Consider the following 275,998-nt stretch of genomic DNA (forward strand, 5'->3'; position numbering starts at 1 on the left):
GTAGTTTGTAATTTCAGTCTATTTGTCAAATAAATCCACATTTTTCTACAAGAGAGAGCAATGCAAGGCCCTTTTCATGTATTATGAAACCTATTCACCTATTGGCAGATGTGTCACTTATTCAAGGCAGTTAGAGCAGACCTTTAATGACACATACAAATGGACTCTATACACCCTGCTATGCAAGCTGGCAGACACTATTTGATATCAGCCAAATAAGAGAAAAGAAATGAAAAAACAAGACGTGTGTGTCCATGTGTGTGTGTGAGAGAGAGAGAGAGAGATAGGGGGAGAGAGAGAGAGAGAGAGAGAGAGGAAGAGAGAAAGAACGAAAGACAGAAAGAGCGATAGAGAGGTCTATGTTGTCAGACACAGGAAAGGGCTTCCAAGGGTCATGTAAAATAGATATCTCGTGCATTGACTCACAAGTTGCTGCATATTAAGTGAAATAACCTAACTTAATATGAATTCAAAAATACAAGACAATGTAGAAATAAAAAATAAAACAAGCAACATTGATTCTAACAGCGAACACATTGATTCCTTTTGTTTAGTTGACCTATTATCTAATATTTTACCTAATACCTACATTTATCAGCCTACATATATCAATTCAATTTAAATTCCAGATAAATAACTATTTATTGATTGCAATAATATTGGTAATCATACATGCCCTGTGAGAAAATGTGATGCGTATTTGGAACTTCCAGTTCACAGTAATGCACTCAAGAATCCCTGAGTTTAATTACTATTTTTCCAGAAAGAATTTCAATTGTACCATTTTACAGGGGAGATAGATAGAGACGCCGAGAGGCGCTGAGAGCGTATGGCTGTGCTTCCTCTGTCCCCTGTCGAGGGGCCACAGGGGAGGAATGCCCATAGCGAGAACTGAGCCACCCTGTCAAATGTTATTTCCATGATGCCTAAGAATGATTGGGTTCATAGATCCAGTTGCCCCTCTCTGACAGCAGAGAGGACACATCACCGTGGTTACCACACCTGGGACATGATGTATGGGCAGGATGGGAAACGTAGTCAGTTCAAGGTCATACCAGAGGTCGTCGACTCATCTCTATACCTGTCACACATCACGTATAATCCATATAATTATGCCAAGTCTCACTAATGGACAAAACACAGAGTAGGTATGATAATATATATTTGTACATTTTTTATTACCCCGTTTTCTCCCCAATTTCGTGATATCCAATTGGTAGTTACAGTCTTGTCTCATCGCTGCAACTCCCGTACGGACTCGGGAGAGGCGAAGGTCGAGAGCCATGCGTCCTCCGAAACACAACCCATCCAAGCCTCACTGCTTCTTGATACAATGCCCACTTAACCCGAAAGCCAGCCGCACCAATGTGTCGGAGGAAACACCGTACACCTGGTGACCGTGTCAGTGTGCACTGCGCCCGGCCCGCCACGGGAGTCGCTAGTGCGCGATGGGACAAGGACATCCCTGCCGGCCAAACCCTCCCCTCCCCAAATTGTACGTCGCCCCATGGGTCTACCTGGTCGCGGCCGGCTGCGACAGAGCCTGGACTCGAACCCAGAGGTTTGATAATAATTAAATTAAATTTGTTTTGTAAACATCTTTCTTTTTTATGTGCTGGCAGATGTATTTATGTGTGTGGGAAAAGGCTAATGTGATAATGACATGTTTGTTAATAAAGGAAATATGTTATTCTCCATCTCAGGAGATTACGTGTTGTTTAAATGCCTACGAAGATGAATAATACCCCCTCAGCAAACAAGATTCATTTTGACCAAACTCATCTTTCTGTTTTCTTATTATTTACATAACTCATGGATATTCAGGTCATCACAACATTATGTAGGCCATTACTGCTCTTTCTGGTGTTAGCCTAAACAGTAGCTGTGCATGGGTAAAGCCAGGGGGGAAATATACATTTTACGTTGTTTGCTCTATAGCTTGTTAATTCGTATGTCTTGCGACCGTGATATACAGGCCTAAATGTCGAGACAATGAGAAGATACAGTAGCAGAATAAATTCAGCCACATCTTTGCTTCATCACAAAACCTGGAGAGCAACATCTGTCTAGTGAAATCCACAAAGCATTTTACATGTAACAAACAGTTACATGACCTACAGCATAGTCAAGCAAGTTAATGTTCCCGACATTTTCAGACTACTTAAAAACGATTGATTTAGAACAACAGAGAGTTGCCACAAGAAAACAGGAGCTGTCTCCACTATTCCAGCCCCACTTCAACTTCAACATTTCAACATCATCAAATCACCTACGCTTAGTCTAATACACTGACAAAACTAAAAGATACCAAAAACAATTTAGTCCAATCAACAAGACGATCCGGCTGTGTGTTTTTTATTTTATTACCTTTATTTAACTAGGCAAGAGTTTGTGTGTGTGTGTGTGTGTGTGTGTCCCTACTCAAATTTGTCTGTCCAGACAAATTTGTCAACATCCTTTGCCAGTTCCATAATGGGATGATGGCTCGGTGGCCGCAGGAGTCAATGCCCTTTTGAGTAAGCATCGGAGGCAGGGCTGTGTGCTGGCACCTGTACCATTTAAAATCTTCCTCCTATGTGTCACCCAGCTTCCCCACAAGGATCTTGGGGACAGCAGTGGGGTTGCGGTGGACATCAAGCTGGATGGAAACCTATTCAACATCAGGAGGCTCCAAGAAACCACCAAGGATTTGGCGGAGCGGGTTCTTGAGCTGCAGTATTCCGATGTCTATGCTCTTGTGGCCCACACTCCAGAAGACCTTCAGTCCGTCCTTGTAGTGGCTGTGAGGGTCTATAGTGGGATGGGACTGTCTGTCAACACCCCCAAGACAGAGGTAGTCTGCCAATGGAGATCCAGCCCTCCACCCATCATGCCTGTCTTCCCCATTGAACACAAATCACTGGCAATAGTCCCATCATTCAAATACCTTGGCAGCAGAAATACTTGCTAAGGCTAACTGTAAGAGTATGGAGGCCATGGTCACCCAACACCAACTGTAAGATTATGGAGGCCATGGTCACACAACACCAACTGTAAGAGTATGGAGGCCATGGTCACCCAACACCAAGTGTAAGAGTATGGAGGCCATGGTCACCCAGCACCAACTGTAAGAGTATGGAGGCCATGGTCACCCAACACCAACTGCGCTGGCTTGGGCATGTCATTAGAATGTCTCAGGAGCACTTGCAGCGGAAGATCCTGTATGGCCAGCTACACCTTGGTCGGCGGTCTGCAGGGGGGCAGATGAAAATGTTGCTGAAGAAGTGCAACATCAAACCCACAGACCTGGAGGATGCTGCTGCCAACCTTTCCACCTGGCGGCAGCTCTGCCAGAGCAGTGTGCAGAGGTGGGAGGAGAGGAGCACAAAGAAACAGCAAAAATAGCTCAGGAGACAATAAACCACGCCTGCCCCCGCCAACACAGACTGCATATGCCCCACCTGCAATAAAGTTTGTGAATCTCGGATTGGACTCTACAGTCACCAAAGAATTCACAGTTAACTCAGAAGTGGAAGTCATCATCGGAGACGATGGATTACCATAACGTAACGTGTGTGCTTGCGTGTACTTGCAAGTAGAAAAAAACAACATGTTGACTCACCCTACTTGTAGAGAAATGCCAATGACATCCTCCTCTCTTCCATGTTGCCGAAACGGTCTACGACTCTGTTATACAGTGCACGCTTTTAGTTTTTGTTGTCCTACACTACCTGGCTAAAATGCTTGGTCATTAGTCTAACTTACTTTCATGTGCAACGATGAGCCAGGCCAGCCAGTTAACATTAGCCTAATACATCTAGCTACGTATTGAACTTCCATCCTTTCAGACCAGGGGCACAATGTTTGAATTTATGGTTGGATCAGAATCGTTGTTATAATCATTGGCCAGTAGAGAGAATTAAGTAAAACCACAAGTCCAAATCCCTGTCTCCATTCATGGTTCATTTAGGAAAGGGACAATATTAGTTAGCTAGCTAGCCACTGGAAGACAACAACTCAACGAGACGCAACAGTTTTTTCTGTCACAGTTTTTTCTGTAAATTACGTTCTACTTTTGATGTGATGTGATTGGTGTGAAGCCAAATCCAAACCGGCTTCCGTTGACAATTCTTTTGGTGTGCCAGGACCATTCACAGTTGAGCTCACTCAGTTTAGCTCAACGCTGATTGGCTACTATTTTAAAAAATTCACCAAGGGAGGCCAAATGCTCGCTGGCTTCCCTTGCATTCAATGTTATGGGCGGCAACAATGTCATACTCTTTTTGACCAGACAGCATTAGATAGATGGGCTTGGGCTTCACATACTGAGAAAGAGGGGCGCTGTTTTTCTCGCTCATATGCTTTCTCCGGTAAGATTCATTCAACCTCTTGCGAATTGAAGTAAAATGATGAAACACAAAGAGACGAAAGATAAGTTATTTTATGTTTTTTATTTTTATTATCGGTCAATTTTGGGGGGGGAGCCTGGCTTCCCTTGGCATCCATGAGTATATGCTACTGAGCCTAAATATAGACAATCCAAACTCCAATACATCACACACCACAAGCACATGTCCAGTACAGACAGGACAACAAAGAGTGTTAGCTCTCTATTTTCAAGTCTGACTCAATGTCTGCAGTGACAGATACTCAGTATCTTTGATGTCAGTGTAAGCGGTGAAACTTGTTAGTGGGAAGGCTTTGGACTGGGGTAGGGATGAGGTTATCACAACGTTCTCATCACGTTTCCTCAGCGTTCTTGCAGTGTCCCTCTCTAACAGAGAGTTGGGCTTTACAATCACCCTGCCATTGGCAATGACAATCTTCATGATTGATCACTCCCCTCCTCACCGTGGAGAGAGAAACAGACTGCTGGATAAGAAAGGAGAGAATAACAGGGGCGTTGAGAATCCCTCAAGGTCAGTGTGATGTCCAGGCTTTTGTTTTCACCACTCAGATCAGTGGTCCCGGCGAATCACGAGGGGGACAGGAAGAATAAACTCTTAGAAACAAAGGTGCTATCTAGAACCTAAAAGAGTTCTCCGGCTGTCCCCATAGGAAAACCCATTTGAAGAACCCTTTCTGGTTCCAGGTAAAATCCTGTTGGTTCCAAGTAGAACCATTTTGGGTTCCATGAAGAACCCTTTCCCAAGAGGGTTCTACATGGAACCCAAAAGGGTTCTACCAGGAAACAAAAATGGTTTTACCTGGAACCAAAAAGGGTTCTATGGGGACAGCCAAAGAACCCTTTTGGAAAGCTTTTTTCTAAGAGTGTAGCTAAGGTGGCAGGAACAGATGTTCTAACACAATGAACATGGATCTCTTCTTCGGTCAGAGTCAAGAGTGTGGCTTCCTCTAACCAGAAATCAGCTGGGAGCCACACTGCATTCCAATGACTATACATAACAGAGATGTAAAGTACATGTGAACACATAAAACCAAGTTATGAAGGGAGTTACTTTCATGTCCACATTTATAAATGTGGTTACATTTATAATGTAAGAGAATTGTCATGCAAACCCACGGCATCATATTATCAACAAGCACTCAAAGGCTATGGCATACAAGCAGAGTTTCCTTTTCACTCTCTCCCCATGCTTCCTCCTCTCCTTTGTGTTCATATGGCTGTGAGGCTCCCCTCGCTCTCTCTCTGCCAGCTCGGCTATAATGGGCTTGATTCCACAGACAGAGTCATTATGTTTGTCACACTGAATAACAAACATCAATTCTCCCAACTTCCTGTCATTGTCAGTGTATGAAAGCTTCGTTATTAATACCCGTCACGGGTCATTCACTGCCAAGGACAAACATTTAACATTCAGGTGATTCTTCCTTTGAGCAGGAGTGACGAAGCAGAGGATTGTAATTGGCCTTTTCTCAATTAGATTTGCTCACCTCCTGTGTGTGCACTCCTCCTTCCTCTCTGGCCTCCTTTGGAAAAAGGTCAAAGGTAATTGGGAAGAGGCGGCAAGGAGTGGACGAACATGCGCTTGTATGAAATGAGAATCTCGTCCAATCGCGCGCTATCAGGCAAATTAAGTGTACAGGGTGGAATCCCAATGTAAATGTATGAAGTGGTAAAAACAAATGGAGCTAGTATAGATAAAAGGATAAGTAACATATTGCTTTTAAATGTTTGCATCTTTTCCTCTTTCCAGAAAACAATAGGTGATTCTAAGGGGCTATGCCAAATTTCAAAAGTCTTCTGCGAAGTACTCAGGTAGGATATACTTGTCCTTCCTCGCCAAAAGGAGGTTATTGAGGAGGTGAGGACCGACAACTCTTCATTTTTGCAAGATTCAGGAAGTTGAGATTGCCTCTCTAGGCAGAACAACTGATCTCAATGGACCGTATCTTATTTTAGCAGCAATGGCAGCCTGTTGACAATTTGCAGATTATCGCTTCTGTAGCAACAATGGCGAAAATTCACAAGTCACTGCTGTCCTCTACTGGTCGATTTATTTACATTTTTCACACACCAAAACCAACCCAAGATACTGTATCTGTGTGTGTGTGTGTGTGTGTGTGTGTGTGTGTGTGTGTGTGTGTGTGTGTGTGTGTGTGTGTGTGTGTGTGTGTGTGTGTGTGTGTTGAGTGTGTATGTGTGTGTGTGTGTGTGTGTGTGTAGGTTTATGCAATCTGGAGTGCATACACGCGTGTCCACCAGAAGTGCTTAGTTCTTGCACAGTGATGGATATAGAGGTGCTGTGTGACCTCAGGGTGAGGGAAAGGGGAAGGGTCACATCAACACAAAGAGTATTTTAGTGCTCCAGTACAAGCACAGCACGAAACATAGAGAGAGACAAATGACTCACAGTGAATTGCACCCCTACTGTAAGTTTAATGAAATAATAAGTTACATTATATTTTGAAATGTAGGGAGGCAAATTCAAAATACATTGAAATATATTTGCAATATGTTCATGAAATACTGTATATACAGTACCGGTCAAAAGTTTGGACACACCTACTCATTCCAGGGCTTTTCTTTATTTTTACTATTTTCTACATTGTATAATAACAGTGAACTATTAAACTATTAAATAACACATATGGAATCATGTAGTAAACAAAAAATATTATTTAAAGTAGCCACCCTTTGCCTAGATTACATCTTTGCACATTCTTGGCATTATCTCAACCAGCTTCATGAGAAATGCTTTTCCAACAGTCTTGAAGGAGTTCCCACATATGCTGAGAAATCTTTGGCTGCTTTACATTAACTCTGCGGTCCAACTCTTCCCAAACTCTCTCAATAGGGTTGAGCTTGGGTGGTTGTGGAGGCCAGGTCATCTGATACAGCACTCCATCACTTTTATTGGTCAAGTAGCCCTTACACAGCCTGGAGGTGTGTTTTGGGTCATTGTTCTGTTGAAAAACAAATGATCGTCCCATTAAGCACAAACCAGATGGGATGGCGTATTGCTGCAGGATGCTGTGGTAGCCATGCTGGTTAAGTGTGCCTTGAATTCTTAATACATCACAGACAGTGTCACCAGCAAAGCACCCCCACACCTCCTCCTCCATGCTTCACGGTGGGAACCACACATGCAAAAAAAAAAAAGATCTGTTCACCTACATTGCATCTCACAAAGACACTACGGATAGAACCCAAAATCTCAAATTTGGACTCATTAGACCAAAGGACAGATTTACACCGGTCTAATGTCCATTGTTCGTGTTTCTTGGCCCAAGTAAGTCTCTTCTTCTTATTGGTGTCCTTTAGTAGTGGTTTCTTTGCAGCAATTCGACCATGAAGGCCTGATTCACACAGTCTCTTCTGAACAGTTGATGTTGAGACGTGTCTGTTACTTGAAATCTGTGAAGCATTATTTGGGCTGCAATTTCTGAGGCTGGTAACTCTACTGTAAATGGTAAGTTCATTAGAAGGTAACTCTGGGTCTTGCTTTCCTGTGGTGGTCCTCATGAGAGCCAGTTTCATCATAGCGCTTGATGGTTTTTGCAACTGCATTTGAAGAAACGTTCAAAGTTTTTAACATTTTACAGATTGACTGACCTTCATATCTTAAAGTAATGATGGACTGTCATTTCTCTTTGCTTATTTGAGCTCATCTTGCCGTACTATGGACTTGTTCTTTCTTCTGTATACCACCCCTACCTTGTCACAACACAACTGATTGGCTCAAACACATTAAGAAGGAAAGAAATTCCACAAATTAACTTTAACAAGGCACACCTGTTAATTGAAATGCATTCCAGGTGACTACCTCAAGAAGCTGGTTGAGAGAATGCCAAGCGTGTGGAAAGCTGTCATCAAGGCAAAGGGTGGCTCTTTGAAGAATCTCAAATATAAAATATATTTTGATATGTTTAACACTTTTTTGGTTACCACATAATTCCGTATGTGTTATTTCATAGATTTGATGTCTTCACTATTATTATACAATGTAGAAAGTAGTAAAAAATAAAGAAAACCCCATGAATGAGTGTTCACTAAGCTTTCTCTGCCCTTAACCTTGTTCTGAACGCCTCCAAAACAAAGGTCATGTGGTTTGGTAAGAAGAATGCCCCTCTCCCTACCGGTGTAATTACTACCTCTGAGGGTTTAGAGCTTGAGCTAGTCACGCCATACAAGTGCTTGGGAGTATGGCTGGACGGAATGCTGTCCTTTGACTCATCACATATCAACGCTGCAGGCTAAGGTTAAATCTAGACTTGGATTCCTCTATCGTAATCGCTCCTCTTTCACCATAGCTGCCAAACAAACCCTGATTCAGATGTCCATCCTACCCATGCTAAATTATGGAGACTTAATTTATAGATCGTCAGGTAAGGGTGCTCTCAAGCGGCTAGATGTTCTTTGCCATTCGGCCATCAGATTCGCCACCAATGCTCCTTATAGAACACATCACTGCACTCTATACTCCTCTGTAAACTGGTCATCTCTGTTTCCCCGTCGCAAGACCCACCGGTTGATGGTTATTTATAAAACCCTCGTAAGCCTCACTCCCCCCTATCTGAGATACCTACTGCAGCCCTCATCCTCCACATACAACACCCGTTCTGACAGACACATTCTGTTGAAGGTCCCCAAAGCACACATATCCCTGGGTTGCTCCTCTTTTCAGGTCGCTGCAGCTAGCGCCTGGAACAAGCTGCAACAAACACTCAAACTGGACTGTTTTATCTCCATCTCGTCATTCAAAGACTCAATCATGGACACTCTTACTGACAGTTGTGGCTGCTTCGCGTGATGTATTGTTGTCTCTACCTTCTTGCCTTTTGTGCTGTTGTCTGTGCCCAATAATGTTTGTACCATGTTTTGTGCTGCTACCATGTTGTGCTGCTACCATGTTGTGTTGCTACCATGCTGTGTTTTCATGTGTTGCTGCCATGCTATGTTGTTGTCTTAGGTCTCTCTTCATGTAGTGTTATGGTGTCTCTCTTGTCATGATGTGTGTTTTTTCCTATATTTTTATTTTATTTTTTATTTTGAATCCCAGCCCCTGTCCCCGCAGGAAGCCTTTTGCCTTCTGGTAGGCCATCATTGCAAATAAGAATTTGTTCTTAACTGACTTACCTAGTTAATAAAGGCTAAAAAAAAAGTCAAATCAAATTTCATGGCATCCTAATCTTTAAATATTTATGTTCCCAAGAAATTTGAGCTCCTGGTTGTGTCCATAAACCAAAATACACATTTATTTGTTGCCTGGCTTTACCACCCCCCTACTGCCATGGCGGATGCTATCTGACTCAATTGATATCAAAACGTACACGACTAAATGTGAAAAACCCTGTTAACTCTTCATTGATTGATTTAATTCTTACTAATAACCCCCATAAATATTTGTCTAGTGGAGTATTTGCATATGATCTCGGTGATCATTGTCCTATAGTATGTATTAGAGATAGGAAACAACAAAATACTAATCTTTGTTTAATTAAGAAGAGACATTTTAAGTTTTCTGCTCAATGGTTTTTACATGACATGTTCTACTCTGATTTAGCCACTGTCTCCAGTATTCCTGACCCTGAGTTGGCTCTTGAAAATGTATCCTCCATATGTATTTCTCGGGCGGATAAACATGCCTCATTTAAACAATTCAAAGTCAAAGATAGATCAAAACCCTGGTTTTCTTCTGAATTATCTGAGCTCATTCAGAGGAGAAATCAGGCATGGAGCTAAGCAAAGAAAAGTGAGTCTGTAGTGGACCGGCAATCTTTCCGACAATTGAGAAACAGATGTACAATCTTGTTTAATAAAGCTAAATCAAGCTGTTTAATAAAGCTAAATCAAGCTACTTTTAAAGCTCTATCTCCCACTCTGCTGGTGATTCTTCAAAATTTTGAAAAATAGTAAATGTACCGAAGCATAGATTACTCTTTTTCCCTGCCTAAGCAAGTTCTGTCTGACTCTGACATCATAACTGAGAAGAATGGGATAAGTGATGCTTTTAATCATAATTTTTTATGAACTTTTAATTTGAGGTAAACTTTGGTTTAATTGACCCTGGTCAGTCAATTGACTGCTCTTCCCTCTGCCAGCCTCTAGCTGACTTGAAGGTTCAACTTGTAATGAATCTTTGTTTTCATTTCAACAATTTACTATCTGTGATTTGCTATATTCCTTGCTTAAGATTGATGTAAAAAAAATCCACTGCAGATGATATGCTTGATCCATTTTTGCTGCAGCTATTAACCCCCCGAATGCTGAATCATTAACCCATATTTTTAATCTGACGATAATATCTAGTACTATCCTCAAGGTTTGTACTCCCCCTTCACAAAGGTGGTGACCCTTGTGACCTAACTAATTAATTGGCTTATTTCTAAAGTTTCTTGCCTAGCTAAAATATTAGAATCCTTGATTAATTCTTAGCTAAGATCTTTCTTATCTTTGAAAAGTATTCTAAATGTACATCAGTCAGTTTTAGAACAGGTCATAGCACTACTCATAGCTGCATCCCTGGCTATACATGATGTGGTTAACTGTATGGATAAAAGGCAACATTGTGCTGCCCTCTTCATTGACCTGTCAAAGGCTTTTGATACTGTTGATTATTCACTGCTTATTCAGAGTTTTTTGACTGACAGAACAGCTACTGAGGGTATTAGATCAGCTTTCCAGGATATTACGAAAGGTGTCCCTCAGGGGTTGATTCTTGGTCCTGTACTTTTTACTGTTAACATTAACAATATTGACTTGTCTGTAAAAATCATAATCTGGACTTGTACTGAGGGCAGGTAAAACTAAGTATATGTTGTTCTCTAGAGCACCAAAAAACAAGTCTGATGATTTAAGCATATGTACTTTGGATGGTGTCCATATTGATTGTGTCTGTGATTACAAATATCTGGGTGTCTGGATAGACGAAAAGCTGTCTTTTTAAAAGCATATTGATAAGTTAGTTAAGAAGCTGAGAATAAAAACGGGCTTCTATAGAAATAGAAATAGTTGAAAGCAGATTATTCAGTTGACGTTCCTATCGGTCCTAGACTATTGGGGCGGCAGGTAGCCTAGTGGTTAGAGTGTTTGACTAGTAACAAAAGGTTGCAAGATCAAATCCCTGAGCTGACAAGGTAAAAATCTGTTGTTCTGTCACTGAACAAGTTAGCCCACTGTTCCTATGCTGTCATTGAAAATAAGAATGTGTTCTTAACTGATTTGTCTGGATAAATAAAAATGGCGACACCATCTATATGAATGCAGCTGCCACTTCATTAAAGCCATTAGATGCAGTTTATCATAGCACTCTGTGCTTTATTATGGGCAACAATTTTAGTACTCATCACTGCATTCTCTACCAGAAAGTTGGTTGGCCCTCTGATGTCACTTAGGTTGATACATTGCTGTGTTTAAAATAAAGCCCTTTTACAAAATCCCACTCATCATTACTAAACTTTGGACATACAGTAGGAGTTACCACACAACGTCTCAGGGATGGCTAATTCTGGAAATTCCTTTGGTCTCTACTGAGTTAGGAAAATCAGCTTGTAGTTTTCTTGCACCTTATTTGTGGAACAATCTTCAAAATGTTTTTAGATTTGAGGACCTTATTACTGATGAACGTGTTTGTTTTTTATGACCATGTTTTTCTTTTTGCTTGCATTTTGTATTGATATTTTGATGCGTGTATTTTCTGTAATTGATTTAATTCAGGGCTCATCTGTAAAAGAGACCTTGATCTCAGTATGACTCCCTGATAAAATGAAGGTTAAATAAAAAACCTAATATTTCAATAATTTTTGTGTTTGGAATGCCATAGTTGCTTTGGGAGATAATGCTGTCATAATGAGAATGTTGTAAGCATTTGTAGGCCAATTTTGAATCTGCAGTATTAGTACATTGTCCATAATGCTCATTGACTGGATATTGCAAATTACCATGGCAACTATGCATCACAACAGTAAACCATTGCAATTATGCATCGCAACAGTAATTATATTTATATTGTGTAGGGCAGCAATCGGCGTTCGACCAGCCACGTGCGACATGCGCGGACAGTTACAAGCGGCAGGCAGAAGAGCAATATCCACAGTTGTAGTACAGATGAAGCCTGAGCGGGAATGTGAAGCTACATGAAGCTGGCTAGCTTTATAAACGCCTGCGGAAATCTAGTTTCTTTTGTAGTATACCCCTATAGCCAGTTTCTTTTGAAACCTATTTTACTGTGCCAGGTCTCAGAGAGACCGTGTGGTCACACAAGGTGTCACCTGTGGATTCAAAATGAGAAGCCTAATATTTGGGGTAGATGTTCCTAAAACTGATCTATATATAGACATATTATAAAGTATGAAATGGCTTGGTCTTTCACGTCATGAATTTACAATCATATCATCATATCTGTGTATGATTTATTATACTTTCATTATATACTAGATGATATGGTTTGAAAATATATATTTTTTCTCAGACATAAATAAACAATTCCAGGTGAAAGTCAAAGGCCTAGCTTTCTGGGGGGACACATTTTGCAGTTTCCCAAGGCTCTGACACTCTTATCCAGAGCGATTAGGGTGAAGTGCCTTGCTCTAGGGCACATTGACAGATTTTTCACCTCAACCCCGCCCTGTGCAATTGGGTCCTGGACTTCCTGACGGGCCGCCCCCAGGTGGTGAAGATAGGAAAAAACATCTCTGAAGAAATGTGGCTTGTCACCTAAAACCCTCACAAACATTTACAGATGCACAATTGAGAGCATCCTGTCGGACTGCATCACCGCCTGGTACGGCAACTGTACCGCCCACAACCGTAAGGCTCTCCAGAGGGTGGTGCGGTCCGCACAACACATCACCGGAGGCAAACTACCTGCCCCCCAAGACACCTACAGCACCCGATGTCACAAGAAGGCCAAAAAGATCAAGGACAACAACCAGCCGAGCCACTGCCTGTTCATCCCGCTACCATCCAGAAGGTGAGGTCAGTACAGGTGCATCAAAGTTGGGACCGAGAGACTGAAAAACAGCTTCTATCTCAAGGCCATCAGACTGTTAAACAGCTATCACTAACACAGAGAGGCTGCTGCCTACATACAGGCTTAAAATCATTGGCCACTTTAATAAATGGAACACTAGTCACTATAATAATGCCACTTTAATAATGTCTACATATCTTGCATTACTCATCTCATATGTATATATTGTATTTTATACCATCTATTCCATCTTGCCTATGCCACTCTGTCATTGCTCATTCATATATTTATATGTATATATTCTTATTCCATTCCTTTACTTAGATTTGTAGATATTGCTGCACTGTCGGAACTAGAAGCACAAGCATTTCGCTACACTCGCAATAACATCTGCTAACCATGTGTATGTGACCAATACAATTTGATTTGATTTGAATACAGCCATAGCAAAACAGTGCAAAATGTCTGTTAGCTCAAGATTAAACTACCTTTTCTCCTGGAATAGAAATCTCCATGTGGAGTATTCATTCCAGCATCACACACTGGTCAAACCATGGTGATGATGGGAGGTGGTGGATTTACAGTGAGGGGAAAAAAGTATTTGATCCCATGCTGATTTTGTACGTTTGCCCACTGACAAAGAAATGATCAGTCTATAATTTTAATGGTAGGTTTATTTGAACAGTGAGAGACAGAATAACAACAACAAAAAATCCAGAAAAACGCATGTCAAAAATATTATACATTTATTTGCATTTTAATGAGGGAAATAAGTATTTGACCCCCTCTCAATCAGAAAGATTTCTGGCTCCCAGGTGTCTTTTATACAGGTAACGAACTGAGCACACTCTTAAAGGGAATGCTCCTAATCTCAGTTTGTTAACTGTAAAAAGACACCTGTCCACAGAAGCAATCAATCAATCAGATTCCAAACTCTCCACCATGGCCAAGACCAAAGAGCTCTCCAAGGATGTCAGGGACAAGATTGTAGACCTACACACAAGGCTGGAATGGGCTACAAGACCATCGCCAAGCAGCTTGGTGAGAAGGTGACAACAGTTGGTGCAATTATTCGCAAATGGAAGAAACACAAAAGAATTGTCAATCTCCCTCGGCCTGGGGCTCCACGCAAGATCTCACCTCGTGGAGTTGCGATGATCATGAGAACTGTCGACTGATTATGATTTTTCAACGCCGATACCGATTATTGGAGGACCAAGAAAAGCCGATTTTTTTACTTTTTTTTATTTGTAATAATGACAATTACAACAATACTGAATGAACACTTATTTTAACTTAATATAATATATTGATAAAATCAATTTAGCCTCAAATAAATAATGAAACATGTTCAATTTGGTTTAAATAATGCAAAAACAAAGTGTTGGAGAAGAAAGTAAAAGTGCAATATGTGCCATGTAAAAAAAGCTAACGTTTAAGTTCCTTGCTCAGAACATGAGAACATATGAAAGCTGGTGGTTCCTTTTAACATGAGTCTTCAATATTCCCAGGTAAGAAGTTTTAAGTTGCAGTTATTATAGGAATTATAGGACTATTTCTCACTATACGATTTGTATTTCATATACCTTTGACTATTGGATGTTCTTATAGGCACTTTAGTATTGCCAGTGTAACAGTATAGCTTCGGTCCCTCTCCTTGCTCCTACCTGGGCTCAAACCAGGAACACATCGACAACAGCCACCCTCGAAGCAGCGTTACCCATGCAGAGCAAGGCGAACAACTACTCCAAGTCACAGAGCGAGTGACGTTTGAAACGCTATTAGCGTGCACCCCGCTAACTAGCTAGCCGTTTCACATCGGTTACACCAGCCTAATCTCGGGAGTTGATAGGCTTGAAGTCATTAACAGCGCAATGCTTGAAGCATTGCGAAGAGCTGCTGGCAAAAGCACGAAAGTGCTGTTTGAATGAATGCTGATGAGCCTGCTGGTGCCTACCATTGCTCAGTCAGACTGCTCTATCAAATCATAGACTTAATTATAACATAATAACACACAGAAATACGAGCCTTTGTTCATTAAAATGGTTGAATCCGGAAACTATAATTTCGAAAACAAAACGTTTATTATTTCATTGAAATACGGAACCGTTCCGTATTTTATCTAACGGATGGCATCCCTAAGTCTAAATATTGCTGTTACATTGTACAACCTTCAATGTTATGTCATAATTATGTACAATTCTGGCAAGTTAATTACGGCCTTTGTTAGGAATAAATGGACTTCACACAGTTCGCAATGAACTGCCATTCTGATTAATCGGTCGACCTCTAATGAGAATGGTGAGGAATCAGCCCAGAACTACACGGGAGGATCTTGTCAATGATCTCAAGGCAGCTGGGACCATAGTCACCAAGAAAACAATTGGTAACACACTACGCCGTGAAGGACTGAAATCCTGCAGCGCCCGCAAGGTCCCCCTGCTCAAGCAAGCACATATACATATACATATACAAGCACATTAAGGTTCTGGAGTGGCCTAGCCAGTCTCCAGACCTTAATCCCATAGAAAATCTGTGGAGAGAGCTGAAGGTTTGAGTTGCCAAACGTCAGCCTCGAAACCTTAATGGCTTGGAGAAGATCTGCAAAGAGGAGTGGGACAAAATCCCTCCTGAGATGTGTGCAAACCTGGTGGCCAACTACATTTACATTTACATTTAAGTCATTTAGCAGACGCTCTTATCCAGAGCGACTTACAAATTGGTGCATTCACCTTATGATATCCAGTGGAACAACCACTTTACAATAGTGCATCTAAATCTTTTAAGGGGGGGGTTAGAAGGATTACTTTATCCTATCCCAGGTATTCCTTAAAGAGGTGGGGTTTCAGGTGTCTCCGGAAGGTGGTGATTGACTCCGCTGTCCTGGCGTCGTGAGAGAGCTTGTTCCACCATTGGGGTGCCAGAGCAGCGAACAGTTTTGACTGGGCTGAGCGGGAACTGTGCTTCCTCAGAGGTAGGGAGGCGAGCAGGCCAGAGGTGGATGAACGCAGTGCCCTTGTTTGTGTGTAGGGCCTGATCAGAGCCTGAAGTTACGGAGGTGCCGTTCCCCTCACAGCTCCGTAGGCAAGCACCATGGTCTTGTAGCGGATGCGAGCTTCAACTGGAAGCCAGTGGAGAGAGCGGAGGAGCGGGGTGACGTGAGAGAACTTGGGAAGGTTGAACACCAGACGGGCTGCGGCGTTCTGGATGAGTTGTAGGGGTTTAATGGCACAGGCAGGGAGCCCAGCCAACAGCGAGTTGCAGTAATCCAGACGGGAGATGACAAGTGCCTGGATTAGGACCTGCGTCGCTTCCTGTGTGAGGCAGGGTCGTACTCTGCGAATGTTGTAGAGCATGAACCTACAGGATCGGGTCACCGCCTTGATGTTATCGGAGAACGACAGGGTGTTGTCCAGGATCACGCCAAGGTTCTTAGCACTCTTGGAGGAGGACACAAGGGAGTTGTCAACCGTGATGGCGAGATCATGGAACGGGCAGTCCTTCCCCGGGAGGAAGAGCAGCTCCGTCTTGCCGAGGTTCAGCTTGAGGTGGTGATCCGTCATCCACACTGATATGTCTGCCAGACATGCAGAGATGCGATTCGCCGCCTGGTTATCAGAAGGGGGAAAGGAGAAGATTAATTGTGTGTCGTCTGCATAGCAATGATAGGAGAGACCATGTGAGGATATGACAGAGCCAAGTGACTTGGTGTATAGCGAGAATAGGAGAGGGCCTAGAACAGAGCCCTGGGGGACACCAGTGGGGAGAGCGCGTGGTGCGGAGACAGATTCTCGCCACGCCACCTGGTAGGAGCGACCTGTCAGGTAGGACGCAATCCAAGCGTGGGCCGCGCCGGAGATGCCCAACTCGGAGAGGGTGGAGAGGAGGATCTGATGGTTCACAGTATCAAAGGCAGCAGATAGGTCTAGAAGGATGAGAGCAGAGGAGAGAGAGTTAGCTTTAGCAGTGCGGAGAGCCTCCGTGACACAGAGAAGAGCGGTCTCAGTTGAATGCCCAGTCTTGAAACCTGACTGATTAGGATCAAGAAGGTCATTCTGAGAGAGATAGCAGGAGAGCTGGCTAAGGACGGCACGTTCAAGAGTTTTGGAGAGAAAAGAAAGAAGGGATACTGGTCTGCGGCCGGCCGTCACAAGACGCGAGATTTCATCTGGAGAGAGAGGGGAGAAAGAGGTCAAAGCACAGGGTAGGGCAGTGTGAGCAGGACCAGCGGTGTCGTTTGACTTAGCAAACGAGGATCGGATATCGTCAGCCTTCTTTTCAAAATGGTTGACGAAGTCATCTGCAGAGAGGGAGGAGGGGGGGGAGGGGGAGGAGGATTCAGGAGGGAGGAGAAGGTAGCAAAGAGCTTCCTAGGGTTAGAGGCAGATGCTTGGGATTTAGAGTGGTAGAAAGTGGCTTTAGCAGCAGAGACAGAAGAGGAGAATGTAGAGAGGAGGGAGTGAAAGGATGCCAGGTCCGCAGGGAGGCGAGTTTTCCTCCATTTCCGCTCGGCTGCCCGGAGCCCTGTTCTGTGAGCTCGCAGTGAGTCGTCGAGCCACGGAGCAGGAGGGGAGGACAGAGCCGGCCTGGAGGATAGGGGACAGAGAAAATCAAAGGATGCAGAAAGGGAGGAGAGGAGGGTTGAGGAGGCAGAATCAGGAGATAGGTTGGAGAAGGTTTGAGCAGAGGGAAGAGATGATAGGATGGAAGAGGAGAGAGTAGCGGGAGAGAGAGAGCGAAGGTTGGGACGGCGCAAATACCATCCGAGTAGGGGCAGAGTGAGAAGTGTTGGATGAGAGCGAGAGGGAAAAGGATACAAGGTAGTGGTCGGAGACTTGGAGGGGAGTTGCAATGAGATTAGTGGAAGAACAGCATCTAGTAAAGATGAGGTCAAGCGTATTGCCTGCCTTGTGAGTAGGGGGGGAAGGTGAGAGGGTGAGGTCAAAAGAGGAGAGGAGTGGAAAGAAGGAGGCAGAGAGGAATGAGTCAAAGGTAGACGTGGGGAGGTTAAAGTCACCCAGAACTGTGAGAGGTGAGCCATCCTCAGGAAAGGAACTTATCAAGGCGTCAAGCTCATTGATGAACTCTCCAAGGGAACCTGGAGGGCAATAAATGATAAGGATGTTAAGCTTGAAAGGGCTGGTAACTGTGACAGCATGGAATTCAAATGAGGAGATAGACAGATGGGTCAGGGGAGAAAGTGAGAATGTCCACTTGGGAGAGATGAGGATTCCAGTGCCACCACCCCGCTGGCTCGATGCTCTAGGGGTATGCGAGAACACGTGGGCAGACGAGGAGAGAGCAGTAGGAGTAGCAGTGTTATCTGTGGTAATCCATGTTTCTGTCAGCGCCAGGAAGTCTAGGGACTGGAGGGTAGCATAGGCTGAGATGAACTCAGCCTTGTTGGCCGCAGACCGGCAGTTCCAGAGGCTGCCGGAGACCTGGAACTCCACGTGGGTCGTGCGCGCTGGGACCACCAGGTTAGAGTGGCAGCGGCCACGTGGTGTGAAGCGTTTGTATGGCCTGTGCAGAGGGGAGAGAACAGGGATAGACAGACACATAGTTGACAAGCTACAGAAGAGGCTACGCTAATGCAAAGGAGATTGGAATGACAAGTGGACTACACATCTGGAATGTTCAGAAAGTTAAGCTTACGTTGCAAAAATGTTATTGACTAAAATGACGAAAATGATACAGTACTGCTGGCTGGCGGAGTAGGCTAGCTAGCAGTGGCTGCGTTGTTGACTTTGTTAGAACGTGTAGCTGGCTAGGTAACCTCGATAGTTTCAGTACTGCACCTTGTCATGATACAAAAGCAACTTTGTAGCTAGCCAACATAACACTAATCAAGACGTTCCTTTGTAATGTATTTAGTTTCTACAGTGCTGCTCGTCGGTAATAGTTGGCTACTTTTGGAAAAATGGCGTCGCGGGGGACGGAAATAGCTGGCTAGCTAACCTCGATAATTACTAAACTACACAATTATCAAGCTATGACAAAGACAACTATGTAGCTAGCTAGCTAACACTGCACTAGTCAAATCGTTCCGTTGTAATGTATTAGTATCTACAGCGCTGCTAGTCGGTAACGGTTGGCTAGCTAGCAGTGGGTTTGATGACTAGGTGTGTTGACTAAGTCTGGAGTCTGGACAAGGCGTCGCGTCGCGGCTGGCTAGCTAACCTCGATAATTACTCTAAACTACACAATTATCTTAGATACAAAGACAGCAAAGACAACTATGTAGCTAGCTAACTAACACTAACACTAAACTAATCAAGTCGTTCCGTTGTAATGTAATAGTTTCTACAGTGCTGCTAGTCGGTAGAAGTTAGCTAGTTGGCTAGCTAGCAGTGTTGACTAGCTAGCTAGCAGTGTTGACTACGTTAGGACAAAAATAGCTAACCTCGATAATACTCTAATTACTCTAAACTACACAATTATCTTTGATACAAAGATGGCTATGTAGCTAGCTAAGAAAAATTGCTCAGATCAAACAAATCAAACCGTTGTAATGTAATGAAGTGTAATATTACCTGTGGAGCGAAGCAAAGTGCGACTGCTCGCTCCAAACCGGAAGTCTCTAAAAACACCACCTCCACCGTCAAACAAGAAACATCTGACCTCTGTGATTGCCAACAAGGGTTTTGCCACCAAGTACTAAGTCATGTTTTGCAGAGGGGTCAAATACTTATTTCCCTCATTAAAATGCAAATATGTTTTTCTGGATTTTTTTCTTGTTATTCTGTCTCTCACTGTTCAAATAAACCTACCATTAAAATTATAGACTGATCATTTCTTTGTCAGTGGGCAAACGTACAAAATCAGCAGGGGATCAAATACTTTTTTCCCTCACTGTATGATGCTTGTTGAAGGGATCCCCTCCCTCTTCACAGGGGATGCTGGCTGCTGGGAGGATCTCCTCCCTCTGCGCAGTGATACTGCCAGTAAGGAGGATCCCCTCCCTCTTCGCAGGGTTGATGCATATTGGGAGGATTCCCTGCCTCTGCAGTGATGCTGTCTGTATGGAGGTTCCCCTCCCTCGGCACAGGAATACTGGCTGCTGGGAGGATCCTCTCCCTCTGACCAGGGACAACGCCTGTTGGGAGGATCCCATCCTTAACAGGGACTATGTACAGTGATGCTTGTTGGCTGCCTCCATCTGTGGAGTGATGCTGTCAGTTGGGATGATCTCCTCCCTCTGTGCAGTGACAATGCCAGCTGCTGGAAGGATCCCTTTCCTCTGAACAGGGACGATGATTGTTGGGAGGATCCACTCCCTCTACACAGTGATGCTGCCTGTTGGGGGATCCCTTCCCTCTTCCCAGGGACGGTGGCTGTTGGGAGGATCCCAAACGTCTGTGTAGTGATGCTGCCTGCTGGGACGATTCCCTCCCTCTGTGCAGTGATAGACTTGCCATACAGGTTTTAGAGTAGACCTATGAGACCTATGCCAGGATAAGGCAAATAGTTTACGTGCAGGACCATACGTTTATCTGAGACATGCTTGATAAAGCGAATCTGTCACTCTGTTATCAAAGCAGATCGAATTTATAGCCTTATATACATGAAAGGTCACAATCATATTTGGTAAATCTTTGCATCACAAGTTAGGGTACAGTCAGTGATGCATATCAGTGTTTTATATACAGTATATGCAGTAAACAGGGTTTAGGGATACCTTATTAAAGTGAGAAGATTAAGCCTATAGGCTATGCATTTTAGTTCTGAAGCTCATCACATTCTACATAAAATTGAATTGAGATTACATGTACTGCATCACGGAAACTATGTAGCCCACAATCCTATGAGGATAACATGTCCAATGCCATAATCATGGCACAGGAACAGGTAGGCCTAGACCACATTAGCCTACAGGAGGATAATACATCTTAAAACATGTATTAATGCTTCAATGTTGCTTTCCCCCCATCCTATAGTAGCCTATCCTTGCTTTTTCTTGCATGATTTTGAGCAGGAATTGTGCCTACTTTATAAAAGTCCTAATTATATGCTGTCATTGGACATGAAAAAAAATTACTTTATTATTTTTTCTCTCTTAAAAGTATACACCAGTTGTATTCAGCGCATGTGACAAATCCAATTTGATTTAGATTTGAATGGTGTCACGTGATCGATGACTTTCCCCTTTCCTTTTACAGTCTATTTCTTTTTTATTATTATAATTTTTTAAATAATGTAGAATAGTCTGTATACATACAAGAAGTACACAAATAGACAATGATAACAAATTACAGATTATACAAAGACCTTAAAAGAAACACACATATTGATTGTTTTTACAGCTTTCTTATTAGAAGAATGTTGAATGGTCTTAATGTACTGCTCGAATTCCTTATAGAAAACACAGAAGTGTTTTTTTTATTAGTGAATTTACATTTATGAATATTACATTTTGCCATTAGCACAATTAGATTGAGGTAAAATTGTGTTTCTTAATCTTTATTATAGTAAAGGAAACCGAGCAGCACATTCTCCCAAAACAAACAAAAGTCATCAAGAATATTAACAATTATAAAACTGTGAATGTCTTTCCATAATTGTTTTACATGTAGACAATGCCAAAATAAATGTGAAACTGTTTCTGGATGCTCAACACAAAAAGTACAATCAATGTTAATGTCTTTTTTGAGTTTCTTCAGGTAATGATTCGCAGGGTAATACTTATGGATCATTCTGAAAGAGACCTCTTTGACCTTGTTAACAAGCAAATATTTGTGTGGTAATAACCCAACTTTTTCCCAACAGATATTAGTGACCAATGTATTCCAGTAACTTGTGACATAAGGAATGGATACAATATCCCTTTGAAATTACGCAGGTATAGATCTGTTGTTCTGAGTGAGCAAGGAGAAACATATTTTCCCTATTGGAGAGTCAACAGGATCAAGCGAGGGTAGGTCAAGAAGGTGAGGTCTGGTTACACCTCTAAACAACATGAGAGTTCCAGATGGAATAGCATCAAAGACTATGGCGAACTCTGTAGGTGTAGCCAGGATATTGTAAGGAGATAAAAAAAAATGACTCATAATTGAGTAACAATCCTTCTGCATTAAAAAGTTGACTCACAAGCAGGATATGATTACTGAACCAGTTCTTAAAAAATAAAGAAAAAAATAGACTTTATTCCCTATTCTTATTAAGAATTTGATGACACTCCTCCTTGAGACAATGCATATCCATATACGCTAGATGTCTCCCTCCTCCATGCATCGGAACCTCACAACAAGTAGCCTAGCTAGACGTGCACTACTACCGCACTGAAGAGTTCATGTGTTCGCGAAGTGCTCGTCGTGAGGCAGTCGCCATTTTGAAACCCAAATCGTTCACAGTACACCCGCCCTGAAACCTGGAACTATGCCGCGGGGCCGGCCTCGCAAACTGAGGGATAAAACCAACGACGGAACAGGTAATCAGTCCCAAAATGTCACGAATAAAAAAAGGCAGCAACCATGCTGTTTACACAAGTTCGTAATGAATGGACAAGCTGCTGCGTAGCTGAGATAAACTCACTTGAATATAGTGTATATAGTCCCCGGATATAGTATTCCGGGTGTCCATTGCTTTGTACTGTAAAGTAGTGATTGAGGCGGAATGATATTAATAACATTTCGGTGGCTCTACTTATCCAGATTTAGTCTAATTTACACTTCAGTGAGGCAATAGTTCCCGTAGAGTCCTGTCAAATATAGACAATTTGGCTAAGTAACGTTAGTTCGATGTGTTTTTCTGACTCGTGTGTTAGCATGTTGGTGCTAGGCAGTTGGCTAACCTTTGTTTTTATTTTTTGTGTGCGAGAAGACCGCTAACTAGATGTCACTCGCTAGCCAAACCATCAAGAAAGTGGAGTGTTTCACCATCCAGTCTCCGTTCGCTGCAGCTCGATAGCAACATTAGCGAGTTATAACTACTACTGCTAACTAGCTAACTAGTTAACTAACATTAGTTTAGCTAGTTAGCAGCCAAGTCGAGTGATCAGAAGAGAATGGGTTTTATGCATGTGGCTAAGTTAAAGTTTGTTGCCATCCGATAGCTAACTAACGCGTTGCCAGCGAGATACGGCTGTAATACAAAAAAAAAAAAACGAAGACTATCCCTATGCCAGAATTAAGTCAATTGGTAGTTAGCTAGCTAGTGTCTTAAGAATAGTAACGTTAGTTAGACGAGCTAGCTATAGTATCAGATAATTCTTCCATGTTTAGTTTTATGACAGCCTACTAACTCGTCTAAGGAACTAGCTAGCGTACAGTATGTTCTACCAGCTAGGCCATCGGGTGTGTAATCATTACTCCTAGAAAACTAGCGTTTCTATTGGTCAGATTCAGGTAGGTCCATCCCTATTTGCTGAACCGGTCCAATAGAAACGCTAGTTCTCGTTCAAACGTTTGGCGTGATGATTACACCCCAGGAATATTCAGTGGGTTTGTTTAGTGTAGTGGTCACCAACCTTTTCAGAGTTAAAATGCAAGGCGAGATCTACCACTCAGATTTGTTTTGAACATGACTTAAAAAAGCAAGCCTATGCAACATTAACCTAATAAAAACAGTACTGTAGCAATGAGGTTTGTGCTCTAGCCTATAGGCCCAATACATTATCACTGCATTGCTTGAATTGCCCTGCCAATGCCTTCTTTGGACCATTAAAAAATATATATATGAGGTAAGCTATAGGATCACACTGGTAATAGTCAGTTGTATTACTTGTGAGGTACAGTTGAGTGAGCATACACTTAAGTAATTTGCTTTTTATTTTACTGGGCTGATGGTGCCTGCATCTGGTCAGTCTCAGTGGAGAGAGAGGGCAGAAGACTGAGGGTCTGCCTCTCAACTTCCCGCCACTCTCCCTTTCCACCTCTGACACTGACCAAAAAGTGACAGTCTTCCAGTTGATTGTGAAACTCGAGTCGCACTGCATTATTTCTGCGTCATGCACAAATTCATGTTACTCCTATGAACAGAGAAAGTGAAATATTCCTTGATATAGAAAAATAATTAAAGACCCAAGCTGCTAATAATAATGCAAGCCTATCGATACAATTTCCTACTCATTACAACTCAGTGCTGGTTGTAGCGCGAGTGGAAGTAGGAAGAACCCACGTTTTATGGCTTTTAAAAGTGTTGAACAAAAGTTGTTGACAGTGCGGAGTAAAAACAAGGACTCACTCGTAAAAACGGCAGCTCTTTGATGTATTCGTTGACAGTCTCTAGTAATGGCTTTAAAAGTTTTTGAAATCTCACAGTATTGACTTTTCTGTAGCTTACTTTTACACCTGCTATGTTACTGCGACACGGGAATCTTAGCCATCCGATTGGTCAGCATTGGGCCTATAGTGCACTTGATTTGCTCTCCGGGCACGCCAGGAAGGCAGAGTTCGTACCTTCAGACACATGGTTCAAAATCAATGTCGACAAAACAAAATATGTTAGACAAGGTGGGATATTTCTTTGGTCAATTGCGGTGGAAACCCTTTTATGCGCAAACATGTCACAGTAAACTTGGAGTCACGTGATGCTGTAGCCTACTACCACCACGACATATGACCATTACACGCAACATGCGCAATGGCTGTGGATATAATTACAGCTACCTATTTCAAAAACAACTTGTGTACCTCTAATTTTCTATCAATGAGCTGGGCACATGTAGTAGTTACAGAAAATATACAGGCCTATACATATATACAATATGACCAAGTGAAGTGCAATTATGAGATCGCAACAGTTGTCATAAAAAGTAGGCCCAATCCAGAAAGAACTAGTCCCCCTGATATTCAAATTCGGCCCCTGACATTTCATGTGGCCCCTGGTGTTCACTAATTTCATAGACGTAAAGAACAAATCATTTTGAGCATTGTGCACACTATTGAAACTGAACTCCCTATTTGCTCCTGGCCCTAATCCTTCAATGTTTGCAGATCTGTAAGGTCAGCCTGACCTGATCAGGTGTATCATTATGGTGGTAGCATCACCACTGCACTGCGTAGCCTACCTATCCAGACCCTTCAGATTTGCAAACATTGAAAGATTAGGCTAGTACCAAGGGGAAGGGGTTGGTAGTGATTTGGGACAGGCTCGTATCTGTTACCCCATGTAGGCCTGCCCATTACCTGATTTGGCTACCAGATAAAGGCTAGCATAATAGGCCAAAACATATTAGTGGATGCACTGTCTCTGGGTCTTAACCTTCTTTTTAGTTTAAATATGAAAATTACAATAAAATGTGATTTATTAGGGCTATTCCATTGCTTGGCTGCTTGTTATTTGGATTAGTTTAGTTCTACATATCTCCTTTCCACACATCAATCATACTAACCCAGGGTTTTCCCCAAATAATGTAAGAGGCGCTGTGACACCTTGTGGACTGGCTGCCACACTATTTAAATATATATTTTTAAACTGTGTTATCATATAAGGCCATTATTTTCTCTAGATTACATGAAATGGCAGTTGCAGATGTTCAAATGCGCGCCCCCCCCCGGGCCACCCGTTGCCAGACTTAGCAGCACAACCCTGTTAAAAAAATCCTGGGGAAAACCCTGCAAACCCTAAACCTAATATTTTACTGTCTTGAACCTAATATTTTACTGTCTTGAATCTGCTGGGAAATAGGCTGGTGGACCAAAGCATTAGGGAAATTGCAGATACCGTTTAAGTAACCTAATTATGAGCACCATGGTAATATGATGGTAATATAATGTCTTTGTCTCCCTCTCTCTTTTTGTCAACAGAGGGTATATCTGGAGCCAAGCAGGACTACAGCCATGGGGATTCCAAGGACAACAAGTGCACTGTCTGCTCTCAGAGCTTCACTACTGAGAGCCAGCTACAGAGGCACCAGCGCGACCATGAGGCTAACGACAAGGCAAGCACAGCGCAAAGGGCCAGACGAGGACAGACCTAGCCTGGGTGCCAGTCTCTTTCTGCTCTTTTGCCAACGCCTTATGGAATTGTCATGCCAATGTTTAGCTTGACAATGACAATGGAGTAAGCAAAGGCATAAACCCATCTGGGACCGGGCTAGTACAGACCTACCTTAATGATCTCATTTGATATGGATAGAAATGTACTTCATTCACATAACTCATTATGTATATGTATGAATGGTGTGCCGGATGTGAAAACACTAGATATATGTTACATCCATTGTTGATGAAGGTGAAGAACCCCAAAAAAGTACCAGCATATAGGCCTAGTCCTTTTATTGATGTTCCTGCCCGACACACGGATGAGTTGTCCTCAGACGACAGTTGTAGCTTGTCCACAGAGATACAGTGCGAGTAGATTTAAGTTTGTGTTTACTATTCATTATTCAGCAGTCAGAGTGGGAGAGCCTCTTTGCAGGCCAGTGAGCAAACAGACAGAGGGAACATCCTCTTAAGACAAATAGCCCAGTGTATGAGGGAAATGTAGTGCCACTAGAGAGCAAATGCAACTGACAAGAGTTATTGAAGAAATAAGTATATTAGAAAATATACCCTGGAAATAAGACCTTCAGCCAAGCAGACCAACTGACATTTGCCTGAAAATTATAACAAGAGAGAAAATATACTGTCCGGACTATTTGTTATTGTAGGACTCAGTTACTCAGTCACATTTTTAAAAACTTTTAAGTCATTTAGCAGACGGTCCTATCCAGAGTGACATACGGGATCAATAAGGGTTAAGTGCCTTGCAAAGGCACATTGCCAGATTTTTCACTTGCTCTGCTTGGTGATTCGAATCAGCGACCTTTCGGTTACTGGCCCAACACTCTTAACCACTAGGCTACCTGCAGCCCACACAGTCACTCACTTGCGTACACTCGCTCACTTACTCACTCACTGTCTTTTCTCTCTTTTTCCCCTTCCAGCCTCACCGGTGCGACCAGTGTGCCCAGACGTTTAACGTGGAGTTCAACCTCACGCTCCACAAGTCCACACACGCCACCTCCAACCCCACCTGCCCGGTGTGCCACAAGAAGTTCTCCCGCGTGGCCAGTCTCAAGTCCCATATCATGCTGCATGAGAAGGAGGAGGTCAGTCAATCAGTGAAATGGGGCGGCAGGTAGCCTAGTGGTTAGAGCGTTGGGCCAGTAACCGAAAGGTTGCTGGATCGAATCCCTTAGCTGACAAGGTAAATAATGCCCCCTGAACAAGACAGTTAACCCACTGTTCCCTGGTAGGCCGTCATTGTAAAGAAGAATTTGTTCTTAACTGACTTGCCTAGTTAAATAAAGGTTAATTAAAGAAATGTGATTGAACTCATTCAAACATGTAATTTAAAAAATGTGATTGTCTTCTATCTGCTGGGAAATATGGTTTATCGAAGGTTAAAATGTAATTTGTAGCTGGTGGCTACTACTTTTAATTAACTTATTAATTCAATTAATCAATAAATATCTGTGTACTTTTTCACATCAGGTCACAACCATCCTCATAATGATAATACATATAATTTATATAGGTGACAGCTTTCTAAAGCACATGCATGATCGACTCATGCATGTCTTCTGAATTGGGGTTCTTCTCCGTCCTCCTCCTCTTGTCTGTGACCTCATCTTCTCGTCTCTTTCTCCGCCTCTGTTCTTTCCCCCTCTCCTCCTCTAGAATCTGATCTGTACAGAGTGTGGCGACGAGTTCATTCTCCACAGTCAGCTCATGCTGCATCTGGAGGAGCACCGTAAAGAGCTGTCTGGGGCCAAGGTGTACACCTGCAAGACCTGCAGCAAGGAGTTCAAGATGGCGGGCCAGCTCAAGGAGCACACCAAGACCCACATCAAGATGAGGTTAGAGAGCGAGGGGACAGTAGCACAGAGGGTCTCAGGTTTATTGATACTGTTGTCCAAAGTGCTTGCTTAGCAACACATTACTAAGTGTACTGAGTGCTCTTATCTCCCTGCGTCTTTCTGTTTCCTATTTTTCGTTTGGAGGACCAGCAGTTAAATTGTGTTTCAAAAGAACAACCTGACCCAAAGACTGTTTCCACATTGCGTTGATTTCTGTTTCTCGGAACTTGTTTTTTTCCATCAGGCCACTCAGCTCGAATTCCAGAAACTACAAGAAGAATATTGATCGCAGTGGATTTACCAACAGCTGTCAGCACTGTGGCAAGACGTTTAAAAAGCCCAGCCAGCTCGTTCGACACACACGAATACACACAGGTAAGCAAAAGACAGCTGGGTCATGTTCATTATGGCACGCGTCAGAAAACATTGAAAAACATTTTGCAACTGAAAATGAGTCCCACCCTGTTTGTATGTTTTCTTCCATTTCTTGCCTAATGAACACGACCGAAGACTCAGATTTGGAGTTGTTTACTTCAGAAAGCGAATTAATTGGAGAGCATGAGATGAAATAATGGCCTCTTCAGCCCTAGAGGCCCAGTCAGTGTGCTGTATCACTGTTGGACACCAGGGGTCTCTACCATGATTGGGAATAATCATTGTCTCTCATCAACAAGGACTCCTTTTTCACTGTTGCACCTACTAAGGATTCTGTCACAGGAGGCTGCTGAAGGGAGGACGGCTCATAATAATGGCCGGAACGGAGTGAATGGAATGGCATCAAACACCTGTAAACCCTGTGTTTGATGTATTTTATAGCATTCCACTCCAGTTGTTATTACGAGCCCGTTCTCCCCAATTAAAGTGCCACCAACCTAGTTAATACACAGGAAGCAAAGGCCACATTTGCCCTGAGAAATACAACAGGGCCATACAGTTGACCCATACATGTTTCTACATTTTCCCCTTGTAAAATGTGTTGAAATAGATATGGCATAAAAAAAATTCTCCCAAAACATCCACTAAAATATAATAGTCATAAGCTACGTGCACAGGGGCATTGTTATTCTGAAACAGGAAAGGGCCTTCCCCAAACTGTTGCCACGAAGTTGGAAGTACAGAATCATCTAGACTGTCATTGTATGCTGTAACGTTGAGATTCCCCTTCACTGGAACTAATGGGCTTAGCCTGAACCATGAAAAACAACCCCAGACCATTATTCCTCCTCCACCAAACTTTACAGTTGGCACTATGCATTGGGGCAGGCAGCGTTCTCCTGGCATCCGCCAAACCCAGATTTGTCTGTCGGATTGCCAGATGGTGAAACGTGATTCATCACTCCAGAGAATGTGTTTCCACTGGTCCAGAGTCCAATGGCGGCGAGTTTTACACCACTCCAGCCGACACTTGGCGTTGCGCATGGTGACCTCAGGCTTGTGTGCGGCTGCTCCGCCATGGAAACCCATTTCATGAAGCTCCCCGACGGACAGTTCTTGTGCTGACGTTGCTTCCAGAGGCAGTTTGGAACCCGGTAGTGAGTGTCGGAACCGAGGTCGGATGATGAGTCTCCACTTCACAATAACAACACTTACAGTTGACCGGGGAAGCCCTAGCAGAAGAAAAATTTGACAAACTGACTTGTTGGAAAGGTGGCATCCTATGACAGTGATACGTTGAAAGTCACTGAGCTCTTCAGTAAGGACATGCTTATACAAATGTCTTTGGAGATTTCATGGCTGTGTACTCGATTTTATACATCTGTCATCAACTGGTGTGGCTGAAATAGCTAAATCCGCTCATTTGAAGGGGTGTCCACATACTTTTGTATATATTCAGTAGTGTTGCTTGCCAGTGGTGTGGAAAGTGACCCTGTTTAAACCCACAGCGTCATACACAGCTACTGACAGCTGTGTTGACACGCACACACACACACACACACACACACACACACACACGTATGATGCTAAGAAGGCGCCGACAGAGATGGTCGCCTCGCTTCAAGTCTTTAGGAAACTATGCAGTATTTAGCTTTTTTAATGTATTATTTCTTACATTGTTAGCCCAGAAAATCTTAAGTGTTATTACATACAGCCGGGAAGAACTATTGTGTATATAAGAGCGACATCAACTTACCAACATTACAACCAGCAATACGACTTTCCCGAAGCGGATCCTTAGTTCGGCCCACCACCCAGGACAATGGATCTAATCCCAGAAGCCGTCCCAAAACAAAGTCGCCGCTGAAGAGGCAGACGGAGGGGCCTCCTGGACAGGCTCGGTAGGCGTGCACACCGCCCTTTCGAGTATACTACTCGCCAATGTCCATTCTCTTGACAACAAGGCAGACGAAATTTAAGCAAGGGTTGCCTTCTAGACAGACATCAGAGATTGTAACATTCTCTGTTTCACGGAAACATGGCTCTCTCGGGATACGTTGTCGGAGTCGGATCAGCCACCGGACTTCTTCATGCGTCGGGCAGACAGCGATAAACACCTCTCTGGGAAGAAGATGGGCGAGGGTGTATGCTTCATGATTAACGACTCATGGTGTAATCGTAACAACATATAGGAACTCAAGTCCTTCTGCTCACTCGACCTAGAATTCCTTACAATCAAATGCCGGCCATATTATCTCCCAAGAGAATTCTCGTCAGTTATCGTCACAGCTGTGTATATACCCCCTCAAGCAGACACCACGACAGCCCTCAAGGAACTTCACTGGACTCTATGTAAACTGGAAACGGTATATCCTGAGGCTGCATTTATTGTAGCTGGGGATTTTAACAAAGCAAATTTGAGAACAAGGCTACCTAAATTATATTCAGCATATTGACTATAACCATTCTGTGACTATAATCATTCAACGCTGGTCTGACCAATTGGAATCCACGCTTCAAGATTGTTTATGAGTTTATAAGGAAGTGCATTGGAGATGTTGTACCCCCTGTGACTATTAAAACCTACCCTAAACAGAAACTGTGGATGGATGGCGGCATTCGCGCAAAACTGAAATCACAAACCACCGCATTTAACCATGGAAAGAGGACTGGGAATATGGCCGAATATATAAACAGTGTAGTTATTCCCTCCGCAAGGCAATCAAACAAGCGAAATGTCAGTATAGGGACAAAGTGGAGTAGCAGTTCAACGGCACTTCCAGACAAACACCTTCTTTGCCCGCTTTGAGGATAATACAGCGCCACCGTCGCGGCCCACTAACAAGGACCGCGCCCCCGCCTCTCCTTTTCTGTGGCCGACGTAAGACATTTTAAACGTGTTAACCCTCACAGAGCTGCTGGCCCAGACGGCATCCCTAGCCGTGTCCTCAGAGCATGCGCAGACCAGCTGGCTGGTGCGTTTATGGACATATTCAATCGCTCCCTATCTCAGTCTGCTGTCCCCGCATGCTTCAAGATGGCCACCATTGTTCCTGTACCCAAGAAGGCAAAGGTAACTGAACTAAATTGACTTCTGCCCCATAGCACTGACTTCTGTCATAAAGAAGTGCTTAGAGAGGCTAGTCAAGGATCATATCACCTCCACCTTACCTGCCACCTTAGACCCACTTCAATTAGCATACTGCCCCAACAGGTCCACATATTGATGCAATTGCCTGCACACTGCCCTATCCCATCTGGGCAAGAGGAATACCTACGTAAGAATGCTGTACATTGACTACAGCTCAGCATTCAACACCATAGCACCCTCCAAGCTCATCATTAAGCTGGAGGCCCTGAGTCTTAACCCCGCTTTGTGCAATTGGGTCCTGGACTTTCTGACGGGCCGCCCCCAGGTGGTGAAGGTAGGAAACAACATCTCCACTTCGCTGACCCTCAACACTCCCCACCCCACAAGGGTGCGTGCTCAGCCCCCTCCTGTACTCCCTGTTCACCCATGACTGTGTGGACATGCATGCCTCCAACTCAATCATCAAGTTTGCAGATGACACGACAGTAGTGGGCTTGATTACCAACAACGATGAGACAGCCTGCAGGGAGGAGGTGAGGGCACTCGGAGTGTGGTGTCAGGAAAACAACCTCTCACTCAACGTCAACAAAACAAAGATGATTGTGGACTTCTGAGATGATTGTGGACTTCAGGAAACAGCAGAGGGAGCACCCCCTATCCACATCAACGGGACAGCACTGGAGAAGGTAGAAAGTTTTAAGTTCCTCGGCGTACACATCACAGACATACTGAAATGGTGCACACAGACAGTGTGGTGAAGAAGGCGCAACAGCGCCTCTTCAACCTCAGGAGGCTGAAGAAATGTGGCTTGTCACCTAAAACCCTCACAAACATTTACAGATGCACAATTGAGAGCATCCTGTCGGACTGCATCACAGCCTGGTACGGCAGCTGCACCGCCCACAACCGTAAGGCTCTCCAGAGGGTGGTGCGGTCCGCAACAGCGCCTCTTAAACCTCAGGAGGCTGAAGAAATTTGGCTTGTCACCTAAAACCCTTACAAAGTTTTACAGATGCACAATCATGAAATGAAATCAAATGTATTTATATAGCCCTTCTTACATCAGCTGATATATCAAAGTGCTGTACAGAAACCCAGCCTAAAACCCCAAACAGCAAGCAATGCAGGTGTAGAAGCACAATGGCTAGGAAAAACTCCCTAGAAAGGCCAAAACCTAGGAAGAAACCTAGAGGACCCAGGCTATGAGGGGTGGCCAGTCCTCTTCTGGCTGTGCCGGGTGGAGATTATAACAGAACATGGCCAAGATGTTCAAATGTTCATAAATGACCAGCATGGTCAAATAATAATAATCACAGTAGTTGTCGAGGGTGCAACAAGTCAGCACCTCAGGAGTAAATGTCAGTTGGCTTTTCATAGCCAATCATTGAGAGTATCTCTACCGCTCCTGCTGTCTCTAGAGAGTTGAAAACGGCAGGTCTGGGACAGGTAGCACGTCCGGTGAACAGGTCAGGGTTCCATAGCCGCAGGCAGAACAGTTGAAACTGGAGCAGCAGCACGGCCAGGTGGACTGGGAACAGCAAGGACTCATCATGCCAGGTAGTCCAGAGGCATGGTCCTAGGGCTCAGGTCCTCTGAGAGAGAAAGAGAGAATTAGAGAGAGCATACTTAAGTTCACACAGGACACCGGATAAGACAGGAGAAATACTCCAGGTATAACAGACTGACCCTAGCCCCCCCGACACATAAACTACTGCAGCATAAATACTGGAGGCTGAGACAGGAGGGGACAGGAGACACTGTGGCCCCATCTGATGATACCCCCAAACAGGCAGGATATAACCCCACCCATTTTGCCAAAGCACAGCCCCCACACCACTAGAGGGATATCTTCAACCACCGACTTACCATCCTGAGACAAGGCTATAGCCCACTGAGTATAGCCCACTAAGATCTCCGCCACGGCACAACCCAAGTGGGGGGCGCCAACCCAGACACGAAGACCTCGTCAGTGACTCAACCCACTCAAGTGACACACCCTTCCTAGGGACGGCATGGAAGCGCACCAGTAAGCCAGTGACTCAGCCCCTGTAATAGGGTTAGAGGCAGAGAATCCCAGTGGAGAGAGGGGAACCGGCCAGGCAGAGACAGCAAGGGGCGGTTCGTTGCTCCAAAGCCTTTCCGTTCACCTTCACACTCCTGGGCCAGACTACACTCAATCATATGACCTACTGAAGAGATGAGTCTTCAGTAAAGACTTAAAAGGTTGAGACCGAGTCTGCGTCTCTCACATGGGTAGGCAGACCATTCCATAAAAATGGAGCTCTATAGGAGGAAAATGGAGCTCTACAATCGATCATCCTGTCAGGCTGTATCACTGCCTGGTATGGCAACTGCACCGCCCTCAACCGCAAGGCTCTCCAGAGGGTGGTACGGTCTGCACAGCGCATCACCGGGGGTAAACTACCTGCCCTCCAAGACCCCCGATGTCACAGGAAGGCCAAAAAGATCATCAAGGACCACAACCACCCGAGCCACTGCCTGTTCACCCCAGAACAGGTGCATCAAAGCTGAGACTGAGATGAATAACAGCTTCTATCTTAAGGCCATCAGACTGCTAAACAGCAATCACTAACTCAGAGAGGCTGCTGCCGCAGACTCATATCGCTGGCCACTTTAATAAATGGTTCACTAGTCACTTTAAACAATACCACTTTAATAATGTTAACACATCTTACATTACTCATCTCATATGTATCTACTGTACCTTATACCGTCTATTGTACCATGCCTATGCCGCTCATCCATATATTTATATGTACATATCCTTATTCCTCCCTTTAGATTTGTGTGTATTAGGTAGTTGTTGGGGAATTGTTATATTTGATTTGAAATAAACGTAACATTTTCAAAAGTTGCCATTCCTCCTAATACACCTACTGAAATACTTTCGGACATATCACCTGAGATAAGTGCCCATGAAGCGCAGACTCCCAGCCCAGACCCCTCTGAGTTCATTCAGAGTTTCAGCTATCCTTCCTCACAGAGCCCCTCCGTGCCACCTCATCTCAATGTTAATTTGTGGGCTGGATGGATGACTAATGCTGTGCTAGAGATGGTTGGTCTGTGCTCTGAATCTCAAACAGCACATTAAGGGGATGTGCTGAAGGGGAGCTATGGTGCTTCAAACACAGCCTGCAGGCTCCAGTTAGCTAACTGAAACTAAAGCCGGTATCCTCAGCTAAGTATCCACCTCTGCTCTGATTCTACATCCTCATTGTCTAAAGCAAGGCAGGTTAGTCCCTGTGGGCTTCTCAGCTTAGCTAAACTCAGATCTCCCTGAGCAGTCGGGCTTCAAGACGGGTTACTCAACCAAGACTGCTCTTCTCTGTGTCACGGAGACTCTCCGCACTGCCAAAGCTGACTCTCTCCTCTGTTTTCATCCTCCTAGATCTATCTGCTGCCTTTGACACCATGAACTATCAGATCCTCCTCTCCACCCTCTCAGGGCTGGGCGTCTCATGCTCTGCACACTCTTGGTTTACATCGTACCTTGCAGGCCGCTCTTACCAGGTGACGTGGAGAGGATCTGTGGCTGCACCACATACTCTCATTACTGGTGTCCCCCAGGGCTCGGTTCTAGGCCCTCTCCTCTTCTCTCTGTACTCCAAGTCACTCGGCTCTGTCATATCCTCACATTGTCTCCCCTATCATTGCTTTGCGAATGACACTCAACTACTTTTCTCCTTCACCACTTCTGATACCCAGTTAGCGACACAAATCTCTGCGTGCCTGGCAGATATCTCAACTTGGATGACGGAACTGCTCTTCACACAGGAAGCGACGAAGGTCCTAATCCAGGCACTTTCCTCTCCCGTCTGGACTACTTCAACTTGCTGTTGGCTGGCCTCCACTTGTGCCATCAAATCCCTGCAACCTATCCAGAACGCTACAGCCCGCCTAGTTTTCAACCTTCCAAAGTTCTCTCATGTCACCCCGCTCCTCTGCACACTCCACTGGCTTCCAGTCGAAGCTCGCATCCACTACAAGACCATGGTGCTTACCTAAGGAACAGCAAAAGGAACTGCCCCCCCCCACACACACACACACACACACCTTCAGGCTATGCTCATGCCCTACACCCCAACCCGAGCACTCCGTTCTGCCACCTCAGGTGTCTTGGCCCTCCCACGCCTATGGGAGGGCAGCTCCCACTCAATCCAGTCCAAGCTGTTCTCTGTCCTGGCACCCCAATGGTGGAACCAGCTTCCCCCTGAAGCTAGGACAGCAGAGTCCCTGCCCATCTTCCCGAAAACATCTGAAACCCTACCTCGTCAAACAGTATCTTAAATAATCCTCATCTCGGGACTTAAATGTAAATGTAAGCAATGGTTTTCCTACGGGATATAGACCCTTCTCTGTGTTTGCTAACATTGTCACATGAGGGCGACGCGTGCAAGTTGGTGGCAGAACAAGGGGGAGTTCTAAAAAAACGGCAGCAAAGAAATATTCTATTTACATGTTGCTTATGAGTGCATTTCACACTACTTTTGGATTATAATTGGATTTTAAGGCTCGTATGAATGTCCTGCTTAACATAATGTTTGTCATCGCAAATAAACTGCATTACAAAACTGAGCAAAAAAAGAAACGTCCTCTCACTGTCAACTGCGTTTATTTTCAGCAAGCTTAACATGTGTAAATATTTGTATGAACATAACAAGATTCAACAACTGAGACATAAACTGAACAAGTTCCACAGACATGTGACTTAATAGAAATGGAATAATGTGTCCCTGAACAAAGGGGGGTCAAAATTAAAAGTAACAGTGAGTATCTGGTGTTGCCACCAGCTGCATTAAGTACTGCAGTGCATCTCCTCCTCATGGACTGCACCAGATTTGCCAGTTCTTGCTGTGAGATGTTACCCCACTCTTCTACCAAGGCACCTGCAAGTTCCCGGACATTTCTGGGGGGAATGGCCCTAGCCCTCACCCTCCGATCCAACAGGCCCCAGACGTGCTCAATGGGATTGAGATCCGGGCTCTTCGCTGGCCATGGCAGAACACTGACATTCCTGTCTTGCAGGAAATCCCGCACAGAACGAGCAGTATGGCTGGTGGCATTGTCATGCTGGAGGGTCATGTCAGGATGAGCCTGCAGGAAGTGTACCACATGAGGGAGGAGGATGTCTTCCATGTAACGCACGGTGTTGATATTGCCTGCAATGACAACAAGCTCAGTCCGATGATGCTGTGACGCAAAGCCCCAGACCATGACGGACCCTCCACCTCCAAATCGATCCAGAGTAAAACAAAATGTTATGTCATACCCGTGGTACACGGTCTATCAGAATTCAGGGCTCAAACCACTGAGTTTATAATGAGTTTTATACCATGGGATTGTTGAGTACTCGTTTCTGATTGGCTTGAATGGCATTCTAGAGCGTGCATTATTTCCCTATAATGCACTGTATAATTTCACAGTATAGTTCAATGGCAATGAAGTTCTATTTTTTTTAGCTGCTTTTGAAAGCCAAAGTTGAATTGAAAATATCAATGGCATTGTTGAATTCGATTTTCATAATAGCAAGCTAGGATATTGGTTTAGTTAGCTAAGTCTAATTGTTTGGTTACCAGACTCGCATTAAGCATCTCCAATCCAAAATGTAATCTAGAATCGGCTTCCTATTTCGCAACAAAGCAACCTTCACTCATGCTGCCAAACATACCCTCGTAAAACGGACTATCCTACTGATCCTTGACTTCGGCGATGTCATTTACAAAATAGCCTCCAACACTCTATTCAGCAAATTGGATGAAGTCTATCACAGTGCCATCAGTTTTGTCACCAAAGCCCCATATACTACCCACCACTGCGACCTGTATGCTCTCGTTGGCTGACCCTCGCTTCATATTCGTCGCCAAACCCACTGGCTCCAGGTCATCTATAAGTCTTTGCTAGGTAAAGCCCCGCCTTATCTCAGCTCACTGGTCACCATAGCAGCAACTACCCGTATCACGCGCTCCAGCAGGTATATTTCACTGGTAACCCCCAAAGCCAATTCCACTTTCGGCTGCCTTTCCTTCCAGTTCTCTGCTGCCAATGACTGGAATGACCAACAAAAATCACTGAAGCTGGAGACTCATATCTCCCTTACTAACTTTAAGCACCAGCTGTCAGAGCAGCTCACAGATCACTGTACCTGTACATAGCCCATATGTAAATAGCCCATCCAACTACCTCATCCCCATACTGTTATTTATTTTGCTCTTTTGCACCCCAGTATCTTTACTTGCACACTCATCTATCACTCCAGTGTTTAATTGCTATATTGTAATTATTTAGCCACTATGGCCTATTCATTGCCTTACCTCCCTTATCCTACCTCATTTGCACACACTGTATATAGACTTTTTCTATTGTATTTTTGACTGTATGTTTGTTTATTCCATGTATAACACTGTGTTGTTGTTTGTGTCGCACTGCTTTGCTTTATCTTGACCAGGTCGCAGTTGTAAATGAGAACTTGTTCTCAACTGGCCTACCTGGTTAAATAAAGGTGAAATAAAAAAATAAACCAAGGCAACAACTCTAGCTATCTAGCTAGCTAGTAAACATGCTAGCTACTTCAGTGGATGTTGTCACATCTCTAATGGCAAATATGTTAAATTTATAGCCATGGTATAAAATAGATAATCACCTCGGGACTCATAATGCAACTCGGCGGAAGGTTTGTTCCACTCCGATAACGTGTTCCAGGTCATGCTTTATTTTCCAGAGAACGCATAGCCCCTCATTGATTATCCCTTTCGTGTTCTTTCACCGCCTCCCTCTCTCTCTCTCCCTCTCACATTTTGTCATGGGGTGCAAAGAATTTTTTTTCAGTTTTAAAGCTCATTTTCTTGCAATTCTATAAATTTTTCAATGTCTAATGTGTGTTCATGTGTTATTTTAATGACTCAAGCGTTACCACAAAATCTGTGGGCGTAAACACGCTAGCTGACATGGGCTAGTTGATCTTGAAATGTCTTATAAATAGCTCTCTGAAGTATGCAATGACTGACATGACAACAGGAAAACTGATGATGCAATACCCAATTTGGAAATTGCACCTCGTGCATTCTACTATTACAACTTTCAAAAGTAAGTTGAAAGCCTGACTGAGTTCCTTCAAAATTCTGCCGACCCACAATTTGGGAACCACTGATCTATACCACCCAGGTCTATTGAGTTGTGTTCTCTCTCCCTCCTATTCTCTCTCCTCTCCCACCCAGGCGAACGGCCGTACAAGTGCAGCCACTGTAGCAAGGCCTTCAACCAGAAAGTGGTGCTGCAGACCCATATGGTGAGGCACACAGGAGAGAAGCCCCACCTCTGCATCTTTTGCCCCGCTTCCTTCTCGCAGAAGGGCAACCTGCACTCGCACGTCCAGAGAGTGCACTCTGAGGTAAACAACCAACTAACTACATCACCTGGCACATCTCTGTTGCCCTTGTCTTTAATCAGTAGGCTGGGTGGAATTATTATTGACAAATAACTTTCACCTGCCTGATCCTCCAAGTTGTCCACAAGTGTCTACAAGGTAATGTGTGTGTGTGTGTGTGTGTGTGTGTGTGTGTGTGTGTATATAGTACCATTCAAAACTTTGGACACAACTACTCATTTTAGGGTTTTAAATTGTAGAATAATAGTGAAGACATCAAAACTGTGAAATAACACATATGGAATCATGTAGTAACCAAATGTAAGATTCTTCAAAATAGCCACCCCTTTCCTCGATGACAGCTTTGCACACTCTTGGCATTCTATAAACTAGCAACATGAGGAATGTTTTTCCAACAGTCTTAAAGGAGTTCCCACATATGCTGAGCACTTGTTGGCTCCTTTTCCGTCACTCTGTGGTCCAACTCATCCCAAACAATCTCAATTGAGTTGAGGTCGGGTGATTGTAGAGGCCAGGTCATCTGATGCAGCACTCCATCACTCGCATTGGTCAGATAGCCCTTACACAGTCTTGAGGGGTGTTTTGGGTCATTGTCCTGTTGAAAAACAAATGACCGTCCCACTAAGCCCAAACCAGATGGGATGGCGTATCGCTGCGGAATGCTGTGGTAGCCATGCTGGTCAAGTGTGCCTTGAATTCTAAATAAATCACTGACAGTGTCACCAGCAAAGCACCATCACACCTCCATGCTTCATGGTGGGAACCACCCATGCAGAGATCATCCGTTAACATACTCTGCGTCTCACAAAGACATGGCAGTTCGAATCACAAATCTCAATTTTAGTCTCATCAGACTAAAGGACAGCTTTCCTCCGGTCTAATGTCCATTGCTCGTGTTTCTTGGCCCAAGAAAGTCTCTTCTTCTTATTGGTGTCCTTTAGTAGTGGTTTCTTCGCAGCAATTCGACCCATGAAGGACTGATTCACACAGTCTCCTCTGAACAGTTGATGTTGAGATGTGTCTGTTACTTGAACTCTGAAGCATTTATTTGGGCTGCAATCTGAAGTGCAGTTAACTCTACTGAACTTATCCTTTGCAGCAGAGGTAACTCTGGGTCTTCCTTTCCTGTGGCAGTCCTCATGAGAGCCAGTTTCATCATAGCGCTTGATGGTTTTTGCGACCTCACTTTCAAAATTCTTTACATTTTCCGGATTGACTGACCTTCATGTCTTAAAGGAATGATGGACTGTTGTTTCTCTTTGCTTATTTGAGCTGTTCTTGCCATAATATGGACTTGGTCTTTTATCAAATAGGGCTATCTTCTGTATACCACACCTACCTTGGCTCAAACGCATTAAGAAGGAAAGAAATTCCAGAAATGAACTTTTAACAGACACTCCTGTTAATTGAAATGCATTCCAGGTGACTACCTCATGAAGCTGGTTGAGAGAATGCCAAGAATGTGTAAAGCTGTCATCAAGGCAAAGGTGGCTTCTTTGAAGAATCTGAACTATATTTTGATTTGTTTAACACTTTTTTTTTGGTTAATACATGATTCCATTTGTGTTATTTCATAGTTTTGATGTCTTCGCTATTATTCTTTAATGTAGAAAATAGTATAAATAAAGAAAAACCCTGGAATGAGTAGGTGTGTCCAAACTTTTGACTGGTACTGTATATTTTAGCGATTTACGTTTACTTTTGATACTTAAGTGCATTTAAAACCAAATACTTTTATACTTCTACTCAAGTAGTATTTTACTGGGTGACTTTCACTTTTACTTGAGTCATTTTCTATTAAGGTATCTTTACCTTTACTCAAGTATGACAATTGGGTACTTTTTCCACCACTGATCTTTATCAAGGGTGTGTATATTTCGGACCCCACTGTATATTTTCCTTCTCGGGTAGAGTCTAAAATGCTGACCACACCACTCGTGTCGCGTGCGCAAGCATTGCAAAATAAATGTACACATACATGTTATTCAATCATTGCACCCACACTGCTCACGTGTGCCAACGAGTGTCTGCTTTGCCAAGCGCTAAAATAGAAGTCAGTTCTATTTGTGATGATGAACGTGGTGCAAATCCTGCCTCTCACATCTTCTCATTGATTTATAGAAACAGATACCCACGTGCCATCTCCTCATTGGTTATACCCACGTGGGTGATTGAAAGATGAACTTAGGTCGGTCGGTCATTGTGGTAATACTATGAAAGTTAGATGCCAATCACCATATAAAGTCCAAAGAAGAAAAGGCCTGGAAGGAGGAGAGATGACTAGAAGCAATTTGGTTGACTGTTTTATGTGTGGATTAATTGTCGGAATATGTGTGGATTAATTGTCGGAATAGAGGACCTTGTGTATTTCAGCTAAAATAACAACTCAACATTTATATCCCAGGACAAATGAGCTAGCAACAGTAAGCTAGCTAAATAGGACAAATTAGCTAGCAACTTCAAGCTAGCTAAATAGGACAAATTAGCTAGCAAGTGCAAGCTAACTAGCTAAATTGACATAAATGTTTAATGCTTTTTGACCTGTCCCTAAATTAATATAATTGGTTCAGAGTTTGTTTTGATATTTCAACCTGGGATCGTGATCGCGTTTGGTGTGGGGGGGACAAAATATATTTGCGCGCGTCCGGGGGGATGATGTTAGGGTCTCTGGACAGGCCCTCCCTGTCTCGCTCTCTCTCACTCACTCCCACACACGGTCACCCTCCTCCCGGCTCAATTGCTTCAATAGAGCGAGACTCTGTTGCACGTAAAAAAAGTGTCAGTCTCTTAGACAGAGAATGAGCTTAAATTACAGTTAATTGTCCGCGTCACATATGTGCCTCTGTAATTCGAAAATGTATTTTATGAGTCATCTAGCTGAACGCAAGACCTGGCTGTTTCTCTATTATAGGCCAGCCAGGTCATTTTAGGCTCCCTAAATACCCTGTGATGTCCATAGAAGAGCATGACTCCTCCATCGGTTGCGGGCCCATAATAAATGGAGACTAATGGAGAGGGAGAGAGAGCGAGGATAGCTCCCAGCTCCTGTAGCCTCGATGGAGAGGCAGCTCTGTGGGGTCATGAATAGGTAATGGCACGTAAAGAGATGGCTCCGTCATGGATGCAGGGCACGCAGATCGATGGATGGATCCAGACTAATGCTGCACTAGTTCATGATCTGCTGTCGCATTTTACCACTCAGAAAAGAAGGCTTCCATTCTATTACACTGTCTGCAACGGAGCTTGTTCGTTTAAAAAAAAGCCTCTGCATGCATTCTGATCACAGACAAAATCATACATTGTCAATGGTAGGAAATGGATTTGATGTGAAGGTGGGTCTTGTGTCTTCTGACCTTTGACCCCCCCCCCCGTCTTTAATCAGTTAGATATACGGAAATAATATAGAACATTCTTATGAAACAGAAGCTTCTATTACTGATGTAGCAACATTGCACACATCGAATGTGATATTTTCACATATTTGACGGTCCATGGGGAAAATAATGAGCCTAAATGAAAAGCAGTCTCTGGGTTATTCAGTATGATGATGGCAGTCGAGGAGTTGGTGTTTTATAGGCAGCCGTTTTTAAGTGACTGGCTGTACGCTCTTCTGGACCTGAGTGCTACTTTCATCGGATTTGTGTCCAGTAGTCACCATTACTTACATCGGTGCAAATGAGGACATGCAAATGTGAGGCTTCGTCCTTGTTGAGTGGCCAACTCAATCAGATAGCCTTTCCATTTTCCCCACCCCTCACGACAAACACATGTGATCGTTTTATCAACCGAACATTTTTAAACGAACGGGGGAAGAGATTGTAAAGAGCGTCTGTAGCGTGTTTTTGTCCATCAGCGCTAACTGGCAATGATGCGGTGAGTTGATTTGAATCTGCCCCGAAGCCCCAAACCGTAGCTATTCAACGTTTTTTTGAATAATGCATGTGATTCTCACGAGTGTCCTTCAACCTACTCTGGCAGTCAGGACCTCGGCTTTATGAACGGACTTCATGAATATATTCAAGTCGGATGTGAGTGGGAATGCATTTCATAAGCGGAAGCATCTGGAATATGGACAGGGAAGTGGGACTGTTTTTAGATTACCCCAAAGTTTTAGCATGAAATTATTCTCTATCCTCCTAATCGCTGCCTTATATTAGATTGCTCTTTAAAATAATCAGAAGATGGATATTTGTAATATCTGTCTTGGCTGAAGATAAAATATGTATACACTGATTGTACAAAACATTAGGAACACCTGCTCTTTCCATGGCATAGACTGACCAGGGGAATCCAGGACTATGATCCCTTATTGGCACTTGTTAAATCCACTTCAGTCATTGTAGATGAGGGGGAGGAGACAGGCAAAATAAGGATTTTTAAGTCTTGAGACATGGATTGTGTATGTTAGCCATTCAGAGGGTGAATGGGCAGGACAAAAGATTTCGGTGCCCTTTTGAATTGGGTATGGTATTAGGTGCCAGGCGCACCGGTTTGAGTGTCAAACCCAGCAGCGTTCCAGTTCTTTTCACACTCAACAGTTTCCTGTGTGTATCAAGAACCCACCCAAAGGAAACCCAGCCAACTTGAAACTGTGGGAAGCATTGGAGTCAACATAGGCCAGCATCCCTGTGAAACGCTTTCGACACCTTGTAGAGTCCACGCCCCGACGAATTATGGCTGTTCTGAGGGCAAAATGGGTGCAACTCAATATTAGGAAGGTGTTTTGTACACTCAGTGTATATCTTAGTTGGTATTAAATTATAATGACATGGCATTAGGTGTTTATTTTTACCTGATGTAAAATCATTTATTTTTAATATAAAAATCGACGAAGAATGTAGCCTTCTGCTAATTCCCAATGGCATCATATCCAACGAAAGCATTTAGGCCTTTAACAGCTAATTTAATAGAAAGTAATAACCACAGTTGTGTGTGTATACTGACTTTGTTTCCTGTATATGTGTCTCTTCAGCTTACGGGAGTACCACTGTTCCCGTGTATGGACTGTAGCTGTGTGTTCAAAAAGCTGGGCAGTCTCAACGCCCACATCAGCAAGATGCACATCTTGCTCATAGAGGAATCGGCCAACACACAGGTGAGCGAGTACATGCAGATGATGTGAACTTCTAGAAGTTTCTCCTGATTCGGTTTCTGACCTCTGCATTCAGTTTGTTGCCTCACACTGCAGCTAGCTTGATGCTGAGGGATCAGACACACACACACACTGGAACCTCCCTGTAGCTCTACCACTACATGCAGATTTCTATGGGATTATTTCAGAGTGGGGCTCAATATAAAAAAGCCTCTAATTTTCATTTGTCATCGTGTTTTTGTAAGTAAATGGAACCTTGAAAATCAGGTGTTCAGGTTCACTATTAATTAGGTGAACTAGGCTTCCATAAAAAATTTGATGAATCATCAATGATGAACTGCAAAAAACGAAAGATAGAAAATGCTCTACGCTGCTCAGATCAGCTAACCTCTGCCATTCTCAGTATTCCCTTTTCTCCTCTCGTTCCCTCCACTTTCACACCCTCCCTCGCTGTCCCGAAGGAGGTGGAGGAGTCGGGTCAGGGCGTGGCGGGGTCAGAGGGCAGCGAAGTGGTGACTGACGTGATCCAGCAGCTCCTAGAGCTGTCAGAGCAGGTGACAGGGGAGGGGACCCAGTCACAGCCCCAAGAACAGACCATCACCATGGAGACGGCCATCAACCAGGACATCCTACAGGTGGGAACTATAACACACTCAGGAATGCACGCATACATGTCGATACACACGCATGTGCATAAGTGTACACGAACGCACGCACTCATGGATACATGTGTATACACACACACACACACACCTGCCCTACTATACTTGTGAGGACTTTTTGGGGACCAATTCAAAGTCCTATTTTCCCTAAACCTTACCCTAACCTTAACCCTTAACCCTAATTGTAACCCTAACCTTAACCTGAAAGCCTAAAATAGCCTTTTTACAAGGGAGGACCGGCAAACTTCTGGTACCAATTTCTAGAAAACAATAGTCTATACTGATTTAAACTGGTGTTGAGAACAACGTGGCAGAGGTGGGCGGCAGCGGAGTGAGGAGACGGGGAAAGAGCCATTGGGCCTAGAAAAAGCTCAGAGAGAGGAACACTCACCTTAGTTATGATCAACTGAATGATGGAAATATTAGATTAAAGGAGGCTAATGCAATTGAAGGCATGTATCAAATTCTTGCTTGGACTGAAACTCCCAAAGCCATATCCAACCGTTTATACTAATTTAAAGCAATAGTTGTGTGTGTGGTCACCTAGATGATCATTTCAGCACTGTTTTGATTGGGACAGCGCCATCGCACTGCTTTGAGGCAAAAGTGGGGGAGTTTCTTTCTCACTGGATCTCCGTTTTGGATATTTTGTAACAATTAAGCTGGGGAAATGTTAGCTAAATTGAGGTGAGTGCTAATGATCGTCCTTATATTAGTTTGCTCATTATATTAGCTGATCAGAACGTTTTGCTAGCATTTATACAAGTGGATTTTACTCTTCACTCGCGTAGTAGCCTGTCTTACTCCCTTCCAAAAGCATGTGACTTGTCTCATAGTCAGTCAATGTGATTTTGTTTTCACTGAATCTGTCTGTATATTTGGTTAATTGATCTCTGGCTGGACAAGTGGAAGTGGTAGCTCGTTTATTCGTTCCCTGATCAGAAACATTTAGCATGCAATAATGTAGCCTAAATCGACTAATATACTTATCTTTTGTCTTACGTAGTAGCCTTATATAGAGCCAAGGCTATTTTCATATCTTCCCGAATCCCACTGAAACCCAAAATCCTGACTCCTGTCTCGCATGAAAAATCCTATCTTTATTCTGTAATCCAGGGGTTGGATTATCCAAGCACATTTTTGTGAAGTAAATACGCTAGGCTTAAGGCTTCTATGCGACAACCTGTTTAGATAATGTGATATTTTATATTTTACATCTGCTGCTGAGTATGTTGTGTATTTCGTGGAATTGCATTAGTGCAACATTGGGGGAAAACGTTGTAATTTCCCTTTTTTGGGGAAATGTTAGGAGTGGGCCCAGGACAGTCCCGGGATCCTGGTTACCGGTGTTTATCCCTAGCGTCATGTAGCCTAGCTCTAATAATGTGATCGAGGCATACGGTACAGTATTGTCCTATACTGTGGATGGAAAAATGTACTAATACATAGTATTAGTCACAGTTTTTTTGTTAAACCCTGTCACCCCTGAACCCACACCCACACAGCAAGCCCTGGAGAACAGTGGGTTGAGCGTGGTTCAGTCCCAGACCAATGGAGCGGCCAGACAGACTCAGAGCCATGCTGCCGAGGGGGCTCTACCTGACAGTAAGAAGTTCCCAGTCCAGGACAAAACCGCCAAGAAGGAGAAGAAAAGTATCTTCAAAAAACCTGTACAGATGCCAGGTAGGGCATACCCCAAATAATGTCCATGTGTGCTTATGTATGTCACTGTCTATCCGTTCCGTTTCAACTCCCATCAGTTTACTAGCTCGTGAAATGTCCGTTGACAATAAACAGGTATATTGCATACTGTGCATTCGGAAAGTATTCAGACCACCTTCCCTTTTACCACATTTTGGAACGTTACAGCCTTATTCTAAAATGGGTTAAATAAATGTTTTTCCTTATCAATCTACACACAATACCCATAATGACAAAGCGAAAAAAGGTTTTTAAAAGTCTTTGCAAATGTATTCAAAATAAAATAACAGGAATACCTTATTTACACGTATTCAGACCCTTTGCTAGTAGACTCCAAATTGAGCTCGGGTGTATCCTGTTTCCATTGATCAACCTTGAGATGTTTCTACAACTTGATTGGAGTCCACCTGTGGTAAATTAAATTGATGGGATATGATTTGGGAAGGCACACACCTTTCTATATGAGGTCCCACAGTTGACAGTGCATGTCAGAGCAAAAACCAAGTCATGAGGGCGAAGGAATTATACATAAAGACAAAATTGTGTCGAGGCACAGATCTTGAGAAGGTCTACCAAAAAATGTCTGCAGCATTGAAGGTCCCCAAGAACATAGTGGCCTCCATCATCCTTAAATGGAAGAAGTTTAGAACAACCGAGACTCTTCCTAGAGCTGGCCGCCTGGCCAAACTGAGCGATCAGGGAGTGAATGATCTTGTTCAGGGAGGTGACCAAGAACCGTATGGTCACTCTGACAGAGTTCCTCTGTGGAGATGGGATTACCTTCCAGAAGGACAACTATCTCTGCAGCACTCCACCAATCAGGCCTTTATGGTAGAGTGGCCAGACGGAAGCCATTCCTCATTAAAAGGCAAATGACAGTCCACTTAGTTTGCCAAAAGGCACCTAAAGGACTCTCAGACCATGATAAACAAGATTCACTGGTCTGATGAAACCAAGATTGAACTCTTTGGCCTCAATACCAAGCGTCACGTCTGAAGGAAACCTGAAACCATCCCTGCGGATTGAAGGAAAGATGAAAGGTTCTAGTTAGGTCCGAGGGAAAGATGAACGGCGCAAAGTACAGAGATCCTTGATGAAAACCTGCTCCAGAGCGCTCAGGACCTCAGACTGGGGTGAAGGTTCACCTTCCAACTGGACAACGACCCTAAGCACACAGCCAAGACAACGCAGGAGTGGCTTCGGGACAAGTCTCTGAATGTCCTTGAGTGGCCCAGCCGGACTTGAACCCGATCGAACATCTCTGGAGACACCTGAAAATAGCTGTGCAGCGACACTCCACATCCAACCTGACAGAGCTTGAGAGGATCTGCAGAGAAGAATGGGAGAAACTCCCCAAATACAGGTGTGCCAAGTTTGTAGCGTCAAACCCAAGAAGACTCAAGACTGTAATCGCTGCCAAAGGTGCTTCAACAAAGTACTGAGTAATGGGTCTGTTAAAAATGTTATACATTTACAAAAATTTCACAAAATATCAGATTTTGCTTAGTCATTAAAGGGTACCAACAATTTAAATAATTTATGAATAAGGCTGTAACATAAAACTGTGGAAAAAGTCAAGGGGTCTGAATTCTTTCCAAATGCACTATATATCGGGAGTTTCAATTGATCCCCTGAACTGAAGAAATGTAAGTGTATTTGCTCTCAGCTCTGTGCTTGCTCATCTCATGTGGGGCCAGTGTCGTATCCATTAGGGCACCCTATAACAAAACGTTTTGAAACCTAACATGAAAATTCATGTTTGTTATTGGCCAGGTCCAAGGTAGTCTCCCTGTTTCAGTCTGTTTTTCTTCCATTTGGTGCTTAATGAACACAACCCATGTCACCTCTTTCCCCCTTCCCCATAGGCTCCATCAGGGAGGAGAACGGCGTGCGGTGGCACAGCTGCCCTTACTGCAGCAAGGAGTTCAAGAAGCCCAGCGACCTGGTGCGCCACGTCCGCATCCACACACACGAGAAGCCCTTCAAGTGCAAGCAGTGCTTCCGCGCCTTTGCCGTCAAGAGCACCCTCACTGCACACATGAAGACGCACACAGGTGTCAAGGCCTTCGAGTGCCAGTGCTGCATGAAGTGCTTCTCCACGTCGGGCAGCAGGAAGGTCCACATGCGCCTACATACAGGTGAGGGATTATTATGGTGTTGTTATTATGGTGTGATATTAGCACCAACAGAGATTTGAATTCAACCATTTTGATTGTATTCGTAGATACACGTTTAGTTCCTGTTGGCAGCTATATCGCTCCATGATGATCATGCATGGGACTGTGTTGTCAGGTTTGCAGGAAGGTTGCTTTTGTACACAATTCTGAATTTGTGATCAAGACTTATTATGATTAACGTTGGTGTCATAATCTGGTTTTGACGAACTTGATTAAATTCTAGAAAAAAGTCCTATTTTCTTTTATTAGTTTGTCCTATTTGTCCTCTTGTTTTTGTTGTGTTTAATTACAGTGCCTTCAGAAAATATTCACACCCCTTGACACAGCCTGAATTTAAAATTGATTATATTGAGATTTTGTTTCACTGGCCTACAAACAATATATCCCATAATATCAAAGTGGAATTATGTTTTTAGAAATGTTTACACATTCATTAAAAGCTGAACTGTCTTCATTCAATAACTATTCAACCCCTTTGTTATGGAAAGCCTAAATAAGATTAGGAGTAAAAATGTCACATAATAAGTTGCATGGACTCACTCTGTGTGAAATAATAGTGTTTAACATGATTTTCGAATGACTACCTCATCTCTGTACCCCACACATACAATTATCAGGTCTCTTAGTTAGGGCTGGGGCGGTGATTGTCAAGCAAATAACTGTCGGTCTCACGGTAATTGATCGTTAATTAACATAAAAATAGTTAGCATCTCCTGAGTTCAACACAGCCTACAAGCCACTGATGCAGACCTTTTGAACATCTACATTTTAAAATTCGAATAAATCCATGTAATAATGCCTACACCCTCACAATAAATCCATTATGTATTTTAAACAGGTCTAAAGAAACGTGATATGAAGAGAATGTAGTCTATTTCAAAAGAACAGAACAGCATACTTTGAGTTGTCCTTATGTTAGATCCTGATCTGGCTATGCCATATGGCTGTGGGCTACACTAGTTCATTTAGCAGACAAGATTTGCATTGAATTCCGTGGCATTAATTTATATTATTTTTATAGTATGAAGAATGCAATTTAGCAAAGCTGAATAAAATAGCTATCCTGTGTTTGGCAGTTAACAAAGATACTGTAGGTACTCCTATATGCTTAATTTATAGTTATTAATGTAACTTTAGTTGTTCTACAAACGTCGGGCTATATGTGTTCCTTACATTGTAAGGCTGCATGATGTGACTAATGATGTTTTGAAAAAAGAAAGTAGCTTGAAAGGAATGAGCTCTACTTTGTTTAATTGCGCAGGCTGTACACACTTCATCAGTCTCTCATTCACAATTTGAGAAGCACAATGCTTAAAAAAACGCACCAAAAAAAAAATCCATGTATTTTGCGGCCCTTCTCCCTGAGTGCTGCCTTCTCCGAAGCACCTCTCACTCACACGGCTCTCCATCACATGATCGGGTCTTTCTCACAGGCTACAAGTGATGACAGACACATCGGGGACACAACTGCGCACGTCCTTATCCAATTCCGAGGTGCATATTAAAGAGATTGGAAGAACTGTCCACATTTACAGTACCAGTCAAAAGTTTGGACACATTCAAGGGTTTTTCTTTATTTTTACTATTTTCGACATAGTTTTGATGTCTTCACTATTATTAAACAATGATATTACACATATGGAATCATGTAGTAACCAAAAAAGTGTTAAACAAATCAAAATATATTTTATATTTGAGATTCTTCAAAGTAGTCGCCCTTTGCTTTGATGACAGCTTTGCACACTCTTGGCATTCTCTCAACCAGCTCTTGGAATGCCAAGAGTCTTGAAGGAGTTCCCACATATGCTGAGCATTTGTTGGCTGATTTTCCTTCACTCTCCAACTCCTCCCAAACCATCTCAATTAGGTTGAGGTCGGGTGATTGTGGAGGCCAGGTCATCTGATGCAGCATTCCATCACTCTCCTTCTTGGTCAAATAGCCCTTACACAGCCTGGAGGTGTGTTGGGTCATTGTCCTGTTGAAAAACAAATGATAGTCCCACTAAGCGCAAACCAGATGGGATGGCATATAGCTGCAGAATGCTGTGGTAGCCTTGCTGCTTAAGTGTGCCTTAAATTCTTAATAAATCACAGACAGTGTCACCAGCAAAGCATCCCCACACCACCTCCTCCATGCTTCACGGTGGGAACCACATATGCAGAGATCATCTGTTCACCTACTCTGCGTCTCACATCGTCACATGGGTTGGAACCAAAAATCTTGAATTTAGACTCAAGACCAAAGGACAGATTTCCACTTGTCTAATGTCCATTGATTGTGTTTCTTGGCCCAAGCAAGTCTCTTCCTCTTATTGGTGACCTTTAGTAGTGGTTTCTTTGCAGCAATTCGACCATGAAGGCCTGATTCACGCGGTCTTCTCTGAACAGTTGATATTGAGATGTGTCTATTACTTGAACTCTGTGAAGCATTTATTTGGGCTGCAATTTCTGAGGCTGGTTACTCTAATGAACGTATCCTCTGCAGCAGAGGTAACTCTGGGTCCTTCTTTCCTGTGGCGGTCCTCATGAGAGCCAGTTTCTTCATAGCGCTTGATGGTTTTTGCGACTGCACTTGAAGAAACTTTCAAAGTTCTTGACATTTTCCAGATTGACTGACCTTCATGTCTGAAAGTAATTATGGACTGTCATTTCTCTTTGCTTATTTGAGCTGTTCTTGCCATAATATAGGCTATCTTCTGTATACCACCCCTACCTTGTCACAACACAACTGATCAAACACATTATGAACAAAATAAATTCCACAAATTACATTTTTACAAGGCATGAAGCTGGTTGAGAGAATGCCAAGAATGTGAAAATCTGTCAAATTGCATTTTTTAATGGTGAAAAGGATCTTCCCCAAACATGAAACTCGCGCTGCTTATGTATGAGGGTTGGGTTCTACACCCCTTGTAAAGCGGATTAACGTGCTTAATTTTAAGAAGTTATTTGGCCACTTTAGTTGTGATACAAACCTTAATCAAAACATAAAGGCCTATGGGCTAGGCTACTTAAGGTGTGGTATTTATGATTAGAAAAAAATGCATTGTTTCTTGCCTTACACTGGGGCATCATTCACAAGTGATAATATATTAATTCATATTAATATATTGTCACCCATCTATTCTTGATTTAATCTTGTAGTCACATATACTAAATAATATGTGTGCAATTTGATTTTAGAATAGACCATTATCATGCCAGTGTCTCTAAACGGGGGCAGGGGGAAAAAAATATATTAAATGGAGGAATGGAGGATGATTTTCCTGTGGTTCATTTTCATGCAAGCCAGGTAGGTTATATTCTCCTGTTCTCAGGATAAGCAATGTGCTTAATATTTTGCTTAATATTAGGAAAGTTGTGAAATAAATATAGTAGGTCTAGCCTATAGAAAGCTGATGGGATCCTCCTCTATTTAGTAGAGGCCTACTATCACTCTGTTTTCTCCTGTCATAGAAATGTTGTGCAACATGAGCTCATGGGCTCTCATAAAGTGTTTGATTAGATTTTCGATTACATTTGCATTGATGTAAGAGTGATTAGAGGGACAATAGAGTGCTGAGTACCAGGAAGTTAGCAAGTTTGGTAGGCTACTAATGACCAGCAGCAGCATCAGAGTTTGGAGAAGCCTAATTACCGTGACTAAACGGTCATGTGGAATTTGACTGCCTTCATGACTTGTGACCATCGGTGTGGCGGTAATACGGTCACCGCAACAGCCCTACTCTTAGTCGAGCAGTGAATATCAAAAACAGATTCAACCACAAAGACCAGGGAAGTTTTTCAATGCCTTGCAAAGAAGGGCACGTATTGGTCAATGGGTAAAAACAAAAAACATTGATTATATAACCCTTTGAGCATGGTGAAGTTATTAATTACATGTTGGATGGTGTATCAATACACCCAGTCACTGCAAAGATACAGGGATCAAATCAAACTTTATTTGTCACATGCTCCGAATACAACAAGTGTAGACCTTACCGTGAAATGCTTACTTACAAGCCCTTAACCAATAATGCAGTTCAAGAAGAGTTAAGAAAATATTTACCAAATAAACTAAAGTAAAAAAGAATTAAAAGTAACTCAGTAAAATAACAATAACGAGGCTATATACAGGGGGTACCGGTACCGAGTCAGTGTGCGGGGGTACAAGTTAGTCAAGGTAATTTGTACATGTTGGTAGGGGTGAAGTGAGCAGAAGTGTACAAAACAAATGGATGGAGGGGGGGGGGGGTCAATGTAAATAGCCCGGGTGGCCATTTAATTAATTGTTCAGCAGTCTTATGGCTTAGGGGTAGAAGCTGTTAAGGAGCCTTTTGGTCCTAGACTTACTTGGCGTTCCGTTTGCCGTGTGGTAGCAGAGAGAACAGTCTATGACTTGGGTGACTGGAGTCTTTGACAATTTTTTGGGCCTCCCTCTGACACCTCCTAGTTTATAGGTCCTGGATGGCAGGAAGCTTGGCCCCAGTGATGTACTGGGCCGTACGTACTACCCTCTGTAGCGCCTTGCATCAGATGCCGAGCAGTTGCCATACCTGGAGGTGATGCAACCGGTCAGGATGCTCTCGATGGTGCAGCTGTATAACTTTTTGAGGATCTGGGGACCCATGCCAAATCTTTTCAGTCTCCTGAGGGGGAATAGGTTTTGTCATGCCCTCTTCACGACTGTCTTGGTGTGTTTGGACCGTGATAGTTTGTTGGTAATGACATTTAATCCTTGTAAAAATTCCCTGTCTTAGGTCAGTTAGGATCACCACTTTATTTTAAGAATGTGAAATGTCAGAATAATAGTAGAGAGAATGATTTATTTCAGCTTTTATTTCTTTCATCACATTCCCAGTGGGTCAGAAGTTTACATACACTCAATTAGTATTTGGTAGCATTGCATTTAAATTGTTTAACTTGGGTCAAACATTTTGGGTAGCCTTCCACAAGCTTCCCACAATAAGTTGGGTGAATGTTGGCCCATTCCTCCTGAAAGAGCTGATTTAACGGAGTCAGGTTTGTAGGCCTCCTTGCTTGCACACACTTTTTCAGTTCTGTTGACAAATTTTCTATAGGATTGAGGTCAGGGCTTTGTGATGGCCACTCCAATACCTTGACTTTGTTGTCCTTAAGCCATTTTGCCACAACTTTGTAAGTATGCTTGGGGTCATTGTCCATTTGGAAGACCCATTTGCAACCAAGCTTTAACTTCCTGACTGATGTCTTGAGATGTTGCTTCAATATATCCACATAATTTTCCTGCCTCATGATGCCATCTATTTTGTGAAGTGCACCAGTCCCTCCTGCAGCAAAGCACCCCCACAACATGATGCTTCCACCCCCGTGCTTCATGGTTGGGATGGTGTTCTTCGGCTTGCAAGCCTCCCCCTTTTTCCTCCAAACATAACGATGGTCATTATGGCCAAACAGTTCTATTTGTGTTTCATCAGACCAGAGGACATTTCTCCAAGAAGTACAATCTTTGTCCCAATGTGCAGTTGCAAACCGTAGTCTGGCTTTTTTATGGCGGGTTTTGGAGCAGTGGCTTCTTCCTTGCTGAGTGGCCTTTCAGGTTATGTCAATATAGGACTGGTTTTACTGTGGATATAGATACTTTTGTACCTGTTTCCTCCAGCATCTTCACAAGGTCCTTTGCTGTTATTCTGGGATTGATTTGCACTTTTCACACCAAGGTACGTTCATCTCTAGGAGACAGAACGCGTCTCCTTCCTGAGCGGTATGACGGCTGCGTGGTCCCATGGTGTTTATACTTGCGTTCTATTGTTTGTACAGATGAACGTGGTACCTTCAGGCGTTTGGAAATTGCTCCCAAGGATGAACCAGACTTGTGGAGGTCTACAATTTTTTTTCTGAGGTCTTGGCTGATTTCTTTTGATTTTCCCATGATGTCAAGCAAAGAGGCACTGAGTTTGAAGGTAGGCCTTGAAATACATCCACAGGTACACCTCCAATTGACTTAAATGATGTCAATTAGCCTATCAGAAGCTTCTAAAGCCATGACATCATTTTCTGGAATTCTAAGCTGTTTAAAAGGCACAGTCAACTTAGTGTATGCACATTTCTGACCCACTGGAATTGTGATACAGTGAAATAAACAATTGTAAACAATTGTTGGAAAAATGACTTGTGTCATGCACAAAGTAGATGTCCTAACCAACTTGCCAAAACTATAGTTTAACGAGAAATTTGTGGAGTGGTTGAAGAAACGACCTTAGTGTATGTAAACATCCGACTTCAACTGTATAAATAGTAAAACCAGAGAAACGGGTCATTTTGCAGTGGTCTCTTCATTTTTTCCAGAGCTGTATTATGACAACATTTTGCTCGTTTTGTACTTGGGTGAGTTTTTTTTCAGTTGTTCGGGCAGCTGGAGTCAAGCGAGTCTACGGCCCTTCGTCTGTGATTGGTCAACAGTAGGGATTCATCAATAAAGTCTTTGTTGTCATTCGAAGAGAGAAGACTCGTTTTCGTGCAAATTTTTTTGGGGGAAAATACTGCACCAAACATTCTAGTTAGATGTAAAATTGAGCGATTAAGATCTCTTCGGCAAAAACGTAAAAATTAATGACAGATTTCTTGAGTTATCTTCGATTAATTCTGAGGAATCGTATACTGGCTATGGTGTCTCAAAATGGACAAACAGTACTATAGCCGCTTAAAAAACGAAAAGAAAAAGTGAAGGTCTTTAAAAGGAGTATGCGAGCACGCTAGTTTGGTTCGGCTAGCCGAACTGAAGCATGCTGACAACTTTAGGCGTTGGCGTTCCACAGGATTCTTTTGATTTTATGTCAACTCTCAGGAGGCATTGGTACGTTAAATCAATTTTGGCCTACTCAATACGATACTGTTTAAGTTTGTATTTTCTCTAGTTTGTCTCTTGATTTAACTGACATGAATACATTTCCATTTCAAAACTGCTGCAGTTTGTTCTCATTATTGTTATTTCATTCTACGTGCTAATTGAGGTGAATGTTCTTGTTGTCAGGTGTGCGTCCGTTCCCGTGCCCTCACTGTGACAAGATCTTCCGTACGTCGGGCCACAGAAAAACACACATCGCCTCCCACTTCAAGAGCCTGCAGCAGAAGAAGCACAAGTTCCCACGCAAAATCCACAAAACCAAGGTGTCCAAGAGCAACCTACCTCTGCCTGATATCCCCCTGCAAGAGCCCATACTCATCACGGACCTCGGTAACGCGTGCTCGCTCGCTCCCTCACATGCTCCCTCACGTGCACGCATGCACACATGCACTTTGTTCATATTGTCCCCTCCTCCCCAGGTCTCATCCAGTCCCAGAACCCTCGCCTGGCCTTTCAGACGTACCTGGAGATGGTGGACAATGATCGGCCGTACAAGTGTCCCTGCTGTAACAAGGCCTATAAGAAATCCAGCCACCTCAAGCAGCACGTTAGGTACAGCTATCCTCTATACGCACTCACGTACACATTCGTACTGTGTGTCTCTCACACACACACACAAGCATTTCGCTACGCTCGCAATAACATCTGCTAACCATGTGCATGTGACCAATAACATTTGACACACACAGCATATGCTTTACTATCCTTCTGGGGCCTAAAATGGATTTGTCCTCGTCGGAAATGTCCCCACGAGGGAGAATTTTCCTTGTTTTACTATCCTAGTGGGGACTTTTGGGGATTTCCGGTACCCACGAGGATAGTAATACAAGCACACACACACACACACACACACACACACACACACACACATTTAGTTTGTAGTCGCATTTATTCTTTTACAAATATCATCCTCTCTGAAGCAGCCGGCATTGCCGACATATACCAGTGAATGTATTTCTGATACAGTGCATGGATATATAGTAGTGAGAGGAAGTTTATATATTTTGCCTCAGTTTAGATCCTCTTGTACCTTGTCACTGGGATAAGCCTGCTGTAGCATGTCAGACAGCTGCTGAGCTGCCGTTATCAGTGGCATTAGAGTCCACCCCTGTGGCTTAGGGGCATTAGCTCCTCTTTTGATGCGAGAGGGATGAGCCGGGCTGAGCAGAGCCCGGGGATGGACAAGGAGGCAGGGGGAGGAGGGCTCAGCACATGGCAGAGGGTTTGAACCACTGGCAGACGCATGGGTTCAAGTAGTATTTGTTTTCTTTCAAATACTTTGATGGTTTTATTGAGCCTGCCTAGAGTGCCAGGCAAACTTGATCAAGCGCAGCTAAAGTACACTATATACACTACCGTTCATAAGTTTGGGGTCACTTTCCATGAAAACATACATGAAATGAGTTGCAAAATGAATAGGAAATATAGTCAAGACGTTGACAAGGTTGTAAATAATGATTTTTAATTGAAATAATAATTGTGTCCTTCAAATTTTGCTTTCGTCAAAGAATCCTCCATTTGGAGAAATTACAACCTTGTAGAGCTTTGGCATTCTAGTTGTCAATTTGTTGAGGTAATCTGGAGAGATTTCACCCCATGCTTCCTGAAGCACAACCCACAAATTGGGTTGGCTTGATGGGCACTTCTACCATCAAGCTGCTCCCACAACAGCTCAATATAGGGTTGAGATCCGGTGACTGTGCTGGCCACTCCATTATAGACAGAATACCAGCTGACTGCTTCTTCCATAAATAGTTCTTGCCTAGTTTGGAGCTGTGCTTTGGTTCATTGCCCTGTTGTAGGAGGAAATTGACTCCAATTAAGCGCCGTCCACAGGGTATGGCATGGCATTGCAAAATGAGGTGATAGCCTTCCTTCTTAAAGATCCCTTTTACCCTGTACAAATCTCCCACTTTACCTCAACCAAAGCACCCTCAGACCATCACATTGCCTCCATCATGCTTGACAGATGGCGTCAAGCACTCCTCCAGAATCTTTTCATTTTTTTCTGCGTCTCACTAATGTTGTTCTTTGTGATCCGAACACCTCAAACTTAGATTAGTCTGTCCATAACACTTTTTTCCAGTCTTCCAGTGTCTGTGTTCTTAATCTTTTCTTTTTATTGGCCAGTCTGAGAGATGGCTTTTTCTTTGCAACCCTGCCTAGAACGCCAGCATCCCGGAGTTGCATCATCGCTGTTGATGTTGTTTTGCAGGTACTGTTTAATGAAGCTGCCAGTTGAGGACTTGGGGTATCGGTTTCTCAAACTAGACATTCTAATGTACTTGTCCTCTTGCTCAGTTGTGCACCGGAGTCTCCCTCTCCTCTTTCTATTCTGGTTCGAGCCAGTTTGCTCTTCTGTAAAGGGAGTAGTACACAGCATTGTACGAGTTTCTTGGCAATTTCTCGCATGGAATAGCCTTCATTTCTCAGAACAAGAATAGACTGACGAGTTTCAGAAGAAAGTTCTTTGTTTCTGGCCACAAATGCTGATGCTCCAGATACTCAACTAGTCTAAAGAAGGCCAGTTTTATTGCTTCTTTAAATCGGCACAACAGTTTTCAGCTGTGCTAACATAATTGCAAAAGGGTTTTCTAATGATCACTTAGCCTTTTTAAAATGATGAACTTGGATTAGCAAACACAACGTTCCGTTGGAACATGATGGTTGCTGATAATGGGCCTCTGTACGCGTGTGTAGATATTCCTTAAAAAAAATCTGCCGTTTCCAGCTACAATAGTCATTTACAACATTAACAATGTCTACACTGTTTTTCTGATCAATTTGATGTTATTTTAATGGACAAAAATGTGCTTTTCTTTCAAAAACAAGGACATTTCTAAGTGACCCCAAACTTTTGAACGGTAGTGTATACAAAAGTACTTGGACTCCCCTTCAAATTTGTGGATTTGGCGATTTCAGCCACGCCCATTGCCCATGACTTTCAACGTGGCACCGTCATAGGATGCCACCTTTACAACAAGTCAGTTCGACAAATTTCTACCCTGCTAGAGCTGTCCCAGTCAACTGTGAGTGCGGTTATTGTGAAGTGGAAATGTCTAGGAGCCGCGAAGTGGTAGGCCACATAAGCTCACAGAACGCGAGCGCGGAATGCTGAAGCGCGTAGCGCATAAAAAAATTGTCTGTTCTCGGTTGCAACACTCACTACATAGTTTCAAACTGCCTCTAGAAGCAACGTCAGCACAATCGTTGTTAGTCGGGAGCTTCATGAAATGGGTTTCCATGGCCGAGCAGTGGTACACAAGCCTAAGATTACTATGCGCAATGCCGAGCATCGGCTGGAGTGGTGTAAAGCTTGCCGCCATTGGACTCTGGAGCAGTGGAAACGCGTTCTCTGGAGTGATGAATCACACTTCACAATCTGGCAGTCTGACGGATGAATCTGGGTTGGCGGATGCCAGGAGAACGCTACCTGCCCCAATGCATAGTGCCAACTGTAAAGTTTGGTGGAGGAGGAATAATGGTCTGGGCTCTTTAGTTCCGTTGAAGGGAAATCTTAACGCTACAACATACAATTACATTCTAGACGATTCTGTACTTCCAATTTTGTGGCAACAGTTTGGGGAAGGCCCTTTCCTGTTTTTGCATGACAATACCCCTGTGCACACAGCGAGGTCCACACAGATGGTTTGTCGAGATCGGTGTGGAATAACTTGACTGGCCTGCACAGAGCCCTAACCTCAACCCCATCGAACACCTTTAGGATGAATTGGAACGCGGACTGCGAGCCAGGCAAAATCGGCCAACATCAGGGCCCAACCTCACTAATGTTCTTGTGGCTGAATGGAAGCAAGTCCCCGCAGCAATGTTCCAACATCTAGTGGAAAGCCTTCCCAGAAGAGTGGAGGCTGTTATAGCAGCAATTATTTTGCAATTAGATGTTAAACTAGCAGGTGTCCACATACTTTTGGTAATGTAGTGTATTTAAAGTATAGGAAACAAATACTATTTGAACCCAGGTCTGGCTAATGTCTACTGTCTATGCCCTGTGGGCCTGGTTTATGATAGGACAGGCCAGTTAGAGAGGAAAACATGTACAGAGGGAAAAGATCTGAGGGGATTTAGGGACAGAGAGGGGGAGAGAAATATTCAGATGTAGTGTGGTGCGGCAGGTAGCCTAGTGGATAAGAGCGTTGGGCCAGTAACCATAACAGTAATTGCTCCTGTATGTCGCTCTGGATAAGAGCGTCTGCTAAATGACTAAAATGTGTGACAGGCCATTTTATTTTGTCTGGTTTAATCTCCAGGTTGTTGTCAGGAATAACGTGTAATGTCACAGTGATGGATAGGTCTTGTTTTTGTTTTCAGTAGCCTAAGTCATTATAGGTCCATTAACTAGCAAATGTATCTGGAAAATGTCACCCCGCCATTTACCACAGGAAAAAATCCCTCTACAATGAGTATTGCATTCAGTTTCTGTTTTTTTTTTCTGAGGATAAGAAAAATGGGAGATTGAAGTTTGGGGCTCCAAGGAGTAATTGCCGAGCGATATTCATTGATTCTCTCAAGATGTCGTTTTGACCTTTGGGCTGACACATCGAATCTTTCCCTTTACTAAAATGTTTCTTCGTTTTACCACTGTGGGGAAAAGAAAAGTAACAGCCTATTTAATAAAGGTCACAGTCTCGATAAACAAGGAAACAAAAGTTAACCTTAATAACCACGTTGCCTTCGCTGCTCCGCTCAGCCTTCGCTGCTCCGCTCAGCCTATCTGAGATTGATGTCCTGTATTCCCTTGCGTCTGTTTACTTCAGACCAGGACCGAGCCCAAGTCAAAACTCTGTCACGTTATACTCATAAACGTGTTCCTCAGTCAGAGGGAATTTACTGCATCCACCATGAATAACGTATAACGCTTACTGTTTTTTTAGGATTTGCAAATTCGAGTCCCTTGACATGTATTGAACTATTTATTCTTCCTAATTTGAGCCATTGACTCAGACCATAACACACCCAGTCGTAACATCACCTGTCATAACATTACATTCATAACATTCTACTATACTCAGGGTTGATGTGCAAAGTGTTTGTGATATGACCTGAGGAAGATCCTTGTGGATCGAAACGTTGTCATTAAAGGTGGTCTTTGGGAGCATATTCAGTGTGCGGGCCTTTCTGTTCTTGTGATGATACAGTGCATTCGGAAAGTATTCAGACCCCTTGACTTTCTCCACATTTTGTTACCTTACAGCCTTCTTCTAAACTGGATTTAATCGTTTTTTCCCCTCATCAATCTACACACAATACCCCATAATGACTAAGCAAAAACAGGTTGTCAGAAATTTTTGCAAATGTATAAAAAATAGAATATCTCACTTACATAAGTATTCAGACCCTTTACTCAGTACTTTGTTGAATCCCCTTTGGCAGCGGTTACAGTCTCGAGTCTTATTGGGTATGACGCTACAATCTTGGCACACCGGTATTTGGGGAGTTTCTCCTATTCTTCTCTGCAGATCCTCTCAAGCTCTGTCAGGTTGGATGGAGAGCATCACTGCACAGCTATTTTCAGGTGTCTCCAGAGATGTTTGATTGGGTTCAAGTCCGGGCACTGGCTGGGCCACTCATGTACATTCAGAGACTTGTCCTGAAGCCACTCCTGCGTTGTCTTGGTTGTGTGCTTAGGGTCGTTGTCCAGTTGGAAGATGAACCTTCACCCCAGTCTGAGGTCCTGAGCGCTTTGAAGCAGGTTTTCATCTCTGTACGTTGCTCTGTTTATCTTTCCCTCGGTACTGACTAGTTTCCCAGTCCCTGCCGTTGAAAAACATCCTCACAGCATGATGTTGCCACCACCATGCTTCACTGTAGGTATGGTGCCAGGTTTCCTCCAGACGTGACGCTTGGCATTCATTCCAAAGAGTACAATCTTGGTTTCATCAGACCAGAGAATCTTGTTTCTCGTGGTCTGAGAGCCCTTAAGGTGCCTTCTACTGAGGAGTGGCTTCCGTTGGGCCACTCTACTATAAAAGCCTGATTGGTGGAGTGCTGCAAAGATGTTTGTCCTTCTGGAAGGTTCCCCCATCTCCACAGATGAACTCTGGAGTTCTGTCAGAGTGACCATCAAGTTCTTGGTCACCTCCATGACCAAGGCCCTTCTCAGTTTGGCCGGGCAGCCAGCTCTAGGAAGATCTTAGTGGTTCCAAACTTCTTCCATTTAAGGATGATGGAGGCCACTGTGTTCTTGGGGACCTTCAGTGCTGCAGACATTTTTTGGTAACCTTCCCCAGATCTGTGTCACGACACAATCCTGTCTCGGAGCTCTACAGACAATTCCTTCAACCTCATTGCTTGGCATTTGCTCTGACATACACTGTCAACTGTGGGACCTTTATATAGACAGATGTGTTCCTTTCCAAATCATGTTCAATCAATTTAATTTACTGCAGGTGGACTCCAATCAAGTTGTAGAAACATCTCAAGGTTGATCAATGGAAACAGGATGCACCCGAGCTCAATTTGGAGTCACATAGGAAAGGGTCTGAGTACTTATGTAAATACGTTTTTTCAGTTTTTTATTTGTAATAACTCTGCAAAAATATCTTTAACCTGTCATTAGGGGTATTGTGTGTAGATTGAGGATATATATATCTTTTTTAAATCAATTTTAGAATAAGGCTGTAATGTAATAAAATGTGGAACAATTCTTGGTCTGAATACTTTTTGAATACACCATCTGTCTCATGATATTAACATTGTTAGGTCATCTTCCATCAGGTCTCACACGGGAGAGAGGCCGTACAAGTGTGTCCAGTGCAGTAAGGGCTTTGCCTCCTCGGGGGTGCTGAAGGCCCACATCCGGACCCACTCGGGCCTCAAGGCCTACAAGTGCCTGATTTGTGACACCACATTCACCACTAGCGGCAGCCTGCGCCGCCATATGACCACCCACAGCGACATGCGGCCCTACATGTGCCCTTACTGCCAGAAGACCTTCAAGTCCTCACCCAACTGCAGGAAGCACATGAAGACCCACAGGTTAGTAATGCTCGTGTGTTGTCGGGCACAGACTTGTTTCAGGTAATGTGATCTGACCAGGAGGAAAAAGGAAAATCTACAGGCCCTAATTCAGGGCATGTGATCAAGAATGTTGGCTAGCTAAGTGGCTAGCAAGAGCGTCGCTCTCTCAATTCGGTTATTGTCACATTGCTGAAATTTGTGTGAAATTGAATCTTTCTCAACTCTAAATCTCTAGATATCAAATCTTTCCATAAAAAATGGCTGATTTCTGTTTGTTTTGTAGGTAAAAGTAGTAAGCAACCTGAATCCACCTCCCCATTCCCCCTCCCAGGTATGAGTTGGCCCAGCAGCTCCACCAACAGCAGAACCCGGAGCCCTCGACACTGGACGACCCCATGGACGGCACCACCGTGACCCACGACCTGCAGGTGGAGCTGGAGGACGGCACCCTACAGCAGGAGGCTCCTCCCACGGTGGGCTCGGAGCAGCAGGGCATGCTGGGACTGGGCCAGGCGCAGGTGGTGGACGGCGGCCAACAGGTGTCGCTGGAGACCCAGCTGAGTGACCAGCCCCTGGGACAGGAAGAGGGTAAGAGTGTCAGTGTTTTAGAAGGCATCGGTTTGGACAAGGCACAGACTCACTGGTCTTGAACACGTAAAGCGTAGTTATTAGGGACGCATGGTGATTGCCAGATCAGTGATTCTGTGCAGTCTGACGGCAATCTGATCTCGAACATAGTCTTTTAATGTCGATGACAATCATGCCATAACTTTCAAGACCTGCTGCCACGTCTATGGGGTCAATTTCACACCATGTGTATTGAATTCGAAATAAAGTTAATCGTGAACATGAAAAATAAAGTTGAGAATATAAACATATTTTTGAGGACGGGTGAAGTAATGTATGTTGAAATCAAAAACCAAACAATTGAAAGCAAATGTATAGAATTGTAAACTAAAATAAGACATCAAAATGCAAAAACTTGTAAGCAAGTAATTTTAAAGCGAGAGAGCAAAACTCTATGACAAATGATTAAAAAAATATATTTGAAAACAAATGCGAAATGGTTAAACTTTCCCAGCAACCAATCCTATTGAATACATTTGGCCTACGCTCGTACCTGCATGTACTACCTTTTGGTTACGCTACTCATATCTCTGCTTTTGATGTCTGTTTCTTTGCTTTCACTGCCAGTCTTTTCGATTGCGAGTTTTGGCATTATTTTCCCATGACGAGCAGGGTTTAGAGGGAGGCGTAGACAATGAGTCTCCATTGGTCCACTAGTTTTGGAATGACAGTTCGTCTTAACCCAATCAATAATTTGATGTGTCACTGGCTCTGACCCATTGAACTACTTAGATAAACATATGAATTACCTGTTGCACAACGTTCGGCACAGGTGTTAGTAACTGGTTCGCCATGTTCAGAACATGCAGGGGGGAAGATTTGGCGTGTAGTGGTGTCATCAGACAGTCTACCTAAGTAGGCAATAGAAAGAAGCCTGTCTCATGTTCAGTGATTAGATTAAGACAAACTGTCACTCCAAAACTAGCGGACCAATGGAGACTCCCCCCCCCCCCCCACCCCCCGTCTCCATCTCGGATAGGGTAGGATAGTATTCTTGGTCTCTGCGGTGCCACATAGGGCTCTTGTCAAAGGTAGTGCACTATATAGGGAATAGGGAGCCACTTGGAATGCTGTCTGAGTATCACAGTGTGACAGTGATTGGGACTGGGGATCTTTAGACGGATCAAAGGTCAGTAAACTGGAATCAGGTTGTTACTCCAGAGGACAGGTTGCCTGCCTGTCTTCAAGAAAGGTCACTGTTGTCAGTGGCAGTCTTTTTACCATTCTAAAAACTAGAGGGCAAACGAAAATGTAGACTTGATTAGTGACCTTTCTCTCTCAACTTTCAAAAAATATGTTCATATGACTTTCATTTTGCCAGGATAGACCATGGATGTTAGAAACCTCTGTTTCGAGGGTAATCCTGATTGCCATCTATAAGGTTTGAATTGAAACACCATGCACGGTAGAACTGGCCGAATAAAACCATCTAAGATCAATAGTCTATAATTCCTCTCAGTACAAAGTACAACAAAAAAACTGGACTTGCTCTACGTGAAGCATCTCTATTTCTCCAGTGCTTTGTGCTTGACATTTAGCCTGGGGTCCAAAGACCGACAGCAAATTAAAGATGAACCCCAATTTGACTACTGAACCTTGACTTGCTCTCTTGTTGCTGTCTGTGTGCTGTGTTGCTTCAATGGCCTAGAGCAGTCGAAAGCGTGATTTTTCTGTGCTTTATATATATTTCCATGTTGACATCACCATGCGGTAAATTAGTTAATAGACCAATAAGAAAGAGTTCCAAACCTCTCTGCCGATAAGTGCCCATTTTTTTGTTTTCCTCTCCCCACTCAAATCACTCCCATACAGTCCTAGCAAAATGTTTTTTGATTTTTTTCTTGCTTGAGAAATGTTTCTTTGCTAAGAAGCTACAGTATTTTTTGTTTTTGTTTTTGACCATTTTCATTGAAAAAAATCACAGTAATTATTTGATATTAAGATAAAGGTCCAATGCAGATGTTTTTAAGTGAATCGTAATACTTTGGTCTTTTATTTATACAGTCTACCCAGACTAACCTGCTTTGTTCCTCTGTCCTCTTATCTTTCCCCCTCTGACTCCAGACACCTTTGTGACTACCCAGCATGCTCTGCCTCAGAATATTAGCCAGTTTGAGACACAAACACTCCCGCAGCCTGGCTTTGACCAGCAAGCACTTACTCAAGGTAACTCATGCACGTACACACAAAAACACCCCCTGCATGGTAGTGGCACACAAACCTTTCTCTCGGTACATTTAACAATGTCTGTGAGTTAACCTGGGGTAAATTATGCACTGGCACACACACACACGTTGGCAGCCCGCGGCTGTCTCAATCCAGTGAAATGGACAAACGCCATGGTTGCCTCTGACCTCTGGCTGAGAAGAGCCCATTTACAGCGAGGACTGTCAGAAAGCATCTGCTTGGCACATCAGATGTAACATTTTCACAATGGGTAGCCTAACCTTTTGTCTCCGTAACGATTGCATTCAGCCTCTATTGCCCACAGCAATATGCTCTCCCCCTCCTACAGAGGTGCATCAAACACTAGAACACGTTCTCTTTCGAAAGGTTTCCTGCCACATCCAAGGCCTCCTATACTCTCTGTATAGTTTGATAAAGTAAAACGTTTGATGTCATAAATAAACCCGAGACCGACAGCAGGGAGGATATTGATGTGTGTGTGTCTGTGTCTGCATGCGTGTCTGTGTTTCTCATTAGCATGTGTGTGGCACTCCACCAGATGGACTTCTACGCATTTCCTCTCCTCTCTTGTTCTTTTCAAGAAGGAAATTAAGGAATTATTAGAAAAATCCGGGAACTTCTCTCTGCCGTCTGCCAGCATTTTAATGAACCGTGGCCGTTCATTAACTTCTCTAGGGTATGTGGGACGGTAGCGTCCCACCTCGCCAACAGCCAGTGAAATAGCAGAGCGCCAAATTCAAAACAATAAAAATCTCATAATTCAAATTTCTCACACACAAGTATTATACACCATTTTAAAGATAATCTTCTCATTAATCCAACCACACTGTCCGATTTCAAAAAGGCTTTATTGCGAAAGCATAGCATTAGATTATGTTAGGACAGCACCTAGACAAGAAAAACCACACAGCCATTTTCCAAGCAAGGAGAGGCGTCACAAAAACCAGAAATACAGCTAAAATGAATCACTAACCTTTGATGATCTTCATCAGATGGCACTCATAGGACTTCATGTTACACAATACATGTATGTTTTCCTCGATAAAGTTCATATTTATATCCAAAAACCCCATTTTACATTGGCGTGTAATGTTCAGAAATGTTTTGCCTCCCAAAACTTCCGGTGAATGAGCACATCAATTTACAGAAATACTCATCATAAGCGTTGATAAAATATACAACTGTTATTCAAAGAATTATAGATACACTTCTCCTTAATGCAACCGCTGTGTCAGATTTCAAAAAAGCTTTACAGCGAAAGCACACTGCAATAATCTGAGTACAGCGCTCAGTCACAAAACCAAACCCGCCATTTTGTGGAGTCAACAAAACTCAGAAATAGCATATAAATATTCACTTACCTTTGATGATCTTCATCGGAATGCACTCCCAGGAATCCCAGTTCTACAATAAATGTTCATTGATTTCGATAAAGTCCATCCTTTATGTCCAAATACCTCCATTTTGTTCGCTCGTTCAGTCGAGTAATCCAAATCCACTGTGCTCGCGCAGTAAATTCAGACTAAAAGTAAAAAAAGTTATATTACAGTTCGTAGAAACATGTCAAACGATGTATAGAATCAATCTTTAGGATGTTTTTATCATAAATCTTACATAATATTCCATAATATTTTTTTCTTCAAAAAAGAAAAGGAACACAGCTAACTCTCACGGGAGCGCGCCACTGAGCTCATGTCATTTTCTCAGTCATCTGATTCCAAGACCTCTTATTCTCTTCCCATTCACAGTAGAAGCATGCAACAACATTCTAAGGACTGTTGACATCTAGTGGTAGCCTTAGGAAGTGCAAAATAACCCCACAGACACTGTATATTAGATAGGGAATCACTTGAAAAACTACAAACCTCAGATTTCCACACTTCCTGGTTGGATTTTTTCTCAGGTTTTTGCCTGCCATATGAGTTCTGTTATACTCACAGACATCATTCAAACAGTTTTAGAAACTTCAGAGTGTTTTCTATCCAAATCTACTAATAATATGCATATCTTAGCTTCTGGTACTGAGTAGCAGGCAATATACTCTGTGCACCTTCTTCATCCGGATGTCAAAATACTGCCATCTACCTAAGAGAGGTTAATATCAGTGATTGGAGCTTTAATGAATGACTGTGTGGTTCAGAGAGTCCCCTGATTTGCACGACTGGTGGCACAGGAAGTTTCCTGCACAGTCTTTGTCCACACGCGCGCACAGACTGGCGGCATGGGCTCTGGAAGCATCAGTCTGTTAATGGCGCGTTGTAGGAGGATGAGCCATTGCGATCCTTAATTTGCTTTTGAGGAACTTTTCCAATCACACTTTTAGCCATGTCATGTTTGCAGTAAGTCATTAATTAATCTCCTCCTCCTAATTTGGCAAAGGCTCTAGCTTCTAGCCAGATATCCAGATGTACAGGGTTAACTCATTTCGTGCTGTGGTGCATCTCCTGTTGGGAAGTGTGAGGTTTATCCTTAATAGGCTTTTCAAATCCACTTCTATCTTTGTAATCAATTCATCTATTCTAAGGTTCAAGCTGTGTACCAGTGGAGGCTTGTGGGGTTAGAAATCATAGGACAGGTTCCTGGAATTAAAATGATTGGAACGGTATCAAACACATTCATTCCCTTACAGCCATGACAATGAGCCCGTCCTTTGATTTCAAGCCTACACATGTGTATACAGTGCATTTGGAAAGTATTCAGACCCCTTCACTTTTTCCACATTTTGTTACGTTACTGCCTTATTCTAAAATTGATTAAATATTTGTTTCCCCTCATCAATCTACACACAATACCCCATAATGACAAAGCAAAAACAGGTTTTTAGACATTTTTGCAAATGTATTAACAATAAAAACTGAAATATCACTGTGACATAAGTATTCAGATCCTCTCTAGCTCTGTCAGGTTGGATCGGAAGCGGCATCGTTGCACAGCTATTTTCAGGTTTCTTCAGAGATCGGGTTCAAGTCTGGGCTCTTGCTGGGTCACTCAAGAACATTCAGAGACTTGTCCCGAAGCCACTCCTGCGTTGTGGGGACGGAATTCCAATTTGAGCAGCAGCAGCTGAAAAATGAGCTCCTACAAATATTGAAATTTACATGGTTTTTAGAGTGAAGTACATCGAAAAAAATCTAAAGAAAACTGCAAGACTGAATAGGAGAAAAAACAAGCAACAAACAAAGAAGATAGGCTTTTGAAAAAAGTTACTATTTTTCATAAAATTGTAGTTATCTTAGCTAGCTGAATTGTTTACCAGTTGCTAAGCAGTTGCTAGGGACTCTTTTGTAAGAAGCTAGCTAGCTAACGAAGAATAACAAAGAATATCTAGTTAACAGAAGAAAAGAAAGAGAAAATCAGGACAGAAGAAAAAGGATATCAAAGTGAAACAGTTCTCTAAAGACACAAGAGACAATAATACAAGAAACAACACTTCTGTAGCTTGTCAACTATGTGTCTGTCTATCCCTGTTCTCTCCCCTCTGCACAGGCCATACAAACGCTTCACACCGCGTGGCCACTGCCACTCTAACCTGGTGGTCCCAGCGCGCACGACCCACGTGGAGTTCCAGGTCTCCGGCAGCCCCTGGAACTGCCGGTCTGCGGCCAACAAGGCTGAGTTCATCTCAGCCTATGCTACCCTCCAGTCCCTAGACTTCCTGGCGCTGACGGAAACATGGATTACCACAGATAACACTGCTACTCCTACTGCTCTCTCCTCGTTTGCCCACGTATTCTCGCATACCCCTAGAGCATCGAGCCAGCGGGGTGGTCGCACTGGAATCCTCATCTCTCCCAAGTGGACATTCTCTCTTTCTCCCCTGACCCATCTGTCTATCTCCTCATTTGAATTCCATGCTGTCACAGTTACCAGCCCTTTCAAGCTTAACATCCTTATCATTTATCGCCCTCCAGGTTCCCTTGGAGAGTTCATCAATGAGCTTGACGCCTTGATAAGTTCCTTTCCTGAGGATGGCTCACCTCTCACAGTTCTGGGTGACTTTAACCTCCCCACGTCTACCTTTGACTCATTCCTCTCTGCCTCCTTCTTTCCACTCCTCTCCTCTTTTGGCCTCACCCTCTCACCTTCCCCCCCTACTCACAAGGCAGGCAATACGCTTGACCTCATCTTTACTAGATGCTGTTCTTCCACTAATCTCATTGCAACTCCCCTCCAAATCTCCGACCACTACCTTGTATCCTTTTCCCTCTCGCTCTCATCCAACACTTCTCACTCTGCCCCTACTCGGATGGTATTGCGCCGTCCCAACCTTCGCTCTCTCTCTCCCGCTACTCTCTCCTCTTCCATCCTATCATCTCTTCCCTCTGCTCAAACCTTCTCCAACCTATCTCCTGATTCTGCCTCCTCAACCCTCCTCTCCTCCCTTTCTGCATCCTTTGATTTTCTCTGTCCCCTATCCTCCAGGCCGGCTCGGTCCTCCCCTCCTGCTCCGTGGCTCGACGACTCACTGCGAGCTCACAGAACAGGGCTCCGGGCAGCCGAGTGGAAATGGAGGAAAACTCGCCTCCCTGCGGACCTGGCATCCTTTCACTCCCTCCTCTCTACATTCTCCTCTTCTGTCTCTGCTGCTAAAGCCACTTTCTACCACTCTAAATTCCAAGCATCTGCCTCTAACCCTAGGAAGCTCTTTGCTACCTTCTCCTCCCTCCTGAATCCTCCTCCCCCCCTCCTCCCTCTCTGCGGATGACTTCGTCAACCATTTTGAAAAGAAGGTTGACGATATCCGATCCTCGTTTGCTAAGTCAAACGACACCGCTGGTCCTGCTCACACTGCCCTACCCTGTGCTTTGACCTCTTTCTCCCCTCTCTCTCCAGATGAAATCTCGCGTCTTGTGACGGCCGGCCGCCCAACAACCTGCCCACTTGACCCTATCCCCTCCTCTCTTCTTCAGACCATTTCCGGAGACCTTCTCCCCTACCTCACCTCGCTCATCAACTCATCCTTGACCGCTGGCTACGTCCCTTCCGTCTTCAAGAGAGCGAGAGTTGCACCCCTTCTGAAAAAACCTACACTCGATCCCTCCCATGTCAACAACTACAGACCAGTATCCCTTCTTTCTTTTCTCTCCAAAACTCTTGAACGTGCCGTCCTTGGCCAGCTCTCCTGCTATCTCTCTCAGAATGACCTTCTTGATCCTAATCAGTCAGGTTTCAAGACTGGGCATTCAACTGAGACTGCTCTTCTCTGTGTCACAGAGGCTCTCCGCACTGCTAAAGCTAACTCTCTCTCCTCTGCTCTCATCCTTCTAGACCTATCTGCTGCCTTTGATACTGTGAACCATCAGATCCTCCTCTCCACCCTCTCCGAGTTGGGCATCTCCGGCGCGGCCCACGCTTGGATTGCGTCCTACCTGACAGGTCGCTCCTACCAGGTGGCGTGGCGAGAATCTGTCTCCGCACCACGCGCTCTCACCACTGGTGTCCCCCAGGGCTCTGTTCTAGGCCCTCTCCTATTCTCGCTATACACCAAGTCACTTGGCTCTGTCATATCCTCACATGGTCTCTCCTATCATTGCTATGCAGACGACACACAATTAATCTTCTCCTTTCCCCCTTCTGATAACCAGGCGGCGAATCGCATCTCTGCATGTCTGGCAGCCATATCAGTGTGGATGACGGATCACCACCTCAAGCTGAACCTCGGCAAGACGGAGCTGCTCTTCCTCCCGGGGAGGACTGCCCGTTCCATGATCTCGCCATCACGGTTGACAACTCCCTTGTGTCCTCCTCCCAGAGTGCTAAGAACCTTGGCGTGATCCTGGACAACACCCTGTCGTTCTCCACTAACATCAAGGCGGTGACCCGATCCTGTAGATTCATGCTCTACAACATTCGCAGAGTACGACCCTGCCTCACACAGGAAGCGACGCAGGTCCTAATCCAGGCACTTGTCATCTCCCGTCTGGATTACTGCAACTCGCTGTTGGCTGGGCTCCCTGCCTGTGCCATTAAACCCCTACAACTCATCCAGAACGCCGCAGCCCGTCTGGTGTTCAACCTTCCCAAGTTCTCTCACGTCACCCCGCTCCTCCGCTCTCTCCACTGGCTTCCAGTTGAAGCTCGCATCCGCTACAAGACCATGGTGCTTGCCTACGGAGCTGTGAGGGGAACGGCACCTCCATACCTTCAGGCTCTGATCAGGCCCTACACCCAAACAAGGGCACTGCGTTCATCCACCTCTGGCCTGCTGGCCCCCCTACCTCTGAGGAAGCACGGTTCCCGCTCAGCCCAGTCCAAACTGTTCGCTGCTCTGGCACCCCAATGGTGGAACAAGCTCCCTCACGACGCCAGGACAGCGGAGTCAATCACCACCTTCCGGAGACACCTGAAACCCCACCTCTTTAAGGAATACCTGGGATAGGATAAAGTAATCCTTCTAACCCCCCCCCTTAAAATATTTAGATGCACTATTGTAAAGTGGTTGTTCCACTGGATATCATAAGGTGAATGCACCAATTTGTAAGTCGCTCTGGATAAGAGCGTCTGCTAAATGACTTAAATGTAATGTAAATGTTAATGTTGTCTTGGCTGTGTGCTTAGGGTCGTTGTCCTGTTGGAAGGTGAACCTTCACCCCAGTCTGAGGTCCTGAGCTCTCTGGAGCAGGTTTCTATCAAGGATCTCTCTGTACTTTGCTGAGTTCATCTTTCCCTAGATCCTGACTAGTCTCCCAGTCCCTGCCGCTGAAAAACATCATCACAGCATGATGCTGCCACCACCATGCTTCACCGTAGGGATGGTGCCAGGTTTCCTTCAGAGGTGATGCTTGGCATTCAGGCCAAAGCGTTCAATCTTGGTTTCATCAGACCAGAGAATCTTGTTTCTCATGGTCTGAGAGTCCTTTAGGAGCCTTTTTGCAAACTCCAAGCGGGCTGTCATGTAACTTTTACTGAGGAGTGGCTTTCGTGTGGCCACTCTATCACAAAGGCCTGATTGGTGGAGTGCTGCAAAGATGGTTGTCCTTCTGGAAGGTTCTCCCATCTCCACAGAGGAACTCTGGAGCTCTGTCAGATTGACCATTGGGTTCTTGGTCACCTCCCTGACCAAGGCTCTTCTGTTCCCTGGGCGCCGAAGACGTGGATGTCGATTAAGACAGCCCCCCCACACCTCTCTGAGGGGTTGGGTTAAATGCGGAAGACACATTTCAGTTGAAGGCATTCAGTTGTACAACTGACTAGGTATCCCCCTTTCTCCTCCGATTGCTCAGTTTTGCCGGGCGGTCAGCTCATATTTTTTTATTTAACCTTTATTTAACTAGGCAAGTCAGTTAAGAACAAATTCTTATTTACAATGACGGCCTACCCCGGCCAAAACCTCCCCTAACCCGGACGACACTGGGCCAATTGTGCGGCACCCTATGGGACTCCTGATCACGGTCGGTTGTGATACAGACCCGAGATCGAACCCGGGTCTGTAGTGACGCCTTTAGCACTGCGATGCAGTGCCTTAGACCACTGCGTCACTCGGTTCCCAAAGAAGAGTCTTGGTGGTTCCAAACTTCTTCCATTTAAGAATGATGGAGGCCACTGTGTTCTTGGGAACCTTCAATGCTGCAGAATATTTTGGGTATCGTTCCCCAGATCTATGTCTCGACACTGATGTCTGCGCTCTACGGACAATTCCTTCGACCTCATGGCTTGGTTTTTGCTCTGAAATGCACTGTCAACTGTGGGACCTTATATTGATAGGTCCAGTCAATTGAATTTACCACAGAAGGACTCCAATCAAGTTGTAGAAACATCTCAAGGACAATCAATGCAAACAGGATGCACCGGAGCTCAATTTTGAGTCTCGTAGCAAAGGGTCTGAATACTTAAGTAAATTAGCAAAAATTTCTAAAAACCAGATTTCGCTTTGTCATTATGGGGTAGAGTGTGTAGATTGATGAGGATTTTTATATTTAAAAAAATATATATATTTAATAGGGGCGGCAGGTAGCCTAGTGGTTAGAGCGTTGGGCCAGTAACCGAAAGGTTGCTAGATCGAATCCCCAAGCTGACAAGGTAAAAATATGTCGTTCTGCCCCATGAACAAGGCAGTTACCCTCTGTTTCCCAGTAGGCCATCACTGTAAATAAGAATTTGTTCTTAACCTTTATTTAACTAGGCATGTCAGTTAAGTGAAAAATAAATAATAATAATAATACATTAGAATAATGTCCTCCTGCAGGTTTCACCATCACCGCAGAGGGCTATGCCCAGGCCCAGTTCTCCACAGTGCAGCAGCTACAGGACTCCAGCACCCTGGAGTCTCAGGCCCTGTCCTCCAGCTACCACCCCCAGAACCTGCTCCATGTGCCCAGCCAAGAGGTGGTGAATCCAGCACCGTCAGCCTCTACCTCCACACCTTCCACATGGGGCTTCCATCTCACCATCATAGCGTGGCATTGGCTCTATGTCGAGTAGGGTTGCAAGATTTCCCCAAAGTTCTCAGTAAACCCTCCCATAGGGATTTCTGAAAAACCCAGGGACTTTGGGAAATGTCAAATGTCAAATGAAATGTTATTTATCACATGTGTCGAATACAGCTGCTGTAGACTTTACAGTGGAATGGTTGCTTACAAACCTTTCCCAACGATGCAGAGTTTTAGAAAAGTATAATGAATCAAATATTAACTAACACAAAATAAATAAAATACACAAGAAGGGAGCTATATACAGGGAGTACCAGATCAATGTGCAGAGGTGCGAGGTACTTGAGGTAGATATGTACATGAAGGCAGGGTAAAGTGACTAGGCATCCAGATAGATAATAATAATAATAAGGTACTTGAGGTAGATATGTAGATGAAGGCAGGGTAAAGTGACTAGGCATCCAGATAGATCATATAATAAGGTATTTGAGGTAGATATGTAGATGAAGGCAGGGTAAAGTGACTAGGCATCCAGATAGATAATAATAAGGTATTTGAAGTAGATATGTAGATGAAGGCAGGGTAAAGTGACTAGGCATACAGATAGATAATAATAAGGTACTTGAGGTAGATATGTACATGAAGGCAGGGTAAAGTGACTAGGCATCCAGATAGATAATAATAAGGTATTTGAGGTAGATATGTACATGAAGGCAGGGTAAAGTGACTAGGCATCCAGATAGATAATAATAATAATAAGGTACTTGAGGTAGATATGTAGATGAAGGCAGGGTAAAGTGACTAGACATCAGGATAGATAATAATAATAAGGTATTTGAGGTAGATATGTACATGAAAGCAGGGTAAAGTGACTAGGCATCCAGATAGATAATAATAAGGTATTTGAAGTAGATATGTACATGAAGGCAGGGTAAAGTGACTAGGCATTAGGATAGATAATAATAAGGTATTTGAGGTAGATATGTACATGAAGGCAGGGTAAAGTGACTAGGCATCCAGATAGATAATAATAATAAGGTACTTGAGGTAGATATGTAGATGAAGGCAGGGTAAAGTGACTAGGCATCCAGATAGATAATAATAAGGTATTTGAGGTAGATATGTACATGAAGGCAGGGTAAAGTGACTAGGCATCCAGATAGATAATAATAATAATAAGGTACTTGAGGTAGATATGTAGATGAAGGCAGGGTAAAGTGACTAGGCATCCAGATAGATAATAATAAGGTATTTGAGGTAGATATGTACATGAAAGCAGGGTAAAGTGACTAGACATCAGGATAGATAATAATAATAAGGTATTTGAGGTAGATATGTAGATGAAGGCAGGGTAAAGTGACTAGGCATCCAGATAGATAATAATAATAAGGTACTTGAGGTAGATATGTAGATGAAGGCAGGGTAAAGTGACTAGGCATCCAGATAGATAATAATAATAAGGTACTTGAGGTAGATATGTAGATGAAGGCAGGGTAAAGTGACTAGGCATCCAGATAGATAATAATAAGGTATTTGAGGTAGATATGTACATGAAGGCAGGGTAAAGTGACTAGGCATCCAGATAGATAATAATAAGGTATTTGAGGTAGATATGTAGATGAAGGCAGGGTGAAGTGACTAGGCATCCAGATAGATAATAATAATAAGGTACTTGAGGTAGATATGTAGATGAAGGCAGGGTAAAGTGACTAGGCATCCAGATAGATAATAATAATAAGGTACTTGAGGTAGATATGTAGATGAAGGCAGGGTAAAGTGACTAGGCATCCAGATAGATAATAATAAGGTATTTGAGGTAGATATCTACATGAAGGCAGGGTGAAGTGACTAGGCATCCAGATAGATAATAATAAGGTATTTGAGGTAGATATGTACATGAAGGCAGGGTAAAGTGACTAGGCATCCAGATAGATAATAATAATAAGGTACTTGAGGTAGATATGTAGATGAAGGCAGGGTAAAGTGACTAGGCATCCAGATAGATAATAATAAGGTATTTGAGGTAGATATGTACATGAAGGCAGGCTAAAGTGACTAGGCATCCAGATAGATAATAATAAGGTATTTGAGGTAGATATGTACATGAAGGCAGGGTAAAGTGACTAGGCATCCAGATAGATAATAATAATAATAAGGTACTTGAGGTAGATATGTAGATGAAGGCAGGGTAAAGTGACTAGGCATCCAGATAGATAATAATAAGGTATTTGAGGTAGATATGTAGATGAAGGCAGGGTAAAGTGACTAGGCATCCAGATAGATAATAATAAGGTATTTGAGGTAGATATGTACATGAAAGCAGGGTAAAGTGACTAGACATCAGGATAGATAATAATAATAAGGTATTTGAAATAGATATGTACATGAAGGCAGGGTAAAGTGACTAGGCATCCGGATAGATAATAATAATAAGGTACTTGAGGTAGATATGTACATGAAGGCAGGGTAATGTGACTAGACATCAGGATAGATAATAATAAGGTATTTGAGGTAGATATGTAGATGAAGGCAGGGTAAAGTGACTAGTCATCAGGATAGATAATAATAAGGTATTTGAGGTAGATATGTAGATGAAGGCAGGGTAAAGTGACTAGGTATCCAGATAGATAATAATAATAAGGTACTTGAGGTAGATATGTACATGAAGGCAGGGTAAAGTGACTAGGCATCCAGATAGATAATAATAATAAGGTACTTGAGGTAGATATGTACATGAAGGCAGGGTAAAGTGACTAGGCATCCAGATAGATAATAATAAGGTATTTGAGGTAGATATGTACATGAAGGCAGGGTGAAGTGACTAGGCATCCAGATAGATAATAATAAGGTATTTGAGGTAGATATGTACATGAAGGCAGGGTAAAGTGACTAGGCATCCAGATAGATAATAATAATAAGGTACTTGAGGTAGATATGTAGATGAAGGCAGGGTAAAGTGACTAGGCATCCAGATAGATAATAATAAGGTATTTGAGGTAGATATGTACATGAAGGCAGGCTAAAGTGACTAGGCATCCAGATAGATAATAATAAGGTATTTGAGGTAGATATGTACATGAAGGCAGGGTAAAGTGACTAGGCATCCAGATAGATAATAATAATAATAAGGTACTTGAGGTAGATATGTAGATGAAGGCAGGGTAAAGTGACTAGGCATCAGGATAGATAATAATAAGGTATTTGAGGTAGATATGTACATGAAAGCAGGGTAAAGTGACTAGACATCAGGATAGATAATAATAATAAGGTATTTGAGGTAGATATGTAGATGAAGGCAGGGTAAAGTGACTAGGCATCCAGATAGATAATAATAAGGTATTTGAGGTAGATATGTACATGAAAGCAGGGTAAAGTGACTAGACATCAGGATAGATAATAATAATAAGGTATTTGAAATAGATATGTACATGAAGGCAGGGTAAAGTGACTAGGCATCCGGATAGATAATAATAATAAGGTACTTGAGGTAGATATGTACATGAAGGCAGGGTAATGTGACTAGACATCAGGATAGATAATAATAAGGTATTTGAGGTAGATATGTAGATGAAGGCAGGGTAAAGTGACTAGTCATCAGGATAGATAATAATAAGGTATTTGAGGTAGATATGTAGATGAAGGCAGGGTAAAGTGACTAGGTATCCAGATAGATAATAATAATAAGGTACTTGAGGTAGATATGTACATGAAGGCAGGGTAAAGTGACTAGGCATCCAGATAGATAATAATAATAAGGTACTTGAGGTAGATATGTACATGAAGGCAGGGTAAAGTGACTAGGCATCCAGATAGATAATAATAAGGTATTTGAGGTAGATATGTACATGAAGGCAGGGTAAAGTGACTAGGCATCCAGATAGATAATAATAAGGTATTTGAGGTAGATATGTACATGAAGGCAGGGTGAAGTGACTAGGCATCCAGATAGATAATAATAAGGTATTTGAGGTAGATATGTACATGAAGGCAGGGTAAAGTGACTAGGCATCCAGATAGATAATAATAATAAGGTACTTGAGGTAGATATGTAGATGAAGGCAGGGTAAAGTGACTAGGCATCCAGATAGATAATAATAAGGTATTTGAGGTAGATATGTACATGAAGGCAGGGTAAAGTGACTAGGCATCCAGATAGATAATAATAAGGTATTTGAAGTAGATATGTAATTGAAGGCAGGGTAAAGTGACTAGGCATCCAGATAGATAATAATAAGGTATTTGAGGTAGATATGTACATGAAGGCAGGGTAAAGTGACTAGGCATCCAGATAGATAATAATAAGGTATTTGAGGTAGATATGTACATGAAGGCAGGGTAAAGTGACTAGGCATCCAGATAGATAATAATAATAAGGTACTTGAGGTAGATATGTAGATGAAGGCAGGGTAAAGTGACTAGGCATCCAGATAGATAATAATAAGGTATTTGAGGTAGATATGTACATGAAGGCAGGGTAAAGTGACTAGGCATCCAGATAGATAATAATAAGGTATTTGAGGTAGATATGTACATGAAGGCAGGGTAAAGTGACTAGGCATCCAGATAGATAATAATAATAAGGTACTTGAGGTAGATATGTAGATGAAGGCAGGGTAAAGTGACTAGGCATCCAGATAGATAATAATAAGGTATTTGAGGTAGATATGTAGATGAAGGCCGGGTAAAGTGACTAGGCATCCAGATAGATAATAATAAGGTATTTGAGGTAGATATGTACATGAAGGCAGGGTAAAGTGACTAGGCATCCAGATAGGTATTTGAGGTAGATATGTACATGAAGGCAGGGTAAAGTGACTAGGCATCAGGATAGATAATAATAAGGTACTTGAGGTAGATATGTAGATGAAGGCAGGCTAAAGTGACTAGGCATCCAGATAGATAATAATAAGGTATTTGAGGTAGATATGTACATGAAGGCAGGGTAAAGTGACTAGGCATCCAGATAGATAATAATAATAATAAGGTACTTGAGGTAGATATGTAGATGAAGGCAGGGTAAAGTGACTAGGCATCAGGATAGATAATAATAAGGTACTTGAGGTAGATGAAGGCAGGGTAAAGTGACTAGGCATCCAGATAGATAATAATAAGGTATTTGAGGTAGATATGTAGATGAAGGCAGGGTAAAGTGACTAGGCATCCAGATAGATAATAATAAGGTATTTGAGGTAGATATGTACATGAAGGCAGGGTAAAGTGACTAGGTATCCAGATAGATAATAATAATAAGGTACTTGAGGTAGATATGTACATGAAGGCAGGGTAAAGTGACTAGGCATCAGGATAGATAATAATAAGGTATTTGAGGTAGATATGTACATGAAGGCAGGGTAAAGTGACTAGGCATCCAGATAGATAATATTAAGGTATTTGAGGTAGATATGTACATGAAGGCAGGGTAAAGTGACTAGGCATCCGGATAGATAATAATAAGATTAAAATAAAGAGCAGAGTAGCAGCAGCAAATGTTGTGTCTTAAAGTCTGTGTTATGTGTGTGTGGGGTTTGAGTGAGGGATTTCTGTGGGAGTGACAGTGTTGTGTGTGATTGTATGTATATGGTGTGTATACAAAGTCTAGTGAGTGTGCGTAGGGTTAGTGCAGATAGTTTGGGTACCATTTAATGAACTATTTAGCTATCTGGCTATTTAGCAGACATATGGCTTGGGGATAGAAGCTGTCTCAGAGCCTGTTTTGCCACCCTAATTTAGCAGGTGTTCTATCAAGCCGAGAAACGGCTGAATTAAATGGATCCCTAAGTAGTCCGTTCAAATGGACTGTAGAGCATATTGTCAAGAAGTTATTTTGTATTCAGTGATTAATCACAATGTAGTTAATTAATGGTTGCATATATTTCTGTTTAGACGAGTGGCCTGCTCCAGGAGACTAGCCAAGGAGACCTCCATCTGTCTGACCAGACGCAAGACTACCAAGACCCAGAAGACAGCGAGGACAACAGCAAGAGGGCTTACAGGTGTGTGTGTGTGTGTGTGTGTGTGTGTGTGTGTGTGTGTGTGTGTGTGTGTGTGTGTTTGTACACGTGTGTGTCTGCATGCGTATGTGTGCGGTGTGGCTCAGTTGGTAGCGCATGGTGATAGCAACAGTTGTGGGTTCGATTCCCACGGGGTCCAGTACAAAAAGAAAATAAAAGGTATGAAAAACGAATGAGCTCACTGAGGTGAGTCGTTTTGGATAAGAGCCTCTGCTAAATGACTCAAATGTAAATGTGTGTGAGCAAGCGAGACCGGGCCCTATAACTTTCGGGAAGTAATAGATACATTTACTTTCTGTCATTGTTTGAGCTTCCCGGCTCGTCTGCAGATAACACTGTTATGCACCTTTATCAACAGTTGTGCTCTAGGGCTGTAAACAGCATTAGCAGTCGACACAGAGGAATGCAAAGCTACGATAACACTATCAGAATTGCACCTCCGTTGTTGTCCTTGTCCCCTGATACCGTGACCATTTTGAGAGCGACACATAAATCATATTTAGGGTCTTTTTAGAATCAAGCTGTTTTTTTATCTACCACCGCACAACACTCCCGCTCATACAGTCAAGTCTTTGTCTCCTTCTTTCTAAAGCCGTTTGTTAAGTTCCTCGAGGCCCCACTACCGCTAGCTGTCAATTTGTTTATTTAGAATTTGCGCAACTAAATATCTGTGTCCCAAATGGCACCCTATTCCCTATCTAGTGCACTACTTTTGACCAGGGCCCATATGTTGCCATTTGGGAAGCAGACAATGAGTTAACTCTGCTAGCTTTCTGTCTGTAAAGGTGACGGTGTCAGCTTGTTGCTACAAGCTTTTTTGTTTTGTGACGAACTTGTGCGTCAGATGTCTGTGGAGGTGACGGTGGCAGCTTGTGTTGCTACAGGCTCTTGGTTTTCCTACTAACTTGTGCGTCAGATGTCTGTGGAGGTGACGGTGGCAGCTTGTGTTGCTACAGGCTCTTGGTTTTCCTACTAACTTGTGCGTCAGATGTCTGTGGAGGTGACGGTGGCAGCTTGTGTTGCTACAGGCTCTTGGTTTTCCTACTAACTTGTGCGTCAGATGTCTGTGGAGGTGACGGTGGCAGCTTGTGTTGCTACAGGCTCTTGGTTTTCCTACTAACTTGTGCGTCAGATGTCTGTGGAGGTGACGGTGGCAGCTTGTGTTGCTACAGGCTCTTGGTTTTCCTACTAACTTGTGCGTCAGATGTCTGTGGAGGTGACGGTGGCAGCTTGTGTTGCTACAAGCTCTTGGTTTTCCTACTAACTTGTGCATCACATGTAGGCGGAGAACACTAGCCACTGACGTTGTTGCGTTGTGGAAGCAGAGAGTGGGACAGCAAGTGGACTGAGTAATGCATCATGCTTTTATTCAGCTTTGCCTCTGTTGTTCCCCATGGCACTCAGAACAGTTGCAAAAAAAAAGAAAGAAGACTTATGAAATCCCTAACACGTCAGCGCACGATGCATTATTAGTGCTGGTCTAGGCTGAAACGACTAGCGGTATAGACAAAACAAGAGAAAGGACAACCTAGATAGATATGGGAAGGGAATGTGTATTTGAGATTGTGAACTACTGAACTTTCTCCTTCGGGTACGACACGGATGTAATCAAGACTAAGGTTATAGCAGTGAGAAAAGAGTATAGTATCTGGAATGGTGTGACTTCAGTTTGGGTGTAATGCTCTGTATGGAGTCCTGTATATGTATCAAAATTAGACTCCACATTCTGTTTAGATAAGTATACACATACACCTCATATCTATGGGGAGATGATCTCTCTGTCTCGTTCTAAAATTAACTCACACCTTCCAAACAGGAAGCACAAACAGATGCCATAGGGCTGAGTTAGTGACCTTTCCAAAGAAAAGTTTGGTTTTCAATTATTCCACTCTTCACAAAAAGTCTGATGTGCTTTTATAAACCTCAACTTGCTTTGTGAATCAGTGGTGGAACTTTTAAATGATTCCTGTTGTCTCTATTGTTAACTGATGATTTGTGACTTTTGATAGGAGCTTTATTGATACACATGTCATTGACAGAAACAGACAGTCTATTATATCATGGTCGTGTTCATTAGGGCACGCAATGGGGAAATGTATTGCAACAGACCAAATTAGTATTTCCTTTTGGTGGTCAGTTAGTCCCTCCCTGTTTTAGCCTGTTTTCTTCAGTTTGATTCCTAATGAACACGACCTGTGTGTTTTGATTCCCCCCCAGGTGCACCATGTGTAATAAACCTTTTAAGAAGTCCAGCCATCTGAAGCAACACGTGCGCTCCCACACCGGGGAGAAACCCTACTGCTGCAACATTTGTGGCCGATGCTTTGTCTCAGCAGGGGTCCTCAAGTCCCACCTCAACACACACACAGGTAAGAACAGTGTACCTCAACACTGCGTGCATAGTTAAAATAGCACGCTATTTATCTCACCGACCCAGACTCACGCCTCTCGTAGGACAAGCGAAGTGCTTCATTTGACGAATTCTGTTTTTTCACGTACGACTGTCAAACATCGATTTCATAATTGTTTTTTTTTCTTTCAATTTTCGCCTAAAATGACATACCCAAATCTAACTGCCTGTAGCTCAGGACCTGAAGCAAGGATATGCAAAATATTGATATAATTTGAAAGGAAAAACTTTGACGTTTGTGGAAATGTGAAATTAATGTAGAAGAATATAACACATTACATCTGGTAAAAGATAATACAAAGAAAAAAACATGTTCTTTTGTATTTCTTTTTGTTCCATCTTTGAAATGCAAGAGAAAGGCCATTATCTGACTTAGGACTCTAGGCGGAATTTAGAGTTTAGCCACTAGATGGCAGCAGTGTATGTGCAAAATTGTAGATTGATCCAATGAACCATTGCATTTCTGTTCAAAATTTTGTATCAAATAGGCCTAATTGGTCAAGTACATAACTGTGCACTCTCCTCAAACAATAGCATGGTATGTTTTTACTGTAATAGCTACTATAAATTGGAGAGTGCAGTTTGATTAACAAGAATTTAAGCTTTCTGCCCATATAAGATATGTATGTCTATGTCCTGGAAAATGTTCTTGTTACTTACAACATCATTCTAATCACATTAGCGCAAGTTAGCTCAACCGTCCCGATGGTTGGACACCGATCCTTATTACCGCTCGCTTAACCCGGAAGCTAGCCGCACCAATGTGTCGGAGGAAACACCGTTCAACTGACGACCGAGGTCAGCCTGCAGGTGCCCGGCCCGCCACAAGGAGTCGCTAATTCGCAATGGACCAGGTAAAGCTCCCCCGGCCAAACCCTCCCCTAAAGCGGACGCTGAGATGCAGTGCCTTAGACCGCTGCGCCACTCGGGAGGTGGGGCATCTGTACTTTACTTTACTATTTCAATTTTTAACAACTTTTACTTTTACTCCAATACATTCCTAAAGAAAATAATGTACTTTTTACTCCATACATTTTCCCTGTCACCCAAAAGTACTTGTTACATTTTGAATGCTTAGCAAGACAGGAAAATGGTCCAGTTCACACACTTATCAAGATATCATCCCTGCTATCCCTACTGCCTTTAATCTGGCAGACTCACTAAACACAAATGCTTTGTTTGTAAATTAGCCCCTTAATAAATGTTTTGTTCGTCTTGTTTGCTTAATATAAGGAATTTGAAATGATTTACTTTTGATACTTAAGTATATTTAAATCCAAATACTTTTATACTTTTACTCAAGTAGTATTTTACTATGAAGGTATCTTTACTTTTACTCAAGTATGACAATTGGGTACTTTTTCTACCTCTGTGGAAACCAAAACCTTTATTGGTCAACACACTGATGAAAGATATAGTTATTTATATTTTCATCTCCTTTGCTCCCGCTCCTAGGAGTGAAGGCCTATAAGTGTAACATGTGTGACACTTCCTTCACCACCAACGGCAGTCTGAACCGCCACATGGTCGTCCACCTGAAGCCCTACAAGTGTCACATGTGTGAGGACAGCTTCCGCAACAGCGTGCTGTATAGGAAGCACTTGAAGAAGGACCACGCCGAAGTGGACAGAGGTACAGACATAGGCTGCGTCCCAATAATATCTCCTTTCTCCTAAAGTGTGCATTCGCTCACTACTTCCCACAAATCTAAAAGCATTGGATTGGTGGAGGTATGGGCTAGTCGGTGTTTCTATGATATTTCTTATACCAGTCATTTCCTTCCAAATCAGTGAAGGGAAGTGAACAAGTGCACATTTAGGGAGGAAGGAGAGGTATTTGGGACATTGCCATAGAGATATACACTAGACAAGCATTTCACGACACCCGCAATAACATCTGCTAAATATGTGTATGTGACCATTACATTTGTATTTAAAGTGGCTAGTGTCATAGATCTGTTTAGCTCTAGATTTGCTGATAATGGCAGCCATATTGGTCAGTGTTCTATTTAATTATATGTGTACAGAGATGCAGTATATACAGAAGTATGTGGACACCCCTTCAAATTAGTGGATTCGTTGCTGACAGGTGTGTAAAATCGAGAACAAATTCATGCAATCTCCATAGACAAACATTAGCAGTAGAATGGCCTTACTGAAGAGTTCAGTGACTTTCAACGTGGCACTGTCATAGGATGCCACCTTTCCAACAAGCGAGTTTGTAACATTTCTGCCCTGCTAGAGCTGCCCCGGTGAACTGGAAGTGCTGTTAGTGTGAAGTGGAAACATCTAGGAGCAACAACGGCTCAGCCGCAAAGTGGTAGGCCACTCAAGCTCACAGAACAGAACCGCTGAGTGCTGAAGTCTATAGCGCTTAAAAATACTATGTCCTCGGTTGCAACACTCACTACCGCGTTCCAAACTGCCTCTGGAAGCAACCTCAGCACAAGAACTGTTTGTCGGGAGCTTCATGAAATGGGTTTCCATGGCTGAGCAGCCGCACACAAGCCTAAGATTATCATGTGCAATGCCAAGCGTCGGCTGGAGTGGTGTAAAGCTCGCCGGCATTTGGCTCTTCTGGAGCAGTGGAAATGCATTCTCTGAAGTGATGAATCATGTTTCACCATCTGGCAGTCCTACTGACAAATCTGGGTTTGGCAGATGCCAGGAGAACGCTACCTGCCCCAATGCATAGTGCCAACTGCAAAGTTTGGTGGAGGAGGAATAATGGTCTGGGGCTATTTTTCGTGGTTCTGGCCTAGCCCCTTAGTTCCAGTGAAAGGAAATCTTAACGCTACAGCATACAATTCCAACTTTGTGGAAACAGTTTGGGGAAGGCCCTTTCCTGTTTCAGCATGACAATGCCCCTATGCACAAAGCGAGGTCCATACAGAAATGGTTTGTCGAGATCCGTGTGGAAGAACTTGACTGGCCTGCACAGAGCCCTGACCTGAACTCCATCGAACACCTTTGCGATGAATTGGAACGCGGACTGCGAGCCAGGCCTAATTACCCAACATCAATGCCTGACCTCACTAATGCTCTTGTGGCTGACTGAAAGCAAGTCCCCGCAGCAATGTTCCAACATCTAGTGGAAAGCCTTCCCAGAAGAGTGGAGGCTGTTATATCAGCAAAGGGGGACCAACTCCATATTAATGCCCATGATTTTGGAATGAGATGTTCGACAAGCAGGTGTCCACATACTTTTGGTCATGTAGGGTATACTCTGTAGAGATGTGCTCTTTTTAAAGATGCAGTCTTGCGCATTTTGTCAGAAAAGGGACGATAAAATGAGTATCAGCTTTTGTGAGGTTTTATGTGGATTTTGACACCAAGGCAACATACACCATTTTCATTTTGGCCCTCCAGACCTCTGCAAAGAAAGAATTTGGGAAAGAAAATGAGTTTGACACCCCTGGAAAAAGGCAATCAGCCATGATTACATAACAGTTAAAGTAGACCTTGGTCACATACGCTTTCCAAATATTTGAAATACTTGATTTAGCTGGTCTGCTTCCATATAGAGTGAGCACTTTTAGTAATATTCTATTTGATTCTATTCTGCTTGACAAGCGGCAATTCTTTAGAAATGCAGCTGAAATGGGACCAGGTCTGAGTTCGAGTCGTGGCCTTGATGTTGAGTGACACTTAAAGAGCATGTGTATCCTTTCCTCCTATAATGTCTCTCCCCTCGCAGGGCTGGAGGATGAGGACGGAGAGGAGGAAGAGGAGGGTGAGCAGACCGTGATGAAGAGGAACCGGGCCAACATCATAACCTTCACGGAGGAGCAGGCGGAGGAGCTGGCCAAGAATGACCCTGGTGACGAGGCGTCGGTGTCGGAGAAGGTGCTGGCCCAGTCGGCGGCGGAGCGCGACCGCATCAGCGAGATCAAGGACAAGGCGGTGGAGCTGGAGACGGAGCCCAAGTTCGCCAACTGCTGTAACTTCTGCCCCAAGAGCTTCAAGAAGCCCAGCGACCTCGTCAGGTGAGCTGAGAGTCGGAGAACTGTCTCCCTCTGTCCCGTACTCTTGTATGCTCTTTCTCACTCTCTCTTCATCTACTTTCTGTCTCTCTTTCGTTGTCCTATTCGGGGCTTGAAACTAACTTTTTGTTCCACCAGCCACTCTGTGGATTTAAAAATTGACCAGCCACTCAGATTTTTTACTAGCCAAAATGTTTTTGCTCCATAATTACACCAAAACTTCCCCTCCAAAATCAGATGAGCATGCTTCTAAAACAAGAAATGTATTACTAATAAGAAGTTATGTGGTATATTGCCCAATGCTATTTAATTTTTTTGTGACCTGAGTCTTTTAATGAAAATACACAGATGAGACAAAAAAAATTCAGCTGCCCCTTTAAAGGAAAGAGTCACCCATTTTGAGCGATGTTCAATCGATTCCCTTGGTCATTTCATTGTTTTCATGTGTATCTGAGCTATTGCTGTTCAAGCAGGCATAAATTCGGCTGGTATGAAGCATCTCACTACACTGGAAGTTAATAGGAATATGACTTTAAGATCACAAAAACATCTACAGTATCATACACGTCAGGTTTCAATACTGGCCGATGTCACAATGCGAGAGGTTGTCTTCAAATGAGCCACTGATCATATTTTTTGCAATATTCCTACCTGGAGAAATGTGTAATTTAAGAGAGAGTCTAGCACATTTCTCCGATTTGTCTGCCTCTTCACTCCAGGGTGCGTCGCCTGGTGGCGTTGCAAATGTCAAACTCTGCAGGTTGAACACGGTGAGATTGTAGACTCCTAAGTTGATAGTGCCGTTTGTTTAGGCGATTTTACAGCTGACTAGCTACTTCACATGCTGATGTTAACTTTGGTTTTATTGTGTGTAGCTACGTTTACTAGCTAGCCAGCCCTTAGAGAGCATTGCGTTGTGGGTTTTGTAGTTGACTTGAGCTGCAACAGATTTCCACGTTTCCACAACAATTTTCACATGTTGGTACCAACCTTATTATAACGATAAAATAAAACATTTGTTCACAAAATGTAAATTTTATGCCTGTGCGCAGCACTTCTTCAGCACAGGCAGTGTTGTTGCACGTGATGGGATATTATAGGATTTGTAGTTCTTTGTGTGATTATCTACCAGCTATGAAACAAAACGACAGAAACACTTTGAAAACAGCTACTGCAGCATTTATTTTGCTATATGTGATCATACTTGGCTTTTAACCTCTCTAGGGTATGTGGGACGAAATCGTCCCACCTACTCAACAGCCAGTGGAATCCCGTGGCGCGTTATTCAAATACCTTAGAAATGCTATTACTTCGATTTCTCAAACATATGACTATTTTACACCATTTTAAAGACAAGACTCTTGTTAATCTAACCACACTGTCCGATTTCAAAAAGGCTTTACAACGAAAGCAAAACATTAGATTATGTCAGCAGAGTACCCAGCCAGAAATAATCAGACACCCATTTTTCAAGCTAGCATATAATGTCACATATACCCAAACCACAGCTAAATGCAGCACTAACCTTTGATGATCTTCATCAGATGACAATCCTAGGACATTATGTTATACAATACATGCATGTTTTGTTCAATCAAGTTCATATTTATATCAAAAACCAGCTTTTTACATTAGCATGTGATGTTCAGAACTAGCATACCCACCGCAAACTTCCGGTGAATTTACTAAATTACTCACGATAAACGTTCACAAAAACATAACAATTATTTTAAGAATTATAGATACAGAACTCCTTTATGCAATCGCTATGTCCGATTTTAAAATAGCTTTTCGGCGAAAGCACATTTTGCAATATTCTGAGTAGATAGCCCAGCCATCACGGGCTAGCTATTTAGACACCCACCAAGTTTGGCCCTCACCAAACTCCGATTTACTATTAGAAAAATTTGATTACCTTTGCTGTTCTTCGTCAGAATGCACTCCCAGGACTTCTACTTCAATAACAAATGTTGGTTTGGTTAAAAATAATCCATAGTTATGTTCAAATATCCTCTGTTTTGTTCGCGTCCGACGCGTTTCGTGACAAAACATTTCTAACTATTCCATTACCGTACTTCGAAGCATGTGAAACGCTGTTTAAAATCAATTTTTATGCGATTTTTCTCGTAAAAAAGCGATAATATTCCGACCGGGAAACCCTGTTTTAGTTCAAAGACGAAAAAATAAAAACATGGTGTCGCCTCGTGCATGCGCCTCAGTCTCATTGTTCTCTGATCGACCATTATCCAAATGCGCTAGTGTTTTTCAGCCAGGGCCTGCAAAGACATCATTCACCGGTTTGCCGCCTTCTGAGAGCCTATGGGAGCCGTAGGAAGTGTCACGTTACAGCAGAGATCCTCAGTTTTCAATAAAGAGAGTGTAGAAGCCCAAGAAATGGTCAGACAGGCCACTTCCTGTAAGGAATCTTCTCAGGTTTTTGCCTGCCATATGAGTTCTGTTATACTCACAGACACCATTCAAACAGTTTTAGAAACTTTAGGGTGTTTTCTATCCAAAGCCAATAATTATATGCATATTCTAGTTTCTGGGCAGTAGTAATAACCCGATTAAATCGGGTACGTTTTTTATCCGGCCGTGCAAATACTGCCCCCTACCCTAGAGAGGTTAACTCTATTTTTATTGGCGAATGCGAGTGAAATGCTTGCACTGTGGAGCCCTGACCACCCGCCAACGTGGCTGCTGAAATAGACATGGCAGGTGTTCATTTTAGGTCCTGGTCCTATTCCCCCTCATGCTCTGATTCTGAGCGACTCAGACTCTCTCTGTGTCTCTGAATATCTTGCTCTTGGGGTTGGAGTTTCCCCCACCTCTCTGAGCTCTTTGACAGGGGCTCTTCTCTGTAGTCATGTTCAGGTGCAGTCCAGCCCGTGTGCCCACCTCTTCTTCCAACTCCACCTCCCTCTCTTTCTTTTTTCTCTCCTTCTCATTATTCTGTCATGATTGTCTTTCCCAGCGGTTGAAGAGTTACCTTGTCGTTCCAGCCGCCCCCTCTTCCTGGACCTCTCAAAGAGCAATGCCCAGCTCATTGTCTCCCCACCCACGCCCATCCTATATCCCAGAAGAGCCCTCCACCACAGAGAGCCCAATTACAGGGCCTTGAACAGGCTCCAAACTGCAGCCCTGACCCAACCTCTCTCCCAGAAGAAGAGCCCTCCTGCCAGTCACTACAACAGTTTCCACTGCAGACCTCTGCTCTGAGAGGGGCTCGACAATAGACCTTGTCTGAAGTTATTAACACCGCCCACAGCACTCACAGGCTGGCTGACGGGGTTAGTGTTTAGTTGGGTGCTTATCATCTGCCAATACACACACACACACACACACATGTTTGCTGGGGTGTTAATTTGTGAGATCACCGCCAAACAAACTGTTAAACAGCCGATTTGATTTTTATCTCCCCTGTATATATGATTGTCCTCGTCAGGCGCTGGAGAAATGAGTTGTTTCCCCTCTTCATTTTCCTCTTGTTTGACACTAGTGTTCCACCAGTGTGTGACAGGCAACATTTTTCTTAAAATGTCAATCTGCAGTAACAATAACACAGCGGCCCCCGTCACTCAGCTGTTTGGGTAAACAGCTGAGTGACGGGGCTGGAGAAATGTAACCACTTTCAAATTCCTAGAGATAGGTATGGATGTAAGGACTGACCATCCGTGATTGCAAATGTATATTTTGAATCGTGTTTCGAGGCTATACGGTGTTTGTTTACAGCTGCATTGTTTTTCGAACTGCGGAGTTAAACAGGGTTGTATTTTGGGTTCTGATGGGGTACGACGGTTTGAACTAAGCTCACGAGGCATGTTATATTCTTCAAAAAATCAATGGGTATATATCATGGATGTAGCGATCGCAGATCGTCCCTTTGAGGAATGATGCCTCCGTTATACATGATCGGAGCTGAGTGAGGAGAGGTATGATATAGTTTGACAGCTGGAATTGTCCCATCTTTTTTTTTTCATCTTGGAAGAAGAAATAAAGACTGCTATGAAATGGACAGAGGTGCTACATCAACAGCTCATTTCTTTAGTACAGTGTTTCGGGCAGTAACTTTCAGTTAGTCAAATTTCGGTCCGTCATTCATTGCAAGCCGAGCATAAAACGTTCTGCTACCAAGAGAATAGGTTTCACTAAAATGAACTCTGGTTTTATTGGGCCATAAACGTTTAGTTGCAATTAATGGCGAGGAATATTAGATTGGGGTATTAAGATATTAAGTAATGATCATTATTGTATCGTCAAACATCCACAAGGCCATATTGAAGTATTTATGGGATAGGCTTAGCTTTTTCATTTCAGAAGTTCTTCAAAAGTAGCCTCATTGGATTATGGAGTCACTAAGCATGCCAAAAACAAGGAGAAATGACACCAACACCCTAGGAATGGCTGCAACAAAGATATTTTCACTTCATTTTCATGGTGCTCTTTTATCAAAAACAATAAAGCTGACATGTTTTTGGCAAAGACAAGTTACCCTGACACGCTACCCATTCTCAAAGAAAACTTTCTGCTTTGTCAGCAAAGATGTAATAATATCAACATAAACGTACCCCCGCTCAGGGAGCCCTAACAAGGTTACCTAGTACACATTACAAACAAAGACCAAAGTTATGAGAGGGAGTAAACTAACAATTTTGCCGAGTCAGTGGCCTTGTGCCTGAAAACCTTGCAGATTCAAGTTCAGAAAGCGAAGACGTCCACATGTTGTTATTTAATTTCATGGGAGCCTTGGTAAGCACAAAGCATGCAAAATGAAAATAGGAAAACATCAGAATGGCCACAGGTGATAAATGCATTGTGTGTTGCACTGTATTTTTTATGAAAACAATGTGAGCCTTCTTTTAATTTAACTTATTTGTAATAAATTCTTCAACTCTGCAAACTTAACCTAAAGCGTTCCCTTGACACTCCATTCTAACAGGAATGTTCATGAGTCATTTGCTCACTCGCTCTTTCTCTCCCTCCTCTCTCTCTCTCTCTCTCTCTCTCTCTCTCTCTCTCTCTCTCTCTCTCTCTCTCTCTCTCTCTCTCTCTCTAGACATATCCGGATCCACACAGGAGAGCGTCCTTACAAGTGTGACAAGTGTGGGAAGAACTTCACAGTGAAGTCCACCCTGGACTGCCACATAAAGACCCACACAGGTCAGTGTGTAGTGCACAGTGTGTACTTCCACTCCATCTGATCAATAGGAGGGAACATGAGTTAAAATGCCGCTGATCTGTCCCTGTTAATTCAGTTTAAATGATGTTAGGGTTGTTACTACATTAGTCACAATATGTTCTCAATATGGTCCAACTCTGTGGGTGTAGAGTGCACTTTGATTCCACTGTTTAAGAGTTTTATATTACGTAAATCAATCAGTAAATGTGTTGAAAGAGGGTCTGTACTCAAAAACAAAAGTTTATACACTTCTTGGATGCGTAGTCCTAATTTATTATGAACAATATTTAAATCCGCCTCATTTGCATGTCTTATCATCTAACGGCGCCGTGGGGAGTAATTGTGCCCGATGATTTATGGGACGGAGTTGTAGGTTTGATCGCCCGGCGCGAGATGGCAGCAGAAAAGTTTTGTCAGTCGAGGGATATTAGGAGATAATATCTCCTCACACCTTGTTCTCTTTTGGTAATTACTGTGGTTGACACTCTGACCCTGGATCAGACACACTCATTCTCCCTGATTTTAATGAGAAGGCCCAGACATTAGCTAAGTAGGCCTCATACTCCCAAGTTATTGTTGATGAGCTGTGGGTTAGTGTCCTCTTTAGCGACGTCTGAATGAACTTTTGGAACGGCAGTAATCAGAAAAGTGACTCCTTTTTATTGGTGCTCCAGGGGAGAAATCGAGGAAAAGGCGTCTGTCAAGCCAGTCAGAACGGAGGTGCAATACATTCGTCAATGGAACAATGACATTCAAACACTCAGTTTGAAGCTTTTCGAGAATATTTTTTCTTTGTATTGATTCACGTCAATCTGGAGTCACAATAAAACCTTGGCGGCCCTCACCCGATCCCAGACCATTATTGCAAAACCTACCACTATGTCAAATAATGAGAATCAGTGGTACACTGTAGGGCTACATACTATAGGGAAAACAAGAAGAAACCTACCGTTAACAATGCTATCATTCTGTTGTTCTCTCCCTTGTAGGTCAGAAGCTGTTCAGCTGTCACATGTGCAACACGTCTTTTTCCACCAAAGGGAGTCTGAAAGTCCACATGCGTCTCCACACGGGCTCCAAGCCCTTCAAATGCCCCTTCTGCGAGCTCCGCTTCCGCACCTCAGGCCACCGCAAGACCCACATCCAGTGTCACTACCGGCCCAGCTCAGAGGGTCGGAAGGCCAAGCGAGCGGCATCATCCAGAAGTAACCAGAACCAGCAGCAGCACCCAGCTAACCCAGAGACCCTGCACCCTGTGGGCCTGCTCCAGGCTACTACCACAGACCATAACATTTACCTCCCAGCCAACCAGGTCCTCACAGGCCAGTTTGACCAGAACCTGGTGCAGCAAGGCCTGGTGGGCCAGGCTATCCTGCCTACCTCCATGTCAGGTAAGGACTCACTCACTCACATCAGGGTTGGGGCTCAATTCCAATTCTGAGACTGAAATTGTTTGCGGTGAAGAGGGGCACGAGGGGTGTTGTACGAAACCAAGTCATCAGCGATTGGATCATCTCTAACCAATCAGAGTACACATTTCCAAACTGCTTTACCCACTTGTGTTCTGTCTCTGGCCCAACCCATCGGTTTCTGGACCAATAAGTCGGCACCAAATGTCTGGGTAGTCTGGGTAGTCAGGCAACGTCTTTCACGCCTGGTTCAAAAGCAAGACCGATGTTCTGCAAATATTGAAAAACACTTTTCCTGTAGTTTTCCTCGTGTGAGCCTCATGTCAACGACAAGTTTCCATCTTATGTAGACTTACGGAAAATAAGTATTTGTTCAATCCAATTCATTAAGACATTCTAGGCTACGACTACAGTATGATGTATCTGTTCATTAGTTCTACAGACTGGGATGGAATAAGGAGTCTGAAACAACATTTGTGGAGTCGGAAAAGCATCAACACTTAAGAGTTTAAATGTTTTGACTGAACTCTGGCTCACTTCACCTCTAATCTGTCGTTTGTTCAAACTGGCGGTGAGGAGGAAGCCATCCAAAAAAAGCAGCCGGGAAATGAATTTCCCTCAGTGCTGTTCGAGAATCGACGTAGTAGCGCTTCGAGATGGCTTCCACGCACCGTGCTCATTGCTGGCACACAGCTACGCTTGAAGCCCCCTAGTTCCATTATTTTTTATTTTTTTGAGGATCCCCCATTGGATGATAAGTCACTCCGAGCCACTATCCTCTTATCTGTCCGAGCAGACAGAAGGCACATCGAGCAAACACAGAAAAATCGGAATTATTACAATTCGTTTTTTTATGATGTGAATCTGCATTAAATTAAATTATTGAAGTTATTTTTCAAAGTCCCACACCTTATATTTTGTTTTATGGTGGGTTTAGAGGCTAGACACTTGAACTGGGCACATAATGCATTTATAAGTGACATTTTTCCAGAATAGATGGGTGTTTGTGATTCATTTAAGTGATAGAAAATGGTTGTAAATATCACAGAATGGGAGTCTGCTTTTTATAACAGCCCGTTTTGTGTTGTGTATAAACTTGATGACATTTTGTGCCTTACTGATGTTGTGAAACTTCAAATAAAAATCAAATTATCCAAGCTTGGGACAATATATGTCTTCTGATCTAATCGTGTGGTTTGTGATTGTATTTTAGCGGGTGGTGACCTGACAGTGTCTCTGTCGGAGGGTCTGGCTACTCTGGAGGGCATCCACCTCCAGCTTACCTCTGCCAACCTAGTGTGTCCCAACGTCCAGATCTCTGGCATCGACACCAGCAACATCAACAACATCACACTGCAGGTAATGAGGGGGGTGTGTGTCCGCCAGTGTCACCTACTTCTCGCCCTCTCTCTTTCCTCTCCTTTGCTCCACCTCTCCTCCCTTGGTTCCCTCGTTTTCATCATCTGTCCTACTCTCCTCTGCTCCCCTATCACTCTCCCTCTCTTTTTTCACCTCTCTCTTCCTCCCTCTCCCTCTACCCCTCCCCCCACCGCTCTCTTGTGTTGACTCATTGGGATTCTCCCATCCCCTCCAGATTGACCCAGCCATCCTCCAGCAGGGGGGTCTCCTCTCCCACGCCCTGACAGACGGAGGCCTGACCAGCCACCCTGGTTCCCACCTCATGGCCACGGGAGACCACTTGGCTCCCGGCTCCAATGTGGTCCTGCACCCGCTCACCAGCCTGTCCCTGCAGCCCTCCGCCATCGGCCCCGGCCACGTCACCATGGGCAGCCTTGGCGAGCACGACAACACAGGTGCATGGTGGTCCCGTCTTCTCCCCGGAACTTTGCATTTCTGTTCCTATACTAACATGATCACTCAGGAGAATTGAAGGGATAGTTCACTCGGAAAGTTCACTTGTTTTATGTTTATTAGTCAACTGTTACTACGATCCCAAAACATTGTGCATGTCAGCAGTCACGTTTTGAAGATGGAGCATTTTCTGTACAAAAGCAAAAACTGTGATGCCTTTTCGATTAAAAACATTTTTTTTCCTCCTCAACTTACCTGTTCCTTCAACGGATGCATACATTTTGTTTGACAAAATGGGTGCATGGTGCTCCCGTCTTCTCCCCATACCTCTCATATGCGTTCCTATACTAGCATTGCCCACGTTTACATGCGCACAGTATTCCTGATAGTAGTTCATAGCCCGCTTGAGGTGTTATCCGGGATAAGCTGTTTACATACACATTTCATATCCCGCTCATGAGTATCCCTGTATCCACAGAATATTCCTCATTAAAGGTCATATGGGTTAAATGGAATACTAACTGAAATCTGGACACTGACTTTGGCCTATAACCTTTCACATGTAACGTAATATAATTTGAACTCCTGCAGAATGATGAATTTCTGGCAGTGAAATTATACAAATGTTCATTTTGTCTCGGGAACCGGAGTGGAGAAATATGATTTCTTTCTTTCGGCATCTCTTGAGAAAATGTGACTGCGCGTGTAATGTGTTGTCTTTGACACTGTCATGCAAGAAGACAGTATTTCAACCACATAAAATATGCAACCGAGACGAACAGAAGTCTTTCCCGAAACGTGTTTCGTCATTTTCTCAGCTTTTAATTTCCTCAAAACCGGTCAAACTGATGACATTTGGACATTTTACACAGGACTGTTTTTGGAGTTATTGTGTTTTTCTCCCCGGTCCCTAAACGAACCAGACAACTTTACTGTTGTTTACTTGATTACTAATGCATTCATTCTACCGATGTAAGACTTTCTGGTCAGACCTATTTTATTTAGTCTTCTGGGGCAACATGTTATGACAGAAGAGAAGCTGCGTGTTTCAAGCTTTAGTTGACAAATGGACTACCAAATGTTGGAAATTATAATATGGCCTAGCAAATGTCTGATTATTATTATTTTTTTATTATAGTAAATTAATTATAGTAAGCAAAATTATTATGGTGGATAGAGCTGCGCAGGTAGCCCACTTTTTGAAGTGATTTTGTTTGACAATCAGATGAAAACATCATCACACAACACCCATGATAAGCAAAACTCAGCCTGCGCAGACCGCAAAAACAACAGTAAACGGATAAGATTTTTACATGCCGCATTATCCCGTCTTCGATCAGCATATCCCAGGCTTATCCGGGTTTCTCATAACCGGGATACAAGCCTTTTCGGGTTATTGTAAACGGGATTTGATGTTTTATATGCATCAACTCAAAAACAGAATTCTTGAGTATTGTGAATAATAACATTATCACTCAGAATAATTCATGAAGTTCTGGATTTTCCTCGAACACACCGAATCCTTTTGCTTCCTTGCAGCCAAACTCAAAATGGGTAGATGTTTCACTGAAGTGTTTTTTTAAAACTAATTTATGCAGCTGACCGTGTCTCTTCCCTTTTACTCATATCCTTTCCTCTCTTTTGGGCCCCACAGCTTTCTGTTGTTTATATGAGTGTCTGTGATGTGTGGCCCCCCGTGAGAGGAAACTGTCACGATGAGTTTGTTCCACAGCCATGCTTTCACATCAGCTGGACCTACTTTGACGGTATAGGGTGTCAGCTTAAGCCATGGGAGGGATGGGGGGGTGGCAGGGATAGGGGGAGAGGAGAAAATAGATAGAGGAGGGGGGGAGGGAGTAAAAGAGGGATAAGAGAGGAGGGATGAAAAGGGGAGAGGATAGGAGAGAAAAAAGAGAGGAAGGAATGGAGGAAGGATAGAAGTGAGTAGAGTCAATTAGTTAACGATGACTTCTGTAACTCCCTGTTTTCTCTCTCTCCCCCATTTAGGCTCTCATCAGGACCTGAGCCATGTGATGAGTGCTCCAGGCCTGGTGTCCAGTGGGGCTCATGGTGCTCAGGAGATCACCCTGACCATCAACAACTCCAGCCTCACCCAGGCTCTAGCTCAGGCCCAGGCCCAGGCCAACGCTGCTGCTGGGGGCAACACTGCTGCAGGCAACCACCCCCAGGAGATCACACTCACCATATCAGGTAGACACACACAAATGATCTGTCCCTGTTCTCCATACTTTTCCCTAAGTGTACGCTTGCACGCTCTCCGACATGGATATATCAATGAAGGAAACTCTCCTGCTAATGCTTTCATCAATCCAATATGCTTTAAAATATGCACTATGCAGACATTTCTCTGCCATTTCCTGGTTGCTTTTAAATTCTAATAGTTGACCTAATTTCAGTTTATGTGACAAAACAAGCAAGTATAGTGTAGCAAATCATAGTATCATCTAAACCGCTGTGAAAAAATATTTTCAGCTGTTTGAAGCTTGTGTGCAAAATCAAAAGTAAAAGACTCAAAAACGAACCTTAAGAAAGGGAAGCATAGAAAAGGCACACATAGAACACATCTACCGCTTCTTAGGACGTGCTTTCAATGAGATTGACAGATCTACCACACACATTTTTATGTGAATTTGGTCGGGTCGCCCAAAAAGTTACATATTGTAGCTTAAAATCTGATACAAGTGCACACTTTGGGAAAACTCACACACAGCTACAGACAAACACTCACCACAGGCACTCACTCGCTCATGCCCACACACACGTGGCAGCTAAACAAGCTGGCTCACAGGAGCACAATCATCGATTTGTCTCTTCACCTTAATTCAACAAACCAAGTATATAAAAAGGTCAGAAAATCAAGAACTGTGTTTTCTACAGTTGCCCTTGAGAGTAACACATACATGAGACTATAATTGGTATACTGTCCAGATGCGTCAACAGCGCTTCAAGAATCGTGAGATACTCAAAATATGTATGAATAATTCACAAATAATTATCCTCTCCTATTCTCATATGTCGTTGAGGCACTCGCATTCCACAAAAATGTCAATTGACATACTGGACACACACACACACACACACACACACACACACACTCACAGGCACAAGTTTGATTCATCCTCTTACATGGAGCCTTCAATACCCCAAACTTAATCCAGAATACCTACATCCAGCTTAGAATCAGTTCCCCTCCACTCTGCCCGGAATTCAATTTCAGTCGTAAAATTTCATTTAAAGTGCATCATCACAGAGGGGCAATTTCACAGTAGCCGAGTGATGCTGAGACTAAAAAAAGTTTCATGCCAAACAAAAACCAATGCTTTCAAAGTTGCAAAGACGACTTTTAACAATTTCCACAGAAAATATTACAAAAACACATTTACTTGACGAACATTGCAGATGCAAAGTTTGGTAACAGAACGCTGGTTTGTGCTTCTTGTGCCGTCGTTCTGTTACCAAGCTTTGCATCAATGTAAACAACAACAAAAAAACGAGAGATGAAGACTGCAGACATAGAACGAGCAAGAAGGGGCTGGGAGGAAGATAATTGAATCACGTCACTGTGGGCTGGAGATCAAATGTATTTTCTCTCTTTCTGAAGGTCAAGACCTCCTCCAGCAGCATGGCGCCCCTGGTGGCGGAGAGATGATTGGCGGGATCAGGCTGGCATCCCACCAAACCACAGGTGCCACCCTCACCATGGGCAATGACCACCTCCTACCTCAGAGCAACGCGGGCCTGACTGGTAAGGATTGGCAGCAGCACTGCTGTGTGTGTATGGAGCATGGTGTTTGCAACGCCAGGGTTGTGGGTTCGATTCCCACGGGGGACCAGTACGGGAAAAAAATGTATCAAATGTATGCATTCACTACTGTAAGTTGCTCTGGATAAGAGCGTCTGCTAAATGACAAAAAAATGTAATGTAAATGTAAAAAAATGTAAATGTATGTTTGCGTCTACTCACCCATTGTGCAGCCCGCTGGGAGCACACAGTGAAGGGCCTGTGATGTAAAGTGTGTTGAGTGATTTGTTCAGCGGGGAGCGATGGAGAGCTGGGTCAATTAGCAGGCTGATTGCAGTACCTCTCAACGCTCATCACTTGTGGAGTTAAATCAACTTCTCTGAGCCATCGTCATCACTCTCCTCTCAACTCAAGTGGACAATATTCTGTGACAAACAATGAATAGGCATTGAGAGGAGTTGGTCATTTTGCAAATGTATTCTTATTTAACAACAGTGAGTCATCTAATCGAGAGACATTATGAAAGAATGAGACGATAGTAAAGCTTTGGGTTAGATGAATGGAGAATTGTGTATTCGTATGCCAAGGCAGAGGCTACTCTTCCTGGGGTCCAAACGCATTAAGGCACTTGCATCACACATAAAACAAAAGATAAAACAGTACATCATATGACATTATTACACCACTAGATATCTACAAATCAAAACGTATAATGCCACCATACAACAATATTACAATGTACGTGTGTGTAGAGTTTGTGTCTGTTCCTGTGTGTTTGTATCTCTTCACAGTCCCCGCTGTTCCATAAGGTGTATTTTTATCTGTTTTTTAAAATCTGATTATTCTGCTGTCATCAGTTACCTGATGTGGGATAGAGTTCCATGTAGTCATGGCTCTATGTAGTACTGTGCACCTCCCATAGTCTGTTCTGGACGTGAGGATTGTGAAGAGACCTCTGGTGGCATGTCTTGTGGGGTATGCATGGGTGTCTGAGCTGTGTGCTAGTAGTTTAAACAGGCAGCTCGGTGTATTCCGCATGTCAACATTTCTTATGAAAATGAGCAGTGATGAAGTCAATCTCTCCTCTACTTTGAGCCGTGAGAGATTGACATGCATGTCATTAATGTTAGCTCTCCGTGTGCATTTAAGGGCCCGCCGTGCTGCTCTGTTCTGAGCCAATTGGAGCAGCAGGTAGCCTAGTGGTTAGAGTGTTGGGCCAGTAACCAAAAGGTTTTTAGATCGAATCCCCAAGCTGATGACAATCTGTCGTTCTGCCCCTGAACAAGGCAGTTAACCCACTGTTCCTAGGCCATTGTAAATAACAATTTGTTCTTAACTGACTTGCCTAGTTAAATAAAGGACAAAAAAAAAAATGTAATTTTCCGAGGTCCCTCTTTGTGGCACCTGACAACACGACTGAACAGTAGTCAAGGTGCGACAAAACCAGGGCCTGTAGGACCTGCATTCTTGATAGTGTTGTTAAGAAGGCAGAGCAACACTTTATTGTGGACAGACTTCTCCCCATCTTAGCTACTGTTGTATCAACATGTTTTGACCATGACAGTTTACAATCCAGAGTTACTCCAAGCAGTTTAGTCACCTCAACTTGCTCAATTTAGGCCTAGGGGTTCTTGGTCATTCACATTTTTATGCTGTGGAACATTGTTGGCGAGATTCCTTGTAGTGGTGAGTGTGGGCACGCTGCTACGCCTAATTTCCCTTCACACTGTCACGTCACAAGTTTAAATGATGCCTGCAGAGAACAAGTGAGTTATCTGGTGACCTCTTATAAAATGTGCTTTTTTTTCACGTATTTGCTGTTCATGTGGCGTTTTCAGGCATCTGCCCAATCCACTCCGTCAATTTCCACTGGCTTGCTCTCCTTGCGATTATCACATGCCACAGTGCATCATTCTACTGCATTGCCAGTTCATTTTCAATGGCATGACACCAAAATGGCTTATTAAAATCTTGCAAGTATTTCTGTCAAGCTAAATTCTCACCTACTTCCTGTCTCTCCTGTCAGTCACCAGCCTGCCGTCTAGCACCTCCCTATCGCAGACGGCTAGCTCCCAGAGCCTGGTGATGTCGTCATCGAGCATGGCCAGCGACGGCAGCGTGACTCTCACACTGGAGGACACACAGGGTATGCTGGACGCTCAACCTCAATTCACGCTCAACTTCAACGCACAGGTAACCACTCTGAAACACACAATCATGCACGCACACAACAGCACATACACAGGTAACCACTCTGAAAAATACACACGTGGGCGTGCATACACTCACCCACACAAAGATATATATCTTACTATACTTTTTGGGGACCAATAATTGATTCCCCATTCAAAATCATATTTCCCTAAACCTAACCACTAACCTTAATTCTAACCCTAAATCTAAACCTAACCACTAACCTTAATTCTAACCCTAAATCTAAACCTAACCACTAACCTTAATTCTAACCCTAAATCTAAACCTAACCACTAACCTTAATTCTAACCCTAAATCTGAACCTAACCTTAATTCTAACCCTAAATCTAAACCTAACCCCTAAGCCTAAAATATACTTTTTAGAATTGAGAACCACATCTTTACTATTCTTGTGAGGGCTTCTGGTACTCATAAGTATAGTAAAACGTGTACACACACACACACACACACACACACACACACACACACACACACACACACACACACACACACACACACACACACACACACACACACACACACACACACACACACAGTAACAGTGATTATCTTCTCTCCATAGAGTCAGCAGTACCAAACTATGCTCAGTGACCAGGATCTCTCAGGACAACAGGCCGGCTCCACCCAGCAGGTCATACTGGTCAGTCACCACCCCCAGGCCACCGAGGGACAGCCCAACAATATTTACAGGGTCAGTCAGTCACTGTGTGTGTATCTGTACGTGTGTTGTGTTGTTAACAGATATCTAAGAAGGACCGGGCGATGGGTAGGATAACGTGCGTATAACGTGTGTGTTGTGTTGAAACCAGCTGTCAGAGGAGGGCCAGGCGGTGGAGAAGGAGGACCAGGGGGAGAACCAGAAGCAGAACCAGTGTTTCTACTGCAATCAGGTGTGTCAGAGCGCCAACACGCTGCGACGCCACTGCAGGCAGGCCCACGGCAAGGAGCGCTGCCACGTCTGCAGAGTGTGTGGCAAGGCCTTCAAAAGAGCTACTCACTTAAAGGTAAGCACGGACAGACACACAGTTGCCCCCCCACACACACACACACACACTGGAGACTGGACTATAGCATGGAACACACTGTCAAGTTTGCAGAGTGTGTGGCAGGGCAGACACACACACACACACACACACACACACACACACACACACACACACACACACACACACACACACGCACACACAACAGCATGTTTATATGTTGTATGTATTCCTTCCCTTCCCTGATAGTAGTTGCCCTGTCTTGCCCTCAGAGCAGAGTTCAACACTGGATAATCGTTTCCTGTGGGACCAGCTCTGAGTACTCTTGGGTGTATTCTGGGTGTATTCTGGGCGGTGGGACGGGGTTAGGAGTGGGTTACAAGAGTCAAACGGCCGAGGGTTTCTCAGCGTTCAGGGGAGTTTAAACACAATCGCCTAGCACAATGACTAAAACCTTTCTTCTGCTGCTTCAGTTTCTGAAAGAGAAAGCATGTAGGGACTCTCAGGAGAATGATAAATCAACTGTCACTCTTCCCTCTCTCTGTGTCCCAAATGCCTACTGCCTCCTGACAGGGTAATAATAGCCCCGGGAGGAGCGAGTGGTAAAAGTTAACAGCTGAAGTCCAATTTCAGATTGTTTTTGGTCATTTTCTCCAGTGCAGACTTTTTCGCATCTGACAATGCTATTCATGGGGATACGGCTGCCCTAGGAAGAGAGGCTCTCCATTTAATATCTCCACCCCAGCACGTAAACAGTGGGAAGCTCTCAGCAATGAGGAGAGGCAGGAGCTTGACCTAATTTCTAGAGTTATAAGCAGAAGCAAGCCCCCTACAAGTTGCTCTCATCCAGCCTGAGAGCCATGCTGTTCTGCAACTCCTCAACGTCCTCCTCTGTCCTTGGCTGTGTAGTGTGTGTGTGTGTGTGTGTACTGTGTGTGTGCGAGCGTATGACCGTCTTTACCTGATATGACACGTGTGATCCCCTGATGGTGTGTCTGCGTCCATGTGTATGAACAAGAGAGAGAGCATATTGGATGTGTGTTTTGATTGTGCGTCATTCAGAGAGCGTTCGTGTGTGTTAAGATACTTCTATATCTTCTCTGGCTCATTGACGCCCCCCTCATTCCTTGCTCATCCTGATCCCAAAAGCTTTCCTCATCTCATTTACGGAATTAAACGCTCCTTTGGAAAGGGGGAGCACGGCTGGAACCGTATCAAAGCCTGTTCCGTACTAATCGGCAGCCCCATGTAACCCCAGAGGGGACATTTGGCCCATAGACTTCCCTGAAACTGGCTGATTTTCCATTTAGAGGAGTGGATACTTTGTTAGTACATTAAGCTTATCAAGCATCTGATGCAATTACGCAAACAGATTTTAGTTCTGGGTGTCTGAGATTAGAGAATGTTTAATTCATGTTTCGTTTTATTTCTCCACTTTACAAACTGTTGCCCGGGTTCATTAACGTTATGATGTCATTTAGCGATGGAGAGAGACAAACGGCAACCGTTTCAGCAATAGTTAAGAGGGAAATACCAGTACTTTTATCAATAATGTTTAGGAGATGAGTAGCTTTTATTTAAAGGTCAATACTAGGGCTGCTCAAAGTGGGGCCCGCAGGCCAAACTTCACCCTGGACGACATTTGGCCCGCCAGACCGAAAGTTTGGGCGCATGTTCACACACGCGCACATTCACACACACACGCGCGCACACACAACCCTCACACATGTTTGTCTGTGTAGTTGGTTTGCTTGCTCAGACTTTTCTATGACTTTGGGGACATGCAGAGGAAGTTCTTTTACAAACTTTCAGTTACTGATTTTTCTTGATCTTAAAAGCAATCAGGGGCCTGCTATACTATCCTTTTCATTCGTCACACTACCCTATGACGAGACTGGCCGCCTTGTTTCTTTGTTCAGGAGTTTTCTTCAGTCTTCTTCATTAGACGTTGGAGTCTCTTGAGGATTCGTTATTAGACTGGAGTTTCTTGATGGGTTGTCATTGGACTTTGAGCTTTATTGATGGTTTGTCAGTAGACTTTGGGGTTTCTGGGTGGTTCTGCATTAGAATTTTTGAATTTTTGGGAGGGATGGTTCATCATTAGACTTTGGGGTTTCCAATGTTCCCAGATGTTTTTTTTCTTCCAGTTTTAAGTGTACGCTGGCGCAGTTGGCGGGCCAGTTCTCGTGTAAATTGCAGATTTCTTTTAAACATATTTGCTATGTTTCACATTTTCTTCTGAAATATTTTTCGTTCTGTGTCCCCGGACCTTTGACCTCTTTCTCCTACAGGAGCACGAGCGTGTCCACCAGCGAGGACCCTCACTGGGCTCCCAAAGGCCCAAGTTCTTCAAATGCTCCTCCTGTGACAAAGCCTTCGCCAAGCCCAGCCAACTAGAGAGACACAACCGCACGCACACAGGTAATTCCACAAACGCGCGCACAACGTTCACTCGAATAAATCTCAGACTACTATTCTGTTTAGGACTATTGTACATCCCAGCCTTGAAGGAGCAAAATTAAAAATGTACCATATCCGAGTCCTCGACTAGAGTGACCTTCCATCAGGCATTTGGGACACTTCAAAGACCTTAGGAAAAACGATTTCATGTATATGCCTCAATGGCAAAATGACCAAATGATCTTCTTCGGAGCAAATCATGGACTCTCCTAAGATAAATTGAACACAACTCCGACACGACAGAGTAGGATGTGCATTTGCTTCTTTTGAATTGGGACTTTTTTGTTCTGGAGAGGTAAGTATTAAGCTAAAGTGCGACTTGAACGTTTTGACTCGTTGGTACCTACTGCCTACTCTTATGGCTACCCACTCAATGGCTGTGTCAGTGGCAGGCCGTGGTGAGATTACTGTAATGTTGTGTGTTGAACTGTGGCAGCTGAACAGGTAGGGGGGGGGGGGGGTCCTGTCTTACCTCTTATCGTCCCCAGCAGAAGAGACTGTAAGGGAGCTTGTACACACGATATGTAATGACATAGCCTAGCTTGTTAGCGTTACGTCAGCAAGCGAAGAGCATCACAATCACAACCGTCGCTCTTAGCGCTTCTTTAAGCTAACGGGGGGGCCTCTTCGTACTGGAAATTGGTTTTACTCTCCATCTCCACATCAGAAGAGAGGCAGAGCCATTGTCTTCAACAAATTGTGTGGCTGTTTTCTCACAGTGCAGTTTTCATGGTTTAGATTGAGGAAGAGGTACTTAAATAATGTCCATGGACTTAGTTACAGACATAACAGGTCTCTTCAATTTCAGTTAAATAAGTCAATGTATTTTTCACTGTAATGGTACCAATTATGGCAGGTCATTATGTTCCAAGATCATGCTGAAGGCCTTACTTACACTATCCTTTCTAAATGGGAATCTGGAGGGGAGGCGGCACCTGGCAACGCTATTATTCTGAATTGGCACAGTAGGCTACAAGTTATTTTGGTAAATCGGATTTACACTTTGCCGGCAGTTCACATCTTTCAGCAGATAATGTAAGCTGACAAGACCTTTTCATTTTTTATACATTTTTTATTAAATTGGATGTAAATTGCTACCGCTTGCAGTAATATACTGCAACGCATCAATTACTGTACGTGCTTTCACTTTTTAGAAGTACTTTTGTTCCATATTTCAAACTTATTTTAGTGCGAGACACCTTTTTATTGCCTTCTTCACAAGATTGAATCAGAATGTGTGTTTTGTATTCATCTGGCGAATTGCACCGCCATTTGTACTCCTTTGTAGTCCTTAAAGTCTTGAGAAGGTGTCTCTCTGTTTTTTGTTGGTTTTTTTTACAGGTGAGCGTCCCTTTAAGTGTTCCCAGTGTGACAAGGCCTTCAACCAAAAGAGTGCCCTGCAGGTACACACGGTCAAGCACACAGGGGAGAAGCCCTACAAGTGTGAGATATGCAGCATCAGCTTCACACAGAAGAGCAACATGAAGCTGCACATGAAGAGGTCGCACGGCTACGGTGAGCCACGAACACACAGACACTCAAAACATGCGCAGTACCCCCCCCCCCCCCCCCCCCCCACCGCAAGACTATCACACTCAAGACACGGCAAAAATGTCTAAGGCCCGAGCACATCTCAAGTGTTTGTGCGTGTGTGTGGTTGAGATGAGATGAAAGGTGACCTTGTGCGAAATTCACAGCCAGACAAAACCTTGCTTGAGAGTCCCTACATGCTTTCTCTCTGAGGAGGCCAGTCCATTATTGATGGACACCACAGCCCAGATGACACCCTTTTCTCTAAATTCTGGGAATAACATTGACGTATACGCGAACACAGTGACTGAGTTCATCAGGAAGTGTATAGGGGATGTTGTTCCCACGCCTAAAATGACATACCCAAATCTAACTGCCTGTAGCTCAGGACCGGAAGCAAGGGTCAAATCAAATGTTATTTGTCACATCCGCCGAATACGACATTTCACCTTACCGTGAAATGCGTACTTACAAGCCCTTAACCAACAATACAGTTCAAGAAATACAGTTAAGAAAATATTCACTAAATAAACTAAAGTAAAAAAAATTATAAAAAGAAACGCAATAAAATAACAATAACAAGGCTATATGCAGGGGGTACCAGTACCGAGTCAGTGTGTGGGGGTACAGGTTAGTCAAGGTAATTTGTAGGTAGGGGTAAAGTGACTATGCATAGATAATAAACATTGAGTAGCAGCAGTGTGAAAACAAAGGGTGGGGGGGGTGTCAATGTAAATAGTCCGGGTGGCTATTTGATACATTTTTCATCAGTCTTATAGCTTGGGGGTAGAAGCTGTTAAGGAGCCTTTTGGACCTAGACTTGGCGCTCCAGTACCGCTTGCCGTGCAGTAACAGAAAGAATAGTCTATGACTTGGGTGACTGGAGTCTTTGACAATTCTATGGGCCTTCCTCTGACACCGCCTAGTTTATAGGTCCTGGATGGCAGGAAGCTTGGCCCCAGTGATGGACTGGGCCGTACGCACTATGCTCTGTAACCCTTTACGGTCGGAGGCCGAGCAGTTGCTACACCAGGCGGTGATGCAACCAGTCAGGATGCTCTCGATGGTGCAGCTGTAGAACCTTTTGAAGCCAAGAAACATGAGCAATGGACATTAGACCAGTGGAAATCTGTCCTTTGGTCTGATGAGTTTTTGGTTCCAACCGCCGTGTCTTTGTGAGATGAAGGGTAGGTGAACGGATGATCTCTGCATGTGTGGTTCCCACCGTGAAGCATGGAGGAGGTGGTGTGGGGGTGCTTTGCTGGTGACACTGTCTGTGATTTATTTAGAATTCAAGGCACACTTAACCCGCGTGGCTACCACAGCATTCTGCAGCGATATCCCATCTAGTTTGCGCTTAGTGGGACGATCATTTGTTTTTCAACAGGACCATGACCCAACACACCTCCAGGCTGTGTAAGGGCTATTTCACCAAAAACGAGAGGAATGGAGTGCTGCATCAGATGACCTGGCCTCCGCAATCACCCGACCTCAACCCAATTGAGATTGTTTGGGATGAGTTGGACCGCAGAGTGAAGGAAAAGCAGCCAAGTAGTGGTCGATATATGTGGGAACTCCTTCAAGACTGTTGGAAAAGCATTCCTCATGAAGCTCATTGAGAGAAAGCCAAGAGTGTGCAAAGCTGTCATCAAGGCAAAGGGTGGCTACTTTGAAGAATCAAAAAATATATTTATATTTTCTTTTAAACACTTTTTTGGGCTACTACATGATTTCATATGTGTTTATTTCATAGTTTTGATGTCTTCATATTATTATATAATGTAGAAAATAGTAAAAAATAAATAAAAACTCTTCAATGGTTAGGTGTGTCCAAACTCTTGACTGGTACTATATATTTTATTCAGCTTTGTTCAATTGTATTCTTCATATTATAAAATAATGCCACAGAATTATAAACAAATCTTGTCTGCAAAATGACTAGCCCACAGCCATTTGGCATAGCCACATCAGAACCTAGCAACTCAGAGTATGCTATTCTGTTCTTCTGAAATAGACTACATATCATGCTTCTTTAGACCTGTCTAAAATTTTAAAAATGGATTTATTGTGAAGGTGTAGGCTATATTATATGGATTTATTAGACTTTTTAAAATTGATTTATTAGACTTTTTAAAATGGCTTGCAGGCTATGTGTAGAAGCCAGGAGATGGTTATTGTTAATTAACAGTCAATTACCGTTAGACGGACAGTTAGTGCTTGTGACAATCACCGGCAGACGAAATATCGTAACCGCCACAGCCCTAGGCGCAACAACGCCTCTTCAACCTCATGAGGCTGAAGAAATTCGGCTTGACCCCTAAGACCCTCACAAACTTGTACAGATGCACAATTGAGAGCATCCTGTCGGGCTGTATCACCGCCTGGTACGGCAACTGCACCGCCCGCAACTGCAGGGTTCTCCAGAGGGTGGTACGGTCTGCCCAACGCATCACCGTTAAATAGCCATTACTAGCCGGCTACCATCCGGTTACTCAACCCTGCACCTTAGAGGCTGCTGCCCTATATACATAGACATGGTATCGCTGCCCACTTTAACAATGGAACACTAGTCACTTTAATAATGTTTACCTACTGTTTTACTCATCTCATATGTACAGTTGAAGTCGGAAGTTTACATACACCTTAGCCAAATACATTTAAACTCAGTTTGTCACTATTCCTGACATTTAACCCTAGTAAAAAAATCCCTGTCTAGGATCACCACTTTATTTTAAGAATGTGAAATGTCAGGATGATAGTAGAGAGATTGATTTATTTCAGCTTTAATTTCTTTCATCACATTCTCAGTGGGTCAGAAATTTACATACACTCAATTAGTATTTGGTAGCATTGACTTTAAATTGTTTAACTTGGGTCAAACGTTTCGGGTAGCCTTCCACAAGCTTCCCACAATAAATTGGGGGAATTTTGGCCCATTCCTCCTGACAGAGCTGGTGTAACTGAGTCAGGTTTATAGGCCTCCTTGCTTGCACACGCTTTTTCAGTTCTGCCCACAAATTTTCTATGGGATTGAGGTCAGGGCTTTGTGATGGCCACTCCAATACCTTGACTTTGTTGTCCTTAAGCCATTTTGACACAACTTGGAAGTATGATTTGGGTCGTTGTCCATTTGGAAGACCGATTTGCGACCAAGCTTCCTGTCTGATGTCTTGAGATGTTGCTTCAATATATCTTCATCATTTTCCATCCTCATGATGCCATCTGTTTTGTGAAGTGCACCAGTCCCTCCTGCAGCAAAGCACACCCACAACGTGATGCTGCCACCCCCGTGCTTCACGGTTGGGATGGTGTTCTTCGGTTTGCAAGCCTTCCGCCTTTTTCCTCCAAACATAACGATGGTCATTATGGCCAAACAGTTCTATTTTTGCTTCATCAGAACAGAGGACATTTCCAAAGAGTACGATCTTTGTCCCCATGTGCAGTTGCAAACCGTAGTCTGCCTTTTTTATGGCGGGTTTGGAGCAGTGTCTTCTTCCTTGCTGAGCGGCATTTCAGGTTATGTCGATATAGGACTTTTGTACCTGTTTCCTCCAGCATCTTCACAAGATACTTTGCTGTTGTTCTGGGATTGATTTGCATTTTTCGCCTTCAAAGTACGTAGAGATGTAGAGATGACTAGGAGACGGAACACGTCTCCTTCCTGAGCGGTATGACGGCTGCATGGTCCCATGGTGTTTATTCTTGCGTACTATTGTTTGTACAGATGAATGTGGTACCTTCAAGCGTTTGGAAATTGCTCCCAAGGATGAACCAGACTTGTGGAGGTCTACATGTATTTTTCTGAGATCTTGGCTGATTTCTTTTGATTTTCCCATGATGTCAAGCAAAGAGGCACTGAGTTTGAAGGTAGGCCTTGAAATACATCCACAGGTACACCTCCAATTGACTCAAATGATGTCGATTAGCCTATCAGAAGCTCCTAAAGCCATGACATAATTTTCTGACATTTTCCAAGCTGTTTAAAGGCACAGTCAACTTAGTGTGTGTAAACTTCTGACCCACTGGAATTGTGATACAGTGAATTATAAGTGAAATAATCTGTCTGTAAACAATTGTTCGAAAAATTACTTGTGCCATGCACAAAGTAGATGTCATAACTGACTTGCCAAAACTATAGTTTGCTAACAAGCCATTTGTGGAGTGGTTGAAAAACGAGTTTTAATGACTCCAACCTAAGTGTATGTAAACTTCCCACTTCAACTGTATATACTGTATTCTATTCTACTGTATTTTAGTCAATGACACTTCGACATTGCTCGTCATATTATTTATGTATTTCTTAATTCCATTCTTTTACTTTTAGATGTGTGTGTATTGTTGTGAATTGGTAGATACTACTGCACTGTTGGAGCTAGGAGCACAAGCATTTCACTACACCCACAATAACATCTGCTAAATATGTGTATGTGACCAATAAAATTTGATTTGTGGACTACTTTTGACCAGGGCGCATAGGGATAAAGCGCACAAATCAGGCTGATACTCCATCTCTCAATTCTGCTGCATTTCCCTGCCTGAAAGGCCTTTTGACAGAGAAGGCTGCCAGACTTGTGATGACAGAACCTGTCCTTTTCATTCTCATTTGGAAGCTCATACGGAAGCTTCGGGCCTTAATATTTCAACAGCCACCGAGCTGATTGACTGGAGCTGTAAGTCAGCGCTCTGATTCTCACTTGAAACGGGGAGTCACTAACTGTTTCTGACAAAATGCTTATGACGGTGGCAAGTGTTTGAACAGGATTTAGCATTTTCAATGGATTATTGTGTTGGATGTTGGCTTTAGGACTGTCTGTAATATGCAACTCTGGCACTAACTTTTTGTGCTATATAGCGCTTCTAATACCATGGTAAATATGTGAATAGGGATTATTGTGCATTTTGTGACATTCTAATTGATTAATCCTCATTATAAACTGGGTGGTTCGAGCCCTGAATGCTAATTGGCTGACAGCCTTGGTATACCAATCCGTGTACCACGGGTATGACAAAACACTTGTTTTTACTGCTCTAATGACGTTGGTAACCAGTTTATAATAGCAATAAGGCACCTTGGGGGTTTGTGGTATATGGTCAATATACCACGGCTAAGGCCTGTATCCAGGTACTGTGCGAGCATCTGTCCTTGCGCCCTTATAGGGGAAGGCTAGCAACAACAAAGAATTCAAAGCGATTTCTAACACACAGTCACCTGGAGGATTCACAATCGCTCTTTTATTGAGAGCGTCTGTCAGAGACAGTCCCATTTAAGTGAGTTCATTCAATAGATAGATGGGTTTAATTATGGAACCTTGCTGTGACGCACTCTCCCGTTAGTGCCTGTTTGGTTCTGTAAGACCTCCGTTTAAACATTTGATGGTTCGTACAAAGGAAATGTCCTCTGCTGAAGTGACTCTCGTGTCTATTGATGTATCCCAGACACGAAGGCTCTGTCTCGACTGCTTACAACATCTGTCCTCACCACCTCTTCATCTGCAGTGATTGGAAAAACAATATGGCTGAAGGCAACTCGTCCTCCTCAGGCTGACTCATCGTCACCTTGCCAATTCTTCCAGATCAATGCATCGAAGGAGAGGAGGCGAGGAGAGGATATATTTTTTTTTTTTACAAATTTCACCTGCCACTCACCCCTTCCTCTAACTTACCTCACAGGTGATAAATGCATTGTGTGTTGCACTGTATTTTTTTCATTCTTAAACTCCGAAACTTAACCTAAAGAGTTCCCTTGACACTCTCTCTCCGTTCTAACAGGAACGTTCATGAGTAACTTTGTCCCTCTCACTCTGTCCTTTCTCTCTCTTTCATTCTCTTCTCTCCCCCTTTCTCCCTCTCTCTGTGTCTTTATCTCTCTCTCTCTGTCTTTCTTTTTCTTGGACACAGGTCCCGATCGGACCCAGGAGGTGACGTTGGAGCAGGGGACAGAGACGGAAGTGGATGTCCCTCCCGAGCTGAATGACATGGAAGAGGTTGTCCAGGAGTCTTCTGGAGACTGGCACTGTGGTATTCCCAACGTTTTCCCTTAGCTCCCAACTCAGAATTGAATTGACCATCCCAGTTTATCCCAGCATAGACTCTTTACTAGGCGTCTGTGCACTGATGATACAAAGCACTGATTTTACCACTAAGTAGGTGTGGAAAAACCTACCCCTCAGATCAACCCCCTCCTTTCCTCACCTCTTTTTAATTGAGTTGGACATTTCTGCACTTTTTTCTAAAGCATATACAAGGTGATGTTGCCACGCACATGCTGAAAACTGAAAGCGTGTGCGGCCATACCTACACGCATTAGGTCTTAGCAGCAGCTATTTCTGCCTGTTGTTTCTCTTGTCCTCAGATATGCATTAAAGGGACAATCTGTGATTGCTACATCCATTTTTTTTTTTTTTTAATTCATGATATATACCCATTTGATTATTGAAGAGTGTAACTTAAAAAATGCCCCATGAGCTTAGTTCAGCTTGTTCCTCTTTTTTTTGTAAAAAGAAAAAGCAATTGTAAACAAACATTTTATCGCCTCAAACATGGTTAAATCTACCCTTTTGATATCATGGATATCATAGCTCTGTCTTATGAATTTGGTTACATTTCTCCAGCCCCATCCCTCAGCTATTTACCAAATCAGTGGCGGGTTGCCCGCTTTTATTATTGTTTGAACTGCAGATTGTCCCTTTAAAGGCAGAGAACTGGTCCCTCCATTGACTAAATTGCTGAATCAACCTGTGCTCTGATTCTCATTAGTATGAGTCCCTTACGAGACGTTTTAGTCAATAAGCTGTTTAGTAACCAGACGCTGACCTCCCAGTACAGTTCACCAGTCGGGGCTGTAGCTAGCTGAGGTAGGCTACCGGCGGTTGGTTCCTCGACTGTACTCTGTTTGCCAATAAGAGGGGCGAACGCTATAGATCTGCATGGCTGTACTGTCAGTCCTGCGGTACTGGTTCACATCACCCTGTAGAGTAGAATAACCACTCACCTGCCCCATCCAGAAACAGCACCCCCAGGCACCCCTGTAGATCCGCGGTCCATAAGTCAGCAGTAGTCAGTCACAAACCGCTCCGTATGACCTATTACGGACTGGACTAGGTATAAGCGATAGTGTAAGAACTCCACCTTGCCCTCTGAAAGGCTGGACGAAAGGTTTGCCTTATTGCTTATTCCTCTCCAATCATTTCAGATCTACACAAGTGTATAACGGGCTGGGGCAGGGTCTAGGCGTTGTTTCTAGACGGGGAAGTCCATCTCTCCCGTGCTCCCGGGGCTGCTCCACACACTGCGAACAAGGCCCACTCGTAACTGTGCTTTAACAGGCATTTAACACATTGGAGTGATCTATGTGCAGTTTACCAGAAAAGTACTTTTCTTTTTAAAGTCACATATTTTTGCATATTTATGCTATACACTTTTCTAAAAGGCAAGCTAAACGTTTTGTTTTTGATTAATTAGTTGTAAAAAAATATACATATATTTTTGCCATAAAGTTGAAGGTAGCCTTGAATGGTGAGACTATAAAGTGCTAAGAGTCATATGGTTCAAACCTGGGTCCAAATACGCTACTATTTGAAATCATTGACTTTAGTCTCCCTAGAGTTCCAGATGACTACTCTATAGGTTTCATTGTGCCAGGCAAGCTCGATCAAGCCCAGATCAAGTATAATGATTTCGAAGAGTATTTGAACCTAGGTCTGGTGAGGATTTGATCCCTCTCTTCTGAAACGTTATGCCTGTAAATTTGACAATGATGACGATGGCCTGTGATACCACTGTTATTGGCTGCTGTATAAGGGCTTCAGGGGTTGACGCTACGTTCACAAGGTGTTGCATGAAATTGTAATTTAGTTGTAAGCTTATGCACAGCCATTTTGTAATCTGATATTTAATTTTGCAATGTAAATAGTGTATGATTGCATATATTTTTGGATTCCTTATCAAATTGGTTGTGAACAAGAGTTCATTTTTTTGTCAATTGCTGAACCAGTTTACAGACTATAAGCTGTTAAGTGTTTTTTTTGTTTTTTTGGCAGGAATGTATTTTGTAATGTTGAAAAGTATTTAATTAATAAAACCAGTCATTTTTTACAGATTTAATGTGTGACAATTGTTTTAGAAATCATGTGTGAAGTTGATTGCATTTTGTCTGTTTTTGATTTTCTGTGATACGTGAAGATCTCGGTATGTCTCTGCATCAAAACCTTGTATCTAGAAAAGGCAAGTGTTTAGTGATTGAAAAATCATTGCCACAGTCAAAACCCATTTTTGTCCCTCTATCTTTCATTAGTCCCAGAGTTAAACTTTCACAGCATATGGAAAAAGCCTGACCACTTTCAACTTCTATAAAAACAAATGTCTCTTCCCCCACATTGAGGCATTATTAAACTCCTCTCCTTGATTATGCAATTATTGAGCAAACACAATTACTCTTGGTACCAGGAATGAGATGCAGCTCTGGCATGAGTGCTTCAAACGACACAATGACCTGACCTAAAGAAAGATGGATTCCGTAACAGAGTTGAATATTTCATCACTTCTTGTACCCTACACCTGCAAGATAGTGCATGTGTGTACACTACTTTTTAAACTTCTATCAAACAACACAACCAGAGACCCATAACGATTTAATGATTTTTAATTCCTTTATTTATTTTTTTCAAGTTAAGTGGCTGGCCGTACATCTTTTTATTACCGATACAACAATGAGAGTCTCAAGAGTTTCATTTACATTCATTCACAGGACCCATACAAAAACGAGCGCGCACATTTAGACATGGGGGAGGGGTGACGGGGGGGGGCAGGCAGAGTATGCTACAGATTACACACGTTTGTTTTTAAACAAATGGAGGAAAGACTGGTGTGAGGATATTGGACAGTACAGTGGCAGTAATAAGCAGTTTATGCAACTCATCGCTCGTACCTTGGTCAACAAACTCCACGCCCTCTATATCCATCTTCATCTTTTTTTAATAACATTTATGCTTTTACACAGTTAAATAAGGAGCACCTTTATGACAGTGTTGGTATTTTAATATCCACAGAGTAAACACGGCACATTGTTTTTGGCAGTCAGAAATGGTATTGCTTAGCTAGCTGTTTTGTGTTCATATTTTGTGCAGTGCTTCGATAGATATATAAAGCAAGAGATACTTGAGACAGAAAAGACTACACTAATGGGGAAAGGGTCTGAATCTGTCCTGGAAATGCCATGCTTGTAGCAGGTCCAGCGTTAGCTTGGTTTCAGAGCAGTCTGTCTGCTTTTCAACGGTCCAAACAGTGCACTTTAGACAGATCTCCGTTATATCTGGATGGGGAAACTCCCAATACCATACATATTAGTGTCTTAATCAATCTACATGGACTGAAAATCAAATGAAAATAACATTAGAAATGATATCATCCATTGATTTCTAAATTCAGTGGATACTACAGACAGACTTTTAGTAGGTTAACAACTTTCAGTAGCTCGATGTCATTTTACCACCGAAGATCCCAGCCAGCCATAGACCCTAACGTAAAAACATGGAAGGACAGCAACACTTAAGACAGGACACTTACACTGAGGATACAGGAGGGTAGACATACAAACACATGACCAACTGACCATCACAACAACCCATGCAAGCTGAGTAAGACAATGCTTAGCTATGAATGCATGTCAGGTTGTACAGAAATGGAAGAGTGTGTGGGGTTTGGGGGGAAATGACAAAGACAAGCATGACAAGACAGATAATCACTTGTTTCTGAACCAGAACCAGACCTGGTCACACCTTCACAAGCGGTCAGGGCCAGGTCAGTTGGACCTAAGCTACTTCAGCCAGGTCTGGTCCAGTTAACCAGCCTTGTTAGACGACTCTATACAGACAGACAGACAGACAGACAGAGAAATAGAAATGAAGACACAGGTACTGTAGAGCTACGACGGGGGTCCTTTAGGCTGTAAAAGGGGGTCCGGATGACTTCAGCAACAGTTCACATCCAAGATGGTTGCACAGGAGAGGTGGGGGGGAGGAGCAGAGGCGGGGTGGGAGGGAGGAGCAGGGGAGGGGAGGAGCAGGGGCGGGGAGGGGAGGAGCAGGGGCGGGGCGGGGGGGAGGGGAGGAGCAGATGCGGGGTGGGGGGGAGGAGCGGGGGGAGGGGAGGAGCAGGGGCAGGGTGGGAGGGAGGAGCAGGGGTGGGGGGGAGGGGAGGAGCAGGGGCGGGGGGGGGCATGGGTGGGGCGGGGGGCACAGATTGTGTCGCTATATCTACCAGCCGGTGGCGGAGGCATTTGAGTTATAAAATGAAAGTGTTAGAAAAGCAGGGAGAGGTGTGTGTGTGTGAGTCGACAAAGATCCGTTCTTTTATCTTCTTTGTTTTCCCCCACTTGTGTCCCTTTTCTTGACGTCTGCCTTTGTGCTCTTGAAAGGGGACCTCATTTTTTGGGTAGAGACCCAGTCCGGCTTGCGCCCTGCAAGAGACGAAACATAATCAGGAAATGGACAGTTTTTGTCATTCGCTAACCATGCTCACTAAAGGGACCTGCTAATTAGGACACAAATGTCCAGCTGTATATTGATGTACAGTCTATGTGGCCTTGGGCATCGTGTACTATTGTTTTGTTAGAATAGGTGGGTGAGTTCTAGGCCTAGAGTATGATCGTAATTGTTTATTTTGTGAATTCTCGGCTATGCCCTAAAAAGAAACATCTCCCAGTTCTAATTTGCATGTTGTTGCCAAAACTGATCAATGATGTGTTGTACTGTGTTCACCAAGCTCAATCCCTAAGAATAGATTGTGCATTTTCTCGTGGGGATATAAAAGTAGGAGAAAGAGGGAAGGATTGGAACGGAACAAAGAGTAAACAAATGAGACAATTCTTTAGGGAGAACTAATGGAATGAATATAATCCATAACATACAAAGCCTTTAAATCTCCTGAAACATAAGGAGATCAGAGGAAAACGGGCCAAGCTCTGAGCCATTCTTACAGCAATTTGAGTTTAAAATCATTATCGATTCGAAAAACAAACTAATTAGAATGCGGTAACAGAACGGGAGAATGGAAAACAAATGAAAAGAAAACGTGAAATAAAAGTCCGTCCCCAGATAACGATTAAACAAAACGGTAATGAGAAGCGCTAGAGATGGTGGCTTTAGCTTAACGCCAATTAGGCAGAGAGATTGCGGGGAAACAAGCTATCAGCAAGAGAAGAATGCTGTACTATTTACCCACACGTTTGTAAATTTGATCGTCTTCATCTTTTAGTTTCATAATGCCACATAGTCCAGCTAGCAAAGACACCTATGTAGGGAGCATGTGTTTATATACAGACTCTCTAAACATGTTTAAAAGTAGGCCCCTGTATGGTATGAGGGAGATGACTGTGCTTGGTTGCCTTGCTAATCACTGTGAGTGCACTGACTGTACCTACGGGAACATAAGCTCCCAGTGCCTATTCTGCCTAATTAAATAACTGTATCTGAAGCTTGGGCCAGACTGGATAATTAAAGCTGCCAGAGACCTCCAGAGCATGTCCTAGAGATTAGCATTCACCATGCCATGGATGACGCAAGGAGAGACAAACAACAGCCTCTCAGAATGCAGGAGCTCTCCGAGTCACTACTCAGAGGAGAAAGTGAGTCTACGGGCAGAGTGAGAGGTGAGGAAAGATAAGCGGAGAGCGTAAGAGAAGGAGAGAGACAGACAGGGTTGGAGACCAAAAGAGAGAGGTAGAGAAAGATACAGTAGAGACTGTAGTAAAAAAATATCTATAAATGGTATACTCTCTGTTCAAACACCCCAGTCATCTGTTTGCGATGAACACACCGGGGTATTATGCTGCTCCTCTAAAAGTCATTAAGTATTCACTCAAGTGTATATAAGCGTGTCTGCCTTACCTTTATGCGTGGCCTACTGTGTCGGAGAAAGACCTCCTTGAATAAGTCTGTCTGTGTAGTAATACATCCCGGTATCATATATAGTGTGCTTGGTACACACATGCAGGAACCAGATGGTCAATCTAATTAAAAGCGCAATGTCCTAGCTGTAGAAAGAATGAAAGGCACTGCTTCCATAACAGCTTGGCTTACCTGACGGTGCGTTTGCAGCCGCGTAAGCCATCGGCAAAGTGAGCAAAGCTACCACACGCCACAATTGTAATTGCTAAGCATGTCCCATTGCAGTTAGCACAGGGCTTAGAACAGCCATTAAGAGTAAGCAAAACTACTATCCCTAAAGCTGGTTTCGAAGCCCTTTATTTCACAGCCAGGTGTAGGCCCACAGGTGCAAGATCACTGCCTGCAAGTAAGCTGCCAATTATGTTAGGTGCTGCATGTCCATATCAAGCCAAAAATAGCGTTACCTTTGACATCAAACTGCACTCTTTAATGCATGAAGCCTGTAGCATCAGCCAGACACTGTAATTATCACTGTCTAGAGGCTGTCTCGGGGTGCAGTTAGTTATTCTGCTGGTGGTATGATAGGCAATGGAAGGTGTCACCTTAGCCTGTCAACGTTGAATAAATTCCTAGCAAGTAAGAGTACATGTATATTGCCGCCCATGACTCATTAGCTACTCACTGAATGGTGGGTATCGTCACTGAGGTGAAAGAAGAAGAGAGAGACAGAAGGGAGGAATAAAAGAGAAAGAAAGATCCCATCTGTTTAATCAAGTGCACATTCGGGAATAGGTTTCAATAACATACAAAGGGAATTATATCATTGGATATTCCCTTTTTATGTTAATGTCAAAGACAGATCAGAGTGTTTTTGTCCCGTTAAAAATGGGTTTTGTTTCCGTTTACCATTTTGAAGATCTTGGACAGGGTTCCGCTGTCTCCTGCACCGGCCTTCTTCGCCTTAGCGGATCCTGTTGACTTCTGGAAGAGAGCAGGGGTGAGGTAAGACACCGGGAGACGTTGTTGTCGTCGTCACCTAGCATGGTGGCCCAGTCAGTGTGTGCTTTTGCCAGCTCATCTCTGTGTTTGTTCATCTAAATGATTTACTAATGGCTAAAAAAGCAGCATCATGCGTACATATCTGACGCGGGTATTGCATGGTTTAGTACAAAACAATGTTGCATGATAATATCATGTTGCATGAAAACAATAGAAGCGATAGCGTCGTCCCCAGGCTCAACTGAAAGCGGGGTTATAGTAGAGATGGCTATCTAGTCAGTGACTCTTATCACAGAGTGACATTTTACATACAGTATTGAACCAGCCTAGATCAAAAAGTGGCGCATTCGTGGTGGCAATCTGAGTCAAAGTGGAAGCGCTTCACTTAAGCACTTTCTAAATCAAACATTTGAAATTCAATCTCAGCAACAGCTGAGCTGTGGCTGCTCCGACTCTCACAGGGGGGATTTAGACTGGGGAACCGTTCACGCAAAACTCCAATAAACATGCATGAGGATGAATGAAATGTTGGGGAGGAACACTTCAAAGTGTTATTTAAAGACCTCAGAGAAGTGCTTTAAAGGTCTCATCCCTTATCGCTATGTTATTATACCCCCCACACAATGTTAGCTGTTATGTGTGACTCATAACATCCACAACACACACACACACACACACCACACCCTCATACACACCAGTGGAGGCTTCTGAGGGGAGGACGGCTCATAATAACGGCTGTAAGGGAGTCAACGGAATGGCATCGAGCACATGGTTTCAATGTACAATTCCAGTGAATCCATTCCAGGCATTACTTTGAGCCGTCATCCCCTCAGCAGCCACCACTGACACATACACACAGAGAGACATACAGAGACACAAACGCATGTGCACACACACACACACACACACGTGCATGCACGCTCGCACAAGGGCCAACAGGGGCCAAGAGAAGAGGACGAGACTTCAAATTCAGCAGGGCGAATAAGAAAAAGCAGGATTAAGTTGCTGGTTATCATACCGAAAGGGAAAAAAACGACTTCAACAAATAAAGAACTGGATATTCAATTGAGCCGGAGGCGGAGAGCTTGCCAAACAAAACCTCTCAAAACATGATTTAATAAAATAGAAAAACTGATGCGGGCGTTATGCATGTATGCTTGGATTACAACAAGCTCTCAAGTCTCAAAATGGCTACAGAATATACTGTTTTAAAGAACGGCCGGGTGTTTTTCTCTTCGTTTTCTTTAGCTGTAGCGTTTAGCCACGTACCTGGCCTAGTTTCGCAGCCATTGCCGTCCACTGGACAAGGACACGTAAGAGACAGAGACAGGGAATAGACAGGGGTGAGACACAGGGGTGAGGGGAGGAAAGGCAGTGCAGCAAAGAAGAGATGAGTCCACATCCAGGGTAGAGCATAGCAGAGTAAGGCAGACGCTCGCGTCACCAGAGAGAGCACAGACTCAGTGACATACGTTCAGTGACATCACATGTTAACAAAGCCAAATACACAATCCCATCCAAAGACTAAAACAACCTTCAACTCCTTAATTGGACAATATTGACAAAGAGTAAGGTAAATGGGGCTCACCCTAGACTTAGGAGGGGCAGGGGACACCTGAGGGGAGAGAGTGACACAGACCTTTAGAAATACAATAGATGAGGGTATTTCTCATTACATTTTAGTCCTTTAGCAGACACTCTTATCCAGAGCGACTTACAGGATCCATGAGGGTTAAGTGCCTTGCTCAAGGGCACATCACCAGATTTTTCACCTAGTTGGCTCAGGGATTCGAACCAGTGACCTTTCGGTTACTGGCCTAAAGTTATTTCTACTGCTAGGCTACCTGCTCTTAACCGCTAGGCTACCTGCTCTTAACTGATAGACTACCTGCCACCCTCATATCAACAAGTCAAACATCAACAGTAGTAGGCAAACTATGCAAATGGGGTGACTCACGATCGTTCTGAAGAGGCGCACAACAGCGTTCTCCCCACCCTTAGGGGCTGCCTTGGCAGGTCTGACAGGAGAGGACAGGCCACGGAAAGAACCCTGGAGGAAATGGAGGGAGGGATGGAAGAAGGAACAGAGGGAGGGATGGAAGAAGGAACGGAGGGAGGGAGGGATGGAAGAAGGAACGGAGGGAGGAAGGGATGGAAGAAGGAACAGAGGGAGGGATGGAAGAAGGAAAGGAGGGAGGGATGGAAGAAGGAACGGAGGGAGGGAGGGATGGAAGAAGGAACAGAGGGAGGGATGGAAGAAGGAAAGGAGGGAGGGATGGAAGAAGGAACGGAGGGAGGGATGGAAGAAGGAAAGGAGGGAGGGATGGAAGAAGGAACGGAGGGAGGGATGGAAGAAGGAACGGAGGGAGGGAGGGATGGAAGAAGGAACGGAGGGAGAGATGGAAGAAGGAACGGAGGGAGGGATGGATGGAAGAAGGAACGGAGGGAGGGATGGAAGAACATTATAAAGGCACAGCGGGAATACATATAGCCCAACACAACCTAACAATAAAGTGTGCTCCCTGAACCAGACCAGGCTCTACTCTGGCTCCACTCTCCAGCTCCTGAAAGGTGTTACCATTGGAAACAGCTGGTGGCATATTGCCAAACACCAGGGATGCTGGAGCACATTTTCTGGGGCTGTAGAACGGCTTCTTCTTCAACTGGATGGACTACCTGGGGAGCTCTTACATCACAGAGGACCTGCGATAAGCTCTCTGAGTCATTCACAGCAGACTCACGTAGGCGTACACAGATAACGCCCATCCAAAACTCATTCAAACTGAAAATAAGTGATTAAAAACTAACTGGATGAAGGAATTATAAATAAATGAATAAAGTCAGTAAGAAAAAGTTTTGGGTCTTTTGCAAAAGTGTGGTAAATATTAACACTAAATGCTGTTGAAGGGGAAGTTAAGTAGAGATCAATACAATTAAGTTGTACTTCAGACAGATACATCTTCAGAGGATTGGATAGGGATGAATGCAAAATTAGCTCTATGTCTCATTCTCTTGAACTTGAATAAATAGCACCCCCCCCCCTTTTTCTCACAATAGGCTTCAACGTGTACTATCCAGACGCACACAACTGGGACCTTAATTAAAATGGTGTGATTCTGAAAAGATTCATTGTCATTTTCTCAATAATAACCCTGATTATTCCCGGTGGGCTATTTAGGGATATGTTTGTGAATAACATCCTTTGATATAGCGAAACCCATTTCTTCCTAATGAGTGCCTCTGTGGTATTTTGTGGAGTGAGAGCAAGGGGACCTTTACGCCCCCATTAATGTCAGTAAGTGAAGAGACTGGAGAGGCTGAGGCTCTCACTGAATCCCTGTGATTATCCCTATGAGAGAACTTTACCAAAACGAGAGGGCAAACTTTCACCCCTGTACATCATTCACAATATAATACTCTCATTAGGGCTTCCAATTGAATCTCATTCACTGTCTTTTCTGCCCATATATGGATGGATGGTTGAATGGATGGATGGATGGATGCAGCCCATGCAGACAATGACCTCTGGAAGGAAACACAGTGTTATAGAAAATGTGTTTGTTCTTTTGAGCATTATCCTCTCCAATAAATAGGTATCTAACCCGGAGGACCAGAGGTCCTTTAGAATCTATCAAACTAAGAGGCGCATTCTATTGGAAAGTGGATGATAATATCCAACACATTTATGAATGCAGATGACGCTCAGTAGACTAGCCAGGTAGCATGGTTGTTGGTTGGTCAGTTCGTTCCCTACGAGCAAAAGATGTCGAAAACAAGTGGAAAAAAGTTATTTTCAACCAGAAAGTGCTCGCTGGGTTTGTGCTGGAGCTGGTACAGGTGAATTAATTTCACCGCTTGTGGTTGTTGTGAAGAACTGATCTGTCTCACAGCTGCAACTGGATGACTCAACGGTTCTTCTTTCTGCGTCCCAGCAGCTCTGTCACCAAGATGGAGACAACGGGGGTGCGCACCAAATGGCACCCTATTCCCTATATAGTGCACTACTTTTGACCAGGGCCCATCAAAAGTAGTGTAATAAATAGGGAATAGGGTGTCATTTGGGATGCAGGCCTAGGGGTTCATTACTGATTGCCATTGCAGAACCCTGTCCATAGTTTATTAGGAATGACATCAAAGTTAGGTACTGCACACATCAGAAGTTCCAGTTATGTTCCCACTAAATACAGTTCCAGAGATTGAGCAGCCTGAGAGAAAGAGTTAGGAAGAGAAAGTCAGAAAGTGGAGGGAGAGAAGTAGAGCGAGAGAGACATTGAAAGACAGGGGTAAGACAGGCAAGGCGTTAGTAAAAGAGGAATAGATGTGAAGAGAGAGAGGTTGCTCAGTGGTGATTTCAGTGTTGCCTCGGGTTTGTCTGTACCTTCAAACCCATGCTTTGTCTTCAGATAATGTAACTAGACCAACAATTATACAGTTTTGTATGTTGCATCATGTTGGCAGCTTGAGAAAACCTTCTACATTTTTGTAAAGTATTGTTCTGTGGGATTTTTATGACTCTAGGAGTCACAGGAGGTTGGTGGCACTTTAATTGGGGAGGACGGGCTCGTGGTAATGACTGGAGTGGAATCCGTGGAATGGTATCAAATACATCAAACACATGGTTTCCAGGTGTTTGATGCCATTCCATTTGCTCTGTTCCGGCCATTATGATGAGCCGTCCTCCCCTCAGCAGCCTCCTGTGCCAGGAGTAAAAGGTTATTCAAAATGCATCAGTGATTCAGGCAATAGTTCTGAAAATAATTTTTGTTGTTGATAAAACTTTTTTTTACACCTACTTTACCTTATATTACATTGAGTAATCCTAAATTCTGAATTTAGAATCCGTTTTGATTTATTTGTAAAGAAGGATCACAATATTCGGTTATGAACTTCACATGTCCTTTACGGAAACATGTTGCATTGAACGTTGTGAGTATAGTATAGTATTTTCCAACACGAGAAGAGTGTTCAAAGGACAACGCAATTCTGACGCAAGGAGGGTTCTTTCAGGATAGATCAGAGCGGGGGATTAATGCGAATGGAGGGAGGGAGGGAATGTTCTCCTCTCTCTGTTTGATGTTTGAAGAGTATGAGAGGTAAGTGTGTGTTCCTGGCATGAAGCGCATTGTTATTCGGCCACAATTCAGACTTCACAAAGTAGCTGTGCTCATTACACAGCGGAAAAGAAAAACAATAAAATTGCATCACACTGCCATCCAACTTTCAGAAAGCGGCAAACATCCTGTTTCATCCTCAACGTACACGATTGTATTTACATAACAATGGATGTCCATTTATCATTTCTAAACTCAGCGAGCTGCTCTCATGGCAGCCCAGCTGTCGTAGAGAGATTTCGGTGACACTTCACTATCCAATTAACACGTCAGTGTTGTTTCACCTCTGACATAGAGGCTGTACATAGAGGTCAGTACAGTCGTAATGCAAAATGTCACCTCGATCATGACAACAGTCACAAGTTAGAACTGCAGTCACGAATGGATTTGACACCAGATTACACCGTCATGTTAATGTCATAGCGAACCAAAAGTTTCCTGCAGTGAAGAACAAGGTCACCTAGACCCAGGTAGAGAGAGTATTCAGGACACATAGGACACCTCCTCCCTGAGGATTTAATTACTGTCAAACCTCTCTCCTCGGAGGTGCTGGAGGTCAAACCTGGACGCCGACTCCTTCAGAAATGGATCACGGTCAATCATTTATTCTGGAATAAATGAATTGTAATAATGTATTATTTACTAAGGAGCAGGAGGATATGTGGGCCACATAGTTATCACTACATCCTATCCTATTGAGACAGTGTGTAAGTTATTGTGGACACACACAAATCACAAACTGCCCACTGTCAAATAAACAGATCTTACCCATGCACCATACATTAAAATGATGTACAGTTGAAGTCGGAAGTTTACATACACTTAGGTTGGAGTCATTAAAACTCCTTTTTCAACCTCTCCACACATTTCTTGTTAACAACTATAGTTTTGGAAAGTCGGTTAGGACATATACTTTGTGCATGACACAAGTCATTTTTACAACAATTGTTTACAGGCAGATTCTTTCACTGTATCACAATTCCAGTGGGTCAGAAGTTTACATACACTAAGTTGACTGTGCCTTTAAACAGCTTGGAAAATTCCAGAAAATAATGTCATGGCTTTAGAAGCTTCTGATAGGCTAATTGATATCATTTGAGTCAATTGGAGGTGTACCTGTGGATGTATTTTAAGGCCTACCTCCAAACTCAGTGCCTCTTTGCTTGACATCATGGGAAAATCAAAAGAAATTAGTCAGACCTCCACAAGTCTGGTTCATCCTTGGGAGCAATTTCCAAATGCCTGAAGGTACCATGTTCATCTGTACAAACAATAGTACGCAAGTATAAACACCATGGGACCACGCAGCCGTCGTACCGCTCAGGAAGGAGATGTGTTCTGTCTCCTAGAGATGAATGTACTTTGATGCGAAAAGTGCAAATCAATCCCAGAACAACAGCAAAGTATCTCGTGAAGATGCTGGAGGAAACAGGTACAAAAGTCCTATATCGACATAACCTGAAAGGCCGCTCAGCAAGGAAGAAGCCACTGCTCCATAAAAAAAAGCCAGACTACGGTTTGCAACTGCACGTGGGGACAAAGATAGTACTTTTTGGAGAAATGCCTTCTTGTCTGATGAAACGAAAAATAGAACTGTTTGGCCATAATGACCATTCTTATGTTTGGTGGGAAAAGGGGGAGGCTTGCAACCTGAACAACACCATCCCGATCGTGAAGCACGGGGGTGGCAGCATCATGTTGTGGGTGTGCTTTGCTGCAGGAGGGACTGGTGCACTTCACAAAATAGATGGCATCATGAGGATGGAAAATTATGTGTATACAGTATATTGAAGCAACATCTCAAGACATCAGTCAGGAAGTTAAAGCTTGGTCGCAAATGGGTCTTCCAAATGGACAATGACCCCAAATATACTTATAAAGTTGTGTCAAAATGGCTTAAGGACAACAAAGGTATTGGAGTGGCCATCACAAAGCCCTGACCTCAATCCTATAGACAATTTGTGGGCAGAGCTGAAAAAACGTGTGTGAGCAAGGAGGCCTACAAACCTGACTCAGTTACACCAGTTCTGTCAGGTGGAATGGGCCAAAATTCACCCAAATTATTGTGGGAAGCTTGTGGAAGGCTACCCGAAACGTTTGACCCAAGTTACAATTTGAAGTCAATGCTACCAAATACTAATTGAGTGTATGTAAATTTCTGACCCACTGGGAATGTGATGAAAGAAATAAAAGCTGAAATAAATCACTCTCTACACTATTATTCTGACATTTGACATCCTTAAAATAAAGTGGTGATGCTAACACCTAAGACAGGGAATTTTTACGAGGATTAAATGTCAGGAATTGTGAAAAACTGAGTTTAAATGTATTTGGCTAAGGTGTATGTAACCTCCGACTTCAACTGTATATATAGTGCATGCTCCTCAATCCAGCACAGCTTTACATTTGACTTTGTTTTGATTGATCACAAAGAACAATGTCCATCAGTGTCATAACTGACAACTTGGCGATTGATCAATAAGACTGACCGGCTGCAGATCCACTAGCCACTGACTGACTCCTTTGAAGTGAAATCTACTGTAACAGTTCGTAGTCTCAGGAGGACAGACTTTTTGAAGTACTTCTACTGCCAGATGACCTCTTCAGTTGTCTCTTTGCTGCAACTTCTCCAACTATTTAAGAGAAGCTAGCAGGAATTAGACAACTACCTCAGGGGGTTGACAGTTTACAACAAAGTGTCATATTAGAAAGCAGTGGAGCTCTAGGTCATTCCCTAACACTGACAACAATAACAAGACAAAGTTGGGGACTACAATCTAGTAAACCATAATTGAACTGTTTTTTTACCATCCAATTCCAGGGTACTGGACCGGACATCTAGTGAGACCTAGCTCTTGACATTTCACAGGGCTTGTCTTACAGTGCCAGGTGAAAGTAGGGTAATAGTAGGAATGCTCTGCACTCCTCAGCCCTTTGCTAACCTGAATACAAAATGAAAACAAGAACACTGTTGTTTTATCCTGATTTACTGTATCTTGATAAGCTTTCCAAGATGTTAAATTAAAAAGCAATTCAAAAAAATACTTTCAATTAAAAAAGCATAAAATACAAATGTGACTGAAATATAATTTTCAGTTGAAAAAAAGCCATAAGGCAGACAGTACTAAGATGCATTACCAAAAGAAAGAATTCAGCATATTAACCTGGTCCCAGATCTGTTAATGCTGTCTTGCCAAATCCTATGGTCATTGTCATGCCAAACATGATTAACTTCTCACTGTGCCCATCAATGACAGCATGATCAGATATGGAGATTGAGGTGAGGCCAGACTGTTTGGCATGACAACAATTATAGGAGTTGGCTAAGAAAGCACAAACAGATCTGGTACCAGGTATCAGTCAATGTCGGTGTACCTTCTAGTTCTTTCATCCAAGGAACAAGACATTAGCCCACATTTTACATGGCCTTAAGCTACTTAATAAAAGCTGAGCTAAGAGTAAGCCTCATATTTCCATTAAGTCTACACCACACTTCTCCCAGCTTCGTCTAGACAAGTATGCTCTTACTGCAGAGCGTGGGCTTATCCACTTAAGTGAAAAGACAAAACAAATGGGAATAGTTTGACGATGTACATTCCATTCCCTCTTCAACTAGGCCAGCTTCTCCATTGGCTACTCCTAGCATTGACCACCTCACCCCAGCATGAGAGGTTACTTCTCAAGCTAGACTGGATCGAAACTGAATTGTCAGAAGGACATTCACCGTAAGTGTTGCATCAGAGGAGGGTTATTAAAAGTGTCATGACTGTCCTTTGAGGATCAGAATGGGCAGATCAGACTGGTGGGGGGTGACAGAAACCAGGCCTCTCTCTCTCTCCCACAGAGATGAGAGGGGGAGCTGCTGGATGGTCACCTTCACACCCTGCTGCAAATCTCTGGAGGTGGGAACTTTCTCTCTCTACCCTTTAGTATTGGGATTGGAATGTCTTTTGTCTAGAGAGACATTTACAAGCCAAAAACTCTAACATTCAAACATCCCTCTCCATATGTGTAACAAGCTGTCATATCTCGTCAGTCTACTAGGGACTTTTGTCTCATGTAAGTGTGTATTCTGTGTTATTATTTAGTTAGTTAGTAAATAAATTATTAAACCAATTTGTGTAGTACTGAATAATCAGCAACGGTTGGGGTTCTTGCGGATCCAAGAAGTTCACGACTGTTCAGAATGAGAACTGATGAGGTAATGATTAATAAGTGACTGTTATGGATATATAACTTATATATATCTTCTAGAGTTTAATTCGGGAGACGGTAACTCGTTAAACAACTTCTTCCGTGGTGCCCCAAATTCCTAATGAGGTAGTTGTTACATGATTATTTTAAATCTGGTAACAATTAAACATAGTTAGGGGATTGAATAAATAACAGTCATCAGATTAATGAAATTCACATCACAACAAAAGTGGCATTACATAATAAAAACAACAACAATACAAAAGCATAACAAAACACTACTCAGGGTGGGTGTTGTTAAGAGAGTTTAATCAAGCCATTTATCCAAAAGCTCAGAACAGGATCAGGTTAGGAACAGATGTTGGTCATTACAATTCACAGGAAATACAAACAAAATTACAAGCATCAGTTGGATATCTCAAAGCATTACAAAAGGGATCAACGAATAGGATCCATGGATCCACCCTGGGATCAAACAGACTCCCACACACACAAACACAGTTCCTGACAGGGTAAAGGAAGACCTGGGTTCAAATACTATTTGAACTCCTTAAAATACTTAAAAGCCCACCTGAAGCATTTGAAATGATTTGAAATAGTATTTGATCCAGGTCTGGGTAAAAGACACCAGTGAACCTGAGCGGTGCTCCATCTAGCTGGCGGGAGGAGTTCAGCTCTTGGAAGCTTTTGGCCAAGACTCTGGGGTTGAGTTAGCTCAGGTATCAGTCTGCTTCTGCTATCATGCCACTCCTTGTCAAAAAATGTTTGTGTGACATGTTTGGCACAAACAGACTGGTACTCAGGCCAGGGATGAGTGCAAAAAATGTTGGGTTCTGAATCATAAACTGTTGTTGTACTGTACTTTTAACATTCTTCAGGGTATCAGGTCCTAGTTCTGACAAAGTTACCCAATAGACCACATATTTAAATTGATTTATTTTGCTGTCATGGAGTTCAGTTTCATGGTGACTGCACATAGACTAATTTGATGGATAAATGAGTGTCTAAGGTCTTCCCCTTTTTGAATAACACGGATTACCAATCAGCTTAGACAGGTAACAAATTGGCTTTAGTTCCTGAGGTTAAACCAGTTTTTTCTTCGTTTTTGGTGATATCTTTCTAATTTCTTAAAATAAATATGACATCACCATGCAGATTCCAATGAACTAGTTTCAAACCAGAATCAACTAATGAAAAGACAAAACAAAATACCAGGTGAAACCAAGACAAGAATGTACAACAGAAATAGCTAATTCCAGGTTGTAAAAAGGATCCATGTCTCAACAGTGAACGTTGATATCTGTCAATAACAGTAGCCCTTTCCTGCAGTCACATTACCTAGTGGCCTCATGGGTGAAATGTTATTCAGAAATGAAGCTGCAAATCTGGTGTTTCTATGTTAAACGGTTTTGTTATATTTCAGTCTTCTGTGATGTATATAAAGTGTAATATTGGGATGCAAAGTCAAAATGGAATACATTTCAACTCTATATCTGACACGGTACAGGTGTCTTCTTTTCTTTAAGCCCATAACCATGTGTGTGAGGTGTATACTTTTGTTTCAAAATAGATTTGTTTAAGACTACCAAGAAACATTGACCCTGATTTAGCCCACTGCAGTAAAAGGTTAAAGAAGGATTTTTAAGCCTCGAGACTATTGAGATATGGATTGTAGTATGTGTGCCATTCAGAGGGTGAATGGGCAAGACAAAAGATTGAAGTGCCTTTGAACAGGGTATGGTAGTAGGTGCCAGGCACACTGGTTTGAGTGTGTCAAGAACTGCAATGCTGTTGGGTTTTTCTTGCTCAACAGCTTCCCGTGTGCATCAAGAATAGTCCACCCTCCAAAGGGCGTGTTCCTAATGTTTTGTACACTTAGTGTATATTTCCACACTATGAGGTTGGAATAATACTGTGAAATTGTGAAAATTATGACAATTCCCTTTTAGTGAAAAGAAAAAAGAATTTAAGCCTGTTTTGGTGGGATTACCAGGCAGTCAATTAGTTAATAGACCAATAAGAAAGAGATCCAAACCTCTCTACATATAACAGCTAGTTTTCCCCTCCCCACTCAGACCACTCCCATATAGTCCTAGCTAAATTCTTGCTTGAGAAATAACTCTTTGCTAAGAAGCAATTTGTTTCTTTTGACCATTTTAATTGAAAACAATCACAGTTAGGTACTTGATTGTTACCCAGAAATGATTTGATATTAGATTTTTTTAAATGGCTACATTGGATCTTTAAGATTATTTTTTATTAACCTGTTTATCATTTTTGAAACTTTGATCAGTACAGAAAAAAACCCAATTATGCTCGAGGCAACAGAGTGTTAGTGATCATATATTTGAAATCCAAACACTTATCACACATCTGAAGACAACTCCACTACTCTGATGTAGAAAACACACAATTTCCTGAAAGAACAGAAAGAGGTGACAATGAAATTCAAACAAATAGATCAAATAGATAAAAACAAAAAGCTAATACTGCCTCTTTTTACAATAATTTTGTTCATTCAATTTTGACAGGCAAAACACTGAAATCTTCACTCATGGCAGATATGTTTTAGCAGTACATTTCAATTATGTTTAAAATGTGAAAGACTGATCTACAATGCACGCAACCAAATAATTCCGAAACGAGAAAAAAAAAAAAACTGCAAAAATTACTTTGATCTGGGATTTAATTTAAATATGCAAAAGTCAAAAGATTTTTGTCCTCTCTGAAGTTGTTGTAAGGCTTGGGAGAACACATAAATGTTGAGACTGTTCAGACCACATTCTGCAACCTACTGGATCATCATCTCAAAGTACCATTCTCCTCTCTGAACCAATGAGGAACTCACTCCCCATCCCCAGAGTGAAACAGAGCTAGACAACATAACAGAGTTGGACTTGAACTCTCTCTTCACTGTACCAACTTCAACACATAACTGTTGAAATATACAGTACGTTTTGTTTTAGACTTTCCTCTGCTTCCAAAGGTGACAACTGATACACAGACAGTGCCAAGCGGACTGAACTGTGCACTGCACTGCGTTGCCATATCGATTTATCTACATCCCTTATCTACCAGCTCAAAAGAGAGGCTTTGGGATTTAGCATTAGCACATCACAGAGAGATCGAGAGAGAGCGAGACAAACAAGGCAATGTGGGCTCAACTATTCTCACCGTACCGCAACAGTTATCCACACACACACACACACATCTGAGTCCAGGTGGCGCTTGCTACGCCAGGATAGTGGGTTCAATTCCCGGGACCACCCATACTTGAAATGTATGCACGCATGACTGTAAATCGCTTTGGATGAAAGCGTCCGCTAAATGACATATATTATCTGAACTCCGACTACACAACGCATCATCTTGAATTCTACATAAACCCATATAGGATAAGGATTAGCCGAGATACAGGGGTTTTCCTACTCTATAGTATATTATATTATTTATGTTGGATTATGTACAATATTAATGGGCTAGAGCGGTCTTTGTAAAGAAGGAGTGAGCGAATCCTAGTCGAAGACACTCTCTGCACCCGATGGAGGTCCATGCAAGGCATTTAGGTTATAGTTCCCCACCATGGACGATCCACAGTTAAAATGGCTAACAACTAAAGACTCAGAAATCAGGAAAATTGGTAGCCTAACAATCATAACAGTCTCTCCCAAAATACATCCAAGTAAGGGTGCTGACATATATGACATTTATTCCAATTTCCTCATGAAATCTCCCGAATCATTACTCTCTCTTACAAATACCTGATACACAACTTTAAAATGGCTCCAGTTTTAGATATATTTATGAGTTAAGCATACAGTATATTTGGAATGAAAGCACACACATGTGAATGGATCAATTCAATCATTCACTTGTACTGTACCACAACTATGACCATATAAGTAGCACAGATGCTTTGAAGCTCTAACTGAAATAAAATGTAAAATATACAATTTTAATGACATTTTATTGTGGTACTAACAATCACAAGACAATTATTACAATGACTTTAAGTCAAAGCCTCTTTGCGCTACACCAATCTCAAACCACACCCAAATCAGTTATCCAGTGTCTAAATGTAGCTTTCAATGCCATTCATTCGCAAATAAGCACATTTCAGGAGAATGTCATAAACTTTGGTACATCACAAGAAAAAAGACATCAAATCTAAGCAAATTGAAACAAAAACTTGTGACAAATTCTTGCAGATCACAATCTGCCAAAACCATAATTCAGACATTAGTCCCTCAAATTAAGACTGAACACAAAAATAAACCATAGTACTTTAGAGGTGTATCTTTGAAACAAATCAAACTCTCTCCTTTCCTCACCTTGCTCTTCCTCTTCTTGTCCCCTCCAAAGAAGTTCCCAATTTGATCCATAAGGCCAGGGGCCTTCTTTTTCCTTCCCAGGCTAGACAGTCCAGAGGAGCTTGCAGTTGCCATGTCGGTGGTTAGGGTTGGGTAATGCTGCTAGTATCTCTGTAAGTGGGGTTCGGTCTCTCAGGTAAGAGCGAAGGGGGTATTAAGAGCGAGAAAGGAGGGCAAAGAAACAAACTTAGTCTAGATCCTGATCCTCTGAACCGCACTCTGATCCTGCTCCGCTGTGCTCTTGGATGGTCTGTAGCTCATCCGATTCAGAAGGACGGTCTTTGAAGGTGTTGTCCTCGCGGCCCGGGGCATCTCGGGAGAAGAGGCGGACCAAGTGGGGGCGTGGCACGGCGCTATCGTCAGCATCAGCTGTGCTGGCCTCGTTCCAGGAGCTGCTGGGCCCCTCAGCGCCCGTGGAGTCAGTCACCGCCGCCGCCTTCTCAGAGGGGCAGCCATTGTTCGGGTTCACATCTGCCTCACCCAGGCCTGCGCAGAAACAACAAGGGTTATCTATTGGACTATGGGCCTGCATGGCGCACAAGGGCCCTGCACAATGAGTCCCTTTGACAAGACCCTGCCCTTTCTGCCAGAGAAACTAAACAGAGAAGGGATCCTGAGTGACATACCCTGTAATAGATCTAGAACACAGATCAAATACATAGCTCGGAGATTATTGCACCTGGGAAAACCATACATTGTTAGCAAGGGACATTACCTACGGTACTATCAAAACGGTTTCAGTGTCTCCTCCCTCAGTCCATGCCAAAAGTCCCTTACAGTTATAATACTGTATTAAAGTAACATAGCACACACATATCCTTCCCCAAACCCCCACCACAAGCCCAATAACTCTCTTGGAATGATAATGGCATGCTTTCCACATTCCTGGACAGGAATCATTTCACCAGGTAAGTTGACTGAGAACACATTCTCATTTACAACAATGACCTGGGGAATAGTTACAGGGGAGAGGAAGTGGGATGAATGAGCCAATTGGAGGCTGGGGATGATTAGGTGGCCATGATGGTATGAGGGCCAGATTGGGAATTTAGTCAGTACACCGGGGTTAACATCCCTACTCTTACGATAAGTGTCATGGGATCTTTAGTGACCACAGAGAGTCAGAACACCTGTTTAATGTCGCATCCGAAAGACGGCACCCTACACAGGGAAATGTCCCCAATCACTGCCCTGGGGCATTGGGAAATATATTTTTTTAGACCATAAGGAAAGAGTGCCTCCTACTGGCCCTCAACACCAGATCCAGCAGCATCTGGTCTCCCATCCAGGAACAACCCTGCTTAGCTTCAGAGCCAGGCCAGCAGATGGATGCAGGGTGGTACTCATATCCCTAGGTCAGTCATTTGTCATTGAATGTCCAACGCTGACACGCTAATTCACACGTTTCTCCATTTGTTTTCCACGTGTGCGAATGGACACCATGGCCATCAGTGTGACGCCGAGATATACGGCATTAACTGTAACTTATCCCTTCTGACAGAAGCCACCATGCTAGCTAGCTCCCGGAGCACAGGGCATGCAATGCAGCGCTCCCTGAAGAACAATGTAGACACTATACTGGACGAAATGGTGTAGGAAAAAACAACAGTGGAATCCGCATGCTAATATTTCCTCAACAGTGGTCTATTGTCAGAGCCGCATAGCTATTTATGTGGGACAAGGAGGCCAGTGTCACTAAAATAACTCCTATAAGTATGGACTTTCAACCCGATGCACAGTGACACTTATCTGACTCCTGAGCAACTGCAAGGCAGGCGTTGGTTTGAGCCGGTTTGAGCAGATCATTGGGTTCGAGAAAGACCTCAACAGTAACTCAAAATGGATCAACAAGGCGTTCAGATGGAAGGATATCACAGCATTTAGAATAAAACATAATAAAAAAAATATGCAATTTGGAGAACCAAACCAAACTTCCAGATCTGGATCTACTGACAAATGTTCCGATTCTATGATCAAAGAGACGCGTTACATTCCTGATCAGCCATCTTCCAAAGGGCTATGATGGATCTGAGTACAACTAAAGCACGGACGCTGAGACTGTTAGGGTTGTGTGAATGATGTACATGGAGGTAGAGCCATACTGCTCGAGTCAGCTACAACGACAAATCACAGGCACTTGAACTGGCACACTGAAATGAAATATCTACCATGAAAGCAGGTTTACTGTAGCGGAAGCCATTTACTTACTAAAACAAATTGCTCTTAGATATGATTGTGTAAGGATGAAAGGATGGCTGGTCTCAACCAAAGCTCAAAGCCCATTCGGGAACCAGGGTGCCACCAGGACATCTTTTCTTATTTCTCTAGGAGTCAGTAAGACCTTGATACTTTCCCAGTGAACAAATCACAGAACCAAACATCCCTTGTCACCTCGGTGAAAGGCAACTGTAATTGCGATCCTACACCTCACAACATGGAATATGTGAGACTAGAAGACCAGGAAAGAAAAAAGAAAGATCAGGAAAGAGAGAGAGAGAGAAACAGAGAGAGAAAACGGAGAAAGAGATTCATTGATATAGTATGAAAAGGAAGGAGAGAGAATGAGAGAGAGGATGAGAGAGATATTTCCCCAGTAGATGTGGTTGAGGTTTGTGCTGCTGTGACAATGCTGTAAAGACATTGTGATTTGATGTTATAAAATGATGATGAAAGCAGTGCCTGTGCTCCGGTGCTCCAGCAGATTCCCCAATATGAGCAAACTGTTCAGACTTATTTCCTCCAGGCAGTGGCCCTGTTATGTTCCAGAGTCATCTCACTCCACCACCGCCGTCATCAACTAACTCAGCAAAACAAAACTACTAGCGTTGCTCTGATAAGCCTTTCCACTGCACTTACAATATGGCGACAAGTCACCTTGCATCTTGTGTGCTTGGCAAAGACAACAAAAAAAAACGCTGAATAATCTGCCTAACCCCCTTTCCTTCTCCCTCGCTCTGTGACTCTGGGAAAGGAACTCCATAGATGTGGTTATCTATGTATGTGTCACATGCTTTAGCATTGAAACACCTCTGCAGATTAAAACTCCAACAGACGTACAATTTTATAGTTTTGCATTGCCCATCTACTCTACATGTGCGTACTGTTAGAAAATCATACAGTTATGAATAAAGTTTATAAAGATAAATGGTCATCTTGACATTAGACTGCTTTTAAAAAGGACTAAACACATCTGACTGACTTTGATTTTGAGGTGGAATACCCCTTTAATACTTTGTCTTTGGTTCCCTGACAGCAATACTGCGACAGAGACCTGAACAGGACTCTCGATCTCCATTAGGCTCGGCCACTGTTTCCAGGTGCACTCAGAATATGTCTGCACCGGGCCACCGTCTCCACTTTATCCTAATAACACATATCGTCAGTCATTCAATCAACAGGGCTGAATGTTGATGAAATAGTCTCTCTTACACACTCTCCCTACCAAATAAGTTAAGAGCACTGTTCCCTCCACAGATAACGGAGCTTAATCTAACTCAATGTTCTATTAGGAAATGCTGTGAGTCATGTGCTCAGAGAAGTGTGGCGCACCACGACGACGCCTTTAAAGATTGCGGACGATTACATTTCATTAACGCTCCCTACATTGCTGTGAGACACCGAGTTGGGTCACAAACGTCGGCCCCACTTTATACGTAATATACTGTATATTTTAAGCCCTAATGAAGTGGCACTGGAATGTCGAAGCAGGCCCAAAGCAAAACCCTAAAAATAAACATTTGCTTCATCTTTTGGAAAACAAGACTCAAAAGAGCCTAAAAAAAAGCGAGATGAAAAGTGAGATGCAGTAGCAGAGATAGCGGGGGTGATAAAACACTGGTGCTTGTCAACAACATGAAAGGGAAATGAATGGGCAGGCTGACGCTTAACACTGAGGAGGAGGGGGGTGGGAGGTAGAAAGGTCTTTACAGAGCTGCTCGGGGGTTTCGCAATGAAAACATGCTGTTGCTCACTTTTCTTGATCTATTGCTCTTCCGATGAGAACATTTAATGAGGCTCTCATGGGCAACGTGTCCATCACAGGGCAGGCTGAGGCAGGCACAGGGCCTGGCCGGAGACAGATGATAGGCCTTGGTTGAATGGTTGAAAAGCACACAGCCACTCATCGTGACACAGTACATATTCTCTTGGGAGACGGACCACTTCAAAATCAGGCCTGTTATTGATCTACACTCTTCGGGAAAAAAAAGGTGCTATCTAAAACTAAAAAGGGTTCTTTGGCTGTCTATATACCCTTTAAAAGTCGGAGAAGCCTTTAAAGAATCCCATAAGAGTGTACTTTAAATATGTGCTTATTCACCAAGCCGTGACCGTTCCATAACAAGAAGCTCTGTAGTGCCGAGTGAGAGGAGAAGAAGGAGAAGCGACAACCCACAGTGACAAACAGACAAGAGAGGAGAGGAGAAATGCAGCGAGTGGGCCTTGGCTCTCAAGCTCTCTCCTCACGGCCCCTGTAGTGCAGAGGACGTTTAGCCTTCTGGTGGACCAGCTTCTGGAACAACAACAAGGAGCAAGCTAGGATCCACCCATAGTGGTGGGACCCAGGCACGGGAAGTATTCCTCTAAGAAGCAGCGCAGCTATGTGGCCCTTGACCAGACCTCCCACCCAGGAGTAAATAACTGCCACCACCCACTCTGCCACAGCATTCATCATGGATCCCGGACCTCCACCCACAGGCCCTGGGGAGAATGACCCTCTGTCTTCAGACTCATCAGGCATTCATGGTCAGGCTGTCCTCCGGAGATTTTTCAGCGGTAGATAGAGGAGATGCTACAGATGCTACAGCTAAACCCCTTATTTTTCGCCTCGGTCCTTGAACCCCCAAGCCCCTTGCATGACTTCTGTGACCTTCACTTCCTACAACTGCTCAATCCAAATGGGGAATCATGTGTACGTCAGAAATAACAGCTCAACCAAACCTGTATACGCACTTAGAAAAAAGGAGAACCCATTAAAGAACCCTTTTTGGTTCGAGGTACAACCCTTTCGGGTTCCATGTAGAACCTTTTCCACAGAGGGTTCTACATGGAACCCAAAAGGGTTCTACCTGGAACCAAAAAGGGTTATACTTGGAACCAAAAAGGGTTCTCCTATGGGGACAATGAAAGCGTGTATGGGATATCAGCTTTTACCCAGGACAAAAATCGATGATAAAAATGAGTCAGTGGTAGCGCCAATCTTCATTATTCCAGCATGCACTCAGTGAGGCTGGCACCACTGCCAGCGATGATGGAACCTCAACTCTCCTGTCAACACCGGCCAATACTTTTCGCACTGATCTGTTTACTGGCAAAGAACATCTCACTCAGAGCATTCTCTCTTAGACTCCTTTTCTTTCAGTATTTTACTCCGTCTATTTTACTCTCTTTCTTTCTCCCTGTCTCTCTCCCTCTCTCTCTCTCTCTCTCTCTCTCTCATGGGGTTTCTAGCCCATGATCTCTCCACCCTCAAAGTGTTAGGTAACAACAGCACAGAACAGGACAGAGCTGGACAGAGCAGGCAGATACAGCATCAACAGGTTGCTAATGATCAATCCACAGTGTGTGTGTGTGCGTATGTACAGGGACTTTGCCTTGCCATCTCCTAGACAAGACAGCTGTTAGCTGTGTGGATGTGGATGTGGGCTAACGCAGCCTCCATTTACAGTACGCCCATAGAATACACTAGTTAGTTTCCTCTCCCACCACCATTGTCCTGGATCAATGGTGTCTGTCCATTGACAGAAGTGTCTGTCCAAAATCTAGGAGCGCAAAGCTGTCATCAAGGCAGCTTTAACACTTTTTCCGTTACAACACGATTCCATATGTGTTATTTCATAGTTTTGATGTCTTCACTATTATTCTACAACGCAGAAAATAGTAAAAATAAAGAAAAACCCTGTTCTGAGCAGGTGTGTCCAAACTTTTGACTGATATACAGTTGAAGTCGGATGTTTACATACACCGTAGCCAAATACATTTAAACTCAGTTTGTCACTATTCCTGACATTTAATCCTAGTAAAAAATCCCTGCCTTAGGTCAGTTAGGATCACCACTTTATTTTAAGAATGTGAAATGTCAGAATAATACGAGAGAGAATTATTTATTTCAGCTTTTATATCTTTCATCACATTCCCAGTGGGTCAGACGTTTACATACACTCAATTAGAATTTGGTAGCATTGCCTTTAAATTGTTTAACTTGGGTCAAACGTTTCGGGTAGCCTTCCACAAGCTTCCCACAATAAGTTGGGTGAATTTTGGCCCATTCCTCCTGACAGAGCTGGTGTAACTGAGTCAGGTTTGTAGGCCTCCTTGCTCGCACATGCTTTTTCAGTTCTGCCCACAAATTGTCTATGGGATTGAGATCAGGGCTTTGTGATGGCCTCTCCAATACCTTGACTTTGTTGTCCTTAAGCCATTTTGCCACAACTTTGGAAGTATGCTTGGGGTCATTGTCCATTTGAAAGACCCATTTGCGACCAAGCTTTAACTTCCTGACTGATGTCTTGAGATGTTGCTTCAATATATCCATATAATTTTCCATCCACATGATGCCATCTATTTTGTGAAGTGCACCAGTCCCTCCTGCAGCAAAGCACACCCACAACATGATGCTGCCATCCCCGTGCTTCACGGTTGGGAGGGTGTTCTTTGGCTTGCAAGCCTCCCCCTTTTTCCTCCAAACACAAGAATGGTCATTATGGCCAAACAGTTCTATTTTTGTTTCATCAGACCAGAGGACATTTCTCCAAAAGTACAATCTTTGTCCCCACGTGCAGCTGCAAACCGTAGTCTGGCATTTTATGGCGGGTTTGGAGCAGTGGCTTCTTCCTTGCTGAGGCGGCCTTTCAGGTTATGTTGATATAGGAGTCGTTTTACTGTGGATATAAATACTTTTGTACCCGTTTCCTAAAGCATCTTCACAAGGTCCTTTGCTGTTGTTCTGGGATTGATCTGCACTTTTCGCACCAAAGTACGTTCATCTCTAGGAGACAGAACGCGTCTCCTTCCTGAGTGGTATGACGGCTGCGTGGTCCTATGGTGTTTATACTTGCGTATTATTGTTTGCACAGATGAACGTGGTACCTTCAGGCATTTGGAAATTGCTCCCAAGGATGAACCAGACTTGTGGAGGTCTACAATTTTTTTCCCAGATCTTGCCTGATATCTTTTGATTTTCCCATGATGTCAAGCAAAGAGGCACTGAGTTTGAAGGTAGGCCTTGAAATACATCCACAGGTACACCTCCAATTGACTCAAATGATGTCAATTAGCCTATCAGAAGCTTCTAAAGCCATGACATCATTTTCTGGAATATTCCAAGCTGTTTAAAGGCACAGTCAACTTACTGTATGTAAACTTCTGACCCACTGGAATTGTGATACAGTGAATTAAAATAATCTGTCTGTAAACAATTGTTGGAAAAATTACTTGTGTCACTTATAAAGTAGTCCTAACCGACTTGCCAAAACTATAGTTTGTTAACAAGACATTTGTGGAGTGGTTGAAAAACGAGTTTTAATGACTCCAACCTAAGTATACACTACCGGTCAAAAGTTTTAGAACACTTACTCATTCAAGGGTTTTTCTTTATTTTTTATTATTTTCTACAAAGTGCAGTTACAAAAACCATCAAGTGCTATGATGAAACTGGCTTTCATGAGGACCACCACAGGAAAGGAAGACCCAGAGTTACCTCTGCTGAAAGAGGATACATTTATTAGAGTTACTAACCTCAGAAAGTGCATCCCAAATAAATGCTTCACAGAGTTCAAGTAACAGACACATCTCAACATCAACTGTTCAGAGGAGAATCAGGGCTTCATGGTTGAATTGCTGCAAAGAAACCACTACTAAAGGACACCAATAAGAAGAAGAGACTTTCTTCAGCCAAGAAACACGAGCAATGGACATTAGACCGGTGGAAATTTGTCCTTTGGCCTGGAGTCCAAGGCGCACTTAACCAGCATGGCTACCACAGCATTCTGTAGCGATACGCCATCCCATCTGGTTTGGGCTTAGTGGGACTATCATTTGTTTTTTAACAGGACAATGACCCAAAGCACACCTCCAGGCTGTGTAAGGGCTATTTGACCAAGAAGGAGAGTGATGGAGAGCTGCATCAGATAACCTGGCCTCCACAATCCCTCAACCTAATTGAGATGGTTTGGGATGAGTCGGACCGCAGAGTGAAGGAAAAGCAGCCAACAAGTACTCAGCATATGTGGGAACTCCTTCAAGACTGTTGGAAAAGCATTCCAGGTGAAGCTGGTTGAGACAATGACAAGAGTGTGCAAAGCTGTCATCAAGGCAAAGGGTGGCTATTTGAAGAATCTCAAATATATAATATATTTTGATTTGTTTAACACTTTTTTGGTTACTACACGATCCCATATGTGTTATTTCATAGTTTTGATGTCTTCACTATTATTTTACAATGTAGAATATAGTAAAATAAAGAAAAAACCTTGAATGAGTAGGTGTTCTAAAACTTTTGACCGGTGGTGTATGTAAACTTCCGACTTCAACTGTATATAGTATTTTTTTATACATATTTATAGAAAATATATACTTCCATTCGTTTAAAAAAAATTCAGAACCGGTTACCTTCAGACACATCCCGTGACACTTGTGGGGGTCATAGAGCAAAACAGAGAACACCATCGTCTTCGTTAGAATCTCCCCTTTCCAAGTTGAAGGTCTCATTAGTTTGTGTTCGGACACAACCAAATAGAAGGATTTTGATGGGGATTTTTTTTTAAATATGTACTGTAACTTAGAATAACACACCACTGCAAATCTAGGGGGTTAATTGTATTCATGCATTGATTTCGCTAACAGGTTTTACAGATGGGGGTGTTACCAAGTGAGCGTTTTGCTAAAACATACCTTGGGAATATCTTCTACTGCAACTTGTCCATGCTAATTCACAAAACGGTGCAAAAAAAATAATTCTCTTAAGCTTTTTGTCCATATATCAAATATGGCTTGATATGACTCTTGTTGTAGACAGTCTTTTTTAACTCAACTGGCATTACAAAAAATACATTCCATTGTATGAGCCACATCAGTTTACATCATTTGAATTCATATTCTACACTACCATGGAAATTGTTGCATCACCATACCAGGTAGCCATTACGAATGTACCCATGAATTTACTAGTCAAATTGCAACGAAGCTTCATCACGTTGTTCAATACGCTATCTGACCACTGGCATAATTAACTCATCATCCTGAGTGCTTGTATCAAGTGGAGAGTCAGAAAACACCATAAAAACAGACCATCTATACACATCTATATTTACCATCTGCCCTAGTATCGACAGGACAGCGAAACACCGCTCACTCAATTTCCTGAAGACGCCTTATCTTATCACACAGGTTCACAGAAAGTTCAGAAAGCAAATCGTAAAAAGCTGTGTGACTCGCGCTGGCAAGTTTGTTAGGAAAGAAGCATCAGGAAACTGGGGCATTTACAGCTCTATTTGTATGTAAAACATTTGAATGATCATTTTGGGAATGGGGAAGCAGTGGGCTACACTAGGTCCAAATGCTTTCCCAGAGTGATGCGTGACGGATGTCCAGTCCTTCCTCTACTCTACAATAGCCATCGTCCATCCATCACCAGCTGTTCACACACTCCCTAATTGTCCAGCCAGATGGTCAAGGCAAGTTGACGTGGACCCTGGACCCACTGATTCACTAACTCACACACATACACGCACACACATGCGACAAACACACACACACACACATGCGACAAACACACACACACACACACACGCGACACACACACACACACAATGCATGTAGCCCCATCACAGAATCAATGACTCCACAAGACATTGCCGACCATTCTCAGTTATATTGTACATTTCACTATCGGCCACTCGTTCTCTCTCTGTGGAAGCATTTACGTGGACCCAGGGCCTCCTATACTGCGCCTGTTGACCAGTCCCTCCAGTGAAGCACACGCTTGGTCAGATGGATATCAACCAAGTATGTGTCCAAAATGGCACTCTATTGCCTGATAGGAGTCTCTGGCCAGAAGTAGTGCACCAACTTTATGGGTTAGCAAGTTCACTGTCAAACTGCTTCTCACATTTGCTTTAGCTTTTCTCACACGCACACAGAGAGAGGGAGTGAGAATGAGAGGGAGAGACCAGACAGACCAGACCAGACAGACAGACAGACAGACAGACAGACAGACAGACAGACAGACAGACAGACAGACAGACAGACAGACAGACAGACAGACAGACAGACAGACAGAAGAAAAAGAAAGAAAAAGAAAGAAAGAAAGAGAAAAAAGAGAAAAAAGAAAGAAAGAAAGAAAGAAAGAAAAGAGAAAAAAGAGAAAAAAGAAAGAAAGAAAGAAAGAAAAAAAGAGAAAAAGAAAGAAAGAAAGAAAGAAAAAGAAAAAAAAAGAGAAAAAGAAAGAAAGAAAGAAAGAAAGAAAAGAGAAAAAAGAGAAAAAAGAAAGAAAGAAAGAAAGAAAGAGAAAAAAGAGAAAAAAGAAAGAAAGAAAAGAGGAAAAAAAGGAAGAGAAAATACAGAAAGAAAGACAGAGAGATAAAGACAGAGACGGTGAGAGAATCTGAACAATGGTGTCAAAGCAGAGAACACTGGCCTAGTGATGAATGGTGGCTCTCAACAATCAACCCTTTTGAGTGGCGAGGAGCTCTGCTGTGGCAGTGCCAGGGTCTAGTGCCCGCTGTACCAGCGAGTGGTAGCCCCAGCCACCGAGACAAATGCCTGAGCCATCAGCCTCTTTTATATACGGCCTGACATAAGGCACAGCAAAAAACTGTAGCTAAATAATGGCCAACCCAGCATTTCTATACATGACCCTAAGCATGATGGAATGTTAATTGATTAATTCCCTCAGGAACCGCACCTGTGTGGAAGCACCTGCTTTCAATATACTGTACTTTGTATCCCTCATGTATTCAAGTGTTTCCATTATTTTGTCAGTTACCTATAGATATAAAGAGAGAGCGAGAGAGACAAAACAGAGGAATTCTCTCCCAGTCTGTTGTTAAAGTGCAAGCAATAAACTAATAAAGTACACAGAGCAGGCCCTGTTTTATGTGGCTCAGGTGTCCAACATCCCTCGCAGTCTTGTCTGATAGACAAGGAAACTTTTAACAGGCCCAGAAGAAAATCTAATTCCCCGGCATGTTGTGGTTCACTTTTCATTTTACATCCTGACCCTTGGAGCTTTTCAATGGAGTTAGTAACGAACAGACCAACGAGCGATCGACGGATGGAGCGAAGGGAGCCAGGTTGAAAAACAGCAGCACCCACTCATATCCTCTTCTCCTTCAGCCAGAACAGAAGAGCATAGAGCTCTTAACCCAATCAGCCCTGGGACAGACTAATGTAGTCTGCTGCAGCATAGGCAAGGCAGCAGCAGGCCCGTTAGAAAGGCAGAGGACGGGCCAGGTCCCAAATGCAATCAGAACCAAGACGCAAACATGAAATAAGTAATATTTGACTTATGGTGAAATCATTCAATTTTCTTGAAAGAGGCAAGACGGTGGAGATCTTGAACGGAATTGCTCTTTCATAAAAGGTAGAAGACCAATGTCTATTCCTCTATTTTTTCCCCTTATTTTATATCCAAGACCTTCAGCAATTCATTCCAGTTGCTTTTGTATTAAATTCAATATCTGAATCGAGCTATTTTGACTTTCCGGGGTTTCAAGGTTGACTACTTGAGCACACAGTTTTGGTTTCATAATGTCGGCCCAACAGACTTTAGCCACACTTTCCTTGAGCTTTAAAGCGCAAACGCAGTTCAAGTGGATCGAAAAATTACACCCACGCGGTCTGAAACCTTCTCCAGCATGAGAAAACATTCACCTGCAATGGGATATGCTCAGAGAGCCTCTCACATCCCTATGGCGACCCCTAGGCCTAGACCACCCTGTCCATAGTGAAAGAGAACCACAGCGACAGCGCCATGAGAGATCTTGATTTGAATCTCCCAGCTACTGTTTGTTTAATTCTATTCCGAGGAGAGGGGACAGGGGGGACGGGGGGGGTAGAGTGACAGACTGACAGGCAGGGAAGAGGGTCAGCTAAGGAAACCCAGACAGGTCAGGAGGATCTGGAGCCAGGGCGGACCCAGACAGACCTGGACTGTGGCTGCAGCCTGAGTGTAGGCCCCGTAGGGAGACCTAGGTAACGGAGCCATAATGGCCTTTTAACAGCACACAATGCTGACTGGGGTGTGTTTGCTCAGGACTGGAAAACGAGTGCAAAGTCTGTTAACAGAAAGTGTGGCGTGGATATGTTAGAGACCTTAACGCTTGAGAGGCCTCGGCGACCAGAGAGGTTTGCTGATGACAACTCAAACAGAACAGACCACTAAGCTGGCTCTCACAAACTACTTTAACCATGGCAATTTGGTGGGAAATTCCATATTTTTTACTCTCTCAACCAAGCCGTCAAATTGTTTCGGTCAATGTGCTTGAGAGCAATAATGAATGTTCTTTCCTCTCTCGAAGTTGATGAGAGTTCTAGAAAGAGGCATTTTACAAAATAACAGTGTGCTAGCAGCCTGTTAAGAACGGTTTGATATTAACAACACCTGATGAAAATAGCATACCATAAAAGAGCCTGGACTTCAGACAGACACGAGATCAGGATCCACCAAACCTGAACGTTACATACCTGTTGTGTCAGTGCCCTAACAAAGCCCACACTTCTAATATAATAATAACAACAGCAATAATAGTAATAATATTGGATAATTTGTCTCATTGACAAAATCTGTTTTGCAAAGAGAGAGCTGTCAATTCAACAATGAAAAGATCAAGCCTCGAAAGCTCTCTCTCTGTCCTTTGGCCGATGTTGCTTATCTTAATGAATCAAAAAGCCAGTGATTTTCTCTATATAGGTTGCCACCAGGTGAGTTGCATAAGAACAGCTTTGAAGCACATCCCTATAAAAATTTGATGAGGGCCACAGGGATAATAATTGCATTCGATGTGTCAGAGTAAGTGTCTCCTTTCTTAACGAGATCAACGACTTTCACCTGCATCGGAACTCTCTCAAATCCCTTAAGACTTTATAGCAGAACCTGAGCCGGGCTAACGTTCCAGTTAAAGGAAGAGTTTCCCCATTTTCAACGTTGTACGGTATAAACAAAAGGATATCATCCCTCGCCTAATCCCTCCCGCCACCTTCATAAAATCATCATTTGTCACTCGCTGAACATCACTGGTAGGTGACCATTTTGTGCCTTCCAAAATGTTTTCCCTCCATCTCAGAATCAGCAAGGTGCACCGACAGACAAACGATTATGTTTAATAATTGACAAGTTGTGTATAGGTTGTTTGTATGTTATTCTAGGATCAGGTGATACTATTTCTTACCTCCCCAGGTTAAAACAGGGTTTCCTTTAGGTGGGGGGGTTTGAAACAAACGATTTTCGATTGGAGAGCCTAGGCCTACACAGCATTGACCAATGACAAGTGTTTAACTCATGGGACATGAATTGGCTGCAGGTGGATCTCTAGCTATGGATCCATCTAAATGCTGTGCACTGTAACATCCCCAGCTGATAACAAGGTGCATTATTGAGGATGAAAGGATACCTGCTCATAACAGAACATCTCACTGACAGGTACATGAATACAGACTCACCCGCATCCACACCAGCAAATGTGCACAGGGGCGAATGTAAGCAAGAATGGGCAAGCGCCAACCCGCACACACAAACACGCAAACAAACAAAAACAAACACACTAGATCAGTCAATAATCCCAGTTACATGCCACATCTCATGCTTCTTGACCTGTAGTTAACCTTGTTCCCCAACCCTGAATCCCTCCCTCCGCCCATCTCCTCTCCTCCACACACACCCCAACCAGATCACTCCATCGCACAAACAGGCTGCGAGAGACACAGAGAAAATGGCTTTTCTATTGATCTGGTGCTCATTGTAACCAAGGCACACTGAGCTTTCATCTCTTGTTCTGCTACTTGGGGGCACTCTCTACCTTCCCTCTCTCTCTCTCTCTCTCTCTCTGTTTCTCTCCTCCCTCAGTCTCCTCGCTTTCTCTCACTTCCTTCCCTTCCCTCATTCCTGGCCTCTTTCGCTCTCTCGGTCTCCCTGCCCAATCTCCCTTCCCTCTCTAACGTACAGCTCTCTCTCTTACCTGGTTCTCTTTGTGTTTTCTACCTTCTCTCCCTCTTCCCCCTCTGTCTTCCCTCCCTCCCTTACTCATCTTCCCCTCCCTCTCTCAATGGAGACGTGACAAAAGCCGTAAGACCTTCCTTTGCACTGTGCCACATGACAAGCACCAGGGTCATCATTACCCTTACAGAATAACCGGCAGGGGCCTTCTCCGCCCCCTGCCTACCTCACACCTCTCCCCATGAATTAGTGTTGTCTTTGTGTCTCCATGTCTATAGTGATCAGAGGCAGTGGTGCGCCACAGGGGTCAGCTTTGAGCTGCTTGTTTGTTGTTCGGCTCCCAGTCGATATGGTGTTCCAGGGGTGTGCTCATGTGCAGGAACACAAAGAACATTTCTCCAACGCCACGGGTGCAACAGCCAGACCTCAGCTCTTTTAATCAGAACTGATAAAAGGTGAAAAAAGGGGGAGAGAATGACCGTTCGCTGTTCAAATCACAGAGTGTCTGGTGTGTTGTGACTGAGGCTTTTGATTCAGGATTTGTGAGAGGGTCAATTAGATGTTGATATTCTAATCGGATTGTGTCTGGTTAAACTGAAATATGAAATATGTTGAGGCTACCTTAAATTCGCATTTTTCAATTGATCGTTAGGTGCAGCCATTGTACGAGGGATAAAGAAGGGGTTTCTCAAAACATATTGTTTTATCTTGAGATGAATATGTACAGTTGAAGTCGGAAGTTTACATCTTAGCCAAATAGATTTAAACTCAGTTTTTCACAATTCCTGACATTTAATCCTAGTAAAAATTCCCTGTCTTAGGTCAGTTATGATCACCACTTTATTTTAAGAATGTGAAATATCAGAAAAATAGGAGAGAGAATGATTTATTTTCGCTTTTATTTCTTTCATCACATTCCCAGTGGGTCAGAAGTTTGCATACAATCAATTAGTATTTGGTAGCATTGCCTTTAAATTGCTTAACTTGGGTCAAACTTTTCAGGTAGCCTTCCACAAGCTTCCCACGATAAGTTGGGTGAATTTTGGCCCATTCCTCCTGACATAGCTGGTGTAACCGAGTCAGGTTCGTAGGCCTCCTTGCTCGCACACGCTTTTTCAGTTCTGCACACAACTTTTCTATGGGATTGAGGTCAGGGCTTTGTGATGGCCACTTCAATACCTTGACTGTGTTGTCCTTAAGCCATTTTGCCACAACTTTGGAAGTATGCTTGGGGTCATTGGACATTTCTCCAAAAAGTACGATCTTTGTCCCCATGTGCAGTTGCAAACCGTTGTCTGGCTTTTTTATGGCGGGTTTGGAGCAGTGGCTCCTTCCTTACTGAGCGTCCTTTCAGGTTATGTCGATATAGGACTCGTTTTACTGTGGATGTAGATACTTTTGTACCGGTTTCCTCAAGCATCTTCACAAGGTCCTTTGCTGTTTTTCTGGGATTGATTTGCCCTTTTCGCACCAAAGTACGTTCATCTCTAGGAGACAGAACGCGTCTCCTTCCTGAGCGGTATGATGGTTGCGTGGTCCCATGGTGTTTATACTTGCGTACTATTGTTTGTACAGATGAACGTGGTACCTTCAGGCATTTGAAAATTGCTCCCAAGGATGAACCAGACTTGTGGAGGTCTACAATTTTTTTTCTGAGGTCTTGGCTGATTTCTTTTGATTTTCCCAGGATGTCAAGCAAAGAGGCACTGAGTTTGAAGGTAGGCCTTGAAATACATCCACAGGTACACCTCCAATTGACTCAAATGATGTCAATTAGCCTATCAGAAACTCCTAAAGTCATGACATAATTTTCGGGAATTTTCCAAGCTGTTTAAAAGTCACAATCAACTTAGTGTATGTAAACTTCTGACCCACTGGAATTGTGATACAGTGAATTATAAGTGAAATAATCTGTCTGTAAACAATTGTTGGAAAAATGACTTGTGTCATGTACAAAGTATATGTTCTAACAGACTTGCCTAAACTATAGTTTGTTAACAAGAAATGTATGGAGTGGTTGAAAAACAAGTTTTAATGACTCCAACCTAAGTGTATGTAAACTTCTGACTTCAACTATATGAGTGAGTGAAGCAGACTTAGATTTTCTACATTGAAAGATACACTACATCACCAAAAGTATGTGGACACCCCTTCAAATTAGTGGATTTGGCTATTTCAGTCATGCCCGTTGCTGATAGGTGTATAAAATTGAGCACACAGCCATGCAATCTCCACAGACACACATTGGCAGTAGAATGGCCCGTACTGAAGAGCTCAGTGACTTTTAACGTGGCACTGTCATAGGATGCCAACTTTCCAACAAGTCAATTTGTAACATTTCTGCCCTGCTAGAGCTCCCCGGTCAACTGTAAGTGCTGTTATTGTGAAGTGGAAACGTCTAGGAGCAACAACGGCTGAACTGCGAAGTGGTAGGCCACACAAGCTCACAGAACGGGACCACCGAGTGCTGAAGCGGGTAGCGTGTGAAAAATCATCTATCCTTGGTTGCAACACTCCCTAAAGAGTTCCAAACTGCCTCTGGAAGCAAAGTCAGCACAAGTACTGCTCGTTGGGAGCTTCATGAAATGCGTTTCCATGGCCGAGCAGCCGCACACAAGCCTAAGATCACCACGCACAATGCCGAGTGTCAGTTGGAGTGGTGTAAAGCTCGCTGCCATTGGACTCTGGAGCAGTGGAAATGCGTTCTCTGGAGTGATGAATCTGGGTTTGGCGGATGCCAGGAGAACGCTACCTGCCCCAATGCATAGTGCCAACTGTATATTTTGGTGGAGGAGGAATAATGGTCTGGGGCTGGTTTCATGGTTCGGGCTAGGCCCCTTAGTTCCAGTGAAGGGAAATATTAACGCTAAAGCATACAATGACATTCTAGACAATTTTGTGCTTCCAACTTTGTGGCAACAGTTTGGGTAAGGCCCTTTCCTGTTTCAGCATGACAATGCACCTGTGCACAAAGGTCCATACAGAAATGGTTTGTTGAGATCGGTGTTGCAGAGCTTGACTGGCCTGCACAGAGCACTGACCTCAAGCCCATTGATCACCTTTGGAATTGGAACGCCGACTGCGAGTCAGGCCTAATCGCCCAACATCAATGCCGACCTCACTAATACTCTTGAAGCTGAATGGAAGCGACGTTACAATATCCAGTGGAAAGTCTTCCCAGAAGAGTGGAGGCTGTTATAGCAGAAAAGGGGGGGACCAACCCCATATTAATGCTCATGATTTTGGAACGAGATGTTTGACAAGCAGGTCTTTGGCCATGTAGTGTAGGTTGGACAAAAAGATTGGACAAACCTACACATTCCAGGGTTTTTCTTTATTTCAATTAACAGGTGTGCCTTGTTAAAAGTTAATTTGTGGAATTTCCTTCCTTCTTTAATGTGTTTGAGCCAATCAGTTTTGACAAGGTAGGGATGTTATACAGAAGATAGCCCTATTTGGTAAAATACCAAGTCCATATTATGGCAAGAGCAGCTCAAAAAAGCGAAGAGAAATGACAGTCCATCATTACTTGAAGACATGAAAGTCAGTCAATCCGGAAAATTTCAAGAACTTTGAATGTTTTTCAAGTGCAGTCACAAAAACCACTAGCGCTATGATGAAATTGGCTCTCATGAGGACCTCCACAGGAAAGGAAGGCCCAGAGGATACATTTTTTTAAATGTTAAATTTAACCTTTAACTAGGCAAGTCAGTTAAGACAACATTCTTATTTACAATGACGGCCTACAATGGCAAAACCCGGACGACGCTGGGCCAATTGTGCGCCGCCCTATGGGACTCCCAATCACAGTCAGTTGTGATACAGCCTGGAATCAAACCAGGGAGTCTGTAGTGACACTTCTAGCACTGAGATGAAGTGCCTTAGTTGGGCTCCCGAGTGGTGCAGCGGTCTAAGGTTAAGTTCATTAGGGTTACCAGCCTCAGAAATGGCAGCCCAAATAAAAATAAGTTCAAGAAACAGACACATCTCAACATCAACTTTTCAGAGGAGACAGTGTGAATCAGGCCTTCATGGTCGAATTGCTGCAAAGACACCAATAAGAAGAAGAGACTTGCTTGGACCATTAAACACGATCAATAGACATTAGACTGGTGGAAATCTGTCCTTTGGTCTGATGAGTCCAAATGTGAGATTTTTGGTTCTGTGTCTTTGTGAGACGCAGAGTAGGTGAACGGATGATCTCCGCATGTGTTGTTCCCACCGTGAAGCATGGAGGAGGAGGTATGATGGTGCATTGCTGGTGACACTGTCTGTGATTTATTTAGAATTCAAGGCACACTTAACCAGCATGGCTACCACATTATTCTGCAGCGATACGCCATCCCATCTGGTTTGCACTTAGTGGGACTATCATTTGTTTTTCAACAGGACAATGACCCAACACACCTCCAGGCTGTGTAAGGGCTATTTGACCAAGAAGGAGAGTGATAGAATGCTGCATCAGATGACCTGGCTTCCACAATTATCCGACCTCAACAGAATTGAGATGGTTTGGGATGAGTTGGACCGCAGAGTGAAGGAAAAGCAGCCAACAAGTGCTCAGCATATATGGGAACTCCTTCAAGACTGTTGGAAAAGCATTCCTCATGGAGCTGGTTGAGAGAATACCAAACGTGTGTAAAGCTGTCATCGAGGCAAAGGGTGGCAACTTTGAAGAATCTAAAATCTATTTTAATTTGTTTAAAAATGTACTACATTCCATATATGTTATTTCATAGTTTTGATGTCTTCACTACTTTTCTACAATGTAGAAAATAGTAAAAATAAAGAAAAACCCTTGAATAAATAGGTGTGTCCAAACTTTTGACTGGTACTGTATGTCCAAACAATTTGATATAGAACACTTCATGGGAAACCTCATCTGCATGTATAATGTAAATTAACTCACATCAGCATTTCTAAAGTGCACGGTTTACCTCCTTACTGGTAGCCATCTCCATCACTGTAGAGAAATCTCAGAGTAGCCAAACAGCTAGGACTCTCAGCCAGCTTTCTGTGGCTGTGCTATAACACAATGGATTCTGCCCTCACCTGTTAGGTTAGAGTACTACGTTTAGGGCACAATCATCTTTTTATACATTTCTTGTATTTCTACACTTCTTATTTGTCTAGTCATACCCTGGGATGCATCCGCAATGTACACAAAATGTGCAACGCTCTCAATTCACTGTTAGAGCAGACAATCCAAGTAGCCTAGAGGAGTAGAGGAGAATGAAAAACAACCTTCATTTACAGGTTGACAGAGTGCGGAGGGAGGGAACAGGGGATGTAGCACTCTTTCCATTACCAGGTTGGGTCACACCCATCACCATTAGCAATGAATCCCATGGGCCACGGATACCTTGTCATCACCCGGGTTCCTTCACTGAAAGATACTCTGCATTGAGAGATGGGCTGCATGCGTGTTGTGCTGTTAAGAAGCACTGCTTTTTTTCTGCTGCTGAAAAGGTTCACACTGTCTAAATCATTTAAGAGCATTGCTTGAAGTGGACCAGTGCTGACTGGTATAGAGTAACAGCAATTCAAATTGTCTGCTTTAGTACCAGAACCCCTTGCAAAATATTGGCACCCAAGAGTACCGGCACCCAAAATGAGTACCGTCACCTATTTTTATTCCACTTGAAGCAATGTTTAAAAGAGCTTTCGGGTGAGGGGCTCTCAGATAAGGCATTTAGGGAACCCTTTTTACTACAACCTTTAATCATTATGAAGCAACAGCATTGTAGCATAATCACGACAACCCTTTCCATCTTTTGTAACTGTATGTATTATGGCTGAATTTGCTTTGTGTCTGCGTGTTCTTTACCAAAAATTACTAAAACTAAAACGGCTGAAATAAATTTAAAAAACTCCTTACCAAAGACCTCGTCTTGTGATTCGGGTTCTGCCATGGTCTCACCAATGGGTGCTGGTTCTATGGTCTGTTCTGCTTCTGGTGACGAAGGCTTTTAAAAGAGAGAGAGAGAGCACAAACAGAAAGAGGTGAGCTGAGATACCATGGCAACAGAGCAGAGAGGCTTTTCATTATCAGCCACATGGAGCCGAATCTGATATTTGTTTAGAAGCTTACCTGAATTATAGCAGCAAACAAAAGTCAGGCACATTTGCAGTATTTTGGGGACGTGCTTATTATCATAAAAGCATTGCTAAATGCATTAACCCCCCTCTCCTCTAGACACTTACACACCCACACACCTACGCCATCACATGCATGTACACTGAGTGTACAAAACATTAAGAACACCTTCCTAATATTGTTTTGCACCACCCCCTTTTGCCCTCAGATCAGCCTCAATTCGTTGGGGCATGGACTCTACAAGGTGTCGAAAGCACTCCACAGGGATGCTGGCCAATGTTGACTCCAATGCTTCCCACAGTTGTGCCAAATTGGCTGGATATCCTTCGGGTAGTGAACCACTCTTGATACACACGGGAAACTGTTGAGCGTGAAAAAGCCAGCAGCATTGCAGTTCTTGACACACTCAAACCGGTGTGCCTGGCACCTGCTACCATACCCCGTTCAAAGGCACTTAAATATTTTTTCTTGCCCAATCACACTCTGAATGGCACACATACACAATCAACGTCTCAATTGTCTCAAAGCATAAAAATCCTTATTTAACCGGTCTCCTCCCCTTCATCTACACTGTTTGAAGTGGATTTAACAAGTGGCATAAATAAGGGATCCTACATAGCTTTCACCTGGATTCACCTGTTAAGTCTATGTCATGGAAAGAGCAGGTGTCCTTAATGTTTTGTATACTCAGTGTAAATGCACACAAACACAAAAACGCACGTGCAAACACACACATGCACGCACACACACGTCAACAAAACAATATTAGAAATATAGAAAATTGTCCCTCTGAGAAAGCTTATGGCGTGTTCAGAATATTATGGTGACTCAGCTGGACTGAGATTGTGTTCTTTTTCAAGCATACCTTGAAGTTAATAGCGTCTTACGTGTCCCGTTCCATGAATTCCAATTAAAACGTACCATTATCTGAGCACTGGTGATACATTAACTTTACTTTGAATCTTACAATATACTGTATTATTTCCCATTATTCACCATTCGAAACATTTTGAAATCCCCTTTCCAGTCACATTTCCCATCTCCTTCCAAAAAGATAATACACCTCTCTTCTCTGACTGCTTTTTTATCACAAACCATGGGGGACTTTAAAAACGTGGCTACTTCTACAAAGTGGGCCATGCAGCCACGAGTGGCAGCCTGCTTGTCACCGTCCGCAGGTAGAAGCTGACGACGTGACTTTGCACCTGCTTATCATAATAGAGGGATGATATTTCCATCTTGTTGAGAAGAGCATCCCAGAGGGAAAGGACAGACGGAGGGACGGAGGGAAGCAGCACAGCTACACAGAACGAGATAAGACCAGCCACTCGCACCACAATGAAGGGGGAATCAAATTCAACTTTTCGAGGAGGGCCGAGGTTAATGCTAAATCAAGCAGCATAATAGCTACTCTTGCTGCAGAAACAGGTAAGACTGGGAGAATATGCAATCTCAACCAGAATCTGTCTGTTCTCTATATTCAATGGGGTTCTTCATATAAAGCATGCCTATCTGTTTCTCCAAGGTTAGGCCCATCGGTCCTATAATTCTTGAAATGCTACCTTTTGAAAATGTCTGTATCTGATTTCAATTGGATGGGCTTTCGAATGGATGTATATAAAAAGATGAGCTGGTTCTCCTTTTTTCCATTTGTAGTGTCCAAAAGCTTTCTAAACTCTTGTAGTCTGGGGGGATTTGGAGTGTAGTGATTGAAGTAGGGTTGCAAAGGTTCGGAAACTTTTCGGAAATTTTCCATGGGAAGTTAAGCCCGAGGATTTTGCTTAAATTCATCAAAAAATGTTAGCTTATAACAGTGAAGCTTTTTTTGTGGGATTCACATAAGGCAATTCTAGGTCTTGTGACATATTCTGGTTAAACTATCCCCAATTCAATGGAATTGCAACCCTCTGCATGCACAGTGCATTCTTCCATCACATGTACAGCTGATTCTCAAGATCTTGCACACTAATGAGATGCTATTGAGCCCACACTACTACACTGTCTGAGCAAGGACTACATGCTTTCTGGTAAGTTTTGATTACAATACTGGGTGGGGTGAATATATTTTATATGACATACAGGATTTTTTGTTAACTAGTAAATAGTAGCTTACAGCCAAGTGTGTTTAAATAATTTCTAACTTGTTTAACAATTTCTGCTAGTTAGTTTTTGCTACCATGTGGGTTTTAGCTTGCTTGAGCCTGCTAACTGAGGAGGGTTAATTCACCTGTTCCCATACAGGTTTCATTTTAAAACATGGATCTTACAAAGGAGTTGTTTAAAGGAGTTGTTTCATCTAACTGCTGTGTACATTTGCAAATACTGTGCCAAATCATATGTGAAGAATGCAACAAAGATGCAGAATCATCTGGCCAAGTGCATAAAGTTCCCTCAGTGCTCACAACAAGCAACCTCTGACAAAAGTCCCTTTACTTCTATTCAAGGGGAAAATGATGAAGCAGACACCTTATCGATATCAACAGCTCATGGTCCTCCTGGAATCAGAAGTTTTTTTTGACTCAATGGAGGAACGTAGTCAGAGAAATGCTGACAAATGGCTTGATCGAGCCGTGTATGCAACTGGTTCACCTCTGATGCTCACAGGCAATGTTTATTGGAAGAGATTTCTGATTGTTCTTCAGCCAGCATACACCCCTCCAACCAGACATGCTTTATCTATTCATTTGCTAGATGCAGAGTTCAACAAAGTTCAAGTGAAGGTCCAGAAAATCATAGAGAAAGCAGACTGTATTGCAATCATCTCTGATGGGTGGTCGAATGTTCGTGGGCAAGGAATAATTAACTACATCATCTCCACCCCTCAACCAGTATTCTACAAGAGCACAGACACAAGGGACAACAGACACACCGGTCTCTTCATTGCAGATGAGCTGAAGACAGTCTTCAATGACCTTGGACTACAGAAGGTATTTGCACTGGTGACAGACAATGCTGCGAACATGAAGGCTGCTTGGTCTAAAGTGGAGGAGTCCTACTCTCACATCACACCCATTAGTTGTGCTGCTCATGCATTGCATCTGCTCCTCAAGGACATCGTGGCACTGAAAACAATGGATACACTCTACAAGAGAGCCAATGAAAAGGTTAGGTATGTTAAGGGTAATCAAGTTATAGCAGCAATCAATCTCACCAAGCAAAGTGAGAAGAATAAGAGCACCACATTGAAACTGCCCAGCAACACTCATTGGGGTGGTGTTGTCATCATGTTTGACAGTCTCCTGGAGGGGAAGGAGTCTCTCCAAGAAATGGCCATATCACAGTCTGCCGATATGGACAGCCCCATCAAGAGGATCCTCCTGGATTATGTATTTTGAGATAGAGTGGTAAGCAGCCTGAAACCTACAGCAGTAGCAATTGCACAGATTGAGGGAGACAATGCCATCCTGTCTGATGTTCAGACTCTGCTTGCAGATGTAAGAGAAGAAATCCGTACTGCCCTGCCCACTTCACTGTTGCTTCAAGCAGAGGAAACTGCAGTTCTGAAATACATCAAAAAGCGTGAAGACTTCTGCCTGAAGCCCATACACGCTGCAGCGTACATGTTGGACCCCAAGTATGCTGGCAAGAGCATCCTGTCTGGTGCAGAGATCAACAAGGCCTATTGTGTCATCACTACCGTGTCTCGCCACCTTGGCCTGGATAAGGGCAAGGTTCTTGGCAGTCTGGTGAAGTACACTTCCAAGCAAGGGCCAACATATCTCTTCATCCACATAGTGGAAGGGACTTTGTTGAGCTGAGGCTCTTTCCCCTGTTGCCTCCATCATCCTCCAAATCCCACCAGCATCAGCCACCTCAGAGCACAACTGGTCCTTGTTTGGGAACACACACACCAAAGACACAACAGGCTGACCAATACAAGGGTTGAACAATTGGTGGCCATCTGGGCAAATTTGAGGCTTTTTCAGCCTGACAATGAGCCATCCTCAACAAGGTTGGAAAGTGACAGTGAAGATGAGGCCTCAGAGTGTGATGTTCAAGAGGTGGACATTGAGCTTTAGTTTCTAGACTATCATTTTACAGATGTTGAAAAAGTTTTTGGAAGATGCGATGGATCATTGGGGATCATTCAATATTCCCTTCCTTTTGTTGTTCAGTGAAATCATCCCATGTGAAGAGTCCTCATTTAAATAAAGTTCAATTCGTAAATACATTTTTATAATTTCTTTCTATTGGAAGGATTTCATCATTTGCAATTATGTCTACTTATGATAAGGTAAAAGGTTTATGTTTCTGTCCCCATATGATATGGTAAATATATCCAATGCAAAAAACATCTATATTTAAATGACATTAATATTAATTCCCATATATTCCCGTTAATTCCCACACAAAGTTTCCACCTCTGAATATTCACCAAAATGTGCAACCCTAATCGGAACCTCTCATAACTTGGAGGAATTTCTTAGAGAGAGTCAAAGGTCATGGTCTTATCTGTTTCCTCTCTGATAGGTGGGCCCTTAAGCATGTGTTCATCCCCAAGAGGAATGGTGAATGGGGACTTGGAGACTCCATCCCACAGATTTCTTCTCGAACAGCAGGATGTGCTCACACTGCAAATGTTCACAATATCTCACAGACCTGCTCACATGAAGTATGATTACTCACAAGTCCCCCCCCCCCTCAGGCTCCTCAAAGCCTCTAACTTAAAAAATATACTTTTTCAAACCACCCGCAAAAACAAACTAGGGTATAGGGTAATTAGCCAAAAGGTCTTACGCACCCATGACATGGCAAATAATGTGGCCACCTAGCAATTTGACATTGTTCTTAGAACAAGAAAACAATATTATATTCCCAAGGGATACGTAGAGCCTATAGCTCATCATTACCAAACAGAAAGCCTGGCCTTAACAAAAAGGATGTAATCTTACTGAGGGATTGTACAATTTCTAATCCACATCCTAAGGAATACATTTCAAAACAGAGAGTGAAGCAATATTGCTGGCCACAGATATAAAATCAGTGTCAGGAAATAGACAAAGAAGGACCCCATTGAACTTAAACTGTAAGGACGTTTTTATCAGAGTACCAACATACAATTACTTGAGCTAAGTGAAAATCATAGCCCTCGGGGAATTGTATAATTTTTTTCATTGTAATATTAAATTGTCAAAGAGCTGGTAATTTAACAGCATGTATCCCACTTTAATTATGAGTAAAACAAATTAGTGTGCAACAGGATAAATGTCAGTGGTGCTGTGACATTAATGGTAAAAACAAGTACCAGCATCAAACAATACTCATCTGTACAACTGCAAGCCACACTAGTCACATGACTATTACCTAGTCAAAGCCTTCCTGCTGTGCTTGTCTGCTGTGTTCGACAGGTCGTCGCTGCAAATAAGAATCTGTTATTCTCTGCAAAAATAAAGGTCAAATACAAAATAAATATATCTGCTGTATTTGTCCCTGCGTAGGTCTCCAAATGTGGAATGTATTTGCGTTCTAACAGTATTATCCAGAGGTACTCTCTTTACCTTAAAGGAACGTTGTGGGGAGCTTTACTTCTTTGTTTTGGAGAGCAGTGAACATGAATGTTACTATGGGGCATGATTGCGCAACATGGGGGAGAGCAAGAACAGGAAGGGAGCGCTTCTGCTGCTAACCAAGCATGAACAGGTTTGGAACAAATGAGAAGGAGCCATTTACGACCCCCTTAGCTTTAGGGAGAGATACTGAACAAACCTGGGTTCAATACTATTTGAAACTGCAAACCCCGCCCATTTGGCACTCCCAGGCAGACTAAAGCAAACACTCAAAGTATTTGAAACATTTCAAATAGTATTTCAACCCATATCTGCTACTGAAAACAATTCCAGTCAGGCAGAAACCAGAGCCAGCATGCTGAGCTGAACATGGGAGTCTGTAAGTTACAGTTCAACACAAAAAGAAACTCCTCTCGGGGCAGGAAAGTGTGGACAATAGCCTAACTTCAGGACCACTAACTGGGCCTCAGGCTCCCTCCACTGGAGACTGGATTTACACGCTGCCTCTCGTCTTAATATGCAATGAATTCACACAATACAACATGACTCTCTTGAAACTGAGAAAAAGCCAATAAGGCGGCGTTCAAAATGGCAGAACATGATCAACAGCTGTGGAAGTTGGACATGGATTAGGGTCTCCACAACAGTTCACAATGCAGGCTTATCAGACAGGAGATTGGATTCTACCACAGGCCTGATAATGCATGAATTCTCCTCAGACACAACCACGTCTCCCAAATCTGCTTTGTGAGGGTGGATAAATAGTCCTATCCCCAATGTACGTGTGTCTCAGTGTTTGCATAAGGCCTTATAGCCAGCACCATAATGGTTGCTTGGAATCAATGTTGTGACACTCTTTAAACTGTAAAATGTTTTGTGTGTTTGTGTGTGTGGGAGGGAGGGGGGAGATATATCAGCTATGATACAAGCAGGCAGATTAGTATATCAAATAACATGACTTGCATCATTTCTGATCCCCTTTCTTTTTTCCCTACCACTCCCTCCCCTGGTTGGATCACCAGGTGAAAAATATTACAATTCAATATACACTGCCTCAACACTGTGAGTCTGCCTGGGCTCTCCTGTTTTTCATGGTACCCCAGCAGGCTGGCTGAGTCTGACAGAGCCCCATAGATTCTCATCAACCCCGGGGCAGGTGGCCAGGACAGGCAGGCCCAGCCCCAGCCCGGGTTTCACTGTCACTGTCCTGTTGTCTAGGTAAGCCCATGCCAGGAATATTAAGGCCTCGTTATTCTGTGCTTCTGACACCATTCAAAAAGGCTGTCTTCCCTTTCTCTCTCTTTTTTTCTCCCTCTGTCTTTTCTAATTCCATTATGCAGTGGAAGAGGAGAAGGGTGGGGCAAAGTTGATTGCGGCCACAGCTGAATTTTTAATGGCGCGCCTATTTTCTCTGCTGTAATTTGAAAATCGGTGACAAATTGACTTCGGCAAGGCGGAGGTTAATTACCTGATGTCGTTAAAGTACATTACTCGCCATTTAAAGCCCCCTCTTTCCTCCCCACCCACGCCGTAACAGACAGGAACAATAGGTGGGGTGCAATTTCGGAATTCAGAGAGCGAGACACTGAGAGAAAACAACTCACCTCTTAATCATCTTTGTTCTGTTCAATTATGGGCGGCATCGCGTTCTGCTTTTTTCAGTAAAGTAGCTGCTCTCAGACCCAACCTGACTGAACACAGTGGTGTGTTATTGTTAAATAAGCCTCTACTTGTCCTTATCGGTGGACCACACAGCATTAAGGCAGCTACTGTATATGCAAAACGTATACTGTAGATCAGGTAAGAGTTCAACTAAAACCATGGAAACGCCATGCATACGTCTCCCCATGGGGGATAGATCCAGAATCTCCTCAGTGCAGCCCATCTAAATTAGCCTACATTTATTTATATGTGTATTCAACATTATGTTGGGGTACAAGTCAAAGTATAAGGCTTGTTTGGATGTCAACCTCAATGTATGTTAATTTCATATTCACCAATGAACTGCATTACAGTAAAACATTACGTCAACTTCCACCACCAATTTCTTTTTGGCTAGCTATGCTACCACCTTATCCAAACAGGAGTTAACCATTAGCAAAAAAATAAATAAAACATCTTTGCCAAGAGTGTGCAAAGCTGTCATCAAGGCAAAGGGTTGCTATTTGAAGGATCTCAAATATAAAATATATTTTGATTTGTTTAACACTTTTTTGGTTGTTACATAATTATCATATGTGTAACTTCATAGCTTTGATGTCTTCACTATTATTCTACAATGTTTAAAATAGTAAAAATAAAGAAAAACCTTGAATGAGTAGGTGTTCAAAAACTATTGACCGGTAGTGTACAGTATATGCTAATGGGATTTTAGTAACCACATTGTGGGCCTGTTAGGACACACAAATAGCAACGGATTTCACAAACATCCACTTTGTTAGATCCAGGTTTTTTTTATGGCGCCAATGACGGTGTCCTTGTGCTATCCCCCTTGATCACTTACCGTATGTATAGAGCACATGGAATAACAGCAGATGAAACCTCCTCAGAAAACTGTTTCATGTATAGGTCTACCATCTATAAAAAGATCAAAGATTTTGTTTTGAGCATGGACCTCTACACTATAAATGTAGACCTTTAAGTTAGGTCATATTGACAATTCTTGAGATATTTACATGGAACACAAATGAATCATACAAAAAGGTGAGAATGTTGTTTTTAATCATACATGTTGTATTCACTACCTACAGTAACAGAGCCACCCAGGGACTTACAGACATCAAGCCATAGAAATAGAAGAATAGCTATTCTCTATGAGTCAAGCAACCCCACAGCCAAAGGTTTTATCTTATCTGTGCCAGTCCTCTTCTGCACAAAGGCTTTCTAAGGCTTTGGCTTAATCCAGTTTATTCTACTGAGTGGACAGAACAAGCCACAGAGGGCTAACCAGCTTCAGAACGAGCACCCAAACACTAGGGCTGGGAATTGCCAGGACCTCAGAACACGATATTATCACGTTACTTAGGTGTCGATATGATACAGTATGTATTGCCATTCTATATGTATCACGATTCTATATGTATTCGATACCGCAATTTTTTGCGATTCAATGTCCCAAACATATTTTTTTGTGCAGGAACAGCTGACTAGCAGTAGCTTAATTTAACTTCCTTCTTTTAGAGAATTCATAGTTGACGTCAGAGTCTATATAAATTCGTGACACTCAACTGTATCGATTTAATCGCCCCCCCCCCCCCCCCCCCTCACTACCAAACACCCCCATTGACTGATGATACTTGACTTTTAAAAGCATTGTAATTGAATAATTTATGAAGGCTAGTTCAACAGAAAAGAATAACAAATTAACTAATGATAGAACTGACAAATCTTCCCCAAAAGGGTAAAAGCATCAGTGTTTGAGACATGATATAAAACATGACATCACTCAATGTGTAGGATGGTTGAGATGAGCTCAACGTTACTGGACAGCTGGACTCTTTGGGTGGGAGCTGAATGGGCTCTTGTGGACCATTGGCCCTGAGCTAATGATAGTATGAAATTGACAATAAGCTGATTCGTACAAAAAATTAATAAAAAAATGTCTCTAGTTGTCTCTGGATAAGAGCATCTGCTAAATGACTAAAAGGTCAAATGTAATTCATAATAATCTTCCAAATGGTCCATTCATCCTTACTGAAGGAAAAGGGACACTGACGCTGCTTTCGTCTCTGTGTATTGTGTGAGGTGGGTGGCTGGATGGATGTCGGTGACGCGGCGATGAAATGAGCCATTGAATGGCCTAACATAACGCATCGGATATCGCCATGGCAACATATATGCCCGCCAAGACTGAGAATTTCATCGGTGGGATGTCTAAACGACCATCTGTCAATAAATGCATCGTGCCACGGAGATACTGCTTTCTCCTTCACATTTTGATGAAATAAACACACACCAACGACTCTTCTTGAGTAAGTAACACTGTACCCTCCACAGCTACAGTCATTACAGTTGAAAGATCTATTTCATCATTAAGAGCGAGCAGTTTAGCTTTGCATAGGAGTCCCAACCCATAGCAATGACAAGCAAGGAAATGTCATCTTTCTGAGGTGTAACCGGGTGATATTCTAAATGAATGCGAGTTGGGAATCAGTCCATCACCAAAAGTCTTCTAATATTCGTCAGTTTGTCATTTGAAAAACCTCGTTCTGATTCTGTGACCCCGAACAAGACAGGGCTACGACTCTGCTGAAAATGATGAATCGAAAGATGCTGTACATCACATCCAACATTAACCTGAAACGGCCTAGTTATATAACCAGGCTAGCTCCTGAGACCTGACCTGACATAACCTTTCCTCCTCTAGCAGGTGAACTTTGTCATCACTTACTAAAATCCTAGTGTCCTGACCACCCAGGCACACTCCGATACTAGCTAATTAACCACTGCCTGGCAACACCGCCAGTCCGCCACTCTAAGATCTGGCAAGTCAATAAGAAGACTCAGCGGCTCCGAGTCGCAACACTCCCACTGATAAAAAACCCACCTCTCTCAGGACTGGACTGCCCATAAAGAAAATCATCTCCCCAGAAGCATGGAGAGAGAGAAGGAGTGGCAGAAAAGAGAAGGAGTGATCAAAAAAATATTGAGGGTGTCAAGCTCATTTTGCCCTGAGCGCCGCATTCGGACTTCACCAAGGTCTGGAGGTCCGCACTTACAATTTATTATATTTCCTCGCAGTCAAAAGCTATTTAAAAAAAATAGTTCGATGCTCCCTGAATGTCTAGGTTAAGTTTCGATGACCTTTAGCAAGCTTGACAGAGGAGAAAGTTTATAAATGTAGGTCCATTATTATTTCCAATAAAATATTAAGAAAATGCTCTCAGTGTAAACAGTTTGGGCCCTGGTCAAAAGTAGTGCACCACATAAGGGAAAAGGGTGCCACTTGGAATGCAACCTTTGTCTGGCGTTCATTTGAGTGTTATATTATTCAAGTGCCGCGCCAGACTCTTTTTGAAGCCATTTGTATTTTTCTGAGTGCTTCAGATTTGATTGAGAGCTCTTTTTTTTTTTTTTTTTAAACGGTCATAACTCCATAGTTCTGACGGACGACTGCATGACTAAACTGTAGCAGGGTCCAAAGTTCTGCCTCACCTCCCTGATAAAGGCTTAAGCTGTGAATGACATGAGAGGCTCTACAGTCTACAATCACTTTGAACTTTACCATTGTCAGTATTACTCCCATAAAAAAACAAAAGGATCAAACGTATCTTACACACAATGCACATCTATGTGCACTAAAAGCGTATACTGTGTATGTCCTGTAGTGCTGAGCGATTAGTGCTTTTTTTTTACATTTTCAATATTTTTTTAAACAATAAATGCATTGTGGGTTTACTGCTGTAACAACACAGAATAAAATAATTGATTGGTAGTGACTGCCCATTACTATCACTTATCAGGCTCTAACCATCATTTATTCACATAAATGTTACACATTTGTTTTTAGTATGATGATGATGATGATATTATTTCATTAACACAACCCCAATGACTGCCCATTTCTGCATATCACCTATTAATAAATCATCCTTAATTCACATTACTTTAATAAAATATTTCAGTTGTTGTGTACATATAAAAAAAAAATCTCTATATATTTGATGATTTATTATTTTATTTCAAGTCGTTATCTAATCTCTGCTCAGGCAGTAGCCAGCCAGCCATCTACCTCTGTTCCCCAAAGAGTCATCCTTCAGGCTAGTTGGCTAGCCTAGCTGGCTAACTGCTGGCTGTCTGACAAAAACCACTGTTTCAGCAGTTCTTCAAAGTAGATTTTAAGACTGCTAAATAACACCTATGAATCTATTAGATGCATTGTCAGGTAGAGACACCTAAGCAACTGCTCTCTATCCCTCTCGTGTCTCTCTATCGCGCTCCTTCCCCTCAGTGTCTGTCTGCTGGCCCCACAGGCAGGCTAGAACCAATATAGGCGTAATGGATTCTGGTCATTGTAGTTAATTACCACATTTACTTCATTTGACTATGATGTCCCAGAGAGTAATCTCTCTAGACGGCACAAACGGCGCATTGAGAGCACAGAAAACAAATAATTTAACTAATGTAGGTCAATTACTTATTTCAAAAAACAAAAATAAACCAACATTTCGGTTAATCGCTGAGCACTAATATCCTGTATACTTGCACAAAATCATGCATACATACACTTCCAACTGAGATGCTTACCTTGCTCTGTGGCTGTGGCTCGCGTTTTCCTAGATGCTGTCCCATGTTGTCAACAGAGACTGTGGAGAAAAGAGAAGAATGGTATCAGACCCATCCGGAAATACAACACTCCTTTAAATCAGAGACTCTCTGCTGCCACTGAAACCGACAGAGCTGACATTAAAAATTGGAGAAACAATACTTCATAAAAATCACATAAATCCCTCTTCCTCCATTCTCCACCCCACGCCACCATCCCCCAATGCACCAACAACCAACAAAATTAACAAATGAGGAAAAAAAAGAGAAAAACAAAAGGAAAACCAAAACCGGTCACGCAAAATAAAAACATATCAAGGAAAACAAACATCTAAACAGCAAGGCCAACTGTATACGTTTCCGTGCATGTGTGGCACTATTTACCTGTGTGTATGCGTGTGTGTGTGTGTCACGTGTGCGTTTGAATGCGGGTTTGTGTATATGCATGTGTACATGCGTACAAGCACCTGTGCAGCATCAGTCTCAGGCAAACAGGCATAGTGTCATTCAAAACCTATTATTATTATTATTATTATTTTTTACTTTATTTTAGACTTTTATCTTTGACCGTCATTCTATCCCCGGCCCAGCAACTCCACTCCCACTTGTCTGCAGTTCCACATCCCAACCCTCAGTTTCCTTCAGTCTATCCCACCTATCTCTGCTGACCACCCTCTTTGGATTTCTTCGTGCCATATATATATATATATATATATATATATATATATATATATATATATATATATATATATATATATATATATATATATATATATATATATATATATATATATATATATCTCTTTCAACTATGCTGTGATGTTTAACATACAATTTGAATCTAATCGAATAGAATCCACAGATTGCGAGTTGAAGATAAATACTTTCACTAAGAGTATTTGTATATCAGTAACTGACTGACCAAGTCTCTCCAGATACTTCTAGGGTAAATTTTAGATCAATGTTATGCATTTTCAGCCATTCCTGATCCTGAGACCAGAAACAAGCTACCTGAGGGCAATATCAAAATAAATGGTCTATTGATTCTGTATCATCACATCAAAATCTCCTGAGCTGTGTTGATTGTATGCCACAAATATTGAACATTTTGTTGGTGGCAAGAATTCTGTACAATCATTTTAGCTGAAAGGCAGTAAGTCTTGAATCTTGCGTCGTTTTATATATCAACTCATACACCCTGTACCATGGAATTAGTACATCAATAATCACTTCCCAGCTATTTTGAAATCTGTATGGCACAGTTGTCAACATCCTGGTCCTCAAATGAAACTGCTATGCTTTCCTATTTATTCTATTTTTGTTCCTCCACCAGTTTTGATCCTTTATATTGGGCAGACGGACCAGTTCCCTACCTCCTCCTGCTGCTCTCGAAACCGCACTGCCCTAACCCATCTGGACAGGAGGAATACCTATGTAAGAATGCTGTTCATCGATTACAGCTCAACATTTAACACCATAGTGCCCTCCAAACTCGTCATTAAGCTCGAGACCCTGGGTCTCGACCCCGCCCTGTGCAACTGGGTCCTGGACTTTGACGGGCCGCCCCCAGGTGGTGAGAGGAGGAAACAACATCTCCACCCCGCTGATCCTCAACACTGTGGCCCCACAAGGGTGTGTTCTCAGCCCTCTCCTGTACTCCCTGTTCACCCATGACTGCGTGGCCATGCACGCCTCCAACTCAATCATCAAGTTTGCAGGCGACACTACAGTGGTAGGCTTGATTACCAACAACAACGAGACAGCCTACAGGGAGGAGGTGAGGGCCCTCAGAGTGTGGTGTCAGGAGAATAACCTCACACTCAATGTCAACAAAACAAAGGAGATGATCGTGGACTTCAGGAAACAGCAGAGGAAGCACATCGGCGGGACAGTAGTGGAAAAGGTGGAAAGTTTTAAGTTCCTCGGCGTACACATCACGGACAAACTGAAATGGTCCACCCACACTGACAGCATGGTGAAGAAGGCGCAACAGTGCCTCTTCAACCTCAGGAGGCTGAAGAAATTTGGCTCGTTACCAAAAACACTAACAAACTTTTACAGATGCACAATCGAGAGCATCCTGTTGGGCCGTATCATCGCCGGGTACGGCAACTGCTCCGCCCACAACCGTAAGGCTCTCCAGAGGGTAGTGAGGTCTGCACAACGCATCACCAGGGGCAAACTACATGCCCTCCAGGACACCTACACCACCCGATGTTACAGGAAGGCCAAAAAGATCATCAAGGACAACAACCACCCGAGCCACTGCCTGTTCACCCCGCTATCATCCAGAAGGCGACGTCAGTACAGGTGCATCAAAGCTGGGACCGAGAGACTGAAAAACAGCTTCTATCTCAAGGCCATCAGACTGTTAAACAGCCATCACTAACATTGAGTGGCTGCTGCCAACATACAGACTCAATCTCTAGCCACTTTAATAATTAACAATTGGATGTAATAAATGTATCACTAGTCACATAAACAATGGCACTTTATATAATGTTTACATACCCTACATTACTCATCTCAAATGTGTATACTGTACTCTATACCATCTACTGCATCTTGCCTGTGCCGTTCGGCCATCGCTCATCCATATATTTACATGTACATATTCTTATTCATTCCTTTACACCAGCATGCATAACGTAGTTGTTGTGAAATTGTTAGATTACTTGTTAGATATTACTGCACGGTCGGAACTAGAAGCACAAGCATTTCGCTACACTCGCATTAACATCTGCTAACCATGTGTATGTGACCAATACAATTTGATTTGATTGGATTTGCCACCTGCCTTAAAAACAAAATACCCAATCATCTTTTCCATAAATACAGGTCTTATCATCCAGCAAATTTGAGTTCAACCGTAACATTTGTTATATCTTTTTGGGACGAAATTGAAATTGTAACCAACTCTGCAATGCTAGTTTGAAAAAGATTAATTAATCGAAAATCAAACATGGCAATTTGCACAAAGGCAATTTTTAAACAATGGATGAGCTTTTCTTAGTAATCTACTTGAGAACCATTTTGGGTTCAAGTTAAACTTTTGTATAAGTGAAGCTTTTAGAGAGAGGTTTAGTGCTTTTATATTTAATAATCTCAACCCACCTAGTTCATATTCATTACAGAAATAGGCACACTTTATCTTGTCATAATTAGGTTTTAGTCCAGAAGCCAGAAAATAATGAAGAATTAAATCAATTGGATATGTCTCCTGTAATAACATTGATCCAATTGACAAGGTAATGAAGAATAAATCCTGTATCAATGCTCCAATCTCATCTTTACCTTAACAAAAAGGTAAATCTTAAAGCCCTCATGCCCGAAACAAATTACCACATGAAACATTGAGCAGAACAGTCTGGAATTAGAGACAAAGACACGGACTGTGCGGCTGATGAAACTTTTCTCATTGTTCTGGCAGCAGGGGAGCACTGCTCACCGCACATTTCGAATTCCGATAATAAACATCCGGTGTCTCAGAGAGCAAGATCGTGATTAAAAACACACTGAGCGTGGTGCCCACACTATGCTTGATATAGCATTTGAATATGTCCCAAATCTCGGGGCCTGTACGCAAGGGGTTGGGCACAGCACTACGCACTGTTGATCCTAACAACTGAGTGATGCTTTTGGACAACTAAATCATGAGAAATAATGAGCGTGCTGAAACACTTAATTTACTTGTAATGGCATTGAGTGAATCCGGGATGTGACCCGTGTGTGCTGGGAGCTATGATGCATTTTTGTTACATTGTCTTTTGTTGGGACTGAATGCAGCCCTACTTATGTGTGACAGTAGGCTACACAGCATGAGAGATGAGATGGTTGTTTTCTGTCACGTGGGGGTTTCAAATGGGTTCTGATATCATGCTGTAATAGGGAGCTGTTTCCACTGGCTTTAGCATTCACAGTAGGGGAGGGGGAAAGGCTTTATTTTACCTCTGCATTAATGCACTGATCTGCACTAGAAATAGGCCTACCTAAGGGGCAATCTGTTATTGCTACATTCATTTGGGGACTTTTAAATGAATTATATATAGTATACTCATTGATTATTGAAGAATATAGCTTGTAAATATCTCATGAGATTAGTTCAACTGTCATACCCCATCGGAACGCAAAATATAAGCTTGTTTCACTCCAATGTTTGTTAACGATGTACAGTTGAAGTCGGATGTTTACATACACCTTAGCCAAATACATTTAAACTCTTTTTTTCACAATCCCTGACATTTAATCCTAGTAAAAATTCCCTGACTTAGGTCAGTTAGGATCACTTTATGATTAGAATGTGAAATGTCAGAATAATAGTAGAGAGAATGATTTATTTCAAGTTTTATTTCTTTCATCAAATTGCCAATTGGGTAAGAAGTTTACATACACTCAATTAGTATTTGGTAGCATTGCCTTTAAATTGTTTAGCTTGGGTCAAACGTTTCGGGTAGCCTTCCACAAGCTTCCCACAACAAGTTGGGTGAATTTTGGCCCATTCCTCCTGACAGAGCTGGTGTAACTGAGTCAGGTTTGTAGGCCTCCATGCTCGCACACACTTTTCAGTTCTGCCCACAATTTCTATAGGATTGAGGTCAGGGCTTTGTGATGGCCACTCCAATACCTTGACTTGTTGTCCTTAAGCCATTTTGCCACAACTTTGGAAGTATGCCTGGGGTCATTGTCCATTTGGAAGTCCCATTTGCGACCAAGCTTTAAATTCCTGACTGATGTCTTGAGATGTTGCTTCAATATATCCACATAATTTTCCTTCCTCATGATGCCATCTATTTTGTGAAGTGCACCAGTCTCTACTGCAGCAAAGCACCCCCACAACATGATGCTGCTACCCCCGTGCTTCACGGTTGGGATGGTGTTCTTCGGCTTGCAAACCTCTTCCTTGGCTGATTTCTTTTGATTTTCCCATGATGTCAAGAAAAAGGCACTGAGTTTGATGGTAGGCCTTGAAGTACATCCACAGGTACACCTCCAATTGACTCAAATGATGTCAATTAGCCTATCAGAAGCTTCTAAAGCCATGACTTCTGGCTTCTAAAGCCATTTTCTGGAGTTTTCCAAGCTGTTTAAAGGCACAGTCAACTTAGTGTATGTAAACTTCTGACAAACTGGAATTGTGATACACTGAATTATAAGTGAAATAATCTGTCTGTAAACAATTGTTGGAAAAATTACTTGTGTCATGCACAAAGTAGATGTCTGAACCGTCTGTTAACAAGAAATTTGTGGAGTGGTTGAAAAACGAGTTTTAATGACTCCAACCTAAGTGTATGTAAACTTCCGACTTCAACTGTAAATGTAAAGAAACACTGTATGGCCTCAAAACATGGTAAAACTATATATTTTTATTAAATGGATGGTCGGTCCTTGAATCCAGAGCTCTGTCTATGAATTTCAGAGTGGTTACTTTTCTCCAGCCCCACCCCTCAGCTTTTTCCCAAAACAGTGGTGGAGATGCCTTACTATTATTATTAGTATTGGAACTGCAGATTGACCCTTTAATAATTACAATATTGCAGCAGCAACAATCTCATAACATTTATTTTACGATTACCGTGTAGCGGTTGTGATTATAAATGTGAGTTTAAAGTAAATGTACGGGAACAACCTTTTCTCATGGACATCATAAAAGAAAGTTACAAGATGATTAACTCTGCAATATAGTGAGAATTACCTACGACATGTACAGTTACAGGATGATTACCTCTGCAATATAGTGAGTATTACCTACAGCATATACAGTATAGAGAGCAGATTAGAGCATTTTTCAGAGGCCAAATGTAGCCCTTGATGTCTCATACAGTATACTACTGCATATGGCTTAAGATTAGAAACAGAGTACAAAGCAGCATCTTGATAGCCATTCAAATTAAAATTAAAATGGGTCTTTCAGATCCAGAGCCAAAAAAAACTCCAGCTTTGTTGCTACGGGCCTTTTTGGAAGCTCATCCCACCACCAGAGCACACCGCCTGTCATCTTGAGAACGTCTCCATTTTCAAACAGACAGGTGAGACTGAAAGCAGCCACGATGCCCGAGTTATGGGTGATAGATTTCAGCAGACCGCTGAAAGCAAAGAGGAGGAGGAGTGTACGCGAGTTGCTCTGTGAATTGAACGTTTCCCTTCAAAACAAAAAGAGGTCTTACACGTCGGCTTTGGAATAATCTGCTGTTACTAACAGAAAACGACATACTTTGGGCTCAATCATGTAGGCATGGTTACGTAGTTCAATAGCTCTAACCAAGAAAGACAAACAACTAGGCTATATGAAAATGTAACGCAGAAAACGAATTGACAAAAGACTAGCAAACCAAAGTAAGACGCCGACCCTTCTGTATGCTTTGCCATCTTTCTCCAGACTAGAAAGATGAAATGCATTCCTGGCTTTGCCTGTGAACAAGACCACCTTTCAAGTAACCACACCGACAACGTGTTAACATTCTTCCCACGGTTGGGAGTGTGAGAAACTCTGTGAACGTATTATCTGCAAGGTTCTGGGAAACCAAAAATAACACCCAGAGAATATCTATGTCACAAAAAAAGTGGTGAGAGAATACAGTACCTGGCCTTCCGAGACGAGGTTTCCCTGAAAGTAATATTACACAACCACAACGGGAGCCTGCGAGGACTTGCAAAACATGGCCGTAGCATAACAATAAAAGAAAACTCTAAGCTGTATTTAAACTTCTACACAGCAGCCTCCAATCCAACATAAGATGATCCGTTCCTTGCCTTTTTTGCACATAGGCCTCTATAAGATTCTATGACTCAAAGACTTATTAGCAAATCAATGGGAGGTAGACTACAGGCAGGGGAAGAGAACATAAAGAGACAGAGACAGTGGAAGAGAATGATTTCCCCCCGGGGACATGATCTTTGCCTATTCTATTTGAAGGTTGTACGGGAGATACAGCACCAGGGCAGCATACTAATTATAGGACGACCCTCCTCACATATAGGCCAGCACTCACAGCACTGCAGCACTCAGCCATCAGTGCATATGAGCAATTATCTATAGTCCCTCTGACTAAGTTCTGCTTGTGTGATTACTCTGCTGTCTGTTACCTAGGGCCATGAGACTCAAATATTTTGATTTGGTCTGGCTGAGTGGCCTCATACTGTACACTCTTCCTCATATCAACATACTGCCTTCTGACTTGGTTGCCCATCATACTGTCAGTGGGTTGTTTGTCTGATAGCTAGTTGTTAATGTCTTTTTATTTAATACTAGTCCCATAAGAAACTGGGAGTTTGTTAAAAATGTATGTCCACTCTCTATCCACGGAGGATCTACAGTTGAAGTCGGAAGTTTACATACACTTAAGTTGGAGTCATTAAAACTCGTTTTTCAACCACTCCACAAACGTCTTGTTTACAAACTATAGTTTTGGCAAGTCATTTAAGACATCTACTTTGTGCATGACACAAGTAATTTTTCCAACAATTGTTTACAGACAGATTATTTCACTTATAATTCACTGTATCACAATTCCAGTGGGTCAGAAGTTTACACACACTAAGTTGACTGTGCCTTTAAACAGCTTGGAAAATTCCAGAAAATGATGTCATGGCTTTAGAAGCTTCTGATAGGCTAATTGACATCATTTGAGTCAATTGGAGGTGTACCTGTGGATGTATTTCATGGCCTACCTTCAAACTCAGTGCCTCTTTGCTTGACATCATGGGAAAATCAAAAGAAATCAGCCAAGACCTCAGAAAACAAATTGTAGACCTCCACAAGTCTGGTTCATCCTTGGGAGCAATTTACAAATGCCTGAATGTAGCACGTTCATCTGTACAAACAATAGTACGCAAGTATAAACACCATGGGACCACGCAGCCGTCATACCGCTCAGGAAGGAGACGCGTTCTGTCTCCTAGAGATGAACACACTTTGGTGTGAAAAGTGCAAATCAATCCCAGAACAACAGCAAAGGACCTTGTGAAGATGGAGAAAACAGGTACAAAAGTATCTATATCCACAGTAAAACGAGTCCTATATCGACATAACCTGAAAGGCCGCTCAGCAAGGAAGAAGCCACTGCTCCAAAACCGCCATAAAAAAGCAAGACTACGGTGCAACTGCACATGGGGACAAAGATGGGGACAAAGATCGTACTTTTTGGAGGAATGTCCGCTGGTCTGATGAAACAAAAATAGAACTGCTTGGCCATAATGACCATCATTATGTTTGGAGGAAAAAGGAAGAGGCTTGTAAGCCAAAAAACACCATCCCAACTGTGAAGCACAGGGGTGGCAGCATCATGTTGTGGGGTGCTTTGCTGCAGGAGGGGCTGGTGCACTTCACAAAATAGATGGCATCATGAGGCAGGAAAATGATGTGGATATATTGAAGCAACATCTCAAGACATCAGTCAGGAAGTTAAGGCTTGGACTCAAATGGGACTTCCAAATGGACAATGACCCCAAGCATACTTCTAAAGTTGTGGCAAAATGGCTTAAGGACAACAAAGTCAAGGTATTGGAGTGGTCATCACAAAGCCCTGACCTCAATCCTATAGAAAATATGTGGGCAGAACTGAAAAAGTGTGTGCGAGCAAGGAGGCCAACAAACTTGGCTCAGTTACACCAGCTCTGTCAAGAGGAATGGGCCAAATTTCACCCAACTTATTGTGGGAAGCTTGTGGAAGGCTACCCGAAACATTTGACCCAAGTTAAACAATTTAAAGGCAATGCTACCAAATATTAATTGAGTGTATGTAAACCTCTGACCTACTGGGAATGTGATGAAAGAAATAAAGGCTGAAATAAATCATTCTCTCTCGTATTATTCTGACATTTCACATTCTTAAAATAAAGTGGTGATCCTAACTGACCTAAGACAGGGAATTTTTACTAGGATTAAATGTCAGGAATTGTGAAAAACTGAGTTTAAATGTATTTGGCTAAGGTGTATGTAAACTTCCGACTTCAACTGTAAATGACTGCTCTCCCATAGCGTAAGAGAGGAGAGCTCACCATTTGTAACATGTACCAACTTGGAGATAAAGGCATCACAGCTCAATTCATAAGCCATACCGCCAGATCTCCATCTGAGAGTGATGGTTTTAAGTATCACCAGAAAAAGCAATCTTCCTTCTCTACAGTGAGAAACAGATACATAAGTATTCATTTCTTCTGCTTCCCAACCTGCGAGACAAACGGATATTACTTTCCTGCAACATAAAACGCCCTTTAGGGATAAAGAGCTATTTATGATTGCTGACAGAAGGAACTATGGATTATCCTGTAATACAAACAGCGGGCACAATAAAAGCAAGACACAATGTGATACACATCTCAAGTTTGACAGAATGAACACATATTCTTGTTCCCATCACTGGGTGTATACATTTTACAGGCTCAGAGAACAACAAACCTAAACGTTGCTCTAAACATTTGAGTTTCCTCCTCTTTGACACGCTATTCTGGTCACTGTACCAAACACAGGGTCAGCGAGCACACTGAGTGAAGTAGACGCTCTCTATTCAGAGTGAACTCCGGAGATTGGGAAAGGCAAGAAAACTATTTACAGTGCTGCTGAGCAGTTTGCCCATGGGACTAAGATATCATTCTAAGATATCAGGGTAGAACGGTGCCATGGCTCGCTCCCTCTAAGTCCTCATATCATCAGTGTTAACTGGCCACAATGGTAAAGTCCCAGAAGGTTATGCATGCCAGTAGTATCTCCCAGCTCTGTGTGGTCTTAGTTAGGGTGAGAAGCACTGCCCTGTCCATGGTGCTGAATGCAGACCAATACACTCACTCATCATCTCGGTCACTCTCACACACCCCACACACACAAACAGACAGATTTCCTGTCATTATGTCAGATAACGTGTGGGGCTGGTGTGTATGTGTGTGGCGATTCCATGGAAATGAGCTAATATACAGTCGTCCTTGTGGAAGGTGGACAAGTGCTTCATTTAACCCTCCAGGTGCCCTTGGTTGCCCAAGGGCTTACGTAACCCACTTGGAGAAACTCAGTGATACTAAGTCCCTGGTAGTGACACTAGAGCCAGGGTCAGAGGTCAACATCTGTCCTTGGAGAGAGCATCTGGTGTACAGCAATCAAGGTCGTGTTCATGAGGGCACACAACGGAATTTTTTTTGGCGACAGAAAACAAAAAAGAATGTTTCTTATCGGACAAGTCCATGTTATCCCTTCCTTGTTTCAGTACATTTTTACTGCGTTTCGTGTCTAGTGAACATGAACCTGGAGACAGAGTTGGATGGAAGAAAACTTTACTAGGAAGAGAGAGGCTCATGTTTCTCTATCCCTGTTTCTTATCTCTTTATGTTCTCCTCTTTCTCTTCTTCCTCCATACTCATCTCGCTCAATCTCTGGGAAGAGAAAGGCTATTGTTTAAATATCTCTCTGTCCTGGTTTCTGTCTCTTGATCTTCTCCTCTTTCACTTCTACTCCTTCCTTTGCTCTCTACTCATCGCTCCCTCAAGCACTGGGAAGAGAGATTTGTGAGTGTTTGAATGTCATGCTTGTGGGCAAGGCACTATCCCTGTTCACTGGGCTTCAAGATGTTTTTGTCATTTTAGAAGTTCACAGAAAGGATGACCGTAAACACCATGGTCACACCACGGTCCACTGTCTAAGTCCTAAATTTGCAGAAATGCCAGTATAGACCGCATTGCAGCATCACTGTGGTCCTGTTCTACATAGCAAGCCCAGAAATTAGCAGCAGAATCTAGCTTTGCTTTAGGCCCATTCAGTCAGCACTGAATCATTGATGCGGACAGCTGTGTCTTTTACAGTAGGAAGTTTGGGCAGTTGTTCTCTGCTCCATAGCATCTCATCCTGATACTCCATATGACCTGTGATGTTTCCAGTTCCAGGCAACATCCTGTCCATCATTTAACTCTCATACTGCCACACAATCTCTCCCAACCCCTGGGCAGAAGAAGCAAACACCGAAGACTATATTCCGTGATTTCTGGAGGACCTTCACAGCAGAGAAATGCGTTTGGGGTTAGTAGTATCCTTGGGTTATATTCTGTAGAATCCTCCAGAACAAATTTGAGATCAAAAACAACCCTGATGCTTTTGAGGAGTGAGAGAGATCGTATCAAGTGGAGTATCATTAGTCTTATCATCAGGCTAAATAAGTAACATAGGAAGGCACTTAAGAGTACAGCAATATAAATCTCAGCCCTAAGGACCGGTGTCGATGTGTGTTTATTTTCTGCTTTATGGACATGCCTAAATCCCCTGATATGCATCTATCGTGTTCCCAGAGAGCGTTGTTTCTGGAGTGTACGTTGATACTCTTCGCCCACAGCTTACACAATCCACGGGCACCTGGGGTTCACCACTAAAACCTAGGAATTCTAAACTTGGCACAGGTGGCATGAAAATGATCCCTGCCCATCTGTTTCTACTGCACGTTGTAGACACTACGCACAGTCCGACCACGCTGGGTGAGCTCAACACGTCGGCCAACTATGCTGTCATCATCATGGCTTTCTGTGCACATGAACAGTCGGGTTGCACCTCTCTTGCGTCACATGACGAAGTTCAAGGTGATATGAATCAACCTGCCTGAAAGCAACACCAACTGACGCAGACAGGAGAGGAAGTGAGATAGACAGAAGGGAGGAAGTTGGTGAGGGTGTGAGGACGGAAGTTACCATGGTGATTCACCTGCTTGCACAGGCATGCACATGCAGACACGTACACCTACACACACACATTAGACATGCAAACAGGAGACGCTCTAACATACACAGAAAAATACACTTCCGTGTTCTTTCCCACACAGGATAACATACACACAGATGCATTTACACACATTTCAAGTCTTATATTGCATCTGTAAGCTACTTCATACCCCGATACATCCATGTCTAATATGGACCAGCTTGAGGAAAGAACTAGAAGACTTTACTGTTGCTCTGGTTTCGTAGAGACCCAGCCATTCCCCTGGGTCTCTACAGCAACAACAACCAGAATACTATGAATAGTCACAAAACGTCCCAACTTATATCAGGACAACCTGAGGGTTATAGCCAATAGACACACTCAAAATCGTGTTCACGCAGAGTGCCAGGTGCGAGAAGGTGTGCTTTGTGAAAGGCAAATGAAGGAACGTTAAAGCACCAAGACACGTGACTGTTAAACAAACAGCTGAGCAATTGTGACCGACTGAGTTACCACCTCCGTCATATATTATGGAATCTCTTCCAATGACCTGGTTATTCAGTGGAAAATCTACAACTATCGCTTTCCTGTCAATTCTGTTCAAAACTACAACTGAGAATGCAAAGTTCCACTTAAGCAGAATGGTCTCACTTCTCCACCACAAGAGATGTACATTGTATTTTTTGTACATAATACATTGATCTTACAGATTCCTTTTTTTCCCCTCTCAATTCAGTCGGGAGTTAGTGTTTTGTTCATTTGCTACTACCAGATGTCTTCTTTGAGAACAGCACTTAGAAGAGGACACATGTCGATGATGTAAGTCTGTCAGTTTCGACCTGGGCTATAATAGTATTTGACATATTTTGGAAATAGTCCCAAAAGTGCACTGTCCACCCATCTGTGTCCAGTTTAAACCCAAGTCTGGTATCAGTTCCTTTTCTCCTCTATTGTGTGTTACGAGTCCTGGAGAGAACCGTGGCTATAGACTTTTCAGTCACTAAATCAGTGCAGTTCAGATAGAAAAACCCACTCACGTGCATGTGCTTTTATTTATAGAACGCAGCACATCATGATAGAGGATGGCTTTGGGGGTCAAATGTTTTTTTTCTGATCCGCATTAGCCTGGTTAGGTGACTAACCTACATGTAAACAAATACTTTCAAAGCAGTAAAAGGGGGTAGGCCTATGAGTTTCTGTTTGTTTGGTTCCTTCTCTGTGTGTAAGCTAACTAATTATGTAACAGATGTCTTGTAGTGTGAAATGCATTCTGAAAACAAAAACATTGTAGATAACGCCAGCTCTCACCAGCTAGAATAAAATAGGCTTAGGTTATAACACAGCAGGTCCAGAGAATGCATCTCATTGTGGACTACAGGTAGGCTATATGACGTTAGTCTTGTTTACATCATGTTTTTCACGCAGAGTGGGCTGCTCTCTCCATCTACTCCTTTATGAAGTAGTTCTGACCAAGGTGCCTGTACTAGCATAATATTCAACTGAGAGTTGGCGTGTGCACTACTTAGAGGAAAACGTATTGTGACATTCACTGTGATAGCATGATGTGATCTTCGACCAACAGTGATAGTCTAGCCTATTTTGTTCTGTAGGCCTACGTGAGGCTATAGAAATATATGCGTATTGACAATAGGCATGTGTCGCTTTGTCAAACATCGAATTGAACTGATGAATAACACGACATTCCTCGCATCTTATGCAGGTCGAAACCTAACAAGCTCTTACAGACTAAACAAGACAACGTACATGTTTACTAAATCGGTTGATGCTGCAAGCAGCGCAACAAAACAGCTGTCAACAGAATTACAACGTTTCCGTCACATGGTCGGGCGCCGCTACAACCACAATGTACTATTATTTGCGTTTCGGTTGTCGACTGTCTTTTACATACCCTTCTCCGTTTAGCTTGAATCAAATGCATCCACAATAAGAGGCTGTGATTTTGATGTGTAGTTTCTCTTCTCGTGGACAATAACGTATTTTCTTCCACGGTTTGACGTGGTTTTCACAGACTGCCTTCGTAAAAACGTATGTCTCGTTGCTTCCTGTTTTAGGTACAGTGATGATTGTTTCTTCGGGGTGGGGCGGAATGTTGATACTCCGCAAAGAAATGTGGGCAAAAGAGCAGAGCATGCCCGTACACGCACGCACTCGTTATTGTAACGTCTGTATCACGAGACACGTTCGTTCAAGGTATGTGATAAGAGTGGCTGCTGCCCTTGACAGTTAGTGAAGAAACCATATTTTGTTGTAAAACAAGGTATATCGGGAAACATAAACTGCTGCAATGTACTATATTTCTTTAAAAGGCTAAACATGTCATTACTACAGATAGGATAAGATTCATACACAGGCTTTGAATAAAATGGAATTGGACATTGTGAATTCGGTTTCTTATTCAAATCAGATAGGGCCACTAATTACACAGTATTAATTGCACAGGAATTAAAATATTGTACTGATCCTCGCTATTTGAGCCACGTTACAATTTTCAACAAGTCAGTTAAAAACTCTAAAGGATCCGACCCTTTAAAAAAAACAAAATCGCCTAAAATGACATACCCAAATGTAACTGCCTGTAGCTCAGGACCTGAAGCAAGGATATGCATATTCTTGATACCATTTGAAAGGAAACACTGGCATTTGTGGAAATGTGAAATTAATGTAGGAGAATATAACACATTAGATCTGGTATAAGATTATACCATCATCTTTGAAATGCAAGAGAAAGGCCATAATGTATTATTCCAGCACAGGTGTAACAGTGTAGCTTCCGTCCCTCTCTTCGCTCGAACCAGGGACCCTTGCACACATCAACAACTGACACCCACGAAGCATCGTTACTCATCGCGCCACAAAAGCCGAAGCCTGTGTATGAATCTTATCCTATCTGCAGTAATGACATGTTTAGCCTTTTAAAGAAATATAGTACATTGCAGCAGTTTATGTTTCCCGATATACCTTGTTTTACAGCAAAATATGGTTTCTTCACTAACTGTCAAGGGCAGCAACCACTCTAACTAGCCATTTCACATCGGTTACACAGGCACAATTTAGATTTTGGCCACTAGATGACAGCAGTGCAAAGTTTTAGACTGATCCAATGAACCATTGCATAGCTGTTCAAAATGTTGTATCAAGACTGCCCAAATGTGCCTAATTGGTTTATTAATACATTTTCATGTTCATAATTGTGCACTCTCCTCAAACAATAGCATGGTATTCTTTCACTGTAATAGCTACTGTAAATTGGACAGTGCAGTTACATGAACAATAATTTAAGCTTTCTGCCAATATCAGATATGTCTATGTCCTCGGAATAGTTATTGTTACTTACAACATTACATTTTACATTTACGTCATTTAGCAGACGCTCTTATCCAGAGCGACTTACAAATTGGTGCATTCACCTTATGATATCCAGTGGAACAACCACTTTACAATAGTACATCTATATCTTTTTTTTGGGGGGGGGGGTCAGAAGGATTACTATATCCTATCCCAGGTATTCCTTACCCAACACAATTCCACAGATGTCTCAAGTTCTGAGAGAGCATGCAATTGGCTTGCTGTGTGCAGGACTATCTGCCAGAGATGTTGCCAGATAATTTAATGTACATTTCTCTGCCATATGCCACCTCCAACATCGTTTTAGAGAATTTGGCAGTACATCCCCAGACACGTGTATGACATCGTGTGGGCGAGCGGTTTTCTGATGTCAACATTGTGAATAGACTTTCCCATGGTGGCAGTGGAGTTATGGTATGGGCAGGCATAAGCTATGGACAACCAACACAATTGAATATCTTTCCTACTTATTGCGTTTGAGCCAATCAGTTGTGTTGTGATAAGGTAGGGGTGGTATTCCGAAGATAGTCTTTTACCAAATAAGGCTAAGTCCATATTATGGCAAGAACAGCTCAAATAAGCAAAGAGAAATGACAGTCCATCTTTACTTTAAGACATGAAGGTCAGTCAATCTGGAAAATTTCAAGAACATTGAAAGTTTCTTCAAGTGCAGTCGCAAAAATCATCAAGCGCTATGATGAAACTGGTTCTCATGAGAACCGCCATGGGAAAGGAAGTTACCTCTGCTGCAGAGGATAAGTTCATTAGAGTTACCAGCCTCAGAAATTGCAGCCCAAATAAATGTTTCACAAAGTTCAAGTAACAGACACATCTCAACATCAACTATTCAGAGGAGCCTGTGTGAATCAGGCCTTCATGGTTGGTTTGCTGCAAAGAAACCACTACTAAAGGACACCAATAAGAAGAAGAGACTTGATTGGGCCAAGAAACACAAGCAATGGACATTAGACCGGTGGAAATCTGTCCTTTGGTCTGATGAGTCGAAATTTGAGATTTTGGGTTCCAACCGTGTCTTTGTGAGACGCAGAGTAGGTGAAGGGATGATCTCTGCATGTGTGGTTCCTACCGTGAAGCATGGAGGGGGAGGTGTGATGGTGTGGGGGTGCTTTGCTGGTGACATTGTTGGTGATTTATTTAGGGACACTTAACCAGCATGGCTACCACAGCATTCTGCAGCGATATGCCATTCCATCTGGTGTGCGCTTAGCGGGACTATCATTTGTTTTTCAACAGGACAATGACCCAACACACCTCCAGGCTGTGTAAGGGCTATTTGACCAAAAAGGAGAGTAATGGAGTGCTGCATCAGATGACCTGGCCTCCACAATCACCCGACTTCAACCAAATTGAGATGGTTTGGGATGAGTTGGACTGCAGAGTGAAGGAAAAGCAGCCAACAAGTGCTCAGCACATGTGGGAACTCCTTCAAGACTGTTGGAAAAGCATTCCAGGTGAATCTGGTTGAGAGAATGCCAAGAGTGTTCAAAGCTGTCATCAACTTTGCTAATGTCACGGATAGCTCATTCTGTTCACCAGTTCCGGAAGTCTACGTCACCGGCTATCTATGCTTCACTGAACGGGATTCATTATCATCAACCCCGGACTGTCTTGTCTGATTACACACACCTGGTTCCCATTTCCCGTGATAGTATGTTATATAAACTCAGCAAAAAAAGAAACGTCCTCTCCCTGTCAACTGCGTTTATTTTCAGCAAACTTAACATGTGTAAATATTTGTATAAACATAACAAGATTCAACAACTGAGACATAAACTGAACAAGTTCCACAGACATGTGACTAACAGAAATGGAATAATGTGTCCCTGAACAAAGGGGGGGGGGGTCAAAATCAAAAGTAACAGTCACTATCTGGTGTGGCCACCAGCTGTATTAAGTACTGCAGTGCATCTCCTCCTCATGGACTGCACCAGATTTGCCCGTTCTTGTTGTGAGATGTTACCCCACTCTTCCACCAAGGCACCTGCAAGTTCCCGGACAGTTCTGGAGGGAATGGCCCTAGCCCTCACCCTCCGATCCAACAGGTCCCAGACGTGCTCAATGGGATTGCGATCCAGGCTCTTCGCTGGCCATGGCAGAACACTGACATTCCTGTCTTGCAGGAAATCACACACAGAACGAGCAGAATGACTGGTGGCATTGTCATGCTGGAGGGTCATGTCAGGATGAACCTGCAGTAAGGGTACCACATGAGGGAGGAGGATGTCTTCCCTGTAACGTACAGCGTTGAGATTGCCTGCAATGGCAACAAGCTCAGTCTGATGATGCTGTGACACACCGCCCCAGACCATGACGTACCCTCCACCTCCAAATCGATCCCGCTCCAGAGTACAGGCCTTGGTGTAACGCTTATTCCTTCGACGATAAACGCGAATCCGACCATCACCCCTGGTGAGACAAAACCGCGACTCGTCAGTGAAGAGCACTTTTTGCCAGTCCTGTCTGGTCCAGCGACGGTGGGTTTGTGCCCATAGGCGCCATTGTTGCCGGTGATGTCTGGTGAGGGCCTGCCTTACAACAGGCCTTCAAGCCCTCCATCCAGCCTCTTTCAGCCTATTGCGGACAGTCTGAGCACTGATGGAGGGATTGTGCGTTCCTGGTATAGGGCACATAAACTCAGCAGTTGTTGTTGCCATCCTGTACCTGTCCCGCAGGTGAGATGTTCGGATGTACCGATCCTGTGCAGGTGTTGTTACACGTGGTCTGCCACTGCGAGGATGATCAGCTGTCCGTCCTGTCGCCCTGTAGCGCTGTCTTAGGCATCTCACAGTACGGAAATTGCAATTTATTGCCCTGGCCACATCTGCAGTCCTCATGCCTCCTTGCAGCATGCCTAAGGCACGTTCACGCTGATGAGCAGGGACCCTGGGCATTTTTTTTTTTGTGTTTTTCAGAGTCAGTAGAAAGGCCTCTAGTGTCCTATGTTTTCATAACTGTGACCTTAATTGCCTACCGTCTGTAAGCGGTTAGTGTCTTAACGACCATTCCACAGGTGCATGTTCAATTATTGTTTATGGTTCATTGAACAAGCATAGGAAACACTGTTTAAACCCTTTACAATGAAGATCTGTGAAGTTATTTCGATTTTTAAGAATTATCTTTGAAAGACAGTGTCCTGAAAAAGGGACGTTTCTTTTTTTTTCTGAGTTCATGTGCCCTCTGTTCCCTCTGTCTGTGTCGGTTATTGTTCCCATGTCCGTTGGTGGTGAGTACCTATGCGTTGGTGCAGCTGTTATGCTGCATACTATATATATTCTGTATTACAGGTATCTTCCCGTGTCGTTCAACAAGGTTTACCCCCAGACAGCTGCCTCTGATTGGAAACCATACCTGGCCAAAACATAGAAAACAAAAACATAGAATGCCCACCCATCTATCACACCCTGACCTAACTAAACAGAAAAACACAGCTCTCCTAGGTCAGAGCGTGACATCACCCCCCCAAAGGTGTGGACTCCCGGCCGCAAACCTGAACCTATTGGGGAGGGTCCGGGTGGGCATCCATATTTGGCGGCGGCTCTGGTTCTGGGCGTAGAACCCCCCCCCCCCCCCCGCCCACTGATCCCCCTGCGTCTGTGTGTCCGGAGGAACCAGACCGTGGGTCATCGCCAGAGGCTCTGAAACGCCAACCGCCGCTGAAGACTCTGAGCTGAAGGCCGCCGCTGAAGACTCTGGGCTGCAGACCGCCGCTGAAGGCTCTGGGCTGCAGACCGCCGCTGAAGGCTCTGGGCTGCAGGCCGCTGCTGAAGGCTCTGGGCTGGGGAGCGTCGCTGGAGGCTCCAGGCTGAGGATCGTTGCTGGAGGCTCCAGACTGGTGAGCGTCGTTGGAGGCTCCGGACTGGTGAGCGTCGCTGGAGGCTCTGGACTGAGGAGCGTTGCTGGAGGCTCCGGACGGAGGAGCGTCACCGGAGGCTCCGGACTAGGAAGCGCCATTATCGGTTCCGGACTAGTGACCGTTGCTGCTGGCTCCATGCCATGGATCATCTCTACAGGTTCTGCGCCATGGATCATCACAGGAGGCTTCATACCATGGATGATCTCTACAGGTGCCGGGCCATGGATTATTCCTAAAGGCTTCGTGCCAGGGTTTATCCCTACAGGCTCCGGACCATTTATAATCCCTTCAGGCTTTTTGCCAAGGATTATTTCTTCAGGTTCCGGGCCATGGATTACCTCTAGAGGCTTCGTGCCATGGAACATCCCTACAGGCTCCGGGCCATGGATCGTCACTAGAGGCTTCGTGCCATGGATCATCTCTATAGGCTTCGGACCATCGCTTATCACTGGAGGCTTAGATCGTGGAGCTGAAACAGGTCTCACCGGACTAGGAAGACGCACTGAGGACCGAGTGCTCAAAGCAGGCACCGGCCGTACTGGGCTATGGAGGCGAACTGGAGGGAGAGTGCGAGGAGCAGGCACAGGACGTACTGGATTATGGAGGCGCACTGGAGGGAGAGCGCGAGGAGCATGCACATGCTCACCACAATAAGCACGGGGAGTTGGCTCAGGTCTCAGGCCTGGCCCAGCCAAACTACACGTGTGCCCCCCCATAATGCCTCCCGTTCCTCCCCGGTAGGCTTCGATATCTCTCTATTACTTGCCCCCAAGTCCAGTTTCTCCTTTCTATCCACTCCTCACTTGACCAGGTGTCCATTTCTGCCCGGGCACGCCGCTTGATCCAATCATGGTGGGTAGTTCTGTAATGAGGGTGGTATAAAGGGGACCAAGGCGCGGCGTGAAGAGTGCTCATACTTTACTTTAATGATAACACTTAAACAAAACAACAAAACGACAGCCAACAGTTCCGTCAGGTGATGCTCACAAAACGGAAAACAACTACCCACACCAACACAGGAAAAACAGGCTGCCTAAGTATGCCTTCCAATCAGAGACAACAATAGACAGCTGCCTCTGATTAGAAACCATACCTGACCAAAACATAGAAAACAAAAACATAGAATACCCACCCATCTATCACACCCTGACCTAACTAAACAGAAAAACACAGCTCTCCTAGGTCAGAACGTGACAACAGCCCAGTGTTTTTGTATACGTGTTTGTTTTGTGTGTATTAAAAAACCCTATTGTGTATCCCTGCGCCTGTCTCCAAAATCCTTTATACCAGCGTGACAGCTACCTTAATTGCAATGTTACAAAACACTATACTGCAGGCAGAAGAATAGTAGCCATTCTTCCATGACATTTAAAAAGTGGGGTGGGGGTTTCTACTACGCTATATGGAATTGTTTTAAGAAGGTCATACCAAGGATCATTTAGCTATTGGATTTTGAATTTTATGACCCCTTGAAGTATTAAAAAAATATATAAACAATTATTTGCTAACATTTTTTGGAGGGTCTTACTGCTATTAGCCCATACAAAAATGCATTCAATAACATATTCACTACATGGAACAACAGTACCCAAAAGATATCAAAAGGAAGTTTGTTCTGAAGTGTCTAGCCTATATCTGAGAGATATAACAAAGATCAGGATACATTTGTTCGTTTTTTAAAGTTTTTTTTTTACATGTATTTAACAAGGCCGGATGATGACAGCTCTCTGGCTGGACAAGAACAGGTGGTCGCTCCCTGTCCCCAATGACAGTGGTGCTGCTGCTAAATCCGACTCCCAGACAAAAAAAAACATAAAAGATCCCGGTGAGTGGCAAAAATATATGAATGGATCTTTATGGGATATGTTAGTGCAGGCCGGGCCACATCAGGATAAGGAGGGGAATTTCCCAAGAGATGAGGGGCAACGAAAGTTTTCGGTGGCCCACTACAATAGGAGGATGGCGAACGGGAGAGAGTGGAGAGACCAGGGCTTGTCTATTCCAAGCAAAACGATGCAGCCTTCTGTTTTTGCTGCAAACTTTTTTACACAAGTGGAAATCTGCGCTGGTCAGAGATGGAACCAGGGACGGGAAGAATCTGTGCCACCTCCTCAGCACGCATGAGAAGTCGCATGACCATCTAGATAGTTTCCAGAGGTGGAAGGAGCTGGAGATCAGGCTGGTGTCCAAGCAAACTCAGATGATTTGACTTCAGGGACCATGCGCAGCTACCGAGAGAAAACATCGCTGACTGCAATGCAGCACCACAGCAGAGGAAAGAGACCACTCTAGACGGATCGCAAATAAATAAATGCTGAAACTGATGTTGGACAATCAAATTCGATATGTAAATGAACGAAAATCGTTAAGGCTGGGTCATTGACTTAAAGCTTATTTTACACTGCTCCAGCGAAACAAGGCCCGACATGCATTTATGAAAGCACTTGTTTCCAAAGCTCAAATGATCTTACTCTGTTTTACAGTTCTACAGGAATATTAAAATCTATGTTAAATATGTAACATAAAAGTGTTATTTTTATTGTAATTGAAACAATTATGGGGTCGTGCCATGTGTGATAACAGGTGGGACGTTATTAATATGAAACCTGTTCTCCTACTATAGGTTGAAGGTTGCTTAATGATAGCAGCAATGTAACTCTCCGATGCAGGGGTTCAAGTAAAACTCCCTTATGCCCGGTAAGGGACCTTCTATATGTGCACGCGTGCACCACATTTTTTTATGGGCCTAAATATAGAATTACTGTACCTAAATAATTGGAGCTTACTTCTTCATCTTCCAATAAGTAAGTGGTAGGCCTACCTATTTGACAGACACAATTATCCTATCCATAGATCTCGGTATAGCCAAATACTCCAATACTGTCGCATGCACTGATTAAATACCTCCGTGTCTGGGAAGGGCTTAGTGTGTTTGATCAAAACCAGGGCTCGAATTGAGTGAGGGTATCACATACACTTTGTTAAAGAAAAGGGCAAAAAGGATATCTATTGTTTGATTTATATTTTGAAATAAATACGTACAACGCATCGCAGTGCTAGCTGTGCCACTAGAGATACTGGGTTCGATTCCAGGCTCTGTCGCAGCCGGCCGCGACAGGGAAACCCATGGGGCGGCACACAATTGGCCCAGCATTATCCGTGTTAGGGGAGGGTTTGGCCGGCAGGGATATCCTTGTCACATCGCTCACTAGCGACTCCTGTGACGGGCCAGCAGCAGTGCACGCTGACACGGTCGCCAGGTGTATGGTGTTTCCTCCGACACATTGGTGCAGCTGGCTTCCGGGTTAAGTGGGCATTGTGTCAAGAAGCAGTGCGGCTTGGTTGGGTTGTGTTTCGGCGGACAGACGGCTCTCGACCTTCGCCTCTCCCGAGTCCGTACTGTAACTACCAATTGGATGTAACTGTAACTACCTATCAAGACTGTAATTACTTATTAATTGAGCTTTTCTCTTTCTGAAAAGAGAAGATGTTTGTTTAAACCCAGGCAGCTTTTAGGGAAGCACTTCTGTTGTTGGGTAAAACAACGGATGAGTAGCCAGCAGTTGAAACGTACAGTTTTCTGCATCAATAGAGCCTCTGTGTCACGTCCTGACCAGTATAAGGGGTTATTTGTTATTGTAGTTTGGTCAGGACGTGGCAGTGGTGTGTTGTTTAGAGTGTTTCGAGGTTTGTTGGGCTATGTTCTTATTTAAGAGGGGTGTTTGTTTAGAGTGTTTCGGGGTTTGTTGGGTTATGTTCTTGTTAGCCTATTTCTATGTTAGTTTTAGTATGTCTATTTCTATGTGGTGTTTGTTGGGTTGACCTTCAATTGGAAGCAGCTGCTCCTAGTTGCTTCTAATTGAAGGTCCTATTTAAGAGGGGTGTTTTTCTATGGGATTTTGTGGGTAGTTGTTCTTTGTATAGCCTAGTTGCCTTACAGGGCTGTTTCGTCGTTGTTTTTGTGTACGTGTGTTTTGTTTTGTTTTTCCTTCTTTCTGCCAATAAAAAAGAAGATGAGTATACATATTCCCGCTGCGTTTTGGTCCAATCGCTACGACACCCGTGACACCCTGTCTGTGTTGAAAGGTAACTTTTGAAAGTGCCATGCTTAGATTCATAAGGATGTCTAAGATGTAATTATTTTTGTCTCGCCTAGGGCGGTAGAACATCCACGGCATTGGTGATTTTATCATTGTAATCACATTGAAAATATTAGGCTGTTATTGACATTGAACTGATTATATAGCCTACTAACCAGATGTGTTAAATAATGTGTTGAATTTGTAGCATAGGCCTATTAATTGGGCTGCTATTATGTTCTGTTCCTCCAACTTTTAGCTGAGATTTTTTTTGGTCTAGCCTAGGGCGGCAGAACGTCCAGGACCGGCCCTGTATTTAACCACATATTTTGGGCATTAAACAGTCTCCATATACTGTAGACTTCCATTAATTTTTTTTGACTGGTACCAGGAATCTTGTGAGGCCTGTGGGCGTCATAGAGCAAAACAACCGACATATACAGTGCCTTCGGAAAGAATTCAGACCCCTTGACTTTTTCCACATTTTGTTACGTTACAGCCTTATTCTAAAATTTATTAAATTACACACAATACCCCATAATGACAATAAGACATTTTTTGCAAATTTATTACAAATGAAAAACAGAAGTACCTTATTTACATAAGTATTCAGACCCTTTGTTATGAGACTCGAAAGTGAACTCAGGTGCATCCTGTTTCCATTAATCATCCTTGAGATGTTTTTACAACTTGATTGGAGTCCACCTGTGTTAAATCCAAATGATTGGACATGATTTGGAAAGGCAAACAGCTGTTTATATAAGGTCCCACAGTTGACAGAGCATGTCAGAATAAATACCAAGTCATGAGGTCGAAGGAATTGTCCGTAGAGCTCCAAGACAGGATTGTGTCGAGGCACAGATCTGGGGAAGGGTACCAAAAAATGTCTGAAGCATTGAAGGTCCCCAAGAACACAGTGGCCTCCGTCATTCTTAAATGGAAGAAGTTTGGAACCACTAACACTCTTCCTGGAGCTGGCCGCCCGGCCAAACTGAGCAATCGGAGAAGGACCTTGGTCAGGGAGATGACCAAGAACCCGATTGTCACTCTGACAGAGCTCTAGAGTTCCTCTATGGAGATGGGAAAACCTTCCAGAGGGACCACCATTTCTGCAGCACTCCACCAATTAGGCCTTTATGGTATTGGCCAGACTGAAGCCAGTCCTCAGTAAAAGACACATGACAGCCTGCTTGGAGTTTGCCAAAAGGCACCCAAAGACTCTCAGACCATGAGAAACAAGATTCTCTGGTCTCATGAAACCAAGATTGAACTCTTTGGCCTGAATGCCAAGTGTCACGTCTGGAAGAAACCTAACATCATCCCTACAGTGAAGCATGGTGGTGGCAGCATCATGCTGTGGGGATGTTTTTCAGCAGCAGGGACTGGGAGACTAGTCAGGATCGCGGCAAAGATGAACGGAGTGAAGTACAAAGAGATCCTTGATGAAAACCTGCTCCAGAGCGCTCAAGACTTCAGACTGTGGCGAAGGTTCACCTTCCAACAGGACAATGACCATAAGCACACAGCCAAGACAACACTGGACTGGCTTCGGTACAAGTCTCTGAATGTCCTTGAGTGGCCCAGCCAGAGCCCAACCAACCTGACAGAGCTTGAGATGATCTGCAGAGAGGAATGACAACAATTTTGGACCCCCTTGTGGCCTCCCTAAATGTGGAGTATGAAATAATTTTTACATAACTCATTTTTGCTATCGTTCTTTTTTTACATTCGTTATTAGACAGTGGCAACGATGATGATTATGAACATGGTCTTTTGCCTGCTAATGCCTGCAATGCAGTGAAGAAAATGATATGACAACAATAATGTCTAATGTAACTGGCCCCTCTAACAGTACAACTGGCCCCAGCTTGGCCCCCCCAGTTGAAATGGTCTAGTACCGCCACTGAGCGTCATACCCAAGAAGACTTGAGGCTGTAATCGTTGCTTCATCAAAGTGCTGAGTAAAGGGTCTGAATACCTATGGAAATGTGATATTTCAGTTTTTTATTTTTTATAAATTAGCAAAAATTTCTACAAACCTGTTATTGCTTCGTCATTATGGGGTATTGTGTGTAGATTGAGGGGAAAAAAACAATTCAATCAGTTTAGAATAAGGCTGTAACCTAACAAAATGTGGAAAAATTGTCTGAATACTTTCCGAAGGCACTGTACATGTTCGTGAGAGTTTCACCTTTGCACAGAGAGGTTAGTATTAGTGTGTAGCCCAAACGGTTCAGACACTACAGACAGAAGTTGGCAGAACTGCTCTACAGACGAGTCTCCTGACATTTGTAGAGGTCATAGAGCAAAACGGATGGACGCTACAGATGATTTTCTGTGGAGACAGATTTTCGGGATGTCGCATGATTTGACTGCTCTAGCTCTGTCACCTGTTGTATTATTTGTTCTGTCTTTTCTGCTGGATTAAACTGAAATTGCAACCAACTTTCTATGGCTTGTTTAAAAAAATCTGTATTTTGGAGATTTGTTTTCAAATAACCGAAAGTGAATGAGAAAAAGGCCATTCTTGAACATGGGGTGAGACATTCTTACTAATTTGTAAATAAAGCCAGTTTGTTATTTAGAATTATTTATTTCTGTTTTTAGAGGGAGAGAAACCAAAAGCCCACCGTCGCCTCATGGGTCTCCTTGTCGCGGCCGGCACATGTATCGAACCAGCATCTGTAGCAACGCAGTCTGCACTGTGATGCAGTGTCTTAGACCGCTGCGCCACTCGGGAGGCCCCATCTAATAAGTTTTTAATGCTGATCAATTGCCATGCACAAAGTTTCTATTGTCCTGCTAATAGCCCATAATGGTGCTGTACAACGTGACCGGTCGGGAGTAGGCTACTGTACTACAGTAAGAGCAAAATAATCTTAAAGTTTCCACACCCTATTTGTAGTCTAACCAATACCCAAACGGAGATTCAGTGAAAATAAAAATCTCATTGATTTCTCAAGACCAATCCTCATGCTTATCTCAGAGCAGCACTGTCTTGACCTCTGAATGCTGTCTTTTCCCCCTTCCACTTGCCTCTTTCATTAATTTTGAAAGAGTATTTCCCAGTAAGCAACAATTTGTTTACCTTCATTAGCCAACTTTGTTCCAATATTTCTGTCATTCAGAAAATATTTACTCCCATAGTAATTCGTTATGGATCCATATGGAAAATGACATGCGCAAGAGACGGTGGTAATATTTTTCCTTTTAGAGACTATAATACATGGTGTCCAGGTCAGGATAACCAAAACATTTCTTTATTGAAGACTATAAGAAAGAATGTTGGTACTTATTTATTTTTGACCCAAAGCCATGAATGAGTGAGTCACTCAGCATTATGTAGGTGCCGAGGCTATATGACTGCGCTATCAACTTGATTATTTAGCAGACATCACTTGCTTATATTCAGTCAACACATATATCTTAAGAATATCATGGAATATAATTTAACATTTTAGTTTCTCTTAGAATAAAATCCTTAGTGTAACAACAGTTTTGTTAAGTAATACTGACGAATAGTAACAACAAAATAAGTGTATTTTTCCGGGTGTGCGCGTGCAGGACAGAGGAATAGCAATTCTTACACTATTGTTCTAAATTCAATCACCTTCTTCATCCTCATCATTCAGCTCATTGAAATTCGATTTTGAAGTCGTGCCCAATTATCAGTTTCTATTTGGTTTATGTCGCCCATTCATTGTCAGTTAGAGACACATTAGTGCCTTGGGACCCAAAAGCATAATCAGTGCTCTGACTCCCCCTTGCGGTGGTCTGCAGCAATGGAGCAGTGATGCAGGGTACCGTACTAAAACCACAAAGGACCTCTAAATCCCGCAGCATAATCTCAAAACTTTTAGTTGAGTAACCACTGTAGGCGGATGCGATGGATTGAGACGCATCAACAGTCTCATTGGATCCGAGGCTAAGCAATCCTTCCCTTTGTGTCTGTTTTGACACATTCACGAGTAGTATCCATGGTCGAGCTTCTTCGACTAGCTCAACTTCATACGAACAAAAAGAGCAAGAAAGCCAAGCCATATTAGCTAGGTGTTGGCAATAAGTGCACACACCTGTTTTATGTTCTACAATATTTAAAATGAGGTTCACAAAGTAAGGCCGCAACATTGTCAGCTCTGGAGAGCTCTTGCACTATAGCGGGCTAAATCGACAAGTCTCCTTGAAAATATCAGTTTCACTTTTAACAATAATTGTTGCTATATTTAAAAATATGTATATTTTTTGGGGCGGGGAAGACCGCAAATTAATATTGCGCTGTGCATTTTGATTATTTGTAAGTTATGTCGCCCTGTGACAACCCAGGCACCCTTATTGTAAAATGACCAAGTCACATCAAGGTCTTATTGTCATAAGCGTCGTAGTGAGTGGACCAAAACACAGCGGGTATATGTATACTCATCTTCTTTTATTGAAGAAAACAAAATCAAAAACACTTATACTAAACAAATGACGAAAAACAGTCCTGTAAGGTACACTGACAATACATGGAGACAACTACCCACAAAACCCATGGAAAAACACCCCTACTAAATAGGACCTTCAATTAGAGGCAACAATTAGAGGACCTTCAATTAGAGGAACAGCTGCCTCCAATTGAAGGTCAACCCAAGAAACGTAAACATAGAAATAGACACACTATAACAAACATAGAAATATACTAACATAGAACATAAAACAAAAACCCCGAAACACATTAAACAAACACCCCTGCCACGCCTGACCAAACTACAATAACAAGTAACCCCCTTTACTGGTCAGGATGTGACAGTACCCCCCCCAAAGGTGCAGACCCCGACCTCAAACAAAACACAAAATTAACCCCAAATAAAAGGAGGGAAGGGAGGGTGGCCACCGTCACCGACGGTTCCTCTGCTACACCCCCCCTTCCCAAACCTCCCCCCACGCAGGTGGCTCTGGCTCCGGGCTTAATCCCCACTCTAACCTGTCCACCCCTGCTGAAGGCTCAGGGCTGTAGCCCACCACTGAAGGCTCTGGGCTGAGGGGCGACTCTGGCTGCGCCGGACTGGCGGGCGGTCTCTGGCTGCGCCGGACTGGCGGGCCGTCTTTGGCTGCGCCGGACTGGCGGGCCGTCTTTGGCTGCGCCGGACTGGCGGGCCGTCTCTGTCGGTTCCGGACTGTGGTCCGTCTCTGTCGGTTCCGGACTGGGGGACGTCGCCGGAAGCACTGGACGGGGAACTGTCGCCGGAAGCTCTAGACGGGGAACTGTCGCCGGAAGCTCTAGACGGGGCACTGTCGCCGGAAGCTCTAGACACGCACCACAGGGCTAGTGCGAGGAGCAGGAACAGGACGTACTGGACTGGGCAAGCGCACTAAAGGCCTGATGCGTGGTGCTGGCTTTGGAGGCGCCAGAACAATAACACGCACCACAGGGCTAGTGCGAGGAGCAGGAACAGGCTACACCAGGTCTTGAAAACGCACTGGAGGTCTGGAGCGCACAGCCTGCACAACCCCTACTGGCTGGCTTGTCAGCGTGGCCCTGCAGGGGCGGAGTGCTGGCACAGGGCGAACTGGGCTTTGCTGAGGACTGATGGCTGCCGTGCGTCGAGCAGGCGCAGGGTAGCCTGGGCATAGGAGACGCACTGGTGGCCAGATGTGCTGCGCCGGCGCACTTCTCCCTGGCTGGATGCCCACTCTAGTACGGCACTTGCGGGGAACTGGTATCGACCGCAACGGGCTTTGACTGTGTCTGGGCAATACAGTGCGCATTTCCGCATAGCTCGGTGCCTTCTTGATCAGTTGCTCCCCATAATAAGCACGGGGAGTTGGCTCAGGTCTATTGCCTGACCTAGCCAATCTCCCCGTGTGCCCCCCCCCCCAATTTTTGGGGGGGGCTGCCTCTCAGGCTTCCTTGCCAGCCGTGTTCCGGCATAACGTTCCAGGTCCTCTCCAGCCTTACTCCATGGTCCTTCTCCAGCTAGTATCTCATCCCATGTCCAGGACTCGAGATAGCTCTCCTGTTGCTCCTTCCTCCGCTGCTTGGTCCTTTTTTGGTGGGTAGTTCTGTCATAAGCGTCGTAGTGAGTGGACCAAAACGCAGCGGGTATATGTATGCTCATCTTCTTTTATTGAAGAAAACAAAATCAAAAACACTTATACTAAACAAACGACGAAAAACAGTCCTGTAAGGTACACTGACAATACATGGAGACAACTACCCACAAAACCCATGGAAAAACACCCCTACTAAATAGGACCTTCAATTAGAGGCAACGAGGAACAGCTGCCTCCAATTGAAGGTCAACCCAAGAAACTTAAACATAGAAAGACACACTAGAACAAACATAGAAATATAATAACATAGAACATAAACCAAAAACCCCGAAACACATAAAACAAACACCCCCTGCCACGCTCTGACCAAACTACAATAACAAGTAACCCCCTTTACTGGTCAGGACGTGACACTTATGAAAATTTTTTACAGGGTATTTATTTTTCCAATGCCTGAAAAGACTATACTTGAATACTAATCGAACCCAGAATTGAAATTTCACATTTTATATCTGTTTGGGGGTTGCATCGAAGCATATAACGCAGTAGACCCACAGGATCAGGTGTTCAGAGACAAATACAAAACAATTTATTCATTCACTTTCAATTTCCTTGAAAGTTTGTGCTTTTCTGCCCTGCCATAACTGTCAGATGGAATCAAATTACACAATAAATGTTAAGAAAAGAAAGTGTGGAAGAAATAGGTTGTAATAACTGATATTCTTTCTGCGTTCCAGCTCAGACAAGGAAACATGTGTCCAAAGATCTCTGGTATTATTTTGGATGTAAGAAATGACCAACTATTGTATGTAAATGTCACATACTGTAGGATTAATTTGCAACAGACCATACAGCAAGCCATACAATCTTGGGTTGTATTCATTAGTGCACACCATTGCAACGGAAAACAAAAGCGAGCGATTCATATTGAACAAGTTGAGGTACAGTAGTCCCTCTCGGTGTCAGTCTGTTTTCGTCCATTTGGTGCCAAGCGAATACGACCCTGAACAACCGCTTTATGGTTATAACAGGAATCTGTGGTTGTCTCTCATCAGTAATGACCAATGCAATTATGCTGATAGGAGACTTTTGGACACAGGTGTTGTGTCTTCCGTTCAGGAAACCTAGGAGCAGGAAATACAGAGATTGCAAACAGAGATTTTCCATCTCATGTTACTCAGTTTTATTGTTATTTTTCCTACGTTGATAATCAGTCATCATTATCAAGAAGGCCTGGCTTCTCCTTCGGGAGGCAATCATCTAGAGTGTGTGGGGGGTGGGGGGGGGGGGGGCTAAAACCACCATTAAGACAGGGCTTCACGTTGATTTGTGAATTGTCATTGTGTTATTGACGCTACAACCTAACACTATTATTTTTACCATCTGATTGAGATGGATATGTGTTCAGTTGGCTATTGTCATTGTCCTCACTATTGCACATTTGCATATGGCTAAAGCCTCAATAAGTGGGCTTTACAAGTGAGCTGCTGTTCTGTTTCCTCTATGTCTGCCACTTAGGAGACTGTACTGATACCAGATCTGTATGCTGGTAGCCTATAATGGCCAAAACGTTTCCTGCATGCTGCTAGCCAGCTAGCTTCCTTTCCTGGACAACAACAAGCAGGTAATTGCCATATCATTGGAGTCGGAGGCACCTTCACATCAGAAGCAGTGATTAAGGTGCTCTGTAAATAGAGAGTCTCCCTCAGAACACTCAGGCAATGTCCACTGCAACAACACTGGAAGAAAATTGACAGGCCATTCTGGGGGTTTTCCACCTCGTGCTCAGAAAGCCTGTATTGGGCATTCTATCTGTAGCTAGGTGAGCCAAGGATGAAATAGCATAAAATAGAGGCACAACAAAGCTCTGATATTTGACAGACCAATCACAGAGGGAACAGTCTTATTTGTGGTGCGTTGCCAGCAACATGGGGTGTTCACAATTCAGCTTTTAGTGCTCACAGCCTAGGAAACAGTATCTGTTGGTTGTCCGAAACCAAATATTTGCATATACATTCTACGTACTTATTTAATTGTAAAGGTTGGCTTTTATTCTCATTGCATGTTCACTTCTGTAAGTACAGATAATGCTCACATCTTAAACAGACAGCACCAATTGAACATTTTGGTGCACTAGAATTGATGAAAACACAATTTATTTCACACCTATTTAGGTTGGCTGTACTAAGGATTCAACTAAGTAGTTCAGTTAATCAGCTAATCAATTACCGTCACAGCTGCTTCAGACAACCCTATCTCTTCAATATAGAATAGCCCCATCTAGTGGAAGTAAAATTCCATAGTAACCATGTGGTCTATTTTTCTAGAACCTATAATCTCAGTTATTTGTTTGGCCATATGAAAAATCCTGAAAAAGGTTGATGCCGATAAGTTGACAGGGTAAACGGATGTTGTATTCATCAATCTGTTTGAAGTATATTGAAGAATATTCTTAAATGTATTGTGTTCATTTGGCATGCTGGTGCGTGTGTTCTTGATGCTGTACATCGTCCTGTCTCAATGTTGCTTTTTTTTCTTTCTGCACCATGATCATCATCTGGAGTCATAAGGCTCACCTAAACCAGATCTAAAATCCAATAACTATATAAACCTTACTGTTTACTTTCACTTTGAAATGATACATTTATTTGTGAAATAATCTTTATGATTGCCGTCATTTGTTTGGTGTCAATCTGTTTACATCATTCCATTTTAATCTCAATCACATTAAGCCCAGCGAATAAAACCTGCATGTTATTGATCATGTCTTATGAAAATACTAGGGCTGTCTAAAGTACATTTTCCTTGTGTTCATTGAATGACAGAGTGCAGTGAACAATGACATTCAGCCAAATGAAGAATAAGCTATAGCTTATAAATCTACTCTCTCTTGTCCACAATGCCTTTGTTGTCTGTGAAGCAAAAGGTCTTGAAGCCAATGGAGTGGTTCTGACTCAAATGGCAGGTTCTCTTCTTCCTGCCTTTGATGTTGATGACTCTTTGCTGATGTGGGTAAACACAGCTGCATGATTGGGGTGATATGGGTGCTGCGTGGAAATGTGTGTTTGGGCATGCACTGATAGCTCGGCGCTAGCTGGGCTGAGAAAAGCCATTCGACCCTGACCCAGGACAATGAGGGAAATACACGCTACCTAGCATCGTGGCTCTGTTGCCATAGCTTCTAGGGCAGCGCTTGCTGAACTTCTGGGTCCATTCCATTTCATCTCCCAGCTTAGGCCAGCACCATAGCATTAACACAGGCATTGAAAAATAACCCCCAGAATGCCTGGAGGTCCTGAGAAGAGATGGTGGTCAGTTCCATCTCAATTTCAGTTTTAGCATGGTTATCGTTGTTCTTTGATAGCTCCAGGTATTTTGGTAAATCATTCCCCAGAGCTCTATGACACCCCAACAATAGGCCACAGCAGGGTTTATGTGTCACACTGTCTAATCTTAATTAACATTCACTATCTTGGACAATAAGTCATAACTCACAGTGTACTATAGAGTCCCATACGCTACCAAGGAACTGTACAAGGCCCACATATAGTGTGTTTGTTTTAGAGGTCGACCGACTATGATTTTTCAACGCCAATACCGATTATTGGAGGACCAAAAAAAAAGCCGATACCGATTAATCCGCCAATTTTTTATTTATTTGTAATAATGACAATTACAACAATACTGAATGAACACTTATTTTAACTTAATATAATACATCAATAAAATCAATTTAGCCTCAAATAAATCATGAAACATGTTCAATTTGGTTTAAATAATGCAAAAACAAAGTGTTGGAGAAGAAAGTAAAAGTGCAATATGTGCCATGTAAGAAAGCTAACGTTTAAGTTCCTTGCTCAGAACATGAGAACATATGAAAGCTGGTGGTTGCTTTTAGTCTTCAATATTCCCAGTTAAGAAGTTTTAGGTTGTAGTTATTATAGGAATTATAGGACTATTTCTCTATACGATTTGAATTTCATATACCTTTGACTATTGGATGTTCTTATAGGCACTTTAGTATTGCCAGTGTAACAGTATAGCTTCCGTCCCTCTCCTCGCTCCTACCTGGGCTCGAACCAGGAACACATCAACAACAGCCACCCTCGAAGCAGCGTTACCCATGTTGAGCAAGAGGAACAACTACTCCAAGTCTCAGAGCGAGTGACGTTTGAAACGCTATTAGCGCGCACCCCACTAACTAGCTAGCCATTTCACATGGGTTACACCAGCCTAATCTCGGGAGTTGATAGGCTTGAAGACAGAAACAATGCTTGAAGCTCTTCGCAATGCTTGAAGCATTGCGAAGAGCTGCTGGCAAAATGCACGAAAGTGCTGTTTGAATGAATGCTTACGAGCCTGCTGGTGCCTACCATCGCTCAGTCAGACTGATCTATCAAATCAGAGACTTAATTATAACATAATAACACACAGAAATACGAGCCGTAGGTCATTAATATGGTCGAATCCGGAAACTATCACGGTTATTCTTTCAGTGAAATACGGAACCGTTCCGTATTTTATCTAACGGGTGGCATCCATAAGTCTAAATATTCCTGTTACATTGCACAAGCTTCAATGTTATGTCATAATTACGTAAAATTCTGGCAAATTAGTTCGCAACGAGCCAAACTGTTGCATATACCCTGACTCTGCGTGCAATGAACGCAAGAGAAGTGACACAATTTCACCTAGTTAATAATTTCACCTGCTAACCTGGATTTCTTTTAGCTAAATATGCAGGTTTAAAAATATATACTTCAGTGTATTGATTTCAAGAAAGGCATTGATGTTTATGGTTAGGTACATTCGTGCAACGATTGTGCTTTTTTCGCAAATGCGCTTTTGTTAAATCATCCCCCGTTTGGCAAAGTCTTTGTTAGGAAGAAATAGTCTTCACACAGTTCGCAACGAGCCAGGCGGCCCAAACTGCTGCATATACCCTGACTCTGTTGCAAGAGAAGTGACACATTTTCCCTAGTTAAAAGAAATTCATGTTAGCAGGCAATATTAACTAAATATGCAGGTTTAAAAATATATACTTGTGTGTTGATTTTAAGAAAGGCATCGATGTTTATGGTTAGGTACACGTTGGAGCAACGTGTACCTAAGCGATTATATGCAACGCAGGACAGGCTAGATAAACTAGTAATATCATCAACCATGTGTAGTTAACTAGTGATTATGATTGATTGATTGTTTTTTATAAGATCATTTTAATGCTAGCTAGCAACTTACCTTGGCTTCTTACTGCATTCGCGTAACAGGCAGGCTCCTCGTGGAGTGCAATGTAAAGCAGGTGGTTAGAGCGTTGGACTAGTTAACCGTAAGGTTGCAAGATTGAATCCCCAAGCTGACAAGGTAAAAATCTGTCGTTCTGCCCCTGAACAAGGCAGTTAACCCACCGTTCCTAGGCCGTCATTGAAAATAAGAATGTGTTCTTAAAAAAAATATTGGCCAAATCGGTGTCCAAAAATACCGATTTCCGATTGTTATGAAAACTTGAAATCGGCCCTAATTAATCAGCCATTCCGATTAATCGGTCGACCTCTAGTTTGTTTGCGTGTGCGTATTTGTGTGTGCGTGCATGTGTGTGTTTGGGTGTGTGTGTGTGTGCATATGTGTGTGTGTGTCTGTGCATGTATGTCTGTGTGTGTATCCATGCGTGTATGGGTGTGTGTGTTTTAAGCATGATCCACCAGTCATGAATCTCGTCTGTACTGTTTAGTCCTGCACATGTGTGAGAATTCCATTAACCAGAGGGCTGTAACATCAATTAGTAAATGGCATGGGTGAGTGGAAGCAAATTGAAGGATATCAGAGATAACTGAAATGATTTGTTCTGGAGAGCACACTTTTCTTTGTCCTGATGTTGTTCAGCAGAGGAGGAATGGCACCAACATTTGACCATCCACAGGGGAGAACCCTGGGGGATATACTAATGGGCTATTGTGGATTCTGTATCTTTTACTGAAAATGCCTCCATCTCATGAAGTATCCTGTCCCTAAATACATGCTCTAGGCCTACTGCCAGAACAAGAGCCAGACACAATCATTTACCATTATCAGAGAGGAGCTAATGCTTGTCATTTTTTTAAAATATAATAATTTGGGATGAAATAATGTTTGTCAAGCCTGGACCACTATCCTTCATTGGCTAACCACATATCCAACACCTTGTTTCATAAGCCAACAGGCCCATTTCACAGACATGATGAATGCCAACTACACTGAGTGTACACAACATTTTCAAGAGATAAAGCTGGACAATGAATCAAATGGCCACCCGGACTATTTGCATTGAACTGCATTGTTGGCCTGTAAGTATAAGCATTTCACAGTAAAGTCTTCAGGGCATGTGACAAATACAATTTGATTTGACATTAGGAATATCTGCTCTTTCCATGACATAGACTGACCAGGTGAATCCAGTTGAAAGCTATCCTTATTTATGTGTTAAATCCACATCCACCAGTGTAGATGAAGTGGAGGAGACAGGTTAAAGACGAATTGAGACATGGATTGTCTATGTGTGCCATGTGCCTTTAACAGGGTATGGTAGTAAGTGCCAGGCGCACCGGTTTGAGTGTGTCACGTACTTCACGCTCAACATTTTCCCGTGTGTATCAAGTATGGTCCACCACCCAAAGGACATGCAGCCAATTGTGGGAATCTTTGGAGTCAATATCGGCCAGCATCCCTGTGGAATGCTTTCGACACCTTGAAGAGTCCAAGCCCCGACAAATTTAGGATGTGCTGAGGCCAAACTGGGGTGCAACTCAATATTAGGACGGTGTTCCGAATATTTTGTACACTCAGTGTATATTAGACTGCTGTTAGCAATTGCAATCACCCCAGATGTTAGCCAACAAGAGAATCATGTCATTCGATGTCTTATACATCGCATTGTGCATAATTATGGCCAAGTTTCATTTTGGAGTGCTTTTTAGTACATCTTGGGCGGTGGTACTGAAAGCTGACGTGAGACGCGCAGCCCAGCCCCTTCTATAATATGTAGGGGGAAATAGGGCGAGGAGGGATTTGAGCGGAGCCATCCAGCGACTGAGGACGCACCCGGTGGAGACAGCAACTGCATTACGCACCAAGAATATATAGAACAGTACATACACTCTGGGCAGCTAACTTCAGACATATTGACAAAATGTAACGTAAAAAGTATCTTCACTTACATTGTATCGAAAAACAATGAGGAACATTGTAACGAATTGAGATACAATATTGTCTGATGGCTGTATTCAAGAGACTCAAGAGACATTGAAACAAACTATGCTTTTATTATCTGAATAGGCAAAAACGTCTGCCAGCTACTGTCAAACGACCCATGAAGACATATGAAGGCATTTGTGCGCCCTACACTTAAATTTGAAAATAGTTCAGCACTAGAAAAAGTGATGAACTCGTCTGGTTTGGACAACCTAACCGAATTTGCGTCATGGTATCTCAACAGAACCGATGTCGAGGAGGAAAACCAGAAACTTCTGTTCGGGATTGGTATGGACAACTTCATTACGCTTTTGGTTTTCGGACTCATCTTTACGCTTGGAGTGTTGGGAAACTCCATGGTCATCACGGTGCTCGCCCGTAGTAAACCCGGAAAACCACGGAGCACCACCAACATATTCATCCTAAACCTTAGCATCGCCGACTTGTCCTACCTGCTTTTCTGCATCCCTTTTCAGTCAACTATTTACATGATGCCGACATGGGTTCTGGGTGCCTTCATCTGCAAGTTTATTCATTATTTCTTCACCGTTTCCATGCTGGTCAGTATTTTCACCTTGTCCGCAATGTCGGTGGACCGCTACATTGCCATTGTTCACTCCAGAAAGTCGTCCTACATCCGCGTGTCAAAGCACGCTTTGATCGGAGTGGTGGTCATTTGGATACTCTCTTTGGCCATGGCGGCGCCAGTCGCGGTCATACACAACATATACCAGAGAGACGAGAATCACACCTATTGCTGGGAAGTGTGGCCGGATCAAAACCAAAAGAAAGTCTATGTTGTGTGCACGTTTGTTTTTGGTTATGTATTGCCCCTGCTGCTGATTTCGTTCTGTTACGCAAAGGTACGCAAGCAATCCTGATGTGCTTAATATTGTATTGATAGATAATTGCCTTTACATATGTCAATTTCTGAGTTTGTGTAATCTAAGATGGGGACAACTAAGACATAAATTAGATAGCCTTTGAAAATAAACGATTTCAATACAATGTTATTACATATTTGTTATAGCATAGGCTTTAATTAATCGTTTGATAGGTCATCACACAATTCTTTATGCATTTTCAGGTTTTAAATCACCTGCACAAAAAACTCAGAAACATGTCCAAAAAGTCAGAGGCATCGAAAAAGAAGGTATGTAAAACCATTCATGACATTTGCATATTGACTGTTGATGGTGATCGTTAGTGTATGGCGGACAGCCCCACAAATGCATTTATGTTGGAGTATTACAGTCTTCCACACCAGTTGTCCTGCAGGAATAGTAGGGGAACAAGACCAACATTAGTTACAGTCTTGGATTTAAAGCTACGGTCTGGGATTTAGGAAGCCGTGCAATTGTCATTTCAATTCTTAATATTTACTTAATGATTCTTGAAGAATATAACTTATACATGTCTCATAAGCTTAGCACTATGACCCACTATGGCTTTGTCATAACCCAAAATAGAAGGTTGTACTACTTGTTTACATCAAGAATGTAAAGATACATCGTTTAGCTTCAAAATGTGGTTAAAACTATATCTAGGAGTTTGACCATCTTGGCCTGTCAGTCCTTGCATTTAAAGAGCTGTCTATGAATTTGAAAGGAGTTACGCCTCATCACTCAGCTCAGCTATATGTCAAACAAGTGTGGGGGCCACTGTTTTGTTGTTTTTTGACATTTTTACTTTAATGATTTTTCTAGACATCTTGTCAAGAGCTCTAGGCAAGTGTTAAAACATTCAATATCATTTAAGCTTTATAAAGCTTCTATCCCTGTAGCCTAAAAACACTATTTGGATAAGATGTTTTCAAAGACATAATGATGTAAAAAAAAAATATATATATATAGTGGTTGTTGTTTCTCGCCACCTAGCAATTTTATGATGTTGGCTTTAGCAGGCACAGATAGCTTCCCAATCTCCCAACCTCATATCTGACTACCAAGAAGCCATTTCATGCTATCAGTCAAGTTAGAGTAGCTAGCTTGTCTAACTATCTTAGCTGACATGTCTTCTGGCAAGGTTGGTAGACTTAAAAAAAAGCAAGCAAAAACTACATGTACTGAACAAAACTCACATTCCTTTCAATCTTTTACCCAGATTTTAGCAGAGATGCAGAGAAGCATATTTAGTTTCTTTCAAAGAAGAACCACAGACAGCTCAAGAGGTATGTTTAGATATGCAGACAAATAGAAATATTATTGACATAGAATTAATCATAATGATTATGGCTCTAGATTGTAGGAAAAAGCTGTCTCCAACTTCCGGACTAGCGGCTTAGCCCCCGTCCGGACGACCCCCTAGCCGTCCTCACATACTGACGCACCTGCATAGAGCTGCAACGTATACCATGGAAGAACCAACATCCCATCGCCAGTTTTCTAGGCAAAAATAACAGTCTAGTGAAGAAAAATAACCAATACACTTAGTCAGTGTTGTAAATTGAATATAAGGCACTTGGTATCGACAGTACATTCCATCTACAATGTCCCTGAAGCGCCTGTCAATTGCCACACTTGAGTGAAGCAGCAGAGTGGGAAAGTGCAATTAAACTGGACTTTCAGCCATTACTCTTCATAATGGCCATTTGCCTGTCTAAGCCAACCTGCTGCTGCTGCTGCTCGCCTCTTTAGTGTTGGCCTTTAACAATATGCCCAGACACTGGTCCACATGGCTTACGCATAACTAAAGAATAAAATATTCATGTTGGTCTGAACTATGTGTTTACAAAAATGTATTCTCATTTTGTCACATAGACAGTTTAAATGTCATTCAATGAGTATAAACTTTGGTTAATGAAATAATATTTGTCTATAGGAATATCTTCACTATAATCAGGTTTCCATCCAACCTTTTTATGCAGGTAAAGTACATGTCGGATAAAAAATGTCACGACAGGCCTGATGGAAACAGTTCATTTGTCGGTAAACTTTCCAAATGTTGACAAAGCTAAATACGATAGACAAGGTGGGATCTTTATGTCACTCGGAGTCACTCGATTACACGGGGTGTGGTCCTCCCACTAAGACTCAGGCCTTCCTTCAGTTTATTAGGCTACAAATGAAATAAATGATGATGAACTTCACAGGGTGGGGATGCTCCGTTCCAATAAATATCAACGGTCTTACTCTGGTGACATGATGATCGATGCTTGGCTGCGATTTGACAAATATAAACGCATGGGGCACATGCACTATATAATGCAACTTTTTTGTGACAAAACCATCGGTAGAGTTGAAAATGTGATGGAAACCCATTTAACTTATATTTTTTGATCCGGTACATGGGAATTTAACGACAAAAGTCATTTGTATGTGGACTATGTCATTACGCACAGCCACAATAAGTCAATTCGATGGAAACACATCTCTGGTGGGAAAATGCACATATTGTTTTTATGCAGATTTTTTGAATATTCTCATGAAAATATATTGCCTATTGGATGGAAACCTAACTGATGAGATATTGCTACCTGGTTCAAATCGATGTGTATGTTTGAGTCGTCAATCATCTCACCCAACCAGCCTCATTTATTTACAATTAAAGCTTTAACTGTGGATACAATTAAATATGTCAAATGAGTAAAGAAAACGGAGACTGTGTCCATAGGCAGATCAAGACGCAAGGTGTTCAATTAAAGGTATAATCAATTGTGTGCGTGCTTGTGTGTCTGTGTGGACAAAACATTAAGAACACCTTCATAATATTGAATCCACCTGCCACTTTTGCCCTCACAACAGCCTCAATTTGTCGGGGCATGGACTCTACAAGGTGTTGAAAGCGTTCTACAGGGATGCTGGCCCATGTTGACTCCAATGCTTCCCACAGTTGTGTCAAGATGGCTGGATGTCCTTTGGGTGGTGGTCCATTCTTGATACACACGGGAAACTGTTGAGTGTGAAAAACCCAGCAGCGATGCAGTTCTTGACACAAACCGGTGCGCCTGGCACCTACTACCATAACCCGTTCAAAGGCAATTAAATAATTTGCCTTGCTTATTCAACCTCTGAATGGAACACGTACACAATCCATGTCTCAACTGTCTCAAGGCTTAAAAATCCTTCTTTAACCTGTCTCCTCCCCTTCATCTACACTGATTGAAGTGGATTTAAAAGGGATCATAGCTTTCAACTGGATTCACCTGGTCAGTCTATGTCATGGAAAGAGCAGGTGTTCATATTGTTTTGTACACTGGCTGGCCTCGATCTCCAGCCATCAGTTCAGTTACTCCTCCAATGCTGTGAAACGGCGTGTCAGGAGCAGCTGGGAAAATCATGCTACTATCGCCACTGTTATAAAAACGTCTCCACTTATCAGCCCTAGGTACACACAGGAGGAGGACAGGGTGTTTATAGACTGTCGTGTGTGGCATCCCAGCGCAACAAAAAAATACAGATTTTCAACATCTTGTGCTCATAGGGATATCTCTAAAGCTCCTGTCATCCTCTTTGTCCTTTTACTTTGACAAGCGTATTGAGCAAATGTTTTACTTTCAATCCACTCCTCAAAAATAATCCTGACAATGTGTTTGGATTATTATAAAGGGAATCGTAACATGGGAGATCAATGGAGGCCAGATAAACCTGGATTTTTGTATCATGCACTTGGTTATAAATGGGATGTGTCATATGAATTCCAGTACTTTCTGGCACTTCATAATAAACCTACTCAAATAAATTAAATGTCAACAGACGGCTGTTAGCGATTGCAGTCTTAAAAAACATCTTTAGGCTGTTCTGCAAAAAAAAAGGTGTTCCCTGGAGTAGGTAATGGGTTTGTTTTTGATTGGCATGCCACTATGTTTTAATGAATTCCCTGTGTAGGAGGTGTGAGGCACAGTTAATTAGCAGATTTAACAGTTTTACTCTGTTATTTCATTCAATTAGGCGTATAGTTAAACAGCACACAGGAATCGTTATGGATGCCAATGCTGGACTTGTTCTTCCAATAGCCTCTAAATGGAGAACTAAAGCCCTTCAATGTGAGGATGGCAGTGGGGAAGTCACAATGTCCTACCTCCGCTGTTTCACTTCATTGATTTTGTCTTTTGGGGGATTTTGAGCCCCTCTGACTGTGTGTGTGTGTGGGCGTGTGTGTTTGGGCATGTGTGTGCGTGTTGTGTTGGGGGGGGGGGGGTATATGTGTATGTGTGCGGTACTATACAAACAGATTCAGATTCCTCTTCCATACCATATACAGTAACTTAAGATAGTGATTTATACATTTATATTTCCATATATGAGCCCAAGAACTATTTACAGATTCACAAGTTGTCACCATCAAATTAACTGTGCTCGGTCTCCAAGAGAAACACCACATAGACTCAAACACCTAGACTAATGATGGTAACAATAAATAACAGGTCAAGGTTATTTCCATTTTAAATTTGGGATTTGACTGTTGAATGAGTAATTGAACACTACACATACCAATTTGACAGATCTGAATGATTGGGAATTCAGGGTACAGTCAGTTCTGCTAGCCTTCAAGGGAGACCTGGGAACAGGTGAAAGGGAGGTTTTTTATGTGGCTGTGCCTTTCGCAACAATGTGGTTGATGTTGATTTTGGGCTGGTTGTAGTGCTGAATGGTAGGTGTTTGAGCTGGACTTACGTACATTTTCATGATGCCACCAAGCTTACTGAAAACCTCACTTCATTCAATTCATTACTTAGCTACGTCTATCCCTCTGTGTTTGCATGTCTGATCTCTCTGTCTCGATATTACAGGTCTGTTTTTTGTAGCCTGCGTTCCTATCGGTCTTTGACCATATATCTTTCTCCCCGCCTCACTCCTCTCTCTGTGTCCTTCATCTCCCTCTCTCCTTCCCTCCCTCCCTCCTTTTTTCTGAGCATCGTCTCCCAGTTTCCTGGAAAAGCTCCATGTGCTACCATGTTAGTGGGGCTAGGAGACTGCTGTGGCAGGCACTCAAGCCTCCCTTTTACCCAAATAGCAGCAGAAAGCAAGCAGACACATTTGTAAACATCTCCAGCCTGGCCCCAATGCCTTCTCTGTATGTTCCCGCTCTTTAATATATCTCCCATGTTGCGTGCTAATTATTTAACACAGCGGTAAATCAATCTGCAAGCCAGGAATGCAGGGGAAAGACAGAGCAGGCCAGCAAGCATGAAATTGGCATTTCATCTGACAGGTGCCACCTTTAACTCTGCTAGTTTTGGCAAAAGACATGAGAACATCCCAGATTCTACTGAAAGGCAATCTCGTAAAGGGACAAGGTTATACACGTCACATGCTTAGTGGACGCACATAGTTATAACAACTAGACAATGTATTGACATTAATAGATGCGTTCAGAAGTCCATTTAAAAAAAAAAAGATAAAACTGTAGTGGACAAATTGCACTCTTCATACTTGAAGACCTTTTACCCTGTGCCCCCCCCCCCTCTCTCTCCCCACTAGACTGCCCAGACGGTTCTTGTAGTGGTGGTGGTGTTCTGCCTGTCATGGCTCCCCCACCATGTGGTCCACCTGTGGGTGGAGTTCGGCAACTTCCCCTTGACCCAGTGGTCCTTCTTGTTCCGGGTGGCGGCCCACTGCCTGGCCTATAGCAACTCCTCCGTCAACCCTGTCATCTATGCCTTCCTCTCGGAGAACTTCAGGAAGGCCTACAAGCAGGTTTTCAGGTGTCAGATTACCAACTCCCCTCTCAACGAACTCAAGGAGTTCCGCAGCAAGGTGGACAACACACCACCCTCCACCAACTGCACCAACGTCTGATTGGAGGTCACCGAGTGCCAGCTCAACTACGGCCATGATGATTGGTTGTTTTCAAGTGTCCTTCTGAGACCTAATGCTATGAGGTTCCATGTTTCGATTCGGAAATGGTATGAAGACAATATGAAGAAAACTGGATATGCGCTCAAGCTACATAGTTCCACATCAGCGCTGTTCCATCATCAGAATAACGCCACGCCAGATGATGTGCCATACTGGACATACTATCATATGTGTAGTGAGCGTCTCTTTCTTTCTCTTTCTCCCTCTCTCTCCCTCTATCTTGCTTTCTCTCTCGTTCTCTCCGTCATTATCACAGGAAGATTGCTGAGTCTGACTCTCAGGAAAGGAAAGAATGTGGATTTTGATGTTTCACTGACCATCTTATCATACATCAAAACTGTGAATGTTTGGTAGTTTGCCTTCTTATATGTGCATGTGCATATTGTTGGTCCTTTGTGATGCTGTATTTCTGATCTCTTAAGTAGCTATTGAAATGAGCGTCTATAATATAGCTTCACGCTACACATTAAAGCCTGATGTTACTGCTGTATATGTTACATGGTAGCCTATCATGGAGTCGTTTTCAATTGTTAAAACATATTAGCTATTGCTCTATTAGATATTGCCCAGAATGTAAAAAATGTACACAGTGTAATTTTGTCTTTAAAGTTGAATATTGTTTGAAGAGAAGGCATTTTGTTGTTTGAATGTAATGGCCAATTCTCTTGTTGTGAGTTGCGAACGTGTATACAAGGGAAATGTTGTCCGTGTAACTTAAACCTGTCTTGCCATCTGTAATAGAGACTTTTCAATGAAAAAAAAAAACACAAGTTGGGATTTTTAATAACGCTGTTGTATAAACTATTTAAAGATACTCTAATGTGTACTCAGTATAAGCCTACTTTATCTTATTTATTGAATTGGTGTACGATATGGGAAGTCCATGTTTTATGGCGTATTGTTTTGTCATGACATTGGCTTGTACATTAGAGCTTGTACAGGTACTGTATGTGGTTCAAAGGCATTGTGTGGGATCTCGTTACCCTTTGACTTCCATTTCTGCCCATCATTAGAGAGTAAACTAAAGAAAAATCTTCAAAGATCAGAGGGCCAAGATTTTGTTTGTCTGTGGTAACCACTTACAATCAGAAGTAGACAGAAAAAAAACACACAATTATTCTCACAAAAGTATATCCTGCTCCTTTTCACAGCTAACACCACATCCATGTTTGGTTGTTCAGTATATGTGAGAGAGATTTGAAAAAGTAATTTCTCTTTTTATGTGTCAAAAGCTAGCTAATACTCTTTAAATATTTTGTTTGGCTAACATAAGCCAATCAGGGATTGCCTACTCTAGATAGAGAACAAGAATGAATACAGTAAAAAAACAAAAAACATGGACTTTGGTTATTTCTATCCATGGTATAGGACAAAACTATCTCATACGGATTTGTATATATTTGAATACTGCCATGGGAAACTCACTTCGTGGTCATTGTACGGTATGTGGCCATCTCCATACCGAGGCGCCTTTGCACACTCTTACTTAAGCATAAACAAATGTAAGTAATGAACATCTAGAATGGGTAAGGTTTAGGCATGCTATGAAGTGGTTAGGGTAAGTGGTAGGCAGGGTAAGGTTAAGTTTAGGTATACTACTCTAGCAAGTGGCTAAGGTAAGTGTTAGGGTAAGGTTAGAAAACAAGAACATGCATGGAGTGGAAACTGCTGCTACACACATGTTACAAATCCTGCAATTTACGTTCCCCACAACCTCCAACCAAACACCTGGCAAAGCAACGTGACTCTTGTCACATTTTCACTCACCACCACATAAGGGCGTTACAATTACACTCAAACTCAGCTGCCCACAGAATCGTTGGAGCTACTAATTATTTATTTCACTTTGTATTTACGGATTAATGCAACCCAGAGACTATCAAGTGATAATCATGTTAAATGATTCCTTTTTATCCCTCATCACTCGTTATCAGTGTGTTTAATGAAGACTCTCTTGATGAATTAAGACGCTTGATGATTCTTTCATTTCTGCTCCAGAACACTGTGAATCAAATATTTGCTTTCTGGAAGAGAAGAAACCTTCTACACATATCTATCTGTATTTGAATTTCTAAAATGTTTGGGAAAATGTAAAACGCTTCTTTTTTGTTCGTTTTTGTGCCATATTATGCTGAAAAAAATCTACACTTTTATTTTTTGCCAATGCAGTGCTTATGCATGTTGATATCACATTAAACTGTTGATCATGTTGTGACAAGCAATATGTTTCCTCATGAAAAGACTCACTGATTTAATTTGTTGTATTTCTTTCTACTATGCACATACAATATACAGTATCGTGATGAAGGTAGATGGATTTGACCAGTATTGTCGCAGCATAATCTTGCAGCAACTGGATTTGAACTTTTAGAACATAATATTGCTTGAACTGTAGTTAGGCAGTTAGCTGGCTAAAATTAGGCTACATGAAAAGTGCAGTGCTGTTAAAATAACCGTGTGCTAGTGCAGGTTTTCAGTGAATTTACGTAAATCACAAAACTCATCTCCATTTCCTGTGGAACAGGAAAATTCTCAGCAACAAATTAAGATCCTACATCTGTACCAAAGTTATTAGGCAATAAATAAAACTCTTTAATCATGCAGAGAACATCCATGGTTCTAGCCTACAGTACTGTAACAAGGTCACTCTTTTTCCTCAAAAGCGCAAACACATTCCAACCACATCTTGTGCAATTGATTTTGGAGGACTGAGATATATTTATTTAATTCCGAAGATGAAAGTAAGCGCTATTATTGATTATTGTTGAGGGCTATACCAGTCAAACCTGGTTTCATCCTGAGGTATGCTTTTGGGATACGTTTTTTTTGGTCATGTTCTTTCTACCCACGTTGAGGTACAAATATTAATGTGTAGTTAAAGTATATTTAGCACATTTTGTGCTTTGGTGGATGTGCTGGTATTTTGTGAGTTGATAAGATATCTGCTCTATGAATTCTAGTTTATCGACCCAGCAGGTAAATAACATTGGACTAAACAAGCCATCTGCTCCCTCCCTTGCGTGTAACATATGCTAGGAGTACGTGAGGGTTTTTATCTTACCTTCCCACTTACGTTTCCACACAGCTTTGACTGTTTACTTATGATTAAACAGCATATGTACTGTAACAAGGCACTGCCTGGTTAGAGACTGCTGCCACTGTTTCGCCGGCACAATTATGATTTATATTTGACTATACACAGGGTGGGGGAGGGTTTGTCCACACCATGTTATGAGACTGTAAACATTTTAGAGAAGCTGCCCTCCAAAGCTAATAAATATGAATAAGATCATTAATCATGCATCTGTCTCCTGTGGAATAAAATATATTAGCTAAGGGATACTCTGAACAGGCAATATACTTTTTATTTATTTATTGAATATTCGAAAAATACAATATACTTGTAGTGAAGCCACTCAACAACTACATCATACCAGTCATCCAACAGATTCCCATTCAGAGCGACACACAGAAGCATCCAGGCTCAATGCCCTGCTCAAGGGCATGTTGACCGATCTACCACCAGGCCAAAAACCGTGAACCCGAACCCTCCAAGATCCCCCCACAGTTCCCCAATAGCTGTCCCTCAACCATTCGAGACCCCTCCCACAGTCCCCCCCAGGAAGAAAAATAAAAAATACAATTAATTCCATTCCCCACCCCCAAGAACCCCACAATGCACCAACAACCAAGAGAATGAACTAAAGAGAAAAAAGGAAAAGACAGAAGAAAACAGCAAACAATGCACTTTTTTTTAATAATACATTTAAAATAAAGGACATCAAGGACAACTGAAATCATAACAGCAATGCCAACTGTATATGTTTGTGTGCATGTCTGGCACTATTACATGTATGTGTGTGTTCTTGTATGTGTTTATTTGAATGAGAGTGTATATGTATGTGTACAAACACCGGCACGGCATCAGCCTCAGGCAAACCGACATTAATTGTAAAAACACTGCCACTTAGTGTCATTCAAATGTACTTTTATTATGTTTTATTTTGACTTTTTTTAAACTTAAAAAAAATAATATTTTATCTTTGACCATCATTCTATCTCCCACACAGCAACTCCACTCCCACTTGTCTCCAACTCCACATACCAACCCTCAGCTTCCCTCAGCCCATCCCATCTATCTCTGCTGGCCACCCACTTCGGGTTTCTGCACAACACATATTTTTCAACTATGCTGTGATGTTTAACGTACAATTTCAATCTATCTAATCGAATAGAATCCACAGATTGCGAGTTGAAGATAAATATTTTTACTAAGAGTTTTAGTATATTAGTAATTGACTGACCCAGTCTCTCCAGATCTCCTAACAGTACTATTTGTAGGGTCAATTTTAGATCAATGATATGCATTTTCTGCCATTCCTGAGACCAGAAACAGGCTATCTGAGGGCAATACCAAAATAAATGGTCTATTGATTATGTATCTTCACAACAAAATCTGCAGAGCTTTGATGATTTTAGGCCCCAATTATTCAACAATTTGTTGGTGGCAAGAATTCTATATAATAATTTTAGCTGAAATGCACGAAGTCTAGAATCTTGCATTGTTTTATATATCAACTCATACACCCTGTACCATGGAATTGGTACATCAAAAATGTCTTCCCAACTATTTTGCAATCTGTATGGCACAGTTGTCAACATCCTGGTCCTCAAATGAAACTGGCATACTTTCCTATTTATGCTATTTTTATTCCTCCATCAGTTTTGATCCTTTATATTGGGCAGACAGACCAGTTCCCTACCTCCTCCCGCCTCCTCCATTTTTGGGGTAATGCTGTAATCAATTGGTTGTTCTCTTGGATTGAGCAGACCTTTCGGTACAATTCTGATAACTCCATGAAGGACATAACTCTACCATTCCAATTTACAATATAATTTAAGGACAAAATACCCTTTTCAAACATCTTCCCCATAAATACAGGTATTTTATCATTCAGCACATTTGAGTTCAGCCATAATATTTTCAGGGGGATGAAATTGAAATTGTAGCCAGCTTTGCAATGCTTGTTTGAAAAAGAGAGATACTTTGAAAAAAGTATAATTTTCAATTAATCGAAAAGGAGACATGGCAATCTGCAAAAAGGCAAAAAGGCTATTTTTAAACAATCGATGAGCTTTTCTTAGTAATCTACTTGAGAACTATTTAGGGTTCAAATAAAACTTTTGAATGAGTGAAGCTTTTAGGAGAGAGGTTTAGTGCTTTTATATTTAATAATCTCAACCCACCCAATTCATATTCATTATATAGATAGGCATGTTTAATTTGTCTGGTTTAGCGTTCCAGGTAAAGCAAAATATTTTTTGCTCATATGATTTGAAAAACGAATCATCAGGAGTAGGCAGCACCATAAGTAAGTGAGTAAATTGAGATATGACTAAGGAGTTAATCAGGGCAATTTTTCCATAAATAGACAGGTATTTACCTCTCCCTGGTTGCAAGATCTTGTCTATTTTTACAAGTTTCCTATTGAAATTCATTGTGGAGAGCTTATTTATATCTTTTGTGATACTTTGTTTTTAAGCCTTGGATTTCTAACCCTCTAATGTTGTTATTGGATCAGATTTTAATAGCTAGCATTTCGATGGCCATAACGAATAGATATGGTGACAGTGGACACCCTTGTTTAACTCTTCTTGACAATTCAAAACTCTGAGAAGAAGCTGTTATTTACTATTTTACACCTGGGGTTGCTATACATTATTGTTACCCATTTTATCAAATGCCTTTTCAAAATCCACTATAAATACCATTCCTGGCTTCTTATATGTTTCATGATGTTCTATTAGTTCTAGTAGTTGTCGTATATTACCTCCAATGTATCATCCATGTAAAAAACCTGTCTGATCAGGATGAACAATACCTGGTAAAACCCTTTTCATTCTGAGTGCTATGCATTTTGCTAGTATTTTTGCATCACAACATTGAAGTATAAGGGGCCTTACACTTCAAGGCCTTAGGTAGACTGGGTCTTTATATTTGTCATCTAGGTCTTGTTTTAATAATAGAGAAATCAGACCTTCCTGCTGAGTACCTGACAGACTACCATTTCTATAGGAGTAGTTAAAACAATCTAACAATGAGGCTTTTAGTATATAAAAAAATACTTGATATACCTCTACCGGTATGCCATCAAGCCCTGGGGTTTTTCCAGACTGAAAGGATTTAATAGCCTCAAAAAGTTCTTCCTCTGTAATTTGGCCTTCGCACTGATCTTTCTGTACATTTGTTAATTTTCCATTTGTTATATTATTTGGAAAGAATTCCTTACCATAATCTTCATTCATTGGGAAAGGAGGAGACGGAAAAGAGAACATCTGCCGAAAATAATTAGCTTCCTCTTTTAAAATATGATTTGGAGAATCATAGATGACTGTCTTCAGTAATGAGTTTCTGCAAATTATTTTTGTTAGCGTTCCTGTATTGGAGATTCAGGAAAGATTTTGTGCATTTTTCATCCAGTTTGCTTTATTTTTGTAATAGATTACATTACATCGTTCTTGAATTTCTTTTTGTTTTTCCTCTAACTTATTTTGTATCTCTGTAGTATCATTTTTATTGCTATCTACCTGTACTAATAGTTTATGGATTTCCCTTGTTAGTCTTGTTAGTCAATATTGATGAATATTGAATTGAATGACCCCTGAAGGTACATTTAAAGGTATCCCAAACAATAAGGGGATTTTGTGAACCTATATTATACTGTAAAAATTCAGTTAAATTATTTTGTCTTAGTTAAAAATAAGTTGTCCTTCAGTAAACTTTGATTAAATTTCCAATATCCCCGTGGAAAATCTAAGAGTTATGTGAATGCCAATTAGATGATGATCCGATCGCATTCTGTCTCCTATTAAAACTTTTTTAACCTTTGATGTAAGAGAGAAAGAGACAAGAAAGTAGTCAAGACGACTAACTTTATTAAGTCTCCTCCATGTATATCTCACTAGGTCAGGGTTTTTTAGTCTCCAAATATCCACTATTTCCAATGTGTCCATAATATTTGTGATTTCCTTAAGGGCACAGTGATGATAGTTTGTAGAGTGATTACCTTTACGGTCCATTGAGGTACTTAACACTGTGTTATAGTCTCCTACCATAATGATTAGATCATTTGTTGCCTGTAAATTCAATAAATTGGTATAAATATTTTTGAAGAAGTGCGGATCATCCTGATTTGGACCATATAGCCAAATCTCTTTTTCATCTACTTTCATATTCAAAAGGATCCACCTTCCTTGTGAATCATTCCTGACTATTTGCACATTCAGATCAACATTTTTGTTAATGAATATCACACCCTTTGAGTTCCTTTGTCCATGACAGAAAATTATTTCACCACCCCATTTCTTTTTCCACACAACTTCATCTAAGGATGTAGAGTGAGTTTCCTGTAAACAGTACATGTTATATTCCTTTTCTTTCAGCCATGTAAAGACTGATCTTTTTTTATAATCTGCTAAACCGTTACAATTATAACTGTCTGTACTTATTTCACCCCTACCATTACTAGATACTATTCTCAGTCTAGGGCAATATACTTACCGATGACAGCTTTCTCCTGAGGATAATGGAAAATACGGATTATCTCTGGAAAGTCTGAAATATGTTTGGTCAATATTTACAATACTGGTAAAAAAGGGTGAGATGCAGGGTGTATTTTTGTACAAACTCAGTTTAGACCAGGTTTTGGGCAATAGTAATTAGTAAAATTGTTTGTTTTTGGTGTATAAAAAGTAATGAGCAGTAGGGTGGAAGTATTATTAGACATTGCATTGTGAATTGTGTGTGTATGCAAGGCCGTAGCCATGGAGTCAGCATTGAGCTCTGCTCTGCTCTCGTCCTCTCTCCTCGGTCCTATATTCATCCTTTTCTATATTCATCTCTTCTCCTCTCCCCTGATCTCCAGTCATCTCTTCTCCTTTCCTCTGCTCTTCTCTCCTATCCTCTCATCTCGTCTCCAGGCAATGACGTGTTTTGACTTGCCGTTCTTCAAGCAAAGGATCCAAAGGCCTTTTTGCGCTTATCGTTGACACCTATAAAAGACTGGCATATTCCTTCAAGGTGCAGTCAGTCCAGTTTCTCCTGGTGCACGTGACACATGGCCACATTATTCACCCTTGTTTGACTCATCGATGATCTAAGCCATGTCTTAAGCCTCCTCAGGGCACTAAAACTCCTCTCAGCCTCTACAGAGGAGGCAGGGATGACCAGCAGAAGCCTTACTAAAGCTTCCACCTGACTGAAGAGACCTCTCACCTCTGGCACCATTTCCCCAATAATGCTAGCAACATCTGAGCTCTTTTGATATGTGTAATTAGCCCCAGACATGGCCAGCTGCACCTGCAGTAGTCTTGAATTCAATTCAGGATACTCGTCTACCCCCTTGCCCATGTCTCCGCATAGCAGCACATCTTCAAGCTGCTGCAGTTTGTGGAATCCAGTTTGATCAAACCTCTATAAATTGAGTATTCACTGTGACCAAGGCGTTGTAGAATTGAGCTCTGAATTGGGCTCTGACTGGACATCTGGATGGATATGGGCTGCAGCCTGACCGGTGTAACGCTTTGTAGGTTTGCGGAAATGAGGCATCTGAATAGGTTGTAGGTCCAACTTTGTGGCCATAGCAGTTGCTTTTGCGAACAAGACATCAAAGTGCACCTTCACTTGTCCTGCATGCTTGTTTTGACATGGTCCACAGCCTCCAACATGCCTGATATGGTCTGTTTCCTAAGCTGCAGGGAGGTGTTCAGGCACTCCAAATCCCCCATCAGGTCTTCAGCCACTACAAGGTCGAGCACAGTGTTCACTTTTAGAAATGTTCCATGAAGACCATTAGCCTTAGTTGAAGTGCCAGATGAGCTGCATGATGCAATTTCTTCAAGGGCTGTCAGCACTGACTCATACTGGCTGAGATCTGAGTGGACAGCAGGGGTGCGAACAGTTCACCTGGTGGGACAGAGGTTTCAACAAGGTGAAACCATGCTTTGATTTTTCCATTTCCTGAAAATCACCTTGAACTTGCTAGATTGATTAAAGAATTCATTCACCAGACCCATTGAATCTCTTCCTAGTGGAGAGGCTACACAGGCAGCATGCGTAACTAAGTTCACGCAGTGTGGACCACAGTGACAATACATAGCCAGCGGTTGTTCTTTCCTTAAAATGGCTTGCACCCCCTGCAATTGTCCAGCCATGTTTGCAGCACCTTCATAGACTTGTCCTCGAAGTTGGGACAGAGGAAGGCCTAGACGCATCATCACATCACATGCTATCTTGGCTATATGTTGCCCTGTCATTGATGACAGTTCGTAGAGTCCCAGGAATTCTTCCTTCTGGTTGTAGATCTGCATCTACAAAGAGTCAAACATATTGACTCCTGCTCAGCTCCTGATATATCCTGGATGCATTCAAACATATTGACTCCTGCTCAGCTCCTGATATATCCTGGATGCATTCAAACATATTGACTCCTGTTCAGCTCCTGATATATCCTGGGTGCATTCAAACATATTGACTCCTGCTCAGCTCCTGATATATCCTGGGTGCATTCAAACATATTGACTCCTGCTCAGCTCCTGATATATCCTGGATGCATTCAAACATATTGACTCCTGCTCAGCTCCTGATATATCCTGGATGCATTCAAACATATTGACTCCTGCTCAGCTCCTGATATATCCTGGATGCATTCAAACATATTGACTCCTGCTCAGCTCCTGATATATCCTGGATGCATTCAAACATATTGACTCCTGCTCAGCTCCTGATATATCCTGGGTGCATTCAAACATATTGACTCCTGCTCAGCTCCTGATATATCCTGGGTGCATTCAAACATATTGACTCCTGCTCAGCTCCTGATATATCCTGGGTGCTTTCAAACATATTGACTCCTGCTCAGCTCCTGATATAGCCTGGGTGCCATCAATGATAAGTGTGAACTGGACCACTGGCATTGATGTTATTTCCGACACAATTTATTTGACGATTGTATAGCCCACCAGCTTCAAAATGTTGTTTTGCATTTGGGGACTGGTGAAATCAAAGTGACCTTTAATCCCTGTCTTGTACTGTATTTCAGATAATACAATCAAGCAGGGAGAGTGAGTTTGAGACAATGACAGAGAGAAAGAGAGAGAGAGCAGACAGGCGAAGATGAAGGTGCAGGAGAGGGAGCGGAGGAGCCTGGACCTCGCCCAAATCAGCCAAATGTGAATGTCATACTTAGTCAAACCCTATCAAATAGGACACTCAACCTTCAGGAGAAATGGTTTAAAGATTATACCGGGCTCCATTACAGTCCCTCCTTAAAGGGGGTCCTCTGTTTCTATTGCGCTAAATACTTTGCAACACAAAAGTCTAAGCTTGCGTCAAAAGCAGCTTATCTTTTGTCAAGACTGGCTTTCAAAATTGGAAGAAGGCACTGGAGAAATGTAGTGCGCATAAAGACAGCCAGTGTCACAAATTAGCTGTGATGACTCGGATTCAGGAGCCAAAGCCTGTTAATGTGCAACTTTCACGTGAGCTTGAAAGACAGCAGCAACAAGCGAGGAGAAATCTTATCAAGATTGTTGCGGTGTGTGAAGTATTTGGAGCGGCAAGGTCAGGCTTTTCTAGGCGTTGATAAGGAGAGTGAGAATTTCAGCCAGCTTCTAAAATACACATGAGAAGCTATACTTACAGGAATATCTCACCTTAAATTAACATTAGGATTAGACTTTTGTGATGTCATTATGTCTTAACCATCAATGTCTTAACCATCAATATTTGCTCCTTTTCTCACTCACCTCCATGTCACCTGCTCTTCCTGTCCTGTTGGGCACCCTCGTACTCTCTCTCTCTTTACTCTGAGCGCACCAGAGTGAACATAATATTTATTTCATCAGTAAACAAATGACTTGAAAGAATGTTGATACACATATAGAGGCCAACAGGAGTCTGTACGTTAGGATTAGACTGTTGTGATGTCATTATTCGTAACCAACTAACTACAGGTCAGTTGCAATGATGGTCCTAGCTAAATATTATTTATTTCCACAATTACACTTCCAGCGCAAAATGATGTGTTGACGTTAAAAGTATCACAATCGACAGTGATATAGCCTATGTAACACTCATAGTACATTCAAATGTTCCACTTTTTAATACATTTGAAAGTAATGAAATTGAAAGACAGTACGGTGTTTGACATTGATTGTACCTACCCACAGCAGTCGAGCAATGGCTTCTGCTGGGGTACGGCAACACCACTTGGACAAACCACACGCAGAACTGCAGTACCTCTGTAACACTCTTCTTCGTCTGAAGATATAGAGAAGTCATCGTCGGAGAAAGTGGACCAATACACAGCGGGGTTATGTGTACTCATCTTCTTTTTATTATGGATAAGAAGGAGAACCAAAACAAACACGTACACAAAGAAAACACAACGACTAATCACAGGCTGGTAAGGCACAAGGCTATACACAGAACAATCTCCCACCAAGCACTCAACAAACACATACGTATATATAGGACTCTCAATCAGAGGCAACTAGAAAACACCTGCCTCCAATTGAGAGTCCAACACCAATTAACAAAACATAGAAATATAAAAGACTAGACAGAACATAGAAATACACTAACATAGAACAGTGCCCAAAAAACCCCGGAATACATAAATAAATACCCTACTAAACAAACCACCACCCCGAACCACATAAAACAAATACCCTCTGCCACGTCCTGACCAAACTACAATAACAAATAACCCCTATTACTGGTCAGGACGTGACAGTACCCCCCCCCCCCCCAAAGGTGCAGATCCCGGATGCACCTCACACAAAAAAACAAAATTCCCCAAAACAAACATAAATCCCCTAAACTAAAGGGAGGGAAGGGAGGGTGGCTGCCATCAACGACGGCACCTGTGCTACACCCCCCCTCCCCAACCCACCTATACTGGAGGTGGCTCAGGTTCTGGTCTACAGCCACCCAGACTGTAGGCATACTCGCTTGGTTCCGGGCCGTAGGCAGACTCACACAGTTCAGAGTTATAGTCAGACTCGCTCGGTTCCGGACCGCAGGCAGACTCACTTGGTTCCGGACCGCAGGCAGACTCACTCGGTTCCGGACCGCAGGCAGACTCACTCGGTTCCGGATCACAGGCAGACTCACTCGGTTCCGGATCGCAGGCAGACTCACTCGGTTCCTTACTGTAGACCCATTCACCCCTCTCCGAACTGTGGGCCGTCTCACTCGGTTCTGCACAGTGGGCCGTCTCCCTTGGTTCCGAACTGTAGGCTGTCTCACTCGGTTCCGGGCTTAACACTCTTACCGGATACTCATGACGGGGTACTGTTGTCGGATACTCTGGACGGGGCACTGTTGCCGAATACTCTGGACGGGGCACTGTTTCCAAATACTCTGGACGGGGCACTGTTTCCAAATACTCTGGACGGGGCACTGTTTCCAAATACTCTGGACGGGGCACTGTTTCCAAATACTCTGGACGGGGCACTGTCGTCGGATACTCTGGACAGGGCACTGTTTCCAGACACTCTGGACAGGGCACTGTTTCCGGACACTCGAGGCTGGGCTGACACACTGGAAGCCTGATGCGTGGGACTGGTAGTGGAGGTACCAGCCTGGGGACAAGCACCTCAGGGCTAGTGCGGGAAGCAGGAACCGGCCGAGTAGAACTGGTATTACGCACTGGAAGCCTGATGCGTGGTGTTGGAAGTGCCAGTTTGGGAACACGGACCTCATGGCTAGTGCGGGGAGCAGGAACGGGCTGAGTTGGACTGGGCTGACGTATTGGAGGCCTGGTGCGTGGTACTGGTACTGGATATACCGGGCCGTGGAGAAGCATTGGCGGTCTCGATCGCACCTCCTGCACAACCCGTCCTAGCTGGATGGAACTAGTAGCCCTGTACGAGTGGAGTGCTGGTACAGGGCGAACTGGGCTGTGCAGGGGCCTGATGGTTGCCGTGCGTAGAGCGGGCGTAGGGTAGCCTGGACCTAGGAGGCGCACCGGTAACCAGATGCGCTGCGCAGGCATCCTCCTACCAGGCTGGATGCCCACTTTAGCACGGCACTTGCGAGGGGCTGGGATCACTTGCACCGGACTGTGCGTGCGTATGGGCGAGATCGTGCGCACTTCCGCATACCTCGGCGCTCTCCACTCCAAACACTTCCCATAAAAAGCACGGGGAGCTGGCTTAGATCTACTGCCTGGCCCAGCTAAACTACCCGTGTGCTTTTTCTGGTGGGAGATTCTGTAACACTCTTCTTCGTCTGAAGATATAGAGAAGTCATCGTCGGAGAAAGTGGACCAATACGCAGCGGGGTTATGTGTACCCATCTTCTTTTTATTATGGATAAGAAGGAGAACCAAAACAAACACAACGACTAATCACAGGCTGGTAAGGCACAAGGCTATACACAGCACCATCTCCCAACAAACACATACCTATATATAGGACTCTCAATCAGAGGCAACTAGAAAACACCTGCCTCCAATTGAGAGTCCAACACCAATTAACAAAACATAGAAATATAAAAGACTAGACAGAACATAGAAATACACTAACATAGAACAGTGCCCAAAAAACCCCGGAATACATAAATAAATACCCTACTAAACAAACCACCACCCCGAACCACATAAAACAAATACCCTCTGCCACGTCCTGACCAAACTACAATAACAAATAACCCCTATTACTGGTCAGGACGTGACAACCTCGTAATACTAGAACTGGTAGTAATAATAATGGCAATTTGTTAAGTTTAGTTATGATTATGATTACATTTTTCAGTTTTCAGCTGTGCTAACATAACTGCAAAAGGGTTTTCCTTTTAAAATGATAAATTTGGATTAGCTAACACAACGTGCCATTGGAACACAGGAGTGATGGTTGCTGATAATGGGCCTCTGTACGCCTATGTAGATATTCCATTCAAAATCAGCCGTTTCCAGCTACAATAGTAATTAACAACATTAACAATGTCTATATTATATTTCTGATCAATTTGATGTTATTTTAATGGACAAAAAAAGTAGCTTTTCTTTCAAAAACAAGGACATTTCTAAGTGACCCCAAACTTTTGAACGGTAGTGTATATTATAATTATGGCCCTGTGTGTGATTGATTTGCGCATGATCACTGCATTGTCAGCTAAATCTGAAGGGACAGATTTCTAGTACTTTGTGGCCAAGTGTCCATCTAGATTTCCTGTTATGCTAGCTATTATATTCAAACTAGGTATATTTGGAGTCAAACGAGGCCAAGGCTGTTTTGTGTCAGCTTCCTGTTACAAAAAAAACAGTGAATCGCAGTAAGCCACACACACAAATCAGAGCATTATAATTGTCACGTCCTGGCCAGTATAGGGTTAATTAGTATTGTAGTTTGGTCAGGACGTGACAGAGGGTATTTGTTTTATGTGGTTCGGGGTGGTGTGTTTTTGTTAAAGGGCATTTGGTTTAAGTATTCCGGGGTTTTTGGGTACTGTTTGGTGTTCTGGTATTCTATGTCTAGTCTAGTATGTCTGTTTCTATGTCTGGTTAATTGGGGTTGGGACTCTCAGTTGAAGGCAGGTGTTGTCTATCTGCCTTTGATTGAGAGTCCCATATATGAGGGTGTGTTTGTGTTTGATGTTGTGGGTGATTGTGCTGTGTTGAGCTTTGCTTTGCAGACTGTCAGTGTATCGTTCGTTTTCTTGTTTGTTGTTTTTGTATTCGTGTTGAATTTCATTAAATGTTCAAGATGAACTCTATCGACTCTGCTGCGTATTGGTCTACCTTTTCCGACGATGATTTCGTTATATCATCTGAAGACGAAGATATTCGTGACAATAATGGGCAGAGACACAGGTACAAGCCCCACATTAGAGCTGAGATAACAGCATAAGTTACTGTATTTCATCATACAAGTTTGTAATGCTGTCAGAGGACCTTGTTGCAAAGGAAGATGGATTTGAAAACGAGCAATCCAGCACAATGAAGACTGTGAATATTGGGGGTGGTGTTGGTGCTCAACTCTCTCTACATCTTCAGAGGTGGAAGAGACCCTCCAGAGCTATGTGTCTGGGGCTGCTGCGAGTTCTCCTAATGGTTGGGATCATAGGACTGACTGTTCAATAAAATGGACTTCTTGGTCAGTACTACTATGCAGGGGAAAACCAACAAGGCAGATTCAATACCCTCACGAAAGAGAGAGACCAGTTACAGGAAAAGGTGAACAAACTGGACATGGAGCTCAATGGAAGAGGACGTTTGGAGAATCCATCTACTACCTCTCCACTGAGAAGAAATCCTAGCATGAGAGAAGACAGGACTGTCAGAAGAGAGGGTTAGACCTGGTGATCATAACAGCGAAGCGGAACAGGAATTTATATATGGATTCAAAACATTTCTGAAAGTCTGGATTGGCCTGCATAACATCAAAATAGAGGGAGACTGGGAGGGGTTTGACGGCACAACAGCTACAACTACGCATTGGATGAAAAATTAACCCAATAACTATGACGTTGAGGACTGTGGTGTGTTTGGTGATATGGAGATGAATTTGGATATCCATGTAAGAATATATTTTGTAAAATTTCAGTCATTTTAATCATTTGTTTCAGTCATTACAGTTGAAGACGGAAGTTTACATACACTTAGGTTGGAGTCCTTAAAACTCATTTTTCATCGACTCGACAAATTTCTTGTTAAGAAAAAATTGTTTTGGAAAGTCGGTTAGGACATCTACTTTGTGCATGACACAAGTAATTTCTCCACCAATTGTTTCACAGACAGATTATTTCCCTTATAATTCGCTGTATCACAATTCCAGTGGGTCAGAAGTTTCTGATAGGCTATTAGACATCATTTGAGTCAATTGGAGGTGTACCTGTGGATGTATTTCAAGGCCTACCTTCAAACTCAGTGCCTCTTTGCTTGACATCATGGGAAAATCAAAAGAAATCAGCCAAGACCTCAGAAAAAATTGTAGATCTCCACATATCTGGTTCATCCTTGGGAGCAAAAGTTACCCCGTTCATCTGTACAAAAAATAGTATGCAAGTATGAACACCATGGGACCAAGCAGCCGTCATACCGCTCAGGAAGGAGATGCGTTCTGTCTCCTAGAGATGAACGCACTTTGGTGCGAAAAGTGCAAATCAATCACAGAACAACAGCAGAGGACCTTGTGAAGATGCTGGAGGAAACAGGTACAAAAGTATCTATATCCACAGTAAAACGAGTCCTATATCGACATAACCTGAAAGGTCGCTCAGCAAGGAAGAAGCCACTGCTCCAAAACCGCAATAAAAAAAGCCAGACTACGGTTTGTAACTGCACATGGAGACAAAGATCGTACTTTTTGGAGAAATGTCTTCTTGTCTGATGAAACAAAAATAGAACTGTTTGGCCATAATGACCATCGTTATGTTTGGAGGAAAAAGGGGGAGGCTTGCAAGCCGAAGAACACCATCCCAACCGTGAAGCACGGGGGTAACAGCATCATGTTGTGGGTGTGCTTTGCTGCAGGAGGGACTGGTGCACCTCACAAAATAGATGGCATCATGAGGGAGGAAAATTATGTGGATATATTGAAACAACATCTCAAGACATCAGTCAGGAAGTTAAAGCTTGGTCGCAAATGGGTCTTCCAAATGGACAATGAACCCAAGCATACTTCCAAAGTTGTGGCAAAATGGCTTAAGGACAACAAAGTCAAGGTATTGGAGTGGCCATCACAAAGCCCTGACCTCAATCCCATAGAAAATTTGTGGGCAGAAGTGAAAAAGCGTGTGCGAGCAAGGAGGCCTACAAACCTGACTCATACACCAGCTCTGTCAGGAGGAATGGGCCAAAATTCACCCAACTTATGTGGGAAAGTTGTGGAAGGCTACCCGAAACGTTTGACCCAAGTTAAACAATTTAAAGGCAATGCTACCAAATACTAATTGAGTGTATGTATACTTCTGACCCACTGGGAATGTGATGAAAGAAATAAAATCTGAAATAAATCCTTCTCTCTGCTATTATTCTGACATTTCACATTCTTAAAATAAAGTGGTGATCCTAACTGACCTAAGACAGGTACTTTTTACTAGGATTAAATGTCAGGAATTGTGAAAAACTGAGTTTAAATGTATTTGGCTAAGGTGTATGTAAACTTCCGACTTCAATTGTATATTCATGATGCAACATTTGCACAAGCTTAGTTTAGATTAGGTTGTGGGCAATGGTAATTAGTAAAATGTTATTTTATTGCTGTAGAAAAAAGTGATAAGCAGAAGGCTCGAAGTATTATTAAAAGTTGCAATGTGAATCATTCTTTACTTTGTTAGTAGCTTAAACACAATTCACTCTGTTGAATTACACTGGGCTAAAACCTCGCTTGCATGTCTTTTGCAAAACATGGCACATAACACCATAAATATATATATATATACACACAATGCATTCAGAATGTATTCAGACCCCTTGAATTTTTCCACATTGTTATGTTAGTCTTACTCTAAAATTGATTAAAGTAATTTTTTTCCTCATCAGTCTACACATAATAACCCATAATGACAAAGTGATAACAGGTTTAAAGAAAGTTTTGCAAAAAACAGAATTATATTACTTACATAAGTATTCAGACCCTTTGCTATGAGACTCAGAATTGTGCTCAGGTGAATCCTGTTTCCATTGATCATCCTTGAGACGTTTCAACATCTTGATTGTCCACCTGTGGTAAATTCAATTGATTGGACATGATTTGGAAAGGCACACACCTGTCTATGTAATGTCCCACAGTTGACAGCGCATGTCAGAGCAAAAACCAAGCCATGAGGTTGAAGGACTTGTTGGCTGCTTTTCCTTCACTCTGCGGTCCAACTCATCCCAATTGGGTTGAGTTTCGGTGATTGTGGAGGCCAGGCCATCTGATGCAGCACTCACCACTCTCCTTCTTGGTCAAATAGCCCTTACACAGCCTGGAGGTGTGTTTTGGATCATTGTCCTGTTGAAAAACAAATGATAGTCCCACTAAGCACAAACCAAATGGGATGGCGTATCGCTGCAGAATGCTGTTGTAGCCATGCTGGTTAAGTGTGCCTTGAATTCTAAATAAATCACTGACAGTGTCACCAGCAATGCACCCCCACACCATCACACCTCCTCCTCCATGCTTCACGGTGAGAACCACACATGCAGAGATAATCCGTTCACCTACTTGATTTGTTTAACACTTTTTTGGTTACTACGTGATTCCATATGTGTTATTTCATAGTTTTGATATTTTCTACATTGTAGAAAATAGTAAAAATATAGAAAAACCCTTGAATGAGTAGGTGTCCAAACTTTTGACTGGTACTGTATGTCCAAGTTCCTGCTGTGTATTTGATTATCAGATGTCCATGTAAACAGCATTATTAGTAAAAATTGTTCTTCTTGCAAAAAATGTTACATTTTAATTGAACACACAATGTGCCTGTTCACTCTGTCGAATTATTAAGTGATAACGCCCGAGAAGCCGGTGTTTGGAGGATATATTGGCACGGTTGTTGTTAGGCCCGAGATGCAGTCGAGGGTCGGCAAACCGTGCCAATATATCCTCCAAACACTGGCTTCAAGGGCATTATCACTTATATACAACGGGTTACCAACATACTGAAATAATGATTGACATATATTTTTTATTTTAATTAATTTATTCACACTATTTCATCCTTCTACAAGATAGTCCCGACACAAATCTAGGGTTGCTAGAGACGCGACCCAGTCGTTCAGTGTTTTTGTATCTATGGACGCGACCCAGTCGTTCGTTCTAAATGTTCCATTGCCATACTGGCTGGCAACGTTCTTGTCCCTTGCTTGCTAGCCAGCCAACTATGGCTAACTTACAGTCATGTCAAAAAGTGCAGCGAGAATAACATCAAAGTAGCTTCATTTGCATTTGTTTAATCTGTTTTCTAGTGACATTTATTTGGATACATTCATAACAATGAGCTAATGAGGCACGATTTCGTCTGGCATAGAAAATGTGCTCACTCGTCAGGACACTGTTGTTCATAGGAGCTAGTCAACAATACAGCTAACACAATCACTTTAAACTGAAGCTGGAAAGACTACAAATTAGCTGTGTTTCGTTTGACCTTTTTTCAATTACATTTTTTGGTATATATCCATGTAGTAACTTGACAAGGAATGCCCACACGCAATTCAATATTACTTTCAACCTAATATATAAAATGTGTACAGCCATGTACAAACGGTACAAACACAGAAAAGCGAGTCACATTGAACAAGTACAACTCTGAGCGATGACATTATCAAAGGGGAACGGTCACGGTCAAGACCAATGCCAATAACAACCATGAACACATGAATAGTAATCATACTATACTGCAGGTCAGTGCAATAACATATTCAATGTAATTATTTATATAGTGTCCACACTATAACAATCCATAAAAATGATGCCAGCTGATTCATGAATCCGACTGGCTGAGAAATGCTGCCTGCCTGTCTGTCTCGTCCCGACTCATTCATTAGTAGCCTAGTGGTTAGAGCGTTGGACTAGTAACCGAAAGGTTGCAAGATCGAATCCCCAAGCTGACAAGGTAAAAATCTGTCGTTCTGCCCATGAACAAGGCAGTTAACCCACTGTTCCTAGGCCGTCATTGAAAATAAGAATTTGTTCTTAACTGACTTGCCTGGTAAAACATTTAATTACTATGGGACAGCAGGAGATTGAATTTGAATATTGAAACAATGTTGCAAATGTTGGAGAGACAGGCAGCAATGTTTATACAAATCTCTGCTGTTGAAAACCAAATGTTAGACTAAAAGAAATGTGACATCATGTCTAGATACTTTTTTATAGTGGAGATCAAGTTTATATGTTGCCTGACTGGGCTGATGAGACAGTGGATTGCGCAGTCAGATGGAACAGAGTAAATAGGTATTTTGACATCAGATTTAGCCGGTGGCAACTTGTGGAATAGACACCAGCTGGAATGCGGTTTTAACCAATCAGCATTCAGGATTAAACCCACCCGTTGTATAACTCTGGACACAAACCGGTCTTGCTGTTTTTGGAACTTGTCTATTGCAAAACATGGAACAGACCACTAGAATCGAAAATGTGTGATCCAGGAAGGATTCTGCAGGAGGATTTTGAGACCACATGCTGAGCTCCTTGGGCTGCCCAGAGAACACAGGAAAATTGTTGTCCCTCTCCTTCAGTGGATAAAAAAAACATGTACACAGTTGTATGTGTACAGATATATAGAAACAACAAATAAATGTATATTCTTTAAAATAGACAAGACGGTAGAGTTTCAGGCCTCAAGTCTGATGTCTGAGGTCACAGTGATCGTACAAGATATTGGCTCTGCCAAAACACCCCTGGGCAAAAAAACAATTACTCCGACAATGCCACATTTCCCAGAAAGACATTTGGGAAACAACGTGAGTCCCCAAACCGAAGGTGCACTCAGTCGAAACTACCCTTTGCTCAGAACATTTTGCTTTTTCAGACCTTCCTTTTCCCCTTTCAGAGACCTAAAACAAAAATAAAATAAAATCAAGGCATAACATTGCAAAGATGTGTTGTGCATATTGTGTGGTTCAATTTAAAAATGTGCATTCTGTTTTTAATTAACTCCACCGGTTGTGTACTCTGCATCCTGAGTATGCTGGGTTTGTTCCTTCCAGGTTGCAAGTACATTATCTCTGGTCTTCTCAGAACATCTCAGTCCTCAGGGTTTTTCATTTAGCAAGAATTACAATCAGATGCACTGGAGCAAATCAGATGTTCTATATGCAGGCAGGATGTTGGTGCCCAAGGTCCCCCATTAGCCACCTGCTGCCAGGCAGGAGTATGGGCTGATTACTGCTCTGATGCCGTCTCCTTCTAATCATGAGAGAGATATAAAAAATGACTTGTGTCCCAAGGTGCTTTCATCTCTCACAAACGGCCTGTGAATACAAAATGTTCTGCCTACACCTGTACCATTACAGTGAAACATCAGTGTGTCCCTAGGTCCCTACTGTAAGTGATCCAGTATCTCCTTATCACTCCAGGCCCCAATGACATGTTGAATGGCATCAGGTTTGCTACTGTCTGTGAATTTAAATCTGGTACGCAGTACGCCGTAAACGAGTACGCACATTTCTGTATTATTCTCCTTGTACATTCAGTACAGTTCTGCATATCCTTATTCCTTTCTTTCTATTTCTCTATTCTAGCCAATATCACAAGAAATCAAACAAGATCAGCCCAGATGATCAGCCACCAACCCAGGTTCCTATTCAAGGTTGTAAACGTCATAGCAGGTTACAGCAGTGACAGGCTGGGCTGAGTGACACCGGACTGAGCCCTGATTACCATACTATTATTAGCAACACCAACCTGTCTGAGTCTATTAACACTCTCTCCATCACATTACCTCTCTGTCATAATAGTGTGTAGTGTGAACAATCATTCAAAAAATGATGATAACACATGACTTAATGCTTTATAAGCAAGTATACACATCTGTAATGTGAAATAATAAGTCTGAAACGTAAGTCTGTTATGTCAAAATGGCTGGTATTCAATCATTATGATACATGATAATAAGGCATTGTAAGAGGTTCATAAATGCTAGTGCATTATGACTTTAAAGGAGAAGTTCAGTATTTTACAACTTGATGTTAGATAGGCAGGGTACTTGCCTCAACATCAGACTATGGAGTAACCATGGTTACTCCATAGCTATCAGTCTGAAAGAGGTCACTGTAAAGATGCAATAGTCTCAACAAGCCAGAATGTTGAATACACTTATATGAGGTTACTTTTTACCGATTGTATATGCTGTTGGTCCTTTTGACGCTAGGAGGTGGAGATAGGTAAACATCACTTTCCTATGGATACCCTGACTTTTTGCGGCGCCGGTAGGTTCTGTCGCTTGTATGTTCAATCGCATTGCACAATGGTTAAACAATAGGTGAATGTAAACGAACGTAGTCAACCCGAAGCATGTGTCCTCGCAATCAGCTGGAAGTGTTTGCCGTTTAGTCTGTGGTTCAGTTAGGGTCAGCCATATTGTGCAAGTGTTTGTCATCTGAAAGTCGCGTTAATAACACTACGCTGTGGATATTTTGTCCACATTTTAGAGCAGCCGAAGGACAAATCGCACAGACCAGACAATCAGTAGAGCGAGTTTAAATGTAACTTTGTTCAACATTCTGGCTTGTAAGGAACCGTTACACAATTTTGCACACAAATGTCTCAGGCTGTATACAGTAGGTCTAATTAAGAAGGGCTGTCACAACACCGTAGTCTTTCCCTACAATGCCAGCCACGAGGGTAATGGTTCAGTATCTAATAGAGGAAATAAGAATGATAACAAACCTCAACATGAGGCGTTTCACTGCATGCCAGCCCAATTAAACACAGCCATAAAAAAGGGAAGGTAATTAAAGTGAAGCAATACATTCTTCAACTCATCTAATTAATAAATAGGTCTCTATTGGATTATCACTGCTGTATCTGCATTGCTGTATCCTATGCTATACTTGACAGTGGTTTATGGTTTCGGAGAACTGGCATGCATTCCACTGTTTCTATATGCATATTTGGCGGGACTAGCATATAGCTGAAATTAGGGTAGTGATTGGGATCCATTTGGAGAAGCTTTTCATAAGTCATGTCAAAATATTTCATAAATCATAAACCAAGAACCCGATGGTCACTCAGACAGTGCTCTAGAGTTCCTCTATGGAGATGGGAGAACCTTCCAGAAGGACAACCATTTGCAGCCCTCCACCAATCAGGCCTTTATGGTAGAGTGGCCACACAAAAGCCACTCCTCAGTAAAAGGTACATGACAGCCTGCTAAGAGTTTGCCAAAAGGCACCTAAAACAAGATTCTCTGGTCTGATGAAACCAAGATTGAACTCTTTGGCCTGAATGCCAAACGTCACGTCTGGAGGAACCCTGACACCATCTCTATGGCGAAGCATGGTGGTGGCAGTATCATGCTGTGGGGATGTTTTTCAGCGGCAGGGGCTGGGAGACTAGTCAGGATTGAGGAAAAGACGAATGGAGCAAAGTACAGAGAGATTCTTGATGAAAACCTGCTCCAGAGCGCTCAGGACCTCAGACTGGGGCAAAGGCTCACCTTCCAACAGGACAACGACCATAAGCACACAGCTAAGACAACGCAGGAGTGGCTTCGGGACAAGTCTCTGAATGTCCTTGAGTGGCCCAGCCAGAGCCCGGACTTGAACCTAATCAAACATCTCTGGAGAGACCTGAAAATAGCTGTGCAGCAATGCTCCCCATCCATCCTGACAGAGCTTGAGAGGATCTGCAGAGAAGAATGAGATAAACTCCACAAATACAGGTGTGCCAAGCTTGTGGCATCATACTCAATTAGACTCAATGCTGTAATCACTGCCAAAGGCGCTTCAACAAAGTAATGAGTAAAGGGTCTGAATACTTATGTAAATGTGATATTTAATTATTTTTTTAAATGCATTTGCTAAAATAAAAAAATGGCTGTTTTTGCTTTGTCATTATGGGGGTAGTGTGTGTAGATTGATGAGTGAAACAACTATTTAATCAATTTTAGAAGACTAACGTAACAAAATGTGGAAAAAGTCAAGGTGTCTGAATACTTTCAGAATGTACCATATACAGTGAATAACTAACTAATTCCATGAGATTGCTCTCTATCATTTGAGCTCCACCGCTGATGTGCTCGCCTGTACCAACCAAGTTATGACATGAGAGCTATTCCCCAAGTTTCACAGCATCAAACATATATCTGCTGTTTACTTATTTCACTCAGATCGACATCATTGCTTTTCAAAGTGCAACGTGTCCGCATCAGTATCACCAACGAACATAGATACAGCCTCTTTCATAGTGAAAAGTTGTGTCTGTTTTGGCAGCGTTATTTTGAGTAATGTCAAATGAAAAGTCAAATGACAGCGCACCCTGTTTCCGGTTGATGACAACAGCCACGCGAGTATGACAACAGGTTGTTATCAAGTTAATTTTGAGATATTGACACAGATATTATTGTTAGAAAAACAAGGCCGTTTCTCAGCCGCCATAGTAATTTAAAGGCCATCGACGGCCACTATAAGTTCTAAAGGGTTTTAAGACAGTTTTCGTATTTGGTTGATGACGGACATTTGCCAAATGAAGATAGTTAGCTGCTTATAACATTGGCTTGGAGCAACAGAGCTAGGTAGCTGGCTAGCTTGTTTATTTCATTAGCCAGCTAGGTAGATTTACTTACATGATAGAAGATATATTTCAATAAGAGAATAACAAGTGGCTGCCTAGCTAATACTTAGTTACATGAATTCCTAAATCATTGTTAAGAATCTAAAAACATTATTGCAGTTTCTGGTCATTCTTTTCAGGCTGGTTGCATTGGTTCTAGCTAGGTACCCCAGAAGTTGCTAATATTTTTTTATTTAACTAGGCAAGTCAGTTAAGAACAAATTCTTATTTACAATGGCCTACCCCGGCCACACCCGGACGACGCTGGGCCAATTGTGCGCTGCCTTATGGGACTCCCAATCACGGCCCGGATGGGATACAACCTGGATACGAACCAGGGACTGTAGTGACACCTATTGCACTGCGATGCAGTGCCTTAGACCGCTGCACCACTCGGTTGGCCAAAATTAATACCCTGTCATGCTTTCTAAGAAACTCAGCTCTAAGAAGTTTTCACATAGAATAAATTATCCTCACATACATAGCTACAGTAAGTCAATTATTCATATTATGAGAGCAAACAGAGTAACCGAAGGCATAACAAAAACTCACAGGGGTGCTCAAAAACACTCAAATCTGTTTTATCCTGCAGTCTGAACAGCCAAAAAGCACATGGAATATGATAAATTCAAGCCACATTTCAAACCACTTTCGTAGGCAGTTTGAAATCAGATACAAATGCAACTTGTGTCTGAACGGTCAACTCAGATTTTTCTTCCCTGAAGTGGTTTTAGACTGTTATTTGGCATATGTATATTGCTAGCTACGCTGTTGACAGTTTGACAAGAATATGTGGTAGCTAACTAGCTTGTTAATTGTTTACAAACAAAATGACTGAATGTGCTAGAAAGAAAAACAGCTACTGAACCTAGCTAGATAGTTGACTGTTGTGGTTAGCCAAAAAATACTTGTTCTCTGGCTGCCAGCTCATCCTTTACCTCCTCCAATAATCCATGCAGGAACTTGTCGAACAGCGCTTCCGGGTTCCAGGTACCCTCCGAGGGGAATGAAGAAGGCTGGAGCTCAAAAACGAGGGAGCACTGGGAGAGAAAGTCCCGGCAGGTTCTGGAATCTCCATCGTAGCGCTCCGGGGGAGGTAAGCGGGGTTCCCGGGAAACCGGGGTGACGGCGCTGCTACCAGCCGGGTTACTGAGGGGCTGGGAGGTTACCGTCGTTGTGGGCTGCCTGGTAGGCAACCCACGGAATTGCTCCTGCAATGCGTCCAATGCTAGGTCGTGACGTTCGGCCACGTCCTGGAACCCTTCCATCAGACCGCGAAGCAACTCCTTGTGTCTACTAATGATGGCTCCTTGGGAGGAGATGGCGTTGCGTAGCTGGTCCAAGTCTGCTGGGTCAGTCACGGCCAGTTCGTAGTATCACGTTTGAAGATAAGATCCAGGTGCAAACAGTGTCGAAGTAGCAAAAGTTTATTTATTCGAACACAGGAAGGCAAAGGACGGCAGACAGACTCAGGGTCAGGGCAGGCAGAGGTCGGTAATTCAAAGTAGAGGACAAATGTACAGGTACATCCTGTACCTTTCAAGCCTTCCACACATTCAAGCCTTCCACACAGCATAAACAGGAAGCTGTTTATTTATTCATAGTTCATATGAATAGGGACATGTATGAAAATATTCACACATGATCATTGACACCGTATCATCAACGTTTCTGAGAATCATAGTTCACAATCACCAGAACATAATAAAAACAAGGTGCTGCGGATGAGTTCATTTTCAGTTCATTTTGAATGTATGAGTTCATTTTAGTTCAACTGAGATACCCTAAGGATTATAGCTGGAAGTAAAATTGGTCTTAAGCTGTGATCCCTAAGTGCGTTAGAGTTTGTCGTGGAAATTCAGTACTGAGAGAGACTTTGTAATTTCTTCAAATTATCATCTTTATTTAATATCAATGAATTAATGCAATAATAAGGCTGTCTACTCAACAGTCTTGACTGTTGAGCTGAGGGTCTACCCTTTACAGACCATGCTGTTTCTTATATAGCTGATACCAATAATGCTTAGTCACCCCTCCCATATAGATTGGGGGGCACCATAAGCCACTTTGGGTTTATCCTGTGGTCATCTGCCTCTGGTGCTGTTTGCCAGATGCAAGGATGAATAGACACAATAAGGATTATGTTCTACTCCCCCAGGCTCTCTTTATCTTGCTTACACCCACCTCATTTTATCTATGGAATGCAAGCTGTAGATTTTTACCTAGCCATCACTTAATCAGTTGCCAGCCCCAGCTTAAAAAGACTCCTCTCGGTTCACTCAGAATGAAGGAAAAAAATGTCTTAATACAGTATTAGTTAAAACATGTTTAGGATAGAGAGCAGTATTTTCACGGCCGGATGAAAAAAACGTACCCGATTTAAAATGGTTAGTACTCTTGCCCAGAAACGAGAATATGCATATAATTAGTAGATTTGGATAGAAAACACTCTGAAGTTTCTAAAACTGTTTGAATGGTGTCTGTGAGTATAACAGAACTCATATGGCAGGCAAAAACCTGAGAAAATTCCAAGCAGGAAGTGGCCTGTCTGAGAATTTGTAGATCTTCTTTCGATTCTCTATCGAAAACTACAGTATCTGTGGGGTTACGTAGAACTTTCTAAGGCTTCCATTGGCTCTCTAAAGCCTTCAGAAAGCGTATTGAGGCGTCTTCTGTCTCTGGGCAGAGTATAGTAGCTCAGTTTCTCAGTGGTCTGCCTGGGGACAAAGAAATTGGATATGCGCGTTCTCGCGTGCACACTGTTTTTTCTTTTCCTCTTTGAATGAATACACTATTGTCCGGTTGGAATATTATCGCTATTTTATGAGAAAAATACCACAAAAATAGATTTTAAACAGCGTTTGACATGCTTCAAGTACGGTAATGGAACATTTGGACTTTTTTTGTCTCGATATGCGCTCGCGCGTTACCCTTTGGATAGTGACCTGAACGCACAAACAAAACGGAGGTATTTGGAGATAACTATGGATTATTTGGAACAAAAACAACATTTCTTGTGGAAGTAGCAGTCCTGGGAGTGCATTCTGACGAAGATCAGCAAAGGTAATACAATTTTCCTAATACTAATTCTGAGTTTAGTGTGCCCCGAACTTGGCGGGTGTCAAAATAGCTAGCCGTGATGGCTGAGCTATGTACTCAGAATATTGCAAAGTGTGCTTTCGCCGAAAAGCTATTTTAAAATCTGACATAGCGATTGCATAAAGGAGTTCTGTATCTATAATTCTTAAAATAATTGTTATGTATTTTGTCAACGTTTATGATGAGTAATTTAGTAAATTCACCGGAAGTTTTTGGTGTGAATGCCTGTTCTGAACATCACACACCAATGTAAAAAGCTGTTTTTGGATATAAATATGAACTTGATTGAACAAAACATACATGTATTGTATAACATAATGTCCTAGGAGTGTCATCTGATGAAGATCATCAAAGGTTAGTGCTTCATTTAGCTGTGTTTTGGGTTTTTGTGACATATATGCTTGCTTGGAAAATGGCTGTGTGATTATTTTTGGCTGTGTACTCTCCTAACATAATCTAATGTTTTGCTTTTGCTGTAAAGCCTTTTTGAAATCGGACAATGTGATTAGATTAACGAGAGTCTTATCTTTAAAATGGTGTAAAATAGTCGTATGTTTGAAAAATTGAAATTATTGCATTTTTGAGGTTTTGTATTTCACGCCACGATCTTCCATTGGATATTGGCTAGGCGTTGATGAGATCTCTTGGGAGTCATTATCAAAAAAACGATCTAAAATATTTAGGGAACATAATAGGCCAAGTCAGTATGAGTTACCTTCTCCACACAGAGTAACGTAAACATTTGATTGAACTTCTTTTTGAAAATCAAATGTTTGGTCTGAGTGTTTGATGTCCATGAGATGAAAATCTAAAATAACAAGCTTGGTATCAAATACATTGGACTTTGCACATCAAATGGAATTGGTGCCCAGCACACTGAGTTGATTTCACACAGTGGTGTAAAGTAATTAAGTAAGAGTACTTTAAAGTACTTTACTATTTATATTTTTGACAACTTTTACTTTTAATAATGTACTTTTTTTTGCACTTATCAAGAGAACATCCCTAGTCATCCCTACTGCCTCTGATCTGGGGGACTCACTAAACACAAATGCTTCATTTGTAAATGATGTCTGAGTGTTGGAGTGTACCCCTGGCTATCCGTAAATAAAAAAAACAAGAAAAATGTGTTATCTGGTTTGAATTTGAAATGAATTATACTTGTGATACTTAAGTATATTTTAGCAGTTACATTTACTTTTGATACTTAACTATATTTAAGCCAAATACTTTTAGACGTATAATCAAGTAAAATTTTACTTGGTGACTTACAATTTTACTTGAGTCATTTTCTATTAAAACTTCTTCAGGATTGGTGGGGCCCCTGCGGGATGGTTGAGCTAACGTAGGCTAATGCGATTAGCATGAGGTTGTAAGTAACAAGAACATTTCCCAGGACATAGACATATCTGATATTGCCAGAAAGCTTAAATTCTTGTTAATCTAACTGCACTGTCCAATTTACAGTAGATATTACAGTGAAAGAATACCATGCTATTGTTTGAGGAGAGTGCACATTTTTGAACATGAGAAGTTATTAATTAACAAATTAGGCACATTTGGACAGTCTTGATACAACATTTTGAACAGAAATATAATGGTTCATTGGATCAGTCTAAAACGTTGCACATACACTGGCACCATCTAGTGGCCAAAATCTAAATTGCACCAGGGATGGAATAATACATTATGGTCTTTCTCTTGCATTTCAAAGATGATGGTACAAAAAATACAAAAGAACGGTTGTTTTTTTCTTCATATTATCTTTTACCAGATCTAATGTGTAATACTCTCCAACATTCCTTTCACATTTCCACAAACTTCAAAGTGTTTCCTTTCAAATGGGGTATCTCGAGTGGGTTGAGTCACTGACGTATCTTCCTGTCCGTGTTGGCGCCCCCCCTTGGGTTGTGTCGTGGGGGAGATCTTTGTGGGCTATACTCGGCCTTGTCTCAGGATGGTAAGTTGGTGGTTGGACATATCTCTCCAGTGGTGTGGCTGCTGTGCTTTGGCAAAGTGGCTGGGGTTATATCCTGTTTGTGCCTCAAGACTAACAGCAAGCAAGCTTGATGACTCCTTGCTGTCCCCAGTCCATCTGGTCGTGCTGCTGCTCCAGTTTCAACTGTTCTGCCTGCGGCTATGGAACCCTGACCTGTTCACCGGAAGTGCCACCTGTCTCAGACCTGCTGTTTTTAACTCTCTAGAGACGGCAGGAGCGATAGAGATACTCTGAATGATCGGCTATGAAAAGCCAACTGACATTTACTCCTGAGGTTCTGACCTGTTGGAACCTCGACAACCACTGTGATTATTATTATTTGACCCTGTTGGTCATCAATGAACATTTGAACATCTTGGCCATGTTCTGTTATAATCTCCACCTGGCATAGAGAGAAGAGGACTGGCCACCCCTCATAGCCTGGTTCCTCTCTAGGTTTCTTCCTAGGTTCTGGCCTGTCTAGGGAGTTTTTCCTAGCCACCGTGCTTCTACATCTGCATTGCTTGCTGTTTGGGGTTTTAGGCTGGGTTTCTGTACAGTACTTTGTGACATCAGCTGATGTAAGAAGGGCTTTCTAAATAAATTTGATTGATTTATTCAAATGGTACCAAGAATATGCATATCCTTTCTTCAGGGCATGAGCTACAGGCAGTTAGATTTGGGTATGCCATTTTAGGCAAAAATGGAAAAAAAAGGATCCGATCTTTAAGAGTTAAGCCATCTTTACTTTTACTCAAGTATGACAATTTAATAATTTTTCCACCACTAATTCCAGGACCCTGACTGTTGATGATTGTTTGTGAAGGGTGCCTGTAATAACAGTACTGTTTTTCATAGCAGTCCCTCATGCTAGCCGCTACACCATATGGAGTCAAAGTCATAATGTCCTTTAGAGGACATGAAATTACATGTTTATCTGTAATGGACATGAGGGGAATCATGGCTTCACTTCTGACGTCAATGTGATGTCCACCAGAGAAACTAGTGTATCTGATGTCTTAGATTAAGTGGTTCTTTGGGGTGTCAGTAATATGCTCCAACTATTAATTGTCATAATAGATCAAGTCGATTCCCTTAGCTCTTGAAAAAAAGTAGTCAATTGGCAATCAACAGGTGTTGGGGATTGAATGAAAACACATATGGAGTACCGGTAGATACGTTCTGCATTTAGGGAGGACAGGTGTTAGTACATTCTCCAACTCCTAATAAAATGTCCTTAGCTACTGAAAGTCCATTGGCATGTTACAGGTATTTCAGATTGGATAAACCCTCTGGAGACTGCACAGATGGAGGACATAAAGCTTCATTTTCTGAACACACACCTCACTGAGTCACTTCCCAACCCGTCTGTTTTTCCATTTTCAGTTCCTGCGTGTGTCTCAAAGGTGTTCTTTTACTTTCATAGGAAGTCCTGGCTATTCTGCCATATTCCAAATACAGTAGGAGCAGCAAGGGATCTCGTCCCTCGGCATACTGTTCTATTGAAGATATCATTCGTCTGATAGGTTCTGAAAAGATCAGTCTCTCCCCACAAGGCGACATGGTTCAAAGAGGAGAGAGTGTTTGAAACTAGACATGAAGCAGGACTGTCAATGGATAGTCTGCATTATTTGATTTAGGCTAAGTGAAGATGGGGACACACATTATTATTTTCAGCTTTTCATGGAACAGAAGAAACCGAATTAATTAACACAACGCATTTTGATAAAAAATAAATGTTTACATTCAAATGCCGCTCCTGTGATATAGTGACGTGCGTACACTTAGTTTCCTAAAACAAGTCACATATGATTGCTTTGCGACATCTATTAAAAGTTGTGCCTGTTCCACATTCAGTACATTTTGAATATAACTCCGTTTATTGTGAACCTGACAGGGTTGAGCAGCTTCTGTCCCACTGTTTTGGATAATATTTACAGTACTTGGTAGTCACATAGTGTAGGTTCACATTATTCCATAGTTATTACAACTGTGATACCTTTGCAGTGTAAACCTTTTCTTCAGTCTTCGAACATTTCAACATAGAATTTGCCATTCTAGTCATTTTCACTGCTTGTGCTAGCTTGGAAACTATCAAGCTAGCACAAGCAAAACATGAGAAAAATATCTCACTTTGAAGTGTATTGTACACATAACATTAAGGACACCTGCTCTTTCCATGACATAGACTGACCAGGTGAACACAGGTGAAAACTATAATCCCTTATTGATGTCACTTGTCAAATCCACTTCAATCAGTAGCTGAAAAGGAGGAGACAGGTTAAAAAATGATTTTTAAGCTTTGAGACATGGGGAATAGTTAAGCCAAAAGATTTAGGTGCCTTTGAATGGGGTATGCTAGTAGGTGCCAGGTGCACTAGTTTGCGTCAGGAACTGTAACGCCAAAGCGTTTTTCCACTCAAGAATGGTCCACCACCCAAAGGACATCCATCCAATTTGACACAAATGTGGGAAAAAATTGGAGTTGACATAGGCCAGCATCCCTGTGTAATGCTTTCAACACGTTGTAGAGTCCATGCCCGACAAATTGAGGGGTGGTATTGGATTTACTGTTTGCGCATCATGTCTCCTAAAGGTTTGAACCAAAAGTTTGATATCAGACCATTCCTTACAAGAATATGTCATGTTGATTTGTCCTGCCTTCCAGGTCTCCTACGTGGTTGTTTTGTACATAGACAGTACCAGTCAAAAGTTTGGACACACTTCCTCATTCAAGGGTTTTTCTTAATTTGTTTAAGGCAAAGGGTGGCTACTTTAAAGAATATTTGTTTAACACTTTTTTGGTTACTACATGATTCCATATGTGTATTTTCATAGTTTTGATGTCTTCACTTATATTCTAAAATGTAGAAAATAGTAAAATAAATAAAAACCCTTGAATGATTAGGTGTGTTCAAATCTTTTGACTGGTACTGTATATTAGATTTTGTAATGACTAAAAGTGCTCATCACAATGATGTCACATTGTATAAATGATTGGAGACAGGCGCAGGAATATGTAATAGGGGGATTTAATACTCCACCCAAAAATACAACATTCCATGAAAGGCACGGGGACGAAGCCCAAAACAAACACGTATACAAAAACACAGGGATGTAACCCAAACAAATGATTGAGATTAAACCTCTAATAAATACTTGGGACGAGACCCGTAATAACAATACACAGGGCGAGACCCATAATAATGAGTACACAATACACGAAAGCCGAAACAACAAAACACAGCTACTGACAAGACCAACGAACATGGGAACATTAATCAACCAAACAATGGTGAACAGAGGGCACATATATACAATTACTAATCAGGGGGAATGGGAACCAGGTGTGCGTAATGAAACAGTTCAGTGACGCCTAGAGGTCGGTGATGTAGACCTCTGGAGCTGGTGCACAGAATGAGCAGCAGAATTGGGGGAATCCGTGACAATTGATATCAAATGATTAGAGATACACAAGTTGTTTTTGAAATAGGTCACTGGAATTATATCTGCGGCCATGGCGCCTCCTGTGCATAATGGTTATATTATGCGAAGGATAACAGTTTCCAACATAACATATTTGTCACGTCCTGACCAGCAGAGGGCGTATTGCTTTGTCTAGGTCAGGATGTGGCAGGGGGTTTGTGTTTGTTAAATGTGGGGTGGATGGTTGGGACTTCCAATTGAAGTCAGGTGTGTATAGTTGCCATTGATTGGAAGTCCTATATAGGTGTGTGTGTTTGTCTTTGGGGTTGTGGGGAATTGTTGTGTGCACTGCGTTTGTTTGAGCCTGCCACACTGTTGCTGTTGTGAGTATTGTTTGTTGTTTTGTTTTTTTCTCAAGTGGATACCTTACATGTTTTTAGCAGTAATAAACATGAGTGTCCACAATCCCGCTGCGCCTTGGTCCTTCTATCTCCCATACGACATATTCAACGACAAGTACGACTTATTCGGTGACAATATTTTACTATTGCCCAGGTTTTAAATTTAACCTATTTCTATGTATATAATCCTTTATGCCCATATGTACCTCTGTAATTAATTATGATTGATTATGCACAAAGTAAATTTAATTGTTTCCACGCCCACCATGCGTCATGCGCGTTATGGTCATGTGAGGTGAAGTACGTATATTTTGGGAAGTGAGCACTCAGTTGGTTTGTTTGACCTGATGAAGATCTGTTTTGGATCGAAACGTAGCCAATAAAGCGGTGGAGTGTAAAGAGTGTGCAGGCCTTCTTGTTCTTTACTAGAGTTTCTGTCACTAACATCTACCCTGAGGGGTTATAAGATTGGTGGATTCATTTTGAAAGTTGCTGAAGCACTCAGGCTTATCAAATTAAAGCCATGGACTTTAAGTTGGAAGCATTTGTGGTAAACCCTACATGGGAGATGTTTGATAAATGTACAAAGGTGAATCTGCTCGTTATTGCAAAGCATTATGACATCAGTGTGACAGCTGGCGATCCAAAGCAGCAGTCAAAGAGTTGATCTGTACTGCTTGGTGGAGGAGGAAATCCTTCTGGAGAGGGAGGTTGATGAACATTTTCCTACGGGTAGTAGGGTGAGTCCCGTAAAACGTGCAACTGCGAGAGTTAGAACTAAAAGCAAAGTTGGAGCAACAGAAATTAGAGCTCGAGCAAAAGAAAAGAGAACGTGAGGAGAGATTGGAGTAACAGAAATTAGAACTCGAGCACAAGGAAAGGGAAAGAGAATGTGAGGAGAGATTGGCGCTGCAGAAATTTGATTTTGAGCAAAAGGAAAAAGAATGCGAGTGTTACAAATGCACGGAGGCTTGTTGTGCAATTAAACTGAACGTATTTCCTTCAGATCAACATGTTAACAACTTGTACAAATCTCACCCATCGAATCCTCACACCTCCGTTCACATACAACGTGCCTGATACATTCTTAAAGCAACAGTATTCTATACTCAACTGAGCTACGACACCATATTAATGAACACAACATCCCCCACCAACCCTCCCCGCTCAAGTTCATATAGTCTTTAAGCCACGAGGGAGGAGCTATGACCCGTTGGGGTCTCCCAGTGTTCAGAGGTGCGGCTGATGGCAGGGGAACTGCAGGCATTTGAGGTCGGACTGGTGGAAGGGCCCTGAACTGAGCCTGGTGCAGGGGTGGAGGTGTGTGAGCCCCTTGACCTTGTTCATGCCCATGGTGAGTTGGCCCTTTGAGGCGATTTGCATGCCAACGGGATCCAGCCTGAAGTTGGAATTTTGCAGGCCCTAGCTGTCATTCCACTCTCAGGAGCTTGTTCCGACGGTTGTCAGTCCTGATCTGCACCCAGCCCTGGGCCTTCAGGCTTGGTTGTTTCACTCTGTGAGACGTGTCATAACGTTGTTTCATCCGTTGCTGTGCCGCTCTAACATAGGCTTGAGTTGCTGCAGCAGGCTTGTTCTTTTGTTTTGGGCAGAGGCAGTCCAAAGGGAGTTTCAGTTCCCTGCCAATCATCAGGGAGCCAGGAGACACCCCAGTTGTGGAGTGCTTGGTAGCCCTGATGTGGAATAGTGTAAGGCACAAAGCCTCATGAAAAGGTCGTCCCAAAGCTAAGTAGACTCGTATTCCATCCTTCAGGGTCCTGTTCAATCAATGAAATGTATTTATAAAACCCTTTTTACATCAGCTGAAATCACAAAGTGCTATACAGTAACCCGGCCTAAAACCCCAAACAGCAATGAATGCAGATGTAGAAGCACGGTGGCTAAGAAAAACTTCCTAGAAAAGGCAGAAACCTAGCCAGTCCTCTTCTGGCTGTGCCGAGTGCAGATTATAACAGTACATGGCCAAGATGTTCAAACGTTCATAGATGACCAACAGGGTTAAATAATAAGGGTGCAATAGGTCAGCATCTCAGGAGTAAATGTCAGTTGGCTTTTCATAGCTGAGCATTTACAATGAGGAAAAAAAGTATTTGATCCCCTGCTGATTTTGTACGTTGGCCCACTGACAAAGAAATTATCAGTCTATAATTTTAATGGTAGGTTTATTTGAACAGTGAGAGACAGAATAACAACAAAAAAATCCAGAAAAACGCATGTCAAAAATGTTATAAATTGATTTGCATTTTAATGAGGGAAATATGCGCAATCTCACTAATGCTAACGTGGCTGAATGGAAGCAAATCTTCACAGCTGCCAACCTGACACTTAACCTGTTTAAGAGCAAAATTACCCGAGCAACAGTGAAATGTCTCAGGAAGGTGGTGGGGCAAGGGAAAGTATGACCAGTTCTTGCAAAAGTGGAGGCCATCAATAACCTTCAAGTACCAGCCTCTCGCCAGGAACTGCTTAGATTCTTGGGAATGGCTGGTTACTACCATGCTTTTTACAAGAACTTTGCCCAGGTTGTTGCGCCACTCACAGATTTGATCATTCCGAAAGTTGTTTTCTGTTGGCGCCTCGACTGTCAGCAGGCTTTTGAGGAGACAAAGACCCTTTTGGTCTCTGCATCAGTGCTAGCTGCTCCGGATTTCCTTTGTCCGTTTGCTCTGTACACCAATGTCAGTGACGGAGGCACAGGGGCTGTGCTCAGACAGAAAGACGATAAGTGTTGAGCACCCTGTCGGATACTTTTAAAATAAATTGGCCTCATATCAAAAACACTACTCCACTATCGAGAAGTATACACTCTCTTTGGTAATGGCTCTTCAGCACTTTGAGTTTTATGTAATGGTCTCTACACCTCTGGTTGTCTATATCGACCAAAACTCTTGTGTAGATCTACGGTGTACAAATGCCAAAACACTGTGTCTTGTTTGCTATGAAACGGTCCCTGTTTGCGAATAATTCAATCTGACACGTCATTAGGAATTTGAGCATTGTACTTTCAAAAGTTAGGCCTACCTTCCACCCCAGACAGAGTAGGCCTGCTAGCGCAGAAAAATGTAAGCTTTAACTGCAGGCTATTCTTCTTCCGTGGCTTAACCTAGTGGGAGAAGGTCACAAGTGTTTCCCTAAAAGCTGTCTGTGTTTAAACATCTTCTATTGTACAGAAAGTGAATTGGTTAATCAATTGATACTTCCCAAGCAAAGGCTTTTTATCTCCTCAGCTGTAGAAGGTTGTAGCTCAGCCTCTGAATGTCAAAGATACTAAACAACGATATCCCCATATGCATGAGTCACATCTTTCCTGGGTATTTTAAAGCGTTGTGGACCAAAGCCCTGTTATAGATCACTTTTTATGAACCGGGTGGTTCGAGCCCTGAATATATCGGCCATATGCCACACCCCCTCGTGCCTTATTGCCTAAATATAATCGGATTTGTTATATTTTCTTCAAAGTCTTACGCTTACAAGGGGTAGGCTTGTGCCTTTTGCCATTTTCTTTAATAAAAGGTAGGCCTATGGCATACCCTTTCATACTCCCTCAATTTGACTCTTGGTTTTAACTTAACAGCCCTTCAATGACACAGAGGTAGGCTATTTAAAGAGTGCATGTGTGTGGAGGAATTGACCAACAAATCTATGGATATAGCAGCCTATAGCCTACTTTCGTATGTCAAACAGTTAGGCCTACCTTTTAAATAGGAAAAAAATAGGCTCCAACACAAAGCCCTCTTGTTGTTAGGAAAGTGTAATTCAAATCAATATGGTTGAAATTAATTATGCCTATTCGAATTTGCCTACTTTCGGCACCATGAGCTGTCCATTTCCGATCGATTGTGCCGTGGCTGCTGCTTCAAGATTCAGCACCACAATGTAAGTTAATCGAAATAACTGATAAATACAAGAAACATATTGTTTTTAATCAAATCAATTATAGTAGTAGCAAGCTATCAAAGTTGACTGAACAGAACATAGGCTATAGGCTAGTCTGCATGCATAATCAAAAAACATTTGATTCTCCTCCTGAGATGCCAACGTAGGCCTACACGGCACAGCCATTAGTAAGTAGCACACAAAAAAGTTGTTGATCAACAAGAGCAGAGCAGGCTGGGGCTCAGGGTTGGAATATCCATTGCAGCCTAGTTGTATTTACACCATCCCAGCAGCTATCTCAGAAATCCAACTTTGCTCTGTGCTTCTCCGAGCATGCACTTCATAGCCGATAGCCTATAGGCTATGGATCATTTGCTTGAGACCACACTAAATAGCCTATAGGCCCACTTGCTATTGTGTGCCCAGTGGAGAATCAGAGATGAGGGGCGGCATCGGGCACACATTGGGCACACATAGCTTAGTAAGCAACTCATTCTAAAACACTGAAAAATATAGAAATGTCAACAAGTACATGACCCTCCCCTGAACTAGATTTAAAAAGCACTAAACCCTGCCTGAAATGTAAAAAGCATGACCCTCCCCCACTTTCCTCCAGGTAACCATTCTGTACATTTCGATCCATCCCTAATAGGGCTGGGGGCTGCAGAAGATCCAAAAGGCAGTCTGTGGACTTTCAGCTCATACCAATGCTTTTGTGATTTGTCCCTCTCCTGTCTCTCTCCTTGCCTTTGCGATGAATTTCTCTCCTGGAGGCAGACATTGATTCTGGTTACTTTGAATTGTTCTCACTCCATTAGCTAAGTAATCTCACACGGCAATAGAGATCACTCCTGGCCTTCCTCTCCACTCAGCCAGATACCGACCAATACAGAAGGACATTTGCAATTCAGATCACAGATTTTTTTCAATTTCTGTTCCATTCCCAGAAAAACTCAACAGAAAAATAGTTGATTAATTCTGGGACCCACCAGACCCACCAGTTCACCTATGAGGTGGATGCATGACTCTGTTAAATATATCATTTCATTAGCTGGAGCATTTCCATGTGAATCCCTCCTCCCTTTAATTAAGGTGAGCCAACCAAATAACAGTTCAATCCTCAAGGTTACTCCCGGGCCACACAGCCATAAGACAAAATTACTTCACTACATTAACTGGCCTATTCAACGGTAATTCGATTGTAGAGATGGTAGACATCCGCATATGAAATGGAATAGTTTTTTTTGGGGGGGGTGGGGGGTGGATGATTTGTTTAACAAAGCATTATTAAGTCGTTATTTCTTTTGTAATAGGGGGCTCAGAGCTGCAGAACATACAAAAGGCAGTCTGTGGTCTTTCAGCTCATACCAATGCTTTAGTGATTTGTCTGTCTCCTGTCTCTCTCCTTGCCTTTGTGATTGGTGTCTCTCCTGGAGGCAGACATTGATTCTGGTTATCAACACAAGCTTTGTGTGTCCTCTAATCTTTCTCGCTCCGGTATCTAAGTAATCTCGCACGCCAATAGAGATCACTCCAGGCCTTCCTCTCCACTGTCTGATTAGGTATCCCGACACACACACACACACACACACGGAAAGTAAAAGACTCCACTGCTGTTTGCTTGCTCTCACTCTCTCAATTCTCAATTAAAGTGTGTGCATGTTTGTCTTGATCAATACAGCAGTATACAAGGCTGCAGTAATTCCATCACGTTCATGACAAGATGGGGGTGGGTGGAGAGGCTTCCTCTACCCCATTGCTTCTTCTAACCCATTGCTTTCTACTGTATATAATAATATGATTAGGCTATATCTTTACATTAAAAACACAAGTCTGTCAGATTTCCAGTCATTCCAATTAATTGAATACCCCTTGATCTTCAAGAAAAGGACATGGAAATATGGAAATGTAGATTAACCAAATTGTTTTACCTGAGCATAACCCAAAACCAAAGAACTTATTAGCCTACTCTGTTGTTTATGGTTTTGTTGTCATGGAGGACAGATTGGGCTCATTGCTTCAAGTAAAGAAAGTGCTATTTGCATTTGAAAAATGTATGCCATATGCTGCATTTGCTATAGGCCTATTGTTTATGTGTTTGTTGGTGACACTATGATATCTCAATAATTTTCAGCTACTGTATGTAGCCATTTCCTGCTGTCAAATGACTTAATGGCCTCATGGGTGGAATGTTATTAGTATTTTCCATAATTTCATAATTAATAAATGTTTTTGTGTCACGGCTGTCGTAGGAATGAGAGGACCAAGGTGCAGCGTGTGTGTCGTTCCACATTTTATTTATAATGTGAAACTATGCAATACATAAGTACACTGAATGGAAAAACAACAAACCCTGACGCAGCGATGAACACAGACACAACTCAAAATTAATCACCCACAAAATCGAGGTGGAAAAACCCCTACTTAAGTATGATCTCCAATTAGAGACAACGAGGACCAGCTGCCTCTAATTGGAGATCATCCCAAACAAAACCAACATAGAAATACAAAACTAGAACATGAACATACAAATACAAAACATAGAAAAACACCCCCTGTCACGCCCTGACCTACTCTACCATAGAAAATAACATCTTACTATGGTCAGGATGTGACATTTTTTGTTTTTTGGGGGTAAAACATCCAGCATTTCTATGTCAAACATTGTTATATTTCAGTCTTCTGTGATGTATATAAAGTGTAATATTGGGATGCAAAGTCAAAATTGAATACTTTTGTACTCTATATCTGACATGGTACAAGTTTCTTCTTTTTTGTAAGCCCATAACCATGTGTGTCAGGTCTATACTTTTGTTTTGAAGTAGATTTGTTTTAAACTACCAAGAAATACTCTATGTGTCCCTGATTTAGCCCACTGCAGTAAAAGGTTAAGTCTGTCAAAGTGTGCGAGTTTGAGCATTTGTCCGTCAGACCTTTTTTTTTTTATCAGCACAAATTACATTGAGCAATGAAAGCCCCACCAGTGATTTTCTTAAATTAAACTTGTTTTTGAGAGTATGGAGCACAATATCACAGAGGAGTTTAGAAAGGAGGAACTCCCTCAAACTTTTGCTCCGAAGGCTGGGATGCAGCTGTTGCAAGAACGCATGTATCACTGGCTGTCCACTGGTTGCAAAAACAATAATAGATAAGCAGCTTAAACTTCTTCAATTCAACCATTATTGGGTTAAAATACACATGCAGTACCAGTCAAAAGTTTGAACACACTTACTCATTCAAGGGTTTTTCTTTATTTTGACTATTTTCTACATTGTAGAATAATAGTGAAGACATCAACACTATGAAAAAACACATATGGAATCATGTAGGAACCAAAAAAAGTGTTCAACAAATCAAAATATCATTGTGCTTGACGGTTTTTGTGACTGCACTTGAAGAAACTTTCAAAGCTCTTGAAATTCTCCGGATTGACTGACTTTCATGTCTTAAAGTAACAATGGACTGTCGTTTCTCTTTGCTTATTTGAGCTGTTCTTGCCATAATATGGACTTGGTCTTTCACCAAATAGGGCTATCTTCTGTATACCACCCCACCACAACACAACTGATTGGCTCAAACACATTAAGAAGGAAAGAAATTCCACAAATGAACTTTTAACAAGGCCCACCTGTTAATTGAAATGCATTCCAGGTGACTACCTCATGAAGCTGGTTGAGAGAATGCCAAGAGTGTTCAAAGCTGTCGTCAAGGCAAAGGGTTGCTACTTTGAAGAATCTCAAAAAATATATATATTTTGATTTGTTTAACACTTTTTTGGTTACTACATGATTCCATATGTGTTATTTCATAGTTTTGATGTCGTCACTAATATTCTACAATGTCAAAAATAGTAAAAATAAATAAAAAACCTATAACGAGTAGGTGTGTCCAAACTTTTGACTTGTACTTTATACATTTGTGAAAAGCCATCCACAGCAACCACGATCTGTAAGGCGCAAATAGCTAAATGAGAGAGCAGCAGTATGATTTACATCAATGCGTTACGTAGATATCAATAATCAACCTGGCCTCATAGACTAGATGTAATGTAATAAATTTAAATCCGGGACACTGAAATTAATACGATATGTTACGTTTGGTATTATTACGTAAGACAGATGGCTACAGATGGTCGGGGTGGAAGGGTCGGCGTATAACATGAACGTCTAGCAACCGAAAGGTTGCAAGTTCCGATATCATCACGGACAACTTTAACATTTTAGCTAAATAGCAACTTTTCAAATGCTGTATTTTAGCTACCTTGCAACTACTTAGCATGTTAGCTAACACTTCCCCTAACCCTAACCTTAACCCTTTAACGTAACTCCTTAACTTAACCCTAACCCCTAACCACTAGCCTAGCTAATGTTAGCCACCTAGACAGAATTCGTAACATATAGCAAATCCCTAGAATATAGTAAATTTTGCAAATTCGTAACATATTGTACATTCTGAAAATGTATAACATATACTATGAATTGTAAAGCGTAACATATCATACAAAATAGGTGATGGACATCAACAAATTAATGCATACCATACAAAACATAACATATCATACTAAATGGAGTGTCTTAGATTTACGTACAGAATAATACGAAATGCTCTGAGACCAGGTTGCAATAATATGTGATATCTGTATGGCTTGTAGGCTACACCAAAGCTGTCGTCCTTCTTTACCTCTAGTGTTTATTGAAATTGGATAATCTTTAGATGCCGACAGCAGTCGCACCATTGGAAGACATAGCCTTGACTGTAGCCTACAAAAGCCTATTCCCCCTATTTTCCCGTAATCCATCAAACTCATTTGGTGTGTCACACTGAGTTGTGGTCAGACTCGCTCAGGCGGACCAAACTTACACTTGCGCCTTTTTTCAATGCTGGTTTAGCAAAACACCCTTTCTGAATTTAAAAGTAATCCTAGAAGTAATCATCTAGTTTTTCAAAAGTATCTGTAATTTGATTCTGATATTTTTGCTGGTAATGCAACGGATTATGGTAAAAAAAAGGATTACGTGTAATCTGTTTTGGGGAGTAACGGATTTAAACTTGTACACTTTTGATAGACTTAAACAGCTGTAAATTATCGAGCTATCAAAGTGTCACCAATGAAAACGTAAACAATAGGCCTTTAGCAAATGCAGCATATGGTATACATTTTTCACAAGCAAATAGCCCTTTTAGGTAGCGCTCAAAGCATGCCATTCCATGAAAGCAGCATTTCTTTTTCAACTCCAAGCAATGAGCCCAATCAGTCCTCTATGACAACACAATCAGTTCTCCCCAGTTTTACAGCTGCACCATTTAGAGCATTTTGACTGGCTGCATCACCGCTTGGTAAGGCAACTGCTCTGCATCCGACGTCAAGGCGCTACAGAGGGTAGTGTGTTTGGCCCATTACATCAATGGGGCCAAACTCCCTACCATCCAGGACCTCTATACCAGGCGTTGTCAGAGGAAGGCCCTAAAAATTGTCAAAGCCTCCAAGCACCTACGTCGTAGGCTGTTCTCTCTGCTACCGCACGGGAAGCGGTACAGGATCACCAAGTCCGTGACCCAAAGACATGGGAACAGCTTCTACCCCCAAACCATTAGACTGTTGAACAGTTAATAAAATGGCTACCTGGACAATGTACATTGACCCTCTTTACTATTTATCTTAATTGTTTGCACTGAACCCCCTTGGACCGGCTCTATGCACACTCACTAGTCTCGACCCATGCACTCACACATACGACACTGCAGTGGCGGTCGGGGCCGTTTTAAGATGAGGGAGGATGATTCGATTTTTACATTTCTATTACAGCATATTGGATGACTGTTATTCATATTGATTTGATCTGTCATTCATATTCCATTCCCCCATTTCAATATAACGTCGATAGGTTTAGGCTACTACATGATACTAGAATGCTCCCTGTACCCATCACGAGGTTGCTACAACCTAGCCTATGAATGAAAGTTTACAACCTAGGTGCACAGGTCGAGATCATTTTTTTTGTCATCAAGGTGACACAGTGCCCACTCTTGCCTGCATCTAGCTGATCTAGGGTGTAATCGTTAGACCTCTGATAGGTTGGAGGACGTCATAATTACTGTGAAAGTCTATGGAAGGGGGTGAGAACCATGAGCCTCCTAGGTTTTGTATTGAAGTCAATATACCCACTCCAACACACACACACACTACAAACGTGCAGGCACGCTCACACACAAAACACACACACACATGCATATTGACGCCACACATACACATACTCACACAGACACATACTCACACATACACATACTCACACAGACACATACTCACACATACACATACTCACACAGACACATACTCACACATACACATACTCACACAGACACATACTCACACAGACACATACTCACACAGACATGTTACATACGCTGCTGCTACTTAATTTGTCAACGTATTGTGACATGGAATCTACATAGAAAATGTAATGGATTTGAAAAAAAGTTGTTGTTTTGAGGGTGAAATTTCAACCGCAGGATTATGTCATCGTGTAATCCAAATGTCCACATAGACAAACATCGTATAAAATATGTTGAATGTGTACCTTTAAAACAACGTCATATTTTCAACGTTATATCCACTATCAGAAAAAAAACAATACGCTTGGCAGCACCTCCTATTGGAGAATGTATCCGTCTACCCTTTAGTCTCCCATTCAAGATTTTAACCACACCAAGCCCTTCTTAGCTATGATATTTGTCATTGACTATTATCAATGTGCTACACTGAGAATGATTGTTGAGAGAGCTCCGCTTAAATACTAAATAGATTGACTGTTGCAGTCAAAGTCATTCCAAAGGGTAGGTTTCATAACAGAGCACATTAAATGTGACCATACTTTATCAATCATCAACGCTGCTATTTAGGCCTATATAGCATTTGCAAAGTCATCAACAGCAATTGTTTGAATTCAACCCAGAATTCAACATAAAATGGACTTGCGCTGGTTAGCTCTGATTGATTTCAAATGTAATAATATTTAGTGTCATTGAATTGTATTTGGTGGTCAAAACAACCAAATAACAACATTAGAAGGAGATGTACATTATCTTCTGCTTGGATAGGTACATCTTCGCCACTGACTTAGTCTGGTTTTAATTCCAGTTTGTCTACAAATTAAAAATGTATATGTTGGATTCACGTCTCCAACTCAACCAAAAAATCTAAGTTATAGAATAGGACTAAATCAAATCAACAATAACACACTTTAAATAAAGTTTCATTTGATTTAGTCCAACACAACCAAATATCAACATTATCTTCTGCTTGGATATAGGCCCATCTGTGCCACTGACTTAGTCTGGTTTTAATTCCAGTTTGTCTACAAATGAAAAATGTATATGTTAGATTCACGTCTCCAACTCAACCAAAAAAGAAAAGTTAAAGAATAGGACTAAATCAAATCAACAATAACACACTTTAAATAAAGTTTCATTTGATTTAGTCCTATTATTTAACTTTTCTTTTTTGGTTGATTTGGAGACGTGAATCCAACATATACATTTTTCATTTGTAGACAAACTGGAATTAAAACCAGACTAAGTCAGTGGCACAGATGGGCCTAAATCCAAGCAGAAGATAATGTTGATATTTGGTTGTGTTGACAACCAAACACAATTCAGTATCACTTTTGAAATACAATAAATAGCCTATTAACTTGACGACAAGTTAACAAATTGGATTCATGTCTCCAATTCAACCAAAAAGAAAAGTTCAAGAATGTGATGAATTAATTGGCCAAGATGGAACTATACAAGCAGTAGATACAGTGCATCTACTTTGAATGTTGATATTTGGTTGCGTTGTCAACCAAACACAATTCAATATTACTTTTGTCTTACAGCAAATAGCCTAAAATGAAGACTATTTTCAAACTAATGTAACATTCAACCTTTAAAAAAGTAACACATCCATGGCCACATTTTGAGGATACTGTAACTATACATTTCGTCATATGTAATCATATAAAGTGTGCATGTTCAAGATAGCATGAATAGGTCATCGCAGGTCTGTGGAGATCTTCACAATTGCTGTAATAATCTGCTCAGAATATCAAATTGTATTCATCACTTGCACCATTATTTTTGTATGTAATCTCAACTGCAATCCAGGTAATTTCATTCTGATATTAGATGAAGCACAGTGATATCGCATTGTCTTTTATGAATAAACGAAATATCTGACATTGTAATCCCATTTGAATTGTTCTGTCCTTTTAAATAGTTTAAAGTGCAGTGATAGACATTTGGGTGACAACTAAACCAAAAACCCAGTATTGTTTTCCCATTGGAATGTCATTGTGTTTTAAGATGGTTGAAAGCATAGTGATAACACATTGAAATTCAACACATTTTTGGCTGACTTTTTGCGTAGGTGAATATAGGTCGTAATCTCATTGATCAACGTCTCAACCAAATATTACCCAATCATCCAAATTGAAATTACGTAGCGTGCCAAGTGGGATGTCAGTTTAGTAGATATCGCCATCTAGAGGCATAGACTCTTAGGGGCAGTCTGTGATTGCTACATACATTTATTTTTGGACTTGTAAATTCATGATATATAGTAATTGACTCTTGAAAAAAGTGCCTTGCTGAAGAGCACTGTCCCCTCAGAAGTGCCTCCATCTGCCGACCCTCACGCCAGCCTCTTGTGATGGAGCAGGGAATGGCTCATCACAGCAAACGTCCATGCACCGCTGCTCTTCATTCAGCTGTTGTATTGAGATTCAGACAATATCAGCCCCCACCATTTTCATAGCTGGTTGTAATGTAATGAAAGTAACACCATTGTGCCGAATAATCATGTTTTTGCAGGCACGGCTGTCGGACACTAAGCCAATCAGAAACGTCAAATATTGCACAATATTACAAAGAGAGTTATTATCTGGCGCTAACCACACAACCTAAAACCTCCTCAATTCTACAGCGGTTTAAAGACAGGGCGGGTGGATTTTAATAGGGTACAATAGTCTAGCTATACTGAGCACTTCTCACAAGCATCCTAATGTGAGACTCATTTTCATATATTTCACTCGGTGCCTAGTGAAAGCCAACACACCCCTTTAACTGCCTTAAAATTACAGCTAAAAAGGGATTCAATTAGAACGTTTCAAATGTACACAACCTACTCCACATATCCAGTGCTTGTATTTTTATGAAGATGTCTTCACTGCGTATGTCTTCACTGCCCAGAGTTAACACTTGGTGGAAGCACCTTTGGCAGCCGTTACATCTGTGAATCAATTAGAATAATATTCTACTAACTTCACACAATTCTTAGGTCAACATTTATGCATTGTTTTTGACAAAATTACTCAAGCTCATTCAACAGCAATATTCTAATGTTGTCTCTTTTCAATCAAATTAAAGTCAGGACAGAGACTGGACCACTCAGGAACACTCAACACCTATTGGAAAGCCATTCTGTCTCTTTGGCTTTAGAATTTGTGTAATTGTCCTTCTGAAAAATGGAACTCTATCCCAGGGTTAGTTTTTCAGAAGACTGAGGCAGGTTTTCCTCGACCTTTTTACCTGTGCTTTGCTCCTTTCATATTTATTTAGAGTCTGACAAACTCCCCAGTCCCTGCCAGTGCAAGCATACTCATAACATGATCCTGCCACCACCAAGGTTGAGGAGAAACGGATTACATGTAGGGTTGGGTAGGTTACTTTCTAAATGTAATCGGTTACAGTTACTAGTTACCGGTCCAACATTGTAATCAGTAACATACATTTTGGATTACCCAAGTTTAGTAAAGCAATCTGATTTAGAGGCATTAGAAGAAGACAAAAATGGATGCTATAAATTGAACAATGTCTATTGCAGGATAAATCAATGTTAGAGTTTACATAGCTGGCCTTAAATGGATGTTGCATGTAGGTTTCTTCTGAAATGCATCTGAGAAATATAGAAAAGCATCAGAGACAACAAACCCAGGTCCCAAAAAAGGCTATTCAAGTCTATTTATTTTCATTAATGTTTTACCTCACAGTAACCTTCCCATGAGTCTTGCAAAACGGACGACATGTTAGTGTTTGTCAGAGTCTCAGCTTTCCATAGTAGGGTCATACTAGTTTGTAGTCTACAACCATTCAGACTGTACAGATGTTTTTGTGAGAATACCAGTTTTCGGGATTACTCCTGGTCTGACAAACAACGCTGTACCTCAGCTGCATCAGCGCATGCGGTGGATTGAGATGCAGCCCATGCAAAAACCTTTGTCATCTTCAACCTAGGTTAAGACAGCGGGATTCTAACATCCCATAACTCTTTGCAATAAACAGCTATGCTAGTTAGCAATGGCGCATGGAATTATTATGTTGCCGTAACCCGTATATTTTCGACCGCGCAAACAGCGATAAGAAAGGCAATTTAAATAAGAATAAAATGGCGATTCCGTGCGGGGGAGGACATTGACTTATCTACATAAGGCATGTTTATGGACGGTTGTTGAAAAAAATAGCTCAGCGTGCAGTCTCAGTTGGTCACTGGTTGGTCACATAGTTAGTCGTAGTTGGTCCTGATTCAATATGAATTGGCCACAGACAGTTGGACAGTTGGAAAAAAAACTACCCAACATATCATCGATAGTTCATTAACTGTATAACCAGATTCCAACCAATTGGTCTCTGTTATGACCAGGTACAGTAAATTCATCTTTTTCACATAGAGAATGGTAAAAACGTCTTATGCTGCTTGTTATCTGGTCAGATAAACAGATTACAACCGGAGTAAGGCACCTTTTTCTGGTTGCTAAAAAAAACAATTGCCACCATCAGTTTTACTGGGAATCAACTGAAAAAAAGTCTACTTCATAAACTAACACCATATGCTGAGGTGAGTCACTGAGTAGGTGTCTAGACAGTTGTCATTTCTAGTATTTTCTTTCATGAATATGCATGAATATTCATGTAAGCTTTTATAGAAAATGGTGACACTTAATGCTGATTATTGGAGAGAAGGACACGTCCTTTTAGTTTATTTGCTTCTGTCAATAAATAAAATAAAAACACCGGAGAGAAGAGACACTTCTGTTCTCCTAAAAAAGAATAATAACTGTGAGAGAGAGAGAGAGAGAGAGAGAGAGAGAGAGAGAGAGAGAGAGAGAGAGAGAGAGACTGAACACATCCAGAGAGAGAGAGAGGGAGAGACTGAACACATCCACAGAGAGAGAGAGAGAGAGACTGAACACATCCACAGAGAGAGAGAGAGAGAGAGACTGAACACATCCACAGAGAGAGAGAGAGAGAGACTGAACACATCCACAGAGAGAGAGAGAGAGAGACTGAACACATCCACAGAGAGAGAGAGAGAGAGACTGAACACATCCACAGAGAGAGAGAGAGAGAGAGAGAGAGAGAGAGAGAGAGAGAGACTGAACACATCCACATGAATAGCAGCATTTCATGCGGTTCACCACTGGTGGGTGGGTATAATTTGTGGAACGTTCCAAATGGAATTTGTTCCAAAAACGTCATAAATAACACGTTGCGAACGGGTCTTTTCACAGTTCCCAAATCCAGAACAAATTCAAGAAAGCGTACAGTATTATATAGAACCCTTATTGCATGGAACTTCCTTCCATCTCATATTGCTAAAAAAAACAGCAAACCTGGTTTCAAAAAACAGATAAAGCAACACCTCACGGCACAACGCCTCTCCCCTATTTGACCTAGATAGTTTGTGCGTATGCATTGATATGTAGGTTACGTGTGCCTTTTATTTATTTTTTTATGTCGTTCTGTCCTTGAGCTGTTCTTGTCTATTGATGTTCTGTATGATGTCATTCTGTATTATGTTTCATGTTTAGTGTGGACCCCAGGAAGAATGGCTGCTGCTTTTGCAACAGCTAATGGTGATCCTAATAAAATACCAAATACCAAATACCACAGGCGATTCCAGAAGCCATTGCAGTAGCAAGATAATGGGATGATGGGACTCTCCGGAAACACCCACAATACCTCCCTCTACAGAACACAATGCATTATGAATGAACAGTCTGCACCAGCTCTCCAGGGAGATCAACATTAATGATTATTTATTTTCCTCTCCTCCTCTGGCTTTTAGTTACTATAGATGCCTCCTTTTGAAAATACAAAATAAACCAACAGCAAACAAGCACCGGTCGTGTTCCTGAGATTAAAGGGGTGAAACGACAGCTGCAGAAATCTGTTTGTGTTGTGTTCTCTTCCTTTGCAATCCAATTTGAATGTATTAAAGCAACCCCTTACCATGGCTCACACAAAAACTGAGACGGAAGTTGAGTACTCACTCCAGTGCTGTGTTTCATTTAAAAAGTTTCAGTGGGCATAGAAATTAAATAAATAGACCTACTGTACATGGCTTAAACACAAAGAAACGAACAAGCTGTATCTGGTAGAATCATCTTTATATGGAATTTGATGAAAGGGAATGTTCAATGTTCAAACAGGTGTCAGCTGCTGACCACGTGTTCTACCTTGGTAGCCCAGCAAAAAGCTTCCCCTCCCCAACAGAACCTTAACATTCAAATTGCCTTCAGATCGTAATTATCCTCAACTATCAAGCTGCATTTACGTCTGCTCTCAATTATTCTGGCTACAGGAAATGGTCAAATTATATTTCAGGATAAAAGGCTATCATGTTATTTTGGTCAAACAGCAGAAACCTGAAGGTAGTTTGCAAAGTTACACCACTAACTCAAGTTTTCTTTTAGCTTGTGTCCTTTTCATGAGATGGAATGGATCATTTGTCCGATACAGGTAATTGCAAGAATATAAAATGCGTTAATCTCATCACAATTTACAATTCACAATTCTAATACCAGGTATTTGGATTGAAATGTCTACCGGAAATCTCCAATATTAATCTTTGATTAAATGTAATAACTCATTAGACACCACACAACATCGAAAGATAGGTTTATTAAGTTATTTATTTCCAATGTCAGTAATAAATAGGTGTATGTCAGAAATGTTTGTAACGGTTTAAAAAAACATAAAAAGCTTAGTAGAGTGTGCTCCTAATCTCAGCTCGTTACCTGTATAAAAGACACCTGGGAGCCAGAAATCTTTCTGATTGAGAGGGGGTCAAATACTTATTTCCCTCATTAAAATGCAAAAAGAGTGCGACCGAATATTGACCCTGGAAAGCACTAAGGTCCTCTCCACCGTTCGTTCTCTCGTTCCTTCACCATGGAGCCAGCTGGGTTGTAGCAGCATGAATCAGAATCATCCAAGTGTTGAATCAAGTGTAGTTTTTTTGTACCAGTTCATAAACCATGTCCCATGGAATTGGTACATCGCAAATCTCTTCCCATTTATTTTGCAACTCATGTTTTTTTTTAATAATCAGTATATTTGAGTTTAACCATAACATTTGTTGTAATGTTTGTTCTATCTTTTCTGGAGGATAAAACAGAAATTGTAACCAGCTTTGTATGGCGTGTTTAAGAAAGGGCGATACTTAATTTAATTATCAGTTAGTTGGAAAAGAGAAGTTGTAATCTGTATGAAGGCAAAAAGGCAATTTTTGAACAAAGGATGAGTCTTTAATAAACCCAAAATGGTTCTCCAGTAGATAACATATGTATGAATGAAGCGTTTAGTGAGATATTTCAATCTTTAATATTTCAGACCCCCCCAAACTCATGTTCATTATAAATCACATTTAATTTTGTCTGGCTTAGCATTCCAAATAAAATTAATAATTTTTTGCTCATATGATTTAAAAAAATGAGTCTAGAGTAGGCAGTGCCATTAGTAAGTAAACTGTGATATGATATGTCCCGTGTGGATATGTCCCGTGTGGCTCAGTTGGTAGAGCATGGTGTTTGCAACGTCAAGGTTGTGGGTTTGATTCCCAAGGGGGACCAGTATGGGCAAAAAATATATAAGTATGAAATGTATGCATTCACTACTGTAAGTCACTCTGGATAAGAGCGTCTGCTAAATGACTAAAATTTAAAAATATGACCAAATAGTTAATCTGTCACACCTGACCATAGAGAACCCCAAGGGTCTCTATGGTGTTTTAGGTCAGGGCATGACTAGGTTTTTTTTTAGGTATTATATTTCTATGTTGGTGTGTGTGTATGGTTCCCAATTAGAGGCAGCTTATAATCGTTACCTCTAATTGGGGATCATACTTAGTGTGTCCTTTTTCCCACCTGCTAGGTGGGATATTGTTTTGTATGAGTGCGCTACGTAGTTCACGATCGTTATGGCTTTGTTGTTTTGGAAGTTTCACTATCATTAAAAAGTGGAACTCTACTCACGCTGCGCCTTGGTCCAATTATTCATACGATGGTCGTGACATAATAAATGTAATTTTTCCATGAATAGACAAGTATTTACCTCTCCATGGTTGCATAATCTTCTATTTTTGCTAACTTTATATTGAAATTAGTTGTGGTAAGTTAATTTATATTCTTTTAGATGTGAATACCAAGTATGTCTACTTCACCATGCGCCCCTTTTATTTGTAAACTACAAGGTCGTGTGAACACTTTTTTTTTTAATGATCCAATACGTAATATGGAGCACTTGTCATAATTAGGTTTTAATCCAGAGAGGCTAGAAAAGTGATCAAGATCTTCAATGAGACTGTGCAAGCATCCAGATTAGGGACTTAAGAAAAAACTAGAGTCATCGGCATGCATTGACACTTGTTTTTATCTCCAGGATTTCTAACCCTTTAATGTTCTTGGATCGAATCTTAATAGCTAGCATTTCAATGGCCATAATAAGTAGCTTTGGAGACAACGGACAACCTTGTTTTACTCCTCTTAAAAGCACAATAATGAGAAGTAACCAATATTTACTATTTTACATCTGGGGTTGCTGTACATAACTTTAACCCATTGTATAAAAGATTCACCAAAATTAAAGTAAATAAATTCACCAAAATTATACAATTCTAGTCAGTGTTTCATAATGTTAAATTGTTTCAAGTAATTGTTGTATGTTATCTCCAATATATTGTCCATGTAAAAAAACCTGTCTGATCAGGATGAACAATATCTGGTAAAACCTTTTTTATTCTATGTGCTATGCATTTCGCCAGGATTTTCGCATCACAACATTGAAGCATTAAGAGGCCTCCAGTTTTTTAAAATGGACTGGATCTTTATACTTACCACCTGGGTCCTGTTTTAGTAGTAATGAAATCAGACCTTCTTGTTGAGTACCTGAAAGTCTACAATTTGTATGAGAGTAATTGAAACATGCCAATAATGGATCTTTGAGTACATATCCACTAGTTCTACTGGTATACCGTCAAGTCCTGGTGTTTTTCCAGACTGAAAATATTTTATTGCCTCAGTTTCTCTTCTGTAAGTTGGCCTTCACGCAGGTCTTTCTGTGAATGTGTTAATTTTACATTATTATTATGAAAGAAATCCTTACAGTTAACAACATTCAGAGGAAATGGAGGAGACTGAAAAGAAACATGTGCTTAAAATATTTTGCTTCCTCTTTCAAAGTATAATTTGGTGAATCATGGACAACTCCATTTGTAACGAGTTTCTGTAAATTATTTTTGGTAGAATTTCTATGTTGAAGATTCAAGAGAACTTTTGTGCATTTTTCCCCATTTTCCTTTCAATTCGCTTTATGTTTGTAATGCATTACACTTGATTGTTCTTGAATAAGTACTTCCATTTCTTTTTGTTTTTCCTCTAACCTATTTTGTGCCTCTATAGTACAGTTTCCATCACCATCTACCTGCGTTACTTCCTCCATTTCATTTATTAGTCTACTCTCGTTTGATCTAAACTTCTTTGTTTTAATGATGAGTATTGTGTTTGAAGGCCTCTAAAAGCACATTTGAAAGTGTCCCAGACAATAAGGGGATCTGCTGTACCTATGTTGTGCAAAACAATTGGTTTTGATAAAATTTCCAATATCCCCGTCCACGTGGAAATTCTCTAAGAGTTATATGGAGGCCAATTAGATGGTGGCCAATTAGATCACATTCGGTCTCCTATAATACTTTTTTTTAAACTTTTGATGCCAGCAAGAATGAGACTAGAAAGTAATCAAGACTGCTATATATTTACTGCTCAAAAAAATAAAGGGAACACTTAAACAATACAATGTAACTCCAAGTCAATCACACTTCTGTGAAATTAAACTGTCCAGTTAGGAACCAACACTGATTGACAATAAATTTCACATGCTGTTGTGCAAATGGAATAGACAACAGGTGGAAATTATAGGCAATTAGCAAGACACCCCCAATAAAGGAGGGGTTCTGCAGGTGGTAACCACAGACCACTTCTCAGTTCCTATGCTTCCTGGCTGATGTTTTGGTCACTTTTGAATGCTGGCGGTGCTTTCACTCTAGTGGTAGCATGAGACGGAGTCTACAACACACACAAGTGGCTCAGGTAGTGCAGCTCATCCAGGATGGCACATCAATGCGAGCTGTGGCAAGAAGGTTTGCAGTGTCTGTCAGCGTAGTGTCCAGAGCATGGAGGCGCTACCAGGAGACAGGCCAGTACATCAGGAGACGTGGAGGAGGCCGTAGGAGGGCAACAACCCAGCAGCAGGACTGCTACCTCCGCCTTTGTGCAAGGAGGAGCAGGAGAAGCACTGCCAGAGCCCTGCAAAATGACCTCCAGCAGGCCACAAATGTGCATGTGTCTGCTCAAACGGTCAGAAACAGACTCCATGAGGGTGGTATGAGGGCCCGACATCCACAGGTGGGGGTTGTGCTTACAGCCCAACACCGTGCAGGACGTTTGGCATTTGCCAGTGAACACCAAGATTGGCAAATTCGCCACTGGCGCCCTGTGCCCTTCACAGATGAAAGCAGGTTCACACTGAGCACATGTAACAGACGTGACAGTCTGGAGACACCGTGGAGAACGTTCTGCTCCCTGCAACATCCTCCAGCATGACCGGTTTGGCGGTGGGTCAGTCATGGTGTGGGGTGGCATTTCTTTGGGGGGCCGCACAGCCCTCCATGTGCTCGCCAGAGGTAGCCTGACTGCCATTAGGTACCGAGATGAGATTCTCAGACCCCTTGTGAGACCATATGCTGGTGCGGTTGGCCCTGGGTTCCTCCTAATGCAAGACAATGCTAGACCTCATGTGGCTGGAGTGTGTCAGCAGTTCCTGCAAGAGGAAGGCATTGATGCTATGGACTGGCCCGCACGTTCCCCAGACCTGAATCCAATTGAGCACATCTGGGACATCATGTCTCGCTCCATCCACCAACGCCACGTTGCACCACAGACTGTCCAGGAGTTGGCGGATGCTTTAGTCCAGGTCTGGAGGAGATCCCTCAGGAGACCATCCGCCACCTCATCAGGAGCATGCCCAGGCATTGTAGGGAGGTCATACAGGCATGTGGAGGCCACACACACTACTGAGCCTCATTTTGACTTGTTTTAAGGACATTACATCAAAGTTGGATCAGCCTGTAGTGTGGTTTTCCACTTTAATTTTGAGTGTGACTCCAAATCCAGACCTCCATGGGTTGATAAATTGGATTTCCATTGATTATTTTTGTGTGATTTTGTTGTCAGCACATTCAACTATGTAAAGATAAAAGTATTTAATAAGATTATTTCATTCATTCAGATCTAGGATGTGTTATTTTTGTGTTCCCTTTATTTTTTTGAGCAGTGTATATCAAGACTGGTATATTTTACTAGGTCAGGGTTTTTCAACCTCCATATATCCACTAGTTCTAATGTATCCATTATCTTTGATCTCCTTAAGTGCTTGAGGATGATTTTCCTTTACGATCCATTGAGGTACTTAAAAACTTATTTTAATCTCCCACCATAATAATAGTGCCACCTCTGCTGGGCATCTCAGGCTCTGCACACTCTTGAATTGCATCCTACCTGACAGGCCGCTCCTACCAGCTGACGTGGAGAGGATCGGTGTCTGCATCACGTACTCTCACTACTGGTGTCCCCACCACGTACTCTCACTACTGGTGTCCCCCAGGGCTCGGTTCAAGGCCCTTTTCTCTCTATACCGCAAGTCACTCGGTTCCGTCATATCCTCACATGGTCTTTCCTATCATTGCTATGCAGATGACTCACAACTAATTTTCTCTTCTCTCCCAGGTGGCGGCACGCATCTCTGCGTGCCTTGCAGATATCTCAGTTTGAATGTTGACCCACCACCTCAAGTTCAACCTTGACAAGACAGAGCAACTCTTCTTCCTGGGGAAAGCCTGCCTGCTCAGACCTGTGGAGCAGCAACAGGAACTGCCCTTCCCTACCAGGCTATGCTCAAACCCTACACCCCAACCCGAGCCACCTCTGGTCTCTTGGCCCTCCCACCCCTATGGGGGGCAGCTCCCTTTCAACCCAGTCCAAGCTCTTCTCTGTCCTGGCACCCCAAAACCAAATTCCAAACTGAAGCTAGGACAGAAATCCCTGTGCTTCTTCCGAAAGCACCTGAAACCCAACCTCTTCAAAGAGTATCTTAAGTACACCCCCCCCCCCCCCCCCCCCCCCCCGTGGAACCATTGCTAGATAATCCCAGCCTTATCCTGCTGAAAAAATCTATTTGCAGATGGATACACTGCTGCCATGAAGGGATGCACCTAATTGGCAATGATGTTCAGATATCCAGTGGTATTCAAACGTTGCTCCACTTTTATCAAGGGGCCCAATGTGTGCCATGAAAACACACCACAATGTTGAGACACGGGATGATGGATGCATGTACTCATGTGGTTTTCTCTATACCCTAGTCCTCTCAACAGCATGAAACAGCAGGAACCGGGATTCATCATACCAGGCAAGTTTTTCCAATTCTCCAGTGTCCAGTGTTTTTGTTTCTTAGCCCACTGCAACCACAGTTTCTTGTTTTTTTGCTGAAAGAAGTTTAACTCTGTCAGGTCATTGGCTGCCAAACCCCATTTGTGTCGAGGTACGACGAGTTGTGCATCCTTTTATGGGTCTTTGGGCACCAATGTTGTACTGGACTGTCAGTTGACTAACTGTAGACCGTCTGTTGCTCTGCACAATTCGTGTCAGCCTCCTTTGTCCTATTTTATCAATTCATTGTTTTCGACCACTGGTCTGCTGTTGGCTGGATGTCGTTTGGGTGGTGGACCATTCTTGATCCACACAGGGAACCGCTGAGAGTAAAAAACCCAACAGCGTTGCAGTTCTTGACACACTCACACTGGCACCTACTACCATACCCCGTTCAAAGGCACAAATCTTTTGTCTTGCCCATTCACCCTCAGAATGGCACACATACACAATACATATCACAATCCATCTTTAACCTGTCTCCTGCTGGTCTCCTCCCCTTCATCTACACTGATTGAAGTGGATTTAACAGGTGACATCATAAGGGATCATAGCTTTCACCTGGATTCACCTGGTCAGTCTGTCCTAATGTTTTGTACACTCAGTGTACATTTCCTTTGTGTATTATTGCTTATAAGTCTATTTCTAAGGCCTACTTATATATTTTTTTGGGTTCTCTGTGGACTATCCTCTGGACCTGCTGTTTTCGACTCTCTTTCTCTACTGTACCTGCTGTCTCTAACTCTGAATGATCGGCAATGAAAAGCCAACTGACATTTACTCCTGAGGTGCAGACCTGTTGCACCCTCTACAACCACTGTGATTATTATTTGACCCTGCTGGTCATCTATGAACGTTTGAACATCTTGGCCACGTACTGTTATAATCTGCACCCGGCCCAGCCAGAAGAGGACTGGCCACCCCTCAGAGCATGGTTCCTCTCTAGGTTTCTTCCTAGGTTCCTGCCTTTCTAGGGAGTATTTCCTAGCCACCGTGCTTCTACATCTGCATTGCTTGCTGTTTGGGGTTTTAGGCTGGGTTTCTGTATAGCACTTTGACATCGGCTGACGTAAAAAGGGCTTTATAAATACGTTTGATTACACAGACTAGCAACTGAACTGGTAAAATCAATCCTTACTTAATTTCTCAAGGCTGAATTATTTAGATTTTTGCAGAATTATGGGACTGAATTGAAATGTTACTTTCATTGGAGAACAAGGACTTGCTTTTGCATTTTAATTTGTGATTCAGAGACTGAGCCCGTACATTTGCCAGCTGGTTCATTTATGAACAAGCATAATTCTGTACATGACATTTGTGCCCTCCCTTGTTTTTCTATCAGCTATATTGGGTTTGGTTCTGCCTGACCATTAATTATTTGACTCAACGATCCAGGCATCAATAGAGACAATACCCAGCACCCTCTAGGGAATACTGTTTGGTTCAATCATAGCTGAATCAACACCGGTTCTTTCCCTAAGTCAATGGAGGAGCCTCTCTTTCCATGGCAGAGGGAGGGTGATTACCAGGGAAATGATCTGAGGAGAGGGAGAGCGGCATTTGCTCTTCCCCTGTGTCTGTTTGATAATTAAAGTGGGATTGCGTGGACTGATGTCTTAATGTACTCTATCATAGCAGGCTTTCCTCTAAGTTATTCACTGCCTCGCCAAGGAGTTGTGGTGGGGGACAGAATCCGTGTGTATGTGTGTCTCTGTTGTGTGAGTGTTTACGTTTGTGCATGGAGATCGTCTGGAGGGAGGAGAACACTTTCTGTATCTAGTTGAAAGAGAATGAGTAAAGAGGGTCAGAAAAGTTCATTATGAAAAAGATGGTGTTGGTTGGTGAATGCACGGTAAAATACCTTAAATGTGTTTTACAGAATTAGTACTGTAGATTGCACTGCGTTATGGGTAAAATGCTGAATAGCACTTCTGAAAAATGACTAACTGTCATAGGCGTCGTAAGGGACAGACCAAGGCGCAGCGGGTATAGTGCTCATCTTCCTTCTTTATTTAGAGAGAACACTCAAACAAAATAAACAAACGACCAAACAGTTCCGTAAGGCACACAGGCTATACAGAAAACAACCACCCACAAACCCAAAGGAAAAAAGGGCTGCCTAAGTATGGCTTCCAATCAGAGACAACGAAAGACACCTGCCTCTGATTGGAAACCATACTCGGGCACACAGAAAACGAACATAGAAAATGAAAACTAGAACAAATCCCCTCTAAATAAACCAACCCCAAAACACACAAAAACAACACCCCCTGCACGCCCTGACCATACTACAATGACAAATGACCCCTTTACTGGTCAGGACGTGACACTAACATACTGTATTTCTTTAAAGTAGGCCTAATGGCATGCACCTACTGTAGACTAGAGTCACATTTTCAGTTTCATGCGCCAACCTCATGCTGTCGGGCAAGAGGCATAAAGCTCAGACTAGAAGCTCCCTTACCCCAAATAGACTTGCTCCTGATCAGAGAATCCTAATTTTAACTCCATCTACCTCTTTCTCCCCCCAACCCCGCACACAATATATATAGCTTTGAATTACTGTTGTAATGATGTACCGCTTTGGTTACATACAATAAATAGCCGTAAATCGCAATGCACTCTGGGTGATTTTAGGCATAACTGGTAAATGATACCTGAGATGACATTGAAACATTGATTTAACAGTACATTACTGTAAATAAGTAGTGTATTTCAAATGGTGCTGTAATTCCACCCCACAGAATACAGCACCCTACCGTATTTTTGGAGCGCCAAAAAAGTTTGACCGCTAGTGGGTTTATGGTATTGTTTCTGTCTCATTAACATATTTTGAGGCGTGTCTTGTAAGAGGCTACATTTGTTGTGCCCATGAGTGATGTATCAACTGATCTAATATGTGGTAGTAGTGCCTCAACAATTACGTGTATAGAGGACAGATTGGAGTGACAGCAAGCCTCAAACCATTGATAATGGTTGAGTATTTGCCATGTCCTTGGTCTGTTTTTCCCTGTAGTCACTGCAAGTTTGGAAATATTCATATACACAATATTTTGTATATGCTGTAATATGAAAATACATTACCAAGCAGCCGACCTGCTTGCACCAATTACATTAAAATACTGTAAAATACAAACCCTGGTAAATTTACAGCATTATACTGGAGTTGCTAGCAAATTATTGTAATTATACAATACAGCTGTGATGCTAATGACTACAGTGGGCTCATTCATGTACAGCATAATTCTGTATTGTACTATTTCTCTTACTGTATAACAAGTGACACCATCGCCGCTGTAAAGCAAAATTACAGTATTTTGCTGGCAACTCTGCTGCCAGTATAATGCTGTCAATTTACAGGGAAAGGTTTTAAAGTGCAGGCACGCCACAAACATTTTCTGTTTGTACACGTAGTCTCCCCACAGCCACTGTCTGAACAGACATGAGATATCCATGGGACAGAATTGACACATATTTTCGCCTGAACTTCTGCATTTTGATTGGCATTCCAAAGTTTTTCAAATCCAAAATAAACTATGTACACGTTGTCGTCAAACAACAAACCTTGGACTTGACACATCTGTCTTGCACTACATCAATACAAGTCCCAAGGCACTCTGCACACAAAAGAAAACAGAAAAAAGGATGCTGTCACATCTTATCTTTTGATGATCTGTTTTTCTCAGTATCTGGCCCAAACAGCCTTGTTTATCAGGGGGAAACGCACACTTAAAGCTCCCATCCCTCAGCCCCACCCTGGGACTCTCTCCCGAAACCCCAGGATGTCTTGTGCCCGCCAGGTGCAGAAATAGCCCTGATAAACCCTTCCATTAAACTGTGGGTGTTTGCCTTCCATCCATTTGCTGTCTCAACGACGGTGCCCAGAGTTGCTCTCCTAGCCGGTCCCAGTGATAAGGTCATGGTATTTCAATCAGACTCCTGTAAAAGTAACTTTAGAAGAGATGGCATGGGAGCCGTACCTGAATACTAATGGTTTTAGTGCAAAAACCGCATCCTCGTGAAAATGAATGCTTGAGACGTTAGGTATAGTAGCCCATAACGTCAGGACGCATGCAGCACAATGGATTTTGTGAGTGCAACCATTCCAGCATTTTCATCTACTGTAGCCTAATTGTTCTTAAGGACTCAACATATGAATGATGGCGTATGAAAAAGCAATAGTCACAAAGGCTGGCCTTTTAGTGTTGGAGCTAAAATCGTCAACACTCAGTCGATAATGCACAGTGCTCATAGAAACGGCTAAATGTATTGAAGATTGTAGCAACCATAATGCCCTTAAGCTTTCAGTAAAGAGAGAAACAACTTCCTTTTGGATTATGGCTCAACTATGCCTCTTTTAGCCTCCCAAAGAAGCAAAAATATGTTGATTAGATTGCTAGATGCTGAACTAAGATCTCTAAAGTATTTCAATAAGAAGATCCACATTTTGGTAAACTTTTATTTGCCTCACTTTAAAAAAATAAATCCATTACACATTTTCTTATTTGTATGGTCTCAGTGGAGAAACTGTATGGTGAATGAGGGACTGCACTTATTGAGTAATGAGTAATATTGCATTTGGTGGTACACTACATGGCCAAAAGTATGTGGACGACTGCTCGTCGAACATCTCATTCCAAAATCATTGGCAATAATATGGAGTTGGTCCCCCCCTGCTTCTGTAACAGCCTCCACTCTTCTGGGAAGGCTTTCCACTTGATGTTGGAACATTGCTGTGGCGACTTGCTTCCATTCAGCCACGAGCATTAGTGAGGTCAGGCACGGATGTTGGGCGATTAGGCCTGGCTCGCGGTCTGCGTTTCAATCCATCCCAAAGGTGTGCGTGTGGGTTGAGGTCAAAACTCTGTGCAGGCCAGTCAAGTTCTTCCACACCGATATCGACAAACCATTTCTGTATGGACCTCGCTTTGTGCACAGGGGCATTGTCATGCTGAAACAGGAAAGGACCTTCCCCAAACTGTTGCCATAAAGTTGGAAGCACAAAATCGTCTAAAATGTCATTGTATGTTGTAGCGTTAAGATTTCCCTTCACTGGAACTAAGGGGCCTAGCCTGAACCATGAAAAACAGCTCCAGACCATTATTCCTCCTCCACCAAACTTTACAGTTGGCACTACGCATTGGAACAGGTAGCGTTTTCCTGGCATCCGCCAAACCCAGATTCATCTGTCGGACTGCCAGATAGTGAAGCATGATTCATCACTCCAGAGAACGTGTTTACACTGCTCCATAGTCCAATAGCTGCGAGCTTTATACCACTCCAGCCAACGCTTGGCATTGCGCATGGTGATCTTAGGCTTGTGTGCAGCTGCTCGGCCATGGAATCCCATTTTATGAAGCTCCGAACAAATAGTACTTGTACTGACGTTGATTCCGGAGGCAGTTTGGAACTCGGTAGTTAGTCTTGCAACCGAGGACAGAGTGCTTCAGCACTCAGCGGTCCCGCTCTGTGAGCTTGTGTGGCCTACCATTTCACGGCTGATCAATTGTTGCTCCTAGATGTTTCCACTTCAAAATAACAGCACTTACAGTTGACCGGAGCAGCTCTAGCAGGGCATAAATTTGACGAACGGACTTGTTGGAAAGGTGGCATCCTATGACGGTGCCACATTGAAAGTCACTGAGCTTTTCAGTACATGCCATTTTACTGCCAATGCTTGTCTATGGAGATTGCATGTGCTCAAAATAATACACCTGTCAGCAACGGGTGTGGCTGAGATAGCCGAATCCACTCATTTGAAGGCGTGTCCACATACTTTTGGCCATGTAGTGTATCACTATTGGTGATATCTCTAGGGATACTGTGTTATCTATGATAGTATGTCCGTAAAGGACATCATTGGATACTTACTCAAAACTATTTTATACTGTAATAATCTTAATTTTGGAATGTTTGAGGTTATAATGAGGTTTTACAGATTACCCACTGCGCGCACCACGTCATTTCAACCTGGATAATTGGGCAATATGTGGTTGAGATGTTGAACAATGAGACTACAGCCTGTATTCACCCGCCAAAAGTTAGTTGAATGTCTAATGTGTTATCACTTTCAACCATCTTAAAGCACAACCCAATTTCAATGGAAAAACGATGTCAGATTTTTGGTTTAGTTGTCACTCAAATGTCTCACTGCTCTTTCAACCATTTTAAAGCACTGCAAAGTTAAAATGGGAATACAATGTCAGATGTTTTGTTTATTTCAAATGAAATTGTATTTGTCACAGTCGCCAAATACAAACAGGTGTAGACCTTACCATGAAATGCATACTTACAAGCCTTTAACCAACAACGCAGTTTGAAGAAAAATAAGTGAAGTTATATTTAAGTTATATTTACTAAATAAAAAGAAAGTAACACAAAAAAATAACTAGGCTATAGACGGGGGTATCGGTACCGAGTCAATGTGCGAGGGTACAGGTTAGTCAAGGTAATTGAGGTGGTACTGCATGTACATGTAGGTAGGGGTAAAGTGACATAGATAATAAACAGCGAGTAGCATCAGTGTAAAAAAACGGGGGGGGTCAATGAAAATAGTCTGGGTAACCATTAGATTAACTGTTCAGCTGTTTTATGACTTGGGGGTAGAAGCTGTTAAGGTGCCTTTTGGGCCTAGACTTGGTGCTCTGGTACCGCTTGCCGTGCGGTAGCAGGGAGAACATGACTAGGGGTCTATGACTAGTCTTTGACCATTTTTAGGGCCTTCCTCTGACATCGCCTGGTATAGAGGTCCTGGATGGCAGGAAGCTTGGCCCCATTGATGTACTGGGCTATACGTGCTACCCTGTGTAGCGTCTTGTGGTCAGATGCCGAGCAGTTGCCATGCCAGGCGGTGATGCAACCAGTCAGGATGCTCACGATAGTGCAGCCGTTGAACTTGTTGAGGATCTGAGGACCCATGCCAAATCTTTTCAGTCTTCTGAGGGCGAATAAGCATTGTCGTGCCCTCTTCACAACTGTTTTGGTGTGTTTGGACCATGATATTTTTTTGGTGATGTGGACACCAAGGAACTTGAAGCTTTCAACCTGCTCCGCTACAGCCCCGTCGATGAGAATGGGAGCGTGCTTGGTCCTCCTTTTCCTGTAGTCCACAATCATCTCCTTTGTCTTGTTGTTGTCCTGACACCACATGGTCAGGTCTCTAACCTCCTCCCTATAGGCTGTCTCATTGTTGTCGTGGATCAGGCCTACCACTGTTGTGTTGTCAGCAAACTAATGATGCCACGCAGTCATGGGTGAACAGGGAGTACAGGAGGGGACTAAGCACGCACCCCTGAGGGGCCCCCGTGTTGAGGATCAGCGTGGCAGAGGTGGTGTTGCCTACACTTACCATCTGGGGGCGGCCCGTTGAAGTCCAGGATCCAGTTGCAGAGGGAGGTGTTCAGTCCCAGGTTCCTGAGCTTTGAGGGTACTATGGTGTTGAACGCTGAGCTGTAGTCAATGAACAGCATTCTCATGTAGGTGTTCCTTTTTGTCCAGGTGGGAAAGGGCAGTGTGGAGTGCAATAGAGTATGTCATCTGTGGATCTGTTGGGGTAGTATGAGAATTGGAGTGGGTCTAGGGTTTCTGGGATGATGGTGTTGATGTGAGCCATGACTAGCCTTTAAAAGGCCTTCATGGCTGCAGATGTGAAATACAGCTGATGATTGTGTTATCACTGTGCTTCATCTAATAACAGAATCAAATTACCTGGATTGCAGTTGAGATTATATTAAAAGTACATGGTGCACAGATTATTACAGAAATGAATAACAGCCTCAATTCGTCGGTGCATGGACTCTTCAAAGTGTCAACAGCATCCCTGTGGAATGCTTGCCCATGTTAACTCTAATGCTTCCCACAGTTGTGTCAAGTTGGCTGGATGTCCTATGGGTGGTGGACCATTGTTGATACACATGGGAGTGTGGCAAAACCCAGTAGCGTTGCAGTTCTTGACACAAACCAGTGCGCCTTGCACCTACTACCATACCCCATTCAAAGGCACTTATATTTTTTGTCTTGTCCATTCACCCTCTGAATGGCACACATAAACAATCCATGTCTCTATTGTCTCGAGACTTAAAAATCCTTCTTTAACCTGTCTACTCCCCTTCATCTACACTGATTTGAAGTGGATTTAACAAGCGACATCAATGTGATCATAGATTTCACCTGGATTCACCTGGTCAGTCTATGTCATGGAAAGAGCAGGTGTTCTTAATGTTTTGTATACTCAGTGTGTAGTTGCTGTAACCTCAATGTGGACATGAGTGTTTTACTCATTTTAAGGTTGAATGTTACATTAGTTTGTAAGAACCTAAACTTTAGGCTATTTATTATATTACACAAGTAGTTTTGAATTGTGATTGGTTGGCAAAGCGATTAAATATGACTTTAAAGGAGATGTGCTGTATCTAGAGTACTGTTTGGAGAGTTCTGGCTGAGACACTGGCTTAATCCCATTCCTTCACTTTTTTGGTTGAGTTGGAGACTTGTCGACAACTTAATAGGCTATTTATAGTATTTCAAGTGGTATTGAATTGTGTTTGGATAGTGTGTTTGAATCTTCTGCTTGGATAGTTCCATCTGCGCCACTGACTTCTGCCTTTAATTCCAGTTTGTCTACAAAATAATTATTATGTTGGATTCACATCTACATCTCAACCAAAAATCTAATTCAAAGAATATGACTAAATCAAAATGTAAATGCACTTTAAAGTTGGATTAGATTTTTGGTTGAGGGGGAGATGTGAATCCAACATAGCAGTTGTTAATTTATAGACAAACACGATAGCACATTGATAATAGTCTGTGACATATCATAGCTAAGCAGGACTGGGTTTGCTTAAAACCCTGAATGGGAGACAAAATTATAGCTGTAGATCAATTCTTTAGCAGGAAGTTCTGCCCTCAGCATATAGTTTTTTTTCTGATAGTGGTTATGACGTTGTGGAAGGTCCACAGAGATGTGACTGACTTCACTAATGACTTCACTAATGACTAACGCATGACCACAAGGCAGTCCTAGATCCTCTCCACTCTCAGTGCAACGGAAAACTAACGGAAAACTAGAACTTATTGGACAAGTTCAGATACAGTTACTCCCCATTTCTCACTCTTTTTCTGAACGTTTTGTTCCGTTCTGTGCCTACTGAACCTGACCCCGATATCAGGACTACCGTTGACCTATAAAACGTACCTTATGAGGTGAGTTCCATATCCTTACACTGGAGGTCAATAATTATTCTTTGTATCTATGTACAATGGTTTACTGTGAAAAGTGATGATCGTGTCACCATCCCTGATAAAATTCGATGGTATTATGTTTCAGATGTTTACGCCTCGGTCTATCATAAATGATTTTCTCTCTCGCTCTCAGTCACACAACGTGCACGCCTACCCACAGACAGACATTCAGACAGACATTGTTTTGCTATCCTTGTGGGTACCAAACAATTGATTCCTGTATAATGGTGGGTGTCTATCCGGAACTAGTACACTATACGTGTGGTGTATACGGACATCATTAGGCATGACACAATGTATAGAATCCCAATGGCGAAGTAAACATTGGACATTTTACACCTGCAGTAACGTTGTCCCTTCATCACGCACACGTTGCATGGTGTCAAAGTGGTGAAGTGGCACAGGGATTGTGCCGCATCGACCAGCTGGTTTTCAATGAAAATATCACAGACAACTGGGAAAAGTTTGAGAAGGAATGGCGAAGACCTGCGTTGCAGTATATGTCGGACAAGACGAAGTTCAATCGTACACTCTGCTAAACTTGCCTGGACCAGACGCAGTGGACAAGTCGGAAGCATTCGTCTTTGTAGAGGGGACCAAGTGTGGTAGGTCCAGGCAAGCACGAACACAACAGCAACCATCTGGCAGCTATGCTAACAGTAACAAATACCATGCTAATGCATGTCAACCTAGAGCACAGAACTTCAGCAGAATTAATGATCTGGAATGTAAACTTGAATATGAAGCTGGTGATACATTCTACTGCGAAAGTGTCAATCTGATCACTAAAAAGGGGAAGATACTCGCTACTCTGACAGTAAGCCAAGCCCAACATGAAAGTGGATACTGGTGCTTAAGTGCAATGTACTATCTAGAGAGATGTGGAAAGACATTGAACCTACTGTAACTGTTAATACTGCTGAAAAAGTTAACCTGGTGGGCTATGGGTGGCAGGGACGCTGCTGGGATATATGCAGAGTATGCAGAGTGACACCTACTCCCGTTGCCTGCTGCTTGGATCCCACCCAGCGATCTGCTCTCCGTCTGCCCTGGCCTGGCATTTTCAGTTCGCTGCAGCTAGCGACTGGAACGAGCTTAAAAAAACACTCAAACTGGACAGTTTTATCTCCATCTCTACATTCAAAGACTCAATAATGGACACTCTTATTGACACTCGTCTCTACCTTTTTGCCCTTTGTTAGGCACAGACAGCAGCACAATGTTTGTACCATGTTTGTGCTGCTGCCATGTTGTGTTGCTGCCATGCTGTGTTGTCATGTGTTGCTGCCATGCTGTGTTGTCATGTGTTGCTGTCATGCTGTGTTGTCTTAGGTCTCTTATGAGTTGCTGTCAAGCTAACCGGTGCTCCAGTACTATGATGTGGGCAAACCAGTGGTGATATCTGCAGATGCATCCCAGCATGGTCTCGGAGAAATATGTCAACAAATAAAATTGGATTTGTCACATGCTTCGTAAACAACAGTGAAATGCTTACTTATGGGCCCTTCCCAACAATGCAGAGAGAAAAATATAGAAAAATAATAACACAAGGAACAAATACACAACGAGTAACGATAACTTGGCTATATGCACAGGGTACCAGTATCGAGTTGATGTGCAGGGGTAAGAGGTACAGTTGAAGTCGGAAGTTTACATACAACTTTTAACATTTAAACTCAGTTTTTCACAATTCCTGACATTTAATCCTATTCAAAATTCCCTGTCTTAGGTCAGTTAGATCACCACTTTATTTGAACAATGTGAAATGTCAGAATAATAGTAGAGAGAATGATTTATTTCAGCTTTTAATTCTTTCATCACATTCCCAGTGGGTTAGAAGTTTACTTACACTTAGTATTTGGTAGCATTGCCTTTAAATTGTTTAACTTGGGTCAAACGTTTCGGGTAGCCTTCCACAAGCTTCCCACAATAAGTTTTGGTGAATTTTGGCCCATTCCTCCCATTCCTCCTGACAGAGCTGGTGTAACTGAGTCAGGTTTGTAGGCCTCCTTGCTCACACACGCTTTATCAGTTCTGCCCACACATTTTCTATAGGATTGAGGTCAAGGCTTGTGATGGCCACTCCAATACCTTGACTTTGTTGTCCTTAAGCCATTTTGCCACAACTTTGGAAGTATGGTTTGGGTCATTGTCCATTTGGAAGACCCATTTGCGACCAAGCTTTAACTTCCTGACTGATGTCTTGAGATGTAGCTTCAATATATCCACATAATTTTCCTTCCTCATGTTGCCATCTATTTTGTGAAGTGCACCAGTCCCTCCTGCAGCAAAGCACCCCCAGAGCATGATGCTGCCACCCCCATGCAACACGGTTGGGATGGTGTTCTTCGGCTTGCAAGCCTCCCCCTTTTTCTTCCAAACATAACAATGGTCATTATGGCCAAACAGTTCTATTTTTGTTTCATCTGACCAGAGGACATTTCTCCAAAAAGTACGATCTTTGTGCCCATGTGCAGTTGCAAACCGTAGTCTGGCTTTTTTATTGCAGTTTTGGAGCAGTGGCTTCTTCCTTGATGAGCGGCCTGTCAGGTTATGTCGATATAGGACTTGTTTTACTGTGGATATAGACACTTTTGTACAGCATGTTCACAAGGTCATTTGCTGTTGTTCTGGAATTGATTTGCACTTTTCGCACCAAAGTACGTTCATCTCTAGGAGACAGAACGCGTCTCCTTCCTGAGCGGTATGACGGCTGTGTGGTCCCATGGTGTTTATACTTGCATACTATTGTTTGTACAGATGAACGTGGTACCTTCAGGCATTTGGAAATTGCTCCCAAGGATGAACCAGACTTGTGGAGGTCTACACTTTTTTTCTGAGGTCTTGGCTGACTATTTTTTTCCCCCCATGATGTCAAGCAAAGAGGCACTGAGTTTGAAGGTAGGCCTTGAAATACATCCACAGGTACACCTCCAATTGACTCAAATGATGTCAATTAGCCTATCAGAAGCGTCTAAAGCCATGACATCATTTTCTGGAATTTTCCAAGCTGTTTATAGGCACAGTCAACTTAGTGTATGTGAACTTCTGACCCATTGGAATTGTGATACAGTGAAATAATCTGTCTGTAAACAATTGTTGGAAAAATGTATTGTGTCATGCACAAAGTAGATATCCTAACTGACTTGCCAAAACTATAGTTTTTTAACAAGAAATTTGTGGAGTGGTTGAAAAACGAGATTTAATGACTCCAACCTAAGTGTATGTAAACTTCCGACTTCAACTGTAGGTATTCCTCTTGATGATCGGATAGTCTCGAACGGAGATCATCCAGTTCTCCAGTGACTGCACATTCGCCAACAGAACCGAGGTCAATGGCGGTCTATTTGTTCACTGACGTAATCTTGTTAGAAGGCCGCCTCGCCTGCTTATTTTGCATGGCCATTTTCTCTTTCGAGTCCCGGGGATTAGGGCCTGTTCCAGTGTAATCACTGTTCTGATGTCCAGAAGCCGTTTTAGGTCATAGACATTATGTAAGGAAAGACAAAAAACACACAAAATGGCAGAATTGGTCAGGAGCCCATAAAAACTCTGCTTCCCTTATCAGTGGCTCCATCTCCGATGAGCGAAGTGCCAGAGACACACCTGCTGCAGGGGTTGGATTGAATTTGGCTACCAGAGGATTCAGTATGCATGCAAAGCGCTCATGCAGTGACTACAGGAGGACCTATGCCAACTGTTTTACAACAGTAGTTGACTGCAAGTGTGCCTCAAGGCACGGCACCACATCAGATAGTGACTGGCTGTCAGTTTGAAGTCGGTCATTGTGTATTGCGAACGGCTACAGCAATTTCACAAGCTGCTCTAAGTTGGCCCAGTCACTGCTC

The 275,998-nt window shown here is 42.5% G+C and overlaps 4 protein-coding genes across 8 annotated transcripts; 2 read left to right on the forward strand and 2 right to left on the reverse strand.

Annotated features, from left to right (window-relative positions):
* The first annotated feature begins 22,646 nt into the window (after positions 1-22,646).
* On the forward strand, positions 22,647-113,522 carry LOC115177310 (zinc finger protein 236). Of its 2 annotated transcripts, none has more exons than XM_029737961.1 (32): positions 22,647-22,782; positions 26,102-26,235; positions 27,223-27,387; positions 27,959-28,137; positions 28,382-28,512; positions 38,839-39,011; positions 43,981-44,103; positions 44,562-44,735; positions 46,268-46,445; positions 48,329-48,601; positions 55,632-55,835; positions 55,925-56,057; positions 62,241-62,501; positions 62,815-63,071; positions 65,175-65,276; positions 73,483-73,622; positions 79,550-79,659; positions 81,895-82,046; positions 83,543-83,719; positions 85,784-86,072; positions 91,126-91,229; positions 92,238-92,639; positions 93,871-94,016; positions 94,252-94,471; positions 96,477-96,680; positions 98,092-98,235; positions 100,259-100,425; positions 101,009-101,137; positions 101,256-101,450; positions 103,721-103,850; positions 105,231-105,404; positions 111,318-113,522. In XM_029737961.1, the coding sequence occupies exons 1-32, from the start codon at positions 22,731-22,733 to the stop codon at positions 111,458-111,460; spliced, it is 5,565 nt and encodes a 1,854-aa protein (XP_029593821.1). In that variant the 5' UTR covers positions 22,647-22,730; the 3' UTR covers positions 111,461-113,522. The 2 variants fall into 2 exon arrangements, with proteins under 2 accessions (XP_029593821.1, XP_029593822.1); XM_029737962.1 differs by having other exon boundaries at positions 44,565-44,735.
* A 2,254-nt stretch (positions 113,523-115,776) lies between these two features.
* On the reverse strand, positions 115,777-132,232 carry LOC115177312 (myelin basic protein). 4 transcript variants are annotated; one of them, XM_029737966.1, is made up of 7 exons: positions 131,940-132,232; positions 120,261-120,353; positions 119,892-119,918; positions 119,573-119,602; positions 118,211-118,285; positions 117,987-118,005; positions 115,777-115,875 (listed from the first exon to the last, which is right to left on the reverse strand). In XM_029737966.1, exons 1-6 carry the CDS (start codon positions 132,051-132,053, stop codon positions 118,003-118,005), a joined length of 342 nt encoding a protein of 113 aa, XP_029593826.1. In that variant the 5' UTR covers positions 132,054-132,232; the 3' UTR covers positions 115,777-115,875; positions 117,987-118,002. The 4 variants fall into 4 exon arrangements, with proteins under 4 accessions (XP_029593826.1, XP_029593824.1, XP_029593827.1 ...); XM_029737964.1 differs by lacking the exon at positions 117,987-118,005; XM_029737967.1 differs by lacking the exon at positions 119,573-119,602 and having other exon boundaries at positions 131,940-132,206.
* LOC115177311 (myelin basic protein) lies at positions 131,953-177,773 on the reverse strand. The gene is made up of 4 exons (XM_029737963.1): positions 177,576-177,773; positions 163,978-164,036; positions 152,006-152,093; positions 131,953-132,464 (listed from the first exon to the last, which is right to left on the reverse strand). The coding sequence occupies exons 2-4, from the start codon at positions 164,020-164,022 to the stop codon at positions 132,166-132,168; spliced, it is 432 nt and encodes a 143-aa protein (XP_029593823.1). The 5' UTR covers positions 164,023-164,036; positions 177,576-177,773; the 3' UTR covers positions 131,953-132,165.
* Positions 177,774-200,022: 22,249 nt separating this feature from the next.
* LOC115177314 (galanin receptor type 1) lies at positions 200,023-209,260 on the forward strand. Its single transcript, XM_029737968.1, has 3 exons — positions 200,023-201,105; positions 201,330-201,395; positions 206,665-209,260. The coding sequence occupies exons 1-3, from the start codon at positions 200,371-200,373 to the stop codon at positions 206,980-206,982; spliced, it is 1,119 nt and encodes a 372-aa protein (XP_029593828.1). The 5' UTR covers positions 200,023-200,370; the 3' UTR covers positions 206,983-209,260.
* The last annotated feature ends 66,738 nt before the right edge of the window (positions 209,261-275,998 follow it).

Source organism: Salmo trutta, chromosome 37 (assembly GCF_901001165.1).
Source record: "Salmo trutta chromosome 37, fSalTru1.1, whole genome shotgun sequence".
Classification (NCBI taxonomy): domain Eukaryota; kingdom Metazoa; phylum Chordata; class Actinopteri; order Salmoniformes; family Salmonidae; genus Salmo; species Salmo trutta.

What these genes read in the sequence shown, in the direction of transcription:
- LOC115177310 (XM_029737961.1), top strand. Translation starts at nt 22,731, where the DNA reads ATGCCGCGGGGCCGGCCTCGCAAACTGAGGGATAAAACCAACGACGGA. An exon ending in AAGACCCACATCAAGATGAG is followed by an intron (nt 28,138 to 28,381) that starts GTTAGAGAGCGA and finishes TTTTTCCATCAG; the next exon opens with GCCACTCAGCTCGAATTCCA. An exon ending in AGCCCAACAATATTTACAGG is followed by an intron (nt 101,138 to 101,255) that starts GTCAGTCAGTCA and finishes TGTTGAAACCAG; the next exon opens with CTGTCAGAGGAGGGCCAGGC.
- LOC115177312 (XM_029737964.1), bottom strand. Translation starts at nt 132,053, where the DNA reads ATGGCAACTGCAAGCTCCTCTGGACTGTCTAGCCTGGGAAGGAAAAAG. An exon ending in ACAAGAAGAGGAAGAGCAAG is followed by an intron (nt 120,354 to 131,939) that starts GTGAGGAAAGGA and finishes CATTTCCTCCAG; the next exon opens with GGTTCTTTCCGTGGCCTGTC. An exon ending in TGGCTGCGAAACTAGGCCAG is followed by an intron (nt 118,286 to 119,572) that starts GTACGTGGCTAA and finishes GCTCTCTTCCAG; the next exon opens with AAGTCAACAGGATCCGCTAA.
- LOC115177311 (XM_029737963.1), bottom strand. Translation starts at nt 164,022, where the DNA reads ATGGGACAGCATCTAGGAAAACGCGAGCCACAGCCACAGAGCAAG. An exon ending in AGCCACAGCCACAGAGCAAG is followed by an intron (nt 152,094 to 163,977) that starts GTAAGCATCTCA and finishes CTCTTTTAAAAG; the next exon opens with CCTTCGTCACCAGAAGCAGA. An exon ending in ATCACAAGACGAGGTCTTTG is followed by an intron (nt 132,465 to 152,005) that starts GTAAGGAGTTTT and finishes GTTTCTGCGCAG; the next exon opens with GCCTGGGTGAGGCAGATGTG.
- LOC115177314 (XM_029737968.1), top strand. Translation starts at nt 200,371, where the DNA reads ATGAAGGCATTTGTGCGCCCTACACTTAAATTTGAAAATAGTTCAGCA. An exon ending in TTTCGTTCTGTTACGCAAAG is followed by an intron (nt 201,106 to 201,329) that starts GTACGCAAGCAA and finishes ATGCATTTTCAG; the next exon opens with GTTTTAAATCACCTGCACAA. An exon ending in CAGAGGCATCGAAAAAGAAG is followed by an intron (nt 201,396 to 206,664) that starts GTATGTAAAACC and finishes TCTCCCCACTAG; the next exon opens with ACTGCCCAGACGGTTCTTGT.